This window comes from Python bivittatus, unplaced genomic scaffold, assembly GCF_059951505.1.
Source record: "Python bivittatus isolate LINGU-HERP-01145 unplaced genomic scaffold, Pbiv_v1 ctg000080_np1212, whole genome shotgun sequence".
NCBI lineage: Eukaryota > Metazoa > Chordata > Lepidosauria > Squamata > Pythonidae > Python > Python bivittatus.
The window spans coordinates 48,458,099-48,746,456 of NW_028277035.1; the positions used below are offsets into that span (position 1 = coordinate 48,458,099).

The 288,358-nt window shown below is 38.8% G+C and overlaps 4 protein-coding genes and 1 long non-coding RNA gene across 13 annotated transcripts; 2 read left to right on the plus strand and 3 right to left on the minus strand.

The window, feature by feature from the left end:
* Nucleotides 1-12,858: 12,858 nt before the first annotated feature.
* Nucleotides 12,859-28,636, minus strand: CUNH3orf18 (chromosome unknown C3orf18 homolog). Its single transcript, XM_007421815.3, has 5 exons — nucleotides 28,524-28,636; nucleotides 21,787-22,193; nucleotides 19,576-19,601; nucleotides 19,165-19,294; nucleotides 12,859-16,703 (listed from the first exon to the last, which is right to left on the minus strand). Exons 2-5 carry the CDS (start codon nucleotides 22,018-22,020, stop codon nucleotides 16,632-16,634), a joined length of 462 nt encoding a protein of 153 aa, XP_007421877.1. The 5' UTR covers nucleotides 22,021-22,193; nucleotides 28,524-28,636; the 3' UTR covers nucleotides 12,859-16,631.
* Nucleotides 28,637-30,261: 1,625 nt separating this feature from the next.
* HEMK1 (HemK methyltransferase 1, mitochondrial release factors N(5)-glutamine) lies at nucleotides 30,262-123,891 on the plus strand. Of its 6 annotated transcripts, XM_088134021.1 has the most exons (12): nucleotides 30,352-30,399; nucleotides 31,965-32,410; nucleotides 35,146-35,237; nucleotides 45,349-45,442; nucleotides 53,028-53,189; nucleotides 54,639-54,703; nucleotides 62,117-62,166; nucleotides 64,959-65,064; nucleotides 66,407-66,502; nucleotides 80,001-80,114; nucleotides 80,708-80,808; nucleotides 113,500-123,891. In XM_088134021.1, exons 2-11 carry the CDS (start codon nucleotides 32,150-32,152, stop codon nucleotides 80,760-80,762), a joined length of 1,095 nt encoding a protein of 364 aa, XP_087990147.1. In that variant the 5' UTR covers nucleotides 30,352-30,399; nucleotides 31,965-32,149; the 3' UTR covers nucleotides 80,763-80,808; nucleotides 113,500-123,891. The 6 variants fall into 6 exon arrangements, with proteins under 6 accessions (XP_087990150.1, XP_087990147.1, XP_087990146.1 ...); XM_088134024.1 differs by lacking the exon at nucleotides 113,500-123,891 and having other exon boundaries at nucleotides 30,262-30,399; nucleotides 31,965-32,083; nucleotides 80,708-81,843; XM_088134020.1 differs by lacking the exon at nucleotides 113,500-123,891 and having other exon boundaries at nucleotides 80,708-81,843.
* On the minus strand, nucleotides 42,396-46,273 carry LOC148216692 (uncharacterized). The gene is made up of 3 exons (XR_015794842.1): nucleotides 45,597-46,273; nucleotides 45,337-45,425; nucleotides 42,396-43,535 (listed from the first exon to the last, which is right to left on the minus strand). It is a non-coding gene; the product is annotated as an uncharacterized LOC148216692 (long non-coding RNA).
* A 32,296-nt stretch (nucleotides 123,892-156,187) lies between the features above and the next one.
* On the minus strand, nucleotides 156,188-165,152 carry CISH (cytokine inducible SH2 containing protein). The gene is made up of 3 exons (XM_007430740.3): nucleotides 164,399-165,152; nucleotides 159,035-159,261; nucleotides 156,188-158,543 (listed from the first exon to the last, which is right to left on the minus strand). Exons 1-3 carry the CDS (start codon nucleotides 164,443-164,445, stop codon nucleotides 158,041-158,043), a joined length of 777 nt encoding a protein of 258 aa, XP_007430802.1. The 5' UTR covers nucleotides 164,446-165,152; the 3' UTR covers nucleotides 156,188-158,040.
* Nucleotides 165,153-189,367: 24,215 nt separating this feature from the next.
* MAPKAPK3 (MAPK activated protein kinase 3) lies at nucleotides 189,368-277,940 on the plus strand. Of its 4 annotated transcripts, none has more exons than XM_007430738.4 (11): nucleotides 189,368-189,606; nucleotides 192,213-192,566; nucleotides 258,916-259,055; nucleotides 261,883-261,947; nucleotides 262,499-262,578; nucleotides 262,921-263,047; nucleotides 263,793-263,868; nucleotides 264,136-264,260; nucleotides 265,701-265,786; nucleotides 267,544-267,624; nucleotides 268,519-277,940. In XM_007430738.4, exons 2-11 carry the CDS (start codon nucleotides 192,342-192,344, stop codon nucleotides 268,675-268,677), a joined length of 1,164 nt encoding a protein of 387 aa, XP_007430800.1. In that variant the 5' UTR covers nucleotides 189,368-189,606; nucleotides 192,213-192,341; the 3' UTR covers nucleotides 268,678-277,940. The 4 variants fall into 4 exon arrangements, with proteins under 4 accessions (XP_007430800.1, XP_007430799.1, XP_007430801.1 ...); XM_007430737.4 differs by lacking the exon at nucleotides 189,368-189,606 and adding an exon at nucleotides 189,936-190,176; XM_007430739.4 differs by lacking the exon at nucleotides 189,368-189,606 and adding an exon at nucleotides 189,936-190,176 and having other exon boundaries at nucleotides 192,276-192,566.
* Nucleotides 277,941-288,358: the final 10,418 nt, after the last annotated feature.

Sequence of the window (288,358 nt, forward strand, 5' to 3'; positions counted from 1 at the left end):
ACACCACCATCAAGACAGATTAATTAGGAATCTCTCTGAACATTAAGGTATGTTGAAGAGTCATTTCTGAAGATACTGCTGCTTTCAGAGGACCACTAATCAGACAACTTTTCCCTACACTGTTCCCAACCTATGGAATGTTGTTGTTTTTGGCTACTACTGTCTCTATCTTTGATATTATTTATTTATTTATTTTTAATACTGAAAAGTGAGATATAAATGTCCACTAAGACCTCCTGGCAGAGGAGAAGGACAATCAGTTCATTGTGCCTTTCAAAGCCAGACTAGTCCAGTTTTCTTTCATATTCATTCATTTCTTAGCCTCAAGCTGCCAGTACATTTTTGGTGATCTCCCAATTTTTCTTTTAGCCCTGATGTGTTGATTTTTGTCACTAGATGCAAGTTTTTCCTGTATCATCTTTTCAAAAATTCTTTTTCCTTCCCTGAATCATTAGGGACTGCCTATCAAGAAGATGATAATTAAAGTTTAGTGTATTGATTGCAAAGAGTACATATTGCCTAAGGGACATGCTGTTCTTGTTTTTATTTTTGTTGTTCTATATTACAGGGGCACACCTCCACTAAAAAAAAGCCCAGGGGAAGGCCACGAAAATGGGTGAGTGTACAAAATCAAAATTATGGCATGCTTTCTTTTTCTTCTTAAGCAGCATCTGATCTTTCAATATAAGGATACACAATTTTTTTCCAGCACTGAGGGCTGTACTCTGTCTCTGAGTAGTGGAATGGAAGTTGCACTCTAGAAAGTCAAGAGTGTGGCCCAAATAAAAACAAAGTTGAAATAGAATTGTATCTTCAAGTAAAATTAAATATAATTAATATGATTATTCTTCAGTTAAGTATTAAATATTTTTTTTCTTCTCTCACAATAAAAATTACATTTTTGTAACAACTTTTGGCAATCCCTGGGGTTTGCACCCAAGGCTTGGAGAGCTAGGTTATGTTCTGGGGTTTCAGATTCTAAAGAAGCCTTAAACATGATTGTACTATTCTCTCTCACTATATTTCTGCAGTAAAGTTTGAAGAACAAATTCTACCTGGGGAGCAGCCAAGCTGTAAAATGAATAAACCAATCACACTGTTATTGTGGCTTTTCAGAACAATTCTGATATATTTGTATTATTAATTTATGCACTAGATTTATATTGTGTCTTTCCTCTAGGACAGATTTTTCCCAGCTCCCTCCAGGTATGCAAAGTTCATTTCCCAGCAGTCTTAGCAATCATCATGCTGGCTGAAGAATTCTGGGAGGTGCAGTCCTCACATGTGGAGTGTCTCCAGGGTGGGAAAGTCTACTCTAGGCACTCAAGGCAGAATACATACCATTCTCTCCTTCAATGTTGCCCTGCAACAGTAATCTTTTGAGGTAAATTGGTCTGACAGACTTGCTCATCATATATAGGATTTCCAGATTTTCAAGTCATCACTCATATGAACAAAGAATGAAGCATATTTCATTATCAACCAGAAAAATGTTCTGACTTCTAAAGACAAGGTACTTTCTTGCTGTTGCACAAAACATCACCTGTGAAACATTATGCTTTCATCTAGAGAAAGCATAGATAACCAGGGATGGTGACTTTGGCTTTACTGCTCCAAATTTTGCATCCCAGAACACTCCAACTTTATATCACAGATTTTCAGTGATCCAATCCTTATTTATTTATTTGTTCTTTCTTTCTGATGATTTTAATGAATAATAAATCCTAAAGCAGATTATTAAGCTTCTGAAAGAAACCTAACTATCCCCCAAATTGGCCCCCCAAAAATCAGTCCTGCTCCCCTAGAGCTATCTTATGTCACTGCCATGCCTACTATGGAGGTGGGATTGTGATTGTCCAACCCATAACCACACAAACATTGGCCACCCCATCTCAGCTTTTGGAGCTGAGGGTTATATGGGGGTCTTCAGTGTGCCAGCAGCATAGGTGAGCAAGGCAACAGCGGGTTTGGTTACAGCCAAACTTGGAAAGGTCTACAGTAAACACGGGGGGAAAGCACATTTTGATAAATTCTCTCCAATTTTTGTTTTCAAAAACTCACATCAACTTATTAAAAATCAAAGGCAGCAGAGGAAGAGGCTACAAAGTGGAGAATTTGCAGTCCACCTACTTTTAAAAACTGCTTAAATATCATTTCCCCCACAAAGCTGGATATAATCACATTGCAATTCTTAGCAAGAAGTAAGCTCCACTAAACACAATGCAACTTATTCCCATGTAAGCATGTAAAGAATTGTATGGCAAGTAAGTCTTTTATCAATTAGTATTAGTCCTTCATCTCTAATAACTTTTAATCTTTTCTCTTTGGGGCTTTGTGAAAGTCAATCTATACTTGCATATGAAGACAAATGACGGTTCCAGAGTGAAGGTTCTGTTATCTTTTTATAGTCATGTCTTTTTATATTTCTTAGGCTTTCAAGGGAACTGTTTATAGATTGGTTGATTGCAATAGCTTGCAGAGGGAGGTCATTTATCAAGGCAAAAACACAATGTCAAATACTAAACATTTCTCTACTTAAAATGTTTCTTTCTAAAGTATTCCTATTCTGGATTCTTAGAATAGTCTTGGTAACTTATTGGTTAACCTCCTCCTCCTTCAAAAAGCAACACTGCGTAATGAAAACAGGGGGCTGCATGCTTGTCTGCTAAGGATCCCAAGTGCTGTGTTCAAAATTGTTGCAGTGGCCAACTGTATGACACCTGCTGACATGGGCTGGCCTGTGGTTAAACTGCCAACAGTACAGAAGGGAGCAGAAGTCTCAGTCATGACTCACACAACAAAGCTGTGCTCCGTACATCTGGTGCAGAGCAGGAGAGCATGTGGGATCTGAAGCAGAAGGAGTGGCCTGCAATAGCTAGAGTTCAGCTTTTTTTCCAGTGACCCAGCATCAATTAAGTGGTGGCCCAACTGAAGTCTTTACGGAAACGAGAAAAGGGCAAGACGTAGAGAGAGCTAGGTTTGCAGATGTGTCTGTTCCATGCTCAGAGCACTCCCTTTAGTTCTAAATGCCAAATACAAGTTGCAGCTGTCAAAGGGGCATCAATAATCAGTGTCACCTTCAAAGTTGCTTTGTGCGGCTCTCCTGCAATGTCCCCAATTAGCTTTGTTGGCGGACCGCCATACAGGACAAAAGAGACACCTGAATGCATTAATACACAAAAGCCTTTCAAGTGTCCTCCCACACCGTTGCCATTAGATAAAAGAATGTGTTGGTCTTCAAAGAGTGCATGATGGTTCAGGGGAGAGAGGCAAGAAGGGAAGCTGAAGATAGGGTTCTTACACTCCTACCTACAGTGTAAAGGTAAGTCTTATGAAAATCAGTAAGGTTTATTTTCATATGATTGCTCAAGAAGAGATTTTGGAGGCTCTGGCACCCAGAAGGACCTGTGCCATAAAGCAAGAAGAGTCCTAGAAGTTGCCTGAGGTTCCCTTTCCGGCAAGCATTGTCCAGCTCTTCAAGGATAGGAATCAAGATTGCTAATCTGTCATGCCACAGTGGCCCTGTAAACTGCTGACCCCTGCATAAGAAGGCAAAGGGGATTGCCTGGGTGAGTGACCAAAGACAGAGCAAGCATTTTTTAAATAAATGCCAATTCCTAAGAGGGTTAGTTTTTTAAAAAAATTTCTATGTAAATTTTATAGCTTCTGCACAAGTGATAGACAACCAGGGTGCCCTTCATATGATACTGACCCAAACTCTCATAATCTTGCTCCAATCCATGCTGGCTGAAGTTGAGGAAAGTTGAAATCGAAGATATTTGGAGGCCATCAGGTTGTCTATGTCTGCCATTCACCAGACAATCAGAGCTTGTTTCTAGCCATCTTGAAACTCCTCATTATTAGCCTATGGAGGGAAGAATACACTTGTTTGCTGAGCTCTAGAATCAGATCTGTACAAAGGCGGAAGCAAAATCTTTGCTTTTCCAACACTGTTGCTTGTATGTACATCACAAGAAATATCTGTTTCTTATTACATTATGACAATGTTGCAAAGGTTTAGGGAGTACTAAGTACATTCAGCAAGTGAACAAAAGGGCAGAAAAATGCATAAACATATTTTCAAGTACACCATATTTTCCCCAAGTGAGAATAAAGGAAAGAAACGTGTGAAACTTTGGCTGTGTATATATGTAAGGCAAGAAAGAGAAATATCATTTCTGTAGGTTATCTAGTTCAGCATCATTTAAGTAACATTTTGTAAAACCTGTCTAATGGTATCTCATTGCAGGAGGACTTTAATGTTGTTTTATCCTAGCAAATATGTATAATTCCCTTACAGCTTTTTGTCCCAGAGGAAGAATACCACAAAACTGAAGTCCAAGGGGAAAGCAACCCTGCCACAGAAGGTGCGTAATACTTCATTTATTTATTCAATCTTTTGTCCGTTTATTACAGATGCTTTTGTGTTGCTTCAATCATTAAGATTCTAAGTAGCTCACAGCAGCAACATAATACATGAAACCATGATCACACAAATCATAATATTTAATAGTCACAATAATTATAAAACCATTGTGCCATATATCATCAGAACTTAAAAACCAATCACCAGGTTTCTCTACCTACTCACACTTCAGTTCTCAGCCCTTGAAAGTAGTAGTGAAAGTAGTGATCAGCAGTGTTGTGTAGTGGTTAAGGTGGTGGACAAGGACTGTCTGGGGGTTCCAGAGTCAAATCCCACCCATGTATGCGCTTTGCTATATCCTTTCTTTCTCAGCCTACATCACGGGATGTGCAGAAAACCAATGAGCAGAAACTTTCATATACACCAGGGGTCCCCAAACTCTTCAGCTCATCAACCCCTTCATGAAGTTTCAGATTGTTCATCAACCCCCAAACATTGCTTATATGAAAATAATTTAATAAATATTACTTTAATAGTACTACGAAAATAATAATAATAATACACCCCTTGGATAGTCCCATCAACCCTTGGAGGTCAATAGTGACCACTTTGGGGGACCCTGATATACACCAACTTGAGTTCCCAGAGAAAAGATCTAAATGTGATAAATAAAATTAAACATAAAAATGGAGACGTTGCAGGAGGAAGAACCAGGTCTTGTTTTGTATGGATTTGATTCAAATGGATTACAGAGCAGCTGATGAAGTTATTCTTTATCTTCACCCTGTTTGTTACCTTAGTCATGTTATAGATGGAATATGCTGATGACTGTCTAGCAGCCAAACATGGCCTTGTTTTTTAAAGAAGTCAGTGCAGATGCTACTTGATAAATTTGGAGGCGTTTAACCTCTACTTCCTCTCTGACTCCTGTTGTCATTACTTCTAAGGAGTATGGTGACATCAGCACAGCCACAGGCTTCATTGTTGTGCCTCACATCCTGCCCAGATCGCTGCCAAATCAATATCTAATGTACAACCTTCATACCACTTAAAACAATAGTGACAGCATTGTGCTTTCTTCTTCGGCTTAGAAGACCTCCTTTCATGCTTATGTGTTCATGTGCATGTATAGATCAACTTCTATCTGGTGCCATGCAGTAAAAGAAATAACTGTGAAAGGATAAAGCAGGAGATGAGTCTTAAAATATGTCTGTGTGATGTGTTATCCTTTAACCCCATTTGAAATTTCAGAAAAGGATATTGTAGGAAGGAAAATAGAGAGGAAGAATTGATATACTGGCATCTACAAAATATGGGCCCAAGCCCAAGGAGGCATATGGGAGCAGCTCAAATGTTTTTTGGACCAGGAATTTAAGGACAAGAGTGGTGCCATCTGCAAGGAGTGCTTCACCTCCTCCCCCAAGAAGTATTTGGAGAAAACATTTTAACAAAAGGGACTTGTTAATTTTGGAAACAAACCATAATCCTGGATTCGTGTTTGGGAATTTCACTCCTTGTTTCAGTTATCTGAATAAGACTAGTTACATGGAGCTCAGCTTGGTGCTCTGACTTTCACATGATGTTCTGGACATCCCTGTAGTTCTCTAGAAGTTTATCGAATTTTCTTACTATGATCAGAAAGAGAGGACCAACTTTCCTGCCCCCATAGTTATAATGCTTTGGCCCCATGACAGCTGACTGGGCAACTCTAGAGTAGGTATCAGAATCCTCTTTCATGCACAGGCATTCTTAGCAGCAGCCAGTGAAGGTAGAAAGTTTGCTCCAATTCACTCTTCGTCTCATATTCTCTTTAGGGACATCTGCAAAAGGCTGTCACATGAAGAAGAGAGCCACAGAATTCAGGAGATCATTGACTGAACAACAGTCTCCTTGTTGATGTGTCACTAGAGCAAAATGTATTAAATTCCTGTTCTGCCACTGGGCAAAGTAAAGCCATGTGCTCCCCCCCCCACTCCCCGTCTTTCCTTTTTACCTTTACCAATGACCCCCTCTTGCAAAGCTCAGGCATTCACATTTTAACAGAGGTCTTGGCCAAAGAATGGGCTTTAGATTTAATTAGCATTTGCATGAAATTCAACCAATGCTATGTGCCTTAAAAATCTTCATTGATTTGAACTTTATGCTGTTGGAAATATTCATTATCCTAGGAAACCAATATCCTGATTTTAAGAAATGGGAAACATCTAACTAAACATGCTCACTCAGAAGTCCCACTTAGGGCAATACTTCTTATTTTTAATAAGTATGCTGAGATTTGCAGCCTTGAGTTACATATATGCTGAGTTCACTTGACAAACGGGACAGGTGCAGCACAACACACTTAATCTAGTTATTAGATTAATGTATGTTCTGAGTATATTTAATTTATGGCTGAGCAAGTCATATAAAGATGTTGGATTTACACAATATGCCAAACCACTCCCACCCAACCTCCCCACTAAGGTTAATATTAGATCTCCTTAGCATGTTGTATGCACATAATAGCTAGGTCCCTAACTGCCCTAAGTAAGCATGTTATGTTGCAACCAGGGAATCATAAACTAACTTATCATATTTTGGCCTAGTAGGTTGTGCAAATCCAGCTTGTGTGCTTAGTTTCTATTCCAGAATGTTGCATAAACTTGAAAAATTGGTTTGTTGATTCATTTTGCTTGTTTTGTATGGACATATCCTTAGGGTGGACAATGGTGCAGTAGTAGTTGGGGGACTAAAGGAATTATCTGTCTGTGTATTGTCGAAGGCTTTCACGGCCGGCATACTATGGCTGATGTGGGTCTTCCGGGTTGTGTGGCCGTGTTCTGAAAGTTTCTGAAACTTCCAGAACACGGCCACACAGCCCGGAAGACCCACACCAGCCATCGAATTGTCTGTCAATCACATGAAGTTATAACTATGTAATAGCAATTGTGCACAATTGCAATGTATTCCTGTTCCAGTGGTGATGCATCCATTGTCGGGAAATGTTTTTTTGAAACCTTTTGCTGCCTTATGTACAAAGGAGCGGTCCATTCATGCTTTGGGAGGATTCTTGGCTCTCTTGACCTTCCAATTCCTGGGGAATTCTGGGAGTTGAAGTCCACACATCTTAAAGTTGCCAAGTTTGAAAAACACAGCTCTAGACTCATAAACATATAAAAACAGTCTTTTCATTGTGTCCTGATGGCTAAGTGGATCATTAAACACACAAAAACAGCTCTGATTATCTTGGGTGCTTTTTAAATTGGATTCAGAAGAGATAGGAAATAGAAAGGCTGATTATTTAGTAGAATCCATATACTAACAAGGCCTGAGGCTGCAATGAGAAATGTTATTGCTATGGTAAATATAAAGACACACGCATGTGCGTGAAAGAGAAAGAGACAGTGAGAGTGGGTGCATAAATGCATCATTCCTGCTATGGCCTCTGGTCAAAGTAGCTTTGCAGATTGCCACATTATTTTAAGAGGAACTCTGAGAAGGTCCACAATAGGTAGCAGCACATAACTAATCTTGGGTGATTTCAGAAAGCTAAACAGAGTAAACCTCATTAGTACTTAGATAAGAGACCACCAGGAGACCCCAAGCTATAGATTAGATTAGACTGGAAAGGAATTTTTTTTAAAAATCCTCCTGGAAGTAGGCAATACAAATCATTCTGTATTGCTGCCAACAAAACTACACAGACATGTTTATGTAATCGTTAGGAGCTGAGTTCAACTCAAGTGAGATTTGGGTCTCAGAACATGAAAGACACTGTACCTCATTCACGTCTTGCAGAAAGGTGAATCTTGCAGTTGAAGACAGTTACCTGGGGTCACACCTAGTCCAGCCATTTTGAGCCTCATTTACGGGTGGGTTGAGACTGTGGCAGGAAGTGTTCCTGCAGTTTACAGGCTGTCAGAGAATTCTAGTCCCAGGAGCAACTTCTGATAGCAATCAGGCTTTGAGTGTGCAAGCCTGGCTTATGTATACACAACTAGATCACTGCCAAACGTTGCTTGCATTCTGCCCAGAGAAACTGAAAGACCTCTTGTCTGGGCAGAGCAGGGGACCTCTCTGTGCATGGCATGATAGTTGTATTTATGGAAAGGTGTGTGTGTGTCATGCCAATTCACTGTTTATTTTAGGGGATCATGGTAACAGTTTGAAAAAACCTAACTTAAAATATTGCATGACCCCAGCCTGCTACAGGCTTAGTTTCTGAATCATGGAGTTGTTAAAGGGCACAAAATAATTATGCAAATTGGCCTGCTGTACCCATTGGCCAATCATTTTTCACTTTCTGATACACTATCAGGGCTGCAAAACAATGAACCAACACTAGAGGGCAGCATGTTAGAGTTTGCTGTAACTCTTTGCTTCCATCTAGTGGTCACTGTGATGTTTGCAGCCCAGATATGGTAGTCCTCCCCTCTGAATCTTCTTTGCTCTTTTAGGTTTGGATCTCTGTGCGATCTGGACTAGGAATTCCCTTCTAGCATTTCCAAGTGATCTTTACAGCAGGGGTAGGCAACCTTTTCATGACCAAATGCTGCCCTTAACATTTCTGGGCAGCCAGTGGCCTCAGTTGACAGGGTCACAATTAATGGTGTAAATGGGTGAAGCTGGGGTTCAACATTTTTCTTTCTTTTTGGGGAATTTGAGGGTGCATGTGGTTTGATTTGGTTTAACTAAATTAAGCTTATTTTAGGGCTTAGATTACTATTTTGGCCTGCTTGGCACCTTAAAATGGCAGGTAATTTGGCCACTAATTTTTTACCTTTGTGCCAAAGATGCTGGCAAGAAGAGATTACTAAAGGGATCAGGAGCTGCACGCACCCCCTAAAGGCATCCACCCAGTTTCCAAGTAATTAACCAAACCTCTTAGCTAAAGTAGCTGACACCATCCGCATTGGACCATGGTATTTTCTTGCTAAACATACACTTTCAGATGTAAAATGGTGTCTTGTTTTATTCCAGATGACAAACCATTGGGATCAATTATTTGGGAAATGCTGCTTCAATTCATCCATGATCCTTTTTACACATATTGAAGTACTTACTTGCATTTTTATGTTTTGATGACATTTTACTGGTGCAACAGTTGGCCGCTCAGTCGTTAAGCATGAGATGCAGCAAGCTGTAAGCATGAGGGAAGGAAGCTGGAGCTGTTGTCTGCCTTTGGGGAAAGCAGCTGCAGCCAGGCTGAAAAGCCTCCCACCCCCACTTCCCCAAGGATAGGTCGTCCTTCTCCCAAAGGGCAGTAAAGGTTTACAGCCCCAGAAACTTGAGAGGAGATGGGCTCATTCATGCAGTCACTCATTCATTCATTCATTCATTCATTCATTCAACCTTCCCACTCCCTCACTCAGTTTACTCACAAGCATCCACACCAGCGTTCCAGGTGTCTGGTGAGTTACATTCTGGCATGTTTAGGAATGTGCCAACATCCATAGACAGCTTCACACACACACACACACACCCCAGATCCTTAGCCTACAAAAGTGTGGGTGTGTAGGAGAGAACAAGAACAACACCACAAGCAGATGAAGAAGTGGGAAATGACGTCTAGAATGTACGGCTATTACAGGCAAGCAAGAGAGCTATCAGTCAACTGCCAGAACCACAAGCTACTTTACAGACTTTGAGACTTTTGTTTGTTACAAGGACTGAGTATAAAATAAATATTTACATGCCAACATCAACTTGCAAGGCTTAGAAGGGTGGCGTTAACCCAGAGCCACAGCCTATTGTTGGGGAACGGGGGTGCCACAATAAAGCTTTGTGTACAGTTATCTGTTACGCTGTGGTGTGTCCAGTCCTTGGAAAACAAAGAACCTTCTCAGCAAGATTGAATCTTCAAGTATTATAAGGCAGCTTCTCCTCTAGCTGCTTTTCCTGAATCTTTGGAAAGATTAGAGTGCCAGTGCTGCTTCAAATATTGTATTAATATTTGCAATCTCTGTAGAAATCTCTCAGCCTGGTTGAAGTTGAAGCTCTTCAGGAGCTGCTGCTCCCTAGGAGTCACTGGCTTCTATACTGCCTCTAAACTTGAGTTCCAGCTTGCAGCCCAATGAAGACCACAGCCAGGGATACAGGGAACTTAAGGTATAATGGCCAAATCATGAATCAATGGTTCTGCCAGATGTGTGCTATCCAAAGGAATGGTGCTGGAGAGCTTTAGATCATCCAATACCTGTATTTTTTTCTCATTGTGGGCACTGAGTTCCAATAGCAAAATAACAAGAGCATCATAGGTTCAAGATCTTGCCAGGATTAACCTTCTTCCAGAGATGTGAAATTACAGCCTATCTGACACTGAGATACTTATTTTCCAAATATTAGTAGTCCTCAACTTACGACCATTCATTTAAAGACCGTTTGAAGTTATGACAGCCCTGAAAAAAGTGATTTATGATTGGTCCTCACACTTACAACCGTTGCAGCATTCCCATGGTCACATGATCAAAATTCAGGTGCTTGGCAACTGGCATGTATTTACAATGGTTGCAGCTTCCCAGAGTCATATGATCGCCATTTGCGACCTTCCCAGGGGGCTTCTGACAAGCAAAGTCAATGGGGGAAGCCAGATTCACTTAATGACCATGTGATTCACTTAATGACCATGGCAAAAAGGTAATAAAATTGGGCATGACTCACTTAATAACTGCATCACTTAACAACAGAAGTTCTGATTCCAATTGAGGTCATAAGTCGAGGATTACCTGTATTTGTCTTCTCTCCTTTAAAGGTATTGATTTAGTGGCCATTTTGTGGCAAAGATTGTCATAAAAATTATGTATGTGAAGCATTGTAGTTTAGGTATTAGGTATTGGACTTGGAGGATCAATATTCAACAATTCCTGGGAGAACAAAAAATAGGAATAATGCAATATGCACCAATCTGAGCTCTTACAAGGGAGACCTCTGAGTCTACTGCTAAGAAATTGCATTGGATGACCCTCCACCTCAATTTTTTGTATTATAAAAAGAAGAAAAATTATCTTGATCCAATTTCTATTTCCCTTCTTTGCTATCTCTCAGTATCTTATCCAGCTCCAAAATAGAACTTGTCTCTGTAACTGGTTTATGAATTGGACAAAACAAAAGAAAACCAAAATTATGGATTTGCTTCTTTAAACATCTGCACCTGAATGATTTACATGCACCATTTTATGCATCTTGCAGCTGAAGTTAAACAGACTGATGCTTTTATTTTAAACATTGGAATGCTTTATCAGCATTCACATCCCAAGTTTTTCAGCTCAGCCTGAACTGAAGCCCTAACATCTAAAGAATCCTGGACATTCTTCTGAACACTTTGAAATACAGGTGGCAGAAAGCAGTTAAGATAAGTGGCTTCATATATTCAAAAGATAACTGACTACAGTAATGCAAGAGACACCAAGACCTGTTTCATCTGAGGTTTGAAGGCTGTTTTCAATAACTCATCCTTGTATATTAAAGAAAGATTATGCCTTGGGATGTATTCTTTGATTTTATTCTTAATAAAACTGTATCTCCAATAGCACCTTTTGGTTCCCAGCTCTCTTCAACTTTGTACTTTCCTACGAGTGGTGATAAACAAGTGATGATGCAGACTATTTGCATATAGCAGCTAAGCTTTGACTGGTTTAACTATTAAAAGCATCAACTCGTAGCTTACCCCAATCTATGTGTGGCTTAAACAATCATAGCCCCAAAAGTTTGAAGGGACCTGATGTCCAACCCATATGTAAGGCACTAGATGAGGAAGGCTTCTACAATGTGAACAAGGACTTAATGAGAAGATGGCTCTCTGAAACTGACAGGGAAGTTTGCAACTCAGCTCTTGCCATTTAAAACTGTAAAGTGCAATTGCATCACCCAAGATCAGACAGGATCTTTTCACCTGGCAAGTTGAGTCCCATGTTCCTTGTATATCCTTAGCAACCTTCTCCAGTGCATTGCCCCCAGGAATTATTGGATGTCAATGATTCCACATTGGAATTCCACTGGCATGGCTAATATTTTTGTACCATATGAGCTGCAGCCCAAAACATTTAGAGGGCCCCATGCTGGGGAACAAGTGGGATCCTCAAATTGTTCTCGATTCTCTCTCTCAGGAAGCAATGGAATCAGGAAAAGATCCCAACTCATTTTGCTTGTTGTTGCCTACTGGGATCAGAATGTCTTCCTCACTTTTAGGGTGAAAATAGAGCATTGGTAGGCAATGAATGGACTTCCAGATCTGTTGGACAGCAATCCCTGTTGACCATGCTGGTTAGGATTGATGGATTAGAACTTTTGGAGAGGTACCTGTTGCCCATCTGATGGTAAAGGCATAGGGAAAAAATCAAGGATGTGCCTTTCTGATGGCTTCTCATATGCTGCTGCAGCTGTTATGGTTTTAGATGTTATGAAAAAATAATTATGCCCCACACAAAACAGTGTTACCTTTTTCCTGAGTGGAAGTTTGCAGGGTCAGCAAAAGTGAAGGGGATCCAATAAAGTTCTTGATTTCACATAAATATTTTAATAACATCTCAAATACAAGAACGTATTGTAACAGTTAACCAAGTACCATGTTAGAAAGGGATATTGCATTAGAACACTGTGGTAGAACACTGACAAATCTCTGCATTCCTCTCTTAGTCATTAGTGATACAACATAATCAGAGAGGCTGCAACCCAGAATGAAGTTTGCTGAGCAAAGGGAACAGCCCTTTGTCTACTCACATCCATTCATACTTACTTACTGAATCTTACAGAAATGATCTGTGGACCAAAGTGCATGTTTGTACCAAATACTCAGTAAATTAATCATTCAGCCTCTATGATTTAAGGTGTCTCAGAACTGAAGGATTTCCATTAATGGCACTTCATTGAACATCTTGTTGCATTTGCGAAACGTATTTTCCAGTTTTGTTTTTTGCATGTTTTTGCATTGCTAATGACAATGTTTGAAAGAGAGACAATGCTGCCACTAAGAAACAGAAATCAGAGGAAAATATATCTGGTATTATTCAGCAGTGGCAGCATTGCAAAGCATAGTGCAGCTTTTGGCAACCTGGAGCACATCAACTATGTTGGGGCTGAAACTCCCACAATTCCCAGGGAGTTGTACTTCCACCATACCTGTCTTGGAGCGCAAACTAAAAGGTCTCAGAAACAGCTGGATTTAGTGCAGGTGTGTGTGGTGGGCCAGCAACTGCACTGTGGTCAATGGAGCAAAATTTTACAGCTGCCCAAAATAAGGACTGCTGTTTTGATGTTCTGTTGGAGAAGCTGCTGGTAAGAGGAGCCACAATCTCCCCAGACGTTTAGACTCAAATTCCCATCAGCCCAAGCCAATGGCCAGGGACAAGGGGAACCAGGATCCACCAATGTCTAGAAAGCCACAATTTCTCCAGGCTTCGCCTGCAGAATTGCACTAAGCCTGGGCTCTGCCTTACTTAGTTACAGGAGAAGCTGAATTAATGTCAACTGAGAATTGTAGATTCATCTGGGTCCCTTGGGGTCATTTGAATTTGTTTTTTTTTTTTTTAAAGAATGATCAGTAGTGGGACAGAGAAAATTGTTACTCAGATCTGTGTGATTGCTCTTAAAGAACTCCTCTTGGCTGAGGAAGGTTTCCTCACAACCTCCTCCTTCTCTGTGATCACGTATCTTTCAAAGGGAGGAGGCATATGGGGGGAGGAGGCGCTAACTTGGCTAGGAGAATCTGTTTCGTGGAGTTAATCACTGTACAGCCACACAGCTATTCATATGCATAATAAACTTCTACACAATTGCTCTGTGGGTGCAGAGAAAACCACTTCTGTCAAAATGCATGCACTGAAAAAAAAATTAGGTGACAAGCCACCGATAGCATTGATATAGAGATATCTGCACCACATATATCATGCTATTAACTCATTGGTGTGACAGCCAAAAGTCGTGCATATATCACACAGACCTAGTCTTATGTGATTTACAGTTCCCACAGAATTCAGGGAGGAACTGGATTGAGAAGCATTTAAAAAATGTTCCCTTTTGAAAAGGGATAGCAAAAGGAATGGTGGCAGATAGTTTTCTTACTTGTCTTGGGAACACCAAAAAGAACAGCCAGTAATACATGCAGAGACACACAGACACATTATATCACAGCATGAAATCCCATTTGTACTTATCTGCACTTTCTTCTGCCTTGATTAGCAGCAGACATACATAAGCATTCTGCCAGTGGGTTGTGGTTGGGTTCCAAAATCTGCTGTAAAGTGTGTGAGTGCCCACAAACACTCTTCATACTGTTTCTCATTTACTTCTTGCAGCTGGAACCCATTATTCTCTCCTATTATCCCTATTGATCCTTCGCCACGCACTTTCCTTTAGCAACTGTCAAAGCAAATTGCTTCATGTCACGCATGTACCCCTGCCCATGCTTTGAAGGATGGGGCCCTCCAAAGCATCCGTTGTTCAATTCTTTGCGAGGAGGAGAGGGGAATGGCTCCCCCCCTCTTTTCACTGAAACTACAACAGATAAACATGCATGGATATTTAACATTAGTTTTCACAGCAGTAATGGTTCACAGGAGCTAAAGTTGTTCAGACTTGTTAGGTCTGAAATTTTGCATTTTTCTTTGCACATTGAAGGCATAATTGGGCTGTAACTGTTCATCCAGCCTTCCAATTTTTCATCAGGAACTATTTTCTCTACATTGATTTCTTGTATGCCCTAGCTTTCTTTTTTTCTTTCTTTTTATTGATTTGTTGTAGCCCTTTGTTGTAATGGCTCTTTTGTTTGCCTTCCTGGACAAGGAAATAGAAAGACGGGATAGAAATCCAATATAAACATAAATATAAGAGGCAGGTTCAGAAATAGACAGAGTCACCGTCATGCCACAAAGCAAAACTAACACAGGAGCTGGCTGCTGTTGCAGATTCCTGAGTATGTACACCATCACTGGGGTGAGGCAAATGCAAATAAAACTTTTTCCAAACTGTTTCTGCTAATCCATACAAAATATAACGCTTTCCATAGCAAGAGCTTTTGCTTAGCACATGCTTCTTGGTATCTGCGCAATATTGTTTGCAAGGCCTTTCTTCATTGTGCCCAGTTCCCCTCTCCCCCCACCTCCCATTCCCAAACTGGGACAAAACAAAATCCAAATTCTGTACCCCAATCCCCTGTATATTCATTTTTAGTGATGAGAAGAATATAAATTATCTTAATTAATAAATAAGTAACTCAGCACACCACCCAACTGCGAAAGGGATAAGCAGAATAAATGATGCAATCTTAAATGTAGGGATGATATTCCAGTTTATCTAATAAACAAATGAGCAAAGTAAGCAGATGCATTTTCCCCTAAGCTGGAAAAGAAGTGTGTCATTTCTTCCACTTAGAACTGCTCTGCTTGCCAAGGTTGAGAACCTTGCCATGGTTTTGAAATGAGTTATTAACCCACTCCATATGGAGATGAGGGGATTTCTGATTATTTAATATATGTAAGAACATGCAGATACAACACTATTTTTCCAAATATGACTGTGTTTCAGCCAAAGCTCATTATCCTTGCCTGAAGAACACTGGGGTGAATCATCTCAGGATCTTCAAGTTATGTATTGCTGCTCTTACTTCTAAGATTCTTCCCCTCTAGTATCAATTAGTGTAAGAAGAGGTGGTCCTTATACCCTGCCAGATTTACCTGCCTCCACAAGACACAGAGATTGCTATTAGCAGCACCATCATCCAAGGTTTTCCCTTTTCTCAGACCAGTTAGTAGGATACCTTACACTGTAGAAATCTAGCGGAAAGGCAATGGCTAAACCTTGTGATCATACCGAAGGGCAGCTTTTACTGCACCAGAGGAACACGAGATGGGATGACACAGACAACTTCATATGCTCCAGGTTCCTAGAAGTTAAACCAATAGGATCATATTTTGGGTCTACTGCATAGAGTGGACTAGGTGAGTCTGCAGACTTGAAGTCTAGATACCTGTGTCAGTATCTCAGTGAAGGAAGGCCTTAGAAATTTATGCTTTGTTCCCAAAGCCTGTTACTATATTCATTCCAACCAATGTATCTATAAATAACCTCTCATCTTCTATCATACATAACTCGGTACCTGCAGCATTGCCAATCAAACTCTGAGTGTAGCAGCTGGGGGCAGTTTGACAACTGAAGCACTGGCAGTCTTCGCTTTCCTGAAAACCATTGGTTCCTGGCCTCTTTTCCCCAGCTAGAATTGATGATCACTACCACAGTAAGCTGCTAACTGGTTGGTGTCATCTTCCTGTATCTCATATAGAGGAAGCATTCTTCATGCGCTGATGGCATTTGCAACATCTGTGAACACAAGACGACTGGGTCTCTGGAGAACACCTTGATTTGCCTACAACAAAAGCAAAAAGATGGGGGTGGGGAGAGAAACAGATTTGCAAGGAATGCATGAATATTTTACCTTCATATGACTCTCCCAAGATTGCAAAGTATTGCACAAAATACATGCCACCACTGGATTGATAGAAATAAAACTTGGGAACGAAAATCCTGTTCACAGAAGCATATCCCATATTTTTAAAGATGCATTTTAGCATTGTGTACGTAGAGGTAGTTCTCAGGTTACAACCACTCATTCAGCGACCGTTCAAAGTTACAATGGTGCTGAATTAGGGGGATTTATGACAGGTCTGCTCTGTAGCGACTGGCCACAGCACCACCTACCCACCTGCCTGCAGCAACCCTCCACCTACCTTAGCACCTGCCCACCACACCTACGTACCTGCCCATGCTTTGTAGTGCCTGCCCGCGGCACCCGCTTGCCCCCGGTGGCACCTGTGCACCTGCCCACACTCCGTAACGCCTGCCCGTGGCACCCACTCAGCCACCCACACTCTGTAGCTCCTGCCCGTGGCACCCACCTGCCTGCCCATAGCTCTCACCACCAGCTTGCATGCCTGGCATTCCCACCTCTTCCCACATCATAGTCACATGAGGTCCTCACTTAATGACCCTCACAATCCTGGTGTTACGACAACAACTGGGAGTGTCAGGAATGCCATCGCTAAGTGTGACATTGCACGTTAAAACCGCATTGCTTAGTGATGGAAATTCAAGTCCCAATTCCCATCGTAACCCAAGGACTACCTGTAGTAATAAAAATCAATTTGCAACTCATCTTTCACTCCCTTAGCAAGATGGAATCATTCAAACAAATATTAAGAAGGAAAAAAAAGGAAAACTCAAAATCAGATGCAGAGTTTGGAACTGCTAGGATGAGTTTGTACACAGTACTTGTCTAAGTCAATGTGAGACCTAGTACTGCATTTATACAACAAGCTCATCTTGGTTAGTTTTAGGGGTATTGTTTGGACAGTTTATTGATTATTATACTTGATGTATTTGATGTAGTTATCTAATCTAAAAGTGTTTTCTGTGAATAAAGCTCTAATGTCAAGGCTTTGGACTTGGATCCTCAGAACAGAAGATAAGGAAGAGAGGGAGATAAAGAAGCACGCATAGAAATTTCCACAGGAAGACCTATCTTGACTATGACTCTCCATAGAGGGGTCCCAGGATCTGGTAATACTGACATCTGTATTATATATTATAATAAACTGGTATCTATTTCCTAATGAGGTAGCAGCCCTATCCTCTTATCCCCATTCTTCTTCTAGGATGGGAGGGCTTCTCACTGTTCCTCAGCCATGCCAAAACCAATATCCAGAGGAACAGAACTCAAACCCTTTAAATCACAACAGCATTCCACAGGAAATAAGAGGGAACAGAAATTTTTGATTCCAAGGCTATTCAAGCTGACCTTTTGTTCCAAAAGTGTAGTCCTCCAATATTTGCTCTGCAGTGGGGCTGAGGAACTTGTGGCCCTCCAGATGTTGCAGACCTTTAACTCTTAGCTTCTCACAACTTTGGTCATACCAGTCAGATCTTCTGGAAGTTGGAGTTCAGCAACATCTGGAGGTTCATCATCCATGTTCTAATGGGAATTAACTAAGCTTCTGACTTTCTGCTGCTGCTGTTCCATTTCTGTCAGAACTAAGCAGTAAAGCCTCTAATATTCTGGCCCTGAACAGCTCTACTATACCCAAATCTTCCCAGGGTATCTACCCTTCAAAGTATAGCTGCTGTGTGTAAAAGGTAGGACATTTCCACATTTCTTCTGCCCTCAGCTTATGAAGCCATTACAACTCACAAGAACAGATCTACTGAATGAAAGAAGATCCTTCCAGCACAAACATTTCAAGGACTATAAGTGTTAGATCAATTCTCCTCCAGATTCTCTTATTCTACTTCACATTTTTATTTGAAAAAAAAAATCTAATTCTAAAAATGGCAGTATGACAACAGCTATGGCTTCAAGTCTAGGAGACAGAATCTCACCAACATTTAGCCTACAAGCATCCCCTCAAGCTAGCCTTCCAGATGTATAGGACTTCAACTCTCACAATTCCAGCCTGCTCAGTGCCCTTGCTAGCAGGGATTTATGGGAGCTGAAGTTCAGCATATCTGGTACGGCAGTAATGCACAAATTTTCCAGGCTGAGGACCATGCTTGTTCTTTGAGTAGCTTGTCAGAGGCTGAATTTCAAAAGTGAATGAAGGAAGGGTCAGAAGAAAAAAAACATAAAATCTAATTTGATTTATGTTTGATCAATTACAATCAAATATGTAGCTACTCTCCAGTCATGTGTTTACTCACTGTCTCTTCCTGTCACATTCCAAATTACAACTTCGTAGTAACTTTTGGCAGTCTCTGAGGCCACACACAAGCCTCAGGATTTGAGGGTAGGAGAAGCTGCCTTAGAAGTTTAACTGATTTGGCAGAAAGAGCGTTACCTTGCTCTGGGCAGCCTGCACAGAAGCAGCGTCTCTGCCATGCTCCAGCAGCTCTTGTTCCAGCTCGTCTTGTTCTTCAGCAGGATCAAAGTTGTACATGGGCATGAGCTGGTGTCGTAGCTTTTCCAGTCTACCCGGGAAACAGAGCAAGAGAGTGAGTTCCACTATAGGAAGCATCAAACCAAGAAAAAATTAAAACTTTCCCGGATTTACTCAGCAACTATTTGGGAACCAAATCTCCTGGGCAGGGACCATATATCACATGCATATCAATGCACTGTTACATTTAACATCGGAAAGGGCATCAGTCTCTGCTGCTTCAAATGTGAAGATTTTGGGGGGATATTTCTGGAAAACAGAAACCAGCAAGCGATAAAAAAACTGCTTAACTCATATGTACAGAACACTTACCGTTTTCTCTTCCGAATATACAAAACCTAGGGGAAAAAACAATAGAAAAACATGGTTGCTGTAAGTATATTTTCAGCAGGACCCACTGCACTTGAAAAAGGGAGAAGTTGTGTAGTTGTTAAGGGGTTAAACTAGCATTAGGGTTCTCACATGACCTCAGCCATGAGAGCTCACTGGGTGACTTTGGGCCAATCAATGTCTCTCAGCACAATCTGCTTCATGGCGTTGTGGTGGGGAAAAATAAGAGGAGGAAATGCTACGTATGTTGCTTTGAGCTCTTGAACAAAAAGACAGAATATAAAATAAATACATAAATAAATTTACACAAACGTATGAAAACAGCAATAGGATCTGGGAATACGTATGAATTAATTTATTAGATTTACTGTATATCACCCCTTCTGTACAGGAGCTCAAGATGATACTCCCTCCTCCTCTTGTCCCCACAACAGCAACCTCTTCAGGAAGGTAGGCTGGGCTGAGAAAGAAGGCTGGTGAAAGTCTTCTAGTGGACTTTTGCAGTGGACAGTGGACTAGAACCTGGGTCTTACCAACACTTAATACATCATACTGGCTCACTTTAATGCATTTAATTTAGGTAATAATGTATAGTGGACTTGCATATGGGGGAAAATGATGCTGTCACCCAGTTCTCATCCTTAACAACAGTGAAGGAATGATTTGAGATCTTAGCATAAGTATTCTACTAAATAGGCAAAATATTGGCCAAAGTATTGTTCATGCTTCTCTGATATGCACACACAGGCATAGCATCTTCTTTCATTCCAGATATTTATATAATTTAGAAATGTATACATATATTTTATTTATAAGAAATGGATATTTATACAACTCAGAAACTATTTATATATTTCTATTTATTATTTATAAGAAACTGTTGGATATTTACGGCATGTGTGATATTATTTGCTTTCAATTAGCTGGCATGATCTTATTTTATGAATTCATATGTGTGTAAACGTGTGCGTGCTTTACAATGAGTGAAATTTCACACAAGCCAAATGTGGAATTGCAATATTGATAAGGCCCTACTGAAACCAATGTGAAAATACGGTTACAATTAACAACTGATTTCAGTTAGAATTAGGTGCGGCTAATTTACAGATAATCGTGAATAAGAGTATTGGGAATCAAGTCCCCTGCACTGAACTGTGTATGACTGCAATCTTAAATTGCAATGTACACTTAAATGGGGATCAATCCTAATTAACATGCATGGGATAGTATTGTAACTTTGTAGCCAGATACATATTTACAGGTAGTCCTTGATTAACTACTGCCCTGTTCAGCAACTGTTCAAACTTACAATGGCATTGAAAAAGTAGTTTTACAACCAGTCCTCGAATTTACAACAGTTGCAGCATCCCCAGTCACATGATCGTGATTCAGGCGCCTCACAACTGGCACACATTTATGATGGTTGCAGCGTCCTGCGGTCACGTGATCACCATTTGCGAACTTCACAGCTGGCTTCCCACAAGCACAGTCGATGGGGAAGCTGGTAGGAAGTCATAAGTTGCGGTCATGTGATGTCAGGTGGTGATTCGCTTACAACGCAGTGGAACTGAAGTTGTAAGTCTGGGACAGTGATGTTTCGATGCTTAGTGATGGAATGGCCGGTCCCAACTGTGGTTGTTAAGTGAGGACCACCTGTATTAATTCATTCATTTAACATAATTTTACTGCCTTTCAAAATAGGCTTTTGAACAGTTACAAGATAAAATGATAACTATCTAAAACAACTGATGGAAACAGCTGTACTGAATGTTTCCTATAACTGTGATACTTTACTAAATAATCACTGGCATCAACAGACTAAGTTTTTAAAACAAATCGAACCAGAGGGAGGCAATCCAGCATATCCTCTCTTAAAATGGAGCCACCACAAGAAAGCCTCTGCCTCTTTTCAGAGATTTTATTGACAGGGATATGAGCAGCGACTACCTAGTCAATCCTGAGTAGGAAGATACAGGTGTAGGCAAGCCTTCAAATAACCTGTAGAAGTCTGTTTACAGCTATATCTGTTTACCTAAACCATGTATTAGTTTAGCAATTATTGCAAAGGAATTGCAATTCTTTGTTAAGGCAAGGGCTAGAGTCCTCCCACACAATTTTAGAAGCCTTAAGCACAAGAGGTAAATTGGCATAAAATTTGGCAGTTACATTCCCAAACATAGTCCCAGGTCTTACCACTGCTACTGCCAACCCAATAACAGTAATGATGCCAAAGGATAACAGCATGGTCCCCATGGCCGGGCCATTGCTGGCCACATCTGGAATTTTGGTGCTGTTAAAGCTGCTGGGTTCAGATGTCATTGCAGCAGTTTCTGATCGAGTCCCGTCAACAGTTGTCCCATGGTCTGGCTCAGTCCTGGTAGTGCCACTGTGGTACAGATTGCTTACAGTGGGTGTTCTGTAATTCATCTTGAACCAGAGTGTTTTCTTTCTTTTTCGTTTGTTTGAATGATGGCTTCAACCACAATGTTCTTCTTTTTCAGCTATGAACTCATCATATCTCTTCTTCTGTCAGTATGGGAAAGCTTTTTCTCTTATTACCTTTAATGGCTCTTCTGAAATGAAGTCTTGTTGACTAATGCCTAGGCATAGAGAGAAAAAAGGGGATAATTTGTCTCCCAAATTATCTTGCACTGAAGAGTAAACATTTCTGTATCCACACCACAGATGCAAACTTCAGGAGGAGGCTCTTTGCCTAAAGTCAAGCAATTCTATTCATAGCCAAGATGAAAATTGCATTGGGGACTTCCTAGCTCATAAGCACAATGCAACACTAACAGTGTAATTCCATTCCTCTGTTCAGAAGTCCTGCTGGATCCTCTTTTGCTGGACCAACTGATGCTCTCCTCTTTCCAAATAAACTTTGTCTGAGGTTCTAATTATAATGCCAGGGTTTGCACTAATGTTATGGAGTCATGATCCTATGCTCAACCAGTAAATAATAGCTATAAAAGCAAATGATGACAAGAGTGATAAAGACATTTCACAAGTTATTTTATTATTAATTTATATCTCACTCTTCCTCCAAGATGCTCCGGGGAACATAGCATTCTTTCTCCTGAATTTTAATTTGACCACCTAGTGAAGCAGGGCATGCAAAAAGAAAGCAACTACTCTAAGGTCTGTTGAGATTGTTGGTAAGCAGGGATTTCTTGTGTCAAGTGATCAAAGGTCTAAGAATCAGAGAAGAGACAGTAAGGAAATCAAGAGATCTATTATTGATAGATGTCTTTTCTCCTGCAGCTAAGATGAACCAATTTTTCAATTCAATTTTCTCCTGTAACCAAGATGGACAGTAACGGTCTGGGAGAATGTCCTTGAGAGACAGGAGGAGGAGGAGCTGCAAACTAGGCAACAGTCAGATAAGAGGCAGCTGAGCCTGCAGAAGGAATGGAGGCATGGCAAACGTCTCAGAAGGCCGCTCCCTAGTTTCTTGGGCTGTAAAGGCGAGGGGGGAGAAATGTACTTTCAGACTTGCAAGATTCGGCTACTGTAACCTTACAATAAAGGTAGTATCAGTATTCATGGTTGGTGCTTCTTGTCTGGACTACCTCTAAGGGCTGACATATACAGTGTATTCCTTTGGGTGGGAGTTAAAGGAGCTCTGAAGACTTTTAATATTTCCATTATGTCCTATCAGTGCATTTACAGTTACCCAAACCAAGCCAATCACTCACAGAGGAAGATAACTAACCTGCTAGTATGATGTGCATTTTACCAGGTTGCTAGAATTTGCAGGTGAAATACTGCAAAAGTATCATCTGAGTAGGCTTAGGGTGTGATTAGGTTCAGGGAAAGGGAAATAAAGGACATGTAACTGGATTTATTACATTATTTGATTGCCCTGTTATAGATTTTGTTTCTTATTTGTTGGGTTTTTAATAGGATTTAATTTTATTTTTGTCTATTAATACTACCAATAGAGGCAAGGCTAACAGCCCAGAGAGCCCCAAATGATCAGCTAGATACCATCAGCTGCAGCCTTTCTTCCTTGGCGAATTTAAAAACCATTTTATTGTCAGAGTGATTGGCTAGGCATATATATGATTAAAAATGCTTGCTGTATTTTAATGTAAATACAGTTTTTTAAAACAAGAAAATGATGCATTTTCTATTCACGCAAAGGAGGCCTGTTTAAAGATCAAGACAGCAAAAGCAAATTTAACAATAGAATATGCTCGGTGTATTTCTTATCTGCACAGGTATAAAGCTACTTTCTTTGATATGATCTAAAGAGATCACCTGGGAAGCAGTTATAAAGCACAGGATGATGGGAAGGATGCAATAAGGAGAAAAAAAATGTTAGTCATGCACTTTGTAACTTAAATAATACATGGCTATCTTAAAGGGCTTACAAGAGCTTTACACAGTTTGACTGATTATGTGTCAGCAAGTCATTCTCTGGGATGATCTGTCCCCAACCAATTGTGTACCCATTACCACTGTAATCTATCCACCTTGCTGTTGGCATCCTCTTGTTCTCTTACCTTCCACTATTTCCAGCATTATAGACTTCTCAAGAGAGCTAGGTCTTCACATAATGTGTCTAAAATAGGATAATTTGAGTTTGGTCATTTGAGCCTCAAGCAAGAAATCTAGGTTGATTTGTCTGATGATCCATTTGTTTGTTTTCCTGGTTGTCCACGGTATTCTCAGGAGTCTTCTCCAACACCAAAATTCAAAAGCATCAATACTATCCTTCTTCTTCAAAGTCCAACTTCCATAGACTCACAGGGAAAACCACTGCCTGCACAATTCTGATCTTTGGGGTAATAAACACATCATAGTATCTATTTTTGCCAAGGCCTTCAATGCTACCCTTCCAAGTGCTAGTCTGTGATGATTTCTTGACTGCTTGATTGATTCACTGTTAATTCTAAGGCTGACTGCTGTATTGGTTGTCATTAGTTTGATCTTCTTTATATTTAATCACAGAGCCTAGAGCCAACCTGTTTCACATCTTTTATCTGGGCCATGGTTTCCTATTCTGTGTACAGATTTCTCATGAGGACGATGAGATGTTCTGGAATTCCCATTTTCCAAAGGACACTCTACAGTTTGACATAATTGACACAATCAAAGGCCCTTCTATGAAGCACATACTGCCTTTTTTGGGGGGATTTTTTGTGCATCAGCAATAATGTTTCTTGTTCCTCAGCCTTTTCCAAAACCAGCTTGACAATCTAGCATCTCCCTTTCCATGTAGAGCTCTAATCTGCATATTCTATTAAGAGTCCTGCCTTTGCTGACCTCTTCCAAACTGCTGGCCATGATATCACTCTCCAGATTTGCTGGCATCGTTTGTTTAGAACTTTATGGAATCTCATTCTGTTTCTTGCCATATTTCTGTAAATAATCCATCAATTCCTATAGCCTTCCAACTTGGTAATGGCAGGAGTGCTGATCTAATTTCATCTTCTAGTAGAGATTCTTGTAAATAGAGAATAACTTCTAAGGCAGAGATTTTCAAACTTTTTTAGGCCATGAAACATGTAAAAAAATTTTGACCGGCAACACCTGATATAAAATTAGCTGTGATGAGTGAACTGAGTGTATCTTGCTTGCATGTTCTGTTAATTTCAGATTGAATCTTACCATAAAACTCATCAACCTCTTCTTCTGCATCAATGTTGGAACATAAATTTGGATTATAGTCATGTTAAATGTTCTCCATGAAGTCTAATTTATATTATTTTGTCAGTGACTGCATTGTACCCAAGTACTGTCTTTGCTATAACCTTGCTGACTATGAAAACAATGCCATTCCTTCGTTATTTTTTGTGTCTTGAGTAGTAAACAGTAATGATCTTCTGACTGAAAGTGTCCACTTATACTCCACTTCAAGTTGCTGATGCCTAAGATGTCAATACCTACTTGATTCATTTCCCCTTTCACTATCCTGAGCTTTCCTATGTTCATACTTCTACATTCCATGTTCCCACAGTAATTGTCTTTGCAGCTTCAGATGTTCTTTTACTGCACAAAAACATCAGCAGCTAGGCATCCTGAAGGCTTAATTAAGCCATGTTATAATCACTGTTGGTACTTCAAAAGACCTGCAGCTCTTCCTCAGTAGTAAATTGAGTGCCATCCAACCTCAGGGGCGCACCATCTGGCATTATATCATCACTTTAACTTGTCCATCCACATGGTTTTCCTGGTAAAATACAGAAATTGTTTACCATTGCCTTCTCCCATGCAGTATAAAATGATGCCTTTGCTCTTGCCTCTAAAATGATCATCTGCCTCCAGCATCTTCCCCTATTGCTGCTGCCCAAAACTGAGCCTACTTGTTTTAGCTGAGTAGCTGGGACGACCTTCACTCCTTTAGTGATTCTGTTGGGAGTATATACTCTTGCTGTATATTCCCGGCATTCTTCACTCATCTTTCTCAGAAAAAGGCTCTCCACCACCAACACAATGAGGCAGCATAGCAGGACTTGAGGGGGACACACAAATCAGTTAGAAGTAAATCCACTGAATACAATGGATATTACTTTTAAGTAAGGAAATGTTGAATACACTTTCATTGAGTAGTATAAGTTAGCATTGTAAGTCCAAGGTCTAAAATTTACTAACTATACAACTGGGTAATCATGAAGTTTAAACAATTAGTAATTCCACAAAGGTAAGCAAATATATTGGAGAAGCTTCGCCACTCCACTTGATTTTCACGCTGGTTGCAAAGGAAATAAAATCTCTTCTTCCACAAGTAGAATAAAAACAAGATAGGCTTGAAGAAGAATAAATGGTCCCTCCTGTACCAGAACTGTTTTCTAAAATAAAGTCAAAGCCACCTCTTCGTGGCTAAGTGGACATGTTCATATAATTTTCTTGCCAAGAAAAGAGAAGTGGTTTATCACTGCCTTTTTCAAGAATTTTAATTTCCCAGTCTAATCTAGTCCTAGGATTTCCCTGTGGTCTTCCACTTAAATACTAGTACTCCTTGGGCTTTTAAAATCAGCCACGGTTGGTTAGCTGCTGCCATCTGCCATGTTCCACCTATTTGGCAGAGGAAGGTCGATAAAGACTAGTGGTTTGCATTTCCAAATTAATTTCCAAATTAGCTGTAGTGGAAGAGACTTGTCTTTCTCTGTAGCCAGCCTGGAACTGTAAACAAGGGAGAGATGGGGCGTCCAAGAACATCAATGAATTGAGACAATATAAAGGGAAAAGGGCATGGAGCCAATGTACTCTGAATTACAAAGGTTTTTCCTTTACCTACATTTCCTGCTATAGGAACAATATAAATAATGTTTATTTATAAAATAAAGTACAAAGCTTCCAGATAAAGTTGGACCAATGACTTTGCTATCCATTGTGTGAAGAATCACTTCCTTTTGTTCTAATTAATTTCAAGGAAAGAACATAGATTTGGATATTTTGAGAAAATGAATTGTATTTCTCCTCTGTTAGTTCTGCTATTTACAATTTTATTTTTATCTCCCTCAACCGTATAGTTTTTTTAATTTATTCCAAAAGTCCTAAATTATTACACCTTTTTTCTGATGGAACCCTGGCACTTTTTTTCTTCAACACTTTAATTATATTATGCTCTTTTTGAAACCAAAAATGTGATGTTGTACCAAAACTAAACATATATAATATTAAGCTTCAATGTGATTCAAGCTTAGTCAGAAGTACCTTCTTTTTAATTAAGTGTGGATGATATTGCAGCCTTAGTTACATTTTATCTTTATTTCTTCGTATTTATTATCTAAACATTTTCATTGCCATGCAGTCACTGTAACTATCAACCATGTTGACATATTCACAGAACTTGCAACCATGGTCACAACATCCCTATCACCAAAGTCATAGCCACTTCAAACCCAATCAGCCACTGTACGGATCTGGTTAGAGTTCCTCAGCCATCACTTCTCACTTATTAACACTGCATTTCATGTGCCTTTCTTTTGCCTGAAGATCCACAAAACTAACTCAACTTAGGCAGCTGAACCCTGAGAAGGTGGAAAACTAAAACAAAAGGCAACTTGGACAATTCTCTTAGCTACTTTTTGCCCAGCATGCAATCCCTGGGTGGCTCAAACATGCCAAAAACTGACCATGGCCAAGCTTTCTTCTTTCTTTCTTCTGGTAGCCAGATTAATTTTGTTGCAGGGGGCAGTAGGGAAGAGCAGTTAAAAGGAACAGCCCAGTCTCAGCCCTAAAGTGTTGCTGAAGTGAGGATCCTTTGGCTGCTTAGTCAGGCCTGCTCAGACTTTCCCACCCAGGGAAAAGGGATTTTCCTTACTGGAATGCCTGGGGAGGATGGGGGGAAACAGTCTGCTCCGAACCAGACCCAGCGCCTCCCTTCTTTCCCAGGGCTCTGATTTGACTGGAGAGGACAGCTGGAAACAAGGGGCCCCAGGCCAGAGTTCAGGGGGTTGTCAGGTCAAGGTGACAGGCTGGCCTGCTTCCCGTGGCCTGCTGGGTTCCCATCCCCGCCTTCAGCGCCTTGCCCGGTGTGCCCTGCCTCGTTAGGAGCTCAGCCCGGGACCTCAGCACCTACTGCGAGGATGCCTAGGCGAGGAGGATCCAGCCCCCTCCTTGTCCCAGAGCTCCGCCTCGGACCGAGAAAATATCCCCAGGCCAAGATCGCTGCAACCCGGGGAAGAAAGCAGCCCTTCTTCCCGCAGCCCCCAGACTAGTCTAGTCCACAAAAGGCTTCGGAAAGAGATCCTGCCTGAGACTCGCTTCCCGCCTATAGCCTGGGGAGTGACACCGAGAACTAGGTCAAGTGAGGCGGAGGGGTCGTGTGGGTGCGTGTCCCGGGGAGTGGAAGACTCTGCCCCTGCCCTCTGCAGAAAGCCGGCGTTCAATGGCCGTCCGCAGGGACGGCAGTAATCGGATTGTTTCGCTGGAGGCTGGGCTGCCTCGGGTCTCTACCGCTTTGCTGCAATTCGGATTACCTGCACCGGAGAGAAAGGAATTGCTGCCGGGGGTGCTAGCACGGCCTTACGTGCCATTGTGCTTTCCAAGATGCTACAAGCAGCCTCACCCCGTTTCTGCCGCTGCCCCTCTTAATCTCCGGCTTTGATCTCTCCTTTCCCCGGGATTGGCTAACAGAGGACAGCGCTTTGGTTAAGGATTGGGCCGGCTGGCGTGTCACTCAGAAAGAGGAGGATGGCTGCTGCAAGCCCCGAAGTCCGCGAGCGCAAAGCGACATTTTTGTGGTCCAGGCTCGCGCTCAGTCGGAGGAGCGTCGCGCGCTCGGCTGGGTGAAAGAGGCACCTTAGGACGTGCACGGCCTTAGGGATTGGGGTTCACTCCCCAGCATTCCCTTCTTGTTCCTCCTTTGGTGGAATTAATCCACCGTCCTGTAGGAAAAGACGATGACTTTACTACCTTTTGGAAATCGTGCACTCTACGTATGTTCAAAGGCACTAAGGTGCGGAACATATATTTACTTAATAAAATAGCTCATGTGGTGGGCGTGGGAAATGCATTTCTGCTCCCCCCCCTCAATTCTGCAAGTGAAAATTGCTTCACAAGAAATTACTACTTCAATAAAGTTCCCAGTTGGGACTACAATTAAAGTCATAAGAAAATGACTCCCCCCCCCCCCAATATTAGTGCATTTCTGTTGTTAAGCATTAGGAGCCAGTATATGATAGCTATTGCAAAACATGGGATGACTTGATTGTGCTAACTATGGTTGCCTTAACCATAACTTATTAAAATAAACCACAATTAGCTGGGCTCAGATAACACACTGAACCAAAATGCATTCCTTTATGCTTTACACTAAACATCTTGCAACCAGCTTATTTAAAGCCTGCCACCTTCTCTTTTTATGAACTTGCTGAGATCTTGAGCAACCTTGTTTGGTACTGTCCTTCTTTAAACTGGAGGTTACCAAGGTTTTGGTTTTGGAGATGACAGGAAGGAAATGCTTATAGTCCTCTTGGTGATGTCTTGTAAACAAAATATTAATAACTTACATTTAACAATCTACTCTGCTTTTAATTGAATATTTTAGAAGGCTTTTAGTTCCTGGTATTTAAATGTTTTGTTTTATATTTGTGTTTGTTTTCTGTAATGCTGTAAGTCTGCTTGATATAACTGTATAGCTGCAGAGATGTGAGCCCAGAATTTCAAGCAACACCATTTAGAATATTCCAGTTCTTTAAATTCAGCTTGGTTCATATGTCCAAATCATTGCTACCTGTTAGAACCATAAACCATTGACCATAAAAAACGGTAATCCTAGTCCACACATAAGACTAACCAGGATTTAAAACCATGATATCTGATCAAGCCATGGATTGAATCCATGCATATTGTCAAATCATGGTTTGCTTATTTACACTGCTAAATAAACCAGTGAGAGGCTGGGATCACATTTAGCTATAGCTTGCTTAACAATGATTTACTGAAAAAAATGTTGATTTTAGTTTGCTGTGAACCCAGCCAAACAAACTACATAATAGCTTAGGACTGGGATAGATATATGAAAAGGTGACAGCCACTTTTGTACTGTTGCCAAGAAAATTACCGATGAAGTCAACAAGATTCAAGCTCGATTCAAAAGTGACCTCAGTTTTTCCTAATACTTCTTCAGCAGAACTGCCTCCGGTTTCCACGCGGCGTCTCCCTTGTCTCGTTCAATGCGCTGAAAAGGATAATGGCACTTTAGAAGGTGGAGCTTTGACTCACTAGGAACTTTAGTTCGACGGCGTTGTTGGCAGTCGAGCTGAAGCGCTTGCCGCTCTCCCCGGAAGAGTGTCCCCTGTCGAGCATCTGATTTCCACCACCCGAGGAAGACATGCTATTGTCCCTTTACAGGTAAAAGCCGAAAGTTGCTGTCGTGCCCATCCTCGTATCTGAAAGAAAACGTGTATGGCATTTTTTCCCCTTTCGTTCAGTACGAAGTCATTTTTTAATTCCGCGTTAGGAAGGCCCTTGTGTTTGACTTCATTGTACGCTTTGGTCAGTTGTATTGCGTACGTTGCAAATGCTGTGCGAAGACTGGAAAGTTTCCAAAATGTGGATTGAATCTCAGAAAATATTCAAAAAGTTTCCTCTAAACGACTAAAGAGGTGGATTCAGATTAAGTTTATTTAATTTTAGGTCTCATTGTAATAAATAACTTATTTAAAACGTTTTTTAAGTTCCGTGGAAATTAATGAAAACAAAACATAACTAATTTATTGTGGGATAAATCGGTTGCCCTTTAGAATGAGGAAAATACAAGGGAGGAGCTTCCTTTTTCACCTGGTCAAGTCCTGTTCAGCTAGGAGACTCTCTTTTGTTAAGGTATAATGTGATTTATTGGATGTTGTGTGAACATAGCTGTTATGACTCAGAAATACTGGTTTACACTTAGTGTATGGCATAAGCCCTTCTGATTGTTGTTTATACAGCCATCCATGATTAAAGAAATACAGCTTTGTGTGATGAGGGTGAAGATTCTTCACGTGCTCAGTTCAGTGACTTCTTATATGCAGTATGAAGTCATTGTATTTGCAGCTTTATGGCAGAGGCCACAGAGGGCAGCAAAGTTAACCAAAGCTTTATCTCTCATTGGGATTTAGAAGGGACACACAGCTAAGTTTCAGAAGCATTTGCTAGACCTAATCATGCTATAGCTTGAATTTATTTCACCATAATTTATTCTCATAGGATTACAGTATTATGACGTTAAAATGGGAGGGTAAGAAAATCATGTACATCCAATTAAATTCTTTCAAAGAAATATAGGATTAAGTGTAATACAATTCTTGCTCTCTCTGTCTGCTTCTCCCTTCCCACATTCTTATGCTTCCCCCCCCCCATATCAGCTCTTGTACCCCTTCAATTAGCAATCTGGGAGGAAGAAGTTCAGACAATTCACAAAATCTCTGCCTTAATAAATTCACTAATAAATGAGGGCTGGTGTTTTGCTTATTTAGTTTTCAAGGTTCTGTGATCTAATCCCTTTTTCCTGGCATTAAACCTGATTAATGAAACTGTGAATCTTGCCTTTTTGGTCATGTATTCCAGTTTAGGAACTTGCCATTAGTTTTAGAAGATATCAGACACAACAAATGTACATTTTGCATAAGTGTATTGAGAAGCAACAATTGACAGTAACTTCCAATAATGTTATTGCCTATGTGTGAGAACTGTAGTATGTGTATGTGTACAAAATTATTTGAAGAGTGAAGGCGGCTTTAACCTGGTGTACTCTGTGAAGGCAACTTTGTCACCTGAGTGGGGCACACTTTTTAGAAAAACATGGATAAAGATAGAGTTGTAGAAAGGGAAATTCCACATTAACATAACATATGATACTGTAATGGTTCATTTTTCTGTGCAAAGTAAACCTGCAAATTTGAGAAGTTTAATTTCTTTATCTCTCCATCTTTCAGTGTTCTGCCAGGGCAAAATGGCATTTGAATCTGACACTGATGTTCTTCTCTACAAAAATGATGAGATTGGAATATTGTGCAGCGGTGATGTATACTGTTATACCAGACTACTGACAGAGGTCCTGCAATAGTCCTGCAAAGGAGAATCAGTGCTTATATCTAAAAATTGGTATTTTTCTGAAGCAATGAAAGGTTTCAGTAGTGTTTTTTACAGGAAGATTTTATATCTATTTTCTCACCATGGATATTTTGGAATGAATCAAACTGAAGATGCTCTTCTAAATCCCTGCCACAGACTTCTGAGAAATTATTCTTACTGTAAAGCCAGTTTGGTCTCAGCTGTTGATGTGGTCAAGTACTGGCAAGGCGTGTTTGAGGCAAATGATATACCAGAAGCACAAGCATCCTCTCAATATATTGTTTCTCATGTCCTGGGAGCAAAAACAGTTAAGTGCTATGGGTGAAATTAGAGCTACAGTACTCGATCTGTAAAACTACAGATCAACATTAGATGCCAGTGAAATATATATTTCTGTATCTATGCTACACTGTAGTGATTGCCAGTTTTTTTAAGCACAAAACTGGGTGTCCTAATAAAATATGGAGTGTCTGTACCAAGCATCAAAACGGATACTTCAAGATCAATCTTATCTGTCCTTTGGCACATAACAAATATTCCTAAGAGATAAGTAGCACTTTTTGCAGCCATGTTGTTCTGTGAAAGATGTTCACTGTTTTGCAATGGCGTTGGCTTTTTATGTAACCTTTTTTTTAATTAAGTACATCAGATGCATACATGTCCTCATTTGCCATAGATTGTAATGGCTAAACTACTGCTTCCACTTCACAACTAGAAATTAGCTTTAACCACAAGTTGGAGGACATGCTCATACATGAACACCCGTCCCAATATTCCCTTTTGGAGTAAGTTATATTATGCAGAGTGCAGAAAAGGAATACCAGGTGGTTCGATAATGAAATTACAGAAAAGGCATGAGGTAAGAAAAGGAAACAGCTGAAGCTAATCTACACCAATATCATTAACTCCCTACCTTTCTGTCCTTCCACATCATCATCGTTTCCATCATGTCCATATACCATGTTACACATTCCTTCCTCACATTTGTACTTTTCCCAGTGAACTGATAAAGAATAAAAATCTCTTCTGCACATAGCCTGCCAAGCAAACAGCCACAGTGCACTTCCCAAATTTTACTCACTGTCACCAATTCAAGGCTTTCAAGCAGAATTCCACCAAATATCTTTCCAGAAGCATATATTAAAGTAGTCCCTTTGTATTTTGGGCATTCATTCTTGTTATCTTTCCTTTTCTACAGTAAAACAATATCATTCTTCCAATCATGCAGTCTTCATATACATTTATTAAGCAAGCCACACATACAGCACAAAAGCAATCCATACCCATATTTTAACAGTTATACATTCCACACATACAGCGTTATCATTTTCAACATTATTAAAGCATTTATGACTTACTTTTCTTCTACTTTAGACATTAACATTTTTTCTCGGATACTAACCTTTATAGCATTGTCACCAGCTATAAGGCTTTCATAAACAGAGATTTTCACATTAAGTTTTTTTAGTAATTAGAAAAAGTGTAAACTAGGTGATCTGCCTTAATCATACCTGTGCCACATGTAGCTTACCATATTACAAAGTGCAATTTCTTCTTATAAGGTGCTCAGATTTAAAATTGCCTTTACATTTTAAGAAACCAGAAAAATAAATATGATTAGTAATCTTCATTTCCACAGAATCCGGTGAATGTTAGTAAAAATATCCTAACAGCAGTATAATAAAAGAACCAATTACTAAGGATGATACTGACCCTCCTATAAGTGAATGTGTTCAAGCAGAGGCTGAACAGCCATCTTTTAGAGATGCTTTTAAACTGGATCCCTGCATTGAGCAGGAAGTTGGATTTGATGGCTTAAATAATGCTTTCCAGTTCTGTGATTTTATTATTCCCCACTCAATACATTTGCCAGAATTGTTATTTTGTATTAATTATATTGCTTTGCTTCAGAGTATGGGATACTGAACAATGGACTTAAGTTGCAGGAAAGCTTCTGGGTTAGATTTAGGGGAAAAAACTGCTGGAATTTGTGAAATATGACCAAACATTAATTTTAATATTTAATTTGGAAAAGGATTGATGAAAGACAGAAATTAAGGGTGCAGAATTAGGAAAAACAGAAAAGTAGTTACAGTACTCACCTCTTTCCCTTACTATATATGGTTACATCCTATCATTTCTGTGTGTTTATAATTAATTCAGTGAAAGTTAGCTTTCATAAGCTATTCTGGTTAAAGGAAATGATAGAGCAATTTGTTAATGAAGCCATTTACCCAGAGAGACACTGAATTTCCCTTCATTGGATGCTGGACAGACATCAGTCAAATATGCTTTAATTTAGATTCCTGTATTGAGCAGTGGACTGGACTTGACTATTAGCAGGCTAGTAGATGGGAAATCCATCCTCTGTCGGCCTCCACATTGCCAGCTTTGAACTTCTTTTTTGCCAGAGATTACTTAAAAAGGGAATTAGACTTGTATACCACCTTATCTACCATATAAGGTATTACGAGCCTCTTGTATTCAGAAGCAGTATGACACTGAAAGCTAGTTACAGTGCTGGGATTGTTGCTATCCTTTGTTGATGTTAGTTCAGCCTTCGCCACCATGCCCTCAAAATGAAGGATGTCAGCCTTTCAAAGCCGATCAGGTCAGGAAACAGTCAACACTTAAACTACTGGAACTCAGTTGTTATAGGGTACCATAAAATATTTTTGAAAGCCTAACAGAGATTCTATCTCCTTATACTAAAGAGAAGCAAGGTAGGGCAATCTTGAGTCTTTTCCTGCCTCTCTGGGCTAAGCTGATGTTTATGTAATGGTTGCTGAATTCTTCTTCAAGGACATCTCCGTAATTCTTCTGTAGAGGGCGCATCAGCATCTGTGATAAGTCCAGTGTGTCAGGATGACATCCAGTTGTAGAAGATTGAGATGCTTATTGAGAATCAACATGCTGGATTGGATGGATTTAGGCTTCATCCACATTTTTTTTTTTTTAATGCCATTATCTATGGTGGGTAGGTGACTGTTTTACAACAGAATTTGTAGATTTAGTTTAAATTAAAATAACTTTATTATTCAGTTCCAGAGTCTGAATGCCAACAGCATGTCTACTCCCCTTTCGGCAAAGCAGCAAAGACAGATCCAGCAGCTCTGTGCAAAACGACTACGACGGTAGGCACTCTGGCCTTTCCTTTTTATCTGGGAGTTCTTTGTGAACCTGGGAGTAAGTAGAAACTAAAGCAGCCAAATTGCATTAGAATGCCAATGCAACATCAGCTAATTGAAAGTCTTCACTGAGGCCTGTGTCCTGAAATAATGGGAGAACGGAGATACAGGACATCTAGATAATTCCTTTTAAAGAGACAGTGTCAAGTAGCCCAGAAAGGTGGTACCCCCATACTTGATTTAGGAATAAACAATAAAAAATAGTCCAATAATGCAGGTATGAACTATCCCTGCCCCCTTTATGACAAAATTATAGGTTTCCGTTTACCATTTAATTACATCGTTAATAAATCTGTTTGAAATCCATGAAGCCTAACTAAGAACTACATCAGCAGAGAGATGTTAGAGCTAGCAAAGCTAGTATATTTACCAGCTTAAATTACTACTTAAATAAAGGAGTTATTTTGAATGACGTGGGAATCAGGTAAGATACTTCACCCACTCAAAACCAAAATATTTACTGGAAGGTAACTGACTCCTTTACTTCTTTTGGTTTCTTATGAGTTTAAATGAGTGGTATTTCTAGTTGAAAATATCACACAGTTGCATTTTCTACATATCTGAGTTACAGTTAATTTTAGCCATTATTCACTGAAATGGAATACTTTTAAGAAAAGTTGAAAGTTGTTTAGTTCCAAAGTTTGAATTTACTTGCTTGCTTTCTGTCTAATCCTAAATTAACAATAATTTAAATATTCATTTTCTTTTTGGAACAAATAAGTTGCCCATGGTATGAAGTGAGGGTTAACTCGTTCTGCGTTTTGGGGTGTTCCTGATCTATCTCGGACACTGGAATCAGAAGTAGCCTCTGTGACATGACTCAGTTTTCTCAACTTAGACTCATTTATCAGCTACAAATTATTTGAACAGAAATATTCCCCTGGCAATCTCCCCACTTTGATTTATGTTTTATATGTGACTAACCTCCATAGGTCCAAAGCAGAACTGCTGGGTTATTAACTGGGAATAGCCTGTATGTTAGTGACATTTCAAGGGTTTGCTACAGTTTCCAGTTTGTTTCTAGGCAAGGTTCTAATTATTGGCTCTCTCATTTTAAAATCCTACTTAAATTGTGACCAAAGCATCTGTATGTCCTGCCTGAATTCTTAGGTGATTAAGAAAAGATACTCTTCACATACTCCTATTGAATAAAGTCAGGCAGGTGAGTATAAAGTAGAGCTTCCTAGGTCAGGTGCATTACGTACAGCATGCCCTTGTAAGGAACCTAGCATGGCACCAGCATGTCTTTTGAATTAGGTGGAAACATTTCTCCTATGCATTTTAGAAGTGTAGCTGTGTAATTTTAACTTTTAGCAACTTGTTGAAATAACGACATACATACATACCCTTTACCAAATTATTGTTGTATTTCATAATATTTTCTTGACCTTTTATTATTTTATCTGTACCCTATCCTGAGACTTTTTGTTACTAGGCAGATTAAAATATGGTTTTAAACATACAGCTCTGTCCCATTTTAATATTCCGTGTTCTTTTCACATTACAAAAGCTGTCAGAGTGCTGAACTTTCCCCTCAGCCAGAGTACAATAATATCTACTTGGGAAAAGTTCAGAAAAAATGAAGTAGCCTTTCCTAGCATAGTACTCTTATTTGAGCTGTAGGTGATAGGAGTTATAGACCAGGACATCTTGAGGGCACAAGATGTTGGGAGACACTGAAATATAGCAATACCTTTTGAAAATTCAGAATCCATGGGAGCCTTGAACAAGATTTTCAGTGGGAGGAAGTAGCATTTCTGGGATCTCAAAACAGCTTCTTGCCACCCCACATTTGCCTTAGTGCCTTATCTGTATTTCCCTTATTGTCTGGGTACTACAATTTTGGGGTTGACTTAATACCATTTTTACTGTACATCAGAAACATTTGTACTTTGACTTAGCTATTCCTAGAGGTGAGAATTGCAGAGTCCAAGCAACACCCCCTTGAAGCAATGGGTATATTCTCTGTAAGCTTGCATTATATGTTTACTCCAAAGTACATTCATTTGAATTCAATGGCCCCATCTCCCAAGTAAGTATGGATATGATTGCTATCATACAGTGTAAAAACAATCCATGCTAGCTATTGCTGTTTGCTATGTACTGAGCCAGTGTAGTCTTTCTGTGTAATTAATCTTGCCGTTTTCTTGCATAAAAGATTACTGGGTACTATAGAAAACACCTAGAGAAAGACATCTCTTTACCTGATGTGCTGAAAGGAATGAAATATTCTTTGCTCGCTTTATGCAAGTCTGTGAATGGTGTTTGTAGATACATAGTTGTTTGTAGTGGTGTTTGCCTGTAATTGTGTAGTTATTTGTCAATTATACACATAATCCAGACAAGCCAAGATCCTGATCTAGATAAGAATGCCATCGTAGTATTATGTTTAGGCAATTCTAAAGCTTAGGAGATATAGAGAGAATCTTCTGTAAGCACCTAGATAATGCAGTTCCTTTTAAGGATTTGTTTCTACTACTACATTGTTTAGCTACGCATTTATTTATATTTATATACAGATTGCTATCCATTAGCTGTTTTTTTTTAATATTAATATTTTAGACTACTTTTTAGCTGGAAGCTGTTCAATTTGCAGCAATTTAAAAGGACAAGTAAAAATAATCTAAAATAATGAATATAATTTGGTTAATAATTTAAAAACTAGGTAAAGGAATAGTAAAGTCTATCTTCAGAATGGTACATGCAGTCCACCTTCCTTTACTTAAGCTCTCATACCTGATAGCTAAACTGAGCTGGTTCTGATCAATACTTGGATGGGGGATTATCTGGGAAGTCTAGGGCTGAGAAATAAAAAAGAATCCTAGAAAGCCACTTCTGTATCATGCCAAGAAAACTGCATGGATGTGTTTAGGCAACATATCAGGAGTCACGTTTGACTAAAAGCAACTCATTTTTTTAAATACAGGCAGGCTAAAGTGTAAAATGTGGAGTACAACATAAAATGAATGAATTTACAATTCATTTCAGTACAAGATGATCTGTAGTTAATGGCTATATCCAACTTGTCACATTGTTGAAGATACAGATTTAGCATTACAAGGAACGGAGTACAGTATATATTTATCACTATTGGGGCACTATTATTGCTCATATGAAGAAAGCATCTGGCATGACCTGTACCACCTTAAGCCCCCAGGTCTTGTTTAAGAATATAGCTACCCTGCTGGTGGTGGTCACTCCTTGAAACTATACCTTCTCTGGAATGGTCCAAAATATTCTCTATTTCAGATTTCTCTACACATGTCTCTTAGAAACATATACTTGTATACATTTTAGGAATTCTGTACATCCTGCTGTACTACAAACTGGAAAAGCCCCTTTTGCCCATTCAAATTCTCAAAGTTCAACTGTTTTTTTTCCCATTTGCTATTCTAAATAGCCTATTCCCTTGTTATGTGAAGTAGCTTAAGACAAATTTATTCAGATCCCGTTAATTATTTATCCTTTTTAGCTATTTTACACCTCTGCTTTACTCCAGCCCTCCCAGGGAAGGTCTCATTCAAATCTAAAATTGCTAGATATTCCCCCAGAGATTTCCTGTCAACCTTTTATTTCGGGAGGAGGGGAGGAAATTTGTCAAAAATAGAATCCTAGCTGACTATATTTGTATTAAGTGAGGCGTCAGTCTCACAATTGCACTTCATATGTAGACCTTATGTTCTACCTCATTCTTCCTTAGGTTTCCCATGATTTGCTAATCTTGTTTCTTTGCTAATATCTTTCCTTTCAGCACTTTCCTCATCATTTTGGTTGCTTAGATCTTGCTGACTCTTTGGATGTTTAGAATTTTGCCTCATGTTGGAGATGTCTTAACCTTGAATAATTTTGCTGTGGTTTTCTCATTTTTCTCATATAATCTTGAAGGTTATATTCACTTTCAAAATGTAGGAGAGGCTTAACTATGTCTATTCTACAAATGATAGCTCTTTAAAGCTAACTTCTAATTCTTCTTGGAAAAAAATGCTTAATTTTAGTAACTGTTGTCATATCTGTTAACTTCTAGATTAGCACTGGCTGTTATAGCTTTTATCTATAGTTATATATCTATTCCACTTGTTAAAATTAAGTCACCAGGTAGAAGTTCAGCTTTGATTTTGATTTTTTAAAATCTCTGGTAACATTTCTTCACAGTTTTTATAAAACTTCTTTGGTATGATAGATTTCTGCAGAAATATTGTCTAAGACAAAAGTTATAATTGCACGAGCTGTTTTATGCTTATAAAAGAAGCACTGGATTTCCATGATATCCAAAAATCCATGATCCAAAAATCATGATAGATTATGTGTCATCATGATCGATTATGTGTCATCATGATCAATTATGTGTCATCAAGTCTTTTCGACACCTAGCGACCACATAGATAGATTTTCTCCATGACAAGCTATCCTTAACCTGTTCTTTCAAGTCTCCCAACAGTGCACTCATTGCCACTGTAACTGAGCCCATCCACCTTGCTGCTAGCTGTCCTCTTCTTCTCTTTCCTTCCACCTTTCCCAGCATTAGAGCCTTTTCCAGAGAGTTGGGTCTTCAGATAATGTGACCAAACCAAAAACCATGACTTACTAGTAAAAGACTTAAATAACAGTTTTAAAAAATCTTATCTTCAAATTTCTGTCATCCCATTTAGCTAGAATTAGAATGAATGTTAATTTTTGTTGAATCAGTTATAAACTCAAAGGTCTGATTGTGATTGGATATATTCCCTTTCGGAAATTAGATGAATAACTTCTTTACTCTTCCTTTTTTCTCAGTTCTGTGCTTTTAATCTCTGTCTTTCATCAATCTTACTCTAAATTAAGTATTAAAATTCCTATTTAATCTATTATCATGAATTCCATCAATTTTCTTATCTGTGCTCATATTTTATTTATTTCTTTTTTCCTGGAGTTTCTTACATTTTAATGGAGAACACCTTCCTTCTGTATGGATTTGAAATAAGAATTACGTTCTCATGAAAAGGCTGATTTAAAACTCTGCAGGGAGCCTTAAAGTACCATTGCTCCTTCAGCGGAACTAATCGTTCCTGTACCTTTGGATAATACATTCTTAATTCTGTTATGTCATCTGACTAAAAAAAATAAAATTTGTGAAACAAATTTTACAATTCCTAAAGAGTCAGCCATATCAGGAGAGGAGCAATAGCAAGACATTGATCTACTCTGTTGCAGGGTGTTTTTTTTTTTTTTTTGCTGTTGGGGCATGGGAGGAAGCTCAGAAGTCTCAACATAGCCCATTTTGGTCCTTTCTGATGTTCAGTTTTTGCTAAATGGAAAAGAATTGCCCCAAAGATGGATGAAATGCCAGAAGGGCTTTGAGGTCACCTTCTCCTTACTGAAGTCAAATTCCTCTGAGGGAAAAATCTGAAACATTCCATGACCCCTCAACTGTTTCTGAGGAACCATAAAATTGTGTTGCTAACATGTTCATTTTAATCACTTTGTTTTTAATATTGCTATTATACTTCTACATGCTTATGTTAGAATTATTACATTTTAATACTGAATATTGCCTAGATTATTTTAAAGACACCATAAAATATTTAGAGTAATTTTTATGGTTCTACTTTTACTGTCAGAAGATGTAAGCATTTAAACTTTGTCATTCTTTTTCAGTCATTTTCTAGAATAAGGACAAATAAAAAGATGCAGGAGAATGAATTTAGATACACATCAGATCTATTAAGCAATGCAGAAGCTTTGGTCGTTTAAATTAATCACAATGTCATTCAACATTGAAATCTAGGTGAGAATGTTTTAATTGTTGGGGAAAGTGCAATAACAAAGATGCCATCTATCTGTCATCTATATTTCTTGGAACTGAATGTGCCTGGGAGTTAAACTATATAACTATGTTGGATCTTAAATCCCTTTGTGGGATTCTAAATTAAACCTGCTAAATCCTAACTCTGACTCTGTTTAAAAGAAGAAAAACACAAAGAGAGGAAGAGATGAAGGGGAAAATACATCCCTGTTATGCAGAGTACAGCTATAAACACAGTTCATGCCAAAAATACACACCAGCGTTAGAGAGATTTAAAGAATGCAATGTCCTTATCTTGTTCTCCAAAGAAATCCAGCCAGAAAGTATAAAATATCTGGTTGTTTATTGAGAAAAATAAAACACTACATAAAATACAAGTTTCATGCAAAAACATAGAAAAACTAACTTCTTCTCATATATGTGGCATCCAAGACTTATCCACTACACAGGTTTAACAAAGTCTTTAGCCAAAAACTCTCAGAGAAGAGGTACACTACTTAGTTATTAGTTACTACTACATAACCCATAAAACTGATTACATGATGGCTAAAATTCTACTGAGCAGCTGGGCATGTAATCCTCCTGTTTTATTGCCACCCCTTGAGTAACTAACATACAGACACCAATAGGTGGCAGTAAATAGCAGTATGTTGTTGTTGTTCAGTCGTTAAATCATGTCCAACTCTTCGTGACCCCATGAACCATATTGCGCCAGGCCTTCCTGTCCTTCACTGCCTCCCTGAGTTTGCTCAGTTTCATGCTCATTGCTTCAGTGATGCTATCTAACCATCTCATCCTCTGCCGTCCTCTTCTCCTTTTGCCTTCAATCTTTCCCAGCATCAGGGTCTTTTCCAAGGAGTCCTCTCTTCGCATTAGGCAACCAAAGTATCTGAGCTTGAGCTTCATTATCAATCCTTCCAATGAGCAGTATACATGCAAACTAATAATAACAATTTGCAGCTGAGCCTAACTTGTTAGCTATAACAATATGTTTGACGATAGCGAGATGCACTTCTTCCCATGAGAAACTCCTAACAATCCCCTAGAGTAAGAGTTCCGCTTATTTGGTGTGGGGAAATTTCAGAAAATTGAGGCAAGTTTGCCTACCAGCTACCCATCAGTTGTGGTCTTTGATCATACTTCAGCATGTACATGTGAGCACTGTATACATTTTCTGGCTATCAAGTCACACAGACACAAATAAGCAATATAAATTACTTTTATTAAGGCTGTCATAACAAACAGTAAAACATATGCTAGAATCTTATTCTCTGTGCAGTGTACTATATTCTTTCACCTTTTACAGATAATGAAATAAGGAAGAGACATGCCCAAACACAGATGGACATGTTGGGAACTGTCCCTCCTGACAAAGCACATAGACAGTTCTAGAATGAAAAAGTTGAACTCTGCCTTAGCATAAAGAGAATGCTTATACAGTGGTACCTCGGGATACGAACTTAATCCGTTCCGTGACTCTGGGCGTATCCCGAGTTGGTCGTAACCCGACGCAAACTTCCCCATAGGGTTCAATGTAAATCCAGTTAATCCGTTCCACCCTCTGAATTTGGTCACACCCCAAAGCAAATTTTCCCATAAGGTTCAATGTAATTACCGTTAATCCGTTCTGGCGTCCACGGACCACGCGGCGGGCGGGAAAACGGCCAGGCGCGGCGGGAAAACTGCCGGGCGCGGCACGGCGGGAAATCAGCCACCGACCACGTGTCAGGGGCGGGAAAATGTCCACGGACCACATGTCAGGGGCGGGAAAATGGCCACAGACCACATGTCAGGGCGGAAAAATGTCCGTACCCTGAGGCGGAGTTCGCACATTGAGGTAAATTTTTGCATCCAGAGCTAGTCGTAACCCGAAAAGTTCGTTAGTACAAGCGTTCGTATCCCGAGGTACCACTGTATATCATAGGATAAAGCATTTGATAGTTCCCCCTTTTGATGTCCCATGTTAATATTTTACCAGTGATTGTTTGTTCAGACTACTTATTACCCATTAATCTCATAACATGTAATGTCATACCCATATTGTAGCCTTTCTTGTGACTACTCTAAAAACTATTATTATTAAGTATAAAGAAAGTTCAAACTTGACATGCAAAAAGAAAAAAAATCCCCTTTAGGTACTTGAAGATCCTTGACTGAGGGATAGAATATAGTTCTTCTTTGGAAGCTTCTAACTGGGCAGAAAGACAACAGGATTGTCAGCCCTTCAAGGCAGATCAGGATATGGACTCCACAAGGACTAAAATTATGCTTTGTTGATATAGGCTATAATAACAGAATCTTGCAAGTCTGTCTGTGTTTTCCTTTCCTCCCTCAGAGTGGGAGGGGGGTAGTTTGAGTCTGTAAAATTCTCCCACCTCTCTGGACTTAATGCATGTTTCTTCTGCATCTCAGGTTTTTCTAATGGCCTCTGGATTCTTCTCCAAGGCCATCTCTCTGGCTGTCTACAAAAAAAGGGAAACATTAACCTGAAGCTAGACGTTTAGTTTGCAGAAGCATATATTTCCAAAGCAAGTGGCTAACAAGCCCAGGTACAAGTAGTCCTCATTTATCAACTGCAATTGGGTCCAGCAACTCCATTGCTAAGTGATGCGGTCATAATGTGAAACATCACGTGACCATGCCGACTTAAACATCAGTTCCAGCTGCAATCAATAAGCAAATCACTGTGGGTCATTAAGTGTAATGTCATGTGACTGCAACTTGCGACTTCCTGCTGGCTTCCCATTGACTTTGATTGTCGGAAGCCAGTTGTGAAGATCACAAATGGCGATCATATGACTGCAGGACGCTGTGACAGCCTAATTGCAAGCTGGTCACTGAGTACCCAAATTGCAATCACATGATTGTGGGGATGCTGTGACAGCCATAACTTCAAGGATCGGTTGTAAGTCTCCTTTTTCAGCCCTGTCATAACTTTGAATGGTCACTGAACAAGTGGTCGGTAAGCGAGGACTATCTATAATTACAATTATGACTGGCTATAATTTTGTTCCTTAAGAGATTGAGATGCTAAGGATACAACAGTTCATGTATACTAAATCAAAGGCATGATCAAGTGGCATAAGGTGACTAGCGCCATCAATAGGCAGGTGTAATCTACAATATGAAGTTATGTTAGAAAAAAGAAAAGCCCTTATACACACAAACCCTTCGAAAAAGAAAAAAATATAAACAAAAGCTGTTAAAGGCCATGAAACTAAAAGCCACAGTTACACTAGGGGAGAAGCAGAGGAAGGAAAGAGCAAATATACAGTCAACAAAGCAACGGATAAATTTAATCTTCATCCTTTCTGCAGTTAGGCTCTGAGCCAAAATGAGACCATTAAATATTCCATAATTTCATAAATTATCCTGAAAGGGCCATTAACTCTAACAGCATGACAAGAAACTGGTTAAGAAAATTACAGGAACAAAGCATCTGCCTATTCCATAGCACATTATTGTCCTAATGTTTGTCCTGCTTGGTTGCAAGACCTGCTTGTTTTGCACCACACTTCATGGGGTGCAAAATTTCACACTTCACTTATTGTGAAGCAATCAGCACATAATGCAACAAGTTTTACTTTTCAGACAGCTTGTTGCAGACTCTGAGGCTAATTAGGGCCGAGAGGGAATGGCTTAGCTGAGATCACCCAATGCAGAAGCCTAAGAGAGGACTAGAATCAGGATTTGTATGTATATGTCAGTACTGTATGTATATATATAAATACGGCTCTGTGCATGTGAGATTCAGCAGAGAATAGAGCATTTTAAAGGAAGCACAACAATGGGAAAAGTTTTGTCATATGGCAGTTTGCACAGGCTAGTAACTGAGGCACTATCTACAATAAAAAATGTAGTATCTGATGAGTAGCGTAGACTTACTTTGAGATAAGTTATTGTATTATGCTTATGAAGTTTAATGAAACTCTTTTGTGAAGAGTTGTCTTAGGAGATCTTGGGAAGCTTGAATGCTAAACTATTCTCTAATGGTGGAACAATGAGTAAAACCATGTTGTAAGAGGTTGTTACTGATAGTAATATTTTTGCTTCAGAAGTAAAAGAACTTTTTAACACATCAAAGAACATTTAGATATTATTTATGATAAAATGCTCTCTATGGTAGCACTGAATGTTCTTCCCTCCCACTTCACCCACAAAGGAGAGGACTGCCAGTGCAGTTTATGTTTTGGCAAATGATGGTCAGCTAAATATGATAATAACTTCTCATACAAGTTTGGCCAGAAGTATCACACCACTCACCTTCTGTTCCAGGATGCCAGTACAGTATGTTCTTGGTGAATGGGACTTCCGAGATCTGACACTGAAGATGAAGCCTCCAGTTTTCATTCCTCGACCAGAGACAGAGGCAAGTTGTTAGAAAGGGAAGGTTGCAGCTGTTTTCTACATGCATATAAGTGCCTGCAACCTTCTATTCTGAAGGAAGCACAATGGTGGTCAGCTGTTAAGAAGCTTCAGGGAACATAAATGGGAACAGGAGGTTCTTGACTTTGCCTTCTCACCTTAATAATCAGGGTGCCAAATCCTTCGTTGCTAAATGGAGCTTAAAAGTACAGTAATAGCCCAACACAAAACTGGCAATCAGTTGATATTACTTTCCAGGCCAGGTTCCCGTTGTCACAGAGCTCCAGCCTGCCCACCCAGTTTTTAAACAAGTAATTATCCTGTGTGATGCAAGCAGGGATAGGGAACACAAAAGAATATTCTTACTATTTTGATATCTGCCAAGGCCATCCTGATTTGTTAAGTACGCTGTCATGTTCAATCTTTGAGTTTGTCAACACAGCAGATACTAAGCTGGGCTAGTTTCCAAGCAAAACACAGCAATGGGCTTCTTTTTTCATGCCCTAATTTAGCTGACCTTCTGTCCTGCTCCCCCTCTTTGCTCAAACTCCTGAATGGACCTGAACTGAATGTGTGGAGTTTGTCAGTTTTTGTTATCAGTTAGTTACACTGTAATTGTTTTTGAATGATCTGCTTGCCAGTAAAATGTACATTTAGTGTAATGGGTAACAGAGATTGGCAGTCTGAAGAGTTTAATGTTAGAACCAGATCTTTCTCCATTTATCTTCCGGGAATGCTGCAGTTACTTTAACACCTGAAATTCTCTAAATAAGTGCTATTTATTTTAACATTACTCCTTTTAAAAATGCTTTCATATTACTGGCTCAATTTATTGTTTATCTAGATATGCACAGTTACAGAGGAAATCAGTTATCATCATCATCATCATGATCAAAAAGAGTAGAGAGAAAGTGAGTGCCCATGCAGTACCTAGCAAGGTATGACTGTGTGCCTTCCAAGAATCACCAGCACAGTATTTATATATAATCTTATTGCACAAGCTGAGTAGCTGACCAGTCTTTTAATCTCTCAAAGTTCATAGGCTGTGCAAGGTCACTTTGCTCATTTCAAAACAGCGGGATTTTTCTTGTGGGGATTTTTCCAGGAATTTCATTTAAATGGTAGATGATGAAAGAAACAGCAACTACAAAATGCTTCTCTATTTTTTGTTTACCAGAAAGAATATACAGCATTTTTCTGCTCTCCAGTTGGCTGACCATAAATTTTTGAGAATATTTATAAAACTTGATGAAATTTATAGTACATTTTCCAATTTACTTGATGAAATTTGCAGTAAGTCTTCCAAATGAAATTGGTTAATAATGTGCTGTTTAGTGCATGGAGGAGTTTCCTTATTTCCTTAGCTAATGCCTACCACAGTGCAGATTGAGGAGAAAAGGAGGGTTTTTCTTCAAATAAGGAAAGAATAACAACCTAATAGAGTTTCCCTTGGGCTTTCTAAAGAGATAAGGAAATACAGGTAGTTTTTACTTAATGACCATTCATTTAACAAAAGTTCAAAGTTAGGACAGCCTTGGAAAAAGTGCTTTATGACCTGTACTTGCACTTACAACTGTCGCAAACCAAAGCACCCCCACTTCAGTCACATGCTCATGATTTGCAAGCTTTTTTACAATAGTAGTTAAGCAACTCTTGTGGTCATTAAGTGAATTCCAGCAAAAAACATCCATTGGGGAAGTTGGATTCACTTAATGACCATGTGATTCACTTAATAACCATGGTGATTCACTTAATGGCCATCATAAAAATCAGGTCCAGTCATGTGGTGACTTGCTTAATGACTGCCCCGCTTAATCAATTTTCCAGTCCCTATTGGGGTCATTAAGCGAGGACTACCTGTAAACATGCTATTGTAGTCCAGTCCTGTGCATTTATCATGATTAGCCATTTTCCGTGGATTCATATCTTCATTAAAGTTTTCCAAGATGACTGCCCTTCTTTGCTAAACTTGGAGTGTCCTGCTAACTTATTTAACTTATTTACAATATTGAATTTCTGATTATAGATAAGAACAATCACTTTTTAGGAGCCTTATTCCTTTGCTCGCTAGAGAGCCAGTGTTGGCTACCACTGCTTCCTTGATGCCTCCTGAACTCAAATGGGTATTTTCCTGAGCCCATGTGGCTACTGTGAGAGCCCAGCAACAGCTACAGCAAGGGCACCCACAACAGATCCAAAAAATCTTTGCCTGCTTTGGATCCAAATAGTGAATAGTGTTGGTGTAAATTAGTTTCAGCTATGTTTCCTTTTCTTTTGAGGATGTAATGCCCTTAATTCTTTTACCTTACTGTTTTCTACTATTTATAACATTGCTTTTCCTGAAAGGGTATGTACAATTGGGATTTTTGTATGCTCTTTTTCCTGTTAGTGCTTATTTCTGTAACAAATAGGTTTGGCCACCAGGAGGCAGATTGGTTTTAAATTCAGAGAACAGCTATTTCATTGTGTTGACTTCCAGGAATTACTGCTCTGTTGTTAACAGGCTTTCTGGTGTCTGTCTCTTTCTTCCCTATTGATGTTTCCCTTTTTAGAGAAACTGAAGTAAGTTTGGTCAAAGTTCATATTTATTTTTCAGCCTCCTTTTTCTTCTAGGAAAGACTTGTTCCTGTTCTTTGTTCCACTGGTTCAGAGAAATGCAGGAATATGCTTCAGAAACCTTTCTGAACCATTCTGGGTATTTTTGTACTTTTACAACAGGACTACAGGTTTTCCAAAGCAAATGACCAAAATATGTGATTTGCTGAATATGAGGGGTGAATTTTGGATAAATTCTTTTGTACTTGTACAGGTTTCTTTTGACTTGAATTAGGCTTTGGCTGATGCAAAGCAGGTTTCCCTGAAATAGCTGAAGAACAAAAGTTCTTCAGATCTTTAGAGTTTCAGAAGATACAAACCAGAGCCAGTCTTGGATTCTTTCTTAAATATGGTTACAATTTCAGCCTAAATTCTGCATAAAAGAAACAGAACAGGTAGAAAAATAGAGAGAAGAAGATGACTGGACATGTCTGGAATAAAAACCTGGGGCCTTCTCCATGCAAAATGTATATTCTTCTCCAAGCAGTGATCCCTATGATCTAAGGACCTTAGATGTGGTTCTGTAAAAGGGCAAAAAAAAAAGAAAGTGTTAATCTACCTTTCAGGTAGATTTGGACATTAGGAAAGCAACAAGTTAGATACAGCTTTTGAAAAATATTAATGCAAACAATGACCTGTAAAAATGTAAGGCCCTGTACTGGGCCAACATCTACTAGAGTCCATCTCTCTTTCCCCATATTAGTGTGACTGTATTGGTTTAAGCACTACCTTAAATAAGCATTTTATAATGCATTCTCAAGAACTCATTTGTGTCAGTTGCTTTATTTTATTACCTTTTGCAGTGTCTGAAATATTTCCACAGTGGCCACACCACTGCATTTGTGAAAGGGAGTAACTGGGAGAGGTGGGAAAGTTTTCCCTTCTAGGTTTCTGCGCCCTCTGTTGCACTACAACCTACTTTGTGTTGATGGAGGGCGGAGCTGGCGTCGCGGCGATACGGCGGGCGATCCTGGGCTCCCAGGATCGCAGCTGATATCTCCTCCCCCGGACGGTCCCGATGGACCTAAGCCGTCCCGTAGAGATGGCGAACGCAAAGGGCGCGTCCCGCGGATCTCAGGGACGCCGCAAGTCCCAGATCGATCCCAGGAGAAGCTCTTGAAGCCGGCGGAGGAGAGGCAGCCAAAAATGGCTGCGAAAGCCGGGACAGCTCCAAAGGAAGATGGAAGAGAGGGGTGTCAACTGGGTGAGATGGACTTTTACTATTTAACTATTCTTAGAGAACACCTTAAGTAACTTAAAGAGATTTTTAAAAGTGAAGAAAAGTGGATTAAGCGGCGAGATTGAACCCTATTAAAAAAAAGAAGGGGGAGAAAATTTTTCTTTTCAACTTTCCCTTTTTAGTGGAATTGATAAGATGTTTTTCTTTTAAAAAAAAAAATATTTTTAACTGGATTGGCTTTCTCTTTTTAATATTCAATAACTCTTTATTTTAAGCCTTTTTTTTTACTAAGATTTCTTTATTGTTATAAGAAATTTATATTTTTTTGACTTTGAAATGGGGAAAGTGGAGTTAAGAGAAAGTAAATGAAAGAAAGTTGCACTGCCATCTAGAGGCTCGACTTAGTGCTTTCTTTTTTTATTGTGACGCACGCTCAAGGACTCTGTGCTTTCTAAAAAGATAGTGGGATGTGCATGTTTATACAGGTGCCATCCGTAACTATAAACAAGAAAGTGGAGTTGAAAGCGATTATGAAAATATTAAGATGGAAAGTTTGAGCTAGTCACAAGAGTCTTGATTAGTGGCAGTAGCTCTTTTTTCTGCTAGAAGCTCTGCTTTGCTCTCTATTCCCCCCCCAGATGGATTTTTTTTTTTAAAGAGGCTTAGCCTTTTCCTTCTTTTCCTTTTCTTTTTATTTTTCCTTTTTTTTCTTTTTTTCTCCTTTTGCTTCTTTTTTTCTCTTATTTTTGGCAAGAACAAAGATAAAGAATCCTTTGATTCAATGAAGGTTTATCAAGATAATAGACTATACGAGAAACACAATGCAGAAAAAGATCTTTAAACTATTGAGGATGACTATAAAAAATTGGAAGAAGAGCTGCAGAAATTCTCAAAAAAAAAAGAAAAAAAAAGAAAAAAAGATATTAAAGCTAAAATGGACTTAATTAAATATAAACCGGGATCATTGGAAAAGGAAGAAATAGTACAAGAAATCAGAAACATCAAACAGAATTATTGTGAGGCCTATAAACTGAGAATTAAAAGGGTTAATCAACTGATAAATGAAGAGAGACAGATTTGTTCTTGGCACTGAGGGTGAGAAAAAGATTATACAAGATCATAATGGAAAATTGTACTAAGAGAATGCACAAAAAGAAGAAGTAAAACAATATTGAAAGAAACTACTGGAGATGTTTAAAGAAAAAATCAGGGGAATACAACAATGATGGAACTGACAGAAGCTTTCAAAAGCAGAATGTTCAAAAGGACATTTATTATTGCTTTCTCTTATCCAATAATATAGAAAAAGGGATGAACAGTTAGATATCTTGGGATATTGAATGAAAAGGGTGAACTCAAAATTATGCAAGCGCTGGAATAAAGTATAAATCTGAGATATATAGTTAAAAATTGTATAACATGTAGTGAAGAATTTGGTTAGAACTGTAACTTGGTTAGAACTGTAATTGATACTGTAACTGATATTGGTTAGAACTGTAACTTAAGAATTGGAAAAATTAAAAAGTACTTATGCAGGAGGAAGTTATTGAAAATTATGGAATGTGCAGAGATGAGTTAAACTGAGATTTGAAACTAGAGTAAGAAGATAAGTAATTTTATATGACACGGGATTTGCTTTTATTAATGATTAGATGAGAAAATATAGTAATGTAATAGATTAGGAAATTTTATAATAGAAATTTGATATTAATTATTATATATATACACATATAATAGATAGATGGAAATGTATTACTAATCCTATTGAAAGTTAAAATTTTTTGTAATATATGATTTTATAGATTAGCTATGAATGATTAATAATTGTTAATTGATAAGTATACAAGTATATTTTGAATAGATGATATGAGAATTTAAGATTATGAAAGGGGCACCAACGAGTTTAACTGGTTGACACACGGTATAAAATGGAAGATACTTTTTTATGCCTTTTTATGTTTTTGTTTGTTTATGTTTGTTTTGTGTTTGTTGTAAAAATAAAAAAAAAACATTAAAAAAAAAAAACCTACTTTGTGTTGCGCGTTTGCTGGAGGAGGAGGAGGAGGAGGAGGAGGAGGAGGAGGAAGGGTTTGTGAATGCCAGGTATATGAGTGCACAGTTGCTTGTCAGATCATTTGGCATCAAATGCAAAATGAAAAAAGAAACTTCTGTTGTCATAACTATTCATGCCACTTCATTGTTTACAAACTACAGATGGTTGCAGGAAATAAAGAAAAGTCTTTCAATTTTATGTTTTCATATCTACAGGCGTTCATGTTCTGTGTGGATTTTGTTTGTTCACAAAGGTTGGATTCAGATTCTAAATATATACAGAAACATTGAGGAACAGTTTCTTTACTCATCCTAAGCATTTAGTTTGGTTTCATAATGTTCTTTCTGGGGGTGGGGAGATTCTTATGAAGTAAATGTGACTTTCATTAACAAATAAAGGCAGCAGTTCTATAAGTGCTTAATGGAGAAGTGTGGGGCTTGCTTCTGAGTAAACCTAAAGCTGTTGAAATGCAGTTTCGATTATGGTGATCTGACACTTTTCTGCTAGTGCCCCTAACTTTTAACACAGTTTATTTCTTAAAATTCTAATCTCTCCACCACTTCTCAGCAACTTTCAATTGCTGTCTTCTTTCTATCTTGTGCAGCCAATTGATATTATAATGCAAAAGGGCTATCTGTCTTTCTCAGCTCTGGAATCTATCTGAAATTTTGAGTATCATGATTGTGATGTAGTGGTTAAGGTGTTGGACTGACACCAAAGGAACCTGAGTTCAAGTCCAACCTCAGGCACAGTGATTTTGGGGTGGTCATTCTCCCTAAAGGCCTGATCTACCTCGCTGGGTGTTATTGAGAAAAATGAAGGAGGCAACTCTATGTCTGCTACCTTGAGCTTCTGAAAAAAAGGCAGGGTATACATCTAATAAATAAATGTATGATTTAATAATATGACTTTCTAGGTGAATGTGGCCCTGGGAAAAAAAAATGGTGATAATGAAGTGTAAAAGGTTTTGCCTAAGAAACAAAATATATAAGGACTGAACATAAAATCAATTTTAACCTAGTAATAACCTAGTAATTTCTATTGTAACATCCATTTTATTGATGGCAGATGGTTGAGGTTCAGAGATGAAATTATCAAGAAATTTAGTACAAGGCAGAGGTTGAATCTGGGTCCCAGTTTCCTAAGCTCTTTGTGCTCAAATAAACCATCACAGACAAAAGATACACATATCCCAAAAACACAAATATACTCAGATAAAATGCCATTTCAAAGCAAAATAAAAATAGGCACCACATATACAACATGGGCAAAATATCCTTCTTGCTCCTTGCTCTTGCATCTTTTCATTCTCCCAGGATAACTCCCTTCTTCCCTAGCTTTCCATGTTGATTCTTTAGTTCTGGATGTTATTGTCTTAACACATTTGGCAAATCCCAGCTTGGAAAAAGCTGACTTTCCTCACAGAGGGGTGAGGACAACACATCTTTATTCTGGACTGTTGCCTAACCTTTTGGAGCTCATAGTGTTTTGAGAGGATATTCTGCATGTTCCCCCAAAATGGCTGTCATGGGAGAGTTTGCTCATTCACAAAATAGCTTCTGTGGCAGTCATAATCTTTCACAAATCTCAAATCTCCTTAAGCAGAAGACAGATCATCAGCAGCAGCTATTATGGACTGTTGGCTGTTGGTTTTGGTTTTGGTTATGGACTGTTGATTTTATGTAATTGTGAGTTACCCAGAGTCTATGACTGGGGCAGCATATAAATTTTAGTACATAAATAAATGGTTGTATCTTCTAGGAATTAGTTTCGCTCATTCTGGATGAAGAATGCAGGAAGAGACTGACTTCTGCATGCAGCAAGGACCTTCAGGATTTCCCAGAGACCCGTGGTCCTGTGATCCTGGAAGTTGGCTGTGGCTCAGGAGCAATTGGTTTAAGTCTTTTGAAAAAGCTTCCTCATGTAAGTTACATTTCATTAGATGATTAAATAATGCTAACCTCCTCCTTTTCAATTGGGGAAAAAATGAACAAGGAGAAAAAGAAGAGCCACTTAGATTTTGTGATCTAAAGCCTGATAGGCAAGTTCAAGTTCCCATTTTCATTTTCAAGTCCTCTTCTTTTACCTTGATTTTCTGCTTTCAATGCTCATCTCTTTTGGCCCAGTAGGAAGTTAATTAATCTTGGTTAAATAAAACCAGGCAAAACCTATTGGCATGTGAGAGTATGAACATAGCAGTTGTCTGCAATTTTTAAAAGAAATAGTGTCTTTTTCCAGGATCATTGGCTGCACTCTGCATTGCCCCATGATCCTGGAAAAAAACACAGCTGCTTTACAGAGTTTCAGACAAGTGTGGTCTGCACAAACTCCAGATTGCTTCCTTAGAATTGAATCTGAAACAGTAAACAGCCCTATTTGGCACTAGAATAATGTTGTTTCTGCCTAGAAGGCTTAGTTGGAAGGTTACAGTACCTACTGGACAGAAGGGAATAGATGAATGAATGCATGAAAGCAAAAGAAAGAAGGAAGGAAGGAAGGAAGGAAGGAAGGAAGGAAGGAAGGAAGGAAGGAAGGAAGGAAGGAAGGAAAGAGCAAGCAAGCATTTGCTTTTTTTTTTTGCAACCATATCACACACACAAAATAAACCACTTTTTCATTCAATATATAGTTAAACTATTGAATTTGCTTCCAGTTAGCAATGATTGTCAGTTTGAGAGGCATTAAAAAGGTATTACATTTATTAAAATCAGGGTACTAAATAACTAGTAGTTAAGCTGGTTCTGTGTTACTCCAGAATCAGGAGCAACATGGCCTAAATACCAGTTGATGTAGACTAGGCTTCTTGGCCTATATGGCACTTGTGGGGTTGATTGCTCATTGTATGAACAGAATCCTGGGTCAGCTTTATCTTTGGTCTGATCCAGCACAGCTCTTCTTGTCTTCTTAGAATAAGATTCTTGGTCATACCAGAAAGTGTAGCACACACCTTTCATAATGTGGATTGTGTCATGTAGCCACTAATCCTCAGCGTGGTTTGCTTGTTTATTGGGTTAGCATGGTACATGAACATAGTTTGGGTGATTTAGAAACCATGGATTATGGCCCAGCATGTTGCATGTTCCCAGCCAATCAAAGTTTATTCTGTTACGTATGGTTTACCATTGTGTGAGTGCAGCTTTATGTATCAGAAAATACATGGAAAGCCACAACAAGGTAAAAATTCTCCCCCACAATTGCTAGCCTGTGTTTTAAAAATGTATCCTTCCCTAATATAGTTTAACAAAAGCTATTTTCCAAAACATTACATTTAGCATTGCTCACTTCAGATTACTTTTCCCCAAGGATAGTCAACTGTGTCTAAGAAATGTTTTCATGTTTGCTTTTATTATGCTTTTTCTCTTTTGTTCCTAGAGTCAGCTCATTGCCATCGATAAATTGGAAGCTGCTGTTAATCTCACCAAGGAAAATGCTGAACGGTAAAATCTTATATCCTGTCTATTACAGTGAACTCATTCTTCAAACTGGATCCTTTATTAGCCGAAACAGCATTTATGTAGGGATGAGAAGATGCTGCCAGGAGGTTTGAGTAAACTCAGGGTTTGCAGAAATAACTGGGGTTTCAGACAAACACCCCATGCTGTTGTGCTTTGTTTCTTACAGTGTGTGTGTTAATCAAGTATCCAGTAACTGTCCCTTGGTACCCTTGAGACAATCCAAAGAACAAGCACAAGTTTTGCCATTTTTATAAATTTCATTTTATTATTACAATAATTAGACATCTTTTCAAGCACTTGATACATTTGGTATTCCAGACCTGGCAGTAGTCATCTTTCTTAATGGAAGAAGTCCTTCCTTGAAAGAGTTAATCAAACTGTAATGAACATTGTGAAATCAAACATTTTGATTCCATTTAAAGTTTCAGGGGCATAAACCTACACTTAAAAAAAAGGGGGGGGGGATTTTGAAGGCAAGAGGCCAGAAATTTTCTAAGTCTTTTGGAGACATTTCAAAGAAACAAGGAGAAAAATGCTAGAAAACAGGGAAAAATACATAAGGGGAAATATTGCATTTGCTGTATGTTAGCTATTTCTCAACAATCTGTTAAAATTTACTGAACTTATGGTGCTGAGCAGATGGATTGCCTTCCAAATTTCAGTCAGTATTGATGAAGAGGCTTGATTTTATAAGCACTTCAGTGACCAAGACATCTAAAATGAGCAGTCATAAAATCAGGCCATAATTATTGTCTGAGGGAGGATTATGCTAAGTTTAATTTATCAAGACTTTTAAACAAGCCTTGACTGTATAGGCCATCGTCCCCCTAAGTCATCTTGGGCAAATTAAATTACAGGTAGTCCTCACCTACCAACTGCTCAGTCAGTGACGGTTCAAAGTTACAATGGTGCTGAAAAAGAAGATTTATGACCAGTCCTTGAACTTGCAGCCATTGCAGCAGTCACATATTGCAATTCAGGTGCTTGGCAACCGGCACACATTTACAACAGTCACAGCATCCTGTAGTCACATCACCATTTGCAACCTTCACAGCCAGCTTCGGACAAGCAAAGTCAACAGGGAAGCCAGCAGGAAGTCACAAATTGTGGTCACGTGACATCACACTTAACGACCACAGCTGGAACTGACATTGTAAGTAAGTTGGGCACGGTCAAATGATGTTTCAGTTTATGACCACTTAGTGACGGAGTTGCTGGCCCCAGTTGTGGTCGGTAAATGAGGATTACCTGTACCGTTTACAGATGACACATCAGTTAATAAATAAATTAATAAGAATTTAATTTATTTAATAATTATGGCAGAATGAGGGAAATGAACAATATTCATCTGACTTATTGTAATTTCATTGGCATTACTTTTTAAAATAAGTAATTTTCTCTTAGGATCATAGAATATAAGTGTTCAAAGGGACGTTGGAGTTCTGATATCTTCCACAGTCTTCTGTTTTCCAGGCTAACTAAGCCTATTGAACACTTCCAGCCATTCTTCATACATTTGTTCTTCCAGGCTGTTTTTTATAATCCTGGAAATACTCCAGTTTGTCAATATTTTTCCTGAAATGCAGTATGCAGTATTCTAGGTGCAGTATGACCAAAACAGAATAAAGAGGAATGATAATTCCTCCCCTATACTTCTGTTAATGCATTCATACTTATTTGAAGCAATGCCACTATAATTGAAAGACTCTTTTGTAATACCAGTACCTAACTATGGGAATAACACAATTACAGGATCACACCTCTCTGTGGGAGAACATCAGTTCTGATTTACAGATACAAATAACTCTCCTGTTGTAGGCAGGCAAAATCATTTAAGACTGCAGCAGAAAGAAACGTCTATACCCAGTTTATTCATTTGTATTAATTTAGCACAGGACCATTACACTGATGATTAGAACTTGCAGTGGAACACGTATGTCTCCTATAACCTGAATTTAATCACCAGTCTCCTTAGCACAGCTCTATCTGCTCTCATTTAGTGCTCAGCTGAACTGGAGGCATGCTAAAGCAGCACAGTAGATTATATGTTTATATGCATTTTGGCTACGGCTGGGAAAATATCTTCCTGGAACCCTGATCTCAACAATACTGGGCAGGATAATCTAATAATCTGATTTGACATAAGGCAGATACCTATATTTCTTATCTTTTTTTCCCCAGCTAAAAACTTCATGAAATGTTCAAAATTGGTCTTATGTGAGCAGGAGTTGGTGGAAGAAAATATCCCCAGGGCCCTGAGGATAGAAGTGACTCTCTCATATCCGTATCCAGTGGCTCTTTTGCTGTTTTGGAATTGAAAGTGGATGAAAATAATTGAAACCCACTGACAATAATGTAGCACAAACGGATAAGGCCTCTGTACCCAATACTGCCCTACAGAGTGGTACAAACTCAGAGTAAGAATGAAGGTCTCTTGCTAGGCTGTGCTGACTTGCAAAAAGCGTGGCAAAATGGTTCTTCTCCCTTGCCATAAAAAAGCAACAGGCCAAGAAAACAGGAATAAGAACGAGCACAAACAGGGATTTTTTTCCACCTATATTTTTTGCCCCCTCCGCTGTGAACTCAGTTTTCTCAGCTATGTAAAAATGCAACATAGTTCTAATTCCAGAAGCACCTCCGTTTCAAACGGCGTCCCTTCCACCAGCCAATAACCTGAGGCCCTTTCCAGTAGAAATTGAGCTAGTGATCTTTTCCATGCTATGTATAGGCAGCGTTACTGAGCTATAGCCCCTTCTCTTGTACCATCCTTAACTCTATAACATTGGTAGTTAGGAACTAATGCACTGGCATTTGTTAAAGGGTAATGCTTTGAGGGTTAACAGATGTAAGTTCTGTAGTGTTTAGGAGTGCTTTCCTCATCTTATCTGCTCGTATCTGTAGAAGAGAGAGTATGACTTTTTCATTCATGGAAAACCTCAATTTTGAGGAAAGCTACTGCTTGCTGCTGTGATTATTATTAAAAGGGGCATTCTCATACCAGCAGAAATTATTCTTCCACTTACAGACTGAGTAACTGATCAGTAAATGAAGCGCCACACACACAGTCCTTTAATAAAAAGATGACAAATCTATTTACAGGAAGAGGTAATCAGTTTGCACTAAGTTTAATGTTTATATATTAAACGATTCAGATACTGAAAGGACTTGAAAGAATGTGCCAACCCTTGCTCTCAGTCTAGGTGCTCTTCGCCCTGAAGTGTTGACTGGAAGGGAGCATGGCAATGACATATTTCTTAAGTTGTATACTTAGCAGTTTTAGTCTCAGCATAATTAGTCTGAATTTCACTGCTGAATGAATAACGCACTATGTTTATTTTCACTGTTTTAAAGTTATTTGATATTATGTTTGTGCCCTGACTAGAAAATGTTGATTACTAAGTCATTAATAATGACAATGAGTAAAAACTGAGCTATGTGAATTGACCAGGTAGTTTTAGCAGAGGAGATGCCATGTATTTCTTACTTATGTTTCATGTCTATGGATTACTGGTGCTCACGGTAAAAACTATCTAAATTTTGGGTGTTAAAGTTGAGCAAACTGTCTCCAAAGCTGCTAACATAGCAGAATCTGATAAAGAGCTGTTGGTGAGAAATCAACAATATTCACCTTTTTAATTTCTAGCTATAACCTTGCCAGAGCTCATTTCCCTACAGCTATTTCCATGAGACTGGCATGTTAAGCCATGTTATCTTCCAATCTAAGACAATAATGGATTTGTCCTCCTAAGCTGCATGTGAAAATGTCAGTGTCTCCCTGTGGGCAAAGCAAATAAAAGTCATTCTCTGCTAACAGAATGCTGCACCTGTATGTCTCAAAGGCTTGTGGTTACAGAATAATTTTTTTGTTTTGGGTCCTTTGTTCCTAACCATGATCTGCCTTAGGCTTAAGAATCTTCGATAGTCAGAACTGGGCATGGCCGTGGAATTCAACACCTCTTTCTCTTAGTTCTTGAATGCTGCCTTTGACTGTTGCTGTTGGTTGCATCTCTGTTTTTTAAATTATTAAAGAGTATGAAGTCCAGAATGGTGCACCATGGTACACCACTCAACACTTTCCTCCAACTTGACATGCAGCCATTGGGTGCATTCATTGGGCACAATTGTTCGATCATTTCTATATCCATCTAATGGTAGCACAATGCAACCCACATTTTGTTGTCTTCTTTGCTGAAAATCTGACAGGAAACTTTTTTGCTGAATGCTGATAGCGAGCTACATTATGTCTGTCACATTCCCTTATTATCTAGACTGGCCACTATCAAAAAAGAAGATCAGGTTGTTTAGGCATGATTTATTCTTAATAAACCCATGCTAGTTCTTGCTAAGCAATGCATTTTTTTTCTAAATGCTTTCAAAACAATTACATTATAATCTGTTCCAGAATTTTGCATGATATCAGCATCAATCTGTAGTTACCCAGGCTTTCTTTTTTTCATATTTCTGAAGAAAGGAACAGTATTTGCCCTACTCATAGTGTCAAAGGATTAGACACTATGGCCATTCTTCATGTTTTTTCATAGTTCAGAGAAGGGGCTTTGAGATGATATCTGCAAGTTCTTTCAAGATTCTCAGGTGTAATTTATATGGTCCTGGAGATTTCAACTCATTTGTGGTAGTCACATGCTCCTTAACTTTTTTTTTTTTTGGCTTACCTTGGGTTGCCATTCCCTCCTTTCGTCATTCATTCTGCTTATGCATATTTGAACATAATTCCCCTTTGGGGAGAAGACCAAAGCAAAGCAGGCATTGAGGAGTGCTGTCCTCTTCCCGTCACCTGTTATTTTCCAGTTGTGAGCCCACCTCTTCCTTTTTCTTCCATTTACATAGCCAAAGAAGGTCTTTTTGTTGTTTTTCATTTCCTTTGCAAGCCTAAGTTCCTTTTGCAGGATAAACTTTCTTTCTGCAGACATTAGCTACTTGCTAGTAAATGTCTTTGGTAATTTAGTAATTACATCCAAATTGAAATGCCGTAATGTGTCTGTATCTACAAAGATCAGAATTGTGCAAGCAATGGTATTCCGTGTGACACTCTATGGAAGTGAAAGTTGGACTTGTTGAAGAAGCAAGATAGGAAGAGTATTAACACTTGAACTTTGATGTTGGAGAAGACTTCTGAGAATACTGTGGACAGCCAGGAAAACAAACAAATAGATCATTGAACAAATCAATCCAGAGTTCTCAATCAAGGCCAAAATGACCAAGCTCAAATTATCCTACTTTGGACACATTGTGCAAAGACCTAGCTCTCAGGAGAAGGCTCTAATGCTGAGAAAGGTGGAAAGAAGAAGAGTATGACCAGAAACAGGGTGGATGGACTGAGTCACAGTGGCAATGAGGGCACTGTTGGAAGACCTGAAATATCAGGTTAGAAACAAATCATCATGGAGAAAATCTACCTAAGATTTTCTAAAAGTCAACACCAATTTGATGGCATATAAACAAACATCAGGCTCCAGTTTAAAGACCTTTGGATCAAGTTTGCAAGGTGCCTTCCAAACACGTTCTTCCAAGTTATCTTGAAGTGCAACCCTTCAAAAGATAGAAGACCCTCATTTTAGAAAAATGTCCCTTTATAAGAGAATTGAAACAATTCCCAATGGCACCATCTGTATACCCATCTGTTTATTTCCAATATTTTCCCCTCTTTTCCTGCACCACATTCCTCAACCAAAAAAAGTGAAGAAAACATCATCTGTGCCCCAGCTCCTTCAGTTCATTATAATCCCTTGCAGTGTTTTCAGGGTGTGTCTGGCTATGTCATATGTTCCCACATGGATTTGAAAAAAGGAATATTTGTGGGCTTAAAAAGCCTTGGGAGCATTTCTGTCACATTCTGAAGGTGTGTCCCAGAAAGGCAGCATATTTCTTTTGATAGACTTCTGATGAACAGGTTGCTGCTTCAGTCCTTCTCAGAAGGGAACTTGTGATTATGATGACCACCTATCATTGCTTCCAGTTAAGAGAACAGATAGGAATCTTCTCTTTGCAGAGCCTGTAGAGTTGTTTTCCTCAGTCTGCAGCTGCTGTTCTTTACAAACAGTAAGGCCCTGGAATTTATTTTGATGCTCCTGAATATAAGAGCTCTTCTTGTCAGGCTTGGGCCTTTGTGACATGCTCCTCTGTCTTTCTGTCCATGACCTCAGGTTGGCTTCGGACTTTTGGAAGGTTTCTTGATGCCCCTCTGCCAGTATTCCCTGTGTCCTATTCAAGAACTCACCGGCTTCATAGATAAGCTGGAAAATGGATAGTTTTGCCACCAGACCTTTTACCTTCTCTTCCAGTAGGGCAATTAACTGTACTTCTAGCATGTAAAGATCTTGCTGACTTCATGGAAGAAAACAAACATAACATGTGCCCCACAGGTCACAAAAGCAGTTCCCTCCATGTTTTTTTGAAGAAAAGTAAAACCAACAATAAAAAATGTTTCATTCGCCAAAGTGATTGCTCTCCTGTTCGCTCCCTTAGTGAGCTGAATAAGGTCACAACGGTGCTGTGAGACTGATGGAAGGATCTGAGCAAAGGCTGCACAGATTTTTCTTCAGCAATCCATATCAAACACATTCTGCAAGTCTGGCATAGCCCTGCACCAGCATCAATAGTGCCAGCCTATAGTTTACATTCATTACTGGGGCTATGTAGTGCATCAGCTTGGAAGGCAAAAAGATGGTTTGAGGCACACTGAGGTGCTCACATAACTCCTGTCTGCAACTCCATAAAGCAGATGTGTCATTTCTCAGGATTACATGGTTGCCCTTTCCAGGTGTAGGGCAATCTCAGGAAAAGATGAGTTTGGTGGTTTAGAGTTATAGAAAGTACTCTGTTTGTGTTACTGCACAGTGCAGCTATGCAAATTTACAGGCAGATGAACTGCGGAGTGCATGGTTTTGAAGTTACAGTAGAATGTTTGAATTGATTGGAGGTGATTAAATCTAATTCCCCACATGTACGTAAGCAAAACTTGTGCACAACACAAAGACACCTCTCTAGACTTCGATTTCTATTCTTTCTTAATTGCTGTCTGCTACCGTGATGCAGAAAAGAAAGAAATAAGTGTCTGATATTAACAGGACTATCAGATGTAATGCATGTAACAAAAAGCACTTGAGCAAAAGTGACTCATAGTTCAAAACAGGGATTGCAGTAATGAGTGCAACATTTGTTGCATAATAAAAGCATGTAATTGGTAGGTTGAAACAACCTCAGATTGTTGTGTTTTGATTCAGTGCTATGGAGATCAGTATGAGTTATTATGCAATCAAAATGTTACTATTAATTTACTATGATTGAGACCACTGTTAAAATTAATCATAAGATGATAAGTGAGATATGCGTGTAAATCTTTCAAATGTCTTGTGTCAAATCTTCTCTCCATAGCTTACATCTACAGGAAAGAATCCATATCTTTCACCATGATATATCTTCATGTAAGTTCCCTTCATATTTGTAATTGTCCATTGTAAATGGTATGAGGGAAGAAGAACATATTGTTGCAAGAAGGTACAAGAAAGCTGGAAACATCTTCAGTCTACTCAATCACACAGTGACTACAGATGAAGTGACCCAATCATAGCTTCTGAATCTCCAACATTTTTCATTCCCCAGAATATGCTTATAATTTGGTACATGTTTTAAATGATAACTTCTACTATAATGTCATGCTACACATTATTCTGTGTGTTGTACAGTGAAGAGAAAGGTAGAGTGTGGGAAGTTCTTTTTTATCTACAACTTTCTAAGTGTACAATGTGCTCAGAAGTTGCACTTAGTTCAGCACAGAAGCATTAGGCTAGTAAATGAGATTAACCACTGGGAATGTACCTTGTCACTGATGTATAAGTAGCTTCCTTGGGTGCAGATCCATTTCTGAACATAATCCCAAGTGTGAATTCTTACTGGTAGAAGTGTGCAGTCCTTTAGTTTCAATTCCAAAAAGCTGCTTGGGACTGCAAAGGCATGCAAATGATTGGCATTTGTCCACAACTCTTTAAAACAGCTTTAATTCAGAGATTCAGTTTAATAACAATTAGACTGAATCAAATCTTCAAACTGAATCTTTGAATCAAATAGCTAAATGGGATAGATATATTCAATTTTGTGCCTTCAAAGCAATTCCTCAGTGTAACAGACTTTTGGACACATGCACACACTTTTTATTGAGTCAACCATTCAAAATAAATCAGTGACTCAACTGTTTGAATTGGCTGTTGATTTGCACACCCCTAGCCCTTAAATTTAAACCCTTCCACAGTTTTGGAATGACATACTTGAGGAACAACTTCTTCCCCATCAACCTGCATGTGCATTTAGAAATTCTTTAAATCAGTGTTTCTCAACCTCGGCAACTTTAAGATGTCTAGACTTCAATCCCTGTCTATGAGGAGTTGCTTTTTCTGCAGTATACGGCAGTAATTGGCTGTGCCAGCTGGTCCTGGATGCCCTGTTGATGTAGGGTGGGCTACCGGAATGTCAACTCTGCTGGCATTTTAACCCCCTGATTCCCATGGAGGGTTTGCAGTCAAGGGTTTGTTGGAAGCTTTGACTGCAATGTCATTTGGCTGTTGCAATATAAAGATCAGAGTTTCTGCAGATAAAAGGCAGACCTCATGGAAAGGTTGAGTAATGTAGTTGTGGGGGGTGCAGGATACTTGTTCCAGGAAGTTATCTCTGCTACCTCCCTGCTCCAGGCGGCAACTTGGGGTGAAGCTTTGAAGGGTTGTGGAGGAGGCCTGTCTTGTTACTGGCTTCTGTGTTGTGATATTCTTGGGGGGTGGAGGGGATCCTGAATCTCTTACTCACATTTCTGGTTGTCTCTCTGGTGGGGAGGTAGGAATCAATCTTCATCTGTTTCTCTGTTTTATTTGATTTGTGGGCCCCAGTATTATTACTGGGGCTGGTCTGGGTTCTTTTCTTGCCTCTGGATGGCATTTTTGGGCCATAGGACTAAGCCAGAAAGGGTGAGATGAGAGCTTATTTCAGGAGCTGCTAGTGTGTCGCAATCTTGGCTCCTCCCCTCAACTACTTTATAGAAATCATAGAATCAGATCTGGAGAGAATGATGTAGGCCATCAAGTCCAATCCCTGCTAATTAAAGTCTAACCTCTGTTTGAATGCATCCAGTTTCACTTGAAGACCCTCCTGAGAAGGCTGTCTGGTTTAAGGAGTTGTACCAAGCTTTGATGCAGCTATGACTACTTCATAATTTCAAGGACTGAATCCAGAGGGGTGGATTATCAAATTATATGTACAGTCTATATGGAGATTCTTCCATAGATTATCATCATTATTGTTATTATTTCTAAAATTAACATACCTGCCATATATTCTCTTTTCAATCCAACCAACTACAGCAGTTCCATTATATTTTGCAATTTGCTTTTGGATAGGTGTTTCTTTTCAATATGATTTATTATATGATAGATGAAAAGAAGCCATGTCACAGTTTTTTCTTACTGGACTCTAGTTCCTGAAATAGACTCTCATCAGGATTATGCTTGGAATTGGACTGCTCAAAATGTAAAAGAACATTAAAAGCTCTTCTTTTTCATGGGCATCTGTGAAGTTTTTAAAATAAAGAAATAAATGCTTACTTGTTACTTTGAATGTATAGAGGTTAATATTGTTATATATATAATGGCCCTTATCAGTTTAGAGGCTGTTTATTTTATATTATGATATAATTGATTATAGTATGTTACTGTATTCTGCATCTCTACTTTGTTTAGTTATAAGCACATAATAAATTAAAACTACTACTATTCCTACAACTACAGTTCAGATTACTAATCCATAGAGCTGAACACATTTCCTTTACCTTTTCCCCCATCATATACGTATATTTATTAAACCACAGTGTTCTGACATTCTGATATTTAATAAACCAAAGATCCCTGGTTTGTGAAGCAGCATTAAGTCAGAGTTTTTTAGCTGAGATGCAGCTGATTTGTGTAGCACAAGCAAGGATCTTTTTCCTGAAGTTGACATGTACATGTGACTCGGAAAAGGGAGAAGTAAAGGTGGAACTCTCAGCTCCAGTGCTTGTTTCCAGCCAACCTGGAGGAAATTTCCAAATTTTAGCTGAAAATTATGCTATCAAATATGGAAAACTATGTTAAGTGAGGAGTAAACACAGATAGCATGGTCAATAATCTTTCAGCTTTGCTTTTTTTTTTTCTTTGTGGTTATTCTGCCTAAAGTTTTGATGCTTTCTTCATTGTAGGTCCTTGGGAATGCCTACTGCCCTGGGGTTTGGTAGATACTATCATCAGTAATCCACCTTACATTTTTCATGAAGATATGACTTGCTTGGCAGCAGAAATTCTCTGGTAGACCCATCTTCCTTTTATTTTTCTCTTTGTGTTTTGTTTTCCTTTGCTGCAGTTTTAAAGCCAAAGACTGTGATGTTGGAAGTCCTGATATTAATACGATCTCTTACCATTTCTTAAAGAAATAATAGCAACTGCAAACCCTCCCCAATCTGAATTCAAATATATTTTCCCTCCCTCTGACAGTATTATTTTCCATATGGGAAGAAGTATAGATTCCATACAGACATTGTAGGAGGAAAGTTGTATTAGTCTATTGTAGCCAAAAATCAGAAGGAATCTGAAGCACCTTTTCAGGCTAACCCATTTTATTCTTTTCAGGCTGAGAAAGTCCCAACAAAAGCTTATGCCTTTTAATAAAATAGGTTAATTTGAAAAGGTGCTACCAGACTCCTTCTCATTTTAGGTTCCATATAGATATTTGGATTTTTTAAACCATGGCAAAGGTTTAAATTTTTAAATGGAAAATTGCATAGAAAGGTTTTCTTTTTCTAAAAACAACAACCTTCCTTTGGTATCACAATCCTAATCCAGAGAGCTCATGTCTGCTATTAGCTGTTGAAAAATGAGGTGAGATTTCCTTTACCAGTGACCTTTGTTACATCTAAATTGGCTCTTTCCAAAATCTATTAACATGGAAACTTAGGACAGAAAAAATTGCCTTTCAGTCTTTAAGAAACTAGGAATATTTCAGTTAACTGTAACTACCATTAAGTTGAAACAAAGCGTCTAGGATTTTAGATTCATTTTGGCTAAAGGATCTGCTGTTATTGCCACTGTAAAAAGTTCATTGAAGGACTTTATGTTCTCTGAAGTATTATACAAAGAATAATAGGTTTCAGCTTCTCTCTCCTCAGTCAGTCCCCGCAGGCCTGTTCTTAACTAATGCTACACTGAGTGTACAGTACTCAGTTTGGAGAGAAGAGTGATTTGAAGATAGGTATTTAAAATAAATATTAAATTAAATGCCTATTTCTATTATGCCTAGTTTGCCCATTGGACCTTTATATGAAAGAGTGGGGATAAATTAGACACATTAGTTAAAAGCAAAAGGTGGTATCGCTGCAATTGATCTATGGACTGCTTCACTGATCTTCTGTTGACAGTGGTCTCAGTAACATAGTAAATGCTTATCATCTCTATCATTTCCAGAATGCTCCACTGGAAGCCCCTAAGTTTTCCAGTAAAAATTCAATACCAGGAATTTCCATTCTCCTTATTCCTATTGACCAAATCTAATGACATGTTAGCCTTTGCATATCTTTTGAAGTATTATATATATATTGCTGTTTCTGTAAAGCCAGGATATGATTTGGTTTTTAGACCTGTCTTTGGTTTCTAGCTTTGAGGACCTTGGTGCCCTGGATGGAGGAAATGATGGGATGAGCGTCATCAAAGAGATTCTGAACGTGGCCTCTTACATTCTCAAGGATTGTGGGTGAGTTCTGATATTGGCAGTTCTTTTGAAGTAGATTCTGTTGTAGGGGGCTAAGGAGCTGGGGATGCCTTTTCTGTCTTCTGCTTTACAGCCAAAATCATTTGACAGAAGAGATACATAAGAGTATGCATGTGAGAGAGCAACTTCTGCTTTTTCCTGCCATTTTTTTCCCAATTTCAGAGAGAGAAGAAATAGAGAAAGTGCACATAACTGGTGGAATAAATCTTATTCTTGCTAGCATACTCAAATCCCAGAATACCCAGCAAGGGGATTATGGACACCAACACGTTTACTGACATTTCATTTAGCATCTTGGGTTTTCTGCCCCACCTAAATTTTAATTTTTTCCTTAGATTGTTTGTATTTTATATATGTATATAAAAATAAAATCCCCTCTCACCCCTATGGGTGGTATGTATCTTCCTCAGTCTCAGGTCCTCTACCAGAGGCTGAGGGTTTTATGCAGTATCTTAGCTGTTCTTAGCACTGCACTCTTCTGGACAGAGAGCTCTGATGTTGTTCCTGGGATCTGTTGGAACCACCCTCCCAGCTCAGGAGTCACAGCCCCGAGTGCTCCTTCCACCACTGGGACCACTTTGGCCTTTACTTTCCACATCCTCTCTATTTCCTCCTTCAGGCCCTGGTACTTCTTCAGCTTCTCATGCTCCTTCTTCCTGAAGTTGCTGTCACTTGGCACTGCTACATCTATCACCACCGTTGTCTTCTGGTTCTTGCCTACTACTATGATGTCTGGTTGATTGGCCAGTACCTGCCTGTCTGTCTGGATCTGGAGGTCCCATGAGATCTTAGCCCTGTTATTTTCCACAACCTTCTGTGGAATCTCCCATCTGGACTTGGGAGGGTCTAGCCCATACACTGTGCAGAAGTTCCTTTATACAATGCCAGCTACTTGGTTGTGCTGTTCAGTGTATGCTGTTCCTGCCTGCATCTTATACCCTGCCACTATGTGTTGGATTGTCTCTGAGGCTTCTTTGCACAGTCTGCACCTTGAGTCCTGTCTAGTATGGTAGACCCCTGCTTGTATGGATCTGGTGCTTAGTGCCTGTTCTTGTGCTGCTATGATCAGTGCCTCAGTGCTGTCTTTTAGTCCAGCCCTTTCCAGCCACTGATGGGATTTCCTAATGTCAGCCACCTCAGCTATCTGTGGTACATCCCATGCAGGGGCTGGTCCTGCCATGGCAATTCCTCTGAACTTCTTCCCATGTCTGTTGCTGCCTCAGGCATTCTCTCAGCAGCATATCTTTGGGTGCCATCTTAGTGATGTACTCCTGGATGCTCTGGGTTTCATCCTGGACAGTAGTTTTGACACTCACCAGACCCCGCCCGCCCCCTTTGCAGCTGGTGTGCAGTCTCTGGGTATTGGACTTGAGGTGGAAACCTCTGTACATTGTGAGGAGCTCCTGGGTCTTACATATATTATATATTTTACACACACACACACACACTAGGGGAAAAAAAATATATATATATATATATATTTTTTTAAAGAATAAGAACAACACAAATTTTGAAAGCAAGAAGAAAAGAAAGAAAAGTAATAAGTGGAAAAAATAGTGTAAAGAAAAAAATAGAAAAAAAGAAAAGAAAACATTATAGAGAAGCGACTTCCAGTCTTCTTAACAGCAGTTACAAGTACATTTATATTTTACTGTCTGTCTCTAAGGTTACAACATAATTTCCTCCTTTCCATAGTCTACCCTTTCTAATCATCAAACCCATAAATCACAAGTTCATTTTTTGTTTCAGCAAAAAGTCCGTAAGGGGGTTCCAGTGATAGATGGTTTGTATTTTGACTTGCTTTTTCATATATAAGTATTCTGTGACTGTTCTTGATCACCATAACAATCATTTTGTGAATGGGTGAGATATGGCATCCACTTATGAGTGTGCCTATGACATACTTCTGTGGAGCGTTGGAACTTGAAGTTTTTCCACCATGTTTCCAAAATTCAAAATCTGCCAACGAGTCGAAAAAATTTGACTTGTCTTGGTTTTCTCTTCCTGCATAGCATTCTGCAAATCAGAAAGAAGAGAGATAGGGAATGAAACTTTTTTTTTAATCTGGGTAGGGACTCTGTCCCCTCCCCCGTTATCTTTTGAGTAGGAAAGGAGAGGAGGAAAACATGTTTACTGGCAGGTCATATAGGTTGTTATTCCTCTGCCTTCCATTCTTACAAACATGCATTTCCATATATCTTGGAAGAACTAACTATTAAATTATATCCATTGTCTTTGTTGTCAGAAATATTACTCTGTGCAAGTTACATAAAGTAAAAATCATTGCCAACACAAACAATTTGCAAACTACAGTGGTTACTGGTTGATTTATGGGTGTAATTCAAAGTGCTAGTTATCACCTACAAAGCTCTGTATGGCATACAGCTTAGTTATTTGAGGGACCATCTCTCTCCCATTGTCTCTGTTTCTGCCCATCCTATAAGATTAGATGGAGTCAGCATGCCCTGGGTCCTGTTAATTAAACAAATATCATCTGATGGGACCCAGGAAGCAGACTCCTTCCCCAGGCTTTGGCTAGGACAGGATGTGGACTCTCTTTGTGAGGGGTTCTTATGTCTGTTCCAGGATGACCATCTTCCTTTTCTGTTGTCTGTTGTTCTGTTTCTTTGGTTTTCAATTTGTGCACTGTCTAGGGTCATTGAGAATTCAGGCAGTTTTAAAAATGTGAGTTATAAGAATAAAATAAATAACATTTCTTCTCATATAGCCCTTAAATGTCAATATTACTGATGGAACTGCTGTTTTCAAGAATGCTTGTGGATCTTTGAGATTTCAGAATTATACAATTGAAGAAAATTATAGTGGAAAAGAATTATGAAGGAAACATTAAAAGAGGATAAACCAGATGGATGGAAGTGTTCTGTGTTCTTGGACAGTGTTCATAAGCAATTATAGCAATTTGCAAGAGTTCCTTTGGGGAAGATAAAGGCAGCTCCTCCCAGTATCATCCTGTGCTTTGACTTAAGAAGGTGTGTCTTTCTGTCATTATGGACACACCTGTTTACCAGAAAACCTTGCTCTGCTACTAGTGATCTGTATGAAAATAAGTTGGAAGATGAGAAATCCTCCTTGGTGGTTTCATTTACCAGATTGTTGACAAGTAAAACTCAGTGCAAACCATCAAACAAAGTGCTTGTTATATTTCACCCCAATGTCTTTATTATAGTATTGTAGTATATACTATATAAAGAAGAACAGAAGGGAATTAACAAAATAACAAATCACAACACTGACACATGGAAAACCCTTGTAAACTTGGAATAAAACTGAAATTTTCAAGTAGATTCCATTGAAAAGAAAGGACAGCGTTTCCTCTAAAGCATAGGAGAGTAAAAGCTGGCAACAAGAACTTTCTCTTTCTCTCAGGAGACCAGTTTAAAGGAAGGCCAGTTTCATTGAGAGAACTTTCATTTGTAACCTGAGTCCATAACTCCCAAGGTCTTAACTTTTTCAAAAAATGAGTTATTTCTCACAATTCCCCTCTCTAGATGGAGAAGACAGCGACACAGAGGGAAAAAGATTTCTTTCTGTCTCAGATGTGATCCACTTCCATATGTGAATTTAACTGAGCCTGATTGATTCAAAGGGAATGTTTGGGGTGAGAAACAGTAGAATTTTACCTGGTTTTAGCTGTTTCATTGTCAGTTTATTTTGTGGCCTACAAAACTGCTGTGGTTAAGCTAAGAACCTTAGGCATGAGTTTGGATACAAAGTGATTAAGTCATCATCAGTGTGCATTTTGAGATTGCTTTGCCAGTGCTAGAAAATAGCCTACTTTGGAAAAGTTGTTTGTACTTTAATTTCTGGACAAAATCGGCTCTCATAGGGCCAAAGTACATAGTAGCTTAAACCCATAGGTTTCTGAGTTGATTTGGTAGATGTTGTAGTGTAAAAATGTGTAATAGTAGCTCTAAGCAATGTTTCCTCTAAGCCATAGAAACAGAGGTGCAGGTCATGATGCCTTCTGAGCAACAGTTTCATTGGCCTTAGCAACCCCAGGTTGGGAGGCATTGATTTTCAAAAAAACTACATAATATACTTTACATTTCTAAACTTTCAACATTATTTTAAAAAATGGAAAACTACATATTTTGATTCAAATGAAAATATAATTGTACTATACAATGTGTACATAAAATATATATTTATATATACCCCCCCTCTCTCTCTATATATATATACACACATACACACACATTTATATATATTAAAACAATGTTAAAAAGTAACTTAAATAGGCAATGATTGCTGAGTACAAGTGAGTTAAAGTTTGTTGTACTGGAAATATGAAAATTGGCATTCTGAGAATATTCACTAACATTGTGACCTGTATCACGAATGATGCGAAGTTCACATTTCTTTTTCAATTACTAAATGTGTGTGCTACATTTCAGGTATCCAGTGCAGATGCTAAGTGAGGTTTCAGTTTAACAACAATATTAAGATGAGGTCTGATAACAAATTGAAGGTTGTCTTTTTCATTATACAGGTAGTCCCCAGTTTAAGAATGAGTTCCATTCCCGAGGTCCATCCTTAAGTCAAATTTGTATGTAAGCCAGAACAGTATTATTGATAATACTGTGTAAGTAGTACTGTGTAATGAACTCGAACCATTGTGTATTTAACTCAAATTATTGTGTATTTAACTTGAATTTTGCTACAGTAGGCTCCGTTCTTAACTATGGGTCGTCCTTAAACCAGGCATTCTTAACCCAGAGACTACCTGTATTCATTTTTGCTACTGATAAGTCTTTCTTGTCAGCAGAAATTTGTTTTATGAGTCTGAGCCCACCATTTCAGAACATTTGAATACCTACAGACCAGATTCTGAATTTCTTCATTGTCAAAAATGTCATCTTGTTGTTGTTGTAATGTTAATATTTCAACTGCAACCCACTTTACCATCTGGGAATCTATCTTCCAGATGGTTCAATACTGTGGCATGACATCATTATTTACTTTGGTTCCCATACTGGAAAAAAAAATCACTTCAGGGCTAAAGTGAGCAAAGTGTTCCAAATATTGTGCTCTCAGCTTCCCTATCTTGGTTTTAGCAAGCTCAAAAGCCTCAAGTGGCACAGCATATTTCTGCCAAATCAGCCAAAACATCATTTATAATTGCAGTAGAAACACAGCATTGTGGATTCTGCAATATTGTCAAATAGTGCTTGGCTGCAAGATCATTTCCATCCTCCACTTCCTCTGAGAAATACTGAACTAGTGCTTTGTAATTTTTAATTAATTCTTTCACTGCAAAATGACTTAACATCCATCTAACTTCGTTGAATTGTCTGTATGGAACTACATCATAATCTGCAATTCGAGCTGTTTCCTATTAGTTTTGATTCCATTCCTAAGTGATTTATTCTACTGCCTTTTTGATTTCTTCACAATTTGCACATTCCCTCCAGATGGACTTTTTGATTGAGATGTCTGTCAAGTAGTCAATCTTCTATGAATTCCACATCTTTCCACCAGCAAAATCACAACTAACTTTGGTTTCTGCACGATAGGCATACTACACCTCCAATCTCAGTATAAGAAAATATTTATTTAGCTGAACCTGATGCAGGCTTCCAGAATTTTCCTTAGTTTCAACTAATTCATTTATGCCATGAAGCCCTGACAACTTAAAACTTCCTGCAGCTTTTTAATTGTCTTAATATCATTGTAGTAGTCTTGCACCAATCTTTGTACTATATGCTTTGACATCTTTGTGGGGTCAAATTTACACTATTGATCTATTGAAGCATTGGCTTCAGCCTAAGTCCTGAGCAAGAAGCCTCTCTCTCTCCCTCTTCCTGCTACAGCTGAATCCCTCCTTTGCCTGGAGCTCCACAGAAGGTCTGCATGCTTCCACCTACCTCCCAAATGCTGGGCAAAAAGCTTCTCCTTCCTCCATCTCTGTCTCTCTCTCTGTCTCTCTCCAGCTGTCTTTCCTTCCTTTGCTAGGGCATCACCTCAGTGAAAAGGAGACAGATTCTTGTGCAATGGTTGCTGTGTGGCCACACATGTGCACAGCTTGGAGGGACCATTGGTTCTAAGGCTTGATATCTGAATTAGAGCCAGATATTCTGAAAAGTAAAGTTAAATGACACCTTGCAAAATATTGCTAACAACAAAGTTGTGGAAATTGATGAAATACCAGAAGAACTTACATATCTTACAGATGATGTGGTTAATGTTTGTAAGTGGTTTGTAGGCAGGTGTAGAAGACTTATTACAAGGGATTAAAAAGGGTGAATTATATTCCAATACCAGAAAAGTCAGTTCTAAAGGATAAAGGATACTTCAGCTACCAACCGCTTTCATTTATCTCCTGTGCTAGTATAATAATGATCATAATTTTGCAATCCATACTTCAACAATACATGGAACAAGAATTCTGCCAGTTCTTGTACAAACCAGTTTCAGAAGAGGCAGGTGCACCTGAGAATACATTGCTAACATCTAATGGATAATGAAAAAAATCAAGAGGATTCCCCCCCCCCAAAAAATACTTCAAGCGTGGGGATGGCTAGCCCCATAGAGGCTTGCTGTCTTCAGCCCAAGATCCTTCATCTTCTTGGACTCTCTTCCTCTTTTTTAGTAATGTTCTTTAAATTTTTATGTTTTATATATTTATATGTATTTATGGTTTTAATGTTTGGTGTGAACTGCCCAGAGTCCCCCATTGGGGGGAGATGGGCAAGGGAGAAATTTAATAAATGAATGAATGAATGAATGAATAAAGTCTTTATTTTTCTTTTATTGATTATACAAGGTTTTGGACTGTGTAGACTACAATAAATTTTGGATAGCCCTTAGAAATATGAGTGTATCATTTTAATAAAAGTAAGATCCTTTTAGTGGGGATTTGTGTTCCTTACTTAAAATAAATCTGCATTTTTCAGTGGGCTTATGGGAAAGTTAATGGAGCTGTCATATGAAAATTGGTGCTTAATGGGAAATTGGCATGGAGTAGTCTGCCCACAACAAGATAGGACATCAGCAAAAGGGATTAAAATGATGCAAGACAAACTACCAAAAAATATTCTTCGAAATGATGGATAATCTTGAATTTATTAATATATGGAGACAAAAAATTGTGATTTTAAAAAATATACTTATTTTTCAGAAAGACATAGATCTTGTTTCAGAATAGACATGTTTTGGATTTCCAAAAGTTTGTCCACTTGTGTTAACATAGTTGAAATATTGTCAAAGACTTTCTCTGATCATAATCCAGTGACTTTAATATACAAAAAGAAAGCTAGAACTTATAGATTGAGGCCAAATGAAATATTACTGCACCATGAATTAATAGTGGAAGAATGTAACAAGAATCTTAAAGGTTTTTTTTAGAATAACCTCAATAAGGGTACTGATATTAAAATAGTATGGGATGCCAGTAAAGCATTCATGCAAGGACAATTTATTCAGAACAGTAAATTGAACAAAAAAAGACAAGAAACTATGCAAAAGAGTCTAAATGATATAAAGATAAAAGAGGAGAAGCACAGCATATTCTAGCAGCACTGAAGCTATATTCAGCTAAGGCTCATGTACAACTACTCTTTGGTGCTCAGCTAGGACCTTACCCTTCCTTTACTCCTCTGGAAAGGGTTCAGTCCAAATTCCTAAGGGCTATATTCCAGGAAGCCCCCTGCATTTCAAATGTAGTATTAAGGAGGAAGGCAGGGTTGTCTAAAGTCAAAACAGGTGCGTGGATTTGTATTATAGCACATTGGCTGAAATTACTGTCCTTTCCCTCAGGTTTGAGTTATTTCCTTATGGAGGACAATTATAAATAAGTATGGTTCAGGACTATTTCACAAAAACTGCAACATCTTGGCTTCTCCAGGGAGGTGTTCCTAATGATGGGCTATGAGCATGCACTTAGTGCATTTAAACAACATATCAAAGATCTGGAACTCCAACAGGACCAGTCTGCTCTACCTAAGAACATTTTCCTGAGCAGTCAAGCCCATTTTTATAAACCGGCGAGATACTTACATTATATAACTCTCTCCAAATTCCGAAGGGCATTAACTCTAGCACGTTGCAATGCTCTTCCCACAGCAGTTTTGGAGGGCCAGTTCAAAAAAGTTCCATATGAGCTGAGATTGTGCCCCTGTAGACAAGGGGCTATTGAAACTACAACTCATGTCCTGCTATACTGTACCTTCTATAAGGACTCACAGACCCATTTTATAACTCCCTGTTTGATAAAATACCCAGGAAATTCTGATCTTTTTTATGTACAGTTGTTGCTATCTCATCAGTATGATTCAGTTTCTTTGAACGTAGCTAAATTTTGTTATACTGTCTGTAAAGTCAAGCAGACTTTGATTGCCCACTGATGATCCCACCATTAATATTATCATGTTTTGTTTTGTTTCATTTTAATCCATGTTTATTTGTATTTGTACAAATTTGTGTTTTATTTGTAATTCTGGTCTGTGACCATAATAAAATATTGATTGATTGAAAAAGGATGAACTAATGAGATCTCCAGGAGAAGAAATATCTCACAGTAGATTAAACTTCTACAGTGTCAACTTTCTATGTTAATGGTGAGAGAGATGGAAATAAAATTAAATTTTGTTAAACAGAGGAACTTGTCAGTAAATAAACCAGGGAAATTGCTGGCTTATAGACTGAGTAAGAAGAGGAAAAAGAAAATGATATTAAAATTACAAAATGAGAAAACTATGGTGAACGATAATGTAAGTATTCAAAGAAAATGTCATCAGTACTATACAATGCCATACAAGAGAGAAGAAATTTCATCAGCAAAGGCAGATGAATATTTCAAGAAACAAAATTTACCAAAGTTAACACATGCCCAAAGACAAAGGATGAATGGACCAGTAACAATAAGGGAAATGTGTGATGGTATAAAGAAGATGAATAAAGGTAGAATCCCTGGTCCAGATGGATCATCAGCTTCTTATTATAAAAATTTTGAAGAGCTTTTATTACCTTTGCAAAAAATGATGAACTCCATTTTAGATAATGGAAAAATACCAGATAGTTGGACAGGGGCAAATATAGCACTGATACCTAAAGAAGGACAGGATTTAATTTTGCCAAAAAATTATAGGCCAATATCATTATCGAATAATGATTATAAGATATTCACTACAATTTTAGCTGAAAGGCTGAAAAAAATGTTTTTACAGGATTTTATCCATGAAGACCAATGTGGTTTTCTACCTAAGAGAAAAGAGACAATATTAGAAATGTTCTTAAAGTATTAGAGTACATGGAACAACCATGAAAAACAAGCTGCCTGACTATTTCTTGATGCAGAGAAAACTTTTGCAATTTAAATTGGACTTTTCTGTTTAAAATTTTGGAAGATGTGGATTTCAGAGAGAACTTTATTACATGGGTGAAATCGATATATACTTCCCAAAAAGCACAGATATTTGTGAATGGGAAATTGACCAAGCCCTGTGAAATACAGAAAGGAATGAGGCAGGGATGCCCACTTTCTCTGTTGTCATGCATTCTGGCTCTTGAAGGTTTTAATAGAGCCATAAGACAAGATGAGAGAATTGCTGGAGTGAAAGTTAAAAAAGAAGTTTACAAATTAAGGGCATTTGCCAATGATTTGGTTCTAATTTTGGAGAATCCTTTTGGAGGGATAAATATATTAATGGAAAAACTAAGAGAATTTGGTGCATTGGCTGGATTTAAAATTAATAAGGAAAAAACAAAGAATATGAAGATGGAAGACAAAAAGAATTGTCTGTGAAAACTGGTTTTCAGACTGAGAAAAAAGTGAAATATTTGGGTATCATTTTAATAACATGAATTGTATATTATTTCAAAATAATTATGTTAAAGTATGGAATGAAATTAAGGATTTATTAAAATAGGGGAAATTACCATTGTCATTGTTAGGAAGAATTTCTGTGGTAAAAATGAACATGTTACCTAGAATGTTATTCATATTTCAGACAATACCTGTTTTGAGAACTGATGCACCATTTAAACGATGGCAAAAAGACATATCCAGATTTATATGGCAAGGGGAAAACCAAAGGTTAAATATAAGATCCTCCAAGATGCAAAGAAAAGAGGAGGACTGGGATTACCTGATTTTAAATTGTATTTTGCTGCCTGCTGCTTGGTTTGGATGAAGGAATGGCTGTTGTTAAGAAATAAGAGAATTTTAGATTTAGAAGATCATGGTCTGAGGTTTGGGGGGCATGATTACTTATGGTATGATAAAGTCAAAGTAAATGTAGATTTTAAAAATCATTATATTAGGAATGTCATACTTCAAATATGGAATAGATACAAGCCCAGGCTAAGTCCAAAAATACCTTTGTTAGCCTCAGCTCAATAAGTGTTTTATAGAAAAGAAACAGCAGGCAAAGACAAATGGTTAGCATATAAAGACTTACTAGCACTGGGAAATGGGGCGCTTAAGAGATTTAATATAGATGTAAAAGAGATGTAAACAAGAGATATAATATAGATGTAAAAGTACCAGGAACAGAATGTGATAAAATAGAATTTGAAAGCGAATTATGTACAAATGATGAACATGTGATTGCTAAAATGTATACGCTTTTGCTGAGATTTGAAATGGAGGAAGAGCAAGTTAAAGAATGTATGGTAAAATGGGCCAAGAATTTTGGTTATAATATTCAAATGGATCAATGGCAGAGAATGTAGTTAAAAGTTCTGAAATTCACATTGTCTTACCATTTAAAAGAAAACTTTTTTTTAAATGATATACTGTTGGTATATGGCAACAGAGAAATTGTCTAGGATGTATAAAGATACTTCTAATTACTGTGACAAATGTGAAAAACATAAAAAGACATTTTATCATGCATGGTGGACTTGTGAAAAAGCAAAAAGATACTAGATGGTGATGCAGAGAGTTTTAAAAATTAACATTCACATAAAACCAGAAGTTTTCTTATTAGGACTTTGGACACTCAACTAGAAAAGGCTCATGGATGATTGGTTTATATATGGTAACTGCAGCGAGGTTATTATATGCACAAAGATGGAAGACTACAGAAATACCAATAATGGAGGAAAGGATTATGAAGATGGCTGAGTTGCAGAAATGGCTAAATTGATTTGTTCAATCAAGAAGAGAACTACAATTGCTTTTATAAAAGACTGGAAATCCTTTGTAGACTTTTTGCTGAAAATGGATAAAAATGAACTGCTGATTTTGGGGTTTATTGATTAAAAAGGTTTGTTTATGAGAAGAATGGAACCATGATATGCAATATGGGAGGGTGGAGATGGTAACTATTGTTTGTACCAGACAGTACAAACTCTTAACTGCTGCAACAAAGATCAGAAGTCGCTTCTTTAGATATCTTTTTCTTGATTTTTTGTTATTCACTTTTTCTTTTACCCTTTTACAATCTTTTTCTATTTCTTCTTCTACGCTTCTGCAGTTTTTAAAATCTTTCTAAAATCTTTTAATAAAAATTATTAAAAAAAATATGAGTGTACCAGACTACTTCATTTCCCTACTGAAGAACTGCATACTGACCGTGAACCAACATAACAGAACTATGACACATCCCCTTATCACCACACATCTGCACTTTACATGAAGCTGTGATTGAAGATCACTTGGAAACTATATTTGGTGCAATATTCATCAGCCTGGCTATTGATGAGTTAAAACCACCAGATGCATAGAACACCAGTGCTGCAGACTCTACACTGACTTCCAATAGGTTTTGAAGTGTATAAAGTTGAAAGTATGTAATGTACCTCTCCTCTCTTCTCTTACTGCATTGGATGGCTGCCATCCAGCAGTATTATGTAGCGTAGTGAATTCCCTATTGGAGAAGAAACAATTATCTCCTGTCCAGCTGTTAAGACCAGTTTGTGCAGCATTTTGCTGATAAAGTCGCTTCGGTTGACTGAAGTCTTGACTCCAGATGGACAGTCTTTGATAGTGATTGGAGGCATCACCTTGCCCTGTGATCTGGGACTCCTTTTGGTCTGTGGCTTCCAAGGGATTGGATAGTATGTTATCTTGGTTGTCTTCAGCCACCTGCTGGTTGAATCCTTATCCCTCCAAGGTTGTAGAGAAAGTGTTTGTGGGGGGGGGGCATTAGGTCTGGGAAATTGTCAGTGCCTCATTGGGGGAGGGGGAATTTCCAACAGTGTTCAAAGAGGCTGTGGTGCAGCCCTTCCTAAAGAGGGCATCCTTGGACCCAGCGGTGTTAGAGAACTACCAACTGGTCTCCAACCTTCCATTTTTAAGGAAAGTTGTTGAAATGGTGATGGATCAACTTCACAGCACTCAGTGGGAAGGTTTGACTAAACCTTTTTCAGTCAGGGTTCAGGACTGGTTTTGGGACTGAGATGGCTTTGGTCATTCTCCTGAATGACCTGTGTCATGACCTGGCTTGGGGAAGTCTAGTAGCACTGACATTGTGAAACAGCCTCCCCACGGAGGTCAAACTGGCTTTCTTTGGACTTTTCAGAGAGCTTTCCCCTGAAAGTTCCCATCTTCATTTTTTAATTACCTTATTTGTAGCTATATATTTTATGGTTTTATTTTTCTATCGCTTTTGTAGCTGTTTTGTTTATTTATTTAAAACATTTGTATAGCCACCCATCTTAAAGCCAGACTCTGGGTGGCTTACAACCCAAAAATAAACCAATATATGCAACAATAAAAACAAAAGAAACAGTAAAACCAAAAACTGAAAAACTTACAGTGATATGACTGCATAGTTGTGTTCACAAAAGGAAGTTCTCTGAGGAAATAGCTTATAGTAAAAATGCTTGAATTGTTTTGAGAGTATGGAGGAGCTGGCACAAAATAATGGGGAAGTCACTTGGGTAAAGGTACCCCTGAAAGTATTAGACCTCACCAAACTTTAAGTCAGTACTACTCATATAAATATTCATCAATTTATGTAATAAAGGAATAGAGTTTATTTTTCTTAGACAAAAGAAAGAGATTAATAACAATGGATTTCACAGGCTGCATTAGTTGGACCTTTCTCTACAAGAATGTGGGATCTTCTACATGATGATCTGGGAGACTTATTTCTCATAACCTAGTATCTATTCTGGGAGATATGCTTCCATCAGCATTTACCCAGTTCTTCATTTAACTCAGTGTTGTCCAAACTTGGCCACTTTAAGATGAGTGGACTTCAACTACCAGAATTACCCAGCCAGCATGGCTGGCTGGGTAATTCTGGGAGTTGACATCCACTCATCTTAAAGTGGCCAAGTTTGGACAACACTGATTTAACTCATGCTTATAATGAAACCAAAAAGCTGTCAAAAGCAAGCAGCAAATATGGTTGAATTGGAAGTTTAGTGTCTTTGAATCACTGCAGAAACCTCCTCAGTACATGTTTATATTTGCAAAGATCCACTGAACCCAATTCATAGCATGCTAATTTATATATTTTTGATTTAAGCAAGTTTTAATCAAGATGGCTCTTTTTTCTTCTTCTTTCAGGAGCGTGTATTTGGAAGTTGACCCCAGGCACCCTGAAATGGTAACAAATTGGCTGTCTAGTCATCCTGATTTGTTCCTCTTTGTGTCTGCTACCCACAAGGACTTCTGTGGAAAGTAAGATGTGGATGATTCCTAGATTTTCATTTTTCTTATTTATTTATGCTGCAAGTTTCTTATCGAACTCTTGTACCAAGTTCTCTAGGCAGCCCACAACAATACGCTATGAAGCCAAAATTACAAAAGTCAAGTACATAAATATTGTTCATCAAAGTAGTTCAACAGAAGCATAGAAAAACTGAAAAGAGATGCCGCCTTCTGCATAGAATATAGTGAAACAATGTTGAACGTATTTCAGCTTACTGGTATATTGTGCAGAAGTTCAGCCAAATACCTTATTCCTTTCATAGCACACCTGAGGTGGTAAAATGACCTTGTGAAAGGTAAAAATAGCTTGGAAATGAATTCATGTCATGAAGAAATTAATTAACATCTTTATATCCAGACACAAACAGGCCCTTACTTACCTAAGGAATTGAAACTGAACTCTTCATTATTAAGGGATTATAAAACTTTCAACATCTGATAAATTCCAAGAAAGCTTATACTGTAAAATGTGCTAGTCTTTATCATGCCACAAAACTCTCATTTTAACTTCTGTAATCTTTTTAGTAAGACTTAATGTTGTGATTTGTATTCTTTCTATCCAGGCCAAGATTTTTACATATCCAAAAACGTAGGGAAGAAAATCACCAAAGAGCATGAATAGTTCTGTCTCCCAACCCTGGAATGTTTACAGCACTTTCTAAGGGTATGTTCTCAGACAGCTAGATGTCTCTTGATAGCACCTGCCAACTTGCATTTTGCTGAGGATGATTTTATTTCAAATTTCCAAGTTATTGTGATTATTCCAGTTATTACATAAGAGACATACCATTTATATCAGATCTGTAATAGTTATTTTTCTTTATCTTATAATCACTTTACACTCTTCAAGTCAGTGGGGAAGGTTGCAAGCAGAGGGGATGGAGGGGAGCTAAAATCCTTCTGCGGTCTTCAGGAACGGAGCTCAAATCCTGAAGATTTGAGCTCCATTCCTCCAGCCTCACAAAGGATTTCCCCTCCATGCATGGAAAGGAGGGTAAACCCTCTGCTTGGTGGTCTGAAATCCTTCAGGAGGCAGCTCTTTCATTCCACCTGCTTAACAACCCAGGAGATTGCTTAATGACCGCAACCAGGAGTGCCCAGATTGTGGTCGTTCAGCAAAGCAGTCATATGGGCATCTTGCTTAATGACCACTTCACTCAACAATCAAGATTCTGGTCCCAATTGTGGTTCTTAAGCAAGGACTACCTGTACTCAGCTGTATTCAGCTGTTTGCATTTTTTAAAATTTGCCCAATAAGATCATTGCTTACCTGCGAGATGGATCCAAATATAACTTTCCACTGGTATAGGCTGCCTGTATCCCTGTACTGCATACTTCTATTTTCTCCCTTCTGGTAGCATTAATTTCCCCATCCTTGTGCCAAAGATGGCATGATATGTAAAATGATACAGCAAATGCTGACCATATCTTAAGGGCACAAATGGAATTATCATTTCTTCCATGAGGTGGGTTTCTTTGCCAAAGTGTATTGTTAAAGGACAATCTGTCTTTCTCGTTACAATGTGTACCATAACATCTAATACACTTTTGGCAAAAGAATACAGATGCCTTTCAGAAGATATATTAACATGGCAGCCTTTAAGTTGTGTGACACTCCCAGACCTGTGGAGTCCTTGGGGTTCTCTGAGCTTGGTTCTTTTCTTGCAAACATTTCATTACCCAGCTAGGTAATATCTTCAGTGCCAAAATGGGATGGGGTTTGCTCTCTATTTATATACTGTGGCATGCTTTGCCAGTGCTGGTGGGGGTGGGAGTTTTGTTTTGCTCCTCTGGTAGTTCCTTGATTAGCATATGTTTACTGCTTGATTGTGTGCCTGGTGGTAACCTTTGCTTATCTCGGTGATGATTGCTGGTGAGGCGATCTCCTGGTCTTTTGTCTCTTTTGAATAGTATGTAGATGCTGTTTATCTCTATGTGTCTGTTAATTGCTGCCTTGTCTGAATACCAGGCTTCCAAGAATTCTCTAGCATTTTTGGATTTAACTTGGTCTAAAATGCTGACAGTTTCCCAGTTAAAACTATGGTTAAGTCTGCCCATGTGTTCTGAGATTAAGGAGTTTTCATCATGTCTTCTGACTGCTAGTTGGTGCTCATCGATACGTTCTGCCAGATAAGCAAAGGTTACCACCAGGCACACAATCAAGCAGTAAACATATGCTAATCAAGGAACTACCAGAGGAGCAAAACAAAACCCCCACCCCCACCAGCACTGGCAAAGCATGCCACAGTATATAAACAGAGAGCAAACCCCACTCCATTCTAGCATTGAAGATGTTACCTCGCTGGGTAATGAAACATTTTCAAGAAAAGAACCAAGCTCAGAGAACCCCAAGGACTTCACAGTTCAACCTTGAGCTACACATATTGACCTCTATTGCTATCCCCAGACCTGTCAGTTTTCCCTAGAGGGGAAGCTGTAACGGGGAAAGCCTTTAATAATTTAACTAGAAGCTCTCCAAAATTTAGTGATTGATCATAAATTTGCAGGCAAGTTATAATAATGTTTTGTCCTTTTACATGATTGTATTATACTGTTAGTAGAAGTTGGCACAGATTTCAGTTCTTTGAAAACTTTACAAGGAGAGGATGGTAAGTGGTGTTTCTGTGCAATAAAATGTGCAAAGGTTGAGTTTTGTTTTTCCCCTGAAGCTGTTAGTAGATGGGTTTCTGTAGGATCAGTATACTACAGCTGTTCAACAATGTCAGTTTTCTTAGAAATAACATGGGCTTTGTGCCAGGTGGTGGCGCAGTGCTTCCAATGGTAGGTACATGGTTGTGATTATCAAGAGGAACTTAAGTAGAGTTGGAAAATTGCTGTGGTTTCTGACTTGGAAAGGCACTTTGCTTTGGGAAAGAAAGCTGCCTCTTAACCCTGGGTCAAATGAAATTCCAGTTTCTTAGAGACCATGCAAGGATTGTACTTGCTTCTCCCCAAAGCTAGGATTGGAGGACCTCAACAAAATGCTGCCCTGTGACCTAGCAGCAAAGAGCACAAAGTGAGAGACAGGATATCCTCAGTTCATTTCTTCTAAACCACAGAATTGAGGGGGCAGTAGGCAAGTTGCTTTTTTAGACTAAATCCAAGACTTTGCAGAGTTATTATATGGTTACTGACTTAACATCTCTGAGGTTCTAACTACTCTTGAAATGGTCTTATATAAAATAGTTTTGTATTTTCTGCTAAGTCTGCTGCCTGAAATGCTTGATCCAAATCCAGAGGACTTGCATATGTGATATTGCAATCCCACTTAGTTACAGATCCACCACCACTAATTGACTGGATTTTTAAAAATTAGCTGAAGGATAGATAATATCAGACTAATTGATTTTGGCTGTTTCATGCAAGGAAGCACAGACTGACTTCACCATTTTGTTGGACCATTTTTTCCCACAGTCTAGAAGTGATCTTAATTCAAGACTATACTGAAATTCTTTGTACCACCACATGTAGTTCAAACAGCTACTGATTAATCATGTGAGTCATTGCAAATGTTTTAACACACCTGAAGGCAAAATATTGGTTGCTTAGGTTGGATCCTTCCAGTGATGTTTTCACAGAAGATAATACTAAAGAAGGGAGAATGGAAACAGGTCTCTTGTCACAACTGTTTTGAATAGTGACTGAGTTTATCTGAGCTGTAAAATGACTGAATTTATCTAAGTAGTATTGTCGTTTACTTGGCATATTGTAAGAATAAGGTCAGTGAAGAAACTTTGCTTTGTTTAGGGAAGTAATACACAATCTGAAAACAAGAATTGTTGGCTTACTGATTACAACTGTGACTTAACAAATGAGAAAACATGGTTGGTTTGTGGTTTATTACTTTTGTGTGTTCCACCCAAGCCTCTAATAAATCTTATTATAATCTTCATGGTGGTTTTTAAGGTATGGAAATATTCATTTTGTATTGGTTTGTTCATGTACATGCAGTTTACAGGTATGTATTATGTATGTATAAATAAATAAATGTAGCTACAAAGGGAAAACAGATCTAAATTGGCCAACCCACGCTTACTTTGCTTTTGGCTTATTCAGGAATCATAGTTTATTATTCTATTTATTTATCAAATTTATATAGCCGCCCAGCTCACAAAAAGTGAGTTAAACAACCATGGGTTATAGTGATGTGTACATGTGAACACAACTGAAAAATGAAGTCACTTTAGCTCATAATGAGAATATTATTACTTCTTTTTTAGAGAATGGTTTAGTATTATGATTATCACTTTAGAGAATATAAAACCCAGGTGCATCAGTTTTCTATTTCTGTCATATCATAATGTATCTTTCAGAGTCAGACAACAAGCAAAATTTGTATGTAGTGTACAAATTAATCAAGAGGAGAAAAGCTACTTATACCAGGCTTTGATCTGTGCTTTAGAATCAGCTGATTTTTATTTGTTTCATTTATTCCCAAATGAATTTTCTGTTTGCTTCCACTAAGCTGAAACTTCATGCCCCTCAGTTTTAAATTCCAGGCAGTCTTTACATTCCAACAATGAGATCCTTGCCCTTCCCTGAAAAGAGGATCTCAAAAGAAGAGATGTGTTCCATAGAGCAGTTATGAAGACTTGGTGGGAAAGAGGGATTCTAGCTTGGATTCGACAGAAATATAGTCAAGGAATATGTACTGACCTTGAAGGAATTCACATCTCCAAGATCTTGGTCTTGCTGAATCTCTGTCCAATCTATTTAAGAAAACCTCATGAATTGATGACATACCAGATAACTAGAGGGTGGCAAATGCTATCCTTCAAAAGCAGGGTAAGGAGGATCTAGGGAACTACAGAACAGATCAGAAAGTGGTTTATAAACACCTTGAAAATAATGCAGTAATAGCTAGAATCTGTCACGGATTTGTCAAGAACAAGTCTTGTTAGCCTAATCTTGCTACATTTTTCATCAGATAATTTCCTTAGTAGGAGGTGGGACTAGTGTAGGTATAATATATTGCAATTCAGCAAAATGTTATACAATGTAGCCCATGACATTTTGATTAACAAAATAGTTGATTACCTGGATGGCATATAAATTGTGTGAACCCACAAGTGGTTTAACATTATATTTAAAGAGTGTTCAAATATAGTTTCCCCTTAAACTGGAGTGAGGTATCTATGAGATGACATAGATTTTGGTCCTGAGCCCCGTACTCTTCAACACTTTCTGCAAGGTTTCAGATGAAGAGATAGAAGGACTGCTTATCAGATGTGCAGATGATGCAAAACTGGATGGAATAGCTAATATTCTAAAAAAACAAATAAGATTAAAAATTATAATTGGCTGAATATAACAGAATTATATTTAACAAGGGTGAATGTAATGAAGGGAAAAATAAAATGCCCATCTATAGGAAGAGTTGGCCTGGTAACAGCACGTGTGGAAAGTTGCTTGGAGTAGTAGTTGATTACAAGCTGAATATGGATCAGCAGTGTGATGGCCTGCTAAAAGAGCCAAATGCAATTTTAAACTGCACCACTGAGGTATAGCTTCCAAAGAACAGAAAGAAGTAGTTCTATTATATTCTGCATTGGTCAGACCTCACTCCAGGTACTGTGCCCAATTCCAGGTATCACATTTTAAGAAAGATTCAAACTGCAACAGATCTGTTCTCTGTTATCCCAGAATGCAGGATACAAATCATGGATTTAAGCTATCTGTGCAACAGCTCATTATTGTTTAACATGCCAGTTTATCATCTTTTCTACTGGAACTGGCTTGGAAAAATGGATGTATGATGTTTTGCTGAAAAGCAATAGTTGTGAAACCACCCTGCATATATGGTATCTTAGCCTTGATTATTTCCATTTTTATATTTAAAATTAAACAAGGCTTTTACATTTGGTTGTTTCTTTTTCTTTAATAAAGTTTGATTTTGTTTATCCCTTGTGAGACTGATCTGTCTTCCAAGGTGTTGGTGAGAAAGAAAGATCCCAATAACTTAGCTCAACACTTTATAGCTAGGTGTGGTACTACTGCAATTAGTTTATTTCACCTTTACCTAGTAATTGCCAGGAAAACAATACAGCTTGTGGGAGCCCTGTCTTTCTCACATGCCAGTGATACAGGGAAAATAGCAGGGGAGATGCCTCCCCGGAAGAGGTGGTGCCAACTATAATCACTAAGCCACTAAACTACAGCAAGAGGCAGAGCAAGACTCTGAGTGTAGACTCAGAAGGGCGAGGTTTGAGACCTCCTACCTTTCGCCCCATGGGTTTATCCATGCTACTATAGACTACTGTGCTGCTAGAGTTTCTGTCTCATCCTTCAGTTAGAGATCATAGGTGATTCTGTTCCTTTCTCATACTTACAGACATGAGTCAAAAGTTCCAGGGGCCATCATGCCTTATGGTAGACATGATGCAATGCTTCACTAGCTAATTAGCACTGATGTCTTCTTTTCCTTAGTGAATTAATATCCTTTCATATCGAAGTGAATTAAGCAAAGACCAGCCCAGTATCACACAGCAAGCAACAATATTAATACAGGTCTATCAGTTATGCTGTACTGATCTCCACGTTTTATAGATCAGTAGAAATCTACAAACCTAGAAAAAGAAAAAATTGGAAATAGTCTCCTTGGGTTTAGATAATTACTAGTATATAGTAATTATCTACATTAGATAAGTATATAGCTAATATATAGATTTGGTAATATATGATCCTGTTCTGTTGCCCAGACATCAAGATAGTAGTGAAGGACAACCAAAGAATGGTTAAAACAGAAGAAAATTAGTGTTTTGTAATGACCATGTTAAAGTCCTGACCTTAATCCTATAGAAATGTTGTGGAAGGACCGGAAATGGGCAGTTCATGCAAGGAAGTCCACCAACATCCCTGAGTTGAAGCTGTTCTGTAAGGAGGAATGGGCTGAAATTCCTCCAAGCCGGACTTGTGCAGGAGTGATCAACAGTTATCAGAAACATTTAGTTGCAGTTATTGCGGCCCAGGGGAAGGGGAGACACACCTCCTACTGAAAGCAAAGGTTCACATACTCTTGCCACACACAAATATGTAGCTTTGGATCATTTTCCTCAATAAATCAATGAACAAGTATAATGTTTTTGACTCATTTGTTTAATTGGGTTTTCTTTATCCAGCTTTAAGACTTCTGTGGAGAACAGATCACATTTTAGGTCATATTTATGCAGAAATATTGAAAATTCAAAAGGGTTCACAAACTTTTAAGCACCAGTGTATGCTCCCTCTTTACTCAAGTGAAAATGGTGATTATGTCACAGAACTTCTCCAATATATGGAAGGATAGTGAGGCTGAGCAACAGGAATACAGCAGATAGAATGGAGCCAATAACGCTTCTCCATCTCCCTCTGTGAGAGCAAGAATGATTGTATTCATGCAAATGCTGGAGATACTAGGTGACTTCAACAGATGCTGATGTCCAGGATAATGCACTGTGCTTATGCTCATATATGCAGACATCCCATATGCAGGAGATATTACATCTTCCAGTTGTAGATACACAAAGCTTTGGGGAGGCAGAATAGTTGTAAGCAATGCAGAGCCTGCATTCAAACTTTCCCGATGTCTCCTCTCCTGCCTTAAGGTTACTCTTTATTGCAGTACTGAAAATGAATATCTTGTAGCTCAATCACAAATATTCAGTCTTGGAGGATGCTCAGTGTAAAGACAAATTTATTTCCTAATGTTGCATGTCTAATCAAGCAAGTTAAGATTGTGTTCAAGCAGCAGTGGAATAAATGTTTTGAGCTGTAACATCCATCAACCTAACCAGCAGTTGTGCTGATTGAGGGTGATGGGAAGTGGAATTCAAAAACATATGCCAAGTGTTGTATGATTATAGTAGTCTAGAAACCAAATAATCTGGAAAGCTGTAGGTGTCCCACCATTGCATTAAAGGATTAATACTTATTTAAAAGAGTTTTGTACCAAAGCTGAATGTCTTCTAAGAGCAGCTAACCATCAGTTTCAGTAAAAATAATAACATAGAGCAATCTAAAAGAAAATGGGAATAAAAAGAAACATTCTAACTATACCATTTGAGAGTAGTAATTTACCACCAAGAGCTCCCCATCTTGAATTCTTCCCATGCTGATAGTTCATGCTGATATCAGCAAGGTCTCTATGGCTTGTCTTTAGGCCCAGGCAGCCTCATCTGTGTTCGAGCATCTATTAAGTCCTATTATGCTGAAGGATTAAAAAACAGTACTGAATTCAGAAATGAATAGACAGATAGCATAGCTGGTATTATCCTGCAGTGAGATGCTCTTCATGCCTAGATAGTGAACATGAAAGAGACCTTCATCTCAGATACTCTCCACAAGCATCTGTGTAGCTGATTCACTCCACCCAAAAGCTTTCAACTGCAGCAATCTAATCAGAATATCATTTAAGCATGACTGTGAGATCCAACATTTGCAGAAAGGATTGCTGCTGGTGGATCAGAATAGGTTGATAAAAGACATTCTTCACAATTGCTGCTTTCATAGTGCTGAAATAAAAACTTGGAGTGTTCTCTAAACATCACTTTCTTCATGTCAAGCCAAAATTACCAGGGCATAAAGTGTAGGCACCATATATTTGCTCCAATAATCACACCAACATTGTAGGGCCAAACCATTTCTGTTTAAAGTGAGAATAATATAGTGTTATTAATAAATAACCATATGTAATTTCCTTTCATAACTACACTTAAATGAGATAACAGGTTTCAATTTACCATCTTAATATTTTCAGTGGTGTCTGCCAACTCTAAACCATGTTTTTTTGTGACAACTAGTTGAATACTTAACCTTTGCATCCTTCAGTTTTAACAGCACTGTGTATCTTCAGTAACACTGGCAAGAAATTCTGGGAATTGCAATCTTTGTATGTCTAAATAGTACCTGGTTGGGAAAGACTGTATTAACCCATTTGTTTAACTGATCTGTTGCATCAGTCTTTATGATGAGGAAGGCTTTATGATGTTTGAAATATGAAACATGGGTGTGTGAAATAAGTAGGAGTTTACAGATCTGTAACTACAAGTGACGACCTACATACTGATAATATGCCCAAATAAAACTACTATTACTATTACTCTCTAATTATCTCAGGGTAGGAAAAAGCTGCCATATAAAGTGTGTTCATATAAATCCTTCCATTTATATAATTAATACCTGGCAAGATTTGTAGATAGAAAATGGATATTCATCAGGGAGGCCAATTTCTGGCGGAGTGAGACTACCTCCCCTCTCCCCCAGACATAATACAGACTAGTGCTCTGCTCCTGAGACCTAGTGCAAGAACTAGCTAGGTTTCAGAGAGTTGATGCCTCTCCTCTTCCTTTTATCGATTAGCATTGCTACACCAGCAAAATTTGTTTTTGGTTCTATTACTCTAATATCTTCTGTGAAAGAGACCCTTTCTATCCCCATCCCTGCCTACCCTCATTCCATTTCCATTGAAAAAGGCCCATTGCTCTCTTCCAACAATCTCACCCAGTGCTCATATATGATATTTGCATTTTCCATTTTTTGAGTAAGTGTGACCCACTGCTGTAGCATTGTTGGACTGTATAGCGCTGATCTTACAGCTTCAGCCAAGGGAGATGTCCACTTCAATCATTTCTGATCCTTTATTGTGACTCTCTTGTGCTGCGTTCTTTCCACATATCCAAATTAGGTCCAAGCCAAGTGGTAAGTGATCACTCTCTGGCCTACCTATAATATCAAAACACTGTACTAATGGCATCAATGAGGGCGATATGAATATACAGCTCCCCCTCTGTGGCTGACTGATGTATAAGAACCCCCAGATTGATCCCAGTGTGATCCATGTAAACTGACAGTTTGTAATTCATACATTAATTTAAGTAGTTCTAGTCTGCGCTTATTATGGATCTTATCATGTGACATATGACCCAGAGGGAAAATGGCCTCCATTTCAAAAAAGCCTTTATCCTTTAAGTTCAATATTTCCAAACCTGGGCCAATTCTAGCATTAAAATCCCCACAAATAATTAAATCTACACTTGTGGGATAATGCAACATATTAACTAATGACTATTCCAGATTATCCCAATTTACCTGTTGTTTGGGTGGCACATAAATGTTAACACATATGAACGTTGTTCCTTTAAATTTCAGCCTCGGTATTTGAATTTCATCTATATCATAATTTCTAGGATTAATTTCATCTATTCTCACATTGAGATGTACTCTGATTAGGCTCATTAAACCCCCTTTCAGCACACCCCATCTTTTGGTCCCTTTTGGCCCATTTATAAAAATACATATAGCCAGGTAATGCTATCACATTATTTCCCATCGACCAAGTTTCTTGGAGAAAAATCATATCATAATCTTGTAGAAAATGAAAAAAAAAATCCCCATCTATGCATTTACCTGCCCACCCAGCAGTGCTCCAATATACACATTTAATTGTAGATGTCTTTATGTTAGTTTTTTGTCAACTCTGCTTATTAACCTCATTTTGGATTTGGATCTGGTGAGTAATGTCTTTATTTTTCCTACAAAGTTGTTGTTGTGTTGGAATCTGACATATCTGTTGGCCTCTGGTCCTTTCTTCCTTTGAAGTACTTGAATCATCCTCTGGCCATTTCACTTGTTCAATTAAGTTTAAAATTCCTTGAGTATCTTTGTTAACATAATTATTTTTTTAACTCCAGGGATATTTGGTGTAGCATGTTGCATCCTGGGCTTCCTTGAAGTGTCCCAAGTTCAATTCTAATTCTGGTTGCTTTGTTCTGTGCACTTCTGCAGTAGTCTTGTAAACTGCACTATTTATCTTCCCATCTGGCAATGGATTTTGTGATGCTCTGTGAATTTGTTCCAGATTATGTCCATTTGTGTAACTCACTTCATGATTATTAACAGTGGTTACTGTATGTTGCTTTGCCAGAGCTGTCTTTTGATAACACACGTGTTGCTGAGATGTGTGAACCTAATCCATCCATCAATTGTTGAGGGAGTAAATGTTTCCTTTAAATGAAGACTGAAGAATGCTTTCTAAGTAGATGAAATTAGATATTATAACATATATCTGTAAAAACACAAAGTAATACTTGGCATAGAGTACATCCATGCCTGTTCTTAGCATCTGCTAAGTAGTTACCGCATCTCAGGCATTAACAAGTATTAATCTTCATTTGTCCCCACATGAATCTAGGTAATACAAACTTGAACAGAGTAAGTTCAAATTCATATTAAGATCATTACTGGCATGTTGTAAACTGTCAGTTTATTAAAGAATGATCCTCCCAGCGTGAAGAAACCAGCCCACATCATTTTTGTTTGCATGATCTAAGCTTGCCTTCTTTTTTTTCCAGGCAGTATGTTTTTTTCTAAACAGAAATTCATATAGAAACAAACTGAGCTATATTCTCAAGCTGTGCTTGCAAAAGATACTAAGGCAAAAACTGTGATAATAAGTACATGCATGTCACCATTTTACATCCCCAACCCATCACGCATTGCATGTTTCTCAACTGGAAAAATCACTGAGTCATTTGAACCAAAAACATTTGGAATCAGTTCAAAGTGTAATCTACGACTTTCATAAGTTCAGGTTGTAAACCTGGGTATAAACAATTAAGAATTGCTGCATACACAAACGTAGAAGGATTACTCTCCATATTTGAACTTTTAATTACTGGGTCAATTCTCATTTAATTAGAATTGGAGAAAATTACTTCTTTCTAAAATGATAAAATATAAAAGAAAATTAAGAAAAAACTAAGTATGTTATTGTAATTAAAATGAACTAAAAGTAACAAACCCAAAAACTAGTTAAAAGAATAATTAAGAGATCCTTAACTATAATCTTTCTTCCCAAAATTGCACATGTATTGATTTGAAACAGAAACAAAGCTATAACAAAACAAGACCAAATCATGTCAGTTACAGAACCTTCAAATATCTTATATCACTAACATAAGAAATATAACGCCCATCCCTCTTAAAACATGTTTAAGAATCCAATAGATCCAAAATAATATTTTCTGATAAATTAATTTCATTTTTAGTTCACAGGAATTATATTTCACATTTTTAAAAACTAGGACCCATTGATTTTCCAAAATTGGATATTCCATTTCTTCATTCCACATATTTGTTTATTTTTTTCTTTATTCATCAAATTTATATGGCCGCCCATCTCACACAAGGTGACTCTGGGTGGTGTACAATAAAACATATCAAAAATATAACTGATTCTAACTTTAATATCAAATATCTTATAAAACTGAATTGTTGGCTTCTGTTTATCTCTTAAAGAAGCTAAAATTGCAGGTACCCCAGAGGCTGGTAAAGCATCTGGGCCATACTGCTTATTTAATATATGTTTCAGTTGTACATATTGCCAAGTGTATATTGAAAGCAAGTCAAACCAAAAAAAAAAATCTCAAAATTTTTAAAACAATCACTAAAAATCAGTGATAACTAGCCACTGGGTACAGATACTAAATTGTAATCCAGTGAATAAACAATAAAAGAAACTGATGCCTTTTTAAAACCCACTTCATAAATTCAATCTGGACCATATTAAAGGCCATCTCAACATCCAGTGAAATTAGAGCAGCTGATTCCAATTTTTCTGCAACTATATCCATAATATAATATAAATCACCAGGCAAATATTTTCAGGTGCTTCTCTATTTTTTATAAACCTATATTTAGATGAGTGTTACTTTCTATAGATGGTATTACTTTCTGTAGCTTCCTAGCTAGTATTGTTAATATTTTAGCATCCACACCAAGCAAAGATACTGGTCTATAGCTTGCATATCTTGTAGGATCTTTCTTGGACTTTAATATTACAGTAATATAAGCCTCACAGAACAATGAAGAAAATATAGAGAAATTAAATGATTATAGACCTCCAGCAGTAGAGGTGCCAGTAGACCTAGATAACAAGATCTACAATTTCAACAAGAAATCCATCTGGTCCCAGGGCTTTCCCCAAATTCATAGATTAGCATGCCAATGTTGGTGCCATAAATCTCTTCCTTCTCAATCTATCCCAGGAAATTAATAATTTGCTGTTGGATTACAAAGTCTCTAATTTATATAACTGACTATAGAAATAATAGAACTGTTTAATAGATTTTGTTTCAGTAAATAACTGTCCATCAGTAGTCTGAATTCCAGATATAAAGTGTCATTGTTTCTGTAGTTTCAGACAATAGGCCAATAACTTCCCAACTTTCTCCTAATTCCCAATATTCCAGGTAAATACATTTCAAAGAGTATTCAAATTGTTTTGAATGTAAAAACCCCAGTTTAAACTTTGCTGCTGTAAATGATTGTCTTTGGGGTATGTGGCATATAACAAAAGTGAGGAATTTTTGTTATATGCCACAAAAAGTGAGTGCCGCAGAGCTGTTCTGGGCCCTGTGCTATTCAATATTTGTATTAATTACATGAATGAAAGGATTGAGGAGATGGGTATCAAATTTCCAGATAACACAAAACTAGAAGGAACAGTTTAGAAGAGAAATAGAAGATTCAAAGTATTTAAACGTGCTTGAGCAGTTGGTCAAAATGAACAGGATGAAATTTAACAAGGAGAAATGTAATGTCCTGTTTTTAGGAAGGAAAAATGAAATCCACAATATAAGATGGGGGTGGCCTGGCTTCATGGTAGTTGATTTCATGTGAAAGAGATGTGGGTGTACTTGTGGAAAATGGGGTAAAAGCCAGTTGTGTGATGAAGTTCCTAAAAAGGAAAATGCTATTTTGGAGTGCATTGATAGAAGCATAGACTCCATGGGAAGAAATTATCCCGCTTTACCTTGGCCAAGCCCTACTTGAAATACTGTGTCCATTTCTTGGCACTGCAGTCTAAAAAGGGCATTGACAAACTGGAGGAAATTCAGGGAGGGCAGTCAAGATGGTGCAGGGTGTGGAGGCCAAGTTGTAAGAGGAACAGTTCTGTTTCTGCAGAAGAGAAGATTGAGGGAATATAGGGTAGCAGTCTTCAGATTTCTAAACAATTGCCATATAGATTAGGGACTGGAGTTGTTTTTGTCTTGCCCTAGAGAGCAGAACCAGAACCAAACTATAGAAAACTAGTTCCAGATTAGATATTAGGACTACTTTATGATGATAAGAACTGTCCACCGGTGGAATTGCCTCTCTCATACAGTGATTCTCTTTCATTGGAGATCTTCAAACAAAGGCTGGCTTGTCATCTTTCTGAAATGCATTAGCAGATCCTGCACAAGCAGGAGGTTGGACTCAATCTCTGAGGTTGTTTCCAACTCCATGATTCTGTGTATTTAATAACTGGCTTTATGATATGCTTGAAAGTTCCTGTGACCTACAGACAATTTTCCAGGAAGCCTGAGAAATTATAAGAATTCCACTGTCTGCTGTAGTTCTTCCTGACAATTAATAAAACCACTTGCACTTTCCATGAAATCTATTGGGGGAGCTATGGAACCAACTCTCTGAATGCCCATAATGATGCAAAACTCTCAATACACATAATGATGTAAATCTGCCAAGTGCAGTTTGTTTCAGTCTATATACAGATATTAATTCCTCCAGCATAAACTATAATCTTGGAATATCTCAGAATCATTAAGGTTTGGTAGGTCTCTCGTATGTCATATAACCACAAATCCTTTTGGCCACAACTGAACTGTGTGTGGCTTGAAGAAAGTATGCTTAGGTGACTATAGTTTGAGGTGTATTACTAGCAACTTTCCACCTTCTTTTTTCATGTTTTCTTCCCAAAACTCATTCTGTGTTTGATTCCAACAAAGCAATCAATACCCTTCTTTATGCTAAATGCTTATTTGGTTGCTTCACATAGAGCACAGTACAGTAAATATAGGGATTAGCTAATAGTACTGTTGTCATCAGCTTTTGTAGAAATGAAAATCTAAATATTCTTGAATCCATCTGTCTCTCTGGACTCCTAGAAATCAGGGTGTTCTTAGGGTCCTGACCAATCTCCTGTCTTAACTTGCTCAAATCTTAAAAGTTGCATTTATAGTTACCCTCACACACACACACAAACACATACACAAACACACATATTTCATCATCTAGGATGCTTTGGGGTGCATCTATCCCCTTGTTCTTACACTATCCAGTGCTTTCGGAACATTCCCTTCTGTCCTTATTGATGAATGTATCTTTCTAACTCCTTTAAAGAGTTTCACTTGCTTTCACTTCCTATCTTCCACTAGTTTCAGAAACAGCAATCTAGAAACTTTTAAATGCCCTGCATTTTTGCATGTTAACCTAAATAGATGACAGCTAGTACAGTGTAGCAGTTAAATGCTGGATGAGAAGCAGGGGACCCAGGTTCTAATCCTCCCTTAGGCAGCTGGGTGACTTTGTGAATGGGGAAGCTGACAAACATCTATCTACCAATCTGCAGTAGACTAGTCTGGCAGTTTATGATCCATAACCTTCAGTGAAGAGACCTTCCTCTTACAGAGGATTGATCTGGGCTGATCATCAACAACATTATCATCATCTAAACAGTCTTAAAAAGAAGAATTTCATACAGAAAAGGGGGGGAAACAGAGACTTTCCTTTGTCAGATTCCATTATCTGATCTAGCGTGATTTCGAAATATTGTGTGCTGAGGGCCATAGTCTGCTAGGAGCCACATCTGGATGGGCCAAAACAAGGGCTCTGCAGGAGCATCATTTTTATCACTCTGTGCCCACATGTGATGCTAAATCATAGTTAATTTAACCATGATTTATTCAATTAGCCCAATTTTCTGGGATCACATAAGCCATAAACTAATCCCACAGGTTGTGTCCATATAACATATTAGGCTAAAATGTAGTTGGCTAGTTTGTTGTTCATTGATTATCATAGGAGGGTCAGACTTTTGTTGCCAGACATTTGAGTTGATTATTTGCAGAGCACTTTGAAATTAGGCTGAGGGCCATGAGTCTTAAGATGAGTCCATAATGAGAAGCATATTCAAAAAAACCAGAGAGCAAACTCAGAACATTATGTGAGGAGCTGCTAAACTGGTACATGCTAAATCCTGGAATAACAGAAAACAGCCCACTTTTAAGAAATAGCTATTGAGGGATCTAAGCATTCTGGTTAAAATAACAAACTATTTCCAGCTTGAAGGAGCAGGAGGGGAAAGAATAATAATATTGGAAAAAATTGGAAATGGTTTAGATTTTAAAAAATCATACATAAGGTGGCCTGCAGAGAAACCCCAATGTTTATTTGGGCATTAAGTCTGATAACAAACATCATGATCCTGAATTTCCTGATTTTTTTGCCTCTTATAATTTTGTGGCAAAATTGTAAAATACAATGAATAATTTAAAAATTAAGAGGAAACTGTTGATTTACTAAGAAGAAAAACTAAATAGTAAGCCTTCAGAAATAGTTTCTTTTAAAAAAAAAAATTAGCCTCAGTCAATAAAATGAATCTTACAGGAGGACCTAGTTATAATTATTATAGAACTGATACGGTGGACATCGACTCTCACTCAAGATGGTGATAGAGTGACAACTCTTTAATGACCTCCTAATTTTCTATTCTTTTTAGTTTTTATCTAGTTTTAACCAAGTAGTTTTAGTGTTTTTCCTGGTTTGCATTCAATTCCTTATCTCCCTTTTATTTTTATTTTTAATTTTTTTAGTAATTAGAATATCTAAATTATTTTTAATTATTTCGTAATTAGAAATAAGATTTGCTGGTATCCTAGAGTGCTGTACACAATTTCAAATGCTAATCGAGGATGCAAAATTATAAAGCAGAAACAAAAAAGAACCTGAAAAGAAAGATTGAAGTGAAACACAAACCTGAATTCAGCAGAGAGGAAATCCCAAACCAGACAAGACTATGGTGACTTCTGGGCAACCAAAGATAAAAGACTTGTTCCAGCTTAAGGATGCGGCATGTAAGTCTCCCTCCCCCTTGCAACCTCCTTAGACTGGGAAGTGGATGATTGCCCTTCCTCTAAAGATGAGGCTGTAATAGGAGATAGAGGGAAGAATGCTGCCTATACTAGGAGTAATTCAGATGGAGACATCAGAGAAGTATCTTGAGTGTGGATAAATGTTAGAATCAGGAATGTACACAATTTGTTCTTTGTCTAAAATCAAAGCACACAATTACTGGTGCAAAATCAATGCTGTGAAAACTGACAAACTCCCAAAACTGTGTATTGTCGAAGGCTTTCACGGCCGGCATATGATGGCTGGTGTGGGTCTTCCGGGCTGTGTGGCCATGTTCTTGAAGTTTTGTTATCTGACCCAATCCCCCCTTCCCACCCCCCCTCAGATCTCTATAAATACCCACAAAAGGGTCACATCACCCTGGGCACAGAGAGAACTGCTCCTGTCTGTGCTCCTGCACTCTGAAGATGCCGGTCACAGGTGCTGGCGAAACGTTAGGAAACAAAACTTCAAGAACACGGCCACACAGCCCAGAAGACCCACACCAGCCATCCCAAAACTGTGTCTGTTAGAACAGACAAAATCTCAGTTACAGACCTCTTGGGTTGAACAACTGAGAAATTATATCAGGATTTCCCTGTTTCTTGTCCAACTGTCTCTGGAAAACAAGTTAAAAAGACTGCTGCACAAATAATTTTGGATAATGAGGCTCAGAGAGACATAGCCATCCTCAGTAAGGCTAGCATGTTGAAAGGGATGAGCTGCTATAAATGTGCCTTCCAAATTGCCAAGTATTTAAGTACAGAAGTGACCAAACATTTTAGGGGGGTATTTAGTTGAGCAAGATCTGAGCAGCTGGACCCAATGGTTAAATATGGAAAGTTTAACCAAGTCCCTTATAATGAATGCACTTGTATTTGCGGAGCCCCAGAGATAGAAGACATAACACATATATTATTTGAATGTTAACTGTATAAGAAAGAGAGAGATCAGTATCTTGGACTGCATATTAGACGAACAGCCTATTGGGATCTTTATATTAAAACAATGTATTTCCTGTGTGGTCAGAATCCAAAAATTACATATAACACAGCCCTTTATTTGAACAAAACAGTACAGTTGAGAACTATGTATGTGAATCTGATTGGGGTAAATTGTAGGGGTGACATAGAAATATGATTTGCATTTGTTTTTACTTATTTCTTTTACTCTGTTTTTAACATATGGCCTTATTACTGTTCTGTATTATATATTTTGTATTCTGATATGGCCTAATGACTAATCAATAAAAATTTACTATTGTAGAACCGATGCAATTCAAAGACTTAGCAATATTTAATATTTGGAGAATATTTATTTGAGGAAAACAATATTCTGCTACATGACTATAAAAACTAGTAACTTTAGTATTAGTATTTCAGACATCAGAAGAATTTGGTGTCATCTTAAAAACTAAGAAATGTAATCATATTCTTCCAAATTGCTAGTTTGGCCTATCCACCTATCCACCATTACCTATGATGAATTTAACCTAACTTCCTTCCTTAAAAGAATTTTCTTTACCACTTTTTGTTTCAAAAAAGGGATACCTCAGTGTTCTGAAATCATGAGGTTGATAAATATATAGGAAATGTTTGTTGGTTTGCTTATTTAATCTATTTATATGGTTGCCCATCTCGTGAATGTAACTCTAGGCAGCGAACAACCGTAGAAAAACTGCTGTTAGTAAAGGATAAAGAACCCACAAAGGTTGCCAAAGATAAAGCCCCACAAGACGACTGACAAATACTCTGGTCTTCCATGCTTTATGAAAGGCCAGCAAGGTTGGGACCAATTTGATCTTGGGGGCTACAGTGTCCCAGAGGGCAGGCGCTGTGACAGAAAAGCAATTCTGGCAATTCTGAACTGTTTTTTAAATTTATTATTAACATTTACCAACAGAGAAGCACAGAAACATTTTAAAGAGAGGGAGATGATATAACAACCTTCTGTAGACTACAAAAGAGGAAAGTTTGCATGTAGAGCTATCATTTCACAAAATTCTGAAAAGTCTTTCTCAATTTCTGTCCCATTGATGCCAGAATCATTTTCAAAGCACTCCTAGTATTTATTTTCAACACATGATTACAGATTACAGAAACTGACAGATTAGGCAAGTTTTTAATGTTAGGCAATAGCCATGTCTTGGTAAGACTAATAAAAATAAATGTACTTACACTGTGTCCATGCTTCTGATCTGTGCAATACTTTATAAACGTCACAAAAAGTCCTCCATATTGCCAACGCTTTTGCAGCAATAAAATTCCATACACTTTCATATCAGTTGGTTAGTTAGATGTCACTGACTGGAGCTCAACTCCTGGTGACTTCATAGACAAATGCACACCACCTCAACCAGTCTCTCTAATAACTTGTTAACTCTTCCAAGGACAGTCTAATTTCTTTGATTCTGTCAGTCCACCTTTTTCATTTTCTTTCTCTTTGATTTCTCTCAACTTGCCAAGCATAGTTAATTTTTCTAGACCATCATCTCCTCACATTACATGTCCAAAATATGTGAATTTCTTCTTGCTGATTGTAACCTCAAGGGAACAATCCATCTTTGTTTGTATGCACATATTGTGCCTTTCATTCAGAACTCTACCAAGTATACCATATGCACATTTAAATTCTGGCCTTAAAACAAGATTTGCAATCTTAGAATTAATTAGATTAGAAATGTGCAATTAGAAATGTGGAGAAGTGTGTCTGGTCTGCTAACATTCCACAATTAGCCTGCTTTTTTCAGCTTAATTTTCAAAGATCTTCAAATTCAAGATGAAGCACTCACTCGCTTTATCTCTCATTCAGATTCTTAAACAAAAATGACATAGAAACCTTTGAATTTTCTGGTTAAACAGATCAGTTTTACTTTCCATAGGAGAATTATGAGGATTATGAGGATCTATTCTGAAAATGGGAACTGGAATAATATATTGATAATAAAGCAGCTTCAGCATGAGGTAATAGATATCAACATATCCATCATTTGACTTCTCGTTAGTGAAATATGTTTACTTTTATTTACATAGAGATTTCATAAGCATTATTATATTTGAAAGAGCATTTTCAAAGACTTTTAAACCAAACTCTTACATTTAGACTGGAATCCCATATATGCTTACTCAGTTCTGGACAGATGTGTATAAGATTGCATTATATAGGATTCCTTAGAGACGCAGAGAACCAACTGTATTTGAGATTATATAAGATGCTGTGGCTCACTCTTGACTTCCAGTCTTCATGTTACAAAGTTTTAAAAAAGATTTTAAAATGTCAAGGCAATAATTAATACTGATCATTTATAACCAGTTGGAAGCACTGTTCTACTCAGAAGCATATGCCCCTGCTTTCAGTAGGACCTATTTCCTAATAAAGACATCAGGACTTCTATTCAGGCCATTCAATCTGTATTTAATATTCCTAGCAGGTCATTTGCACTTGATCTTGTAGTGCCTGTTTCATTTTACTTAAACCGTTTTTTTAATGTTTTATATTATTAGAATCTCTGAGTTTACAATACAGATGAAAGGTAACATCACCATACATTTCCAAAGTGGGAAACCACGTAAGATTTCATTGTTGATTTTACAAGAATTACGATAACAGGCTTCACATTGTAATCTTTGTTAATTTGAGCAATTGCTCTTCACTACCACCTATGATATTTGTGTGTTTATTTGATCAAATTAAGCAAAGCTTGTTTTTGCCTAGGGAGTTGCCAAGCTTGCAGACAGAGAGTGGGGAGGGGAAATGTAGCCTTGGCAAAGATTTATTTTTCTGGATTTTCCAGGAACATGCCTGTGTGCAGTCTCTAGCCACTCCTTCAGATGCTGCTGGGAAAAGCAGAAGAGTTTAGTTCTCTGTTCCTGGAAGTGAGTGAGGCTTATATTAAGAAACAGACATTCTCAGTAGCTAGGAGCTGCTGAATGGAAAAGATGAGTGCTGTGCTTCAGCCCTCTCTCCTCTACTGTCCTTTCCCCAGCTTGTCTGACCTAGACCTAAAAAGCATGGAAATTATTTGTTAAGTGCTATGTGGTTGATAGAGCAAGAGTCTTCTTGACATTTTATCATGAATCATAAAAGCAGTGATTTTTCAAAGAACAACTCCCATAAAGCACCCTCCGAAAACACGTTCATACAGCAAATAGAATCTCATTGAGCACCTGGTTTTTTTACATGTCCTTCATATTTTTCAGTGAAGAGTTCTGGGCTCTTTTGGCCTACTTCAAATGATGGGCATGCATAATGTTTAGAAAGCACCCAACATGGCATTCTTAGATTGTTATGAATTGGGACCTACAGATGGTAACTAGCATATCAGGGAGAAGGCTAAGCTAGACAGTCCTTTTCCTTCCAGTTTTCTATGCACAAGGAAGTGTTTTTGTAGAAAAAGCATTCAGACCCATGAGCTTCCACCTAGAGTTTGAAGTAACACAGCCTAAAAACATATATCCCCTTCAGCTGCTATTTGTTAAAGAAATGCCTTTAGTGAATAGCTGCGCTTTGTCTGACCAGCCTCAACAAAATTAATTGGTTGCCTCCTCCTGCAGCATAATGGCTTGTCTTTGTCCTTTGAGCCAGTACAAAACCTTTTGTTCTTCAACTGCAGTTTCTGTCCCACCTAGAGACTTGCATATGCTACTCTGTGGCCGGGATTCTCTTAGTTGTTAACTGCAACCCTGCTGGTTGAATTGATTGGTACTTTCTTTGGACTTTTCTTTTATCATCTCTTTTGGTTGCTGGAACCATTCCTACTATTTTTGGGAGGGCTGAGATGCATAGTTCATGGAGGATGGCACAACAAGGCATGTCATCCACATAGGGTTATTTATTTTAGACTTTGAAGAAACTTTTGGAGTGTTTTCGGGTGCTTCTTATTTCAAAATGGTGGGAAACTGTGCCACTGATTTTCAGCAGTAATGTTCAGAGAGGGCTCCAAGTCTTGTTTTAAAAAAGGATTGAGGGACTGCTTGTGGCCCTGTACTTTACATTGCCCACAACTCCTTCATATCCTTTAGTGGTCCCTGGAATTTTGGTTCTTAGTGTATATTTTGCTATTACATGTTTCTCTTGCCTTGCTTTCCACTTTTTCCCTCTACCATGAAGACCTCTTTTCTTCAATACGTGCTTTATGAAGTTAGTTATAGTTATAGAGAGGGTTAGCTTAGGATTGTTTGGGCGTATTTATTTGATTCGATTTGGACATTACCAGACTCTGACTGACTCCGAGGGGGTTCATAAATAATAACATTAAAAAAAAACCATATAGGATCTAGATGAAATATACAGACAGAAAACAAGTAGACAGAAAACAAACATAAGAAACACACCAAAGGGGCCCCAACCATCTCACTGAGGTCTTGAAGAATGCTGGCAGGGTGGGAGCAACATGGATTTCAAGAGAGATTTCATTCCAAAGGGCAGGTGCTGTGACATAGAAGGTGCACTTCCTGGGTCCCAAGAGATGGCATTGTCCAAAGAGGGACCCGGAGTGCGCCAACTCTGCTGACACATATCAGGCAAGCAAAAACCATGGGAGATAGGTGGTCACTGAAGTAATCTGGCCCTATGTTATATAGGGCTTTATATGCAATAACCAGCACCTTGAATTGCACCCATAGGCCGACTGGCAGCCAGTGTAGTTCACAAAGAAGAGGTGTCAAATGGGCATTCTGAGGCATGCCCATCACCACCTATGCTACTGCATTTTGGACCAGTTGAAGCTTCCAAGTGGTTTTCAAGGGCAGCCCCATTGTAGTAGTTGGGCCTTAACTTTACCTGATCAGCTATCTTGTTGAAACAAGAATTAAAATGCTGCTGACAGAAAGCTGAAGTTCTAGAAAGGCTCCACAAAAACAGGGGTTCTCTAGGAATAGTCTCTCACTGCTCATTTTACTTTTCATCCCTTGTGACTAGTTAGGGTGGGGTAGAGGTAGGTGAAACGGGAAATGACAGCCACAGTAATGACGGGGAATCTGTCACAGTTGGCTTCTCTTTATATAATTGGAACATTCTCATGCACAAATGGGAGATGGGGTTGAATAATTCTTACTGAGTAGTGGTAGACTGCGCCAATTACATCACGCACACAGCGTCCACTGCAGCGTAATGCTCCAGCATAGTTCTGGTGTAGGAAAAACAACATGGGAATCATCCATGAATCCAAGTGTGGGCTATGGACCATGTCCTCTGATTAGAAGAATAGTTGGGGAGAGTATAAAGAATAAAGAGCTCCCCCTGACTGGTGTGGTCTGTGATGCATTCAGACATCTGAATTATCCTCTGGGCTATACCATAATGTAGATGCATGTGACCTAATACAATTCAGTGCTCAATGTGAATACTAGTATTGACCTGGCAAGAATGCAAAGTTATTTTAAATTTGATACTTTCCAGTGTGTCTCGTACCTCCCACACATTTGGAAGCAGCCCAGGCTTATGCACAGAGCTGCCTGTATCAGGCAAACCAAGCATTTTGGCAGCACATTTTCTATTTGCAGAAGCATATAGAACTGCCTTTCCCTTCAGGGTATTGCCATTGTTGTTGACATCTTTGCCGTGAAACTGCATGAGGTTTAATGCATGAGGTCTATTAGTACCATAAATACCTTGGGGGGGGGTGCTCATTCATTCATTCATTCATTCATTCATTCATTCATTCATTCATTGAATTTATATGGCTGCCCGGCTTGAACATTTCAACTACAGGGAGCATACAATAAATTAAAAGCAAAACAAAATGAACAATTTCAGTTAAAATCCAAGTCGCTGATAAGAGTCCAGGAAATCACATTCTCTAAATGAGAAGCTCCAATCATCGCAGCACCAAAGTCTGGGGAGGGGGGGGAGACAAGTTTTATTCCCTTTATTTTTTATTATTACCATTTAATTACTTTATTGTTTTATGGCCAACAGGGTGAGGGCCAGCTAGGGCCTGTGATATCCGATATTTGCTCTTGATAGACACACCCAGCTGACTCTTTTAAGTTCTCAAATAATTCAGTCCTTTACTAAGACAACGTATTTCTATACTTCAACCAGCAGGGCAAATGAAGAGCTATCCGGGTCATGACTGCTGGTACCAAATCCAGCTATGTCATACCTTTGCTTACCTCAGTTTGCTTGGCTTGAATAAATATATTTGATTAGATCTAACTAATGGTAACTTATCCTATTTTGTTACACACAGACTGACCAGTATCCTGGGTGATTGCTTTACAATGTCTAGGTTGGTGACTACTGTATAGCATCCCATAACATTCCATCTTGTCAATCACATTTACATTAAACCACCATAGGATGGTGTCAATCACATTTACATTAAACCACCATTATTTTTATTTTCCTCAAAATTAAAGCATAATCCCATTAACCAGGGCTATCTTTAAAGGATCTATTGACTTTGCTCTTTTGTTTTTTTCTCCTCTATTTCTTTACATATCTCCAAGGTAACCTAACTTGGTAGCATATTTCATCTTTTTAGTCAATACAAATGGATCTCTTTAGCCTTTCTAAACTATACACAGGACAGAAGGGGAGATTAAACACGAGGCCTCCGCCGAATCATTGCTGGGCTTTTCATACATTTGATACTTCTGTGGTTTCTAGTTCAGTTGTCAGTACAGGCAGGCAGCCCAGCACCAAAACCTTCAACTGAGTGAGCTCACTCAGCTCAAATGTATTCTTCCAGGAACTCTGCTCACATACAGTACTTAGTAGGAGCACTCCTACCATGGGAAGATCACCACATTTAGTATGTACAGTGAGCTGCTTGGTGAATTACACAATTTTTTATCACCTCCTGCAGAGCTCTTAGAGAACTAGGCCAACACCACAAGTATTGAATCACACTCCCCCTCAAAAAGCAGTGTGGAGTTATCTGACTCACTTCCTCCTAGTGTTGTTTCATTATGGGTTAGCAGAACAGAAAAGGCCGGTTGGACTCTCTAAGCTTGCAAGTTAGTTCTAGTTGGCTCCCAAATCATGTCATGCATCTCTCTTAATTGAAAATGATAAATCAGCCCACTCTTCTTTGTGGCAAGCCAGCTGCTGCTGTGATAAATGACATGTTAAAATGAGCAAGAAAAGCAGATCATTGGATTGTTTAAGTGAATTGCTTTGCTGCATGAGTGCACTAAAGCCCCCTATAGCTTTGCCATCATAGAATTTGATGTGACTTTGGAGATCCTTTGCATGTAAAACAGAAAGTATTAAGGAAATCAAATTGGATTATTTTAAAAGGTGAACAAATTCATAGAGGGTAAACTTGAACCAGTACAACACACATATGCTGCGATTCTTACTTACCCCAGGAATGAACTATAAGTCATGACTCTAAACCAGTGTTTCTCAACCTTGGCAACTTTAAGACGTGGGGACTTCAACTCCCAGAATTCAAGGCTGGCTAGGGAATTCTGGGAGTTGAAGTCCACACATCTTAAAGTTGCCAAGGTTGAGAAACACTGCTCTACACTAATGCAGTTACTTCAGCCTGCTCTCATAACAGTCAAAGTACCAAAAAGAGAGAGAGAGAGAGAGACCAGACCTTTCGTTCACAACACTGGTTTGATTCGGATTGCTTCAGAGCTAAGAGAACTTTGATGCGCTTATTTAATAAATATAGGAAGTCCCCTTGATGCATCCCGCTCATAGCCGATTCCAACAGAAAAGACAGTACAAGCAATTACTTCATAAAAAGGAAAAGGAAGCAGCTTGAGCTTCTTGGCAGCAGCTGATAGCAGCAGTACAGGCATGGAAGTCCTCTCAATCCTGGCATCTTATAGCTACCTACCTGGCAAATCACTGGTGTTGCCAAACTTTTATAGTTCCTGCTGGTGCATGGGAGACCCACTAGCACTCTATATGCACAAGAGGAAACTAATACCAAACTAATTGGATGCCAGTTAGCTTCCTCACTGGCCACCAGTAACATGCACAGAAATTAAAGACTTGATCAATCAACTTAAACCAAGAAAAGCACCAGGGAATGATTACATGGCAGCTGAAATCATAACAATCTGGAACAGATATCAGTCTTAGTGTCCTTCTCTGCCATGGATCATCCTGCAGTAGTCCCAAGGAACTGGAGAACAGCATTAATAACCCCCCATTTATTAAAAAAAGGGAAAAGGGACCTACCAACCAATTACTGTCCTATCAGTTTATTGAGTATCATTAGTTAGCTTAAACTAAACATCTTAATACTAAATTATTTAGACTGACTAGAATCTGAGCAAATTTTGGCAGAGGAACAGTCTGGCTTTAGAGCTGAGCACTCTCCTCTTGACCATGCTTTTGTTTTACAGCATTTGGTAGAAACATATATGGCCAAAGCAGATCTGCCCTTATACACCACCTTCTTTGACTTTAGGCCTGTTTTTGATTCAATACCCAGAGTTAAATTGGGGGACAGCTCATTAACTCTACAGTAGACAGATGTTTATTATTGCTGCTATGTCAGCTACATGAAAACTCCTGCCTAAAAGTTCAGTTTACCCTACAAGGCCATCTTATTAAAGCAGTTCCTTCTGTGGGGGGAATCAGAGCTGCATATTAGCTCCATCATCAATTCACTTCCATATAATCTCCCCAGTCACCCATCAGAACAATTTATTTCCTTCAAAGCTAGCTCATAGGCATATTCCAAAGCTCTTGTATGTTGATGATGCAGATCTTCTATCCTAGACTCCAATTGGCTTAAAACAGACTTTAGGATCTCTTGCTATCTGTAAGGATAGAGAACTATTCCAACCTAGAAACTCTGCAATCTAAATCTTTGTTTTGTATCTTTCAAGTACCACACAGCGTCCCCTGTGAGGTGGGAACAATTAAAATTGAGAGTAAAATCTGGCAACTTTTCTTTGTATATTGGCTAAAGTTAAATTTTCTACCCACAGGATTGACCCCTCTGACACTAATAGATTATCACAATGCTAGGTGGAACAAATACCTTACAGAAAAATTGATTGCATTCTTATGGTGTCTCTTGGGAAGCCCTTTTTCCCCTGGGCTATGAACAAGCCAAGAAAATTCTGAGACAGATGGAGAGACAACAAGATCAGCCCTGCCTGCCCAGAAACATTTTCCAGAGCAGCCAATCTCCCCTAATTAGCTCTGTGAGATATTTAAATTTCATAACTGAGGAGAGCCTTTACCCTGGCTCAGTTTAATACTTGACCCTCACCTTTTCTGGAAGGAAGATACAAGAAAGTGCCATACACTCTTTGATTATGTCCATGTGATACAGGTGAGGTACGGTCTACTGCCCATGTGTTATTAGTTTTATAGAGACATTAGAGTCTGTTTTATTTCCCATTACTTGATAAAAAATATCCAAACTATACCAATTTATTTTACATACAATTCCTCTGATCTGATCAGACAGAGCCTCTCTCTCTGGATGTTGCCAAATTTCTTTATGCTGCTAGTAAAATCAGAAGAGAGATTATTGCTCCACCAGCTTTATAAATATGGAAATTTTAGATTTAAGTCTTTCTTCTCAGTTTATTTATGTTAGATCTAACCACCAGTTTGTAGCCAAAAATATAGATTTAGTGGGAATTACAGTTATAGTATCAGTACTAACAACAATAGTTATTTTAGTCTTAAGAGCTGTAGCACTACAGCATTTTATCTTACTCTTATTTCACTGAACTCATATTCAAGCCCAGTATTTCTGATTATGGTTATTTTATTCTAATCAAATTGTTGGGTTGTTTAAAATTATGCTGATCAATGACTGAAATAAAGATTTTGATTTGATAAAGCTACAAATTATTATGGCTCCTACAAGCAAGGGATATACAGAACAGCCTATTTCTAAGCCATGAGAGTTTTGCATTGTTCCTTCCCAAGTATGTCCCATCCCATATCTATTTCTATTCAAATGATTAAGGTTGCACTCAAACTTGCATTTAAATTACATACATTATTGTGCCGTAGGATGTTTTACTAACTACTTTAAATATTTTTATTTAAAAATAAATAAGCAAAAGCCATTAAAGTTGTCTAGAAAGCTCAATTACATATGTAGCTGCTTTCTAAATAGCATCACAAATGCTCCCAAGAATGGCACAATGTTTTATTTGTTTGTTGACTTTGATCAACAATTTGATTTGAGCCCACCACAATAACTCAACTCTTGGTGGGCTTCAATAATTTGCAATAAAATGCCTATGATATAATCAACCACAAGTAAATAGTGAAAAATTAAAAACACAAAATAACATCAAGATATGACAAAAACAAGTGTGGCAAGAAATAAATGCAAGCGTTTTCCTAAGCAGGATCCTTAGGAGAGATGGCATGTCATCAAAGCCTATTTGATGACACCCCTACAGAAGTGAAAGGACTCAGGGCTGCCAATCCATAAACAGGAGACCTGTCTATTCTTTTTGAGGGCTGGGGCTGGGAACACTGCCCTGACCAAGAGAGGTGGAACAGAGGAAAGAATCTGAGATTAATAGGAGCTGGATTATAGCATCCCTGAGTGTGTGTGTTGGGGATGGGCAGGGGAGGGATTAGGATTGCTTCTGCCACTTTGCTTGCAAAAATAACAGCAGTCTTTCTGGGTTCACGTGACCAAGGTAAATTTTGGTTTCCCTGCCTCTCTGTTACTGGAACCCTGGCAAGAGAGCCAAGCCATCACAAGTCTGTTTCTGACCAATTGGTTGCTTGTTTATTTCACTTGCTGGACACTTACTCTTAGGTAGGTAGGTATATATATATTTTACATGTACAATTTCAGGGGGTGTCAGTGTGTATTTTGAATGCAAGGACATTTTCAGATTATTAAAATTTTGTGGAACAATATCATGCATCTTATTTCTTTGAATAAATCCCATGCTTTTTTTTTTATTGCTTTGGCCTCACCTACTGATTGCTTTTAAGCATAAGCAATAAATCCCATGCTTAAAAGTAATCAGTAGGTGAGGCCAAAATCTAGCACCTTTTCTAAGACTAAGACTTACGAAGAGACCCTAGATTGTGCTCTAAAGCACTGTTTCCTTGGCATGCTGGCTGGGAATTCTGGGAGTTGAAGTCCACGCGCCTTAAAGTTGCCAAGGTTGAGGAACACTGCTCTAAAGCATTACACTACACCCTTTAACATGGTTGTATAAAACAATCCATCAGTGGTTCTGATTAGTCCAGCAAAATGTAGCCAAAGAAATACTCTTCACTTCAAGCTTGAAGCCATTAACTGGCACAATATTCTTCTATCATGGATGCAGAGGATTTCAGTGAACAAAATACTTCCTGTCAACTAACTAAACTGGGTGATTAGCACCAGTGGAATGGGATAGAGGAAGTGAATGCATTTTCTTGAAGCAGGCAGTATAAATATCCTAGGTGTATTTATCTGGAGTGAGTTTATATGTTGTTGTTAATATAATCAAGCTTGATATTGCGCTAGCCTCCTCCTCGCTTGTTTTCTAAAACATTTCTGAATGTACTCTTTCAATTTTAATTCCTTACTGTGATGGAGAAATACTTGTTTGGAGATAGTTTGATAGTCTAGCAGTTATCTTTCAATTAAAATTTGATAAAATGCAAAGAAGTTGAAGCATATTCTAGGAAACGTGCCCAAGGAGTTTTGTCACGGTGCCACAATCTTGCACTCCCCCAAACCCTCCCACTAGCATGCTTAAGCAATAAACAGATAAGGGCCTAGCTAGGTAGCAATCTTGACAAATACATTGCCATCCGATATGCAGTCATCTCCTTTTCTGCCATTCTATTAATTAATACCCAGAGCTGGCAAGACCACATGAAAAAGGACCGCATTCTTTGAAACTAAATTAGCAAGTGGCACTGTATGCTTGGCATCCAAGCTTCAACATTGCCAACATAAGATTTCTCTGTGGTGAAGCATTCTTTAAAGATGAAAACTGAATTTCCTTTAGGATGTTTCTATAGATGATATGGCTCTGTGCATCTACTGTCAGAAACCACAGGGGGAGGGAGGTGAAATACTGTCTCATACCTTTCTTTTGGTGGGTAGCTTTGATGTGTGCATGCCTACGTGTGCATTTGGACTCACACATTACGGTCAATGATAATGTGGTTTGCTGGTGTTTTGCTTAGGATGCTGTGTGAATCCAGCCAGTTGTAATATATTTAATCAGTTATAGCTTAGCGGAGCATGAACCCATTCCATGTATGATATGTGTATGTGATTTTCTTTAGTTTAGGTATTCCAATCTCTTTTGCTGTAGCTCTTACAGATAAGGCTCTAGGCTGCTGTAATAGTCCTTTTAATAAAATACCATGGCGTGGCCTACAGGGAATACTGAATAAATTTAAGAAGGACCTCAGATGTGGACCACAGAAATAAAGGTTATCTCCTGAATATAGCCTTCCTAGTGATCACACCCAGAAGAATCACCCACTTTGAGAAATTTCTATTCAGGTAACAATAACAGTATCTCCAATTCGTATTTATACTCTTCACCCACCACCCTGAGCTGCACTGAAATATATGGTTATTAGTCAAAGAATTTGGCACAGCGTTTCACTTCTTTTCTCTTATTGTGTCTGGGATTTTTACAGTTTCACAATTTTCACTACTACAGGAAGACAGTTTTGGTATGGGAGCTTTTAAATAATTAAAAAAAACACCACACAGACACATTAGCCACATTTTTCCCACCCCAGAAGTCAAGTTGCATTGGCTGTTTGCATTAAGATCTCTAGTTCCAGTGAATAAGCAGGATATAAGAATATAAAAATAAAGCTGATGTAGTCCAGTATTTTGATCTCACAGTAACCAGATAGCTCTGCAAAGCCACTGGTCAGACATGAGCATCCTAGTATTGTAACTATTGACAGGTGATTGTGTATGATTTTGTCTAATTCTAATTTCAAGTTGTTGCGGGAATTCCACTGATTAACTGTATGCTCTGACAAACTGTTTCCTTTTATCTGTACTAAATCTCTCAGCACTACTTAAATTAGTTTCATTCAAATACTACGATTATAAGAAAAGAGGAAAAACATCATGTTTTGCATCATTATCATCTCCTCTAGGACCTCCTCTTTTTTCTAAGCTCAAATACCATATTGCTTTTTACTTTAAGGGAGAAATTGATCCAGCTGCTTGATTGCTCTTTTTTTCCCCTGACCAGAATTGGACTTCATATTCCAAACCTGGCACACAACAGTTTCATCCATTTCAGTTCCTTTCCAACTACTCTCTAACACAGTTTTACTTCTTTCACAACAGCCACGCACTAGGTAAACATTATAATCCAGCTGGCCACCCAAACCCCAAGATCTTTACAGCTGGGGTTCATTCCATTAATCAATTATGAAGTTAGGTGTTTTGCCTTAGTGTGAATCACCATAAACTGAGCTGAATTTGCCATTTCAGTATCCATTCCCCAAGTCTGGCAAAAAAAACCCAGCAACTGTAGAACTTTCCCCTGCCCTTTTTATATTAACCACTCTAACTAAATTAACAAACTTGGTATCCTCACTGCTCACCCCAATTCCAGATCATTTATGATCAAGTTAAAAATCACTAGCCTTAATTTAGAACTTTGAGAGATCTTCCCTGTTAAATATCAGTTTAGCCATTAAAGGTCCTGTTGTCTTAAGCAGTCATGGACTTTTGGTGAGAGATTTTGAAAGGCCAACTAAATTATGACTATTGGATCGCCTCTGCCCATAGTCTTGCTGACATTCAGGAAAATTTCCTTAACAAGGTTTGTTCTTGCTGAAGACTTATTCTTCTTTATATGCTGGATAAATTTATATTCAATACTGCTGTTCACCAATTTATCTAGAATACATACAGATACAAATATACTGTAAATCTCTTTTTAAAGAATGGCCTCCAGGTTTCTAGTACAGAGGAGGATCTTAGGAAATATTACCTGCTTTTGATAGGTCAGCCGTTTTACTTGAGAATTCTCAGACGGTGACCATTTCAAGTCAGTAATTTGTTTTCAGTTTGTCAGTATGTTCTCCCCACTATCTCAGACAAAGGAATCTGCCATAGATATCTGCAGCATGTTTGGTGGTTTCTATATTTTAACAATGGCTGTTTTATATTTTTAATAATGATTGTTTTTATATATTTATTGTTTTACTTAGTTGTTGTACACCACCCAGAGTCACTTCCTGTGAGATAGGGGGCTATATGAATTTGATAAATAAATGAATAAATAAACTCTCTTGTCATTTAATAGTTCAACTAGTTTCCTAATCAGCCTTCTGCTTCTAATGTAGTTATATGATTCTGTATGTTGTCTGAATGTTATTACAGAGAGGGTCCTCTAAATACTATTTGTGCAAGTTTATGTTCTTTTTCATTCTGCACATTCAAGCAACAGATCTTTGGAAATACGCTGCCTTTTCTCTAATAGCTTTAGTGACACCATTTGCTACCTATGCTTGCAGCCCCTTAAGTTGTCAGTATCTTTCCCAACCTATGATATACATTCTAGCTGAACTTCTACTATCTTATGACGATATCTTATATTTTTGTGTGTGTCAACTCATGGTTTTAGAAATTTCCTCTTTTGAACTGAATGTAACCTGCAGAAGTTCCTTGAAAATATTTCACTTATGGTTAACTGAAATTTGATAGCACTGTGGTTTCTGCAAACTTTCAGAAGATTGAATTGGGCACATTGCTATGGGTCCCTGTTTCCTTTTGAGCCCAGTAAAATGATTGAGCCAAACTAATTTGAACAGTCTATTTTCTCCCACAATGATTGGTTTCTGCCTCTTCCCATTCCTACTATTTAAGCATCCCATTCCTATGAATTTCCCATCAGGCAAAATACATTCAAGGGTATGTCTTTATAAGTATCCTTTCTGAATCCATTGTTGGTTAGTACACAAGCTGTAACAAACATGAAGGAGGTCAGAAGGAAGCAGGGTGCCAACCAGGCAGGAGCAGATAGCAGTGACCAAGTCAAGACTAAAGATCCAGATCTATATGCAGTGGTCCAAGATTCCAGAGGCCAATTATGCAAAGGTAGGGAGATCATATTCTTTCACTGGAAAGATGATGTAGCCACCATCACTGCAACCCAAGTACAGGGAAAGGCTGCAGGTCTTTGTCATGGAAAATTCATCCATTTTTTTGAATGGGATAAAACAACCAGTTTAGGGATTTTGCAGAGAACATACAGGCATTTTAATCAGTGCTGGATTAGGGCCAAACCTTTCTAGATTCAAGTCTACCCTCAGCCATAGAAGTTTGCTGGTGACTTTGGGCCAAGTACTATCACTCAGAACAATCTACTTTTCCAGGCTGTTGCCACAGAGAAAAAAATAGAGAAAGAAGTGGTATCTGTGCAGTCTTGAAGGACTGCAGTTTGGAGGAAAGACACGTGTAAAAAAGGGCAAGGCTTCAATCATGCAGTTATGGATACCAGCTTGACTCTTTTTTTAACCACTACCTTCTACCCTGCAGATCCCCTTGCTTTTATTTCTATGAGGAGGCCAAGCAGATGTAGACAGAAGAACAGAACAAGAACCTGAGTGTGGAGAGAGACCAGAAGAGGCTACCAGATCTCATTTGATTGCTTCCAAAGACAAAAAACAAAAATTGTCCTCAGACTCCTATCAGATTTAAATTAGATTCATATCAGCTTATTTTGGCAAGAAAACATATTTCTTTAAAATAATGGCTCTTTCAAAAAGGGGGAAAAGAAATGCTTATGGGCTATTTTAAGTGGAAGACATACTAATGGCCAAATTGCACCCCTCTGCTTCATTTACGCCTGTATAGTTTCAAGTATACATTTGCTTTTGCAAACCAATTATTTGCAATCTTATGGGGAGATAGGAAAAATAACTCCAGAGAGGACTGGGTGTGAAAAAACATTCACCATTTAAAGCCCTTCTCTTGGCACTTCTACACAGAAGAGGTTCAAATGTTGAAACTGTTTTCCTTTAAAAAAAAAAAAAAAAGTGTCTGACAAACCTTTATTATGTGTGTTTGCATCAATCACTGATTTGCCTCTCAGCTTCACACCAGAGTTAGGTGTCAAGGGTTGGGTGGGTCAAAAATTAGGGTGGACTAACACTGCAGAGATTTAGAGATTCTGAGGAAAGCATTTTATGGATGCTCTCTTCGGAATTAACTGTGCCAGAAACGTCTCTCAGACCCTGCCTCGCTTGTACCCCCTCAGGATTTTAAAAAGCTCTTACCTTGCATATTTGTTCCCACCACACAAGAAGTCAGATGCTAAGAATCATCAAGCAACTGTTTCTTTGCAGAGAATCCGATGCCACTTAGAATTGTGCACTTTTCTTCTTTATTGGACAGCTGTCCCGGGAGTGGCTTGGCTCTCACCTTGCCTAATTTCTTGGAAGCTTTGAAGCACAAGCAAAAGGGAGGGGGATGAACACACTGTTCTGCAGCAAGCTGGGGATAGAAACTTTGGCTAAGAGGAGGAACTTCTTGGAGCTCATATTCTTGTACAGCCTTAGCAAACAGCTGCTGTCGGGACACTCATCCCAAAACATTGAGGGGGGGGAGAATGTCCCCATAAACTTTCTAAATCAGCACTAGTTTAGTGCTTCCAAACACCATATCAAAAGCAACATGGCAATCTTATTCCAATATTGTCTGGCAGTTATTCCAGCATTTAATTTTAATTCTGATTTCAACTGTATCAATGTTGTTTTAGTTTAGACTTTGTGATGCTTTTATCACTAGAAGCTGCCTTGATGGAGAAAAGCAGAGTAGAAATTCAACAGACAAACAGCATAATAAATACAACTCAGCATAGAGGGAAAGAAAGTGAAACATGATAAACCTGTTCATAAGAAATGCTGAACTAGATCAAGTGTGGGGGTGGAGTGGAGGGGCAATACACCATGCAAACACAAAAACCCAGTTATCCATGCGTTAGGACTCGGCTTTAACGCAAATCAGGCTCTGGTTAGTATTAGGTTAAACAGACCTCCTGCTGGTCAATTTCCAGAGACATGGAAAGATGATTAACATAGTGTTAACCCTTCTTCCAATTGCCAGAAACAAAGGCAACACTTAGAGCAGCCTTGTGAAAATGGGGCCCCTTGAGGCAGTCCTTCTCTGATTTCTTTTCTTTACTTCCCCTGAAGTAAGATCCAGGTGAAAAGGGCTAAGTTTCCACCAGTCTATTAGGGGTGGCTCTAACCATGCTTAGGCCAGTGTGGATTTTTATTTTTTAAGATGGGAAGGATGAAGAACAGCAGAACAGCCAGTCACTTTCCACATAGAAGGCTGGGATCCTAATGAAGGTGGCTGCTCTCTTTACATTTTTATAATATGCCTTTTTGGAGTAACAGCGTGCCATTCATCCTCCTTTTAAAAGGCAATTTTTCTCCTTGGAACCATGATAATAAAATTGGATTATGATCTGCATATGTCATTGGGAAGATCTTCACTTCCCTGATGGAATATGTGAGAGCCTTGGAGACCCAATACGTCATTTCTTGAGTACATTTGATGTCTTGCTGAGAACGGGTTGTCTCTTCTGGATTTTTTGGTGTCCAAGCATCTATCAAACCCGATGTATCCTTATACTGAAAAACATTTCTCGGAAGCTTTCCTCTTTTTTTCCCTTGAAATGATTTGTCTGCATTCAGATCTAGCGCTCCATTCATGTCTCCAGCTATTATTTCCCCCTCCATGATTTCTATTAACAGTTGGAAAAATCTTTCCTAAAATTGTTCCTTGTCCTTATTTGGGACATAGATGAATGCCAGTGTTAAAGTTTTACCTTCTTTTCTTAATTTCAGAATTACAATTCTTCCTTCTTTCTCTTTTAATTGTTCCAATACCTCCCAAGAAGGTGATCTGAGATAAATTACTATTCCATTTTTCTTTATCTTTCCTGCTGCTGAATATTTCTGTCCTAATTTTTTTGTTTTGTTTTGTTTTATCAAGTTAACTTGGTCTTGTTTTATAAGTGTTTCTTGCATATTATTTATGTTTTTATTATGTACCATGTTGTGATTTGTGTGGACTTCCAGCAGCTTACAACAACAAAAACATCTTAAAACCAAGACCACAATATAATAATAATAATACTTTACAGTAATACAAATGGTACACATTCATCATTCTCCAAATGCTCTCTGGGAAAGCTTTCAGAAGCCATTAGACTGGTCCTCTCAAGAGAGAATCTGTTTCATAATAGATGGACTGCAACAGAAAAAACGTCTGTGAGTCCAGCCCCTTTAACCTCTGAGTAATGGGAGACTCTTAACAGTTTTTACTCAGTATTGCACACCAGAGAACTGGAGAAGCCAGTCCTGAAACTAGTTCTGAAGCCTAGGAGTCAATCCATATTGGGCTTTATAATTCAGCAACACTTTGAATTACACTTGAAAACTTATTAGCAATCAGGAGCTACATGGCTACAGCTGTTCTCGTTTGCCAGCAAGCAGACCTCTGCTTCAGGATGGTCTTCAAAGGCAGTCCCATGTAAAGTGCCATGCGGTAGTCCAGTTGTGTTCTAATAAAAGCATGGATCACTATTGCCAGGGTCTCTTGCTCCTGGTAGAGCTACAACTGGCACACCAGCTGAAATTGAGGAAAGGCCGTCCTGGGCACAGCCTCCACCTGCCAATCAAGCAGTAGCTATGAATCCAAGAGGACCACTAAGTGTCCAAGGACCTGCTCCTGCACAGTACTGCCCCATCTATAATTATAGCCAGAGGCCTTCTAAATAAAAAGCAACTTGAATCCTTGAGAGGATTCAGACTCAGACTGCTTTATCTCATTCAAGCTCTAAAAGCCTCTAGACACTGGATCAAAGTTTCCATGGCAACTCCAGCCTGGTCTTCAGAAGTTCTGAAGGACACTATGGTCAATAGTAGTGAACACTGCTGAGAAGACTAAGACCAGAGGGGTCACATTCCTTCCCTCCATGAGCAGGACCATTCTATCCCATGCTCAGATCTGAATTCAGGGTCTAGATAATCCACTTCCTCTATGGCATTCCATAATCAAGTCTCTACCACTTTCTCAATGATCTTCCCCCATTTACAGGGTGGTGGTTTTATTGGTTTTTTATGTTTTTATTGTTGTTTTTGTGAGCTGCCAGGGTTAGGGTACATAAGATAGGTGGCTATATAAGTCAAATAAATAAGTTTTTTATTTCTCTCCCCAGGATTCCTGTCCATTCAAGTGCCAACCCAGAGGATTGGTATTTTGTACTGAGCACTCAAGACAGATTGGGGGTTCTGGTGATGTATTGCCTACCCAATGCCCAACAGTCTCTCTACCTTATCTGATAAAGGTGGTCTTGAATATGGGATTGAGGACTCCTAGAATGTTAGTTATTTTGAATATTTATGTTGGGATTGCTCAGTGTTTTACTGCTGCCATGATAACCATGGGTCTATCTTAATTTATTGGCAAGTCACACTCTGGATTTTTTGCCCTTGAATGTCCTTTCCCATGAGGGAGTGCCCCTTGGAAACCCTCTTGGCTGAGGGCAATGAAATAAATTCGGTGACAGCTAGAATGCAGATGGAGGAAAACTCATATTGAATTTACTCAAAGGCTACTATGAGCGCATTGTCAAGCTTACTTTCTGACAGCAAGAGAAGCAATTTTTTTCTCTTCCACCATAGCATCTTCTCAGTAGTGCCCAGCACAGCTTTTCCAAGAGGTTCAGTGATTTGAGGGATCTGGCCTAGATAAGGATTATATACAACCCTTGATAGCTCACTGTGATATATTGGTTAGACAATTTAAGGACAGAATTGATTAAATTCATAACCACTGAGTCTCTACAGTTTCAGCAAGTGTCCAGGGTTTGAGCTGGTCAGATTTTTGGGATAGGTTTCAGTTTTTAAGGCTTGATGAGGCAGACAAGGTTCTTGGATGAGCCAACAAGATGTTTGCTTGACCCTAGCCCCTCAGGGCTTATTATAACTAGTAGGAAGAGAGTGTTCAGCTGGATCCAGGAGGTTATAAATTCCTCATTCTTAAGGAGGCTGAAGAGAGATCATGCATGGAAAAAAAACTCATTGGATCCAGATGATCTAAATTATAGGCTGGTGACTAATATTCTTTTTCTGGACAAAATGTTCTAGTGTGTGGATGAAATGTGGATGATTTTCTTAATCCATTTCACTGGAGTTTAGACTTAGTTTTGGCTGCTTTGATCACCCGGCTGATATTTTCTGGGAGAATGATAGGAGAAGTACAACCCTGTTGATTCCCCTGGATCTCTCAGCGGAATTTAACACCATTGATCATGGTATCTTTCTGCAGGGATTTCAGATTAGCTGCGGGTGGAAGAACCTTAACATGTTTCAACTCGTATCTGGAGGGCTATCTTCAAAAGATAGCGCTGAAGGATATCAGCTTGACCCTATGGCATTTATGCTGTAGGGTTCTACAAGGTTCCATTTTATCCCCCATACTGCTCAACATCTACATGAAGCTGCCGAGTGAGGTCATTCAGAGATTTAGAATCAAATGTCATCAGTATGCGGATGACATGCAGCTCTATCTTTCCTTTTCATCCAGGTGAGGCAGTAGAATTGCTGAAAAAGCCTGGCTGTGGTAATGGACTGAATAAGAGCCAAACAAATTAAAATTCAGTCCAGATTAGACTAGCTGCTATTGGTGGATGGTTTATCCCATTGGAGTTCAACCTGTTCTAAGTAGGGTTGCAGTACCACTAAAGGATCAGGTCTGTAGCTTGGGGATGATTCTGGATCTGTCTTTGACATGAGAGCATAAGTGGCCTCTGCGGCCTTAAGCATCTTTCACTAGATCAGGCTGGTGAAAGCCATGGGCCTTCTGAGATGGAACCAGCATCACTACAGCAATCCAAGCTCTTGTAACTTCCTATTTAGATTACTGCAATATGTAGGTCTGACCCTGAAGATAATTTGGGAACTGCCTTTGTTGTCTTTTCTGAGTCAGGCAAAGGCACTTTTTTCTCCCAGTCTTTTAATGTTGTATTAATGCTGCTGTGAGTTTCATTGCTGCTTTACTTTGTTACTGTTGAAAAGTTTGTCATGTTGATTTTATTCTGTATGGCTCATCATAACCAAAGTTTTGTGACATTATTATAACCATCTTGCACTAAGTTGCTGGAAAAAGACATAATTTGCCACAGTGAAGCATGAAATAGCTATGAGAAATACATTATCACTTCTCGATTGATCATTTAGTGTTGAGGTCAAGTGAATGCATTAAGCAAAAGGACTTGAGTTATGAGCCAACGTTTTAAAATATTCTTTAAAGTAATCATTTTAGGAAATTGGCATGCTGGCATGGGTGTCAGGAGGTGAGATGAGCCTGTAAGGTATTGTTAATTATTGTCGACAGTTATCCTCGGCTGCCACTTTTTTTGTTTTATTTTTACTGTAGATCCTTATTTATTATTCTAATTTTGTATTATTAGATGGATGTTGTCAACTGTGTTCACTGCAGTCACTTATGCAAGATGGGAGGCCATATAAATTGAAATAAATGAATAATTGAAAGAGGGGACTAAGGGCATAGACTATACCAGTCTTGGATTATAAACTCATGTTGTGTAGCATTTGCAAGGGGAAAGAGAAATTAGTATATAACAAGCCTGCAGTGTTGTTATGGTTTTTGCTGGAATGTTTGGCTGATTTATGGGAAATCTAGATTGGTTGTGGAGAAACAGAAGTCACTATTCTTTTTTTAAGAGCTAGAGAGCGGGGCTGGGATGTGAGTCAAGCCCAGCATGTGTATAGTTAATGGAGCCTGGTTAGAATGTGATGATTCTTAATTTGCAAGGGGGTGTATGTTTGTATTTCTTAATATATGATTTGATTGCTGTTAGCCAGTCAGGGTTATATTGTATAAGTTGGGCAGCTGTATCAATCTTTTAAATAAAGAAAGAAATTGTAAAGAATATGTTAGCCATACGTGAAACAGTGAGACCTCAGTGTCAAGGCAAAGAGACATCACAAAGCGTCTTAGTGAGAATGTACAGGTGACCTCAAGATAGTAGCTAGCAGATACAGAAAGCTCTAGCTCTTTGCTACTGTCTAATGGTCATTTGGATTTTGGCAGTCCAGATCCAGTCTCCCTAAGATTTCCCAAGTCTACTTATTTCAGTCAGCTTAGTGCTGAGTGTTGCTGTTTTATGTACCAGAAATAATAATCTTGTTCTCTGTTGCTGCCAGTATTTTTCTAAAAAGCATAATCTATCAGACACAAAATATGCAGTTCCTGGAAAAAAGAAAAAATACTGCAAAAACTAATGGAAATATTGCAATCCAAACTCAGTTAGGATCTTACAATCTACTTAAATATATTTATTTCTCCTTCTGCTGCAGATTATATTCTCAAAGTACACTCAGGAACACTATTTCTAATGGATTAAACACATCTGCATATGTTAAATAGCTCATCAGTGCAAGTATGCATGACTTCATATCATATGTATCCACTGCTTCGTTTTTTATGGCTGTCTACAATTAATTTTGTCACTTCTCATCTTTCAATATAGCTCCCTCTTCCTCTTCCTTTTCTTATCCCCCAGCAACTATGGAACATATAATACTGCTTTCTCAGACCAATATTCTGCATCTGATGAAGTGATCTGATGAAAAAAATATGTTTACAGCATGGAAACCCCTTTCCTGACAGGTCATGAGAACTTGTGAGAGCTGAGACATGATCCGGTGTATACTCTTTAACTGCTGTATTGTGTGGCTGCATCTTTTTTTTTTTTTTTTTTTTTTGCTGTTAGTTATTGTGCTGTTGTTTACTTTCACTCCAAATGGGAATCTGATGGCATTAATGATTTATGTTGTGAAAGGCTAAATATAAAATTCTTCCAATCAGATTTCCAGAATCTTTTGCCACTTTGAATTGGCTTCTAAACAACATGTCTAAATGTCTAAGCCACAACAACAAAAAAGGAAAATGCATGAAGTTCACACTACTTACCACTGTGCACCTTTCCCCCCGCTTTGAAAGCCCTCCAGTAGAAAATTTCCTGCAGACACCTACGCATGCAAGAAAAAACTGTGAACTCCAGTGAGCCAGTTGCTTTGGTTATATCCAGAAGAGTTTTGCATAGCAATAATAATAATAACTGGCAGATGAATCAACAAGATAGTGACCTAATAGGAATCATCACCATCATCCCTATGCTGAACAATTTTGGTTCAGTCTCCCACCTACCATTTTTTTAGGGAAGGTTGTTGAGAAGCTGGTATGGCTACAACTTCAGAGGGTTCTGGAGAAACTCATCATCTAGACCCCTTTCAGTCAGGTTTCAGTGGATGACCTTCAGCGGAGCTAGGAAGGGGCAGTGTAACCATTCTGCTGCTGCTTCATCTCTCAACAGCTTTCAATACCTTCTACTACAATATCCTTCTGGCCTGCCTGCAGGGGCTGGGAGTGGGAGGCATTGGGTTTCAGAGGTTCTCCTCCATTATGCAGTCAGATCCAGTCAGCGTTGATAGGGGGGAAGAGATTGAGTCCAACACCAGGGTTGATGTCTTTCTCCTGTGTAACATCTACATGAGGCCATTGGGCAAGGGCATTTGTCAGTTTGAGATCAAGTATCATAAATATGCAGATGATACCCAGTTATATACATCTCGACCCCAGACTGACTAGGCGATGATGTCAAGGTCTAGTCCAAGTATCTAGAGGTTCTGTGAGGGGACTGGATAGGGAAAACAAGTCGAAGCTCAACCCTAGCATGACTGAGTGGCTATGGGATTTTGGGTCTCTGCAGCTGGGAATGTATCACCTTTAGGCCTGAATGGGATTGCATGTTCCCCTTTGGGACTGGTGTGCAATTTGGGAGTTTTCTTGGACTCGCAACTCCTGCTTGAGGAGCAGATAGCAGCTGTGGCTAAGAAGGCCTTTGCACAAATCCATACTGTGCACCAATTGCACTCTTACTTGGACCAGGAGGCCCTTCAGACTCACACTTTGGTCTTTTCACAGATGAGTACTGTAACTGCAATGTGCAATATGCCTGCCCTTGAAAACTACTTGGAAGCTGCCGCTGGTACAGAATGCTGCAGCAGCACAGATAGTAACAGGTTTTATCTCATCAGGCCCATGTAACACCTTTGGTCTATGAGCTGCATTCGTTGCCATTAGGCTTTTGAGTATAATTAAAGGTGCCAGTGTCAGCCGTTTGGGATAGAGCAGACCAGGAAACAGACTAGAGTTATACTTTATTGAGACAGGCTATAATAACAGAATCCTGCAATCTGATTGTACCCCATACCCCAATGAATCAGGGAGGAGCCTGCCTGAGTCTCTTCCAAATGCTATCTTGTTTCCCAGGACTTAAGGAATGTTTCAGCCCTCTTTGCTTATATAACAGTTCTTGCCTATTTCCCTCAAGGTCAGCTCCCTGATTCTCTACAGCTGGCTATGGCATAGGGCCTGGATATCTAAAGCTCTATCTTTCAGGGCTTCTGTTCAGCCTGTATGACTGGGCACAGTAAGCATACTCCAAGTCCCATCCATTAAACAGTGCCATCTGATGGGACCTAGGAAGCCCTCTGGAAGACCATCCCCCCAAGATGTATTTGGCCTCCTCCCTAGCTGCGTTTAAAAAAACTCTGAAAGCCTAGCTCCTTCCTCAAACCTTGGGTTACAGAGGGTGGTGGATTCTGTGTGTTCGATCATTTTTTCATACTTGTTTTTCTTCCATGGTTTGGGGTTTAAAATCTGTACTTTATTACTGTTTTTACGGTATGCCTCTCAGAGTCATTGTAGAGTTGGGCAGCCGTCAGCCCCAATAGATAGACCAGACCAGGAAATCAACTCCACAGAAAGGCTAAAACTACTTTAATTGCAGTGAGCTATAATAACAAAATCTTGCAAGTCTGATTGTTCTGAATCTCCTCCTCCTTCTTATACTCCAGTGAATTAGGGAGGCATCTGCCTGAGTCACTTCCAAATGTTATTGCATTTTTCTGTACTTTAAAAAATGTTTCGGCCCTTTTGTCTAGGTAACAGTTCCTGCATATTTCCATCATGGTCATTTTCCTTACCTTCTACACCAGCCTTATACATTTGTAAATAGATAAATAACATGGCTGTTTATTTTTTCAGATCTTTTCACGGTTCCAGTATAGCTATAAACAGCTAGCATCTAGGTTATTTTACTCAAATATTCATGCTTTACGCTATAGTCATATATTCTAAAAATCAAATACAGAGAAATGGTAATTTTACCAAATGACAGGAAACAACCAATACACTTTTTTAAAAAAAACTGCAAGTACAGAAGAAAATTCAAATTAAAGTAAAAGAAGCACTTCTTGGGTTTTGAAATTGTTATGACTGAATTCAATTATCTGCATAATCTACCATCTCCGGAGGATGCACAAAAGTCACTATTTTCCCCCAATTTTCTGTATCAAATGTATTTGGTGTATGTTCTCTTTTTTTCCAAAAATGTCCATTATGCAACGTGTTCTGGGGCATTTTGACCTTAAAATTTGCCCAAATGTTCCCACAGGCTTTCAGCTGAATTTGACAATATGGTGAAATACTGTTCCAAGATTTAGCTTTTCTAAGAGACCCTTTTGCTAACATTATTACAGGATTTTTAGAAACCCATCATAACTCAGGCTATTTATGGCCTATACAATTAACATCACCAATAAACTGTTCAAAGGCATGCTGGGGCAAAAGGAAAAAAAATCTGAATTGAAAAATTGGTTGCTTTGCTGAAAAATAAGAATAAGCTCAGCCTTCAGAAAAATCTTTCTGGTTATTTGATGAGTCAGTAAGTGCTACTTCTGTGCTGACAAAGTACAGTCGTGTGAAAAAGAAAGTACACCCTCTTTGAGTTCTGTGGTTTTACGTATCAGGACATAATAAAAATCATCTGGTCCTTAGCCGTTCTCAAAAGTAGGTAAACACAACTTCAGATGAACAACAACACATGACATATTATACCATGTCATCATTTATTTTACAAAAAGAAAGCCAAAATGGAGAAGCCGTGTGTGAAAAACTAAGTACACCCTTACTGCTTCCATAGGTATGAAGAGGCTAAGTAGCAGTCAGATGCTGCTAATCAAATGCTCTTGATCAATTGATCATCAGCAAGTGTGACTACCTTTATAAAAGCCGAAGTTTTAGGAGTTTGCTGGTCTTGAGGATTGAGGTGTGTGTTAACACAGTACCAAAGAGTAAAGATATCACCAATGATCTTAGAGAAGCAATTGTTGCTGCCCATCAATCTGGGAAGGGTTATAAGGCCATTTCCAAACAATTTAAAGTCCATCATTCTACAGTGAGGAAGATTATTCACAAGTGGAAAACATTCAAGACAGTTGCCAATCTTCCCAGGAGTGGACGTCCCAGCAAATTTACCCCAAGGTCAGACCGTGCAATGCTCAGAGAAATTGCAAAAAATCCAAGAGTTACATCTCAGACTCTACAGGCTTCAGCATGTTAAATGTTACAGTTCATGACAGTACAATTAGAAAAAGACTGAACAAGTATGGTTTATTTGGAAGGGTTGCCAGGAGAAAGCCTCTTCTCTCTAAAAAGAACATGGCAGCACGGCTTAGGTTTGCAAAGTTGCATCTGAACAAATCACAAGACTTCTGGAACACTGTCCTTTAGACAGACGAGACCAAAGTGGAGCTGTTTGGCCATAATGCACAGCGCCACGTTTGGCGAAAACCAAACACAGCATATTAGCACAAACATCTCATACCAACTGTCAAGCACAGTGGTGGAGGGGTGATGATTTGGGCTTGTTTTGCAGCCACAGGACCTGGGCACCTTGCAGTCATTGAGTCAACCATGAACTCCTCTGTATACCAAAGTATTCTAGAGTCCAATGTGAGACCATCTGTCCGACAGCCAAAGCTTGCCTGACATTGGGTCATGCAACAGGACAATGATCCCAAGCACACAGCAAATCTACAACAGAACAGCTGAAAAAGAAAAGAATCAAGGGGTTGCAATGGCCCAGTCAAAGTGCAGACCTCAACCCGATTGAAATGCTGTAGTGGGACCTCAAGAGAGCTGTGCATAAACAAATGCCCGCAAACCTCAATGAACTGAAGCAATGTTGTAAAGAAGAGTGGGCCAAAATTCCTCCACAACAATGTGAGAGCCTGAAAAAGTCATACAGAAAACAATTACTTCAAGTTATTGCTGCTAAAGGTGGTTCTACAAACTATTGAATCATAAGGTGCACTTAGTTTTTCACACATGGCTTCTCCATTTTGGCTTTCTTTTTGTAAAATAAATGGTGACATGGTGTAATATGTCATGTGTTGTTCATCTGAGGTTGTGTTTACCTACTTTTGAGAACTGCTAAGGACCAGATGATTTTTATTATGTCCTGATACGTAAAGCCATAGAACTCAAAGAGGGTGTACTTTGTCACACAACTGTAAATATGCATAATCAAGAGTTTTAAAAGGGATCTGAACACCTGAACATAAATCTAAAATCCATATTAAGACAATTTCTTCTTCAGGGTCAACTCAAGGTGATAAACAATGCAAAAGTTCAAATTCCAAATGCTTCATCAGATAAGATGCTAAGTAGAGAAAAAGAAGGAGTGGGGTGAAATAGGAGGGGAAGGGGCAAAAGTAATATTTAAGACATGGGATTTACATCTAGTTTGAGTCTTAAGAGAGAATGCAAATTATCATGATTTCTCTTCAGATCATAAAAATCTTTTTCCTTTTATTAATACAGTGGTACCTCGGGTTATGAATGCTTCTGTTAACGAACTTTTCGGGTTACGATCAGCTCCGGCCGCAAAATTTACCTCAGTTTGCGAACTCCACCTCGGGGTACGAACAGGATACGCAGCCATTTTTCTACCCCTGACATGTGGCCTGTGGCCATTTTTCCGCCCCTGACACGTGGTCCGCGGCCATTTTTCCGCCCGACACGTGGTCCGCGGCCATTTTCTGCCCCTGACACGTGGTCGTAGGGAGGGGGACTCTCCCTCCAAGCAATAGCCACCTCCCTGTCCTCCATGCCAGAACGGATTAATGGTAATTACATTGAACCTTATGGGGAAATTTCCTTTGGGTTGCGACCAATTCGGGGTGCGACCAGAGTCACGGAACAAATTAAGTTTGTAAACCGAGGTTCCACTGTACAGATTTCTCTTATGGCCAACATTTATTTTATACCTTTACTTCTATATAAGAAAACATAAAAAGGGAAGCTAGAAGAATAGCCATCAAATAAATTTTAGGCTTCCAGGGCAATAGCATCAGTACAAGCACACAAGCTGAACTGTAGTGCTTTTATGCAACATCTGTTCAATACAGGTGAGCTTTTTACAAGAGAACCATGAAATATTCAAATTACGTCTCATCTGATTTTCACCCACATTGCCTCCTAATTAATAATTACATCTGAGTAGAGCAGCCTACAATATTGCTTCCTGCTGAAGGTACCTTTGCCATGCAGCAATTTCCATTTAGCTAGTACTACAAAACATGGAGAACAAGGTGGAGAATTCCTGCAAATGGGTTACAGTATAGTCCTAGAACCTTCATTCTCTTAGTAATGGTTTATGTTTGGGCTAATTATTAATGATTATACACATATAGGACACTTCTATGCTATCAATCCTTCAAAAGCTGTTTGAAGATGATCCACAAGCATCTTGCCCTCTTGCAATGCTAAGAACAAGGAGCACCATCAGTGTCCCATCCTGAACTCTTGCAGTTCCTGCAACAAATACCTCTCCCCTCTTCACTCCATACATAATAAATTGTTTATACACATACACCATCCATTTTTACCTTGTGTGCATTTGTCTGCAAAATATTTGTATCTGAGAAATCACTTAGCAAAAAACAATATTTAAGCATAATTTTATTCATAGACATGGAAAAGTATAATGACAGATATTTTAAGATGGAAAAAGCTAAAACTTTTTCCATCTTGGCCAGGAAGAACTGCAGTGGTAAAAAATGAATAGTTGACCAAAGTTTAACTTGCTGTTTCAAATTATTCCAGTAAGAATACCTTGAAGACTAGGTATTAAGTAAGTGGCAGAGGCAAATAATTGTGCAAAATAAAGGTGTACTAATCCTCCCTTGAGACATCCAACAGTTGGAGTATTTTGCTGATAATTGTGAGCAGATTGCACCATAAAGATGTTGAATTCATCTCTGCATTTAAGTAATTTAAGTAGAATAGCTGTGAATGGGTATTTCTACTTGAAACAAAACCCATCCATCACATTCTCAATAAGGAAAGTGAATTAGGATACAAATCCCTTTTCCACACTGGATGTGGCAGTGTGATGCCCAACTACTAATTGCTTATTAATCCTAATCTGTGCTCTGCAGATATGTTGGAAACTCAAAGTGTCCACTGGAGTTGGGTGGCCAATAAATCTAAATAAATAAATAATTTCACTCACTGGAAACTGGACTAGAGCTGTTGTCAGTTGCTCAAGTGTAGTACAGACTCCATGTCCATAATTTAAATTCCAAACCCTCACATGCACTTTTGTAACTGATTAAAGCATGTGAACTATAGGACACTCTCAGGTTGCTAACACCCTGCAGCTGTTCTAACTGGCAAGCAAAGAAAGTGTGTAAAATAGTAATGGTGAGAGAAAGACATGGACAGGACTTGAATGTACCGCTTGTTGACTAAGGCACTTGCTTGCAATTACAATAATACCAACTCATGGATATTTTCGGATAAACAAAATGGAGGAAGAGCAGTTGAATGGTTTTTAATTTTTTTGGCTTCTCCAAGTGAAATGATTCCCCAAACCTTCCTTCATTCTCTACTTACCCTAGAAGTGCTTAGGCCCCCAAGTTCCTAATATCTAGGCTGAGTTCACCTAACATGCTGATCCATGGTTTATGTAAGTATTGCTGAGTTCTTAAAAAAAAAAAACAACTAAAGCCAAGTGGGTCAGAAAGTCTGCCAAGCATCAAGGGGGATGTACCCAGGTACAATGTTGCCCCAGCCTGTGTCTATGTTGCATTACTGACAAAAGTTAAGTAAGCAACTATGTTGGTGTCATGCCTGAAAAAGACTTTCAGGCTGTGATTTAAAGCCAATTAAAATAATACATTTCACTGGAATCTATTTTACTTTTCCAGGAAAACAAGTTTAGAAGTGGAACTGAGGAAAGGGTCTCAACACATAAGGGACAGCTACTATGATCCTTTTCTTCACCAAGTGCTTGCTGCCAGTAGTAATAGTTTTGCCTTACAGCGCATTGTATTTTATTCACCCAGAATGTTACAGTTCAAGTAATTTTAATTGAGAAACTGTCCATGTCATAACATTCCTTGTTTTAATCAGGGTGGAATTTCTGTTAATTTTTACACTACCATTTTAGGGATGTAGAAGCATCTGAAAACCAGAGATTCACTGGAAAGAGGTAAAAAATACAATGATACTCTTCTTCACAACAATTGAAGTCATACAATACTGTTAAATTCAGGGTCTGAAATTACTTAGTTACACCACCGTATACCAGATTGGCACTGCAGGTTCTCCTCGTTGCCTTTCTGAAAACTCAGCTCCAGTAACTACAATTCTGAAAAGGCTTCACTAGCAGAGTATCAGCCAAAATCCACAGCGCGACTGAGAACCAGCCTAACTGTATTAGCTCATGCTTCCATGGCGTCTAGAGCTTAGTAGGAAAGGCAAAGGAATTAACTTTACTTGGATCTGAATTAAATACAAACGGAAGGAACGCATCTACAGGCTAGGCTGAATTATTTTTTTAAGTCCCTCCTCCTCCTCCTCTAATTGGGAAGCCCCGCCCGTGAACTCTCGTTTGCTCAGGACGGGGATTTTTTTTCCGCCTCACCCGGCCCGCCCCGAGGCAATTACAGGCTCTGCTTTTCTAGGAAAAGGGCTGTGGAGTCAGCAGCTGTCGATTCCAGTTCTTGGAAGCGCGGCTGCTTGGGCTTGGAGGGGCACTTCTGGGAATCCTCTGGACCCTTCTGTGGAATGCGACACGCAAACGCGTCTCGCCCTGACCTCAGAGCGCCTGAAAACGAGAGCGCCGGTAGCGCTAGGAGGGTCGCGCTGGGGGAGCGGGAAGGAAGTCGCTCGGTTTTCAGACTCGGCGCAGAGATGATTTATTTCCCTACTCCATTCCGCTGGGAAAGTGTGGGAAACCGGGAGGAGGAGGGAAGAATTAACCGCCAGGGGATATCAGTGGCTGACACCGTTCAGCTGTCCAACTCAAGAAGAGGTGAACTCGGGTGGCGGGCCGTGTTCAGCCAAGAGAGGCATTAAGCTTAGGAAAGCCTGCACGGCAATACGTTCCCCTCAGAGGTGAATGAAAGAGTCGTGGCAGTAATGAGATTTATGTTGTATGTGCATTCCCCCCCCGCCACACCACTATTTGAAGTAGGCTAAATAATAAAAGGTGCGGGGGGGGGGGACACCAAAACGGAAGGATTTTTAAATGGCAGAAAGAGAAAGCAGTCATTCGCATGTGTACCTTACCCAATTCTACAGCGGTTCTTAAGCTGAGGTATAATATTGTTGCTTGGTTTAAGACCTGAACCCAGTTCAAACCCTCCATATATAAAAGCACCCTGGGCGGTTGGGAGTCACGTCTCCATCCAAAACTTCCTTACAGGGCTGTTGTCTGAAGAAAGTGGAGGAGGAAGTAGTATGGGGGCTGCTCTCCTAGAGGAGAAACAGGATATGGTGCTCTCTCAGCTTGATTGTTTGCTTGCAAACATTTTGTTACCCAGCTAGGTAACATCAGTGCATCATAGGTGTTACCTAGTTGGGTAATGAAACATTTGCAAGCAGACAAGCTCAGAGAGCACCAAGGACCCCACAGTTCAACCCTGAGCTACACATATTCTCTCCTATTGAAAACAGGATATGAACAGGTGGATTTTTATTTGGGTGGCATACTGTACATATGCTCTGTAGGAGAGAATTACTGTTTCAAGGCAATGTCCTAGGATTACAGAGTTATACCTCCAGCTGGTCTCCCCCCAAATTTATCTGCATGTACTGTATGTATATTTTATTGTGAAAGCTGCCTTCAGAAAGTTTGTGGCACCCTTAAGGGTATATTTTGATAGCAACAACTGGATGAAAAAAGAAACGAGCTTCTACAGCATTGGTAGGAAACATAAAGAGATCAGGTGCCTGTAACAATCCCAGGATGGAAACATGGCTGAAATATGCAGCTGCCTGGGCTCTGCTAAGAAAGGGCAGAGAGACCTTAGAAGAATGCCTCATACAGGTAGTCCTTGTTTAGTGACTGCCTTGTACAGCAATCATTTGCAGTTACAACGGTGATAAAAAAGTAACTTTGTGGCCAATCCTCACATATATGACCTTCTCAGGTCTGTAAAGCAAAGGAAAGCTGAAGTTAGATCATAAGCACAGTTGCAGTTTCACTTAGCAACCACTTCTCTCAACAACCGAGTTGCCGGTCTCAGTTGTGGTCCCTAAATGAGGACTACCTGTACTAAATCTGCCTGTTAATCTATCACGCTCGGTATTATCTATGCTAGCCTCCTCCAATTGGTTGGGGAAGTATAGTTGGAATTAAAACTCACAGAGTTCCTAACTGGCATGGTTGATAAGAATTCTGGAAATCTCAACAAATTTGTAAGGCACTAGGTTGAAAAAAACTGATTTACATGAAGTGGCAACAGACAGATTTTTCCCAGACTACAGATGCTAAAGGTTGAAATTGGGAACTTTTGCATAAAAGCATAATTTCTACTACAGCACAATCATCCTTTATATATGTCATGTCATTGGTAAACACATGGAAAGAGTCTGCTTGCAATGTTACCCACAATGTATTTGTAATCTAGATTAGACTCTCAGTGGAAGTACCTGAAGTGCTATTACAGAGATTACTCTAGCCTGATACATCCCAGAATTCAGGACACAAAATAATGGTTTCAAGTTAACAGGAAATCAGATTCCAGCGCAATGATAAGAAGAACTTCCTCAGAGTAAGAGCAGTTAATTACTAGGGGAGCTGGTAGGACCCTTTCAGTGGATGTGTTAATTGGAAATATGCTTTTGGAGTGCTTCGGGGAGGAGGAATGTTGGGTTCAGGGGCCAAATGCTCCCTTCCAGTTCTGTGATTCTATATAATTTATGTTTTGACTTTATAATTATATGGTAGATTATGACTGCAGGATAGTTATAGGTATCTAACAGATTGGCGCGATATGGTTCATGGGGTCACAAAGTCGGACACGACTTAACGACTGAACAGCAACAACAATTACATGGTATGTAACACAAATCCCCGTTCCCACACAATCCCATTCCATTAAAAGAGTAAGGATTGTTATTTAAGTTGTAACCCTAGCAAGACAAAGCTATCAAAAGGTCCCATCACAATTTTGTTTGTGCCTCTTAGACCCTGATGGAACAAATGCAGATTCTTGCTGAAGTGGTATCACCAGGTGGTTCAAATGCAAACTGGCAAACTTGAATACCAGTGACAGGGACAGCCTTTTTTCATGCACTCCATAGCTTCTCATGTGTGTTTGTATCAGCTCTGCAGATGATAGGAAGAAGCATTCGGAAGAAAAATAAATGTAACACATCAGCTATTGCAGGATCTGCATTCACATTAAATACACAAAATCTATTTAAGCATTGGCTGGTGTGGGTCTTCTGGGCTGTGTGGCCGTGTTCTGGAAGTTTTGTTTCCTAACATTTCGCCAGCACCTGTGACCAGCATCTTCAGAGTACAGGAGCAGTTCTCTCTGTGCCTGGGGTGATGTGACCCTTTTGTGGGTATTTATAGAGATCTGAAGGGGGGGTGGGGGGTTTTGGGTTAACGAGTGGCTGCTTGTTTTGGTGTCAGCATCTGTGTGTATCTTCCTGGGGATTAGGTAGGGTTTTTTCTTCTATTGAATTGTTAACGAGGGGCTGCTGGGGGTGATTAGCAAGTTCATTGTGTGAACTGTTCACATGTCCTGGTGGTTGAGCTGAGTTCGTTGACCTTTTGCAGGCTGTATTTTTCAGGATTGGTAGCCAGGTTTTGTTGATTTTTAGACTCTCCTCTTTTTTATTGAAGCTGTGCTGGTGTTTGTGAATCTCAATGGCTTCCCGGTATAGCCTGGTATAGTGGCTGTTGGTGTTGTCCAGTATCTCTGTGTTTTCAAATAGGATTTTGTGTCCAGTGTGCTTGAGAGCATGTTCAGCTACTGCAGATTTTTCTGGTTGCTGTAGTCTGCAGTGACTTTCATGTTCTTTTATCCTGGTATGGATGCTGCGTTTTGTGGTCCCGATCCACAGAGAGAACTGCTCCTGTCTATGCTCCTGCACTCTGAAGATGCCAGTCACAGGTGCTGGCGAAACGTTAGGAAACAAAACTTCCAGAACACAGCCACACAGCCCAGAAGACCCACACCAGCCATTGTATGCCAGCCATGAAAGCCTTCGACAATACATATTTAAGCATTATCTACAAAAGTGACGTGAGAGCCCTTTCATATATTTACTGAGTAAACATAATTTTGTTGCATTACCATTTTTTCCTACTTTTTAGCTATATTTCTTAGGTATGTAACTAAAAAAGCTAATGACCAAGAAGTCCCTAAATATTTCACAATACAAATTATGAGGCTGTGGCCCTCAGTAACTGTTCAACTGTTCTCTGTCAATTCAGGAAACTGTAGACAATCTTTAAAAGTATTTAAGGCAGTGTGTTCACTGAGGCATTTCTAACTGTCATTTCCTCTTTAGTAGTAGAGACTTCTACCTGACTTAAAGAGGAAGGAACATGTTTCTCAGAATACAAGGACATTTAATGAAACTGAGATACATAATAAGTTATATCTCTTAGAACAACCTGAAATCAGCAATAGCATAAAAAGGAGAAATACTTAACCTGTTAAGGATTTTTATTAATTAACATTAGTATTATTAAAATTTATTATGGCTGCCCACTCCAAAAGACTCTGGGCTGCCATAATAAATATAGCTAAATAATAAATACTAGTATGCAGCAGAATCTTGCATTTTAAAACCTTGTTTTCTGAAACTTTTCATCTATCAATAGAAACATTTTTTCAAACCATTTCATAGTTATTTCCTGTATTTTATAATTAAATGTATATACTTTACTGAACATATTTATAAATCCCTTTGTAGAGCAAACAGTACAGCTAACAATAAAAGTTCCTAAGATGGACATAATACTTTTAATACCAACTAAACAGTTCATATCCTCAAGAGACTGCATAATTATTATAATAGGAAAAATAAGTAGGACCACTTATATTCAAAAAATATAAATATTTCATTTCCTCTTGAAAGTCTATAAAGAAGTGGCTGAATATATTGCACCAAAAAAAGAATTATATAATCCATAGTTGCAAAAGAAAATTCTTTGCAAAGCTTTAACGGTACTATCTTGCTAAGTGGCAGCATTTACCTGGCCGTGGCTGATCCCCCCAAAATGAAGTTAGGTTGGGCCTGGTTTATATTTGAATGAGAGACAGCCAGGAATATCAGGGCTATAGTCTAGACTGGGAAATCAAAGAAAGCACTTGGAAGAAGACAATGGCAAATATTTCTATACTACTACAAGAAAACTAGACAGATGTCACCATGAGTCACAGGGAGTCAATTTCAACTTGAAGGAGACATTACCTTTTAAACTTACTAATGGTACTAATGAAAACATTTGTTAAAGGATGTTGTAGTTATACTCTGGAAAATACCACATTCTATGTTGATGAGATACACCATAGCATCATGAGAAGAATGAAAAGAGAACTTGGAGACCAATTGCATTCCTCAAAAATTATTGTCCAATCTTTGCTTAAACCCTTCCAATACAGACACAACCCACCCACTCAGTAAACAATTCTACTGTCAAACAGTTCTTGTCATTAGAAAATGTATCCTAATTTTAGCCAAAGTATACTTCCCATAATTTCCACCCATTAATATTAGTCCTGCCATCCTTGGTGGAAATCAATGCAAAATTTAATATACCATCAGTTTGGTTAGCTCTTATGCTATGCTTACTCTATTTTATATACCTAAATTAGGTCCCACACTAACAGATATAACGTAGTGGTTACAGATATGAGTTACTACATTTAAGAATGCCAATTTTGCTTTAACCAAGAACTGATTAGGTGATCTTCGGCAGGATGGAGAACAATGTAAACATTCTAATGATATAGGAATGCCATGTATGAAATGAAAGTTAATGTAACATGTATAGTAAATTTTCATTATAAATAAGTACAGTGGTACCTCGGTTCACGAACTTAATTCGTTCCACGACTCTGGTTGCAAACTGAATTGGTCGTGAACTGAATCAAATTTTCCCATAAAGTTCAATGTAAATACGGTTAATCCGTTCTGACCCCTACAAATGTGGTCGCCAACCGATTTTGGTCGCCAACCGAATCAAATTTTCCCATAAGGTTCAATGTAAATACGGTTAATCCGTTCTGAACCATATGTATTTTTTTTTAAACCACAAAAATATGAAACAAAGTACAGTACAGTACAAGATGAAGAAAGAGAACGCTGACCTTGCTTGAGGCGACTTCTGGCGTGGAGGACAGGAAGGCGGGTGGGGAGGCGGTTATTGCTTGGAGGGAGAGTCCCCCTCCCTACAGGAAGCCACGACCACATGTCACAGCAGAGAAAATGGCCACGGGTCATGTTCGTCACCCGATGCGGAGTTCGCGAACGGAAGCAAAATTTTGCAAACGGTGCTGTTCATGAACCAAATTGTTCGTGAACTGAGGTATTACTGTATACTGTATAATATTTTTCTTTGACAAATTGCTCGACTTTTTATATATTTGCATTTTACACTTATATTGCATTTTATATTTGCATACTGCATATTTTATTTAAAAAAGGATTTCATGGTAAGCCCCTGTTAACTAAACCCAAAGTGCTAAATATATTTCATTGCTTTAGTCTTGGAAAATTTATAGATACCACTGTAGGAAATACAGTGAAATTAACTGTATTTGAAGTTGTTGTTGTATATAATGCGTTAGAAGCTCTTGAAAAGAGGATAGATTGCAGTTACAATGGTAACCAGATTGTTTCACTATTGTTTTATAGACAGCTTTCTTATAGGTTTGGAAATGGTTTGGTTATTGAGCAGGTTTGATATGATGGAATTCAATGTACCCTTCTGCAGCCTGGCTTGTCCAGACTGTAATTCCCAGAATTCCTAGCTACAGAAGTTAAAGAATTGGAATTGAAATTATGGTAGTATCAAGATCACTCACTCAAAAGTTGATCCACAGTTGTCTTATTTTCTGCTTGTAACACTGAAGGGGAGAGAACAATTAAGTCTATAATGGCAAAATAGATTGCTTCAGAAGTAAATACTGTAAAGGAATATATACAACAACAACCTTTCAGAATAGGAAGCAAAGAAAGTATTCACTGTAAACAAAATGAATGTATTATAGCTCAGCTATCAGAAATCTGGCAAACAGTATCAAGGCCTATGCTATATTTTGCACAACCTTTACATCTATTCCCTGGTGTCTTCATAGACATCATGTCAGATTTATCTTTATTGGAGCAAAACAAGTATTTTTTAAGAAATAAACTGAGAATATCCCAACATTGCCGTTCTGAAAGGAAGAAATGCAATATCTAATGAATATGCAAATATTGATTAAAAGATAATTTAAGATGACAAAGAGGTCTTGTCTAGACACACCCAGTTTCTTAGAAAAAGTTTAAATGTTGTTTTCTGTTTCTGTCATGACCTTGATGTGAAATTTCTGGCTGCCCAATCATGGAAGATTAGGCTGGATTATGAGTAATGGAAATTCCTCACTTTCCTGATGAGGCAGTGTCCTCATTTGCAGGTCATTTAATGCTATTAGGTTTTAATTTAATTTGGGGTTCAAGGGTGTGGCTATTCAGGTGCAAATGTTCTTTGTTAATTAAATGGGTAAGTATATGGGATCATGCTCTTTCCAGGAATTAATTCTACTTTATTTTGCTATTTTTTTTTCTCTGGCAGTTTTAGGGATTTTATGATGCAATAGGAAATGTTTGTGTTCTGGCAGAAACAAGGTATTTGTACTTTACGTTTTCAATAACTAATATTGGCTTTCATAGTGGTGCCTAAATCAGGTCCAGAAGCCAGATTGCTCAAGAAGGAATCCAGAAAAATTATGTAGGATATTCTGCAGGGATATTAGACAATGTGTGCGTGCATCCCCTTTCTTCCACAACAGAGCTTTTTCTTGAACTACATTGAATGAAATTGTTGGCCTCTTAGCAAAAACATGCAATATGTCCCTCAAATCAGGCTGAGTACCAGAGACTGGAAGGTAGCTAATACAACACATTTAAAAAAATAAATTGTAGGGTGACGAAATTAGCATCTATTCAGGCAAATTGTTTGATAGTAATAAAGAAAAAATAAGCACATGAGAAATAAACTTCACTGAAGGAAAATCAGCATGGATTTTGCAAAGGTAAATCCTGCTTTACCAATCTGCTAGAGGTTTTTTTTTAGAGTGGTAACAAGCATGCGGATGGAGGTGATTCTGCCAGATTAAGATGATCTTTGACCTGATTCAGTAGGGCTGGTCTAATGTAATTATGAACTGTATATTTAGCATATGCAGTTGTACTTTCTTTGAAAGCAGCAACACATCTACACACATACAATCAGTTCGTTACATTTAAAAATCTATATTATGTAGCTAGAAATCCTCAGGGCTAAACATTTAGCAACACTAATCCAGAAGTTTATTTCGTTTCCACAATAAAGGCATTAGAAACTCCAAGAAAACAAGGCAGATTGAAGAAACAATATAAAAACATATTTTAGCAGTTCCTGTAAAGATTTCATAATTTGTTCTAAACTTTGGCAACCTAATGTCAGGAAAAGGATATATTAATTGTTCTATTAATTGTTTCCTTTATTGTGGAGAAACCTCTGGCTAGGAGCAGCAAAGTATGAGAAGTACTTTTATAAGTGGAAGAGAAATGGCAATGTTTGGTCAAGTTCAATGGTTCTAGATACTTGTGTGCAAACTTCAGTGTACTGGAGACAGGATGTTCCAGGAAAAAATAACATTCCTGTTATAGTCAGATAATTTTCTGAGAACCATTTCTTGTTCTGGAAAATTCATTTCTGGAAAACTGATGGTTATTAGATTTTACTATAGGCAGAGGAGATACCTAGAATGCTGATGGAGGAATCTGACTGGTCAGTGGTAAGAGCTAGTGTTTGAACCTACGCAGTGACAACTTGGGTGACAAAAAGGAAATATTTTGCCATTTTGATTGCATCTGCTGAATAATGCCCAGCGACCCTTTTTAAGGTAACCAATTTCTTCTAGGGACAGAGGATTTCCAAGAAACCTGAAGGGCCACTCTGAAGAATTCTCACAGCATTTGGCAGATAAAATGACTCAGTTCCAAGCCAAGTTGGACTCTATCTGCTCAATGCCAGTTGAGATGAATGGGGCTTTATCTTGTGAAGTTCTCTCAGATACATTTGGGTCTGTGAGTCCTAAGGAAGCAGATAGAGCTTTCTATAGTTTCAACTCTACCGCTTCTCGGATGGTTTCCTAACTTCTCTTGGCAAGTTAAGGCCTCCTATGAGGTGACAGGAGGTTGGATCCAAGCAGTAGTCCATATTTTTGGGATGAGAGTGTTTCAGTTTCCTCTGAAAAAAGGTTATGGAATGCCCTCTGCTCAAGAGGTTGTGCCTTGATCTGCTATTTTGGACAACTTTAGACCAGTTTCTAACCTCCCCTTTATGGGGAAGGTGGTAAAGAAAGTGGTACTGCTGAAATTTCAGAGGACCCTAGAAGTGAATTATCTGGGCCCATGGCAGTGGAGTTTCAGGCCAGGGTTTAGCACAGAAACGGCAGCAGTCACATTTTTTCATGACTTTTAGAGAGACCACAGCAAGGTGAGTGAAAACTTGTGGTCCTCCTTGATCTCTCAGTGGCTGTGATACCATCAGCCATGAACCAAAGGATTGGAGTGGGGGCAGCATTCTTTGGCAGTTCTCTTCTATCTTAAGAAGTCAGATCCAGTCTGAGGTTGAGGGGGAAGAAAGATCTACTGAGAAACCTCTACTCTGTGTAATGTGCCCCTACTCTCTACTCTCCCACTTCTCCAATGACTGCACAAAACCCCTGGGAGAAGTCAACTGTCAGCATGAGATCAGGTGTCATCAGTATGCTGATGATATCCAGTTATATACGAGGGGGGACCCAAAAAAAAAGGAAGTTATTTATAAAAAATTGTGTATTTATTTTTACATGTTCAAATTTCGGTCACCTTCAAAGTACTCTCCATTTGATGCAATACACCTATCGAGATGTTTTTTCCACTGCTCAAAACAGGTTTTGAACAGATTTTGATGCCTTTTAGTGTTTCTATCGTTTTTTGTTTCACCTCCTCCACATTGGCAAAATGTTTCCCCTCTGAGGACTTTTTTCATCTGGGGAAAGAAGAAGAAGTTGCACAGGGCAAGATCAGGTGATTAGGGAGGGTGGGACACAAGGGTCATGCCGTTTTTGGTCAAAAACTGCTGAACATTCAGTGTGGTGTGTGCAGGTGTGTTGTCATGGTGGAAGAAGCAGTCACCTGTTTGCCACAATTCAGGACGTTTCTTCCACAAATCGTGACACAACCTTCTCAAAACTTCCAGATAAAAACTTTGGTTGACCATTTCACCTGGAGGAACAAATTCCAAGTGCACAATCCCTCTCACATCAAAGAAACAAATGATCATTGTTTTCACATTTGACTTCATTTGTGCTTTTTTGGGTCATGGGGATGTGGCAGTTTTCCATTGGCTGGATTGCTGTTTCGTTTCGGAGTCATAGGTGTAGCACCAAGATTCGTCTCTGGTTATGACTTTCAAAAAAAAATCAGGGTCAGCCTCCAACTGCTCCTTCAAAGCATGGCACGCAGTCAATCGATTCTCTTTTTGTTCAGGCGTGAGCAAGTGAGGCACGAATCACCCATCACAAAATAGGCAAACATGTTGAAAGAGTCTCTAAAAAAAGCTCACTGAAACCAAACACAGCCCTTCACAACACCCCAGCTGGTACACTGATGCAGATGGGTTCCTAGAACACTCACCTAGCAGGGGAAGCCTGTACTACAAGGGGCCCGCCCTCCAGAAGATAATTCCGGTGTTTTTTGGGGGGGGGGTCCCCCCTCGTATTTTGGCCTCACACCAAAGACATGATGCAGTAGAAGTGCTGATCTAGTGCTTGGGTCTGTCAGTTTTGGAATGAAGATGAGGAGGGACATGTTCAGACCCTCTCCAAGACAGAGTGGCTTTGAGTCACTGGACAATTGGCTTTAATGGAAATGGAGTGTACAAACTTTCTTTTGATCTCTCCAGAAATGTTCCTCAGTCAAGATGTTAGAAAAAAGTAGGGCATAGGGAAGAAGCCAATTCCTAAAGTAAGTCTAGTCTACAGACAATATCTTTAATTTAAAGTCAGCTTCAGAATGGAAATTATAGACTGACTGCATTATTTCTGGAAGGTACTGGGGTCAGTTTACATCAATTTACTCAGGAACAAAGGAAATGGTTGACCTTCTCAACTCTGAAAACACAAAACCAGAGCATATGTGATATGTACTCTTTGTTTTTATAACAAAGAGTCGTGATTGCAAATTACCTCCAAAAGATGTCATATGTTGCCCCTCTCCCATTTTGGGTGCCATTCTGAATGTTCAGACTAATTTTAGCTCTTCTCTTCCTCTTCAGGACACTTTGAAGGCATCCCTAATATCTCTCATTGCTCCATAGACATCTCTCCCCCTGAATTTTTCCATTGTCTCCACCTCCTTAAGCTTACGTGAAAGAGTTTTAAAAAATCTTTAGGAGAGTATCGACAGGTGAGTGGAAAACAGAGCACCCCCATCTCACTGCTCTGCTCTCTTTTTCCTTTGGAAGAATTCTCCTGAGACTCTGATATTTTGGGGAAGGGAAAATAGGAGGACAGGGCAGTTGTAAAATAAAAAGCAGTAATTTAAACAAATTAAAAAGGAAGCCAGGGATCAGCACGTTGCTAATGGCAGGCCTAAACAGATGGAACATATGTTGTGGAGACAGTAGATGGAACCCTTTCTGAAATAACTCTTAATTTCCAATATGATTTGCTTACACTGTAAGCAAAGAATATGCATTAGGCACAATTCAGTCCAACTATTACTATCTTGCTATCTGATAGATCATGGCTCCCATCATCACCACCCAGCTGTCACGTGGAATACATGACTGATGGAATCTATAGGATAGATCTTTGCTGACTTTGGTCTTTTGTTGTTGTTGCAAAAGCGGGAGTGGGGAAAACGATTCTCAGTAATACATGACTCCTTTCATGTAGCTTCCAGGAAATTTGCTCTTAAATCCTCAAAGAAGAAGAAAGAATTGCCACATAAAAGTTTATTAGCTTCCATCTGATTGGATAGGCTGCAGAGCTGTGCTTCAGCTTTCAGCTTGTTAGAATTCCTGGAAAGGTATAAATGATTAAAGGATAATTGTGGAGGATACAAGAGTATGCAGGAAGTAAGAAACTCAGTTTTTCCTTTTGGCAGCTGAGTACATGCTAGGCAATCATTGTAACTGACTTTTCTCATCTCTAGAACTCCTGCACTCCAATGGAGACAAATTATCATAAACTTTTTCTTTTTCTTTTAGTGTATATTCATATCAAACACTGATTTCTATAGCAAAAGGGATTCATCTGATGGACACAATTACTGGCACAGATATAACATTGAGGGGAAATTATACTGCTTTCTGTTATCTCATATTGTTTGTCCATCAATAACTCTCACTATGCTGAAGATACTATGAATAGTCCCTGGGTTAAAATGCCTGGGTTACAGATGACCCATAGTTAAGAATAGAGCCTATTGTAGCAAAATTCAAGTTAGATACACAATGGTTCTAGTTAATTACACAACACTAGTTATACAGTATTATACAATATACTGTTCTGGCTTACATACAAATTCGACTTAAGGATAGACCTTGGAAACAGAACTCATTCTTAAACTGGGAACTGTACTCTGATAGCTGAAAATGAAAATCTGTCTGGTAATGATTAACTTTAAAAAAGCAAGACAGAGTATAGATACTTTTTGACTTTGGTGTTGGAGAAGGTTCTGAAAATAGCATGGATAGCCAAGAAAACAAAGAAATGGATCATTGAATAAATGAAGCCAGAGTTCTCACTTGAAGCAGAAATGACCAGGCTCAAATTATACGTCAGGCATATTTATGTGAAGAGGATGACCAGCAGCAAGGTGGATAGACTCAATTACAGGTAGTCCTCAGGTTATGACCACTCGTTCAGCAACCATTCAAAGTTACAACAGTGTTGAACAAGGGAGACTTACAACCAGTCCTTGAAGTTGTGGCTGTCGCAGTGTCACAATTCACTGCGACAGGTCACATGATCACGATTCGGGCACCTGGCAACCAGCTCACAATTATGACAGTTGCAGCATCCCATGGTCACATGACTGCCATTTGTGACCTTCCCTGTCAGCTTCGCACAAGCAAAGTCAATGGGAAAGCCTGCAGGAGGTCACAAGTTGCTCCTGCTCCCACTGCTTTTTCTTGGGTTCTTTTCTGCTTTTAATTCACTACAGCACAGTTTTGTACTGTGATAGGCAATCGGGAAAAAATGGTGAGAAGGTGCTGGACAATGCATTGTACAATATTACAAGTAGACTTATTGGATATTATGAGTCCATGAACAGCATGTAATATAAAGAAACTCAAAAAAATGAAAGGATTACTACAAAGCAAACAAAAAACTCTGGAATACGGTAAGGCTTACAGTAAAGTTTTAAAATTTAATAAAATAATATTCCACTTGCAGGAATGATCTTTTCTGACTACCTTAAAATAAAACTTCAGGAACTGGTATGAAGAAACTAATATGGCAGAAGCAATGAACCTTTTGTGAATGGAGACAGAACTCTTATAAAGCGTTATTATCCTCATTATCATGATTGTAGATTGTCACTAGACCTCCAAGGGGCACAAGAGGTATGGCAGTGATACACATCTTGAAACTTCCTGAACTCACAGTATATAGTTGTAGTGTGGAAATTCCACCACAGTGGAACCAAACTTTTCCCTTATTATCACTATTTCATAAATTTGCTAGTTATTAGAGAAAAAAGCCCTTGAGCTCCAGGCAGACGTTCTGGAGCTCTCTTTCCATTCACTTTTTACACCTAGGTCTTTTAAAAAGGCTATTCGTTTCTTTCTTGTAAAAAAAATTAGTAGATATCATCTAGACTCAGAGAGTTGAAAGGGCCATCAAATTCTACTCCCTAATAGTATAGGAATAGAACTCAAAGTATCCATGATAGATGACTATCCAGTCTTTGCTTGAATGCATCCAGCAAGGGGAAGTCCATAAACTGTCCTGGTTAAATTGACTCCGCTGTCAAACCGCCCCGTCTCTGAGAACTTCATAACATTCAGTTGGAATTTTCTTTCCTGTAACTTAAGACTATTATTCCATGTCTTGGTGCTCTGAGAATATGTCTTGGCTTTCTGTTGAGTGACACCCCTTCTGGTAAATTGAAGGGGTATCATTCCCAACTTCCCCAACACACACAACATACACACAAAATGTCATTTCTCTTGTTATTTTTACCTTTTGCTTATATACAGGTGAAACTCGAAAAATTAGAATATCGTGCAAATGTTCATTTATGTCAGTACAGCAACTCAAAAAGTGAAACCAATATATGAGATAGACGCATTACATGCAAAGCGAGATATGTCAAGCCTTACTTTGGTATAATTGTGATGATTATGGCGTACAGCTTATGAAAACCCCAAATTCACAATCTCAGAAAATTAGAATAGTGTGAAAAGGTTCAATATTCTAGGCTCAAAGTGTCCCACTCTAATCAGCTAATGAATCCATAACACCTGCAAAGGGTTCCTGAGCCTTTAAATGGTCTCTCAGGCTGGTTCAGTAGGAATCATGGGAAAGACTGCTGACCTGACAGTTGTGCAGAAAACCAACATTGACACCCTCCCTAAGGAGGGAAAGCCCCAAAAGGTAATTGCAAAAGAAGTCGGATGTTCCCAAAGTGCTGTATCAAAGCACATCAATAGAAGGTTATGTGGAAGGGGAAAGTGTGGTAGAAAAAGGTGCACAAGCAGCAGGGATGACCGCAGCCTGGAGAGGATTGTCAGGAAAAGGCCATTCAAAAGTGTTGGGGACTTTCACAAGGAGTGGACTGAGGCTGAGTTAGTGCATCAAGAGCCACCACACACAGACGGATCCTGGACATGGGCTTCAAATGTCGTATTCCTCTTGTCAAGCCACTCCTGAACAACAAACAACGTCAGAAGCGTCTTACCTGGGCTACAGAAAAAAAGAACTGGTCTGTTGCCCAGTGGTCCAAAGTCCTCTTTTCTGATGAGAGCAACTTTTGCATTTCATTTGGGAACCAAGGACCCAGAGTCTGGAGGAAGAATGGAGAGGCACACAATGCACGATGCTTGAAGTCCAGTGTGAAGTTTCCACAGTCTCTGTTGATTTGGGGAGCCATGTCATCTGCTGGTGTTGGTCCACTGTGCTTCATTAAGTCCAGGGTCAACGCAGCCATCTACCAGGAGATTTTGGAGCACTTCATGCTTCCTTCCGCAGACAAGCTTTATGGGGATGCTGACTTCATTTTCCAGCAGGACTTGGCACCTGCCCACACTGCCAAAAGTACCAAAACCTGGTTCAATGACCATGGGATTACTGTGCTTGATTGGCCAGCAAATTCGCCTGACCTGAACCCCATAGAGAATCTATGGGGCATTGCCAAGAGAAAGATGAGGGACATGAGACCGAACAATGCAGCAGAGCTGAAGGCCGCTATTGAAGCATCCTGGTCTTCCATAACACCTCAGCAGTGCCACAGGCTGATAGCATCCATGCCACGCCGCATTGCGGCAGTCATTGCTGCAAAAGGGGCCCAAACCAAGTACTGCGTACATATGCATGCTTATACTTTGCAGAGGTCCGATATTGTTCTATTTCCAATCCTTGTGTTATTGATGTCATGTAATATTCTAATTTTCTGAGATTGTGAATTTGGGGTTTTCATAAGCTGTACGCCATAATCATCACAATTATACCAAAGTAAGGCTTGACATATCTCGCTTTGCATGTAATGCATCTATCTCATATATTGGTTTCACCTTTTGAGTTGCCGTACTGACATAAATGAACATTTGCACGATATTCTAATTTTTCGAGTTTCACCTGTATAAAAAGCCAGTCTCAGTTGGGGGATACTTATGAAAAGCATTTCAAAAATCTGTGAGGAAGAGAACTGTTGTGGAAATCTCTATTCTCCACATTTTGCATCACTCTAAGCACTTGCAAAGATCAAAAGCCTTTAAAAGATAATCAGCTTCTCCCATGAAACTAAGTCTGTTATTAAGTTGCCGCGCCCTTTCATAATATAACAAAGGCAAATTCTATATTCCACCCTATCTTTATTTAACTGACATCTGACTAATGCAGTGTTCTTGGAAATTGAGTTATACAACAACAGCATAACGTCTCCTTCCTGTTCCCTTTACATAACACCCACTGATTTGTTTAATCTTTCTCTTGAACACACACATACAGAGAGAGTGTGTGTTCTCAGAGTCATTAAACACTAGCCAGTTCCATTTTTTAAATCACTGAAATAGATTCCAGGAGTTCTTCCAACAGTCTGTAAAGATGGTTAAGAATGGCTTCATCTACTGCTTCTCCCCCACCCCATTCCCCACCCCAATGTATTTTTTCAGTTAATAAGCAGACTTCATTCTTTTCTCTTTTTTTTCATATAATCAAAGATGCTGTAATGTGTTTTAATGTTTATTCTTTGGCCTCATATTCTGAGCTGTATATTCAGTACACCTTTGTTGATGCCTGCAAACCAGACATTTCTACAATTCTTATGGGTGCTGCAAGTTATGAGTGAGCAAGCACATTATGACACTGTGGAGTCCTTGGTGTTCTCTGAGCTTGGTTGTTTTCTTGCAAATGTTTCGTTATGCTTCAGAGCACTGAAGATGTTACCTAGCCGGGTAACAAAACATTTGCAAGAAAACAACCAAACTCGGAAACACCAAGGACTCCACAGTTCAACCCTGAGCTACACATATTCTCTTCTGTTGGCACATTATGACACACTGTTATCTGGAAGCATGACAGGAGCTGGTGGAAGGTGAAGGTGTAGCCATAAAATGTGTAACTGAAAGACCATGAGTACTATTTGCATAAAATTAACATATGCTAATATATATGCAAATTTAGAAGAACATTGCATGATTTAAAAATAAATAAAGGACATCTTACCATAGAAACAGCCTGGACACCAACAGAACAACTTGGATACTTGTGGACAAATCAGATGGAACAGCAAAGACTGAATAGTGGTTCCATGCCTGCCATGGCGGTAAAAGAAAATTCCAACCAATCTCAAAGGCAGCACTAAAATGTAAATCTTAAAAATAGTCACTTGTTGAGGTGAGTGGCTATAGAAATCAGATAAATAAATAATACTCAGTCTAACCTTTTTATTTGTACCTTTTGAAGGATACTTGCTTCTTATAATATACAGAAGCAAATTCAAGGAGATGCAATATGCATTTAAACTGGAAGTCACTATCACAAGTTGTGATGGCTGCCAACTTGGACAATTTTAAAAGGAGTTAGGCCAATATGACAATTCAGTATTGCTGGTTAGCACATGCAGGAGATGGTCTGGCTCACATGTCTGCTAGCTGACTTCCTATCAGCACTACTGTACATCTTGTTAGCCGCTATGGAAACAGGATGCTCGATTTTGGTCTGGTCCAGCAGAATTCTTCCTGTATAGTTCTTATGCAGCAGATCATGGCCCCTTCATAAGTGTATCCATACATTGCATAAAATTTTAGCATGTACGCTTTGCATATTGGTGTTCATTGAAAAGATAATGCTGTACGTGAAATAGTATATAGTACTAGATTTCTCAAATATCAGTGTGAAATAATTGTGGTGGGGAGATTACTATATTGCAAAATGTGACATAATCAGAGGCTAATACTGACTTCAGATGCAGTCAAATTTTGTTTGCAAAAGCATCCAGGTTTAGTAGCATATGGAGAATATAGTTCTGTCACACTTATGGTTTGTAACAGAATGTAACAGAACTATGGTTACAGTGTGTAACGGAATTATGATTCTGTTACAATTACTGGGAAAGTTGTCATTTTCAGACTACTGTATCCCCAAAGTGATCAGGATTAATTGAAAATAAGTTTGCATCCTCGGGGGTCAGCAAAATAGATAAGATAGAGCAATGGCTACAAGATTAGAGCCATGAGTTCAGATATTCTGCTCCTCATGGAGGATCCTCACAGTTCAACTTTTCTTATTCTCATAGCTTCCATGACCATCCTTTATAGTAGGAGGGGAGGTCTGGAGTAGGTAGTATGTTGTACTGTACCATCCACTGTGGTTGAGGAAGCCATTAGTGACACATCACTTTTCAGTCTTTCCCATATTCTGAGAGTACTAGGCTTGTCCAGAATTAAGACACCCCACAGGGTAATCACAACATCTAGTGATCACCCATTCCAAAGATTCCAATTTCTGTTAGCAAACAATGGCTTATACTGTAATTAAACTAGCATGCCCCAACATGAGACATTGACCTATGAACCCCATCTTGCTCAGTATGCTCAATCACCTTTCTGGTAATTGTAATCCAATACAACCTGGAGGGATGCTAGACTGGGGAAGATTGATATAGGTTACAGTAACTGTTATACTGTCATGAATGCAATACTTTCAATGAATGGCATAGCTTATATAGTATATAATATTATAATGATGAAAAATTAAATTGCAGTTATGTACTTGATCCAGAAGATCTTGAAAATTATCCTGCTAAAAAAGATGCTAGCAAATTCTTCAGTAACCACCATATACAACTTTAACATTCAAAGTAACCACACAATGCATTCCAAACAGGGATAGGCACCTTGGTGTCCCCCAGATGTTTTGGACTATAACTCCCACAATCCCTTGCCATTGGTTATTCTGGATGGAGCTTATGGGAATCAAAGCTCTACATTTTGGTGAGACACCAACTTGCCCATGCACTATTCCAGAGTGCTGGATTGAGGCCAGTCTGCTCAAAGTTTTGGACTTCAATCTGCAGAGGGCATTTGCAAGTGGCCCACTCTTTTGACAGTTCTGCAACAGCTGAACACAGCATAGTGTCAGAACAATGATTTCATATCCACCCATTGCTCCCACTTGTTAATCATAGACAAAAAAACAAAACATGAAGGAAAGCCCATCCAATAGTAGAAAATTATGCCTATGGGCACCAAGGTGCTTGTAGATACCGTCTTTGGTATCGGCCATGCTCACTGCACCACTTGACTCTTTTTTTAAAAAAAGATCATGCTAGTTAAAAATGAATCAGAAGCTGGTATGCTGTAGAGCAAAGCATCAGCCTTCAAGAGCATCTTTATTCCTAAGAATATCTCTGAGCCATCCTGTCAGGCCTAGCCCAAGCATGACAATGAGGCAGTCCAGTCCAGTTCAGTTCCTTTATTTGCTTGCACCTGATAGACAGAATCTCGCCAGACTCAACCTGTGCTAAAGCAATTAGTGGCTATATCCCGGGAGACTCTGGGGAGGGGCCAGTCTCAGCTTCTGCACCTTCTCACGGTCCTGCTGCGGGCTGAGGAAGCACTTGCTCAGGAATGCTTCCCCTCCCGCCTGATAACCTTGATCCTCCATTCCAGTATCCTCCTCGCACATGCCTTCCACTACACATCCAGGGGACTTATCAACAATCCTAGAAAGAAAAAAAAATGGTGGATGCTGAAGCCCAGTGCTTTGTTTCAAAGTGTGTCTACCTGCCCAGCAAAAGAGGTAAATTGGGAGTGGGAGGGAGCATTCTGAGGAAGGGAAAAAGAAAGTAGCAGGGAGCATCTTCAGCAGTTTGCCTTCTAGGCAATGGGTATTTGTGCATGGCAGTCATTTTGTGCATGTGCAAGCCTGTCAGCCCCACTAGGTAGACTAGGCTAAGGAATCAACTCCACGGGAAGGCTTAAAACTACTTTTATTGAGATTGGCTATGATAATAGAATCTTACAAGTCTGGTTGTGTTGTGCTCACCCTCCTTCTTATAGTTCAGTGAATTAGGGAGGTGTCTATCTGATCCACTTCTGAATATTACCTGTCTGTTGCGGAATTAAAATATGTTTCATCCCCTGTCACCCTCTCATCAGATCTTGCATATCTCTGTCAAGGACCTCTTCCTTACTGTCAACAAAGCCCCATCCTGGCAGCCATTTTGAGAGATTGAACTGGAAACGCCCATAACATGCTCTCAAAACTCTTTGGTCCAACAGTTGCCTCCTCCTACCCTAATTCAGTTTACAAATGAAGTTGATAATAGATGAACTCACAGGCATTCCATAGCCATATATTGCTGTGGACTGGGTCGTGGACTGGAAGCAGCATCTCAAGAAGCAGAATTAATTAGTTAATTAATTAATATTGACTCTTGCATTTCAGTTTGAAACTGCAGTTTTCTCAAGCAGTAAATACTTCAAGCAATTGAAGCTGACAATCCATAGCTGAAACCATAATCCATGTGTTTTAACATCTGCCAAAATAATGGTAGGTTAGAAGCTCATTTTAAAATTAAAACCATTTTCATTCTTGTGTGATCCTGAAATGGGAGATATTATGTGTTTCAGATTCACAAACTGATGGGAAAGCATTTTATATATCCTTTCTTTCTACTACAAACAGCTTGTGTTAATTACATTGTAATTTACCCCAACACTTGAGGGTAATTTCAGCATAAATCTCTGGAAATAATTGTGCTTTTTATTTCTTCAGTACCATTAAGTGGAAAAAAGTTGGGATCTCTGTAGCAGATAAAGACTACTTTGTGAAAACAATTGCCTGTATCCTAACATTGTGATAAATGAGTGGACAAAATATAAATACTTCCTGGTAAAACAGCATTACCCCCTATGCTGATGGAATGATAACACTTTCTATTCCAAGAATATTTGCTCTATGGAATTTGGTTGAATTTGGGAAAATACAAAATGATTAGAAAATTTTGTTAAATTGAGATTTATCTGAACGGCTATGGCAGATTTCTTCTTTCCCCTTACTTTTAACTCCATTGTCTATAGTCCAGAATTCTTCAAATGTTGCACTCTTCACCCTGTATTTGGAATCATAGATCTGATTCCTGTTCCAGCTTACTTTATATTGGTCTAATTCAACCTGATGATAACGATGAGTATTCTGTTTGTTAGATTTATATCCTGTCTTTCCTCCAGGAACTCAAGGCAGCATATATAGTACTCCCTTTTCCCATTCCCCCATGACCACCAAAACAAACCTGAATGGTAGATTGGGGTAAACATGATTGGCCCAAGGTCACTGCATGAGCTTCCCTGGCTAAGTGTGGACTTGAACTTGGGTCTCTCAAATCTTAGTCCAACATCTTAACCATTTCACTGCATTGGCTCTCAAATTATGGGATTCAAAGTCCAATGCATGTAAAAGCCACCAAGACATGTCTGCTTTACATTATATTATCTGCTCATTCCATCTGACTTAGAGAAACCTTGCTGTTTAATTTCAGTGCCTTTCAAGGTGACGGTCCAACATTCTAAAATTCTATCTCTGAATGGCAGCAAGTTCTCCAGTGGCTTCAGGAGCACATGGTTTTTCATAACAAAAGGAGTTTTTATACAATGTTTTTGGATAGAATAAATCCTGAGATTGAGACAGTTTGATGTAGTGGTTAAGACATCAGGCTAGAAACCAAGAGACTGTGAGTTCTAGTCCCACCTTAGGCACAAAGCCAGCTGGGTGACCTTGGGCCAGTCACTCTTCTCAGCCCTAGGAAGAAGCAGGCAAGGGCAAACTGCTTCTGAAAAACCTTTCCAAGAAAACTGCAAGGACTTGTCAAGGCAATTACCAGGAGTTTAAACAAACAAACAAAAAAACCTGACTCGAAGCAACTGAAATAAAAATCCTGAGATTAAAGCTTAAGTCTTACTAACAATTTACTAACAATTATTGTGTGTGTGTGTATATCTTCATTAAAAATTTAAATGAAATTTCATTTTCATTCATCTTCATTAAAATTTTAAAGAAGAAAGATAAAAACTAACAAGCACTAATGTTTAGAGCAAAGATAAGAAAAAGACAAGGCCAAAAGTGCAGAAAAAAGAGAAAAAAGAAAATATAAAAAAATGACTTCTGATTTTCTTTTACAGCAGTTATAAGTATAAATGTAAATTAATCTCTTATTCTATGGTTGCATCATGACTTACATTTTTTCTATAATCTTATTTTTTTTCTAATCATCAAAACCATATATCATAATTTCATTTTTTTCTGTTTCATGCAAAATGTCAATAAGGGGTTTCCAATCAGCATAAAAACTTAGACAATGTCTTTTCTCTAATCAAAACTGTCAATTTGGCCATCTCAGCTAGTTCATCATCTTCACCATCCATTCGTCCATTGTGGGTAATATCAAATCTTTCACCTTTGTGCATATAATAATCTCACTGCAGTTATCATATATAAAAACAAAGTTCCATGTTTTTCTTTCCAACTGTTCTAATAATTATTGTGATAGTGGACAAATCACAGTTAACATCCCAGGTGCCTTTCATATCTAGGTTGCTCCTGTTCTTTCTGTTCTTTCTCTTCTTACTGACTGTATTGGTTGATTTTAGATGCTGAAGATAGAAAATATTTTTAATATATTCTGCATTGCCTAGTAATGTTATGTATTCTATAATTAAAAAATAATACATTATTGGATGGTTTTGATTCAGACTTAACAAAAAGAACCCATCATTCACCAACAGGAGCACACCACAGTGTGTCCATCATTGCTTGATTGACTAGTCTGTACTGGCCTTCAAGTGGTAGGTGGATCTGGAGTTTCTGATCAGGTGCAGAAATGTAATGAGGGTTTTGTCAACACAACAGACTATCAGCTAACTCCATTCAAACTTGTGAATGTCATTCATTACCAAGTGTAGCTGTCTCCCTTATACATGCAATCACACAAACTCTGAACTGTTCAGAGCTGTACATTGTACATGCTCCCAATGGATTTGTACAATATAATAGAAATACTGTTTGATGTAGAAAGTGGTGATCCAATCCAATTTGTTTATTTCATTGCACCATATGAATTTAGAGTTCAGCAAAGGACAACATGCTGTTATAATTAAAGGTCTGCCTTCATATCCATGCACATCTCTTTGTAACTCAGTTATACAAATGAATTCACTTTGGACTGAAACTCTTCTGACTTCCCTCCCACAAAAAAAGATTGCCTTTGCAAATATTCTCAGATATAAGAATGGAAAATGATCTTTTAATACTGACTTATGAATAGAGCCGCCCAACCTGCCCACTTGCTGAGAAATTTTTGTCATGCTAGCACGTGAAAAAAAACAGAATATCTAGAAAAATAGGGGATATATGCAGGAATGGATGGCTATTTTATGCTCTAGAGCAGTGTTTTTCAACCTTTGCAACTTTAAGATGTGTGGACTTCAACTCCCAGAATTCCCCTGCCAGCATATTGAAGCCCACACATCTTGTTGCCAACCCTGCTCTAGGGCCTGGGGGTTCGGAGACAGATGGCCCATTGAGAGGTTTCTGTCTGTTCTCTTCTTGGTTCACCCTTGGTGACCATTGTTAGTTTTTTTATTCCATGAATATTTTTTTATTGTTTTAATGTGCTTTAATGTGTTGTTAGCTGCCCAGAGTTACATTCGCAAGATGGATGACCATATAAATTGATTGATTAATTGATTGATTAAATAAATATTTTAGCACATCCAGAAACGTGTTTTATATGTGGTTCTTTTTTGTGTTATAAAGGTCTGCCTTCATATCCATTTGTTTTCCATTTAAAATGGGTCCTGCCAACTTTGAAGGGAATCCAAAGATCTGTCTAGCCGACACAGAAAGATGGCAGGAAATTGATTGTACCAGTTGTCCATCTAGTTCCTTATTGCCTGCATTTGACAGGCAGTAACTTTCTATCCCAACCTGCTGGTGTCAGATATTGACCTTAAGGGCAAGCGTGAATTCTCCAAGCCCCCCTTGATCACTATGGTTTTGGTAAATCAGAAGCAGCATTCATTTAATCCAGCCAAAAGTGACCTGCCAGGATATCTAGAGCCTATGGCAGAATGGTTAAGCTGTTGGGCTAGATCTGGATAGATCCAGGTTCCAGCCTACCCTCAGTCACAGAAGCTCACTGGGTGACTTTCAGCCAATCACTTTATCTCAGTCCAGCCTGCCTCACGGGGCTGTGGGTGGGATAAAATAGAAATCCTCACATAAGACACCTGGATCTACTAGACAAAGAGCAGTTTATAAATCTAGAATTAAAATAAATTATCTACAAAGAAGCTTACAAACAGAAGTGACTGATGTCATCATCTGTGAGCTCTCTCAACAAACATCTCATGACTAATATATGCTACTTCTCATTCCACACTAATTGTGTTAGCAACAAATATGCCAGGCATTCTGGTATAACTCATGAAAGGAAGTGAAGAAAGGCTAGTCTGAGCACTGCCATTCTGGGGGAGAGGGACTTCCTTGCCTTGGCTTTCCCACTGCCTTCTGGTGCTTCATCCCAAAGCTTCCTCTGAGAATTAGGGGCTCTTCAGAAATATTGGGCTGAGGGTCTGCAAGTAAATGAGCAGAAATTGTGACTCTCCCTTGATTCTAAGGCCGTGCATGCTTCAAAAATGATTCAGGAGGAGTGCTTCAGCTTCTTCATTAGCCTGAAAAAAGCTGCTGCTGCTTTAAAGAATCCACTCATTAAAGTGAATTGTGACTCTTAGAGCAGCAGCAGGACCTTTTTGTCAGGCTCACCGGGAAGCTGAGAAGAGCAGGCTTTCACGAACAGCAAAGAGGTGCTGCAGTCCTGAACTGTTCTTGAAATGTGCAAAGCCCTACTAGATACGACTCCTAGATTTCGGTGGGCTGGCCACATACCTGTACTTATTCACAAAATGGGTCAAACTAAACTCTTTAAAGAAACTATTATTATTTGGTCTCAACAAATGGTAATGAAATGCACCTACTTGGCTACTGCACCTGCCCTGAGGTTTGTATGGCCCCAACCCTGTTCTGCTTTCAAAACAAACGCTGTTAAAAACCTGGTTTTTTTGATAGGCCCAAGGACAGACTGGAGCGATCTGATAGTAGTTGATGAAGAATATGTTTGTATTATCTGTTCAATGTGAGCCATATATCCTTCTGTGGATTTCGTTATCTTTAGTTGTTACTTTTACTTGAAGTTTTAATCCTATTGTGTAAGCTACCTAGAATCACTTTGTGATCTGAGGTAGCATACAGATTGACAAATAAATAAATATAAAAAATAGGGGGGCACAACAAAACTACAGATCTTTCCCAATACCTCTCCACAAAGAATTAAAATGGAAGACAATGAAAATATTTTAGTGTAAGCTCCTCAGCTCAGTTCTATATCCCATCACATCTCACAAACATGACACCTAGTATTTATACAGTATGTTAGTCATAGCCTCCTTTGTGGCCATCTGAAAAATGAACTACCACGACTACTATAAATCATAATTCTTCTCCTCCTCAGCAGCAGCAACTACCTATCTTCTAAAGCAAACCCTCCTTGTGAGAATGGGGTTCTTATATCACTTACAATAACCAGTCCGGGGGGCTTCTCCCTGGATTCTGCTGGAGTGGAATAGAGTTTGCGCCAAGAGTTTAAGCAGTCTATACCTACAAGTTGTTCTTTCTGCTGTCCTCTCTTAAGTGCTGCTTACTCTCTCCTAAAGGTGGCTTCAGCTTCATGCCAACAGTTCTCCACACACCTCTGGGTGAGAGTTTTATAGTGTTTACCCTCTGTCATTAACCGCTTATGGGTGCTTATACAAGAAGTCTCTTAAATGCTTCCAAATAAGATATCCCATCTCTGAAAGGACTTTTAAGAGCCTGCCTTGTCGTTTATAGCGGTAGTTAGATATTACCTTCTTTCTTTTCTTGACTCCCCCCAACACTTTTCGTGTCACGAATGCTCTGTCCATCTCTTCAACATGAGGAAGAGAGGGGAAAGTGGAACACAAGCACTGGTTAGACTCTGCATCTCCAATTTCTGTACTGTCTTTAAATTATTAGGAACACTGCTAGAATTTCTTCCCAAACATACTGAAGCGTTTACAGTATAAACAAAGAAGCCGGTGTCCAAAACAGCTAAGTATTCAAAGCAGCTGAACCTTGTACGTATTTAAAATGGCTGGGCACGGAATGGTTGATTTGATGCAGCTTTGACCACTCGCTCCTCTGAAGTGCCTCCTGAACTGAACCTGCTTCCTTCACTTCTAACAATCAAGCAGCCACTTTCTTTTGCTTTTTCAGTCTTCTTCTGCAGAACTTCCCTATGACAGAGGGTGGAGTGGAGATTTTCCCTGCAGTCCTGGCTGAATGGGCCTTCTAGGCTGATGGCTCCAGCCTTCCCAAATTCCTCCTGCATCAGCTGGCCAAAGCTTCTAGTCAGCACATCCTGGGTGATGACACCCACTTTTCCCCTCCATCCCCAATTTAGCAGGAGTTTTGGACAGTGGGCGCTAGAAGGGGTGAAGGTTGTTTTGGGCTGTGCTGTACCTTGCTACCTTCCTTCTGATTAGATGGGGCTGCTTAGCTTCTGTTATACATGTATCTGGCAGGAGATGGATGCTTGTGGGGTTTTTTCCCCCCATTGTTGTCCCATGTAGCTCATAGACTCCTGGTCTCTCCTCATTGGTGTCCATATGTGAAGTTGCTGCAGCTATCATAGGATGGAGTAATCTTCTCAGACTAGGTCGGTAGCCTGCAACTTTGTCTAGGGTTTATAATTTGAATACTTCCTTACTTATGCTTTGGGGCACAGCAGCTGGATCTCTGTTTGAGGGTTGTTTGTTGACATTTGGGAGCACGTGTGAGTCTATTTTATTTCCCACTTTCTTGCTTGCAGGAAGTGTGTCTGCAAGGATCCTGCCTGGAGGAGATGGCTTAGTTCCCTTGCAGACGATAGGTACTGGGGAGCCTTGTGCATTGGTTGGAAGGACTCCACTATTGCTTTTCAAAATGTTTATGGGGACTTTTTCAACCATTTTTCTCCCCAGGTCTTCTTCTTAGCCAGACTAAGGTGACTGAGTTTAAGTATCCCCATGGCATAGCTGATAGGGTGAATTTAGCGTAACTTTGTTCTTAACTTAGTTTAAGTCAACTGTAACCCTATTACGTTAGTTAACTGGGTCAGTTAACCAACCTTTTTGGCATTCCTGCAGCATGCTTAGCCCCTCCACCCCCCCCACCAGAAATGACCCAGTTATGGAAATAGGGCCATTGTATTGTTGTCATAAATATTACTTTTACCAAGTTAGCCTCATTTAGTTGTTTTTGGATTTCAATTTCCATCAACCCAGCCACCCTGCTTGATAGCATGGGATTGAGGGAATTCTAGTCCAGACCATGTGGAAGGTACCAGGTTGCCATCCTTCTGCTAACATTACACCACGTTTTTCATATCAGGTTCATCTACTTCATGCACAGCAACATCAGGCAGTCAATCTGTGCAGGAGAGTTAACTGATCTAATTCTCCCCTCTGAGGATCACTGAAGCAGCTCCCAATTTTTTTCTCAGGTAACAGGAAAAAGTACTCCAAGCACTGTGATTGTAAGATTGAGGTGAGGGACAATCCTATAAGTCATATCTGAAAGCAGCTTTAGAGCCTTCAGAGCAGAGTAAAAATGTTTCAACCAATATACGGTATGTGTGAAGATGCACAACACCCATAGTAAAGACTAAGAATCATTGTTGAACTATCCAATGTCGAACTAACCTGTATGACTTTAGGACTGCAATTTCTTTTAAAACATTCTTCAATTGTGGTTTTTACCACCTTTCAGCCAAATTGAACAATATCATGAGATAATGCAGCAATAAGGTGGCAATTTTATAGCTATGTTTAAAACTCAATATTTAAAACAGTGGCAATATTAAAACTGCAAGATTAGTAGATGTATTTGATGAACTCACTTCTATACTTCAAGTAATGGCTAAAATTGTGCATACAGTTGGAAAAGAATGCTTCAAACATTTTAGTATTTAAAAATATCATTTACTGTATTTTTTGTTTGTCTAATAGATATTTTCCCATTCATTTGCCCTTGTTCCAGAAATGGAGAGCACTGTGATCAACAAACCAGACATCACACACACACACATATTCTGTCAGTTATCGAAGTATCTAAAATAAAACCAGAAGTACAACAAATCCTGGAAAAAAAAACATGAGAAGAAATGGACACTGACTAAATATACCAAGCCACATTGGATTGCTGATGGAGCTGACTGCTCCTTTTGTTTCAAGTTGTATCTAGGGCAGCTTCAGATGTATTGGGACTATACCAGCCAGAATTCTCCACTATCAGGGCCAATTAGAATTCAGGTTGTTGTAGTCCCCATCTGAAGGGTGCCAGGTTAGAAAAGACTGCCCTAGGGTTTTATCCCTTCCTGGAGCTCACACATGTAGCAGAGGTATTCACTGTTGAACTACAAAACCATGAAAATATGTATAACTGTCCTGAGGATTTTGACAAATAATGAAGGACAATCTTTTGACAACACAAATTCTCCATCCTCAGCTACTGTTGACATAAGACAGAGGAAGAAGTGGAAGGCAGAATTAATGCCAAGAATTCTTTCTTAACCTTATACAACCAACACTGTAGTGTCTTAGCTTCCTACCTAACAAATATAAGGCGCATTAGAGCAACTGGAAAAGATGGAAGCTGGAGTGACACTTAATTCCTGCTATCTTCTCTGCCCCATCGACAAGCATCAGAATCAGAGTGGGCAAGTACTCACAAGGAAAAATGGTGGTAAAGAATGTATCGGTATTGTGTTCTCCCTGAAGCTCCTTTGTGCTAATACAGCAATAATGTGAGTTAACATTCAGCTAATGGGTTGGCACCAATGTGGTAATAGGAGAAAAATGGCCTGTTTCCTGAGTTTTTCCTCCCAAACAAATATAAACAAACACTGTAGAAATAAACTTTATACTAAGCTCAGGATGTGACCATTTCTCCAAGGACAGTGCTAAGCTTCACAGGACAGCTATGTAGGCGTCTTCACTGTTTAATTTTAACAAATCATTTGGATATAATTGGCTGATTCAAAATGGGAATATCCTCTTCAAAGAGGGAGGGAGAGAAAAGGGGGCTTACTAAGCCAAGCTCAATAAACTTGGAAAGAATAAGCAAGTTATCTTTGTGCCAACGTGATGGGAACTAAAGTCTGGATGTTGATTGTAACTGGAGTCAAACTTGTATACACTTCCAACATATTTGTCTTATATTTGAATATGAATACATCATGACAGGTTATAGAGTAGCCAATGGCCAGAAGACTTCATTCAAGTCCATACTGAACTACTGTGAGACTGTCTTACATAGCTACGGTTTGAGCCCATCTTTAAATAATTTGCTTGTAAAAGGAAAAGAAGGACACTCAATCTATATGTACTCAGAAGTAGCAAAAAAGAGTAACTACCATGGGAATAAATAATACAGTTTTGAGGCTTGAACATTCCTGGTGCAATGGTGACTCCACAATTCAAGTAGTCTGCGCATACCAAGAGTAGTTCTGCAAAGCTAGTCAGAGAAAGAAGAGAGACGCCTTGAGCTTTCGGCCTTGGATTTGTGTACCTTGTGCATGCTGCCTCCTCCATGGTATAAGAATGAAATTAGATAGCTGAGAAAAATAAGGGAGGGGATGATGAGAAAAACAGTCTCTTCTGCTGGCAATTTATTTACTGTGCCCACTTAAGAACATAACCCCATCAGTGGATCAAAGCCATTCTGTTGCCAGAATTGGATTTTTTCAATGTTAGTTCTGTTGCTTGTCCCAGGCAGACTGACAGTGTCCTTAAAGTTGAAAAGGGTACTGCTTCAAATAGTCCTTCATTCTCTTTGGTAGAGGCAACTGGTCTGTCTTTCCAGTGCATCGACTGATCTGTAGCCGGCAGAGGTGCTGCAGGCTGGGGGCAATGTCCTTGCGGCCAAGCGGCCGGATGAGCTTCAGATGTACTGCTGATGCTATCATCTCCTTTTGTGGGGGAGGTAAAGGCACGGGAGGTGGGTAAGGAGCATCACTCTTACTCTCCACAGTACAAGAAAGAACATAATGCTGGATAAGACTAACCACATCTGGAAAGGCCAAAACCCGAGGTTTGGAGAGGCAATTGGAATCTAACTGGAACTTGCTATCAGCATATTCAATGCGCACGTTGGTAGGGCCTCGGTTGGTCTTGACTGACAGTGTGAACAGGTAGCTGGGGTGAGCACTGTCCCGCACCAGAAAAGTCCCCTCTGGCATCTTCTGGAGCTGCTGCTTGGCTTCACTGGCTGTAATAGAACCCCAATACCAGCCTGGAAGAGAGTCCCAGAGAAGACATGGGTAAGAAGGGCAAACTGTCCACTTAAAAAACAGGAAAAGAAACATTTATTGATTCACTTTCTGTTTCACTGGGGTGTATGCATGTGTGTGTGTGTCTATTTAGTGAGTGCACGTGGCATTTATAGTGCCCTCCCTCTCCAAGTAGTACTTGTTACCCACTATCATAATGGGAAGTATCACAGATATGTGAAAAGGCATTTATGAAATCAGCTTTGGGATTATATATTCAGGGAGCTGTGGAAGTGGGGCTTGCTTGCAGACAAAGAGCTATGGGATTGCAGTCATAGACAATTGCCACTAGCCACACGGGGGAGTCATTTTGCCTTTTGGAATTCTGCTCTTTAAAGTCCAGGCTGCCCTAAAGGAGATATATATTCTCTCATCAGCAGCAAGGAAGTGAGCCCCTTAACAATATACTATAGGTTCTTTTTCCAAGGATCAAAAGTACTGATTGGATCCTTACCAGATTCTCGCAGGAACGAAAATGTTCTGGCAATGCACAGCAGATCCTCCTCTGGGTCTCGTGTCTGCGGTGGGTTGCTTTCAAGCCTGGGCATTACCGAGGGAGGGGCGGCTTGTTCTTGGAAGGATGTGACTGTCAAAGGCTGCATGACCTGCTCTGACACATTCACTGCAAGGCCTTCAACCGATAGCCTCCTGAGCTTTTCCTCTGCTAGCAAAGGATAGGATCTGAAAAGAAAGGCATTTTGGATTATTTGAACACAGCATCGCTACTTTTGAGAACACATACATTGGATTGTGCAGTTCAGCGTACATTATAGTTCACTTCCACAAACAAGGCAATCATATTCATGGCAGTCACCCATTTAATTCAAAGCAAGGAAGATAACTGGAGTCAGGATTCTTTGCTCTTTTAATCCTTAAGTAAGGTCTTCACTTATCAGTCCTTTTTTTAAAAAAGTGAGACAGTGTTTTAGTGTTTTTCAACAGGTAAAATTTGGATAAAATTTAAAAATTAATCTTGATGCTTTGCAAGTACTACAAACAGATAAAGAAAAACCACAGTGCAGATTCTTGAAGAACACTCCACCCTTCCAGTGATTTTTTTTTGTATTTTGTTTCCTACATTTTAAAGCTACTAATCTTTAAAATAACACCTTATCTAAATCAGTAAATGCATTATTCACAATAACAAATGTAGGAGAAACTGTGAACCAGCCATGAAGTCAAAAAATATCTCTATGGCAAATTCTCACTGTATATTTAACATTATTCTGGTCTCCCTCTGTGCAGGCTTATGCATATTTCCTCCAAAGGATGTTCCACTTGGGTCGATGGAACTTTCCACTGCATCTTTAATGATGTCACTAGCTTCTTTGCAATTTTAAGATAATCCCCCAAATTTAAATTGGTAAGGAAATATTGTGACAGATATACTGATGTTTGGAAGGATTCCCTCCAAAAACTGGTATTAAAGGAAATGTAACTATTTAACAGAATGTAAAGGTATGGCAGATAGAAATTGAAGGTAGAACTTGTCTCTTGGGGTGATCCAATTTATAGGCCATTTATATAGGACTCCTTTGTGCCCTGATAGCCCTGTGGTGGCTCTAACTACATGAACAGCCTGTCTCCTGTACCCCTCCAATCCAGGTGACCGCTATCAATCCTCAATAATGACACTAAACTCTACAGTATAGAGTTGCCAGGAAGCAAATGTTAGACAGTATCATTTCTCTCTCTTTGCTGCTGAACACCTGACAATCTGGTTTCAGGGAGACACAATACAACATGGTGACTTTTAAGCAGCCACTTAAGCATTACATGTTGTTTGAAACTGCCTAGTGTTTTAAACAAGCATTTCTTATGCTATGCCAACCTGTGACTTTGTCTAAGTCATAACAGGATATTTTTGGAGACTAGGAGTTTCAAAGATTTTCGTACAGTTATATTTTTTTGCCACACTGACATTGGTGCTTTGTCTCCTACCTGTTAAATACATTAACAGCTGTTTCCAACTGCTCACAGGACTGTGGACTCATCAGGAAATATTGCATTACTAGGAATCTGATCATTCACCACCAGTTTACTTATCATTCAACCTTGCAAACTTAACAGGCCCCACAGGCAACAAAGGAGAAAGCATTACACCTTTCTGCTTTAATTGCATAGCTTCTCCTTTGAATGGTTAAAATAGTACCCCAGTATTGACTGCATGCAGCATGAGCGTGTTGCCAATGAAAACAGGGGCTAAGGTTAAATCCCTATTCCATGCCTATCTTCTTCTCCCTCCCTCTATTTAGCCTTTTCTTTCCTCTGAAATTATTCCAACTTAATACCCAAGTTTAACTATGAGTCAAGGAAAAGCAGGCATAAAATAAAACCATCCATGAAAAACTGGAAACTCTCTTATTAAAACATTAAATGTTACCACTTTCCAAGCTCTAAGCATTTTACACCTCCCTAAAATGGAAATGTATGAGAACTCAAAAATAACTTCTAGAAAACACTCGCTAGTGTCTAGCAAGGAAGGAGATGCAATGACAAATATGATTAAAAATCAACCCCTAGATATTAAAAGTCTGGAGTAATTAAAATGCTACACTGAAGTTCCACAGACTTGATATAGATTCTTTCCATGCAAAGAACAGTATCTGTACTCAGCATCCCAATTGGGTTAAATGAAATAGTTTCTCCCTGCTGCTGCTGACTGTAGGAAATATCTACATTGCCCTGAGCAACTAGGTTTTTATATACATATATATGTCTTGCGTACTAGATTAGCTCTCTAAAGTGGGTGTGATACACAACTGAGAAAACAAGACATAACACTGTTTTTTTTTGTTTCTTGCATACTTGCAAATGACTGAACAATATATATGGTAAGAAAGAAAGTTCAGGTTCCTGACTCTTTCTTCAGGAAAACTATCACTGATCCTCAAATAACCCTGCAAAGGATAGCCCATGAAGATCACTGCTGCTATCCTTAGGATATTTGGGAATCTGGGGTCTCTGACATTATTTTGGTGCTTGGAACTATGTCGTTTTTTTGAGAAGACGTGTTTTTACCTGAGACTTTACACCTTGCCCTTTTGTCCTCATCTGTTAATCCTCTACAACTCTTGGGTCTATTTTAGATTTCTTGACTTCCTTTTTTACTTATTATAGGGAAGAAACCAGTCTCCATTTACTGCTGACACTCTGTAAACCTATATCAACACTTAAAGCTATAAAAGTTACAAAGATGCATATTTCAGTGAAAGCTTCCTTCATTTCCCTAACATCTAATATTTTAGGAACAGAGGAAAGGAACCAGAAGGCTCCTGAATCTGCTCTTATCAGTGGCTTTTCAGTCCCATTTGCCCCCCGTCCACAAGGCATCCTCACGTGCACCATATAAAGTCGCTGTTCTTTCTATCACTACTGCCACTTTGCAGATGAATGTTTGTACTCACGAACATGTGGACAATGAAGTAATTTTACTCTCTCACTCTCACAATTAATGAGGCAAGCAGTGTGGTTGGCACTGGCAATCTCAGGGCTTCCTTGCCAAGAGGAGAAGAGGGCACATGCCATTGTAAACCATTTTATTTTCTTGAGTGAATAAATACTTGGCAGAAGATTTTTTGAGCAAGAGGCCTTCTGGATAACTAGTGAGAGCAAAGAGCCCCTTGTTTGCTCATGTAACTGTCACATAAGGGGGCTAAAACCAAACTAGTTACAAGTTTATTTTAATTATTGTTTTGGGGGGAAGGGCTTAAAGGAGATGTTTCTTGTTTGTTTCGTTTTCAGGGTTTTGATCTGTATGCTGCAAGGCAATGGTACTTTTAAGTTCTTCTCTGCATGAAATCACTGTGGGAGGACCCCTTAGGGCAGTCCTGTCCAAACTTGGCCATTTTAAGATGAGTGGACTTCAACTTCCCCAGCCAGGGGAATTCTGGGAGTTGAAGTCCACTCATCTTAAAGTGGCCAAGTTTGGACAACACTGCCTTAGGGGTTCAACAGCTCCACAGTTTATTGGGGGAGAGGGTTGGTTCCCTGATGAGAGCAAGGAAGAGAAGGGGAAATAGCAGGTTTGGTCTTCATTAAATGGAGGGACAAATCAAGATGTGACAGGGAAAATGTATAGGTGAGAATGAGCAGAAACATCCACCGGGAATATGAAAGAGACCGCTGAGTTGTAGGTTAGGAAACATCCATAGAGTAAGTGCAGCAGTATGATACAATGGCTCCCAATGCCATACAGAGCTTCAGGGCAAACTGCTGAATAACAAACGGAACTGTCAACTTGAAGATTGACAGAACCAGAAAAGCGTGTGCATCACGGTGAAAAAGGGAGTCTGCTGCAGTTGGCAAAGTTGGCCTTAAGACCTTCAAGTTCGAATCCCTGTGCAGCCAGGAAGCTCACTGGAGGCTACTAGGCCATTTTCATTTCCACTGAAATGAAAAGAGGGTGCAATGTGTCCAAAGTGATAAGTCAGCTCAGGAAGCAAGTGAATGGTGAAGCAAGAGAGGGACATGCAGAAATCAGATATCTCCTTCTACTAACTTATCTATTATCACAGTCAAAATGCAGCTTTACAGTACACGCTTAAGTAAGCCTGACTTAATTCAGCAGAGTTTCCTGGGTAGTGTGTATAAGTCTATACCAGTGTTTCTCAGACTTGAAGTCCACACATCTTAAAGTTCTCAAGATTGAGAAACACTGGTCTATACAGTAGCTTTAATCCAGCATTCATTCAGAAGCAGATATAATATAAAAAGTTGTAACATGGACTCCAAACATAAAAATGAAAAGAATGTCATTGTAGTAGGTCTAACATGATAATAAAACAAAAGCCCAAAGGAGGAGGCAGAAAACTCCAATTCTTGCAACAGTTTAGAGATTTTAAATAATATCTTATTTAGAACAGTTTTAAATGGCCAACAGCGCCTATAGGACATGCTTAGTAATTTCTCAGGCCTGCTCATATAAGGTTCAGCAAAACAATATAATTATTATAATTGTTATAATAATTATTATTTATAAATGACCTGGAGCAAATGTTAGGCTGGGTAAAACGTAGATAACACAGGATTCATTATTAGAAAGTTGTGTAATAATAAGAGCAGAACCTGAAAAAGATTAAACTGAAGGGGGAAAAAAAGACCCAATTAGTCCAATGTATATTACCCTAAGGGTAGCATGTCTGTACTCACTCATTTACAAGTCAATTCCAATGGAATTCAATGGTTCTGACTTCTGAATAGTCACACACACAGACAAACATGCCACGCCATTGCCTGGCATCAAATGTATATAGGTAGATGGTTGACCTCTCTCACCCATATGCACATTCGTTTAGCTATTATCCACTGTCATAATCTGTGTAGGTGTATTCTATCAGATTCGACAACTTAATTGGCTGGCATTTCAAATCAGATGCCTCTACTATTCAAAGCAAAGTGCTCTGACCCAATTCAGATCTGGAATTCTCCTTTTCTTGAGGGTTGCCCCACCTTCTTTTCAGCTCAGTTGGATTTAAAGACGTTTCACTTTAGCAGAGGTACAGCACGGAATGTGGTGGAGTCTCTAGCTAGCCATTTCTGTGCTTTGCTTTAGATGAAAATGCACACAAAAACATGAAGACTCTCAACAGGTAAAAAAATGACCGTCAGGGCCACTGATTTTGAATGGAAGCCCATCATTTTACAGAAACGGGCCTGAGAATCCATCTGCTACCCTTTTCTTGGCCCACTGAGGCTATGCTCCTAAAATCCTCGGGAGCTGGAGGAAACCGTCACTGAAAGCAGAACTGACTTCGGAGCAAGCTCGCAGAGGATTGCGCGCTGTTTTAAAACAGGAGCTGCCTGTAACGAAACTTACCCCGGAACGCAGAGGATCATGTCACTCCAGGACCAAGGAAAGAGCATCAAGTCTTCAGACGACCGGGGGAAAGCCCTGCCTTCTCTCTGCTCCCGAACAGAAGGCTGCCACAATCGAAGTGTCCCTTCTGAAAAGCGCCTCGGGGATCGCCCGCAGAAAATAAACTCCAGGTAGCTCCAGAGAAGTCTTTCCCGCAGCAAGTTACGAGCAGAAAAATGTGCGGGATCGCGGCTCTTTTCCAATGAACTCCGGCTGAGTTTAAAATACGGCAATAACACTTTAAAATTATTCAAACAAACCCCCTTCTCGGTGGCGGTGAAAGTCGCCGCGAATAAAAACGGGAATAAAAAATAATAAATATCTCTCTGAATAAATAACCTCTCCCCGTGTGAAAGTTCGGAAGAAGAGCGGAGCGGAGCGGAGGCAGCCGCCGTTCGCCCCGACGCCGGCTCTTGAAGAAATGCGGGGAGCGGAAAGGGGGAACCACTACTCAGTAATCTTTTGTTTGCGCCCTTTTAATCTATTCCAGGAAGTGGTGGATTCCTGGAATTGTATTGTATTCACATCACTGTTCCGACAGTCACAAAAAAAAGAAAGAAAAGTATAAATAGAAGGGGCCGCCAGAGGTACCTTCCTTTCAGGCTTGTGGTCTCCGAAAGTCAGAAATGAGCCTCCCCGAACGCGTCCTCCGCAAATCCCTGGGGTGGAAAGAGAAGCGCGTGGAGAGATCTGCGCCGAACGGCCCGAAAACTTGGGTGTTTTCGTTTTAATTCAGCGCTGGCTCCGCTCGCTCTCCCCGTTCAAGGAAATACCTTTGATAGATTTCCAAGAACTTTCCAGGAAAGCGGGGCTGGCTTCCCTCCGTCTGCCAATCAGCGCGAAGGAGGACAGGGCCGGACGCCCGGAGCCCCGCCAATCGGAGGCGGGTGACGCGCACGCCGCAGTTCCCAGGCCCAGCAGAGGCGGCGAGGAGCCCGCCGGCCGGTGCTGGGCCCAGGAGAGGGCGGGGGAGCCGAGATCGGCGCGAAGGCTGGAGGCGCCGCTGGCCGTGTGGCCAGAGCGGGGGGCGCCGCCCGTCCAGGCGGCCCCCTGCGCCCGCCGCCCGCCAGCGACGTCTGATCGGCGAGCAACGGCGGAGGCGAGCAGCACCTGCCCTGGCGGGCGGGAGAACAAAGGCTGCTTTCCGTCGGCTGCCTCCGTGCCACAAGGCAGGGTTCCTCCCTCCACGCTCCACCTCTACAAACTTTTCTGAACAGCACACGAGTTTCTGGCGTCCATTTTTCTCATTGCAACAAACGAACGGTAAACCTTCTGGAGGAAAGAAGGCATTGCAGCGAAAAGATGCGGGCGGAGACCCCTGCCCTCCCCTGCCCTCCGTTCCTTTCCGAATGCGTGAAGCGCCCCTCTCCCTTTGGGGACACGTAGAGTTCATCTTCATTTAGCCGGTTCTCTGTACACTGTGACACGCCAGGAAGGAGTGAACGCGCTGGAGTAATTCTGTAGCTCTTGCAAATGAAAATGAAAATGAATGGAACGTATTAGGGACTTCTGAGAAAAACGGTTAGCAGTGGCAGCCCTTCCCTCGCAACGGCAGGATTGTCAGAGGATTCTCCCCATTCCCTAGCTGGGTGTCAGGCAGCACCTTCTTCCTTCCTGAGCACACTAAAAGCCAGAAGGCTTTTCCCGCAGCTCCACTTCAAGGTTCGAGGCCATAATTCTTAACCCATTTTTTGGAGAAATGGAAAGGGGTTGTCCTTTCTGACTTAATTCAGGAAAGAAGCCACCATGGCAGCGGTTCTTAAACTGGGGGTAGTTTGGGCAAACCCCGGGGGTGATGGTGCAACGGGATTGTTGCTGCCAAGACGCTTGTGTAAAACAAGAGTGTGGGGTTTTTTTTAGTGGGGGAAGAAGAACGATAGTATTCGAAACCCAGAAAAGGGGTAATTGAGTCAAACTGTTTCAGAACAGCTGCAGTATGGGGTGGGGCTTTAAAAGCAGCTCTGTGTTAGATGCTGTCCCATAAAGCAAACTGCTGCCTGCAGTGGACTGTGACATACTTGGTTGCTTTTTGTGGGATTGCGGGTTCCAGTCTCCCTGGCTGTGGAGGAGCTAGGCCTCTAGGTGTAATATTCAGTTAAACCACTACAAGACTTCAGGAGTGTTCCAGGCTAGAGTTTTGTGCAGATTCCTTCCTTCATTTCAAACATAATTTCCATCAGATACTTCATCAAAACATGTTTCCTTCTGATATAGTAGAAGAAATAAGTTGCTATAACACATTAGACAGTTTTGTTGGTTGTAATTATTACTAGTGATACAACATTTGTATTTATGTATTGGTTTAAAAAATTAAAACAGTTACAGTAAACCCTTGATTTAACCAACCTTGACTTAGCCAATAAAGTGGACAATTTTTCCATTCAGACTTCAGTCCCATTTCAGAGTCAAGTTCTGGTTAAATAGAATGCTTGTCCATCAAACAGAAGTTTAATTGCAAATGACTTCATTGAAATCATATTTTTTCAAATGATATAAACTGATGCAAATTCAGATTTAGCAGACATTTTGACTTAATGGGCATCCCTTCCCTTTAAACAGTCCATTAATTTGAGATTTATTCTAATATGTATGAGCAACATAATTAACGGTTCTTATATTATATATTAGGCTCCTGTTTTCCTTTTAATGCAGTCCCTTAAAACTTTATTAACAGGTCAGTTTAATAAAGGTATACATCTGGGACTCCAAGACAGCAGCCAGTTCCAAATGCATCTGTCATACAGTAGGATCACACAACAGACTACAAGCAGAAAACCTTGGGAGATGATGGTAATGGTAATAGTTTCAGTGTCCAGCATAGGTTGGAGTCCAAATATTTCTGTGTTTGTGGGGGAACTGTCTTATTTTATGGGACCAGAGTTCAGTTGCATCAAGCATGGATTCCACATGGATTTAAATTCCATAAAAAGCAACTAAAAAAACCGAAGAAAAATTCATGAATAATCTTGTCCAAGTAGGTATGATAAATATGATTAATAGGGTAGGCTTAGCCAGACAGTGTCCTATGCAGTGAGACAAGCTGCCCTAATGGAGCCTGTTCTGCCCTGAAATGCCTGTATGTATGCATGTTACTCAGACCCTAATATATATTATTAATATATTATATATATTATAGAGATGCACAGCCTATATTGCCACATGGAAAACAATGGCTGTGACCAATCCACATCATAGCCACTTAAATCCTAAAATCCTCTGGTGCTTGTCTAAGTCTGGGTGCAGCCTCTCCGTAGGAGATCCCAGGGCACCCTGTTTGTACCAACTGTCCAGGGTCCTTCCATTACTGAAATGTGATCAACAACTGTTTATATCAGCTAAGGTACTATATCTTTTTACCTTCTCATTACATTTCTTTACATTGATTTTGGACTGTAAAAAAAACATGAGTTAATGCTATCTGACTAGTAAAATACCAGATATTCTCACAAGACTAGAATAGAGATTACTTATTTAGTTGGGCCAGATCGATCCTTGGAAATTAGGTATCCAAATACAAGAGTTTATTACTGAAGTCAGACCAGTAGCTTGCGATATGTACAGTATGCAGGACATAAGTGAGAGAGCTTTACTATTTTCTGGAGCTCTCTTTTGAGGCTCCTTTCCCCCAGTCTCATTTAGGCGGTAGCTAATTAGCTGGGTTTTTTAAATATTCACACCAGCTCTCAGTGAAAGGATGATCAGTTACATTGGAAAGGGTTTGTGTGAATTTAATTATAAGCTCTGCAATTGCAATTTAATTACAAGCTCAGTGCAGTTTCCAATCACAGTTTTCATTTCAAAGTGGACATTTTTGAGATTTAGATTATTACACATTAGCGTTATGATCACTGCAGTTAATTATGAACAGGAAAAAAGGAACATTATCTTTGTATACTTTCTAGGCGTGTCACAAGTGCCAGCTAGAAGTAAAAATCCAAACTATGGCATCTGTAAGTACAAATGGAGTATTTATAAACTGAGTCATCAATACTGTTTGAGATTACAGCTGAAACCTTAATAGAGCCAAAGAAAAATCCACCTCTTTGGGGAAAAGAATTGATGCTGTTATTATTTTCAGAGTAGATTCCTAATTGATTCTGAAACACCCCACCTTCTGTTGGCTAGTTAAAGAATGTAAGCATTTGTGTTCATCAGGCAGAATGAAATGGCTATGTGAGATCTTGTAATTGATTTTAGTTTAATTCCATATTTGTTTAAATACCTGATGCCTGGAAAAATATGATTTAGGAATTACCTGCAGTATTATTATGCTATATGTACAGTACAGTAAGGATGTCCCAGGGTGCCAGGTATAGTCTCATAGCCTGATTATTTACTTATTACCTTTTTCAGTTTGCAGTCTTCTTTTTCAGAATGGAAAAGATCTGGCCTAATTTGGGATTGTTTCTTTATTTCCTTATTTGTTCCTTTTTGTGATACATTGCCTGATTAATTCAAAACCTAGGAAAGAATAAAGCTTGCACATTCTTTTAAGAATGTGTTACACTTCTGGTCAATAGTTCAAACAAGTGTCATTAGAAAGAAATGTTATCACCCACCTTCTGAGAAGTTCAGAATAACATTGCCAGGAGAGCTAAAGATAATTCTTAAACAGTCCGTTCAGGATTTCAAAACACAGTGTCACCACCTACTGGTTAAAGCATAAAAGAAAGAGGATTGCAACTTGTGATATTGTAAGTGGAGCTTTTTAGTGTAGTATGTGTGTGTGTGTGTGTGTGTATCTATCTATCTTTCTATCTATCTATCTATATATTTATTTATTTATCAATCATCAATTGATCTTTTGTTCCTTATGAATTTTGGCAGTTAATTTTTTGTTAAGTTGATACAATGAATTTTTGAATATGTGATTTCAAGTTACAGTTGCTAATTTACAAGTAAACAGCTTAAGCATTGTTGGTAAGCAAATAATCTCCTTTCCCTTTTTTAGAAATGTTTTTAAATTGATGTTTATGTATTTATATATATTTATGGTTTTAATGTTCTGTGTGAGTTGCCCAGAGTTCCCCCATTGGGGGGAGATGGGCGGGGGAGAAATTTAATAAATAAATAAAATTGGTCTGTAGTTGTCTCTGTCTTCTTATTAAAAATGTTCTATTGGTTGTTACCCATTCTTCAATGTTTCCAATCTGTAATATTTTTATATAAATTTTATTGCTTTTTGATTAATAACAAAAAAAAACCAAGACACAAAAATAATAATACACTATCAAGAAGAAAAAACATTAAAAAGTGCTATTACAAAAAAGTGACAAAATATAGCAAAAGAAATAAAAATTTAGCATAGTATACCATTCTAACAGTAAATAGTTACAAATCTATATATATTTATCTAATGCAAGTAATGTTCAGGTGCATACATATTTCCAATATATATGCATTTTGTATAAATGAGTCCCATATTTCATTATACTTGTCCATGCAAAGTCTATAGGCAATCCGCTCATAAGTGGCAAGTACAATCAGGTCTTCAATCCATGAATAAATGAGGCCATACACTTATCTTTCCAAGGCTGCAGTGTCAGTCTTTTGGCCATAGTAAGGGCACAGAGAATCCATTTACTTTTTTTTTTTTTTTTTGTCCACACTCAGTCGTTACCGACTCTACGGTGACTGCATTGGACGAGTCCTTGCAGTTTTCAAGGCAATTGTTTTTCGGAAGTGGTTTGCCAGAGCCTCCTTCCTAGAGCAGAGCCCAGCTGGCAGGCACAGGAGGCGGGGTTTCCGTTGCTTCGCGCCCTTTTCGGGCGCACACGGTTTTTCGCGCTTACCGGCAACTGCTCCCAATTCCTTTTTGCAAGGCGCCGCCAGCATTTTTCCTCCCACCGGAGTGAGAGTCCCCATTTATCTACTCACGTGAGTTTTTGACCTGTTGGGTTGACAGGAACTGGGGAGGAAACAGGAGCTCACCCTGTTTAACACGAAGGCTGGACTCGAACCGCTGAAGCGTCGACCATTTCTGGCCGGCAACTTTCAGCGTCATTAAGCCGCTGCGCCACCGCGTCCCCCTCCATTTACATTGCCCACGTCAAATTCCATGTACTACATACAGTATATAGTTTAAAAGAATATTATCCTCTGAAAATTTTAGCTTTTGTTGCACAATCATATTTATATAGTCTACTACTTTCTCCTAAAATTTAGTAAGTATGGGACATTGTAAAAACATATGCTTTAAAGAGGCATTGTCCTTATTACATTGCCAACAAAATGCTGCTTTTGACAATCCTTTTCTATACAAATGTCGTGGAGCCCAGTAAATTCTAAATATTATTTTTTGTTGTCTAAGTCGTAGTTTAAGGTCCATTGACACTCTTGCTATAGAAGTTAAGACACTCTCCCACTGTGTAGGGAATATAGAAACCTCTAATTCTTTATTCCACTCATCCCTTAACATCTGCATATCAAATTGATTTATTGATAACAAATATCTATAGAAGCTAACAGTAGTTTTTTTAGTTCTAAAGGATTTAACAAGTTGTTCTAGTATCAGGTGTCTTGGAAGTCGAAAATGCTGCTGGTCCAAACAATGTTGTTATTGAACGTTGTACTGTAGCTGTAGATATTGCCATTGTGATACATCTGATAGATTATATTTATCTCTTAACACAGCATATATTAAAATTCATTTTCATCATTTATCAGTTGGTCCAGAGTCAATACCCCTGCTTCCATCCAACTTTTCCATATCACCATCTTTTCCCCAATTTTTAATGTTGGGCTTCCCCATAGAGTCAATTTAGCATGGGGAAAGGATTAAAAATTTTTTATTGCATTCCATAGCAGTCTGTAATATTTCATTCAACCAGGTAGCCAGTCTTTCATGGAAAGACATCAGGTTTTAAGCAAAATCCATGTACTTCATCATTTCCTGGTGTGCTGTACTTCTTAACATCTTTTGTTTGCTTTTCAATCATTTTTGATGTTATGACCACATCATCTATTTTTACTGAGCCAATGCTCTTCTCAATCTCCATTATACATACTGATCTTTATTATTGGTTATCCTAGATAACACTCCAATGTTTTAATGTTTTATCTTTATCAGGGCTAGGTCTGTGTTTGTAGTATGTTCCAGCAATGTTTTATAAAACAAATGCTTTAAAAAAGCTGCTGATTTTGTCAATTTGATTTATTCTACTTTCCTATCCTTCAATTTTTTTTTTTTTTAAATAACCATGACTCAAGTTTTTTAAAATTCTTCTGAATCTTTTTAAATTGTTTTAGGTTATATCATTTGGGTAAACTTTTTCAATGTTCCTTCCTACAGATTCTTCAGATTGATAATATCCACTTGTACATTATTGATCTTTCTTTCCAATCCAATTTTCCATTTTGATGACTTTTTGTTGCTTTTGTTTTACAGCACTGTATCCCAACTCTTCAACCCTGATTGCTCATTGGAAGGATCGATAATGAAGCTCAAGCTCAGATATTTTGGTCACCTAATGCGAAGAGAGATCTCTTTGGAGAAGACCCTGATGCTGGGAAAGATTGAAGGCAAAAGGAGAAGAGGACGGCAGAGGATGAGATGGTTAGATAGCATCACTGAAGCAATGAGCATGAAACTGAGCAAACTCAGGGAGGCAGTGAAGGACAGGAAGGCCTGGCGCAATATGGTTCATGGGGTCACGAAGAGTCGGACACGACTTAACGACTAAACAACAACAACAATCCCAACTCTAAAGTCATCTTTGCTATTGTGTATAAATTGATTCATTTCAGCCAACGTATTTGTTTCAATATTTTTTACCACTAAATTTGTGTCTTTCAGAATTTTTGATAGTTTTTTTTTTCCTACTCAACTTTTTCAGTGGTGGAAGCTTTTCTCTATAGTTTAAGTTTTTCATATGTTCTATCATTTCTCCTTTCAGTTCCATCTTTCTAGCAAAGAGCTGATGTTCAACATTCCTTTCCTCAGTATTTTCATGTGTTTCATCATCATTAACTGTCTCAGAAGTTAATGAATTTAATGTTGGGCTTCAAAAATGTCATTTGTTAAATTATCTTTAGTTTCATTTGTGTTGTTGTTTTCAATGTTATTCAATATTACCAGCTAGATTTTCTAATTCTTGCAATTTGGTATCTGTAAAAGCTTTCGTTCTAAGGATAAATCTTCAATTATTGAGTCTTGGTATTTGTATTTCAAAATGTTTAACATTCTCTTTTGAAATTTCCTACTATTAGGGTTTAATTCATAATTACTTGATTTTCTTGAATTGACTTTTTCTTTGGTTCTGCTGGGTCTTCTAGTAGCTTTACAGCTGGCTGCCTTGGTTGCCTCGCAGGACCAGCTCAGCCCATTAGCCCATATATTAGCTGAGGCCTAGAGCCATAGCACCAGGTCTTGTTGTCTGATGACTGATGTGGTATGGAGTTTTGTGTACATGTGTTCACCATTGAGAATGGGATTGAATAGCCACTCCATCAAGACCTGTCTGGTGTGGTTGAATCTGCCGGTAACTAGTCTACCACCAGTATAGCTCCTGCTTTCCTTGAGGCACACAGGCCCCATCACCATGGCAAGGTCCATGAGGGGGCTGTTGTTCAATAGTATTCAGCAGAATGGAGTGAATTTTGTAGCCAAGGTAAAGCTTGGCAAGGAAATGAAAAGCATGAAGTTTTCAAGTTATCATGATCATTATTATCAATCTATTACTTGTCTGGGATAGAATATATGAAAAATGCAGATTTTGGGAATTATATTTGCCAAATTTCAGGGGTGCTCTTAAGAAATGATGGGGCATTTTTGTGAATACAGAAGGAGATGACTGTTGGGTTGAAGAAGGATAAGTAATCAGTTTGAAATATATATGTTATATGGTACAGTGTTAATAATAGATATTATCCCCAGTCTACAAAACAGACTGCAAAAATAGATGAACTAGCTTTGTGAATAAATAAAATAATCACCACTCAACAATGCAAAATGCAAGATTAGTGACAATGAGGCACAACTATCTTAAGAAAATTATGATTTCCCCATTTTCCATGATTCTATGATTGGAGTGATCAATGTTGGCTTGATCATAAGGATACTCTAATTTGAGGGTAGACCTGTCCATCATCAAAATCCAAAACTTTTTGCAAACAAAGGCATTTTTGTTACAGTACAATCTTTTGTAGCTCCCTGAAGCTCTAGAGAAACTTTAAGAAGAGAGCTTCACTGAAGCCCAGAATAGCCTGGTTCAGACTTGTATGTTCAAAGCAGGAATTTCAGTCTGAATTATCCTGCTCTGGTTTGGGACCCAAGATTTGGATAACCATAAAGCACATTGCTAGCATTAGGAAAGTTGAAGGAAAATACAGTATATTCTAAATACTTATGAATGATATACTTGGCACAAATTGGTAAGTAAATTTCATTAATATTTACACTGCTTAAATATGCAGTAAAAATACTTGACGTATAAATCTGCATATGGACAGGACGGCTTCCCTCTTCTTTTTCCCCAATATACTTTTATTCATAATTTGGATTTTATTTATCATTATTTATTTATTTATCATAATTTGCATATTTATTGATCTTGCATTTGCATTTGCAAGATCAATAAATATATGCTAAGCATAGATTGTTAACAGGGTTTGAAATTATTCTGTCCATCTAGCAACATGGTGTTACATTATTTGCTCCCCCCTTTAAATTATACTCCCAGTTTAGCTCAGGTTTGGGCTTACTTAATATTATGGCCAAGCCAAGTGGTCAAAAACATTCCATTCCCTTTTTCATTATAAGGTATAGTCCTATGCACTACAAGAGGAGTCTGGCAGCCACATCTAGTAGAGGAAAGGTCTCCAGTTTGAAGAAAAGTGGGGTGCAACAGTTCCTTCCATAAGATTCTGCATTCTGCAATTCTAGTGGCAACAGAGAATAAAAATGACATTTAAAAGGCTCCAAAGATTACCTTTCCAAAGTAATCATTGATTGGTGGGTAATTGGTAAAACAATGGCAGATGTTGCAAAAAGGATCTCTCCATATGCTACCTGAGCCATGAACTCATCCTAGGCATATACTGAATTCTGACCTCTCCCCATCTACTTCTCTTATCTCTGGAGAAGATACAAGCTCTCCCTTCAATGAACTGGATTGTTGGGATGAAGGAAAAATCTCTTCCCTGGCCAGTACCTTTTAAAGCACAACGTTATCAATCTTCTCCCAACTCAACCTTGTTATTAGCAAATTAAATTTGCTTAGATTTGTGTTGGATTATTTTCCCCTCACATTTCTGGATACTATACAAGGGGGGAAAGAAGGGGAGAAGTGAATTACTTTCAAGCCTTTACACAAACAGTGAAGGGTTTTAATATGATGAAAACAATAGCTAACTGAAGGCAGTTATCTGTAGAGCTACGCACACATAGCAACCATATGCTCTTACGTATGTCCAGTGGCTTCAGTGATGGGGGCAAATGCCCATGAAACAGGCAGGATGCAGCTTGCGGAGAGGCTGGGAGCCAAGCACACACCAGGAGAGAAGCAGTGGCAGAGAGGTGAGGAAGAGGCATGAAGAGAGTCTGGGTGGAGGCTGGTTGAATGGTGCCGGAGCCAAGCACATACCAGGAGAGCACTTGGTTGGAGAAGCAGCAGCAGGATGGCAAGGAAGAAGCACAAGGAGAAACCAGGCCCAGCAGAAACAGGAGCAGAGTCTGGAAAGGAGGAACATGCATGTGTACAACAAGTTTACCAGTAGCCAAAGAGGAGTCATAAAGCTGGGTCAAACAGAAAAAAGCCCCAAAATCTCAGCAGTGCCAAGGAAAAAGCCACAAACTTGGTCAGGAACACCCTGAGGAGTCAAGAAAGCAAAGAAACACAGGACACAAAGCAGAGGCTGAAATTGGATTAAATCCCCTCCCCACTGACCATGCATAGCTGGAGTTTCTCTCATGCAGCTGGTGCCAATGAGCAGGTAGCTGACTGGCTTGTGAAGTCAGTGGCTTGCTGCTGCTTCACAAAGTGCTGGCTCTGTTAGGATACAGGGCCTCAGGCCATGGCTGGGGGTGTCCCCTCCACCTCTTGGCACCCCCATTGGCTGGGGAGGCTTCAGTGCTGGCCAAGGAGGAGCCTGGAGAGGCTTCGGTGTTAAGGGAGGAGTGGCCTGTGTTACCAAGTGCTCATGCTTGGCTTATAGTTTTGGTCTGCTCATGCAGCCTGTTGGGGCACGCTGGGGCATACAGATTCTGCAGTCTCTCCTTGCTTTCTACCTGGTGATCCAGATAGGCATGATCTACATCACACAGAACGCACAGCCGAGGTCAACAATGAGGAAAGAATTAGAAACACTTGCAAATCATTTTCAGCTAGCACTAAAGCAATCAAGGTTCTACTGAATACATAGAGACCTGCTGAATGTAAAGTCACAATAAAGCGTTACTGATTTAAAGTATGCAATTTCTCGCACACTCGTTCTCTCTCACACCTCCACTCACCCAACTCACCCTCAACTAAGCTAGCCAAGTACTAGCTAGAGGAATGGAAGATGCCACATCTGGACTCAGAACAAATCAAAGTGCTCCAAGACCCTTCTTATCTCTAAAAATCCTTGTTTCATTGATTTAATTCAGCAGCTGTCAGTGTGATTAAGATTTCCTTGTGCTCTGCACCCAGTTTCTCTTTGTTTGTCGTCTCATGGTATTTCTTTTGCATGTTCTTTGGCTCTTAATTACTTAGTCCATTTTTATCTATTTTCTGAAGGTATCCTTTTAATAAGCTTTCTGGCTTTGTCCTCATTTGGTTCATTTTTAAGTTATGGCCACAGTTGTCAGTCCCAGCCCAGACTCACAACTGCCAGCTATGAATCAGCTGGCTCTGCAGCGTCTGGCAGGCCTGATCAGCCCACGCCTTGGAGCCTGGTCTTTGGGCCATGACGTCCATGATAACGAAACAAACAGGATGTTCTTGTCTTGAATACTGTGTCAGATTTGCACCTGATGCAAGCTGTCTGAGAATGAATTGGTCTGTTAGCATTGAAAATGAAGTTGTTAGTTTCTTGAATGCTGAAAAAGCACTCTTCACAATGCTGAGTATATCACCGAGACTTTAAAAAATTTTAGATTTATAATTCTTATCTTGGGAACTTAGACTCATTCATGTCTGCACACAACAGATGATTCTGACATGATTTTTTAAAATATATCTTGAATATATCTTGAATGTACAGTGGTACCTTGAGTTACGAACGCCTCTGCTTACGAATTTTTCGTGTTACGACCAGCTCCAGCCCCAAAAATTTACCTTGTGTTGCGAGCCACCTCGAGTTACGAACCGGATCCGCGGCCATTTTCCCTCCCGTGACACGTGATCCGCAGCCATTTTCCGCCCCTGACATGTGGTCTGCGGCCATTTTTCCGCCCCTGACATGTGGTCCGCGGCCATTTTTCCGCCCCTGACACGTGGTCCGGGGCCATTTTCCGCCCCTGACTCTCCCTCCAAGCAATAGCCGCCTCCCTGTCCTCCATGCCAGAATGGATTAACGGTAATTACATTGAACCTTATGGGAAAATTTGCCTCGTGTTGCGACCAATTCAAGTTGCAACCAGAGTCACGGAATGGATTAAATTCGTAACTCGAGGTACCACTGTATTTAGAAAGGTTAATTTTTGCTCAGATGTGGATATATTGTCAGGTTTGGTCAAGCACTATGAGTCCTTCCATATTTTGTCTTACAATAACCCAAGTACCATTCTAATAAGATTGGAAGATTTTTACATAAAGAAACATCTCAACAATGGAATGACATTATTGCAATTGTTAAAAGAGTTTGTATGTATAAATCAACACTTGCAGATTGTCTTAGTATGACTGAGAATTATTTTATAGCAGAATGTGTATTTGTCTTTAAGGAGGAGAACTGCTAGACAGAGATGGTGGAGGCTTTTTTCCCCTTTTATTATGTACAGGTATATTTACAAGAATTATTTTAAAAAACAACACAGTGTCCAAACTTGCCAGTTCATAATTTTCTCTACTGCTCTCCCGGAGCTATTTGCTAGCAACCACCCACTCTGTAGCATAACTATCAAGACCCCCCTTTCTCCTCCTCCCTCCCCCTCAACATTTCACGAAGAGATTGAAATAAGAAAGGAACTGTATGCTGGGCTTTGACCATAATAAAGATTTGATGGTGATGATGATGATGCCTTTCATCATGCTTTTTGGGATCTCATCGGCCAGGCTTCTGCATAGACGTTGTGTGATGCACCTCCCTCTGGGTCTTCTGCCCAGACCTGCCCAATCTGCAACTTCCCCAAAGGGTCCAGGTGTCCATCTGCAGACAATCATGTCGCTCTGTCCCCTTCTGCCTTGGGTTTGGGATGAAGCATATCCCTCTCTCTGGGTCTTGTCTACTGTTCCCCCAGGGAAGCTGCCCACCAACTTCACCTTCCCTCTGGGGCCAGGAACTGGTAACTGTGCACTCCAATGGCCCAGCACACACAGAGCAATGTCTCTCTCCAGCCACCAACTTCCTGCACAGACTCTCCAAAGGTGCTTTCTGCCTTGATGCCTCAAAGCAGCACAGGCTCAAACGTGGCAATCTCTCTCTCATTTACAGCTCAAATCATCAGCATGTCCCCCAGCCACTGAGGGTGTGGGATCCCCCTTCAAGGCTTTAGACCTCAACACCTATATCCTAGGTTTGACCAATCAAAATGCTACCTCCATCTGCCCCAAAATAGTTCTGGTTAGTAGCTGGGGCAGCTTATTTGCCCTCATGACAACACAGTTGCACTTCAAGGCCATATCTCAGCCTGTTCTCCACCCCCCCTTTTTTTGGAGGGGGGCTCTTTTTCTCTGCTGATTCACACCAGCTCAGCAGCAGCCAGCCTGGCCACAAAACCCTTATGCCACACAGATATACAGTGGGGCAAAAAAGTATTTAGTCAGCCACCAATTGTGCAAGTTCTCCCACTTAAAAAGATGAGAGAGGCCTGTAATTTTCATCATAGGTATACCTCAACTATGAGAGACAAAATGGGGGGAAAAATCCAGAAAATCACATTGTCTGATTTTTAAAGAATTTATTTGCAAATCATGGTGGAAAATAAGTATTTGGTCAATGTCAAAAGTTCATCTCAATACTTTGTTATATATCCTTTGTTGGCAATGACAGAAGTCAAATGTTTTCTGTAAGTCTTCACAAGGTTTTCACACACTGTTGCTGGTATTTTGGCCCATTCCTCCATGCAGATCTCCTCTAGAGCAGTGATGTTTTGGGGCTGTCGCTGGGCAACACGGACTTTCAACTCCCTCCAAAGGTTTTCCATGGGGTTGAGATCTGGAGACTGGCTAGGCCACTCCAGGACCTTGAATGCTTCTTACGAAGCCACTCCTTCATTGCCCGGGCGGTGTGTTTGGGATCATTGTCATGCTGAAAGACCCAGCCACGTTTCATCTTCAGTGCCCTCGCTGATGGAAGGTGGTGTTCACTCAAAATCTCACGATACATGGCCCCATTCATTCTTTCCTTTACACGGATCAGTCGTCCTGGTCCCTTTGCAGAAAAACAGCCCCAAAGCATGATGTTTCCACCCCCATGCTTCACAGTAGGTATGGTTTCTTTGGATGCAACTCAGCATTCTCTCTCCTCCAAACACGACAAGTTGAGCTTAGACCAAAACATTCTACTTTGGTTTCATCTGACCATATGACATTCTCCCAATCCTCTTCTGGATCATCCAAATGCTCTCTAGCAAACTTCAGACAGGCCCGGAGATGCACTGGCTTAAGCAGGGGGACACGTCTGGCACTGCAGGATTTGAGTCCCTGGCGGCATAGTGTGTTACTGATGGTAGCCTTTGTTACTTTGGTCCCAGCTCTCTGCAGGTCATTCACTAGGTCCCCCCGTGTGGTTCTGGGATTTTTGCTCACTGTTCTTGTGATCATTTTGACCCCACAGAGTGAGATCTTGCGTGGAGCCCCAGATTGAGGGAGATTATCAGTGGTCTTGTATGTCTTCCATTTTCTAATTATTGCTCCCACAGTTGATTTCTTCACACCAAGCTGCTTGCCTATTGCAGATTCAGTCTTCCCAGCCTGGTGCAGGTCTACAATTTTGTTTCTGGTGTCCTTCGACAGCTCTTTGGTCTTGGCCATAGTGGAGTTTGGAGTGTGACTGTTTGAGGTTGTGGACAGGTGTCTTTTATACTGATAACAAGGTCAAACAGGTGCCATTACCACAGGTAATGAGTGGAGGACAGAGGAGCCTCTTAAAGACATAGTTACAGGTCTGTGAGAGTCAGACATCTTGCTTGTTTGTAGGTGACCAAATACTTATTTTCTACCATGATTTGCAAATAAATTCTTTAAAAATCAGACAATGTGATTTTCTGGATTTCCCCCCCCCATTTTGTCTCTCATAGTTGAGGTATACCTATGATGAAAATTACAGGCCTCTCTCATCTTTTTAAGTGGGAGAACTTGCACAATTGGTGGCTGACTAAATACTTTTTTGCCCCACTGTAAGTGGCCTAGAAACATTAAAAAAAAGCAGAAGGCCAATAGATACAAGTTTGATAAATAAAACAATAAAAAGCCCTTCAGGCCACCACTATCATAAAAAATTAAATCTGGGTTCAGTGCTAGGTACCATAATTAGGTAGCCCTGTTCTTTCATTAATATCAACTCCCATCTTTGAACTCTGTCCTATAGATGGGATGAAGTTCTGCTTCTTTGTAGAAGCAACATCACTTGCCAGGAACAAATCAAAGCATCCTGCTGTTAAATGTGATTCAAGCCTTGTCTAGCAAGTGACTGCTAGACCTCTCCAACAAGCATCTTGCTTTTCACATGCCTGTGTTAAGGAATAATGAAACTGTTTTACTCCATATTTGATCTTCCAGTTGGGCAAGCAAAGATCTGCACGTTTTGCAATAACTCATCTGCCTAGAAGTTCTCCCTGTGCAATCTACAGAATAAAAAATTAACTTTCTCAGTGACAGTGATTTGGTATGGCACCAACCCAGAGCATTTCAATAGGCTGTACACTACACAAACTTGGAAGACTGGTGTAGATTTTCACAGCTAGAGAAGTCTTGGATTCAAGATTACATTCAAAAGTAGCCATTCTCTGGCAGCTATCTCCCTATAGGTAGATAAAATCTGTAGGATTATGGAAAGCTTGAAGATTTCAGAAAATCAAAGGTAGTATAAATTTTCATTTGCAATATCACCATTATGGACAGAAGTAGAAAAGTTACATTTTGGATATAAATACACAGAATTGCCTTCATGCCTACTTCATGCAAGGTTTGTTTTTTAAAACATACTGATGTTTGATGTTAATTACTTTGATTACTTTCAATGTGCTGTTCCAACACTACTTAAATGTTCTTACAAGCTTGAAGTACATTCTTGCTTCCTTTATTAGAGAATTAGGCATTTTATTTAACAGACTATTAATATTTATTAACCAAAGGTTAATGAAAGTGTTCACGAAACACACTGCTATCTGAAAAGATTAAAAGAGCTACTGCAGTGTTGGAATGCTATTTCTCCACTGGCAGCTTAGACTAAAAATACGTTGTGAATTTAAAAACCAATTGTTAAGATGAACTTGTTTGTCCAAGAAGACTTGGGTCAATTTTTAGTCATAAACAGAGTTTTGCAGAGTATGTATGTAGTGATGCATTAATATATAGACTCAGCAGAGCCAGCGTATTCTCTTGGGGAAGCTTACCAAGGGGACAGCAATTGTCCAAATGCTAAAGAGATTTATTTATTCATTCCATTTATATGGCCACTCATCTCAAACAAGTGACTCCGGGTAGCTAACAGCAATTTAAAAAAAACAGCATAAAACAACAAAAAATACAAAGTAAATATACAATCAGCAGCTGAGATTTTTAAAAAAATCCCACCAATACAATACAAGTATTTCAACAAAACTAATTCACAGGCTCCAACAGACACAGTGACCCCCAAGTCCAGGAATACATCCATGTCTTCAGGGCCTGCAAAAGGCCAACAGGGTTGAGGGCAATCTCATCTCTGAAGGAATGATGTTCCACGGGCAGGTACAATGACAGAAAAACATCTCTTCCTGGGCCCTGGCAGGTGCCACTGTTTAATGGACTGCCCCATCGAAACCCCCACAGCCTTCAGTCACTGAGACAGATCCTTCACAACATGTCCAGGGTTAAACAGTCCAGGGTAGAGATATAAAGCTGGGTATCATTGGCATACTGATGATACCTTACCCCATGCCATTGGATGATCTCACCCAGCAGCTTCATATAGACATTGAACAGGAGTGGAAAGAGTACTGAGCCCTGCAGCGCTCTGCAAAGCAAGGGCCACTGGCAAGAACTTTCTCCTGCTATCAACACTGACTGGGATCATTGCTGGAGGAAAGAAGAGAACCAGCGCAACACAATGCCGCCAACTCACAACCCCTGAAACCAGTTCAGAAGGATACCATAATCGATAGCATCAAGAGCTGCTGAGAGATCAAGGAGAGTGAGGATGGGTACAACATCCTGCTCCTATTAGAGATTATCTACAAGTACAATTGATGCTGTTTTGGTCCAATGCTCAGGTCTGAAAGCTAACTGAATGGGGTCTAGATAATCTGGCTCATCCAGAATTCTTTGAATTTGCTGCGTGACCACCTTCTCATCAGCCTTCCCTAAAAAGATGCTGCTTTCAATCCAAGACCCAGCCTATAACAATACATGGCCATGGAGTGTCTGTGAGTTCATCTATTATCAACAACATGTATAGATTGAACTAGGGTAGGGGGAGGCAACTCTTGGGCCAAAGAGTATATCTGGAACTTTGAGAGCATGCTATGGGCATTTCTAGTTCAGTCACTCAAAGTAACTGTTACAATGGGGCTTTGTAGACTGTTAGGAAGATGACCTTGATGGAGATACACAAGATCTGGTGACAGGGGTAAAACATATTTTAAATTCACAACAGACAGATAACATTCAGAAGTAATTCAGACAGATACCTCCCTAATTCACTGCAGTATAAGGAGGAGGAGGAGGTACAGTACAATCACACTTCCAAGATTCTGATATTGTAGCCAGTCTCAATAAAAGTAGTTTTAGTCTTCCTGTGGAATTGATTTCATGGTCTGGTCTACCTAGTAGGCCTGTCACTTATTCCTTCATTTTCCTGTTGCTGAATTCAAGATTCCCAGTCTCCACATTAATTCCTTTTACATTCCCACAACATAGAGTGAAGACTGACAAGGACTAAAGTATTTTCATGAAACAGTAAACACAGATTTCCTTCTACTCTTCCTTGGTCCATGCTGATCTAGCTGGGGGGATGGGTGGGGGGGAAGCCTGGCAATTTTCCAGAAAGAGGATTACATTCTGGAAAACAGGCACAATACTTCCAAACAATGTAGTCTGGAGATGAAACAGAATGTTCCATTCCCAGAACAAGAAGTTTTGTACATCCCTCATTTCAGCAATGAAATGCTTTGTGTATATTTCTCACTAAGCAAAATTCTACCATTCCTAATGGAGAATTTAACTCTTCTAAAATGGCTGAAGAATATATTCCTTAAAAAAAAACCCCTAATAATCATGATTCTTTTCTCATGCATCAAGGCCACCCTTTCCATCCATTATGCATAGATTGGATTTTCTGGCTTAATTGTTTCCCAGGACTTACTGATAAAGTACAGTAATAAGCCGCTTATATGAATATGAGGGAACAGATTTATGGTTTGGAAGTAATACATTCAGGGTCTTTAGCTAATTAAACTTTAATATTTAATTTCCATATTCATAAAAATGAAAGGAAATGTTTGAATTTTGGGCACTACCGAACTTCAAAAAAGGAAATATAAATAAATATAATTCAAATGAGGGAAGGGATCCTATGCCATTCACAACTCCTATGGGCTTATTATCATATCCTCCATCAGTCTCTCACAAGAACTGCACTACAGGTACAAAGGAAATTTAAAAGCATGTTTCTTTGAATCATAATAAATTATTTCTAAAAAAATTGATTTGGATTTGAGACTGTAAGTATCAGTAAGGACTGTTCCTAGGAGGTGCAGACTATATAGCCAAAAGGCCAAGGAAGGTCTATTGTCAAGTGATAGTGGTTAATTGCTAACTCAGAGGAATTTCTGACCTACCATTTTTGTTCCTACAGAAACAAGCTTGGCCAAGAAATCATAACAATTTAACTGGCTCAGAAAATTTTATTTTTATTGGGAAAAAACATATTAGCCTGTCACCAAAGTTAGGCTGGATGACTTGCTGCAGATCACAGATAAGTCATGATGAAGACTGCAAACAGTGATCCCAGAGCAATGCTGACTTTCAATTTTAATTTCAATCAGCTTTTTTCTCATCTACCCATTCCTGCCCATCTATTTTTCCTATCTCAACTGACCCCACAAATCTGGAGATCTCCAAAACTTGATTTTTTTTTTAAGATGGCCTAATAAAGACATTGCCTTAACAAGGATTTGGAATTTTCTTTATTCTGTTTTGTTAATGAAGTTATATCCTGCTTTTCTGTATGTAATAACTGTAAGGTTTACCCTGTTCGACTCAGAGAAACTCTCATGACACGTGTGTTCAGCAAAGAAGTTTACTCAAGTGTTAACATACGTAATTACAGACAAAGCCAGGACTGGCTTGGCACATCTTACAGCACAATTTATAGTCCCCCGTTCCCGCGCTTAGCTCCGTTGCTAGGTTACAGATTACCCGCAGTTATCCCCCCCCTTCACCAAAATGGCAGATTCAGTCCAGCTCTTTGTTTCTTGATTCCTTTACCCTGCTGGCATGGTCATTGTCTTCACTGGGTCCTTCTGTTGCGCGCAAAGCTGGGGGTTCTCAATCACGCGCTGATTGCTTTGCCCCGAGCCACTGCTCACTCCTTTGTCTGCAGCGCTCAAGGCAAATTGGTGTTGACACAAAGTATCCGCTTGCGGTTTAGTAAAGCGGTCCCAGCTGGCCTATTAATCAGTTTGCGGTTTCTCACTTCCCCTTTTCCTTTCCTGGCGCTCGGGTGGTGAAACTAAGCGCGGCTGGGCAAGTCCCTAGCTGTGCCGCGCCGGCGGAATCTGACAGTAACACCCAAGGCAGCTTACAACAATAAAAAGGAGTTTAAAAGATAGCAATAAAATCAATGCAATTGAAATAAAAAATAAAATTATAATGCAATCATTGAAATGATCAACAATTAAACTCTTTGGAAAATAAATGCATTTTTGCCATCTTGCTAAATACTGGGAAGCTGGGGACCAAACACGCCTCCTTGCCATTTCCTGAGAAGCGCATCAGATTCCCTTATCCCCAACAGTGAAGCTTCTGGCAAGGGAGCATTTTCAGAAGGGCCTCTCCTGGTGGTCTAAGTAACTGAGCAGTTCACAGCAGGAGAAGCGGGCTCTCCTCAGACAATCAGACCCTCAGCCATCTGAGCCTTTAACTGTCAGCACCAGCTCGGCCACTGTAGCCTGTGCAGCTCCTTTGGGGTGGGCAAAAGTGTTATTCCTCTACTTTGTGCCAACCATCAGGCTAGCTGCCAGATTTTGCACTTAAGGACAACACAGCTTTCTATTATATAGATAATAACATAAGATTTATATAATAGTATATAATATTCACACTTTGTTTTGTTTTTCAATCTTCCTAGAGTAGGAAAAGGGAATCAGATAATGTAGCAACTTTGCCTCCCACAATCCTGTTCAGCCAGATATTCTGGGCTGTCCCCAATGTCATTGTTTCACTAACACAGCCTTCTCTTGCTTACAGAATCAAGAGCAAATCCAAAACTAATTCCATTTTATGCACTGCTAGCGACTGCCTGGTGCTTTCACAGTGACTTGTTCTAACTGATCTGTTAGTCTATATCAGGCCTTTTCAGGCCATAGAACCTGTTAGATAATCATCATTGTCGTCATCATAATCCTGGAATCCCTAATCAAGAGGTAAAGCTCTAGCACCAGAAAATTGGGTGTGTTTGAATGAACTTTCTGTTTTGCCCTTAAGTCTTTCACAGAGCCCCATCAAGTTCTCTTGGAGCTCTAGAGTTCCATAGAACATAGTTTGAAAAATCCTTCTCTGTATTATTTCTGGTATTGTTTTATGATGATATATTTATTGGACTTAGCTGTGCATAAAAATCCTTCTCTATTTATCCTCATTTGTCAATAATTTCCAGAGTTCTGGCCTAACCTTTTATCCAAAGGGATATGACTTGATGGGAGTAGGCAAAGCTGGAGAAGAAGGAACCTGTCTTTTCTTCCATTCTGCCAACCCAGATAAGCAAAGGTTACCACCAGGCACACAATCAAGCAGTAAACATATGCTAATCAAGGAACTACCAGGGGAGCAAAACAAAACCCCCACCCCCACCAGCACTGGCAAAGCATGCCACAGTATATAAACAGAGAGCAAACCCCACTCCATTCTAGCACTGAAGATGTGACCTAGCCGGGTAATGAAACGTTTGCAAGAAAAGAACCAAGCTCAGAAAACCCCACGGACTCCACAGTTCAACCCTGGGCTACACAGATTCGCCTCTGTTGCTATTCTTGTTTCTGATAGCATGTTTCAGTTTGTTGCAGATTAACCCTAGCAGTTCATTGCTTACTTTAATTACTCATTCAGAGGTGTGAACGCCCTTTCAAATGAATCAATGCTTACCATAGTCTTTTAGACCTTTTTTTTTAAAGGAAAAAAAGGAAGAAAGTCCAGCATGTGCATCATTTCAGTTTTCCCAGTCACCTGAGACAGAAGTTATTTGGGAGCTGAGGGTGACTAGAAACACGATGAAATGGTGCGTCACTGGACTTTAAAAAAATACAAGGAAAAGTAGGAAATAAATAGTAGAAATAAATAGTAATGGTTCAAATAGCTGCTTGTCATGCCTGCAAGTATGTGCATTTTAGGACTTTATATGTACAAAATTAAAGTCCTAAAATGCACATACTTGCAATTTAACTTTGTATATTACATATATGCTGTACATACAGATAAAAGTATATATGTCCAGTAAGATACAGAGCAGTGTTTCTCAACCATGGTGACTTTAAGATGTGTAGACTTCAACTCCCAGAATTCCCCAGCCAGCCAGCTGGGTGGGGAATTCTGGGAGTTGAAGTCCACACATCTTAAAGTTGCCAAGGTTGAGAAACATTGATGTGGAGAGAATAGGGAATGGCCTCGAAGAAAAGGAGGAAGAGTCACTACCAAGGCAAGGATCAGACAAGTGGGGCTTGAACCCATTCCAAGAAGTTAATTTGAGTAAACGTCTCAGACAGGACCCTCCCTAGTTCACACAAAGATGAAGTGAGTGGGAAGAGCACAGACTTGCAAGATTCTGTTACTATAGTTGTTACAACAAAAGTACTTCTGACCTATATTGCTTTGGTTTCTTAGTCTGGTCTACTGACACTCCCCCACAGGAAGGAAAGCAATTCCTTTCCAGGAACAAAAAGTTGGGAGAACACAGTGGGAGGATGTGATAGTCTGGGATTTTTTTTTGTTTTTGGACTGAATATCTTGCAAGCTACTGCAAAAGTGTCTCAATCCAGACAAGATATTCTTCAATCAGTTTAGAGTTCAGCTGGCATGAACACAGGAAAGGAGTAGCTTCAATGGTAAGTGTAGATATGCCCTAAGTCTGACTTTAAGTATCTTAAGATGTAGAATGATACACAGCAAAACTAATCTTCGTGTACATTGCCATGTGTGAACCTGAGAGACGACTGTATTAGTTTGTCACATATCAGTGGGAATGGAAGCTAAAGTTATAATTTTCGATCGAGATACAGAAGTTTGGTGTAGTGCTTAAGGCACCAGGCTAGAAACCGGGAGACTGTGAGTCCTAGTTCCACTTTAGGCCCAAACCCAGGTGGGTGACCATGGGCCAGCCTTCTCTCTCAGCCCTAGGAAGGAGGCAAGGGCAAATCACTTCCGAAATCTTGCCAAGAAAACTGCAGGGACTTATCCAGGCAGATGCGAAGGCACAAAAACAAACAAACAAAAATCAAATTACTTATTTATAGCATGAGCTTAAGAAAAAAACCTTGAAAACTCCTCTTACTTCTTCCTACCTCTAGGTGTCATGGGAGGGGTAATAAATAAAATGAATAATTCTATTACTATGGTAGTTTATATATACTTTTTACTTTAGGTATGTGGTATGTGACCAATTAACTTGGCATTCCTTTTCATATGGTCAGAGTAGCATTGCATGACACATTTTAATGATTAATCTCACAGCATCTGTTGCTTTGAATAAAAAGCATGTCCTTTTCTTACATTAAAGATAATTTTGCAAATAATTCATCAGAATTGCTTTGGCATTTAAAAAAAAAAGGAACTTCTGTTTGCAGGATACTATTTAGAAGAGGCAATGCAAATGTTTGCATTTTACACAAAACATACTTACATTATTGATTTAGGTAATTATAACATTTTCTGTTTACAAATTATTTGAGAAGACTCCTTTACTATGGTATGTCTCAGTCAGATAATTCCACTAGATAGTTCTTGCTTTGCTGTACTGATAAAAAAAGCTGTCCTTTCTTTTCATACAAAGCTTACTCATAACAGGAATCACTGCAGTATCAGGATTTGACCATTTTCCCTTCACCATTATATTATATTCAATAGTGCAAGGAAATAACATTTATTAGTATTTGTAAATTCTGTTCTATCTCATGTAACTACGGATGTGAAGATTCTGGTTTGACTCCCAAGGCATTTAATTGAATGCTCAATGGGTTTTATACTGTTCTCATTAGCATAGTGTCTTAATGTCTTCCATTAGTGCTTTAAGCAACATTAACATATTATACCCTCTTCCCTCCCCAATGGAGTGAAATTAGAACTACTGGTTAAGTGCCCTAATTCTATACCCACAAACAAATGAATATGAATTTACATGTAGCAGGCTGGGTTTGTTCATAAAAAATTAGAGTAGATTTTAGTTCTATGCCACTTTTAGTATCTTTCTCTCACATATGGACTTTGTTCAACATTGATGGCTGTGGTGGAAACTATAACTTAAGTTTTCATTAACCACTGAAACTCTAAATAAAAGTTGGCATTTTATTTTGTGTACAGGTATCTAAGAATCGGACACGACTGAATGGATTAAAAAAATCATGTATCTTAAGAAACAATGGTAGTCAATGATTTGTTCACAAATGAAAAACAACTCTCAGTTCTAATAAGCTTTTTGTGAATTTGGAAAGAATTTGGTGCAAGGGCAAGGGCAAGAGGAAAGCTACATAAGCAGGAAGAATTAAACTGGGAGTGCAGTGAAGGAGTTTTGATGGATTATGTAAGAGTGGCCTTTAAGACTCATTAACAGTTCAGTCACTGTTTAAAACAGCACAGTGCAATTATATCAAACTTAGCCAGCTTTTATATTTATCCACGTAGCACGTCCAAAGTCCAGCAGTTACTATTGTAGAAATGTATATTTTGTAAACAACATTCAGAGCCAATAGATATTTACTGCAGAAAAGGCTGTCCAGGTAAGCTGAGGCTTATAATGACTCTGCTAGGGAATCTGTAATCAGCACTATGGCTTAACTTTTTGGAACAAGCAAAGAGCATCTGAGCACTGCTAGAGCGCACATCCCTCAACAATGGACATATCTGCTGATAGAGTTACAAAAGAGAACCAAGCGAACACGAACCTCTGCGCCTGGCTTTAAAAATTAACTGCTGAGCAAGGCACCCCTCTTTTCTTGACCCTTTACAACCAGAGGACAGGCAGACAGGGGGCGAGCGCAGCCACCACAGGCTGAACGCCTCCCTTCCCTTTCCATGTCCCCGTGGAGATGTTGCTCCCGTCACGTCTCGCCGGTCCAGCCTTTCTTCCACCAGTAGGTGTTGCCCTGATACCAGGCTCAAGATTGTCCTTGACAAACAATCGCATTCGGATTTGCGGAAATCCGAATCTACAGAACCATCGTGGTCAGATTCGTTTCCCGTAATAGCTTACATCCGCTCTTTACCGTCGAACGGCCTCACCGGTCTATAAACCCTCTTCTTCGTTGCTTTCGCCAGTCTCTGGGGCTGCGGCGAAGGGCTCGGCGGTTCAGAGCGCGTTCCCCGCCGCTCCCTTTGTTCTCAGCGCCAGCTTCGCTCTCCGGGAAGGAGACTAATAAGCATGAAAGGAACGCCATGGCGTTTCAGAGAGACCACGAGGTATTTCGGGCGGGGGGTCATTGCAAAAGATAGTCGGCCAGATTTCACCCCGCCCGCGACGTTCTGCTAACGATCACCAAATCGGCGAGCTTTCGCCTTTTATTATAGTTAACTATTAGGGCCTGCTGCTCCCCTCCGCTTCAGGGTCCCCCCCCCCGCCTTTCTCCTCCAATGTCTTTTGGCTTCAGGCGATAACACGAGTTTGTGAATCGCCAGCTGGACGGGACAGGCAGAGGGATCCCGCTGAGCTCCCGGTGCAGGGACCGCGCGACTCCCCGGCCGGCCAGCCAGGTGCCCCGGAGCACGTGCTCTCCTGCCTACGTGCCCCGCCCTCCATGTTGGCAGTCCTCTATGGCGGGACCGGGTTGGGCCGGCCGGGGCGGAGAGTCACATGAGCGGCTGCCTGAGCCTGTCCTGCTCGGTCGGAAAAGAGCTTCGGCTGGGCCTGGCGGGGGCGAGGCTTCCTATGGCCGTGAGTCCCCCTCCTCCACCCTTCCCTTCCTGGCTAGCCACAGGTTTGAGGGAGCAGCGGCAAAGCGACCACCTGTGAGGAGCATGCGCGCAGCGAAGGTAACCTCCCTCCAGTCCCTCACTGAAGCTTCCGCAGCTCCGTCGCGGGGTTTCTCCCCCCGCCTTGCTGCCCTGAGGAGTCTCTTTCCTTCAGTGCACGAACGGATAGGTGGTTCTGAGTTGAAAGAGGGTTATGCTAGCCTCTAGCCACCCTTGAAGCGGGGCAGCCCCTCTTCTGGAATAATTCACCTCTTTGGGCAGTTCAGAGTTAGAGGGTCTTTAACCCAGCGTTGCCCAGAAGGGAAGACTCAGCCAAGCGCCCGTCATAGGATCCGAGGTGAGGCAGTTGGCCTTGAGGAAGACCCTCCTTTCTGGGACAGACGTAGCTGTAAATTTCCACCTGCCCGTTTGCTTGCCAGAAAGGATGGTGTCCCAATTGCTGTCAAAGAGCCGACAGATTGACTTGTTGGATGTGTTTCTTCCCATAATTTGAGGATATTCTGCCTCAGATGAGGAAGCAACTGATGTGTTTTTTAAAGTATTTTTCTTTCAAATCTACACTGTATCCATTGTTCTGCCAATCCAGGTAGTTCACTCTTGCATTTTGGTTTTTAAAATTTCATGAAAGAGTACTCAAATTGTAGCTAGTTTTTTCCTCAAAAACTTGTTCTGACCATGAAATCACAATTTGGGTTCATGACAAATATGAATAGGCGGACTAGTTATTCATGGTTAAAAGGGAGGCTCAAAACATCTGCATGTGCTTACAAAATATGTATCAGGATACAGCCCTGAAATGTAATAGTGCAGGTGACACTACTTGTCAAATTAAAGGGAAAGTTATGGGTCAAAGTAGGACTGTGGGGGTGTTTTCATGAATTACGGTATGGGCAAGTGTTGCCTTTGCTATGGTTCTATAATGCTTGTAGTGCACATGAGGCTTTTTCAAACACATTTGAAGTCACTTTGAGTTGCACCTAGCACCAATGTGGAGAATTGAGGAGGAACTTCTTAAAGAAAATTTATTTCCTAGGATTGTAATTTAGAACTACACTGACTGGAATGGTGCCTCACTGTATTTATTACCCGTGTTAATTTTGTTTTGATGAAAAATTTCCAGTTTAGGTGCTACCCATATGGATTCCAAGTGATCAGTATTATACATACCTTGTCTTTATGTGCTAGTTACTCAGAGCAGCTGAAAAAAAACCCCTGTCAGTGTGTAGCTATTGTACACAATGTTAAATCCAGTGATTTATTTCATTCATTTAGTTCTTGCAAACACTGGAAGCAATTTCATGTGTGAGGGCTTTGTTCATGAGGATGATTTACCAGTCCTTAGTGCAGGCCTACATAATTATTCCTTATTAGGTGGCTGAATTTTGCTTAAATGAATATTCTTACAAATGTTAAAGTTGTATTTTTATTTTAAATATAAGATAAAATATGGTTTTAAGTGTTATCAGGGCTGTTTTTTTAATTTTTAATCTAGAACTGCCGCTTTTTTCTGTCTATCAAGCAAGTGCACAATATCAGAAATTCTTTGTTGCAGCATTTCTTACTACGGCTGTACAATAAGTGCTTTGGCCTGAAGGCAAGAAGATGCTTCAGAGCCCATGGAGGCATGAATGTAGTCCCTATTTGCACTTCATTAAACCAAATGTGTCCTTTCCTGGAATCATACAACATCTGCAGAGGATAGTCACTGAATCCTGAGAAAAGGTACAGCTGCTTTAAAGAGTGCAGATAAGTGTTATGTTCATGCCACCTCCATGCTCCAAAGCACCTTTTTGCCTTCAAACCCAAAGCTCTGCACATCCCTATTTCTTACATGGAACATTGTATTTGTCAATACTTAATATGTTAAATTATTTAATGTTGTATGACTTTAGAGTTACAGGAATCTTTTTCTATGAAAATATGATAGTGATCAATAAATCTGTATGCTGCACTCATGGTATATCCCAAGATTAGTGGGTGAATTATGTTCCTTACCATGCTAAAAATTCTGTCCCATAGGATAAAACCAGGGAAAGAAGGGTTATGGTAAATTGTCCATTATTCTGTGTCTTACAGTTAATATTTCTTTTTTAAAGGAGGGTGTTCTGTGAAATCCTAGGAAATGGATCTAGTCTGTCTGAAATGTTTGCTTCATACAGCTTAATGGAAGAGTCTTTCTGAAGGTCGTGGCAGCTGTTTTTTGAAACATTGAACTTCTATCTGCTATGGAACAAAGTGAGAATCAACAAGGATCCTTACCAGAGATTCAAGATGACAGCAAAAGCAACACGAGACCTTTGCCTAGCCTGGCAGCTGCTGTCAAAGGGGAAATAAAGAAACATGCAGTTACAGATGACTATAAAATCTCTAAACGGGTCTTGGGCCTTGGTATTAATGGCAAAGTATTGGAATGTTTTCACAAAGTGACAGGACGGAAATGTGCTTTAAAGGTATGTAGCAGATGAAGAAGACTTCATCCTGATTTAGCTGTTATTTTTTCTTATTTGATTTCTAGGCTAAAAGCAACTGTTGAGGCCTAGATAATACTTCCAGAAGTATTCATATTAGAAATTCTAAATAGCATGTCAAGTAGCCTTTTCCAGCCTTGTGCTCTCCAGATGGGTTAGAACTGGAATTGCCATAATTCACAGCCAGCAGAGTCAAAGACTATATTAGCTGGGGATTCTGAAAGTTGAGGTCCTAGAGAGCCAAGTTGGAGAAGACTGAAATCTTATTAATGACTCAGTTATTCCAAACCTGTAAGGTTTTTCCAAGTGTCCCTGAGTTAGTGTTTTCAATTGCTAATTGTAAAAATGTTTGCTTCTTGGTGTGGGCAGAAATGTGCCTCCTTCAGTTCCCCCTCCTGCTCCCCCTAATGAGTCAAATAGTGCCTTGAATATTTATGCTACCCTGTAGTGAATCAGAAATGATTGCCTGAGTTTAGCAAGGAAAATGATCTGAACTGGAAACTCAAAGGAACTATTTCTAAGATTACTAAATGTGGATTGGCAGCAAAACCAACAAGGGTTCAGATCCCAGGATTCTTCCCATCAGCACCTTTTTTTAAAAATTAGAACTAAGCCCAACAATATTTTTGTTTGTACACTAAAACAAATGCTGTTGCTTGAGGAATATAATTCTTTTAGCTAGTTAATTCTGTGATAATTAAAATGCCAGTAATTTCCAGTGGAGAGATGAGTTCTGAGAACCAATATTGTATTAACCCATCTCGAGGAATAGAAATTAATGATTGAAGCCACTTTTAGGGAATCGAAATCAAAAAGGTTTGTGATGGTATTTTTTTTGTGTGGGGGGGTGTATCTATAACATTTGTTTTCAGTATTTGTTTGGACTGAGGAATTTGTATTTATTAAATAGTTTTCAGTATTTGGTTAGAATAATTGCATTTATATTGAGAGACTAAATATCCTGTTGCATGGTGTTCTTATGAATGGAAAGCTGATACTGATGTCAAAATAGGACCATGATTAACAAACCAAGCCAGATCCTTCATGACAGTTAAGAATAATGAGAGTAAAATCAGAGCATGGCATACATTACACTTTCATCAAACTTAATTGTGAATAAAACATGTGCCTCAGCTGCCAAGTATATACAAACAAAAGTTACAATTGTAGTGGAATATAAACCAGCATGAATTGAGTGGGAAGTGCAGATTTACATGTTCTCTTATAAGTGTACTTATTTAATGCTGAGTTTCCTTAAGGCTTTGGATAAAATTGGATAAAGCAATTTAGGTTATGAAGAGATGTAACTTACTATATGTTGCCCTTTTATGACCAATTGTGGATTATATCCAGTAGACAAGCATGTATCATGAATCCTTTCTCTTATTAAGGAGTCTTGCTCAGTAGTCCCCAGTATTTGAGTTTATTTGCCTAATGACAGGGCTGTGAGGCAGGTTCTGTTGATCGACTCCCTACCATACTCCTCAACTGTTTCCCTGAGTAAATTACTAGAGATTGTCTTGATACTGGTTTACCCTAATCTTATTGTGGACAGGATTTTAAAATTTACACTGCATGTTGTCTTGGAAGGTTTAGGAGCCAGATTTCATGTTTCCTGTCAACTATGAGTCTGAATACCTGACTCTGTGTTTGCAGTAAGGTGTACACATTACTTGTAGTTGCCAGTTAGCATACAGTGATCTTTAGGGAGGTTTAAAAGTACAGGTACTCCTCACTTAACAGTGAGAATGGGACTGGAATTTCTGTCACTAAGTGATGTGGTCATAAAGCATGATGTCACATGACCACGCCGCTTAGCAATGGCAGTTCCAGCTGTCCCTGTTTACTGTTGTTAAGCAAGGACCACAAGTGATCATGACTTTTGACTTTTTCCTGGCTTCCCCATTAACTTTGCTTGTGGGAAGCCAGCAGGGAAGGTTGCAGATCATGGTCATGTGACCACAGGACCCTGTTACTGACAGAACTCTAGGCTAGTTGCTGAGCCCCTGGATTGCAATCGTGACCATGGGAACAATGCAATGGCCAGAACTTCAAGGACCGGTCATAACTACCACTGGTTCAGCACCATTGCAAGTTCGAACAGTCTCTGAATGAGTGGACATTAAATGAGGACCACCTGTACTTAACATTATCATGAACTGATCACCATCAAATAGGATTTAGGTTCACTGGGAATGAAATGTCTGTAAGGGTAGGGAATTATTACATTTATTCACTAATCCTGAGAATTCCTCAGTGCTCTGAGGAATTTTGCAAATGTTAGAACTGGCAATCTTATCTCAACCCTCAAATCTGATTGATCTGTGGAAAATGGAAATGGTGATGCAGATATATCAGTTGGGATGCTGAGCTGAGTTTCCTTAATTTTCAAATAAGCTTAGGGCAGTGACGCACCTTAATAAATTGCTGAAGTAACAATAGAGGAACTTGCCTTTGTAGAGTGAATGCAACGAATAACAGTCAGAGCCATTTTAGGATCTGTACTATACAATGAGGGCACTGAAGAAAATTCTCTAATTTTATTGTTTTTGTTTGGTAAAGGGAGTTTTGCACACTGATGGCCAGGATAGAGAGGAAAACTTTCTGAAATCTGCTGTTTTATGTTTGCCAGACACTTTATCAGAAAAGTCTCTAGTATCTGCTCTGATTTAGATTTTATGTTGCAGTAGAAACAAACAACAGATAACTGAAGTACCACTTTGCATAATTTTGATGGATGAATTTAATTTGTATTATTTGTACTTAGAAATAAGGTGGAAGTATGGAAAGAGGCCAGCTACATGTTCATTTGGTTCATGTCCACCATTACTTAGAAAAGCTGCTTATTATTTATAAGTTGTTACTAAAATATTCAGAAACTGAACAAGTCAAATACTGTATGCATTAAATGGGTTAAACAGGACTATTGATATGCAACAATGGGAATTCCAGGGGAAGATAAATACTGTATTAAATTTATGGTGAATATTATACTCAGGTGTTTTTTCATTGGTATAATTATCAGTTATTGGTATAATTACACCAGTGTTGATTGCCAAACTAGATAATTAAATTTTAAAAGATGCTGGAATTGCATTAAGGCTGGCTTATTTAACAAATCTGATACTGAATTTAATTTAACTCTGGATGGAGTAGCACTCCTTCAAGCAGAATTGGTACGTAGTCTGGGGGCCTTCTGGACTCACGACTCTTGCTTGAGGAGCAAGTGGCAGCTGTGACTAGGGACGGCATTTCCACAAATCCTTTGTACCACTTGCGTCTGTTCCTGGATCAAATGGCTCTGTTCATGGTCACTCATACTTTAGTCCCTTTCCCTTTAGATTACTGCAACATGCTCTGTATGGGGCTGACCTTGAAGAGCATTTGGAAGCTTCAGCTGGTTCAGAATGCAGCAGCAGCACATGCACTGAGGTTCACCCATGTGATGCCACCGCTGTGTGAGCTGCGCTGGCTCCCATTAGGCTTCTGGGTCTAATTCAAAGGTGCTTGTCATCATGTTTGAAGCACTACGTGGCACAGGGCTAGGTTACTTTCAGGACCACCTGTCTTCATTTGTTTTTGCCCATTCCACTAGATCCAGCAGGGTGAGAATGCTTTGGGCCTGACTTTGCAGGACCCAGGAGACCATGTCTTCTCTGTTGCAGCTCCTACTGTGTGAAATAGTCTCCTCCTGGATATTGGGATGACCCCAGCCCTGTTGGGCTTCTGGAAGGCCATAAAAATCTGGCTTTTCCCTCAGACATTAGGGCTAGTTGATATAAGTAAGTTTGGGGACTGAGAGTGATGCATAAGATGCCTTAGTTTTTGTATTTATTATGTTTGTTTTTTAATCGTACCTTTGTTGTTCTATATTGGTTTGTATTGTTAGCCACCCAGGATTGTTTGCTTAAGATGGCTATATAAATTTTCTAAATAAATAAATAGTTCATTCTGATTGATGATTCTAATCATATTGGCTACAATTGCTAATCACTGAATATTGATTTGATTTTAATGTCTTTAAAGTGTTAAATTGATATGAGTACCTTTAAATGCAGTACTAAAATAATATTACTTTGAAAATTCTCATTCAGTTCTATATAGCTTGTAAATCTCTTTTCTATTTCTTTTGTCTGTTTTCTTGTTTCTTGTTTTCTTGGTACTGTAGCGCTTTCAAATATCCATAATTTTTTTTTTCATTTTTCTCTTTTTTTTCAGAAAGCTCCAAGAGTGACAGTGATACTGCACCTTGGGTTTTCTTGAATAAAGCTGATTATTTCGATCTGTTTGAATCTTAGCTAATCAGTAAAACTATCTTGGTATATGACCCACACCAAGAACTGGACAGGGGTTGTATGTCCTTGTTTTTTTATTGCTGGATTTCTTGGTAGCATTCGATACAATTGAGAATGGTATCTTATCATATTATTTAACCAATAAAGGACTAGAAGTAACTCTTTTCTGACATTTCTAGTCTTATGTGGCTGAACATACTCAGATGACAGTGGTGGCATGTTACAGCTTGTTCTCTTGGTTTCTTTGAAATACTTCAAAATTTCTTTTGTTCTAACAACTACATAAGGCTGCATGAAGGAAAAGACATTCAGAATGTTACAATTCAGTTGCATCAGTATGTTGGCTATACACAGCTTTTTTCCAGCTAACGCTGCATAAACTGTGGAAATGTTTTACAAAGCCTGAATGCAGTGAGAGACTGTCTTTGGATAAAATAATGGAATGTCAGTCCAGTCAAGATAGGATTCCTATTGATCAGTAAACAACTTAAGAGAGGGAGTTCAGCCTGTTTCTGGATATGGTAGTGCTTCCTCTGATAAGTTCAGGCAGACAGTTTGAAAACATTTTTGTAACTAGTACTGCTTCTGGAAGGGTACCTGGCAGCAGGGTCAGTAGTACTACTGTTCAGCAATCTTATGCCTCATCTGTATGTTTTGCAGTGGAAGGAGAATTTGTCCAGCATGGCTCGCTTTACTGTATAGATTTTGTTAGATTTATACCCCACCTTTCCTCCAGGAGCTCACAGTAGCTTACATAGGATCTCACTTTGTTTTGTCCCAGAAGTACCAACCTTGTGAGTGATGGACTGGACTGAGATAGAGAGTAACTGGTCCAGAGTCACTGAACAGACTTCCATGGCTAAAGAGGACGTGACCACTGTTTCCCCAGTCCTTGTCTAATACCTTATCCACTATAGGTAGTCCTCATTTAGCAACTGCCTCAGATCAGTGGCCATTTGCAGTTATGACAGTGATGAAAAAGTAACTTTGCGACTAATTCTCGCATTTACAGTCTTAGCAGGTCTGTAAACCAAAGGAAAGCTGAAGTAAGATCATAAATAGAGACCCAGTTTCACTTAGCAACTGCTTCACTTAACAACCAAGTTGCCAGTCCCAATTGTGGTTGCTAAAGGAGGACTACCTGCATACCACATTGGTTAACTTCTTTCTTTAGTTTACTTTTCTATATTGTGCGTGGGATGTTCAGAAATTATGGCCAGTGCAAAAGGCAGTGGCTAGACTTACGTCAGGAATGCACTTTGGGTCACATTACTCTAATCTTAAAACAATTTATTACTGCTTTGTTTCCATGTAGGATATTGGGAATAATGTATAAACGCCTTACCAGTTTTGGTGTGGTACCTTTATCCATATGAAACTATCCATATGGAAACTACCTGTATCCATATGAACGTCATATCATCAGAGGCCCTCTTACGTGAGTAGGCCCACCGCCTATTCAGGATAAGGCTTTTTGATAGCAGCACTTTGATTCTCAAGAGATGTGAGATGATGTAACTATCTGACTTAGTAGTAACTATTTTTTATATCACTGGTCTTTTAATACTGAACTATTTTTCACAAATTTTAGTGCTGTTTTAATTGATTTTTTTAATCCATAGTTTGGCTGCCTGACAGTGATTTATAAATGTAATAATATGTATTAACACTATACTAACATACTAATATGAAACTAATTCCTGTCCACTATTAGTTATCACCAGTTAATAACAAGAGTAGGAGAAGATAGGAAAATCCTAATTAGTTAGTTCCTAGTATAATTGCAACTGCATCCTCTGGTCCTACAGAAATAAAGAAATTGAGTAGGCTGAGTCACTAAATATTTCGGCCAAATTTGGTTATCTTGTTTGCAATGTTGTTGCTGAGAGAAGAGTAACCTTATGCAACATCCATGCAGACAATTGCAGCTTTATAGGCTGTACTTCATCTTGAAACATTGTAGAACAGAGTCAACAACAGCACCAGGCAGTTGGGGGGGCGGGGTACCATGAACAATTGCATTCTACAGTATATCTGCAATACAGAAAAGCTGTTGGTTCTAATCCACTTATGTTAAATTGTTCATAAATTTTATTGAAATAAATTGGATACATTAATCACACTACAGTATCTTAAGCCATCTTTATTTCAGTAGACTTAGGCTGGGGCCATTGCAGTACAAACCATTGTTGTGGAGCTATGTTCTAATCATCCATTTCCGATTAAAACATAGATTATTTTTATTCATAGAAAAATTGTTGGTACATAAAACTTTAAGAATTTCCGAAATGGATAGTGTAAAAGGAAGACAGTGGGTTTCTAAGTTGTTTTGCTTTTAAAATAATGATGCTAATATTATAAACATTACATGGCAGTGAAAATTCCATTTCTAGGTTACAAATAAAGTTAAAATGATGAAGCATCAGAGGCAGGACCACAATTATATCAAATTTAAGTGGACTTTATATTTTATCTTAACTGTAACAGATCTACCACTGGTAACACTTAGGATATACAATAAATATTAATGTCTTTATTATTTGTGTCTGTATTTACTTTTTAGCACATCCTTTCTCTATGCATCATAGATTTATGTTACTCAGTTACATGATAATGTTTGCTAATTACTATTCAACAAAAAAGAAAAAAAAGTGATAAATTATGATAGTGAATGCCAGTATTCTTACACCAGAAAATTTCTTTTATCAGTTAATATCATTTAATTGCATTAGTCAACAATAGATACAATTATCACACTTCTCAGTTACATTTTCTGCTAGAGAACTGTTGCTGTCCTGAGGCCTTGAAGATTAAGCTTCCAATGTCCAGAATTCCCAGTTATTTTGGCCCCAGCTCTCTGGAAGCTATATGTTGTCCATCCTTGATGCCCTACATTCTTTTCTTTAAAAGCAAACTCAGGAAAATTTCATCTGATGGTCTTTCTGTGTCATCAAAAGGTGAACATAAACAATAATGATAGCAATTTGTTGAGGAAATACTCAAGAAATCGAGAAGAGTAAAATTGTTGTAGTGAATGGGGGACATTCCATTCCTAAAGGTTCAAACACTGAAAGAGTTAAGCAAAAACGGACTAGTTATTTAATCCAGGAGGTGTGTAGAGACAGTTGATGCTTAAGAAAATCAAATGCTAAGGAGCCAATCAGGAATAACAATTCCCCTTTCAGTTTTGGGTTTTTGTTTTTAAAGATAAAAGGGTAATCTTCATTTCGTCCTTAGTTTTATCTTTGGCGTGAAGAGTAGAAGCTTTTCTTCCCTATAGGCTGGCTGAAAACTAGGTAAGAAAAGAAGCACCAAAAATTCTCCAAGAGAGACCAGATTATTATACTACCCATTAGGATCAGTATAATAATCAGCTAGACCCAAGATAGATTTTACTGTATATTATGGCCAATGATCTGGGTTGTTGTGGCTTTGGTTCTTTTTCCCTCTCTGTCTATGTACTGTGAGAGATACTGGGCTAAAGAAGCTTCTGGCTGAGAACAGTCTCTCCAGAACCAATTGCTCATCTCTTCTCCTTTTCTCCCTTTCTCTTTTGGTGCCTTCCAATTTCCTTCTAGTTCTTTGACCTCGATATATATAATAAAGACTTGAATTCTGAATGAATCAGTGGTATTCATTCTGAAGGAAAGAACTAGCCTGTAGTGCATAGCTTCACCTCTAGGTTTAAAGAAGGAGAACCACACTTGCCTCCTCCTGAATAAACTAGGGGAGGGTGTAGTATTGTTGTGCATGGAGTGTTTAGATACATCTGTCTAGTACCCAGTGGGATAAATCTGTAATATCCTATACATTCTGTGCTTTCCATTAGAGTTGCTTTAATTTATTTTTGGGCACTATGAATATAGGATTTAGAGGGAAAATTTGATTATACAGGCGGTCCTCGTTTAATGACCACTCATTCAGTGACCGTTTGAATTTACGATGGCGCTGAATGAGTGGTACTTACAACCAGTCCTTAAAGTTCCAGCCATCACAGCACCCCTGTGGTCACGTGACTGCGATCCAGATGCTTGGCAACTAGCCTGGATTTCCGACCATTGCAGTGTCCTGTGGTCACGTGATCGTGATTTGCAACCTTCCCTGCTGGTTTTCCACAAGCAAAATTAGTGGGGAAGCTGGCAGGAAATTGGAAGTTGCAATCATGTGAGGTCCTTGCTTAATGATCTGCATGTTTCTTTCTTAATGACAGTAACTGGGGACTGCTAGAACTGCTGTCACTAAGTGGCGTGGCCATGTGATGTCACGCTTTACCACCGCATCACTTAGCAACAGAAATTCTGGTTCCAATTACCATTGTTAAGTGAGGACTACCTGTAAAAGGTTTGTGACTATATACATAACCAGACATTCTGTGCTGGGATTCTGTTAGGTGCTCCTGTCGCCTCAGGTGATGCCTTTTTTGAGAACCCTGAGGCATAATAGACTTCCAGCCTCATCAAGTTTTCCTCACCCAAGCTTTTGTGTTCTTGGCAGATGGCTTCTTTTTACCAAAAATCTTTTGTTTACTGTGGAAACAAAATTAGAGTAGTCTGGAACTGGACAGATTACTCAGTGGAAACTTATAGTTAAGTATGTGATTCTAAAAGTCTTCAAAAAGTGTTCAGGAAGACTTACCCACATATGTTATTCATTCACAATGCATAGCAATTGGAAATCTCCTGTCATGTATAGTACAGTGGAACCTCGGTTTACAAACTTAATTCGTTCCGTGACTCTGGTTGCAACCCGAATTGGTCGCAACCCGAAGCAAATTTCCCCATAAGGTTCAATGTAATTACCGTTAATCCGTTCTGGCGTGGAGGACAGGGAGGCGGCTATTGCTTGGAGGGAGAATCCCCCTCCCTATGACCACGTGTCAGGGGTGGAAAAATGGCCGCGGACCACGTGTCAGGGGCGGAAAAATGGCCGCGGACCACGTGTCAGGGGCGGAAAATGGCCGCGGACCACGTGTCAGGGGCGGGAAAATGGCCGCGGACCACGTGTCAGGGGCGGAAAATGGCCACGGACCACGTGTCAGGGGTGGAAAAATGGCCGCGGACCGTGTCACGGGAGGGAAAATGGCCGCATATCCTGTTCGTACCCCGAGGCAGAGTTTGCAAACCGAAGCAAAATTTTGCGGCCGGAGCTGGTCGTAATCCGAAAAGTTCGTTAACAGAAGCGTTCATAACCCGAGGTTCCACTGTAGTTCTTATTAATGGAACTACTCAACATTTTTGCTAATCATTTTTGTCTGGAATGTGAATATGGTGCCTCTAAAGGCAGTGTAGGAGCTTCAGTAGTTGCTTTAGTTATTTTCTTAAAACGTTTAACTTGCTATGCCAAGCAGAGTAAATGAAACTATTTATCGATGCTCTTCTTGCAAGTGGTGTCAGCTTTATTTCCATTCACTTGAAATGCCACACATATTGCTGCCATAGTTTAGAAAAGTAAAACTGGGTACTTGTTTTTAAGCCAGATTATTTGAGTGGCAATACTTCCAGTGGAAAGAATGCTGAGATTTAAAAGGACAGAAGAGTAAATATGGTTAGCTGACATGACAATATGCCAGGGTGCATTCTTGGTGTTTTTTTTTTAATTCATTCTTTTTAATATCTTTCATTTTGTCTGTGAGAATATAATTAGAGTCATGTGATACTTTTTCATGCATAGAAATTCTCCATCTCCCCCCTCTTCCATCTTTATTGCTGGGGAAGTATAGTGGGACAGCTGATACTGTAGGACAGCTGATATTGAATAAACTGAATTTCATTTACTGAGAGAGGAAGGCAGTGCATTGAAGTAAGATTTTTGGTATTCAGTTTGTTCCTTTTTAGCCAACCCAAATAATGTGTTATATCTAGTGGTTGCTTTGCCTTAGTACAAAACATTTTTGCTCACTTAAGTCGAAGCACTCAATTTTCCTCCTCCTTACTACAACTGTTTGTAGTACCCCATTCTGTTCTAAAGGGCCCCACAACTATCAGCAGTTTTGAGAGGATTGGGAGATTGATGGTAGGGGATTAGGGAACATTGGGTGCCCTGATTTCTTTTCCAGTAAAGCAGAATCATCATGGATTTTCTATTAATATCAAATAATTTAATTTTTAAATATTCTTTGAGTAAAAAATGTGATACACACAAAATAATTAAACTTGATTATTAATCTATAATCAGATTCTTTTCTTCTAACTTTTTAAATAAATGCACAGTAATGCTTTTGCAAAAATGTGAGTTTTATTTACAAATTGTATGTTCTTTAGAAAAAAATATTTGTTTTTCTATGGATTTTCTTCTGATATATTTGATGATTAAATATACATGAAGAAAGCTAATGGTCATATTTTTCTAACTATAATTTCAGCCCCAAAGTATTTTTTTAGTACTGATGCTGGTAGTTTCTTGAATGCCTGAAGTCTGCTTTAATTTTGTGAGATCAAAACTTGCTCCCTTTCAGAAAATTAATTCATTGTGAGATAATTTACTTGTTGTAAAATAAAATACTTTGTTCTGACTAGTTTTATTCTGATTAGCGTGTCCTCTCCTGCTGATGAGTTAACACTGAAATTAAGAGTGAACTTTCAGTTGCTTTACAGTGCATAGTAAATTTCCCACAATTTTAATATACAAAGAATATAGTGAAATCTAGTTTAAATAGTGAAAATATTAACAGTATTTTAGAAACTCTGACTGGAAATGTGTGCTATCTGTTGAAAGTTACATCATATGGTATAGTTCATATGTTACTGTTCAATAATATAATTGTTCCCATATAGAGAAATAATCATATGCAAAGCAGATTTTCAGTGCCTCTGTTACAATGATAGGTAAATAGTATACATAGTATATTTCAAAGTGCATTTAAAGATGACTGTTTTTATATTTTCTGTACCATCTTACAATTTTGCAGTTGATGCAGTAAATTCCAATCTTTTTCAAGGCTTTCAAGGGTGCTAAATATTTTACTGATGATATAAGACTTGCAATGTAAGATAATGTCTAGATAGATTTTAAAATTTTGTCTTGTGGACACTATCCTGCATATCTAAAATCACAAATCCAACTTCAATTTTTTCCTTTTAATAATGCACCACAGCTGGAAATATATATGGTGGTAAAGTAAAATTCTATTTTGCTAAATTCTGATAGCGACCTGGAAACCATTTGGTGAAATGAAATTGTTTTGCATTGGGGTATTTGAGTGCTTGTAAACTGACTTGTTCAAGAGGTCATTTAACTGGCCATTTGAATGGCTTCTTCGGTTGTCTTTTTAAAATGGTAGTGCTTGTTATTAAAGAAGAATTGCATAAGTAAGTGAATGCTAACTCATCAAAGTTTGCTAAGTGGAAATGCAGGAATTAGAAGAGGTGGGGAGGAAAGTACAACATAATCATAATGTATCTTTGTAATACAAGCTGGGCTAGTGCTGCTCCCTTTCTGAGTTATTTCCAACTGCCAACAGTCTGAAACAAGTCTGTCTAGATTTATGACATAACAAAAATCTCATAAAGATTGCAATTTTTTTTTACGGCTTGGAGGCAGTTTTAGAAAGCATTGAATTACATTTTGTTTGTTGACTCTGTATATAGTTGTGATGGTGCATATTTCTCTATACCTCTGTTAGACCCTAGTTTAACAAAGTATTCCTGTGTGTGAAAGCAAGCCATGTGATCTCCAAGGTTTTGGGAGGTGCTTTTTGTTTTTTTATATTAACTGCAAATTCAGATGGGTTGCTAATGTGATTAGACAAGTAGATCTGGAACTGAGATGAATTTGACTCTTTCCCTATGCCGTTTTATCCATGGGAGGAAATATATAGGCACCTGCACTTTAGCTTTATTTTTCAAACTGCAAATCATACGTGGAAAATACGAAATACTCTAAGGTTATTCTTGTACTTAGAAGTATAAAATATTGCAGATTGATCATGTATAGAAACCTTCCTTTCAAAGGTAACATGAGATTTTGTTTGTATTCCGAAAGGAGATTTCTCCAGATGTTTCAATACTTAATTCAAGAGTATTTCTGAGAATAGTGTTTTTGCCATATGAGCTTGTCCCAAGCTTATTTAAATGCTATGAAAAAGAAACTGAAGAACACTTTCGCATCTGTGAGGCATAACATATAAAAGATTTTCAGTTCACATACTGGCTTGTTTGAATATGTGCAGTGATATTAGCAACCTACTGTTTGGATGATAAAATGTTGCAAATCAGACTTATTTACATATGTATGTTTATACATAATACACTTGTGTGGTTTTTCATACATATTAATATTGTAATGTTTTGCTCAGCCCTTAATACTAATGCTTCCTGATTCTAGACACACCACAGTGTTTGGTAGATCCAGAATTGTGAAAGGGGCATAGATTATCCAGTGAAGATCCAGTAAAGATTGAGCTTCTTTATTGAGTTGGAAAATTGCAAGAACTTTTTCCCTTCTACCAGTTTTCTTTCCTCTAAACCAGTGTTTCTCAAGCATGGCAAGTTGAAGATGTGTTGACTTCAACTCCCAGAATTCTGGGAGTTGAAGTCCACACATCTTCAAGTTGTCAAGATTGAGAAACACTGCTCTAAACTGTAGGCATCTGGGATTTGGCTGTCCTCTGTTTGAGCATACAAGTTATCCAGATGGTAGTTTAGTTTTCTTCCTAAATGAGAAAGCTTTGTATCATCCTAAACCATAAGATTAAGCTGTAGCTCTCTCGCATTTCAATGGATTGTATTTTCAAAGTGTTGTAGTTCAGCATGCAAATTAGCTTGGCACGGTGTATGATTTTTCTCTGTGGCAGTATGTGCAGGCAAATTATTTTTATGGAGTAATACTGAGAAGTGGCAAACATATTTTTGATAAAATGGCACAAAATGCTTACAAAACTATGTGAAAATAATGTATTTAAAAGATCAGTAAGTAACAGTGAACAAACCAGTTGAATGGCCAGATTTCCTCTAAAGGATTTGCATTTTAGTTTGCAATATGCAAAGTTATGAATACAATCTGATTCAAAACATTGATTGGTATCAATGTGATTATTAGATCTGGAAAATCACAGTCCTATTCTGTGTACAGTCACAGTGGGTTTTTTTTCCTTGCAATAAATATTTGTACAGAACTAATAGATTTGGTTTAAGTGGATAGGAAATCTTAGTACCCTGAACAACATTTGCTTCCCACAACTCATTTTCGGCATGCTATTGGCTTTCAGTGAGCTTCCATTTCTGCATATTTAAGAAGAAACCATGCTATATAATTTACATAATCAGATACCCTGAAATGTATCGGAAGCAAAGAATAGTATCTAATTAAAAACAGCCTCTATTGTTCATCTCTGACTAACTGTTATCACATATCTATAGGTCTAAAATACAGGCTAAAAGCTTCTGTAGGAGACAAGATTAGAATACCACAGAGCTGAAATAAATTCATAGACATCCACTTAAAACATGGCTGATAAATCCACTTCCCTCCCTAGAAATATGATTCATTCTGGCATTTAAATCTAAAATAAATAAATAAAGCAAAATTTAATTAGGATTTCACATTAGAGTCATATTGAGTGTGAGTTTGTGTGTGTGTGTGTGAATTTTCAAAGCTATATTCCTTGTATCATACTATCAGGCAATGCCATCACCTGCATACAAAAGTACATACACATTCAGTTCCCAACCAAATGATTGCAAACAGTTCTTATACATTTATACATAAATACATTAAACAACCAAGGAGACCTCACACATCCTTATGTGTGCTCCCTCCTGCTCAATGCTCAATTCTATATATACAGTACTTTATCATATGCTTCTCTTTGCCCTGTATTTAGAAAAATGGTAAGAACACATTTCTGTTAAGCTTTTAATTGTTAATTAATAACTGATTTAATACTGGCTTTGATTTTTATTATATACTTTTTGATATTGCTATAAGCTACCTTCAGTATTCAAATAAAGATAAAGGTGGAGTATAAATTCAATAATAAATTCAGTAAATTCATTAATACATTCAGCAACCAGCCTTCAACTCTAAATTCTCACAGACATTTCATAATGCAGCCTATTCTCTTTCTCATATCCTTTCTCTAAAGCAACATATGCACAATAAACTTTATTTCCTTAGTTCTTTCCTGACATGAAGCCTCACTGCACTTCCCAAATTTTGCTCATTGCCACCTGTCATACCTTTTCAATCAGAAAATAGTGTTTTTCATTCATTGTTGCTACCTCTCCTTGTCTATAGGAAAATAGTAATGTCATTCTTCCAGTCATTAGACACAAATGCAGTCTTCAGACATGCAGTAAACAAGTTGTACAGACATTCCATCAACAAACTGTGTTTCAACATTTCTCCACTTATACCATATAAACGGACAGCTTTATCATTTTTCAGCATTCTCACCACATTTATGACTTTCTTTTCAACAGTATTTTCTTGGACACTAACCTTTATAGCATTCATTTTCATTCTAATCTTTAACAAATGACTGTGATCCCCATACAGATCTCTAAAACATTCCTTTCAGCAAACCTTCCCTTCAGTTTAATCACTTTTATTTTTAATTCCATTCACCCTGCTAGAAGCTCATGACTTGGCTCTTTCCATCCATTTCCAGTTTTAAAAAATCCATAAAAATCACTGTCTTTTCTCTACCTCTTTTAATTTTAATTGTTCCTTGCTGTCTTTGGCTACATTCTTTGTAACTCTTTTCATATTTATATAATTTTATTTTTTTTATCCTTTTGTAACAATCATCTCTTATATTTTTACTTGTACTACTTTATATTTCAGTTTTGTGTGCAGGAGAATCACTGATTCCCTAATATCAATCAGGAATCATGTCAGAATTAATAAGCTAAAGTTCCCCAGCTCCATAGCTTCAGATGGCAATTGTAGCAGCTGGATGTTGGTGAGCCTAGGGTAAGGTTTTGCTTGGAGTTAGACAGGTTATTGAGAACACATATGCCTATGATGGTGAGCCTATGACACACGTGTCAAAGGTGACCCACCACACTGTCTTGGGTGACACGCCAGCATTCACCCAACAACTATTCTCCCTGTTTGAGTTACCAAAGAAACTGAGTTTGTTTTACTTGTATTTCATTTTTGTAATTATTTGACGTTTCTTTAAATAATACATAGCACCACGCATGATTGGACTGTATTTTTTTAAAATAAATGAATATGTAAAGAATTGTTTCTCTTTTGGTGGGGGGGGTGACAAACCAGCAGAGTCAAGTTAGGCATTTTTAGAATTTTTGACAGGCCGAGTTGAAAAGGTTCACTATCACTGACGTATGCTATGGTAGAAGAAGAGAGACTGTAGGGAATTGTGGTGAGGAATTGAGTAAATGTGGAAGATGTTGAGTATTGATAGAGGAATGGAATGTGTGAAAGGAAAGAAATTAGATGGGAACGAGGTGGCTGACGAGAGAGACTTGAAACTGATTGGAACAAAAATGAAATAATGATGATATCAACCCAGCACTTCAGGTGGCTGGAACCAATGGAGACAGTGAGACAGGATAAATGTGGAGATTGTGGGCTCCTGATTTGCTGTGGTTGTTACTAGAAAATTAGCAGACTGCATGGCAGCCACTTGAGAGAATTGTGCTAGTTGGCTTGTGAATGACAGTCATGACCTGATTTGGTTAAGGGTACCCTTTCCTATTGGACCTCCCAGGACATTTAATATCACGATCATGGGATCCTTCTGAACAGCCTGCACGTTTGGGGAGTTGGGGGTAGTGTGTTACAGTGGTTCCACTTTTCCTGACTGGGCATTCCAGTCAGTAATAGTGGGGAAAAGAAGTCAGCTCAGTGGGCACTTATTTGTGGAGGGCCCAAGGAAAGTTCATCCATTGGTTCAGTGTGAGATATCATTAATATATTCTTTTCATCTCAGTACCATTCAGAGTCAGAGTAAAACCTATTACAGTTGTTATGAAGGGTGAAGAAGGCTGGGTCTTGTGTTTTTCTGTTGCAGCCCATATACTTGGGAGCAGCTTTCCCTTTGAGGCCAGGCTATCATTGTGGTAGCCTTCCAGAAATTGATAAAAATTTAGCTTTCTGGAGGATGTTGGGAAGCAATGAATGGATGCCACATGCTTTTACATAATAGATTTGGCTTGTGGCATTATTGTGTCTTAATTGTTTTTTATTGTTGAAACAGCTGAGAGTTCTTGTGCATTACAGCAGCATATAAAACAAATACATACATATGCCTCTTTCACTTCATTATTCTATCAAGCATCTTTTTTCATACTTTTCATTAGCATAATTCCACCTCTGTGGCACTGTGTTCCATAATTTTGTTTATTCTGTTCCTATCTGCTTTACACCCTGTTTCCTTACATCTATTTTCCATTTATTCTGTCGGGAGATTCTAGTAGTTTCTCATTAGGATTTGTACTTTCTCTTCCTATAGTTGCCCTGCTTACATTCTTGTTTCTTTTAATTCTTTCCTTTTCTTCCATGGACCTCTTGTTCCCAAGATACACTCTTGACACATCCAAGAAATCATCTCTTCCATATTCAGAATGTCCGATAAGCTTTGTATCTTTCTCTAATTTTCTCAATCACCATAAAAAATCAATTATGCTTTTCCTTTTCCATTTGAACACATGAAAAGACTATTGCTTAGGCCATGTATTTGAAACAAAGTTTTTTCTAAGGAGATATTTTCTAGACAGACTCTGTTCTTTTTCATTCTTGGTTCTCCAAATGATCTGATCACTTTTTCCATATCCTCTCATTTCATTCCCGTTCATCCATTTATGTCACCTAACAGATTTTTATTTTTATTTTGCCATAGATCACATGCATTCACATTGTTGCAGTTTTTTTCTCAAACTCATCTCTGTGTCTTTCATTATCACCATGCACTGGAGCATAACACGCAATTGTCGATAACTTATGAACTCCTACTTTTATATGCACCTGCAACACTAATTCTTACCTGTATACATTTTAGCACTTCATAATTATACCTACACCTTCATTTCCCTCCATGTATTTATCAACTTCATGCCACAGGATTGGATAATCTTAATTCACATCTTCTATATCTTTCCCCTTTCTCTTAGTTTCACAGACACACACTGTGCATATTTTTCTTTCTTTCAGGTTCATTCATAAATTCATGCTCTTTATCATTTAACATCTCTTACATTCCAGATTGCAGCTTGCTTGCCTGCCTGCCTGCCTGCCTGCCTGCCTGCCTTCTGTCCTTATTTATTGGGGCTTATATGCCAAAAACAAGAGCAAAAAGTCTTCCATATGCTAACATCATTACCATAGGGGCCTGTGGATATTAATTTCATCTGCCCATCATGGCTTTGGTCAAATGAGACTTGCACCCAATGTTTTTTAATAATATAAAGAAGTAGAGTGGACTACTAACTTTGGTCATACCTGTGCCACAGGGAGCATTCCCTGCTAACGGTGAAGACAGTACTGATCAGTCTGGGCACACTGTCTAGTACACCATAAATGCAGCCGAAGCCCAGTTTGATCCAAAAAGAAATTGGTTCCTTTTTTAGACAGAACACAAGAATGTATTGCACAGACAGTTGGTGACTTGAAGCACAGAGCTGTTGAGAGTCAGGCGGCATACAAGTTTAATAAGTTGTTGTTGTTATTTGCTTGATATATATATATATAGCTTTGTTGTTTGCTGCCCAGAGTCACCTGTGATGAGATGGGTGGCTATATAAATTGGTTTAATAAAATAAAATAAAATAAATATGCAAGAATGTTGTGGACAAAATATATCCTGATTTCAGCAAAGCATTGATGAAGTACCCCATGATCTGATTAGCAAGCTACTTAAGTTTAGATGGATAGCATGATAGAAGTTGATACTTAACTGCCTGTAAGGTGTTCATCAGTGGCTCCTCATCAAACTGGAGAGAGAGATCTCTCTTATGTAAACATAATTTTTATTAAAACTTTTAAAACAAAAGATAAAAACTAATACAAACTAATATAAAGTAAAGAAGCAAAAGGAAAAAGAAAGAAAGCAAAGAGAAAGCAAAAAGTGCAAGAAAGGCAAAAAAAGCTAAAGAAAAATAGAAAAGAAAGAAAAAAGATACAAAGAAGGGCTTCCGATATTCTTCACAGCAGTTATAAGTACAATTATATTTTAATGTCTCTCTTTCAAGTTACATCGTGATACTCTTCTTTCTATAATCTATCCTGTCTAATCATCAAAGCCATAAATCACAAGTTCATTTTTGTTCATTTTTACACAAAAAGTCCATAAGAGGTTTCCAGTCACCAATAAATGTAGATAATGTTTTTCTAATCAAAGAAGTTAGTTTATCCATCTCAGCAAGATCTGTTAATTTCACCAACCATTCCTCCATAGTGGGTAGTGTTGAATCTATTAATCTTTAAAATCCTCTGTATCCATGTATGTATTTGAATCCAAACTTTTTTAGCTTTCTTACATGTCCACCAAGCATGATAAAATGTCCCTTCATGTTGTTCACATTTGCAACATACTATACATTTGAAGTGCTTTTATACATTCTAGATAATTTCTCTGGCGTCATGTACCAATGATACATCATTTTATAAAAATTCTCTTTTAGAACATAACACAATGTAAATTTCAACCATTTTAACCTCATATTCTCCCATTGATCCATCTGTATATTATAACCAAAATTCTTAGCCCACTTTATCATACATTCTTTATCCTGTTCTTCCTGTGTTTCAAATTTCAACAAAAGTTTATACGTTTTAACAATTACATGTTCATCATCAGCGCATAATTGTACTTCTTGCCTTTCCTGTTTTAGTCTTTTTAATAGCTTCACACAGTTCCCTTATTGTTATAGGTCCATTCAAAATTTGTCTCTGATTCTCTGTAATCTTTGGTAAATTCTGTTTATATAAGTTTTCATCCAAGGAAATTTCTTGACCTTTGTATAAGGTAGTATATTAATGAAACACTTTTTGCATATTTGCATTATCTGTTATTACAGTATTCCCTTCTTGTAACTTTAATATCACTTTCTTTTCTTTTCCTTTTTGCAACTTATATGCCAACCATTTCCTCGGTTTATTTGCAAATTCAAAATTTCTTTGCTTTGCGTAGTTCATATTTATGTTAACAGTGAGAGAGAGGGAAATAGATATTTGCCTCTGTAAAAGCTTAATTTGGTGAGTAATAGTTGTCATCCCTGGGGATTTTTAAAATTCTTCTTCCTTTTTTTTTTATCTCATCCAAGATCATTTGTATTTTTTCTTGCCTTTTCTTTTTAAATTTACTATTATGTTGCATAAAATATCCTCTTACAAAAGCTTTACTTGCATCCCCAACCGTCCTTACTTCTGTGCCTTTATTAAGATTATTCTCAAAAAATTCCTTTAACTTCTTTTTACAATCCTCCATTATCATTTCCTTTTGTAACAACATCTCATTCAATCTCCACCTAAAAGATCAATTTTTCCTTTTAAAAGGTAAAGTCACTGGATTGTGATCTTTGGTAATGACTCCACTTTATAAATATTAATAGCCAAAGCCACAGAAATCCAAATCATATCTATTCTTAAAAAAGATCTATGTCTTTCAGAAAAATAAGTATATTCTTTTGATTCAGAGGACTCATAGCAGAGGCTATAATGCAGCACACATACAGCCGAAAGTATGGATCTGGTATGTAGATGACACTTCCATCATAATAAAAATGGAACAACTAAAGAAGACCCATGAAACAATCAACATCTTCAAAGGAATAAAATTCACAAGGGAAGAAGAAAGCAACAACACACTACCCTTCCTGGATATCCTCATCAGCAGAGAAAAGGAGGGCAAATTAGAAATGCCAGTCTATTGAAAAACAACCCTCACTAACCAAGTGCTCCATTACCAAAGTAACAACTCAACCTCCACCAAGAGGAGCTATATAAGAACATTATTTAGATGAGCACAAACACACTGCAGCAACCTAGAACACCAGAAAAAGGAAACAGACCACCTATACAACATCTTTCAACAAAATGGATACCCATGCAACTATATTAAAAAGTGCCTGAGCACTCAACCCACTACAGCCCAACCATTACAAGCTATGAAAAGGATAACACTGCTGTACAACAGAAACATCTCAGAAATAACCAACGAACTATTACAACCACCTGGCATTACTGTAGCACACAAACCACTAAAGCCCTCCAAAACATCTTAAGTAAACCAAAAGACCCAGTAGCCAAGCAGAAGAAAAAAGGAGTCATCTACAAAATACAGTGTAAGGACTGTAACAGTCACTATGTAGGAAAGACAGGTAGAAGACTAGCAGAGCACATCCATGAACACCAACTAGCAGTCAGAAGACACAATGAAAACTCCTTAATCTTACAAAACATGGACAGACTCAATCATAGTTTCAACTGGGAAACTGTGAGGATCCTAGACCAGGCTAAATCCAAAATCACTAGGGAATTCCTGGAAGCTTGGCATTCAGACAAATCAGCCATCAATAGATACAGAGATAAACCACATTTGCACACCATTCAAAAGAGATAATGAAAAAAGCTAAAAAGGAAACAAAAAGACCAGAACATATGCTTTCCAGCAGCCAACACCCAGATAAGCAGGGATTAACACCAGACAAACAATCAAGCAAAAAACAATACCCTAATCAAGGAACTAGCAAGGAGAAAACCACATCCCCACCAACACTGGCAATTTACATTAAGCATTTATAATCCACAGTTAGGCCAGTATTTTAGAAAAGTCAATACTTGTAGCACCCAATGTGGAACCTTCTTCAGTGTCTTTTTTATATCTGTTATGGCATTTGTTTGGTCAGATCTGTCATTGTCACTTCCATTTGTATTTCCTCCAATTCTTTAATTTTTTTTTCAAAAAAATCTCTTGCTTTCTGCACAGAGTTCAATTTGAATCTCTGTTGTTTAAAAGTAAAATCACCCCCTCCAACTTGTCCCATCTTAATGGAATTTTCTTCTGTTTAAATTTGTTCGTCAGAAAAAAAAAATTCTCTTACATAGTATTCTAACTGGAGTTTCTTTAAGTACAATTATGTCTGTATTATCAGTCCTCAGTCTAGTATTAAAATGCTGCAGAACTTGATCTCTAGTCTTCTTCCTGGCAAAGTGGACAAGGACATCCCTTGGAACATTTCTTAATTTTGCAATTAAGAAATTAATTGTGTATTAATCTTATAAACCTTATCAATCTCTGTCTCAGTGTCATCTTCCTCCCAATCCAGGAAATTAGTCAGAAAGTTAACTATATTTTCTTTTATATCCTTTCCATGTTGTTCTGGAATTGCTCTAAATCTTTAAACACAATTCTTTTTCTCTCAGTTCCAATAATACCAAGTTGTCCAATCTTTTTCCATCTCTCTATTTATAACTTCTGTCTTACTTTCCAAAACTTCCACTTTGTCAGTAATTTGTGTTAAGTCTCCAGCCAATTCCTCTACAGATTCTTCAATCTTCTTAACTTGTTCTTTCACATCTTTTTTTATTCCTGCAAATCCTTCTTCCATTACTTTTTAAAAGCATCCAAACTATTGAAAACCATTGCAGTCATTTTTTAGCAAAATCCTCAAACATTTTCTGCAATAAATTGGTGAAATACCCTTATCTGTAAGTTGTTCTAGTGAATCTCTGTGTCCTTCTTCTAATTTAGCAGCTTTTCTTGTGGTTGTCATGATGAGAAAGTGAAAGTATGTCAGTTACTATAGTGAAAATAAAAGGCAGGCTTCTCTCTCTCTCTCTCTCTCTCTCTCTCTCTCTCTCTCTCTCTCTCTTTTTTTTTTGCTTTTCTCTGTCTTTAGCACTTTAGTCCCAATTAGCTTTCCGTAGTTACAGTCTCACACTTTATCTCATATTATCTTTGTTTTGTAAAATCCACCAATCATCTACTGTCCTTAATAATAAACAATCGGCATTTCCACAAAGGTCCAGTCTGTTAGTTTAATTAATTTTGCTATTTTCAAAGGTGCTTTCATCAGAAAGAAATTATTTCTTTTGTTTCCTAAAAGTATTTTCCCCTTTATCCATTTAAAATTTTCTTGAATCACAGTCTTAAGCTTTTTGCTTTTAAATTAAAATCTTTTAAGATAGCATTTTTTCCCTCCTCTTAGTTTCAAAAAGAAGGCAACTCACCCATTCGGAATATCTCACTTAGGTTGTTAATCAATAAAATCTAAAGGTGTTTAAGAAAGTGAGGCTTTTGCTGGTCCTTAAAGGCTGCACAGCAATTAAGGGCATGTTGTAAACCCCTCAGCTCCCAAGCCACTCCACTTGCAATCAACAACAAGAAAATCAGTTCCTGTCATCTCCTTGCAAGGAGCAGCTCTTCCAGAGTGCAAGTGGGTGATCCCTGGATCTCTCCTTTTCTCCAGAGAGATTTTTATGAGCCAAGAAACTAGTTAGTGGCTGGTGATTCCACCGCAGTTCTGTTCCTGCTTGTGGAGCTGCTCACTGGGATATCTAACCCGCCATTAGTTCTTACCTGAAAGCCCTGGAGAGATATATTGAGTGGGGTGCCACAAGGTTCAATCCTGGGCCCTCTATTTTTAAAAATTAATGTCTTGAGTGGAAAAGAGGGAATGTTTATCAAATTTGCAAATAATACAAAATTGAGTGCGGTAGAAGATAAAAAATACCATTCAAAATTACTTTTAAGATTCTGCATTTTGTACAGCAGCTCAAGGTGGTGTACATAGCACTTCCCCTATTTTTCCCCACAACAACAACCCTATGAAATAGATTGGACTGAGAAGAGTGACTTCCAATGAACTTCTTCCAAGTCTTCCAATGAACTTCTGTGGCTAATGGGGGAATTGGACCTGCGCCTCCGGATTCCTAATGCATCCTTGATGGCTTGAAGAAATAAGCTGACAGGATGAAATGTATCATTCTTGACAAAGACCAAGTTACTCATTTAGGGATCAAAAATCAAATTGTACAAATATAGATTTGGGACACCTGGCTTAGTAAGAGTACTTGTGAAAAAATCTTGGAACAGTAGTTGATTTTAAATTGAATACAGATCAAAATGAGGTATAGCTTCCAAAAAAGCAAGTGCCATTTTAGGCCACATGAAAAGGTGTATAGTTTTCAAATCACAGGAAGTCATTGTCTGCTTTCTTCTGCTTCTATCAAATCCCACTTGAAAGTCTGGAACAGATTTGGAGAAGGGTGTTGAGGATGATCAGGGGCTAGAAATGAAATCTTATGAATAGTGATTGAAGGACCTGGGATTTTTTGGTCTTGCGAAGACTGAGTGGGAATATGATAGGACTCTTCAAACACCTGAAAAGATGTCACAAGAAGGCAGAAAAGTCTGGCCTCTGTTATATGTGAAGCTTCCCAGAGTCATCGGAGTTGAGTGCCCTAGAAATTTGAAATATAAATGAATAAATTCCAGAAAACCTTCACAGAATGGGCACTTTGACAGTGGAGCCAATGACCCAGAGCACATAATGGCTAAATGAACAGTCCTTTGTTGGAGATGCTTTAACTGGGTTCCCGCACTGAGCAGGGGGCTGGATTTCATGGCCTAAATGGCCCAGTCCAACTCAGATTCTTAGATTCACTTCTATATGCTTCCAAAATTTTGATCCTAATTTTCTTTCAAGACCCATTTTTCACAGGGCTTTCAAGATTCCAGTTTCCCACAGTCAGTTTGTGTGGCTTTCCAAAAGGAGTCTCGTTGCCACAGCAACTGAGCTGTTAATACCAAAGATGTCATGGCTTGAAGGGAGGGGGAAGGGGGGATGGGCTTCTCTGGCTCAGCTGGATCCCTGCAGCAGAAGCTTCCACTGCCTCCATGGACTGTGGCAAGTAAAAGCATTTTCCCATTTGCTTTAAATCAGTTTATAATCTTGCTTGAAGAAGAATGCTGGAGGAAGTACGTCCTTTTGACTCAGATGGAGTTAATGTGTAAAACTCAGCATGCTAAGAGGTCTGGAGCTTGTCTTAGGCAGGTCAGATTCAAAGAGCATTAGATATAGTCCTCTGCAGCTGTCTTCCCTGATAATATGTGAGTATGATTATTAAGGCAGGAACCTGCTTCAGATGTTACCTGCCCATGAATTTAGAATGTGGTTATGTTTCAGCCTTTTCTGGAATACAGAACAGCCTTCCCAGGCATAGTAAGAGATTATGCAAATTGATCTAACACATCTAACACACAGCTCAGGAAAGACTGATACAGGGAGAACATGGAGAAAATACTACTGGCCTGCTTTGCAAGACTAACATGTAGCCACCTCCATGGCACACACAGGTCCTCCTCAGGATCCAAATTCTAAGTTTTGGCGGCAACTATTTATACCCTTCCCCTTTATTTTTAATTACTCTGCAGAAAACTTAAGTTTGCTCTTAGTACTGTTTCCTTATGTAAAATAAATAAGTAAAATTTTCCTTCCCAGCAGATCTGAAAAGCATACTCTATCAGCTATGGAATCTTGCTTTATAACTCAACTTGTGTGTAGCTTCTGCTGCAGAAGTTCTTAGTTTAGGAATATAAAAATTGCACTGTGCTAAATTAGACTATTTATCCATGTACCCCGGTACAGTACATGCTATTCTGTTTTGCAGCTAATCTCTAGTGTTTTAGGCAGAAGCCTTTTCTCTCTTCGGTTACTTCATGGGCAAACAATCGGCAGCTCAAGAGCTGAAGCAGACTTCAGCAGCAAAAGCAACAGCCTGTGGATAAAGATGCAAAAACCCAGGAGAAAAAAAAAAGCAAGAAAAATATTTTGGGGGAAATTTTCTCCCATTAGGGAGAGGTATCTGACAAATAACCAGGTCCTGTGCCATGTAGGGCTTTATAGGTGATAACAAGCACCTTGAATTTTACTTATCTCATTGCATTTGGAAGCCTATTGGGATCCAGTGCAACTTCAAAGTATAGGTAGTCCTTGCTTAATGACTGTTCATTTAGCAATTGTTCGAAGTTATGATGGTGTTAAAAAGTAACTTATGACTGGTATCCAAAGTTACGACCATTGCAGAACCTCCACAATCACGTGATCATGATCTGGGTGCTTGGCAACCAGCTCACATGACAGTTGCAGTGTCCCAGGGTCACGTCCCAGGGTCACGTCCCAGGGTCCCAGTGTCCCAGGGTCACATTTGTGATCTTGCCAGTTGGCTTCTGGCTAGCAAAATCAATGGGGAACCAAGTGATTCACTTAACAACTGCTGACTCCCTTAAAGACCACATGATTTGCTTAACAGTCAAGAGATTCAGTTAACAACCACAGTGATTTGCTTAACAACCACTGCAAAAAAAAATAGGTCCAGTCACATGATGATTCGTTTAGCAACTGCATAGCTTAGCAACCTAAATTCTGGTCCCAATTGTCAGGTTCAGCCCAAGAACAACAGCAAGACAGTCCAGAACAGTTTAGCTCCTTTGTTAGCTTACACCTAATAGAATCTCATCAGACTAAATCTATACCACAACAACAGTAACTATAACCATGAGGCCCTAGGGAGGGGCCAGTCTCATTCTCTTGGCTTTCCCACACTCCAGCTGGGGACTGAGGAGGTGCTTCCCCTGAAATGTCTCTCCCCCCTCCTAGCAACCTTGAAGCTCCATTCCAGAACCCTCCCCGCTAATGCCTTCCATCACACAATTGTTAAGCGAGGACTGTCTGTAATGGTGTTACATGGACATATGAAGTATACCTATGCCACTGCATTCTGGACCAGTTGTAGCTTCTGGATGGCCTTCAGGGGCAGCTCCATGTACAGCACTTTGCAGTAGTCCAATTGGGAGGTGACTAAGGCATGAGCGACAGTGAACAGGGCCTTCTGATCCCAGAACAGGTGCAGTTGACTCATAAGGCAAAGAGGTGCAAAAACCCTCCTGGCCATAGTTGCCACCTGTTCTTCTAGCAGGAGCTGTGACTCCAGGAGGACACCCAAATTGCAGGCTAGGTCTGAGCAGGGAAGTGCAACCATATCCAGAACCAACGATGGAAAATCTCCAGTCCTGGGATCCAGGGCCCCGAAACTGATAGCCATTCAGTTTTGGTAGGGTTGAGCTGAAGTATGTTCTTTCTCATCCAAGACCCCTGCAGCCTTCAGGCACTGTGACAGACCTTGATTTGTGCTGCTTGTCCTGGGGTCAGGTTCCCTTTCCGTGAACTTAATGAAGAGTCAGGATAAGAATTTCCAGGAAAAAACTGGTTTGTGAAACAGAAAAGACTCTACTTACAAACTCCTGAGAAATTTCAGGTTTCCTGTGCATTTTTGGGAATGCTCAAGGTTAAGTATGTACTGAGAGCAAATCATGGAAAAAAGGATATTAGATTCAAACAGGAGAAAAGAGCATGCAATTCAGGCAGCACCAGGAATCGCATAGCTCATGCCTGTGTGGACAATAATGGTTTGCTTTTCCTAAGTACATCATTGATTTTTTTTTTATACAAAAGTATTTTTTTTCCTAAATACTCTGCAGATTGTTTTTTAAATATGAGAATCTACAATATAGTGATGGAGTGGTGAGTGTACATGTCTTTATGTTTTAATATGCATAAAGGGATAAAGAAAAATAATTATTGGGGCACTGAAGATAAATTTGAATGTGAAATACTAGTAACAGAAAACCCTGCTCAAATGCATCCAAGTTTCTAGCAGGTAAAATATTTTTTTTAAAAAATGCATGTCCTAGTCTATAAGGTACCACAAGGTGGGTTTTGGTTTTTTTTGGGGGGGGGGTAGCAGATTAACATGAGATTAACATGACAGGCCTTCTGTATGACTATATAATAGGACTGCATCTTGATATAATTAAAATAATGATATAAATTTTGGGAGTGGAGCCAAAATGAGGGGGTAAATCAGCAAATATTATTAGATAACTTGAGGTAATATTTGAAATTATCCAAATAAAAAATATATTCTTGTTTTTTGCTTGTTGTATTTGCTTGTTGTATTTGCTTGTTTCTTGTATTAGGACTTATTAAAAGAAAGTAAGTTTCTATTTAAAATTATTCTCAAATTTATATTATATTGAATCTAATGGACTTTCTCTCATATAGTTAGCATCATACCATCATAGAATTACAGTTGGAAGGGACAAAAGGATCAACTAGTTCAATCCTCTGTACTGTTCAGGGAAACAGATTGAATCATTTTTGAGAGGTGGCTATCCAGCTTTTTAAAAAAACCTCTGTAATTGGACATCCCATAATCTTTTTAGGTAAACTGTTCCAATGTTGTACAGATCTTACCTTAGGGAACTATTCCTTATATTTAAATGAAATCTTGGTAGCTGCAACCCATATTTACTATATCTGGTCCTAGTTTCTGTGGCAGTGGAAAATTGTTTTTGACTATCTTTGCTGTGGCACCCTTTAATATATTTGAATACTGATATTACGCTTTCCCTCAGTCTACTTTCTCCAGACTGAACTTCCCCACTTCCTTCAGTCTGTACTCATAGGACTTATCCTTAAGTTCTTGCATCATCTTCATTTTTCTCCTATGAATATGTTCTGACTGTCAATATTTTTTGGGAAATGTGATTCCCAGAATCATACACAGTACTCTAAATATAGTCTCACCAGTACAGAATAAAGGGGAATAAGAACTTTACACATACTTAATACAATGCTTCTTCTAATGCAGCCCAAAACTATGTTATCCCTTCCAGCAGCTGTCTCACACCCCTGGTTCCTGTTCAGCTTGTTGTCAGTGATGACACTCAAGCCCGTCTCCAGTGTAGTGCTTCCAAGCCATGAATCACCCATCTTGTCTGTGTGGCCTAATTTTTTTCTTTCCTAAACATAATACTTTAGGTTCTATCTTGTTCCTCCCAGCCTAGTCTTCCAACCTGTCCAATCTTGTTCTGTCAACCCGTGTGCTGGCCAGATCTCCCAATTTTGTGTCATCCACAAATTTGATAAGCAACCTATCTATCCTCTTATCCAAGTCATTAATAAAAATGTTGAACAATTGCAAAGTGCAATCCTTACTTTGCTTATACTGCAAAAATTTAAATGTATTCCTAAGGACAAACTTGAAAGAAATGATGCTTAGGTTTGTTGAACTATCTGTTCAGTGTAAAGTTAAGCATCAAACAAAAGCTTTATTGTAACATCTAAGTGTAGAGAGGGAGAAGTACATAGGTTTGTTTATCGTTGTAGGAACTGTGGAAGAATAAAAAGGTTAGATGGAAGCTATGTAGCATACCAGATCACTTTCTCCTGTGCAGAAATGACACTACTGAAATGGGGAGGCTATTTGAAAAAGCAGTGGGGGAAAAAAAAAGCAAGATTTGGAGAACCAAAGGATTCCTAAATTAGTATTATTGTTGCAAGAAAAAATAAAGGAAAATAGCACAGAAGAGGCAGAAAAAGGAGAGAAAATGATACTGTCCATGCATTCCTTCTCCTTTACATCAACGCATGAAACCCTCTAGATGTGTTGGATTCTAATTCAAACATCTTCAGCCAGCATGGGTCACTTGGACATCAGCAAGTTGGGTAGATTTAAATAAAATGCTATTATGATGCCTATTGACAATGTCAAAATACTGTTCTGGATTTAAAAAATTAAGAAGAAAATATAATGAGGCAATTGTTAAAATGCATTTAATAGATAAAAATGGATCAGAATGCAAAAGTGCTGGATGGCAAAGTGTATGTTAAAATAAACACAAAGATTAAGAGCATAAAGCTGGTGATTCTCTCATACAATATAAGTTAACCATTACAAAATATACAGCTTGAAACCACTTTTATTATTCATTACAGTTCTGATGAAATAGAAGTAAATAATAAAATGAAAAATGAAGTTTGAAGCTGCAGTCCTAAACACACTAATCAGTAAACAGACTCCATTGAATACAATAACATTGTTTCAATAAATATGCATATTGTAAATTTGCATAAAATAACATGAATTGCATAATACTAAGTTTCATTTGGTTCAAGAGCTCAGGAATCATACTACTGCAAGTAAAGAGAAAGGAATTTATTGAGAAAAAATTAATTTATTAAATATATGACACAAAATACGTCATTGGAGTAAAGTTTAAAACAATATTATATAGAGGTTGGTGTAAAAACATGTTGATAAAAGTTTTTTTTAAATGCAATAAATATGCTTTAGAAAGTGAAGTGCAATTTTTAAAAATATACTATTTCATTACACGTGCTGTGATTTTTCCCCCCCATGGCATTCTTTCCAGGGCTCCACTGTCATTCACATAAGCAATCTCAGTAAGCCAAAGGATGTCACAGTAGATAAAATGATCCATTCCTAACTTTCTGCAGAATGTAAGACAAACTGCTATTTAGATGAATTTCATAAAGGCATTTAAATACCTTTAAACTTTATGTCAAATAGTAAAATTAATGTGTAACAATTCTGTAGCATTCATTCCTATTTGGTTAAGATGATAAACAATAAATTCTAGCAAGAATTATTTTAAAAGAACTACAGTATCCAGTGTGGAAACAAATTCTGCTAGCTGGAAATTCTAGTACTAGAAGTGATGTTCTGTTTTGAATAGTAACACAAATATTGACACTAATTTGGCAATTAATCTTTATTTGCTCCTTCAATGTCAGAGTTTATACTTTCTGTCATAAAAGGCTTGGGGGTAAGTTATCTGTGGAAGCATCTCTTCCCATATTTTCATATTTAGATCATATGACTTTCATCAAAAACTCTTCTCCAGTTTTTCCCACACAATGAGGTAAGGAGAGTGCAAAGAAAAGAAAATGCTCTTTTCACTAATGGCATCCTGTTTGTGGAACATCCTCTCCAGAAAAGCTTGTTTGGTGCCTACATTATGGTTCTTTTGGTGGCAGGCAAAGACTTTTATATTTTCATAAGCATTTAGTGAGATCTTATCTACTAATCTACCATGACTGTTATTATTGTAGATCTTATATTTTATGTAAAATAAAGATATTTAGATATTTTTATTCTATCTTCTATTTATTTTTATTATGTATGAATGCTGCCCAAAGGGTTATTGATGAGCAATTAAAATATCATAAATAAGAACTCACAAGACATAAAAAATGTCTAAACTATTTGTCCTGGATATATGTGTGTGTGTGTGTGTGTGTATTTATGTATATACAGGCTAAGCTTATATTTATATCTGTAAGAAGAAACCTTTGGGATTTTTTAAATTCATAGAACAGTCTGCTTTCATGTAGTTTGAAATGATTAATGTGGAAATCTAAAAAACCCAAAGGAAAACATAAAACTGTTTGGACCCTTTGCAAGTCATAAGGATTTGCATAAATATCCTAACAAAAGAAGCTTGAAAAAAATTAGAACTCATACAGGTAGATAGAATCACACAGTATAAGGTATTCAGAGGTCATTTAGTTCAACCCCCTCATCAGTGTAGGATGTACTAAAGCTTTTGGAGAGATGTTTACCCAGCCTCTGAGGACCCCCAGTGAAGGAGAACTTACCATTTTATGAGACAACCTATTTCACTGGTTGATAACTTTTACTCTCAAGAAATTCCTTCTAATATCCAACTTGAATCTATTTTTTTCCAGTTTCAACCCAACGCTTCTGGTCCTGCCTTCTGGTGTGACAGAGATCGAACCTGTTCCCTCCTTTATATGGCAAACCTTTAGATATCTGAAGACTACTATCATATCTCCCCTCAGTCTTCTCTTCTGTAGTCCATACACATCCAAGTTCCTTAACTGTTCTTCATAGGAAATGGTTTTCCAGTCCTTCACAGTATTCAGCTCTCCTCTGAATTGGCTCCACTTTATTTATGTCCTTTTTGGACAGTATTCCCAGTTGGGCATGGCCAAGGCAGAGTAGAGTGGGATGGTTGCTTCACATGATCTGGACTCTGTGTTTCTGTTGGTATGCCCTAAAATAGCATTTGCCTTTTAGCATTTATATCACACAGTTGGTTTGTGTTCTTCTAGCACAATCCGACCTTTTCATATATGCTCCTCCCAAGCTGGCTTTTCCCTTTCCTATGCTTGTACCTTTCATTTTTCCTCCCCAGATACATGACTTCACTTTTCTCCCTGTTAAAATTAATCCTGTTCATTTTGGCCCATTGTTCAAGCCTGTTTAGACTTTTAAATCTTCTCAAGTGTTAACCATTCCTCTTTGTTTTGATAGTCATCTCTTGAATCCTTTTATCCAAGTCATTAATAAAAACAGCACAGGACCCAGGACAGAGCCCTGCAGCCCTCCACTCAGTACTACTGTCCCATCTAATATGGAGCCATTCAGTACTCTCTGGGTATGGTTATTCAGCCAGTTATGAATCCTTTTAGTTCTGTCATCTAACCCATATTTTATTATTCTGTTCATGAGGACATATTGAGAAACACTGAATGTGCTTTTATATCCACAGCATTCCCACAATCTATTAAGCTAGTAACTCTGTCAAAAAAGGAGATAAGGCTAGTATTGTGTGACTTGTGTCTAACCCATGCTGGCTTTTGAAAATTGTTGCAATTCTAAGTGTTCACAGATAATGTTTTCTAATCATTGTTTGAGGATATTGCCCAGTATAGGTGTCAAGCTGACAGATCTATAATTTCCCGGGTCCTCCCCCCCCATTATTAAAATAGGGACAACTCCCCTCCAGTCTTCTGGAGTCTCGCCAGTTCTTCAGGAGTTCTCCAAGATTATAATCAATGATTCCACTGTCACCTTCACTAGTTCCCTCAGTACCCAGGGATGTAATTCATCTGACCCTGGAAACTTGAATTCATTAAAATTTTACTTTCTTCTTGTCTATCCTGAGCTGCACCTTCCTCTTTCCACCATTACTGGGGAACCCTAATCTTGGTCATTCATGTCTTAGTTACTTTTTGTTTGGATTAGTACAGCACACACTACATGGGGCTGCTCTTGAAAACCACTTGGAAGCTACAGCTGGCCCAGAATGTAGCGGCACAAACTGTTATGGGAGCACCTTGATGGACTAGTTTATAAACTGCACTAGTTACTGGTGGAGTTGCGGGTGCTATTAAAGGTGCCTACAAAGGCCTTCATGGCACACGGCCTAGTTATTTGTGGGACTACCTGTTTCCAGTTAATCTCTGTCTGACCATTAAGATCCAATAGGATGGGCTGCTTCAGCCCTGTCACTTAAGCAGTGTTGTCTGACAGGGCCCAGAAAGCATGCCTTGTGGAACAGCATTCCCTCCAAGATCCAGATGGCCCCAACCCAGCTTGTTATTCGAAGGACGTTAAAGACTATCTCCCCACGGCCCATCTCCCTGATACTGGGTTAGGAGGTTGATATCCATCTTGCTTGTTTTTAATTGTTCTGTTTGATTTGAAGTTGCCCAAGATAGCATATTTTATTACGTTTTATAATTTCAATATTCTTTTTTCTCTCTGTTCATTGTTTCTTTTTTTTTTACAAAAGCAACCTGAGTTGTAGATGGCTATATAATTTATTAAATAAACAAACAAGTCAAAGCCTATCATAAAACCAAGAAACATAGAAGAAAACCAAGAAAAGCTGTACAATAAAATACTACTAGTGCCTTATATATTTGCTTGTAATGATCAAAATGCCTTACAAATTTGAATGTATTGAGCCAGTCTTATGAAGAAAGTAACTATTGCTTTTTTTTTTTCAAAGTTATAAATCTCTCAGAGACATTACCTGGTAGTAATAGGATTTATATTCACATTTCCTGGAAATATCATAAAAACATTACATGGTTTTATATCTGTACCATATAATTTAACAATAATAGGCATTGTGTCCCTTTTATACAGATCTTCTTATATAACAGCCAGTAAATTTCACTTCCAGTATGTAATCTGATGGTACAGTGTACCTCTAGTTACGAACGCCCCTCCTTACGAATTTTTTGAGATACGACCAGCTCCGGCCCCAAAAATTTACCTCTACTTGCGAACTCCGCCTCGAGTTACGAACCGGATCCGCGGCCATTTTCCCTGCTGCCACACGGTCGCGGCTTCCCGTGGGCGAGATTGCGGTAGCAAGGAGACGTTCGGTGAGGCTTGTGGTGTGTTTTGTGGCGTTTGGAAGGTTTTTGGTGTGCTTGTTAGCATGGCTCCAAAGAAAATGCAGAGCAGGCTGGCAACTGACTTTAGACAGGTTTTTCCCCAGAACTGAGCCTGCAGCTAAGAGGCAAAGAAGAGAGGAAACCCCTGAAGGAGATCTCCCCGATATCCCTTTGGAGGGGGACTCTCCCTCCAAACAATAACTGCCTCCCCACCCTATTCTCCCTCTTCATACTGTGCTGTACTGTACTTTTTTTCATGTTTTTGAGGTTTAAAAATAAAATGCATATGTTTCAGAACTGTTTAGCCGTATTTACATTGAACCTTATGGGGGAAATTTACCTCGGGGTGCGACGAAATTCGGAGGGCGGATTAGCCGTATTTACATTGAACCTTATGGGGAAATTTGCCTCGTGGTGCGACCAAATTCGGAGGGCGGAATGGATTAACCGGATTTACATTGAACCTTATGGGAAACTTTACCTCGACTTGAGACCAACTCGAGTTGCAACCAGAGTCACGGAACGGATTAAGTTCGTAACTAGAGGTACCACTGTAATCTTATAGTTTTTTAGGCGGTCATTGATGTGAATATATGTGCTGTCCCAGGTATGATGTATCTTGTTTTTTTGTTGATGTTTTTATTGTTTTTAATTTGTTCATTGCTCAGAGTCATGTTGAATGGGTGGCCATAAAAATCAAGTAAATTGAATAGTACTAATTACTCTCATTAACTAAGAATCTTGATATTTCATCACTTGGTTTCATTGTTCTGAGCTTTTATTTTGCATATAATTCCTGTTACATTTTTCTAACACAACAATTCTGGTTTTGAAATTGTGACCTACATGAATGGTTTGAACATTTTAATGTGAGATTGCAAATGCATAAACCATCCTCAAATGTATACATAATCAAATAATATTCATACAGAATATTATTCTGTATGAATACATAATTCCCTGAAAATGCTACATAATTCCCTGAAAATGCTGTTGCTTCTGAAGTTTGATTTATTTCTGTGTCATTACACATTTTAGATAGGCATCTTACATTCCATCAGAGCCCTCCAATTATTGGATACACAAAGGTAAAGCACAATGGAACATAACTTGGCTTTTTGTCCTTCCAAAATTTATTGTACCAGGTAAGCTTGTTGAAAAGAGTAAATGGGTTGGGTTTCACTGGAGGCTTGCTAAATTTGGAAAATGACACAGTGTCATCCCACAGGGTTTCCAAAATCAGTCTGAGAAAAGGCAGACAGCTAGGAAGGGATTGATGAGAAGGTCAGTTCATTTAGAAACTGCTGCAGTTATGATGGTTCAGTATGGAGTGGAAATTTCCTTCAGTGTCTAACTACTATATTATCTTTTCTCCTGTTGCTAAGGTATTCAATATTATACTACTAAGTGTGAAACATGGGATGAACAAGGAAATTACTTGGAGTAGCTGGAAAGACAACTGTGTTTTATGAATTTGGCAGATGCACTTGAAGCTACATAGTTATTATTAAAATACTTTTCTTTGTTAAAAGTCTGTGGAGAATAACTTGTCATAAAGGAGAAGAACAGTTATAATTTATTATTAACTGATTTTAGAAAGATTGCTAAATGAATACATATTCTAGAGTACTTCCCAGCCCCTTTGTATCTTTAACCCTATGCATCTTTCTCTAGCCTATGAAAGTAATACATGGGAAACTTTAAGATATCAGAATTGGGCATTAAAATTAGTGTATAGAAGATGGGGTAATGCATTTCTTCTCCATTGAATGAAGAATAGGGATAAATCATACTCATCCATTCACTTGCCCAAAGGACTTACTGCTACTTCTCAAGGCATATATGAGTAAGTAGAAAGAAAAAAGCAATTGAGTAAAAAATAGGCAGTATGTCATATTGCTATGTCAGATCTACAAGAATAAGCCAATCCTCTTAAACGCTTCCATTTTGCAGGGGGGGGGGGCGGCTCAAAACAATTACGTAGGATTGGTATATTAATTCCATACAACAGCCAGAATTTCAAAATAAATAATAAAAATAATAATTTAAAATCCTAATATGCTAGGAATAAAATATTTGTGGCTAAATATAGATTGTTTGCTTTGTTTTTACTGGCAGGAATGACTGAACTATCTAGAAAGCTTAATATGTCTAAATTAAGGCTTCTGGCTTCTTGTTCCCAAACTAGCCAGGAGTCAAAAACCCAATCAAAATTTGCTTTGTGATTCTGGTTTGTAAAGAATTCAGCAAGTAATGAATTCTGCTTTGGACAACATTTAGTACTTTTTGTTACTGTGCTGCTAGCTTGGTAAACCAGAATTCTAGTTTATATAATACTACAACATAATATAATAAAATGTAATAAAATGTAACACTACCATCAGTAAATTTGTTTTCTTATTTTTAAACTATTTCTACTGCTTAGATTTCTATGGTATAAATTTGAAAAAAAATTGTGTTTTATTTACATAAATCTTGATCTGCAACTATATACTGTGGTAGAAGCAAGCATGTTTTTTATTGTTGTTGTTACATATTTGTATGATACATACAAATGAAGACTCAGAGAACAGATTGATCATTTCTGCTAAAATGGTGATTGAGCAGAAAACCAAGGTAGAAAAACTTGGTTTCTGAGAAAATCATTACTTGGTCAGTAGAATTGTTCCTCAGCAGGGTGACCTGTTTCCTAGATTCTTCTTTTTGTTAGCGCTGTGCACATTCTTCAAATGAGATGTTCCAGAATGTGTGGGAGGATAAAAGATATAACAAAAATACCTGGTTTTGAATTGTTTAAGTAGTTGTGGCTTTTTCCAAACTCATGCACCTGCTTTAGAAGCTACTTCTGAAGCAGCTACAGAAGCCTGGAAATCTACACACTGTTTAATGATTCTAAAAGAGGGACTTCATATATGTACTTATTTATACTTAAGCACCTCTTTTGAAGAAATTGCTTAGCCCTATTTTATATGCAGACATAAATCTTCAACTCTTTTTTTGGCTCCTTTTACCCTTTGTCCAACTCAGTGACATCCGTAGCCTCATACTGCTTTCATCAAAGTGCTGAAAGTAGGGTTACAATGTCATGTTACCAGCTCCACAACTTTGAAGCAAGTTTATAATATTTCAGACTTGTGTAAAAGAGGTGGGGCTTGTGTTATGACACCACACTTAGCTTTATACTGCACCATTTCTCTTTAAAAAAAATGCAAGATGCCAAGATACTTGGTCTTCCTCATCCTGGGTATCCCCCAGATGTATGAAATGCAGTTTCCAGAGATAGTCCATAAGGTACTTTGGAGCCAAGCCATATAGGGCTTTATAGATCAAAATGGAACTTAAAAATGGACTTGGAAGCCTACTAGCAACAAAGCAGCAACTCAAGAGTCAGTGTTACACTTAAATCACAGTTCTCATCTACCAGCATCCTGGCCATCACATTCTTTATCAATTGAGACATTTCAAAATGACACATATATAGTGTGTATTAGAGTAATCACATGGTGATAAGGGTATGAGATACCATCAGCAAGCTTCCCAGTCCACATAGGGCTGCAATTGTTACTCCAGCCACAACTGAGTGAAGGTCTCCTGGACACAGCTTCTACCTGCTATTCCAGTAGGAACTACAGGTGCAAGAAGATCCCACAGAATACAGACCTTGAAACAGAACCAACACTGGACCATCTCAGAGCCAATGTGTTTTTGACAAACCCAAGTCCATCTTGCTGGGGTTTAGTTAGTTTAGTTTAGTTTAGTTTAGTTTAGTTTAGTTTAGTTTAGTTTAGCTCACAGCCTCTAGATAGGGGGAGAGAACTGAGTCTTTAAGCATCTCATACTGGGGAAATTACCAGCTTAACTGCTTTTCACCATCACCGTGACTTGGAACTAAGGTAGAAGTGGAAGGACCACAAAATGGTGCCTCCACCTCCAAATTCTTATAGGTTGTCTAGTTAAATACCATGGTTGGTGGTATCAGAACCTGCTGAAAAGTGTAAAAGGACCAAGAGAGGCATACTCCTATTCTCCAAGTTTCAGTGTAGGACATTCATCAGTGTGACCAATACTTTTTCCATTCCATTCTTTCAAGGCTGGCAGTAAGGGCAGAAGAGTAAGAATGCTTCACTGCTCTTAGCACAGATAAGGTTGTATCTGTGATCAGTCAAATTTGCTCTTTTGCTATTATCACTCCAGATATCTCTTTGCTTGTTTCATTACCTGGTGTTCCTCAGTAAATCAAATTGCAGGCCCTAAGGTGCACTTTGTCCTCTTCTCTATTCCAGCAGATGACCAGGTACATAGTAAAGCTGCCTGCTACATCACTGGGAAAATTCCCAACTGTCATCAGGAAACCATCCAGATCCATCAGACTCTTGGGCAGACCATCCTGAACAGTGCACTGCTCTTGCAGAGGTTAGGGTGTAATGTGATTGCCAGTATAAGTCAGGTTTGAAATAACCTGGAAGAAGCCCATGGTTTCCACCATGTCATGTGGTCAGTAAAGAGTCTTCTGTATAGTAAACTATCTGGAAGCTTGTAATTTCTTAGGTAATCAGATCACTTTTTAGAAATTACTGTTAGTCTCCATCTCTTTGACACAGAAGCAGATCTCAGGGCCATGTTACATATTTTGTTAGATCAGAAATTAGTTATTTAAAAATGTTCAGATGAATGTTGAACACAATCTGAGCAGAGTTTGTTATTAATTCATTAGTATGTTCTGGAGCTTTATCTTCTCCGGAAAATATCAATTCACGTTTGGATATCAGCCTTATATTTACTGCAATGAGAAAGACAAGAGCAATTCTGCAAACTCCTGAAATTCTTTAGTCCTTTATTTATTGATATTATTTTTATACCAATTTTTATTTTTCAAAACGTCAGTGTTTCCAGTAATTATAATACAATAAATTTAGGCTGTGCTAATCATTTGATGAATGCCTTCTGGATCTGACTCTTGAAACTACAAAGCAGCCACAGCTTCTCATTAATCCTGTATTGTTACCAAACTGATATTACACAGACCTTTTAATATTTTTTTCCCTTTTTATGTTTAGTTCATTTCCATCACTACAGCATATGTATATAATCACTAGGACATTTTTTTTATTACTGCAGTGGTTTGTTTTGAGAAAAGGAAACTTTCACCATAACTGACTTATCAAAAATAATTAGATAATGCATTGTTTCATCATTGCCATGTGCTCAGAAAAAAAAATGTGCATGTGTTTTGCAAGAATGTGTTACAGTTTCTTTTTTTTTCTGTGGTGAATAATCATACTCCCATATATCAGTATTGGCAACAGTGATACATAATATGAAAATGATGCATGTAGAAAGAGTTGCATTGTTCTTTTTATATATTTTGGTTTTCTTAATACTAAATCTGACAACTTGTTAATTACGTAGTTATTGATTAGATTTATATGTTGCTTTTTCTCCAGGAGTTCAAGAAAGCATATGTAACACTCTCTCCTTCAATTTGCCCCTACCAGAAGTGTATGAAATGGCTAAGAGGTAGTAATTGGTCCCCAATCACTAGTGAGTCGTCATAGCTTCTGGCGGGTTTCCTAGTCCAACTCCTTCATCTGTATCACTGGCTCTGATGTTGCACAGAACTACATAAAATCTATCTATATTTTTTTTCAGCAGGACTACATGTTAAGAGCTGAGCTGAGGATAGACTGTATTTGTTGAAAGTCTTTTGTGTCAACCAAAGGCCAGATATTGGGGCCATATAGATAATTTATATGTTCCATATGATTGCCAAAATCATTTAATTTCAAGTAGAGTAATAGCAGATGTGGTTGAAATATTGGATTTTTGTGTGCAGTTTTTAATAAAATTTGGTATTATATTTTATTGTCTTGTATGTAAGTAAGATATTTCTTTCTGTATTTCTCTGTTCTCAGTTAATCTTACTGAAACATTAGTTGAATCTGATAGAGAACTGCAGCTGCATGACTTAGACAAACACTCTTTGTGTAAGTTAAGATGGAGTCATGTTTACCAGTTCCATAGCACATCATGTTCGGGATAATGACCCCAGATGGCTTCATGTGGATTTTTATGGTGGAAGGTTTGTACATTCAGAAAGTTACTGAGTATTTGTTTAAGCGGTTGCTATTCCCTTGACAGTGCTGATAAAAATGCTAAATAATGTTTCCACCTTAACTCACCTTTACAGAAGTTTTATTGCAAATCCCTTATTTTAAAAAGTAAGATTTATGTATTCATTCATTTATTATTTATATTACTCAGGCTTATAAACCACTTCAGTCACAACTGACTTTAAGCAGCACATTCAGTCATGTGAAAAAGTAAGTACGCCCCGTGTAAAGTTTTTTTTCTTTTTTAACATATGTGGACAAATTAATATTTTATGTTTATTCAAACAATATATAAAGATAAAGGTGATGTAATTGAACAAAAAAAAACTATGAAAAATTGACTTTACAATCATTTGTTCAACAAAAAATTAACAGATATGCCCTTTCCTTCTGTGGAAAAAGTAAATACACCCTTGTCTTTAATACTCAGTATTGTTCCCTTTGGCAGAAACAATTTCAAGTTGTTTCTTACAACTGTCTACTAGTCTCTAACTTGGCATTGGGAGAATTTTTTTTCCTGCTTCTCCATGCAGGATTTTTCAGCTGTGTGATGTTTGAGGGGCTTCTTGCATGGACAACCCGTTTCAAATCACCCCACAGCATCTCAGTAGGGATTTAGATCCAGGCTTTGACTAGGCCATTCCAGAACCCTCCTTTTTTTTTTAGCCATTCCTTGGTAGATTTACTGGAATGGTTAGGGCCATTGTCATGTTGCAAGGTCCACTTTTGGTTGAACTTCAGTCTTCTGATAGATGGTCTCACATTATCCTCAAGGACCCTCTGGTACAATGAATTCATAGCGGATTCTATGATGGTGAGCTGCCCAGGCCCTGATGCAGCAAAGCATCCCCAAACCATAACATTTCCACCACCATGCTTTACAGTTGGTTTCAGGTTCTTCTGGTGAAATGCTATCTGGTTTTTGCCAAACATGTTTTCTGGTACTGAGACCAAATAACTCAACCTTTGCCTCTTCTCTCCAGAACACATTGTTCCAGAAATCCTGGTTTTTGCCTAGGTGTTGATGAGCAAACTTTAGTCTTGCTCTGATGTTCTTTCTGGACAGTAAAGGTTTCCTCCTGGGATACCTCCCATGTAGATCTAATTTGTACAGCTTCTTTCTAATGGTAGACTCATGCACTTCGATAGTGGCAAGAGCTACCTGTAGATCATGTGACAAAATTCTGGGGTTCTTAGAGACTTCTTTCAACATCTTGCATTCTGCTTTTGAGCTGAATTTGCTGGGATGGCTTGGCCTGGGCAAGTTGGCAGTCGTTTGAAATCTTCTCCACCTGTAGATGATCTTCCATACAGTGGAATGATTGATGCCCAATTGTTTGGCAATCTTTTAAAATCCTTTCCCAAACTCATAGGCATCTATAAATCTTCTTTCCAAAAGCCTCAGAGATCTCTTTTGATCTAGGCATAGTGATAACACACACTTCAACAACAAAGAGCAAATCAAACTAAATGTCTGAGGTTTAAATAAGACAGGTTCCTCCCAGATCCTCTGGAATGATGTTCGTCATTCACACTTGATCTGTTGCACATTATTCTGATTCTAGGTATTTGAGGTATCGATAAATGTAGGGTTGTGCTTACTTTTTCTACATGAGAAATTTGCATTTATGTTTATTTAAGTTACACAATGGACTACAACATGTAAATGGTGCATGATATTTGTTGAAATGAAGATGAAATATCTGTATGTTGAAATACATTGAAAATGTCAAAAATTTCAGTGGGCTGTACTTTTTCACATGACTATACTCCATCCATAATGAGGGCTGAAACATACAGGAGCAATACTCAGTTATCATTAATTTTACTGCACTGGGAAAAGGCTCTCCAGTATAGATAATCACAACCTCCAGAGGTCCATATGCACTTTAGTCCTCCAAGGGTTCCTGGAAGAACCAAGACTTAATAGCATTCCTCAGTTCCAAAAGGGCTAAAGATGTAGATTGCCTGTTGCTCTCTCAGCTCAGTTGTTTGCTTGCAGACGTTTCATTACCCAACTAGGTATCATCATCAGTGCACTGTGAAGTTTGTTATTGCTTTAATTATTGTTAGCTGCCCAGAGCTGTGGAAGTGAGATGGGCATCCGTATAAATCATATAAATCAATACATAAATACAGGTAGTCCTCGATTTACAACCACAGTTGGAACCAGGATTTCCATTGCTAAGCAATGTGGTCATAAAGCAAGACATCATGTGACTGCATTACTTAACGACGGCAGTCCCAGCAGTCTCAGTTGCTGTCATTAACTGAGAATCTTAGGTCGTTAAGCAAGTATCTACCCCAAGCCATCCTGGGCTTGGTCCCTCCCAGCCCTGAGTGTAGTAAGACTGCCTCCAACTCCCCCCAACCACCTGTCTCCCCCCCCATCTCTGCACCCTGCCTTGCAGAGCAGCAAGCAGCCCCAGAACCACATGGCTCTGAGGCTGCTTGCCATGCCCTGCGAAGCTGCAGCTGCCCTAGTCCAGTTCCAGGCACCCTTGCCACCGTGCACTCTTGAGACCCCTGCCACTGTGCACTCTGCCGCCCCAGCTGACCTTCGCTGTCTTCTTGCTCCCGCTGCTGATGAGGTATGCCCAGCCTGGCTGCTGGGCCGGGCTGGGGCTGGGCTTGGTGCTGCGGAAAAAAAAGCAGAAACCAGCCACTGAGCCACAGCACACCAAAAAGCCCCTTTGTGCCACGTGCCTGGGCAGGGCTGGGCTTCCTGCTTCATGAACAGAAAAAGCAGAAAGCAGCCCCCGAGCTGCAGCATGCCAAAAAGCCCCTCTGCACTGTGCTCCTGGGCAGAGTGGGGATGGGCTTTGCATAGCTCTGGGGCAGCTTTCTGCATTTTTCCCCACAGTGCGAAGCCCAGCCTTACCCTGCCCAGGAGCACAGTGCAAGGGGGGCTTTTTGACACACTGCAGCTCAGAGGCTGCTTTCTGCTTTTTTTCTTTTTTTTTTTCCAGAGTGCAAAGCCCAGCCCCAGCCCAGCCCAGCAGCCAGGCCGGGCATGCCTTCTCAGTAGCAGGAGCAAGAAGATGGTGAAGGTCAGCTGGGGCGGTAGAGCACAGGGTGGCAGGGGCCAAAAGAGCATAGATCGGGGGGAGATAGGCAGGTGGCTGGGGTTGAAGCGCCCCTGTAGTCATAAGTGCGGGCAGGTTGCCAAGCCCCTGAATTTTGATTACATGACTGCAGGTGTGCTGCAACGGCTGTAACTTCAGGCACGTGTTGTAAGTCCCTTCATTTAGCACCACCATAATTTCGAACTGTTGCTGAATAAATGGTCATAAGTCGAGAACCAGCTGTACTAAAGAGGAGCTGGATTTTAGTGTGCTATGGAAAAGAGTGAACATTCTACCTGCATCAACTGTACTCCTGTAATCCAGAAGGCATGGTGAAGTAAGCAGATTGTTTTGGCAATAATGCTTGGAAAATTAGATTCATCTGAAAGAAGAAAAAAAGCCTTTCATCCTCCACTTAAAGTTTAGAATGGAATGGGAGATAAAGTGGATATTTTAGCAAGGTTGCAGAAATTGTAGACTTCAATTCTTACAGGGAAGATGCTCAGAAAAAAATAGAACATAGCTGCATCATAACAATTAAATGCCTAGTGTTCTAGTTTATGAAGAATACCAGGCAGAGCTTCCTGGAGGATGGGAAGTTGAGATATTCAACACTTATCTTTTCTTTCTGCTAAATAGCTCTTTATGTTAAGTCAATTTCTATCATATTTGACAATATGCAGGTAAGAAGTTTAAACAATGAAGAACATTGGGATATTCTCGGCTCTGGAGTATTTTTTTCTTCTGAGCTTTCAGGGTAATCTAACTGCATTATCCCAAAACAGTGTAATTTCCTCCCTCCCCTTTGAATAAAGAATTTGAGGATGATCTGAAGAATAATGCTTTGTGCTGAAGTTTTGAGTTCATAATGGTGAATAGACCCTTTCCCAAGCCCTGTCTTCTTCATCTTAAAAGCTATCACCATTCCAATAAAACCATGATTTTGAAACTAGAATATAGGTGAGAAAGGCAGGCAGAATGAAATGAAAATCAAATATAGACAGTTAACAAAGTGCCTGAGAATTATTGACCTGATACTTTGAGGATAACAAGTCTTCATCAAGGAGACTGCTGTAAATAAATAAATCCCAAGGTTGGATGGCTAAGAATGAGGGACTGACCCAAAGTCATCCAGTAAGCTATGAGGTTGTGTAACAATTTGAACCTGAATCTTGTGGCCTGTCCAATGCTTTAACTACACTATCCTGGCTTTTGACAAGGTTAGAATCTATTATTTCATTAGGCCTGACTATTGATATTTTTCATTACACTTCAAGAAAGGTTAAAAAAAACAAAACCAAAAGTTTCTAAGAATATTACACAATGGCTTTCTTTCACAACCAAAAAATAATAGTTGTAGACTACCAATTTACTAATTTTACCAACTACAAATTTACCAATAGTTATAGACTACCAATTTAGGCAGGTTTGGGGAAATCTCATGAAAGCTTGAGTCCACTTCAGGACTGCTATTCCTTAGGTATTTCTGCTGCATGCAGTGCTGTGCTTTTTCAAAATTCAAATTGGAACAAGACAAAGCAAACTGACATAAAATAGAAAGTCACTGGGCACAATAAGTAAATGCATGCATGCATGGACATCAGAAGCATATCTGATAACAGCTATTCAAATCATAAGTGATCTAAAAGGTCTAGGAAAATATTAAGACTTTCGCTTAGTGAGGTAGATAGGTTTGCTACCTGTCCTATTTCATTGGGAAAAAAAATTCCAGAGCCAGGTAACTACCACAGAGAAAGTCTTCTTTCCAGTCACCATCTGTTCCTCCCCATGCAAAGGAAAGGAAAATGGAAAAAAGTTTCCAAGGCAGATTTTAACGTATCAATACAGTTGGCTGCTAGGAAGTGGTTCTTAAGATAGTGAAGTAATTTAGAATTTTAAAGATAAATACCAATACTCTGAACTGGGTTTAGACACTCACCAGAGGATTGTTGTTGTATTTAAAACTGCTATGTTCCATTTTCCTAATCCTAGTCAACAGTCTGTGATGTTTTTAACTATTTGTAGTTTCTGAAGCCTTTGAGTTAGATTTTTTTCCTATTATGAAACAGTCTTGACATTTGAAAATACCAGGTGCAGACTGTTCCCAGTTCAGGGTCAGATTCAGAGTTCCAAGCCACAAGCTAGATCTATCATGGTCTCTAAGGGCTAGGTCAGAGGCATTATTCTAGCCTGTAGAGCTGCCCCGATACAAACATTCACTCAAAAGATAGTTGTAATCAGGGCATCCTTCCTTAAGTGTAGACCAGTTACACTTAACTTCTTATACACTAGTTTTTCTGAACATACCCACTTACTTGGTTTCGTACCCTCAAATGTTTATGTTACTGGCATCTCATCTTCTGTGTCTTTGCTCATGTTGGCTCTTCTGCAGGCAATCCCTAATATCCCTTCCTCTGGTGAGATTGAGCTATCAATTTTCTGAAATTCTGGCTCATACTTAGAGAACAGTTTCTTCAGGAAACTTAAGACACCTGGAGCTGTTAATATGTTGTTCTTCAGCACTGCTCTAATTCAATCTGCATTTCAGATGTTAGGTTGCACTCTTGTACTAACCATTCTAGAAAGTTTGCAGTGACTTTCCTTTTTTTGTTCATTATAATTTTTGCTTACATTAGTTTACCTCCCTGGTACTGATGGTTGTTTATTTTTTCCCTTATATCTCTCTAGACTGCAATCTGAGTATCAGAGTGAATCATACCTGCTGAATATTGTAATTTTTTTCCCCAAATTTTATGTAGGTGAACCATTATTTTGTGCTCCTTATCTTTTAGTGTTAATTTTCATTAACATTATACTTGTTGATGTCAAGTTATCTTTTTATATAAAGTATATTTCTAATAATAATTAAGCTGGGAAAGTATACATATTTATGTAAATAGTGGTAACATTGTAAAAAAAACTAGCAGTCATTTAAATAGAATATGAGAAAGTATTTGTAAGAAACCATCAGTTTCAAGTCCATCAAATTAGCATTTGTTTAGGCATTAAAACATAATGAGAGTTATTATATTGTGTTAAGCCTTAATGTGAGTGTGGGGGTTGTTTGTTTTGTTTAAAGCAGTGATAGTGAACCTGTGACACGTGTGTCAAAGGTGACATGCCACGACGTTTTGAGTGATACGCCAGTGTTCACCAACACCTGACAACAACTATTCTCCCTGTTTAAGTTACCAAAGAAACTGAATTGGTTTTACTCATATTTCATTTTTGTAATTATTTGACGTTTCTTTATATAATATATAGCACCACACGATTGGACTGCATTTTTTTTTAAATAAATGAATATGTAAAGAATCGTTTCTCTTTTGTTCGGGAGGGGGTGACACACCAGCAGTCAAGTTAGGCATTTTCCGAATTTTTGACAGACCGAGCCCAAAAGGTTCGCCATTGCTGGCTTAAAGTGAATATGATATTAACTCACTCTACAATCTAAGTTGCCATCAGGTTTAATTTTAAGAGCTTCCTATTTTTCTTTCCTAGGTTCTAGAGAAGTTAGAAAAAATATTTCTTCTAAAGGATTCTTTAGAATTTCTAATATTTTTAAGTGGTTTTGATATTCCTAAATCTCCAGCAGCAGCTATAGCTGAAGTTACTTTCATCTTTGATTTGCAGCACTCTCTGTAATTGAAGAAAAAGGAATTCCTTACTGTTTTAAGTGGTAATTGTCCTGATCAGGGATCCAGCAGTGGTGACTCATACAATAAGCAGTGTGGCAATCTTAATTTTCTTTGTTCTTTATACTGGTAATGTTTTTCATTACTGCAGTAATATCTGTTGATTGATTGAGTGATTGATTATGTGCTATGAAATCCGTGTTAACTCTTAGTAACCACACAGACCATTTCCACAATCTCTTTGTCCAATCTGGCTATTCAGGTCTTCCAAAGGCACACCCTTTGTAGCTGTAATTGAATCCATTCACTTTGCTGATTGTCATCTTCTTTGCTTTTTTCTCACCTTTCCCAACAGACTTCTCCAGAGAATTAGGTTTACATTATGTATCCAAAGTAGGATAACTTGAGCTTGGTCTTCTGTGCCTCAAGTGAGAACTATGGGTTGATGTATTCTGTGAATGATTTGTTTGTTTTCTTCCTATCTGTGTCATTCTTAAGAGTCTTCTCCAACATCAAAATCCAAAAGCATCAGTACTGATTCTGTCCTGCTTCTTCAAAGCCTAACTTTCACTTCCATAGACTATCACATTGCCTATACAGTTCTGGTCTCTGTACTTGTGTGGTGACTAGGATGCTACATAATATTATTAGATTTGTTACAGCTGCCTCACGTCAAAAGAAAATAAATAATACTGTTGATAGTCAGAAATGATCCACCACTTCAATATCTTCACTGTCAATTCTAAGGCTGGTTGTGGTACTTGTCATTAGTTTGGTCTTTCTATTTAATATTAGTCCCATTTTTTCACTGTGCTCCATGACTTTCAGGCTTCCAGATGATTTGCATTTTCAGTTATCAGAGAAAATGATATATTTGGAAGGTGCTGTTTCATTAAGCAATAAAAATACAAATTTGGTTGATGTGCCGGTCAAAAATAGTACTGAGGGCAGACTTTGTTAGCTATTGTTGCAATTGTAGTTGTGTTATATTGGGAAAACAGAATGAATGAATGTAGTATTCATAAATAGTGAAAAATAAGTAGACAAATTTATATCTTCGTTGAATGTTTACTAAATATAGGAAAATGGAATGGAGAAAATTCAGGACATGTAAATGGTGAGAGAAAGGTGTGTGGTCTGTTGTGAGGAATGAATGTTTGTCAAAAGCAAAAACGGCTGTGCATAAGAGCATGCTTCGGGTCCCTTTGTTATGTGGAAGTGGATGTGGAAGTAAGAGCTGGTATGCAGTGCAAATGGGGTACTTAAGTGTATGATAAAATGAGAAGAGTCTAGAATGAATGGATGCTGGATAAATGCGAACAGTATAAAATAAGTATTTTGAAGTGGTTTGGACATACATAGAAAATGAATGAGAATCCAGCTGCAAAGCAGATTGATGAAGAAAAGTGAATGGGCTGATAAGAAAGATCCAGAAGAAAAGAAAAATGAGAAATGTAGAGAACAAAAGGTGGTGTATGAGGTGGTGTCTGGACCTGGTGGATGGTTTGCAAGAATAAAAATGCATGGAGACGGATGGTATGGGTATAAACTCAGTTCAGCTATATTTCATTTTCTTTTCTCAATTTAGCACCTTAGGTTTTTTTGGCTTACTATTTTTTACTCCCTTTCTGTGCTTTACATAACACTGCATACCCCAAAAGAGGTAAGTGTGTGTATATATATATATAGAGAGAGAGACAATTCCCCATAAAGCTAAGATTGTGTGGACAGTGGTCCTTTAATAAAATGCTCAGGCTGTTTGTATCACCAATCAGCTAGAAGCTGATCTGGAGAGAAAATGTAATTTTAAAAAGGAGGAAATCTACCTTGCCAGGAATCTTCTGTGAATTCAGCCTTGCTCTGTAAGTGTATTTATACCAAATTGAAGATTAGACTTGGAAGTGAAATTTGGTGGAACATTCCAGAGAGTTAGAAAAATAAATATGACCTGTATTTCTCTCAAGCCCACTCAGCAGCATTTGTAACAGCAACTAAGGATACACCAACATACGGGCTTTTTCTGTTTTTCTATCCGTATCTTGTTTCATACCAATAAAACAGTCTTTTAAATTCTGTGCATTCTTGCTCTTACATCTAGAGTACATTTTGAAATTTCTTTTACTGAGGGAGAAAATAGACTTTAAGATGGACACTAAATAAGGGTCCCCCCCCCTCTTAGGAATACAGTAATGGAACCCTTCTGCCCATAAGACAGTAGCGTTTTGTCTATTTCCTACCTCATGATAGATCCTGTGGTGGTAATGTGATGTCATATCAGCATCTCCCTCTCTAAGATTCTGTCCCACTGTCTCCCCACATTTAGATTTACACATTTGTTGCCCTAGTTGGTTTGAAAACTGCTAAATGGTTCTGATACCTATTATGGATGTGTATTTAAATAAGGATACATACTATATATTGGAATAAGATTTGTATACAAGTCTGTATCTGCATTCATCTTCTTGTACAATTTGTTGCACATTAATCCTTGTATGCATACTGCAGGTTTAAGGCCAATATCTATAAAATGTACTTGTGTACAGTATAAGAAGTCAACCCATATGGTCTCTTTCAATCTCTATTTCCTCCCAAAGCTCTCCTTAAAATTATGTCCTTCAGTTTGTTTTCCCTAAAGTGCTATCTAAATATTCCATCCTATCTGAGTGTGCTGCTTCATGTTCTTACCCTTCTTACATCCTCATTCTTCAGACTTCTCTTTTTAACTTTAGAGCAACTGTGTATATTCAGCATTTTCATAGAGTTCAAATTAAGCAGTTTACAACAGCCCTGGGAATTATGGCAAACTGAGTTATTTTTAGGACTGATTTCATTACCAACTTAAAGAGAACTTCCTTCATCATGAGATTCTCGCCCCTGTACTGTAATCTCCTTGTAGACTGTACATCAGAAAGGAAGCAAAAAACCTGTTGGAGAACTTGTGTGCAAACTAATTGCAACTGGTATCTTTTAATTGCTGCTTCAGAACTCATTTAATGAACATACTAAGTGCCTTCAGGGTAGCAACGTCAGAGCCTCAAATTAGGTTGCCTGTTTTTAATATTGGGTTGTGATATTTCACCAGAGTCATTTTGAAGAGCACTGAGTTTATGTATGTGAAGTACTGGACTATGCAAAATAATAATGTTGAGTATTTTAGCAATCATTCTCAATGCCTTTGATCCATGTAAAGAAATGTTTTTTCCCACTCCCTTGCCCAATTCATCCTTTTCCCTTGCATGGTAGTACATTTCTGGCAGTGTGAATATTTCGTAAAAGCATTCCTTTTTAAATAAGGCTGTCTCGAAAGATGTTAGAACAAATCCTGCTCATGAACCTAGACCAGGTGGTTAATATATTTTTGATGCAGGTGAACAACGCAGCCTCCCAAAATCAGATGGCGCAGAAATAATCCAAACTAAAATGACATAATATGAACTAGACCACAATATATTTTTCACATCTGAATACTTAAGGAGGAATGGGGTTTGGTCATGCATGGGAGTTACTACATTTTTAAGTCATTTACTATTCTAAAAGCTCAAGAATTTTTATTATTTCAAGGATACCTAACTACTCTAACTAAATTTGTGGTCACTAGTAAGGCTTGTATCCAGCCAACAGAGTAAAAAGGTTTTTACAAAATGACAAAGTGCTTCACTTGTTGCTACAATGTTTCTCTGAGCTTTTTTCACTCCTCATTAGCCCACTGTTTATATTTTGCATAAAAAATTGAACTTTGCTCTTTGATAGCGTGCCTGCTCTTTGGAATCTCTTAAGAACTCTCATAATGAATTTGTCTTTTTCTTCAATTTGTGTTGTCACCCCTTTCAGGTTTCTGAAATAGCTTCTTCTCATAAGACTTTTGGATGAGACCAATTGCCTGTTTAGTCCAGCATCCTCTTACCAGAATGGCCAGCCAGTTGCCAGTGGAAAGACCACGAGTAAGCCATGAAGGCAGTAGACATCATCTGCTATTGTTCCCCAGTAACTGGCATTCAAAGTTTTCCTGGAGGAGCAGATAGTCATCATAACTAGTATGCATTAAGAAATTTATCCATAAAATATGTCTACATTTGTTTAAAACAGTCCAGTTGATGGGTGTCATCACAGCTGTTAATAGCAAACTGCATTTAACTGTGCATTTTGTGAAGTAGTAGTTGTTTGTCCACTTCTTGTCTAAGCAGGCTCGTAATACTTTCTGTCCTAACACGTGGAAGAATTATGCTGAATCTTATCTACTAGGGTTTCATTACTCTCCGAGATTTGGTGCTGAGCTTCCTTATGTTGTTTTTTGCAGTATGAGAGACATACTGTCCCTCATATACTTAAATCCTTGGCATGTGCAAAATGGCCAGGGAATGGCATTTTCTTATTTGACTTTTGGGGGGGGGGGAATAGAAGGTTTAACACTATGTCAATCTAAGAGACTTCCCTTGAGGTCACTGAGAATTTTGGCAGAGAAGGGGAAGATATGCTGTTCAGTCTACTCTCCATCGAAGTCCTTAAGCTCTTTTCTCTGGCAAGATGATTTGTGGAGGGGCTGTTTTAATTATTTCATATCCCAATAATAATTAAGACTGTAATGCTAACAGCTAATAGGAGGAATTACTTGCTAATTTTTATATTGCCCTGGCTGCCTTTATTATGTTGTACGTTACTTACCCCTGGGCTCTTCATTTTATAGAAGTAGGATACTGGATTGCAGTTTAATTTTATTTTCACATACATCAAAATTTGTGTAAATTAGTAAATTGATATATTTAGACTTTTAATAATTAATATGGTCTTTGAGAATCCAATTGCTAGCTTAAGGTGGCAAAACAGTTTCTTTGGCCTTTCTGTCCCTAATTATAGGAAGGCTTTTCCTAAGACCTGGTTTAATGTCTTCCCACCAGTTTTACTTGAAGGCAGATTTTGTTTGTTTGTTTGTGTTTCTATGCTTGATACACATGTGACTGTAGGGTACTAGAGAAATTGAGGCTGAACTGTTTTACTACTGCTATTATACAGACTCATGTCAAGAACTCCTTGTTTCTTTTCTAGCTAATGTTCCTGGAAGGCTAGAAGAATTTGATTTAGGTTATCTTTTATCTGTTTGCTGCTTAGAAATAAAAGCACTGGTAGCAGAGTTTCTGATAGGATCTGTCACATATGTCAGAATACAGACTTAATCAAATAATGGTTAGGTCACAGAAATTGATAATTTCTTAATAATGAATATTGATAATATTCATATTATTATTAGTTAATAATGAATATTGATGAATATTGATAATGAAGCTCAAGCTGAGATACTTTGGTCACCTAATGCGAAGAGAGGACTCCTTGGAAAAGACCCTGATGCTGGGAAAGATTGAAGGCAAAAGGAGAAGAGGACGGCAGAGGATGAGATGGTTAGATAGCATCACTGAAGCAATGAGCATGAAACTGAGCAAACTCAGGGAGGCAGTGAAGGACAGGAAGGCCTGGCGCAATATGGTTCATGGGGTCACAAAGAGTCGGATGAGACTTAACAACTGAACAACAACAACAACACAGAAATTAGGTTACTCATTTTAGACATGTCAGCATCAATAAAGATGCATACTACATGTTTTGCTTTTTTGCTTTTTTTTGTTTCTAATCAATGATTTTATTAAAGTTTTTGCTGCAAAGATTAATCTTATTCAAACATATAGGTGAACTGAAGTGCCCATGGAATGCAGGAGATAGGAAGACTTTTTTGTTACTGTGTTGAAAAGGAAAACAGTTTTAGGATGTAATTAAAAAGTGCACATCTTGATATTATTATGCCTATTAGGAAACATTATAAATTTAGTTTTAATCTCTCTCTTCCTACAAATTCAAGTCAGTACTTATTAAAGGTGCTGTTGTTATCGTAGGAGGCAAAGCTTCCTTCTTTAATAGTACCGAATACAAAAGAATGTCTCCACTAGAAGACTAATGCATCAGTTTCTTTTCTGTTAATATGAAGAAAAAGATTTTGAGGTCCAGGTAACCCTTCATTAAATATGAATTGGGAACTTGGGAACAAAAGCTTTGTAGCTTTTATTCAAGTCTACTTAAAAATTTTCTTCTTTAATCATCCTGGTTTGAGTAAGGAGTTGCATAGTGTGTACTCTTTCTTTTGCTTTATTGCAGTAGCTGATTTCATGGCTGACATTCTCGCTTCCTCTTGAAATCTTGCACATTCACCAAGAACAGTTTTTATCTCCTTTTTAAATGGCCCATACTCACATGCACGCACACATGCACAATGCTGCTTCAGCAGTGCTGATCAACAAAAATGTTTAGGCTTCGTTATTAAGCATAAGAGCCCTCCTAAACTCATGCAAGTAAACATGTTTAGAATTGGGAAGTTAATCATGAATTCATTTGGAATGTTTAATTGATTACTCATCTATGTGGGAATGAATTAATCAGCATCAGGAGATATTTTAGAAGGGAAAAAACATGCTTAAAATATCCAGCAAGAGTGGACCTTGGGCCTTCTCTCTTGTTTTCCCTAAATCATCTTGATTTCTCCCTTCCTAGTGCTTTTTCTATATCTACAGGAAGAAAATACAAGACAAATGAGGTCTTATCCCCAGCAGCTTATGTTTTCTTATTCTCCTCTTCTCACATTTGAAAAGTGTCCCAAGAATAGAATGATTGAAATATTATATATCTGATATCTGAGCTTCCCAACAGATTATCTTATTTTCAAGGTCAAAAAAATTATGTTGAAAATAAGCAGTAATGTTAAATAGGATCCTCTGTTGGGAACTGCAGCACTTAGAGAATAAATCGATGGCCTCTTCCTCTATTTCTAAAGTTGTATTACTGAATCCATCAGTTTTCGCTGCATACTCATTGTAAGGACTGTATAAATCAGAGCCTCTTGTAGGAAGCAAAGTTTCATGCAACTTTATTAAAGAAAACATATCAAACCACAATGTTTGCAATAGATGGTTCTTGTTCATCTTATATTTTTATGTTTCTGTGGTATACAGTTGGTTTTTGACAGCATGTATTTGTTGGCTATGTTGATTTTTGCAGCTTTACAGAGGTCATTTGGAACTTAACAAAATAGAAAAGCTAGTATGTGTTCCAAACAGGTTCTGTTAGTCTTAACTTGTGAGTCTTTATGATCAAAATTGCACATCAGAGCTTGTACATTAGAGGACATGCTTTGAGAGCTATGTGCTGATGCTTACAAAGTCAGGTCTCTTGAGCCAGTTATAGTTCAGATATATGTACCTGATGATGGTGAACATATATCATCATTCACAGTGATGATAGAATGAATGTAATGCAGAGGTTAAGGAGTTAGACTTGGATTGAAGAGACCTAAGTTCAAGTGCCCGTTGATCATAAACTTCACTAAGTGATTTAAAGTCACTCACTCACTAGGTTTCTATGGGGTTAAATGTAAGCCACTTTGAGCTCAGAAAAAGCAGAAAAATAAAAATAATAAATATAACAAAAATAGCTAACTTCAAGTCATGCAAACTGTGTATTGTGGTTTGTAGTAAGGTAAAGGTAAAGTCTCCCTGATGCTGAGCTCAGCTTCTGGTGATTTCATGAACATGTCCATATAGTTTCCTTGGCAATAGTACAGAAATTCTCTGCCATTGTCTTCTTCTGGTAGGTGTGTATATGTATCACACACATACTTTCAATTCCCAGACTAGCCTACAGCTCTGATGTTTCAATGTGGACTCCCAAGAATGAACCAGGTCCAACCCTGTTTGGCTTTTTGAGAGCCTAGTTGGGTATGGTTTCTAATAGGGATAGACAGACCTGCCTATTTACTTTCCATTACTGTTTAGATTGCATTTATCCCTAAATGTACACAGTTTTAAAGCAAGCATATTTCTCTAAATATGTGTGCTTTTGAATCATAAAACTATCATAAAATTCTTAGACATTCAAAATAAAATCAAAGGGTAATTTCATTCTAATTTGCATATTATTTCAGGAAGTATGAATTATTTATTCAAATGCAAATTATGTGATCTTTTCCGAACAGTAGGAACAGTTCAGCAGTTGAACCTATTACCCAAAGTGGTCAAGAAGAGATTAGACAGATATCTTTCAGGGATGCTTTCATTTGGATTCCTGCAGTTAAGGTTTTTTTCCCCCCACATTCAGTTGGACCATACCTTTCAGTAACTGAAATCCATTATTCCCTCTCTTGCACTCCAAAACGGTAGAGAGCAGGTAATGACTCCCTTCTGTGAGACACATTTTTAGGTATTTGAAGAGCACTGTCAGTTCCCAGAATTCTCCAGTCAGATGGCTGAGCCGCCCTTAGTTGTTTTTTCTCAAAGCTAAACATCCTCAGCTCCTTCAGTCTCTCATCATAGGACATGATTCCTATATTATCCTCACTGCTCTTCTGAATTCTCCCTAAAGTGCTTTGCTTAGAACTAACACAAAACATAAGATAGGATCTGACCAAACCAGAAGGAAGTAGAGCAATTACTTCCAGTGAATTGGAAACTATATGTCTGTTGCTGTAGCTAAATTGTCATTTGCTTTTTTTAATAGTTACATCACGTTACTCACTTAGTTTCCAATCCAAGATCTGTTTAGTAAATATTAATACCCTCACCCTTACCTGCAATTTTGATTTGTCTTTTTAAAAAGGCAATAACCTTGCATTTGTTTTCATTAGATTTCATTCAGTTACTTTCAAACCATTTCTCTAACCCAATTTTTCCCAACCAACTACAAGGTAATGGTCATGCTGTTTGGAGAATTCTGGGGACTGAATTCCATGCATCTTGAAGTTACAAGTTGGGAAACAGTGTTCTAGTCTATCAGAATTCTTTTGAATGTTAGTTCCATCTTTTAAGTTATAGGTATCTCAGCCTACTGATAGTACTCTTAGGGTATGATTTTAGAGCTACTGTATGTATCCACTTAAGTATTATATAGCCAGCTGTTAACTGTGGTGCTAATCAGATCATTAGAAGGTATTTTATCAAATGCTTGTTGAAGTCAGGATGCATTGTATTTCCAATATTCTGACAATCCAGTAAATCATTTACCCAATAAAAAAATGAGGTTAATGCTAAGACTTGTTTTTCGTAAATCCACACTGATTATGTGAAAGACTGGGAGTCAATCTTTTGATTATGGCAATATATAAAAATAACACATACTGCATTGTTTTCCATATAAAATAAAACCATCTCTTTATGATCTGTTTATGAATCTTCTCAGGTGTCTATGTGACACTGTATTTTCCTGCTGTTCCTCCACATCCCCTTTTTCATTTTTTGAAGATAGAGACTTTGCTCTGCTCCTGTCCTCTGGCACTTCACCAGTTCTCCGGGATTTCTGAAAGAATATGTAAGGTTTGGCCAGACCATCTGGTCTTAAAGAGTTAAACTGGTTTAGAGTAAACATGCATTTCCTGGATATATACATATCAATCTCAAGTTCCAATTGTGTCCTTTCATTCTACTCTTCACAGCTTCCTAATATATAGACTTTCTTATTAGAAAAGATTGAATTAAAATATGAGTTGAATAGCTTTGACTTTTTTTAATTATCCCACAGTATCAAATAAATGACTCAGGAAATGATTTTGTGAGGAAAGACCTGCTTGTGAAGTTTTTCTCTTTGTATACACAATATTGTGTGATTGTCTGACCTTTTCAGGAAATGTTATTGACTTGAAAATTGTAGGAGGAGTCTTCCACTACTGTGAGCATGCACTAGGCTTTTTAAAGTAAAAGAGAAATATGCACCATTCAGTAACCTTGTGACTTAGGAAGATCAGCATAGCCTTACTTATCTCTGCACTGTGAATTTTTAAAGCAACATTTCTATTCCCTCATTTCTATAACCCACCCCATCTCCCCCCAAAACACCAAAAAACATAGCTAACAGTGTCTGATGAGGAAACAGATCTTGGAGTAATAGTAAATAATTCAATGAAGATGTCAACATGGTGTGCGTCCACTGTAAGAAAGGCCAAAAGCATGTTAGGGATAATAAGAAATGGTATTGTAAATAGAGATGCCAATATCATAATGCCCTTATATAAATCAGTGGTACAACCACTTCTGGAATGTTATGTGCAGTTCTAGTGGCCACACTTAAGAAAGGTTATAGTGGATCTAGAGAAAGTTCAGAAGAGGGCAACTAAGATGATCAAGGGGCTACAGCAGCTTCCCTGGGGAAAGGTGATGTTTGGGGCTTTTTACTCTACAAAAGCTACAAATAAGAGGGAACATGAATTCCAAACAAAAATTCCAGTGCCTTTTTCACAGGGGCAGAATATAATAAAATAATAATATTTCCTAACAATTTGAAGCCACAGATTCTCCATACTTACTACTTATTGATCTGAAAATTATACCTCTAGCTCTCCAGATTCTACTCAGCTGCTCAGTTACCCTGAATTTGCCAGTTGAATTAGCCTGTATTATGAAAAAGTAACTTGATTTAGTTGGAGTTGTTTGCTTCCTTGCATTTATCCATCCATTTAATAAATAAAAGAGGCAGTGTGGTTAGGCATTGTGCTGGGAGTGGGGAGACTCATATCCACGTCCATCCAAAGCTACAGAGGTTAATTGTGAGTGACTTTGTCCAGTCATTCACTGTCAGCTTAACTCACAGGGATACTGTTGTGGAATATACACACACACACAAACACACTTATATATACTTATACATACATACATACATGCACATATATATGTGTGTGTGTGTGTATGTATGTATATATAAGTGTGTGTGTGTAAATATACCAACTTGACCTCCTCCTAAATGATGTAACTCCAACCAATCAATAAAAGTAATCATTTGCAGTGTCATCACTGATGTCTTTCAGATTATGTCTGATGTCTTTCAGAGAACTTCCTTGATACATATAAATGGATTAAATGTCTGGATTTTAACTACCAGTTGTATAAATATAAATGAGTTGGATATATAAGCAAGTTTAAATGGGAGCTGGAGTACTGCTATAATTACCTTTAGTTTCTGAAATGTTCTTTGGCTTTTAAGTTTTATATAATTTCTACAATGTGTTATTAGTAATTAATTTGTTCTCAGCAATGTGATTTTGTTGAAATCAAGGGCTTCCTAGAAAATCTGAACATCTCTCTGGCTTTGTAGCTCCTTGTCTTTAGGTAGCTATCACCATCCTATCATACCAAACAATTCTTTGCCACATGTAAGCAGCACCTCGGCCAGGAGATGAAACAGAGGCAGTGGTTCAGGAATTAGTACAACATGAGAAAAATCCAGGATAATGCACTGTGACAGAGAGGATGAAACCATTGTTAATAATGGTCAGCAACCCCCTAAGCACCATTTTTAAAAGTAGGAAAAATATATAGAAGGATTTTTGTGTGTGGGCTGTTCAGTCCCGTGATAAGCAGACTTTTAAACCCCAAAGAAGAAATTATTGTGAGGTTGCACTGAGATTTGCACTGAGTGAGCAAAGAGAGGGAGAAAATAGGAGTTTGCTGATGCAGTTTAATTGAGGAAAGAGAAGAGGCTGATTTAGAATAGAAAAATCAGTTTTCCTATCTTGGAAACCTGGCCTCCCTATTGCTCAGTGCTCACAGTGACGTCCAGCCTGGGGATGCTGTTAAAGGAGGTGACAAACTTTTCTTTTCTCCTAATGGAAAACTCTTAAACCTGCATAATTGTCAGTGAAGACTGTCAGCTCCCAGTGGAACTACATTCCAATCCTCATCTAGGTTTATGCATCCAATTTTATTTATTTATTTGATTTATATGGCCACCCATCTCAACAAGTGACCCTGGGTGATTTCTATTGTCATAGAAATCCAGGCCTTTCAGAAACCAATGTGGAAAAACCAAAATGGAGTACTGTTTATCTTTTCCAGTGATTTTGCTTCTTTCCATGGCTGTAGCTTTTGTATTAGGATATCAAGATAGAATTGGCAAGTGAAGAGTATCTGATTCCTGCTTGGCCATTAAGGTATAAGGCATAGTATCTTTCTTTTCTGGACATTTGAATGATGCTACTAAACTAGAGGTGGGGAGAATTGTTAAAAGAAATCAGTGGAGGAAAAAGGTCAAGAACGCTTCCTCCCACCCTCCACCCCTATTTCAGCTTTAAGATTCACCACAAATTGTCTAAGTCCTACAGCTTTCTAAGGAACAGAGGAAAAGGACTTTCTTGAATAAGTTATTTTTTCAATAATTAATGAAAAGAAGATTTAATATAATGCTTTAGATTATTAATTTTTTTTATATTTATGGTTAAAGAACTTGTCCTCTGCAAATTCCCAATAAAATTGGCCTATATTTGCACATTCCAAAATACCATGTGGAGTGGAAAATTATTAGCCTTAGAATATTGCAGTTCTCTGGATGTTGCAGTTCTCAGCACTAATAATATTTTAAATATATATTTCAGAGTAAAAATGCTTTATGCTGTTGCCTCTCATATTCTACCTATTCAACACAGTATATCTTTTCATTTTATTTCAAGATCAATTTATTTAGACTAACTTGGAGAATGTTAGCACTCCCACCCAATCTTGCATATCCCAGACCATCAGTGGCATCATAAAAATTCTTGATTGAATTCTGTTGAACTACTTAATATTCTGCCTAGCAGTAATAGAAATACGTTTATGTCTATAAGAAGGTTGCCTAAATATTATAGTAGGTACATCTAGTTATAAAAGGATGATTATCTAGCTATTATACATGCCAAGTGTAAGAATTTGAGATATCCTAGTTCAAAATTATGTTCACAGTGGCTTTGAAATGCAAGCTTTAAAATGCCAGAATTCTACAGCACATATGTGATCTGTCAGCTCCTTGGAAATGCAACTGAGTGGATTGATACTCGTAAAAGTGCTTGGTAAAGCACTTTTAAAAATCTATATGGAATCAGGTCTGTGCTTTCTTATAGAAAAGGTTATAAGAAACACCTCCCTTCTTTGGGCCAATAAAAGCAAAAATACTATACACTTGTCCAAGCAATAACATGGTACCTGTTAGCATTAGAACAAAAACTAACAAGAAAAAAACTTAAGCACCTTAAATAAATCTTTGAGCTGTGCCAGAACATTTTTATGTTCATCTTCCTCAGAAAAAAGTCTGCTCTTTTGAAAGATAAACAGAATCCCAGTTGCTTCATATTTATTAGGAATAGATTAGTTTTCCTTGTTTGGTTTTACCAAAGATGAGATTTTTTTTTTTTTAACTCTAAAACTACGCTACTTCTTATGGGAGTAAGGCTGCAAGCTTATATGTAGTTACTGTAGAATAAACCTGACTGAACACTTTAGAAGCTTCTTCCAAATAAACATGCATAGGAAAATACATGTGATTATTGTAAAAAAGAAAAGAAAAAGATCGTGAAACAATTGCTACTATTTATAGTATTTCTGGTGTGTGGGGTGGTGGTGGTTACATTGCAATAACCTTTATATAATTCTTGAACATGTTAAGTGTGGTGTTACATCTCTGGGCATACGAAACAAGCAGGCCTATCATCTTTTTCCTACAATATATCCACCTACTATTTGATAGGTTCCATGCTTACTAAGTGACAAAGAGTTTGCCGATTCTATTTTTGCTTCAGTCTTTTGTTATAGGGTAAACATATCTACAACTACAGACACAGCTACACTAAAATCCTGGAATGTTTTACAGGTACTTCTGTCATTTTCTGTTAGGACTTTTCCCCCTAATTAAAAGTCATTCTCTTTAAAACACTGAGAATTAGGAACAGGCCTTTCTCATAAAACAAAAAAGAAAATTAATAGCTGCAGACTTATGTATTAACTTGTAGAAAGACTAGAACCATCTTCCTGTTTAAAATGAAAGCTGCAAATCTGAAGATTATGCAAAGTCTGGGTGGGCAAGGGAGAATAATAGTCTCCCAAGCTTTCGTGCAGATTCTATAGATAGCTTTTTTCCTCTTCTTCCCATTTAGGGCACAGTAAGACAGATTATTTTATTTATTGCCATTATGTCCCACCACAATCAGAAATCTCTCTTGTGGTTTTCTCTGTGTCTCTCATTACATCCCCCTCCCCCTGCCAACATCTACAAATTATATCTTGTGATGATCGATGTAAATAATTTTTCTCATGGCAAGTTTATGGATGCTTAAAAATAAAGTTGTTGTAGCTTATATTAGGGACTAAAGTATCAGAATGAAGGCAGTGACCCTCAGAAAATATGAGGTTGAATTACTATTCAGGAAGCGTATTCATACAGTCAGTGTGTATTTTACAACCCTTGTTTACTTAAAGATTTTATTTTTATTTTATTATCAAATTTGTCACCGCCCATCTCATTGAAACGACTCTGGGCAGTTTACAGCAGAGATAAAATTCATTAAAATACAATATAAAACAATCATCATAATAAATAGCTTTCAAGAAAAATGGAAAGTTCCCAAATAATTCAAGGGAGCGTTGTTAGGGCACTAACCACCTCCAAGGACGGTTGGAGCCCATATCACCCCATGCACAGTGGCAGAGCTAGGTCTTTGATCCTTTTTGGAAAGCCGGGAGGGTAGGGGCCTGCAGCACCTCTGGGGGGAGAATATTCCAAAGGGTAGGGGCAACGGCAGAGAAGGCTCTCCTGGCCCTGCCAGCCGACACTGTCTCGCTGATTCCCCCTCTGCCTGACTGGGTGGGACAGGTTGATGTAATGGGGATGAGACAGTCCCTCAGGTAACCTGGACCCATGCCATGTAGGCTTTAAAAGTGATAACCAACACCTTGAATTGGACCCAGGAGCAGACTGGCACCCAATGCAGCTCCGCAGCAGAGGTGTTACATGTGCCATCTTAGGGGCACCTAATATCCATGCAGCTGCATTATGAACCAGCTGTAGCTTCCAGATACTCTTCAAGGGTAGCCAAGAGATGACCAGGGCATGAGTGACCGGAGAGCCTCCTGATCCAAGAAGGGGTGTAACTGGCATACCACACGAAGATGGACAAAGGTCCTACTGGCCATTACTGCCACCTGCTCCTCGAGCAGGAGTTGTGAGTCCAGGAGGACCCCCAGATTACACACCGGGTCTGTCTGGGGCAGTGCCACCTCATCCAAAACCAAAGGTGGTAAATTCTCAGATACAGAGGGGCCTCCAATCCACAGCCACTTTGTCTTACCAGGGTTCAGCTGAAGCCTGTTGTTCCCCATCCAGACCCCCACAGTCTCCAGGCACTGCAGAAGGGTGGTCACAGCATCACTCACCTCACCCACGATGGAGATGTATAACTTGGTATCATCTACATATTGATGATAGCTCATCCCATGATGGCGGATGATCTCACCCAGTGGTTTCATGTAGATGTTAAAAAGGAGCAGAGAGTCTGAGAGACTGTCTCATCCCCATTACATCAACCTGTCCCATGCCCTACAGCACCCCCACAATGGAGGGGTCGTGGGCTGGATCTCTTGCTCCCAATCAACACTGATTGGGATCGACCTTGGCGGAAGGAAGAGAACCAGCACAAAACTTTGCCACCCACTCCCAACTCCTTAAGTCAACCCAAAAGGATACCATGATCAATGGTATTGAAAGCCCCTGAGAGTCAAGAAGAGCAAGGATGGATGCACTACCCCCATCCCGCTCCCACCAGAGATCATCCATGAGTCCGACCAATGCTGTTTCTGTCCCAAATCCAGGCCTGAAACCTGACTGGAAGGGGTCCAGATTATCCGTTTCCTCCAGGATCCTCTGGAGCTGCAACGCCACCACCTTCTCAACCACCTTCCCTAAAAAGGGGAGATGGGAAACTGGACAAAAATTGTCCAGTATGGTGGGATCCAGTGATGGCTTCTTGAGGAGGGGATGCACTAGTGCCTCCTTAAAGGCAGCTGGAAACACTCCTTCCCTCAAGGATGAATTAACCATCACCTGGACCCATCCACATATAATCTCCTGAGAAGCCTTAACCAGCCAGGAGGGACATGGATCTAGTTGGCAAGCAGTGGCACTGACCGTTCAGAGGACCCTGTCCACTTCCTTGGGTTCAACAGGATCAAACTGTTCTCAGATAATAGGGTAAGTCCGTACCCTGGGCATCTCTATAGACCATGCTGCATGCTTGGTATCCAACTGTCACCAGATGCAAGCAATTCTATCCACCAGATGCCCAAAATGCACGGCCCTATAAATGGCCCCTGAGCCCCCCTTTCCCTAAAGGGATTGGGTGATCTTAAACAAGGCCACTGGGTGGCATTCTGTGGATGCAATAAGAGTGGAGAAATGTTGCTGTTTCACTGCTCTTACAGTGGGGCAAAAAAGTATTTAGTCAGCCACCAATTGTGCAAGTTCTCCCACTTAAAAAGATGAGAGAGGCCTGTAATTTTCATCATAGGTATACCTCAACTATGAGAGACAAAATGGGGAAAAAAATCCAGAAAATCACATTGTCTGATTTTTAAAGAATTGATTTGCAAATCATGGTGGAAAATAAGTCTTTGGTCACCTACAAACAAGCAAGATGTCTGGCTCTCACAGACCTGTAACTACTTCTTTAAGAGGTTCCTCTGTCCTCCACTTGTTACCTGTAGTAATGGCACCTGTTTGACCTTGTTATCTGTATAAAAGACACCTGTCCACAACCTCAAACAGTCACACTCCAAACTCCACTATGGCCAAGACCAAAGAGCTGTTGAAGGACACCAGAAACAAAATTGTAGACCTGCACCAGGCTGGGAAGACTGAATCTGCAATAGGCAAGCAGCTTGGTGTGAAGAAATCAACTGTGGGAGCAATAATTAGAAAATGGAAGACATACAAGACCACTGATAATCTCCCTTGATCTGGGGCTTCATGCAAGATCTCACCCTGTGGGGTCAAAATGATCACAAGAACGGTGAGCAAAAATCCCAGAACCACACGGGAGGACCTAGTGAATGACCTGCAGAGAGCTGGGACCAAAGTAACAAAGGCTACCATCAGTAACACACTACGCCGCCAGGGACTCAAATCCTGCAGTGCCAGACGTGTCCCCCTGCTTAAGCCAGTACATGTCCGGGCCCGTCTGAAGTTTGCTAGAGAGCATTTGGATGATCCAGAAGAGGATTGGGAGAATGTCATATGGTCAGATGAAACCAAAGTAGAATGTTTTGGTCTAAACTCAACTCGTCGTGTTTGGAGGAAAGAGAATGCTGAGTTGCATCCAAAGAACACCATACCTACTGTGAAGCATGGGGGTGGAAACATCATGCTTTGGGGCTGTTTTTCTGCAAAGGGACCAGGACGACTGATCCGTGTAAAGGAAAGAATGAATGGGGCCATGTATCGTGAGATTTTGAGTGAACACCTCCTTCCATCAGCAAGGGCATTGAAGATGAAACGTGGCTGGGTCTTTCAGCATGACAGAGATCCCAAACACACCACCCGGGCAACGAAGGAGTGGCTTCGTAAGAAGCATGTCAAGGTCCTGGAGTGGCCTAGCCAGTCTCCAGATCTCAACCCCATAGAAAACCTTTGGAGGGAGTTGAAAGTCCGTGTTGCCCAGCAACAGCCCCAAAACATCACTGCTCTAGAGGAGATCTCCATGGAGGAATGGGCCAAAATACCAGCAACAGTGTGTGAAAACCTTGTGAAGACTTACAGAAAACGTTTGACCTCTGTCATTGCCAACAAAGGATATGTAACAAAGTATTGAGATGAACTTTTGATATTGACCAAATACTTATTTTCCACCATGATTTGCAAATAAATTCTTTAAAAATCAGACAATGTGATTTTCTGGATTTTTTTCCCCATTTTGTCTCTCATAGTTGAGGTATACCTATGATGAAAATTACAGGCCTCTCTCAACTTTTTAAGTGGGAGAACTTGCACAATTGGTGGCTGACTAAATACTTTTTTGCCCCACTGTACCACCACAAGGTAGGTTTCAGTCATGGCTCTAGCTTGTGTTTGGTCGTGTTCAGTCCTCGTTTTCCTCCAGTGGTGCTCTGGACATCTCTTAATCCTTTTCAAGACCCTCAACTCCTCCCTGAACCACAGGGACTGTCGGTCTCAATGGGTTAGGAGAATTCGCACAGGCACGATCCTGTCCAAGGCCTCGGCCACTTTCCTATTCCAGGCAGTGGCCGAGGCCTCCACAGCTCCCTTTGGAATACAGTTGGGTCCATCAGTCACCATGGGTGGACCAGTTGAATAGGTCCGGCCTCCCTATGGAGGGAGAGTAATGTAGGAGAATCTCAGGGCCACCTGAGGGCATGATCTGACCATGACAAGGGGGACAGATGTAATTCCTCCTTCAGATCACGTTGCCGCTGCTCTGACAAGAAAACCAAGTCTGGTGTGAGGCCACTGTCCCAAGTCGGGTCACAAATTTATTTTATTTATTTATTAATAAACTTGTATGCCGCCCATCTCCCCCAACGGGTGACTCTGGGAGGCTCACAATAACAAAAAAGGAAAAAACACCAATCCCTCCAACAATGGCTAAAATCCATAAATAATTAAAATAGAAACATACATTAAAAATGTCCTAAAACCCCACTATAAATTTTAGCCCTAAAACCTTCAAGATGCTGGGGGAGGGAGCCAAACCCATCATCCCACCAGCCATCTCCACAGATGCAAGCCCCCATCCGGCCCCCAGGCCTTCTGGCAGAGCCAGGATTTAATCCCTTTCCTGAAGGCCACGAGGGAGGGGGCACACCGGACCTTGGGAGGCAAGATGTTCCATAGGGCAGGAGCCACAGCAGAAAAGGCCCTCTGCCTAGACCCCACCAATCGAAATTCCTTGACCGGTGGGGTCTGCAACCTGCCCCTTCTGCTGGACCGAGTGGGGCGGGCTGAAATAACCGGGGCGAGGCGGTTCCTCAGATAATCTGGGACAGGCCCATGGCTGCCATGGTGGCCATGAACTCCTGAGCCACCTCTGAGGCACACTCTAGGGATGGCAGGTTGAAGTCTCCCAGGACCATAAGTCTGGGGAACTCCACCACCAACCCCATAGCAGCCTCCAGCAGCTCAGGCAGGGAGGTTGCTATGCAGCAGGGAGGCTGGCACAGCAACACAATCCCAACTGTTCTCGTAAGCCCAACTTCAGGAACAGGGTCTCACAACCAGCCACTTGTGGAACATCACCCCTGAAGGCCAGCAGAGATTCCCAGATGACAACCGCTACCCCTCCTCCCCTCCCCTGGGGTCTCAGCTGGTACCAAACTGTGAACCTGGCTGGGCACATTTCCAAAAGGGGCACCCCCCCTTCAGGGCCCAGCCAGGTCTTGGAGATACACGCCAGGTCGGCCTGCTCCTCATTGATCAGATCACATATTAGGGGGCTGACCTTGTTGTTAACTGACCTGGCGTTAAGCAGCAGCCGAAACCCAAGGCCTTGGTGGGTCTGCTGTCCAGGGCCTGGGTCTGAGTCCAGAGGGCCAGAACACACCCCTGGTAACAAATACCAGGGGTGTCTTCCCTGAGAGCGGCCCTGACTCCCATTGTAACATCCCCTCCCCCCTCACCACCTGAATGGTATAACCCGCCCTAAACCCCCCAGGGTCCCCAGTTCCTCCCAATCCCAGACCTCCAGCCTTCCAGTAAGACACTGGAATGCACTTAGCAACTGCCAGGTATTATGCTGACTAAGATAGAGAGGAAGAGAAGCAAACCTTTTTTTAACATTGTCAGAGACGCAAAACTCCATTCAAGCTATAAGTTGCTTCAAACATAAGTAAATCCTAATATTCTCTCTGGCCCCACTCTTCATTGCTATTACTTGTAAACCTTCTATTTTGGAGCTAGAATGTATGCATAATTGATGGTTATTTTTGTGTAAGGGGAAGAGAAAGAAAATAAACCCCATATTTCTGCCACTCTTAATATTACAAGCATGGCCTATAATCTTTTTTTGCCATGACATGCTATGACATATATATACTGACCATTAACTCAACCCTTTCAGTATGTACTTCAAATTGGGAGGGGATAAGTGGTCTCAAAATAATATTTAGCTTTAATTTGGAAGAGCAATAGGCTAAGACCAACAGTTTAAGATTATTTCATTCCAGCATACTAAGGGAATTGTTTTAAAAACTCCTTGTTTCCAAGAATAGAGCAGCTGCCTAATCTGGTGCCTATAATTTGGGCGGGGGGGAATTAGGAGTAGTGGAAGTCCTCTTTTGCAGTTCTCCAACTGAATGAGCTCTTAGGTTTGACAGTGTTCATTTCCATTAGAGTTTTAAGGACAGCAAATTTAGACAGCAAGCAAAAAAGTCAGCTTAATTGTTACTCCTATTTCCTGTCCCTTTACAGCTCCTGTATGACAGCCCAAAAGCACGACAAGAGGTAGATCATCATTGGCGAGCTTCAGGCTGTCCCCACATTGTCCATATCTTGGATGTTTATGAGAATATACACCATGGGAAGAGATGCCTTCTAATCATCATGGAATGGTAAGCAACATTCTTGTTTTATGTTTGGAATCTTGAAGACAGTGATTAGATCTCAGTCATACAGTCTCTTTTGTATAGTAAACAGTGGTGAATTATCCATAATTCCCAAGAAAGAGTGTACAAAGCCATTTTGGAGTTTTAAAAAATCTTACAGTTTGTTTCTGAAAATCTTGGAAGAAGGATCTGGGTTCAGAATTGTGTATATATACCTATATATGATTTTTTTTTTTTTTTTTTTTTGCCTTTTACCATTGTCTCTGTGAGTGACAACTGAGCCATAGGAAAGGGATCATCTAGACCATTCCGAACCACTTACTGCATTAAATCCCTCCCTCCCACACACAATGTGATAATGGTCTCATTGATCAAAACCAGTCTGTGGTTGGAGTGGCAGTAGAAACATCTATACAAAGAGCTCCCTTTTATTTTTCCACAGCTCTGCATGGCTGTGAGCTCAACCATGCTTATATAGTAGGAGGTGGAAAGGCATCAAACTGCTTTGCAGACTGGACTGAGAGCCTATCTAGTTCATCATCCCACTTTCCTCAGTAGCCAGTTTTATGTTTTGAGCAAAGCTTCCTACAAGAGATAAGGATAATAGCATCTTATGGGAAGCTCCTCTATCTGATCTGTTTAGAGTATAATTGATGTATTTATTGCCCTTAAACTAATACATTTCTGGGATAGCTAATTAGGGTTGTCTCCATAGTGAGAGAGAATGGGGTTTATTGAAGCACCTTATACTATGTTGCCCTGTGGAATAATGCAAGTTGCTATAAGGCTGCTTGAGAAAAGGGTTATTTTCCTTACCTTGGGTGAAGACACAAAAGATGTAAGAAAAGGTGTTGGAAACTTCTGTACAGAAGTGTAAAAACCACAAGCATTATAAATGTTTTATTCAAGTTGATGCTATATGCATTAGAACATATGCTCTTAGGAACAGATTCTGTATTCTTATTCTTGCATCATGAATGTTTTCTGTAGTATATTAGAAACTATAACTTTGTTGAGAGTTTCTCTTAAACTAACATTCCTCTGTTTGAAACATATATGACATTGATTTGAATGTAAAATATACTGCAGTTGATACTTCTTGCATGCTGTAGGGAGAGACCTTGCCAAGTAATTTTGAAAAGTCTTGTACAGACATGATGAGAGATGATGAGCAAACGAATGTAGCTGATATAATTATCTGGCTGTCCTGGCAGACTGTCCGGAAGTTGGAAGGGATGCAGAAGATGGGAGTATATTCAAGGGAAATGTGTAGCTATCCTCATTCATCCTAACTGTGAAAAGGACTGGTGTGGAGGAAAAGATCAGTGTCAAGTCAGAATCAGTGGGAGACGGGGGCAAATCAAATTCTGTTCATCCTTGTTCTAAGAGTTCTATATCTGTATCTGCTCAGATTATGCTTTTCCTCCTTAGCTCTTAAGAGTTTCCTTTGCAGAACCTATATAGGGCCAATTTTATGTTTCTCTTCAAATACTCTCTTACCTTCCAGTTGCTGTTGCTGTTGCTGTTGCTGTTTTGTTTTGTGTTTTGTTTTTTTTCCAGAATTCTGATGGCATCAAAACTACAGGAATTACTTTTAGCCATCCTGCAGTACTGTCTGTTGTGCTCATTTCCAGTAGGGTCAAGTAATAATAGTAGTGATTCAGCTTTCTCTGAAAAGCTTCCATGTATATTAAACACCAAGCTTTCAAACTCATTGTGTGATCATTTGTTTTCCTTGTTTTCAAATATATCAGGGAGGCGTAGGGATGAGCAGCAATTTACAGTCATCCAGTCACAAGCAGGTGATTTATTGCAGCAATGGCCTTGCTGCTAAACATTTAAAATCCTATTAAAGTTAGTAGGATTTAAGTAGTCTGCATGGAAGACAAATAACATATTTAAAAATATTTATGAAATATACAGGCAGTCAACTATGGGACTCCAGACATTGAACTTTAATTGCCAGCACTTCTAGGAATCGTAACCCACGAAGATACATTCTGGGAATTATGGTTAGCAAGTACTGGAGGGGCATAAGTTGTTACTTGTAAAATGTAACTACTGGGTAAATAAACATAGTATTACAGTAGTCTGAACTAAGGTCTTCCAATTGTTTCTAAAGTTGAAAAGCCATGAAAAGGATTTTCTTCTGCCACCTTCTTGGCCACACTCCTCCATCTCCTCCTGTTGTAAAGAGACTTCCTTTGTGCATTCCTGTACATTGGATGGGAAAGCATATAAAGGACAATGCAGTAGGTCAGGGGATCTGTACTACCACCCTCTCCTGCAGTATTTTTAAAGAATGGGCAGGTATGTTAGGGTATAGTTTGATGAACAGAATTTGAGAAGAATTACCTTTGTTTTATGCTTCAAGGGAAGAAAGTTGTAGAGCAGCCTTTGTGAGTACTTCCCCCAAATGCTTTTGCCATCTGAACGTAGTTCCTGGATGGTATCATGAGAATACTCTTGGTAATTTGACATGCCTATAAAAGGCTATAGTGGAAGACATTCCAGCTATCCAGGGACCTTAATTCTTTGTAAGCAGGAAAACTGGATCAATCAGAAACAGGTTGTCCAACAGCTGCAAAAGCAACCAAGCAAAGCAAATTATTTAGAACTGTTTGAAACATTTAAGCAATCTATGACAAAACGATTAAGATCTTTATGTATGCTATAAGGCTAGAACAACAGCTTTTGGCTGCTATGTAAGATTAGTTCAAGAAACACATAGCAGATATGAAATAGAAAAATAGTATTACCCATAAAAACTGAACTACTGAAATTAGACCCCCTTCTGTGTTTGCATTTTGAATCATCTGCATTTTGTTCACAGCATGGAGGGAGGGGAACTCTTCACCCGAATCCAGGAGCGAGGAGACCAAGCTTTCACAGAAAAAGGTATAACATTAAAGATTTTTATGAACAAATTTTTGGAAGTTTGTATTTTGAGAAAGCTCTTTGTTGTTACTATTTTAAAGAAATTCTAATCCAATTAAAATTGGTAACTTTTTCAAAATTTTTGGTAGACCTGATTATTTTTATTTCTAAACACTGAAATGTCATAGAAACATGAATTTCAGAGGGCGGGGGAGTTGTTGTTTTTAATAAAAAGCCATCCAAATTTGAATAATGAGGCTGTCACATTATGGGTTGAAACTTCACCAAACACTAAAGTGTTTATTTCAAAATAAACATATACAAGAGGTGTTTGTTTAGTCATACCAAAAAAAAAAAAGTTCAGCATATTGCAGGTATGCAACATACCATATTTTTGTGTCAATTGTATTGTTGCCTTTTAAGCAAAGGACTGAGGAGCAGAAAGGGTGATGGCATAGTCATTTTATTTTTTCCCCTGACATAAACAAGCTAATTGCTAGTTAGAAACACTGTATAACTCTGAGAGACAGTGAGAATGTTAATGTGACCTTTCTGTAAAATTACATTTCTAGAGGCCTCCGAAATAATGAGAGATATTGGAACAGCCATCCAACATCTTCATGGGATGAACATAGCTCATAGAGATGTCAAGGTGAGAACTGAATATGTTCTGAATATGTCAAAAATCAACACATGCAAACAGTTGGGAAATTTTGATTTGCATAGGTCTATTTCTACTCTGAGAGGAGCAACTTGAATCACATTTTTAACGGGACAAAGACTCATACTTCTGGTCAGTAAACCAAGTATCTTTTAAAAGCCAGTGCATTTAAATAGGGTGCAAAGAAGGCCTAATGTCAGTTTAAAATTGGCACCACAAGGTTACAATGTACTGATAATTAGAATTATAAACATTAACAATTTGGAAGGATTTAGTACCAGAAAATTATCTTGTTAACTTTTATTTTATTTTCCTTTTTTGTTACAATCCTAGCCAGAAAACCTGCTTTATACATCCAAAGACAAAGACTCAGTGCTTAAGCTCACAGATTTTGGGTTTGCTAAAGAGACAACTGTACAGAATGCATTGCAGACTCCTTGTTATACTCCTTATTATGTAGGTAAGTTTGGCTTTTTCCTGCCTTCTGATTTATTTATTTGGAAAGCAGGAAATTATTACAGTTTTATAAATACACTTATCCTGCACTGTCATAAGTAAAAAGTCAGGCTCCAGCCAATTGAGTTCCAGGACCATGGATATATGTGACTATACCAAAGTATATGTGTAGTCCAAAGCAGTCAGAGATCACATCCCAAGGCACCAATCCAGGATAAGAGGAAGAAGCCACCAGCGCATAGTCAAAACAGGCCAGGAGTTAATTTCCACTGTAACTATTGGAATTCAGCAAGCAATGCCCTTGTGCAAGAGATACCAGTGTGAAAATTCAGATGTTTTATGGGACTCGTAGGCCAAAAATGGCCTTTGTAGCAGCTGACAAATTATGCTAGAAGGATGGTACTAGCTCAGATCATGCAAGCAAAGCAAAATAGCTCACTGTTCCAGATTTACTATGGACAATCAGAGAAGTGCTGGTGGCACTGGAAATAAAATGCTAGACCCTAAACTTGGGGGTGTCTGTTTCTAACGCTCCCCTTACACGCACACACATACATGTACAGTAGTTTACATAAGTAAACTATGTAAAGTATTTGTTACTGCTAATTAGTACTGTACTTAAATAATTTTAAATAGATTTAAGTAGCTAAATTCAAGTGGCAACCACTTATTTTAATAAAGAAATATTATTGCTGTATAACTAATATTTGAAAAACTAACATTCACAATTCTTTTGTTTTCTTCTTTAGCCCCAGAGGTACTTGGTCCTGAGAAGTATGACAAATCCTGTGATATGTGGTCTCTTGGCGTCATCATGTATATTCTGTAAGTGCAAAGTAGAGGTAACAAAACAGAACTCTGATATGTCATATGTTAGCTCCTTGATATCCCAATCATTTCCATTCCTAATACCACTAGTACCTCAATGATAATTCCATTTTTGCAACACCTAAGAAAAATTAGTCACTGGATTATTACTCATTCTGTCAGAAGATTCAGCAGCCATCTGTGGCTCTGCATGGGACCAGGGAGGGATTATATAGTGATTTTCTAGTTAGCAGAAGTTTTTCTGTATGTGCCACTCTTTTGCAGTTTGTGTGGGTTCCCGCCATTCTATTCAAACACTGGCCAAGCCATCTCCCCAGGAATGAAGAGAAGAATTCGGATGGGGCAGTATGGATTTCCAAATCCTGAATGGTCAGAAGTATCTGACGAAGGTAAATGAATGTTGTGTGTGTCTCCCATAAAACTGCATCACTGGTGAGTTTTAAAAATTGCAACTTTTAGTTGGGTAACATAAGTGCTTTTTATGTTTTTATGAATGTACATAACTACATATGTAGTTATGTTTAGTTGGGTAACATAAGTGCTTTTTTCAGATTTTATGAATGTACATAACTAACTCATAAACATTATAAAAATAAGATTCATAAACCAAGAAGATTAAACAAATTGAATTAACTGCCATTTCTTCAAATCTCACTTTAATATTAGAGAGGGGTTAGAAATGTGCTGGGCCAGTACAGAAATAAGTAAAAATGTATTCCAACTAACAAATGCTCTGTTGTATCACCAGTATGCCTCTTAACATCTTGTTTACTTTGTAATTAGCTTCAGTATGTTTGTCTAGTTCAGGAACAGGCAACCTGTGGCATTCCAGAAATTGCTACCCTACAAATACCAGCAACTACCACTATTTCCCATGCTTTCTAGGGATGCTAAGAGTTAAGAGCTCAGCAACATCTGGAATGCCACAGCTTGCTTACCTCTAGGTTAGTACTAGAATATCAGTAACAATTGCTGCTTCCAGATGTCATATTCCATATAACAAATGATATTATACAGACAGGAAGCAATATGTGTACAAAATTTGTAAGTGGCTCAAAAATGCATCATCCTAAAATATTTTTTCCACCTTGGGGCCAACTTTGCCTCATCTGGGCTAGAAAATCTAGTCATCTTTTGGGGGCAAAATTTCTGAACTGCCCTAGGATTGGCTACAGTGTATGACATGTCCCTCCGGACCAATGGAAAATGGTTTATTCAGGAGCAAGGAATCTCTGGCCTTTCAGATATTGGTCATGCTGCCTGAGACTGATGAAAGTTGAAGTCCAGTAACATCTGGAGGGCCAGAGATAAAGAATTCACCAGATGAGTGATGAGAATGCTAGCTTGGAGGAGGTTGATCTAATGATTTTAGTTTCTAGAATTCTCTAGCTCCACATCATGTTTTTTTTTTTTCCTCTTTCAAATGTCTCATCCCCGTAGAATTAAAATACTGTAGTGGTTAGGGTATTGGTCTAGAATGCTGGAGAACTGGGTTCAAATCCATAATAAGCCACAAAGGTTTACTAGGTAATTTGGTACCAATAATTTGCCTCATATGGTTGCTAACCTTAGAGAGGAAATCACTATGTACACAGTCTTGTGCTCCTGGGTGAAAGACCGGATATAAACTGGAAAAGATAAATAGTTCTTCTTAAGTATAAGAATATGAATATGATATAGTCATTCTATAGACCATTGTAGGTGCCAGACATTCTTCTAATTTGATAGAAGAAAAAAAGTGACTGGGGTGCATGGATATTCTACAATACTTTTCTTGTATAATTTTGCAAGATTTAATTACTTAAGTTGTTTATATATTATTTTTCTAGCTAAGCATCTCATTCGTCTATTGCTGAAAACTGATCCAACAGAGAGAATGACCATTTCTCAATTTATGAATCACCCCTGGATTAATGTGAGTCCTGCACAATGATTTTGGTCTGTCTGTGTCTTTATGTGGTTACTAGGCTGCCTGCTATGAAGATTTGGCATATTACTAATTGATCTAAGGCTCTATCTGTATAAAAGAATATAATCTTTCCATCACAGTATGAGGGAACACTTGGAGGGTAGAGAAAAAAACTCTGTGAGTGGCAGTCTAGGACATTACACCCCCAACCCAACTGCTCTCAGCTAGATTTAGTGTTCATCGCAGTGCACACATTCTCTTTCTCTCACTTATAAAAAGCTACATTACCTCATCAACGTAGGACTTATTATTAGACCTCCAAGGCACCATCGTGCTATACAGCATTGATATGAATAGAGAACCTCCTGCTTTGGGGGCGTTCTCAGTTTTTGGCAGAGAACTGGGAAAACTCAAGATAGAGAAGGGGGAGGTTTCAGCGCAGCTCTCTGAGAAAATCACACCAGAGCTGTTTCTAATGGAGATGCTAACTAAAAGGCCCTGGGAGTCCTGAATTAGACTCCCCTCTGGAGTGGAAGAAAGGAAGCTGCTGCTAAATCTATGAGTTTCTCATCTGCATGCTGCCAGGCAGAAGACACCAACATTTTCTGTACTGGATTGTCACATCTGTCAATGAACTTCAAATAGCTGCTATAAAATTTTATTTATATTCTTGCAAAGGAAAAACAATCTAAAGAAATTAAATGTCTCTTGATCTCTTTCTCTTAAAAGGGACAAAGTCCAAGACAGCACTTTGAACCTTTAGTGGGACCAGGTGCTACATCGAGCAAATGATTAAATAGAGAGTTAATTGTCATTTCTCTCTGCCCAATGGGAGCTAGGCTGAAAAAGGATCTCAGTCCCAGTAAGAAAGCCTCAGACTTAAGCAGAGAAATGAGTTCAGCATCTGTGTGAGAAGAAAGTAAGTCCTGCTTACTTTCCAGTCACCAGAGTTGAAATGGCGATGATTAAGAATGTATCAGGTTTTAAATTCCAGATTTCTAATATAAAGAGTTCTGGAGAGACTTGGAATTCTCACCTCTATTACAGAAACTTGGTTCTAGCACCTGCCCTTAGCCTGAGCCAGAAATCTAGATTGAACCACATTTGAAAACACTGACAAAGGTCATAGTGCAGAGCTGGTTAATTTGGACATTGGAATGTCAGTTGATAAAGAAAAAGTGCAGGTTTAGCCCTTAATTCAAGGGTTGTGTCAACCTCATTGTAGGCTTTAAGCACAGTTTACAAGCTAAAATGTAAGTGTAGGTTTAACAATAGTTTTCTGTTTTTAAAGTTAACTTCCTGCCATTTGGTTCTAGTTCTCATTCAGCTTTGTGGCCTATAAATAAAAATATTTAAAAAGGAGAATGCGGCCTTGATGTTAAGAGCTGCAGAATTTCATACTGAGGTGGATAGAAGGCAAAACTAAATTACTTTATGCAGAATGTGGTTTTGAGCGTTGTGCTTTTTCCTGCTGCTCCAGACTTGTCCTCCTTTGGCTGGGGGAGGGGGGAGGAGTTCAAATGTGAGTTTCTACTCTTGTTTTTAGAAAGTTAATTGCTATAGTCTTATGGAAGTTATGCAATTTTATGATTATGGAAAACACAACTGTCTCCCAAAATCCAGCCGCCTACACTCTCTTTCTCACGTGGCTTAGAAGACAAGTTTGTACGTTTTTAAACAAGACTTCTTTTTTAAAAACAGTTAATGGTTAATGTGTCAGCAGTCTGTCATAAGAAATCATCTTTATTGATTGCTTCTCTTAGCAATCCATGGTGGTGCCACCAACCCCTCTTCACACTGCCCGAGTCCTGCAAGAAGATAAAGATCACTGGGATGAAGTGAAGGTAATCTCTCTGTGTGGAGATGTTCCTTTGTTTGTGGATAGTTTGAATATAATTTCCTTTCTGATTATTTATAACCCTAAGTAGTAGGAGCCTATCTTCAGCTCATTATTATTTGCACAATGGTTGCTAAAACATATGCAGATAATTGATTGAGATAATTACTGTAGTTAGGCACAGAGAAACAAGCAGGCTTTTAGTGGCAGGGTATGCAATTTTTAAAAAAATAAAATTTAGTAGCAAAAGCCTGCAGTGGCCAAGGCCAGGATTTTCACATTAATCTTTCTTTAGTGTGCCTTTTTGGGATAGTTAGGTTTGGGCTTTTTTTAAATAAATGTGCTACAGCTGTCCAAATATTTATACTCTTTTTAAAAATTGTCTGTTCTTTGGAAAATAATGGAAAATTGCACCTTTGATATTTGACCAGGGGCTCTGGGGGCTGCTGCAAAGGCACTCAGGTCACATACAGCTTGTGAGTTGTCCATCCTGGTTCAGGCACATCCAACAAGGATGGGCAGCCTGTGGGCTTTCGCGTGTTTTGGACTTAGAATACCCACAACACTTTGCCGCTAGTGTTTCCTCTGCCAGATTGCCTTTGACATAGGAAAACATTAAATTCCAGATACGCATGGTCAGCATTGAAAATGTGCTACTTCACTGAATGTTCCTTACAGGATTAATTTCATCTTGGTCCCTCAGGTTGTTTTGACACTAATTCTGCATATGAATTGTTTTATTCATGACAGCCTACTACAGAATACATCTGGTTAGGATATATGTTTTGACTTTTGTGGGGAACTCTACAGTTCTTACTCTTGGCTGAGACCCTTCTCTTAGACATAGGAGGAGGTGGACTTTCGCCCTTTAAATTTCACCATTGCTTCTTGTGCATTTTAGGAGGAAATGACTAGTGCTTTGGCAACCATGAGAGTGGACTATGATCAGGTAAAAATTAAAGATTTGAAAATATCCAACAACCGACTCCTCAACAAACGGCGTAAAAAACAAAAACAAGGAGGCACCTCATCTGCATCAGCTGGATGTAACAACCAATAAAGACAAGAGAGAAATAATTAGTTGAACCAAAATCATCTCACAAAGGATGTATAACTGAAACACGAATGTGTGTGATGAGCAAGAGGATGCACTATGGCGTCCAAGATAAGATGTACTAGAACTTTTTATCTGGGCACACTGGGTCTTTTTCTAAGAAGAATTTTGTTAATCATTCTATTACATTTTAGTATACGTTACTTAAAGAGTTGCAACAAACCTTAGAATGCCAGTGAAGTTTGTATAAGTAAATGTTTCTTGTGGTAATGCGGGTTCAGTGCTTACAAAAGCACAGTCACAACAAGCAATTCTAAATCCCTTCTTTTCATATAAAAAATTAGAGCATCCATCTGCTTAACTCTCCAGATGAATTCATAAGGACATAAATGTGCTTAATTTAGACTGGATTATGCTGAATCCATTCAAGAGAAATAGATTAAACCATGCATAAAGCGAAGGAGTAAAAAGATCAGGTTATTACAAGAAGCAATCAGAAAGTTATGAAAAAGTAAGTTTTTCATATATTTTTGTTTGATCTTCATCATTCATTTCTGTTGTATTTAATGTTCTTATCAGGTTAATGCTCTTGTTTTATACACTGTCCATCTGTATAAAGAAGCACTCCTTTTGAGTCTTTGGGAAATATTTACAATTTAAGGCTTAAGGGATTATTAAAAGCTCACAAATTCCTTACATTCAGATCATATAGGTAAATATATAAGAACACTGTAGTTAGTCATATGTGGTGATAGCACACATTTCTTTCAAACACAGGAAAGTTGCACTAGCTTCCTGGTAGGATCCATCTAGCAAAACAGGTATGAGTGCAATCATTACATTTTAGGATTTAGGTGTTCCATTTCCTTGTTTACATATAAGCCATTATTTATTTTTATCACAGATTTTTTTCAACCAACTGTTTACTTTTTGAATTAACTATCAAAGATTAGCCTATAGCAGTAATCAACCAAAATATCACTGTTTACGCCAGCATCCACAACTTTGCACAAAGATTTTAGGTGAAATCTCACACAATACAGAAGGAAACTATTCCCAGGTGAAACCATAATTCTTACTAAAAGAACTATGATAGGCAGATGGCGTAGCTAGAGGACATATCTTTTACATTCTTTTCCAGCAGTAGAGAGCTACAAGTGGTATGGGGTTGACATGGTGACCCCATGGTGACCCTCACCAGAGAGGGCAGGGGCAGAATCATTACCATCTCTCCCCTTTTTTCATTTTTTCTTGTGTTGCTTTTTTTAAAAAAGGCATATTAAAGCAATTGGGCCTACTTCACCTATTTTATTTATATCCATTTTATTTGGTTATTTGTTAATGAATTTCCATGAGAATCTTGGGAAACTACTACTAGAAAACAAATGGTTGGAGCTGCAGTTTCCCTGGGATAGGATATCAGTTTGGCTATTCTGTGAACTAGGTGATATAGCACTCACATATACTGTCCATATGTAAAAAGTTGAAAACATAGGCACATGCCATGAGTGCTTCTAAATTCAAAGAGGAAATTTGCAAATCTGACATATATTTGAATATGTACGTTATTACAGTTGTTTGTATGTATCATACACATTATTTCTTAACATGTTGTAGATTAGGGTGGATGTGATAAAAAAAATTAAGTCACTCAAGTAATTCTTTTGGATATCATTTTAGAGAGTTTAGATATTTCGGTATGATGACAAATGCACAAAGAACAGCAACTGTGCCAAACACTAAAGGTCTGAAACTGAGGTGGATTTTCACACAATATCTCATAATAACCTTGTTTTGTGAAACCTGCATTAGATGCCAACTATCTTTATTCAAACCATTTCATTGTCCAAACATTTTCTTTGAAAAGGGATATTCCTATGACAATTCTCCACAAATGCAAGTGCCTCTGGCTTTCTAGGGAGAAGGCTACAGCAGATCCATCCCTCTCTCTGCGCTTGCATTTGTACTACAGTTTTTGAGATACTAACAAATAGCAGGTGTTTGTTTATGTTACTTCTCATTTCTAACGCTCACTACAGGAAAGAGAAATCCTTGGATGGCCTCCATATTTGTCAGAGGGCTCAAGGGGAAGATGAAGTTTTCTCCCAATTGTACTGTAATGTGGAGAGATGATAAATATTTACAGATGAATTGTTTTATTCCCTATATTCTCCAAGCTAAGTCTGCTGCGCAAGCCAGGAGATCTGAGACAAAGGAAGAGAATTTGTGGCTGTTAAACCAAAAAATATTGGGGACCTCTGTGTTATATCCTTATTCCAGAATTGCAGGGGTTAATATAAATCTGCAATGAAGTAAATTTCTATTAATTACATAGTGCCTCTCTTTGACTTGCAAACAGATATTAAATTGATGTTAAAAGCACTTCAGACTGTTTGTGAAATATTAACATTTTGCAGATATCAATAAATGGTGCTTTACCATTTTTTTTCTTAAATGGATCTTACTCTTCATTCTAATGAATCTTCCTTTGTGATATTTTACTTTCAGCTCTAGGATGGTGAGCTTCTTCTCTCTTCTACCCTTCAAAGAATGTGAAGTTAACTTAATTTGAAGCCATCATTTCTGTCCATATAAGACCTTTATTTTTATATTCAATTTGACTAAAACGTAGAGCAATTATAAGTTAGCAGTAGGCACTAGGTGGCAGCACCTAGCCAACCTTGGCTGCTCTTGAAAAAAATAAACATGGTTGGATCTGGTTAGTACTTGGATTACCAGGGTTAGAGGGTAGATTTGGAAACTGAAAAAAGCCTCTCAGAAGAAGGTAGTGGCAAACTATTTCTGAAATGTTGGCAAAAAACATCATGGACGTCTCTGTGTAGCCACCAGGCGTCAAGCTTGACTTGAGGATACTTTAGCATATGAGACTGAATCAAAGCAAAAGGCTTAAAAAAAAAGTTCTTATGTCAGATTCCACATTTTACCCAACATTTATGAAGGTGCCATAATTCAATGTCAGATGACATGTTTCACATAACAGGCTCTAGATTTAATTTCCAGTATTTCTAAGAAGGTTACTGCCAGATTTCAGTATGAAATTTTGAGCTCTTTGAGAAGAGCTGTTACCCTTTAATGTAATCACTGCTGAGCTAGATAGACATATGATCCTGTCTATGGTGCAGTGCTCTGGATCCAGTCTCCAAAAAAAATGCTTTGGAGCATGCACATAGCACTGTGCACAGCACCTTAAAACAGCAACTGCTTTTCTTGAGATTGGAGGGCAGATGCATGATCCTGGGAAAAGATGTGGTTTTAAGATGTTGCAGACAGGCGCTATATTTACATTAGGTGGCTTTCCAAAGCTGTTTCCCATAAAATTGTTATTTACTGGACCAGTCTTGGTTCCAAATAGAAATATTGACCCCCTTTGGATTTCTGGCTAACTTATTGCTAACTTATGGCTAATTAAAGAAAACTAGATAATTTTAGACCCTCTCTCTTGCTTGCTGTCTCTTTAATTTGAATATTAGATTGAACCATGATGTGCGCAAATTTAATCCTAAGTGAAGTTACATTTCATGTTAGTGACCTGACATTTTGAGTAGCAGAAGCAGCAAGGGACCAGTAAAAAGGAAAGTCTCATGAATCTCACAATCACAAAAGAGAAATATGTGAACGAAGAGTTGAAAGACCCCATCCTCAGCCACCAAACTTTTGCAAGGCCTCGAGGAAGTTGCTTTCTCTAATTCCTTATCAATAATATGGGGGAAATTCTCTATGAACACAGTAAATATTAAAAGGCAAAGAGTAGGAAAACCAGGTAACCATCCAAAAATAAAGACACTACATTGGTTTAGAATGACAAACGATGTGATAACATAGGTATTTCTACTACCAAGTATTGAAGGCACAAAACACAGAATTAATGGTAAAACTAAAGATTTCTTAGGAATACACAAGCAACTTAACTCATCATGTAACCATTCTTTTCTGAGAAAGGCTATAAACTCAGAGGAAATCAAAATCTCTGAGCAGCCACCTACATGTTTATGAAACTGGGCAAGTTTTCTTTCATCTTGTTTCGGGAAAGATGGGCCATGGGGTTATTTGTTCTCTGACTTTAAGCTTTTCTGAAAGGGGTCATATCCCTTCTGCCTTTCTCCAAGCGTACATAATGCTGTTACTATTACCTAGTACCCCTTCCTTCTGAAACACATTTTCTTTTACTATATATGAAGCCCCTTCTATGTTCTGGATATATGTTGAGTACCTCTTTGCTTAGAATATGAGTCAGTTAGTCAAGATAGCATTGAGTTGAATTCAACTTCTGGTGACTGGATGGACAAATGCTTGCCATTTTTACTATGAAATCATAGCTTTCTGAAAACATTCCAGTTATTTAATCCCAGCCCTCCACCTTCTCCATTGTCTTCCCCTTCTTTTTTAACCTTGTAATCATTTCTTTCTAGTCCATCATGCATTCACATCAAATGCCAAAAGTATATGTTTCTCCTTGTTAAATCATTGCTCCATTGGAACAGTCAACTTTTATTTGGGCCATGACTGAGTGGCTGATCAATAGTTCAGTGGATACTTTATTTGTGCCTGGTGCCTTCCTATTTGGTAGGTGATACATTGTTTGTTCTTTACTTTCTACTGCAATCACTCTTTGAATATATAATTTTTCTACAAATATTTGCCATTCTATAATCCTGTTTGTAAAGGGTTTCAATAGTCTAACCATCTTCTAACCATCTTATTTGCCTCTGTCAGATTGATTCTGTGGTTACTAGTATTCCTACCTTACCTGTAAATTTTCTGTGATTTCTGTGATCTTCTTGAAAAGATCTCTCATTTTTCTTTTTTATTGTTCTTATATTTCTTGATTATATATATATTTCCCTGTTCTTTTTGCTTGACGTCTTATGTACTTGCTGCCCAAGCCTTTCATCTTTTCCTGATTATGATATTCTGAAAGCTACTTATATACATATAAACCCATCACAATATTCCTTTCAGAGTAAGCAACGTTATGCAAAATGCAGAAAGAGTGAAAAGTATTGAAGGAAAGGAAAGGAAAGGAAATCTAAGTCTAGTTTATATCACACCCTTTGCTATACCTCTTCATACCATTCTATCCTTGGAAATCATTCTTGCTTTCGCCATAACCATATATTGATTCATGCACTGCTTTTTATCCTTTAATCTCATCTCTCTCTTTTTGAGAATCTCATAAAGTCCATTGAATGCTAGAATTAAAAATGACACAGGAACAGAAGTTTCTTTAACAAGGTCTTCATTAGTCACTTCAGAATTAACACTGAATTAATTTCCTTTTCTCTTATTTTTTGCACTTCCATCTCCCTTTTATGACTTTTTAAAAACACATTCTTTTATTATTTCTGTCTTTTTTATGATTTTTTTTTACCTGCGAGGCAAGAAATAAACTTGTCTGGCTACATTTGGCCACAGTTGGAGCTAATAGGAGACAATAGTTTTCATAACAGAGAAGAGAGGATGGGGAAAAGGAAGAAGAAGCAGTATATAAACATCCTTTGATCAAACTGATTAAACAGCCAAAAAATTAAGAATATTTACAATACAAGAAGGCATCAATTGTAAATAGTAAAACTCCTATAACTTATCTCAAATTGATATGAAGCCTTGGAATGGGATTTGTAAGGAGAAATTGAGAGCTAACCCATTTCTAGAGTTTACCCCTCTGGCTCCCAGGAGGGGTCTGTTGCTTTAACATCTTTCCTATGCGAGGCTGCTCCAGTTTGTCCTGCAGCTGCACTTTGTTTAAAAGACCATGAGAATGTGGATTTTAAATGTGGAAGGACAACTGACTCTATATCCAGACAATGTCTACTGACTGCACAATGATTTCTATTGTAGTTGTAGAGGGAGACAACTAAGAAGAGGGAGAGGCTGTCCCCACCTTTAAACAAGCAGAAGAGCCCTGAAGGAGAGCCCATCAACCAGGAAGCTGGGGACAGGGAGAGTAGATTCCTACAGACTAATTATATTGCCCTCAAGTTACATTTAATAGCATATTATGTGTCATAGGCATCTGGGGGGATCAAAAAAGTCCATTGCCTTCTCTTTGAATCAGCTGTTTTACTATGAACTGTATTTTGTTGATCTTTTGGAAGTTAAATGGCTGCCAAGCGGAAGGGGCCATAAACAGAGTATGCAGCCCTTCATTCCTGCCATACTGTTTATGATGAAACCCTTCATGCATACAGTTTTCCCAGTCCAAGTGTTTCATGAAGGAAGAATAGGTACTTTGATGGATTTATTTCCCTAGGATGGTGCTGCTTCTTTAAAGCAAGATATGCTGGTGACAATCCCCCACCAGGGGCTTCAGCTTCTAAAGTCCTTGAGAGGAAACTGCTTAAAGAAACACTGGAGCACAAAGGCATATAAGATGCCTTTGGAAGAATATGAAGCAAGGTTAATTGAGTCATTTGGACTCTCGCCAAGAGGTGAGCCAGGTAGACATAATTAAAAGTCTGATAAGGTTAGGCAGGCATTGCTAGCCTTTTGTACCACAGCAGAGCTATTAATCAAACTGGTATCTCCAGTTTCCAATGTGCAACATTTTGAATAAGAACTTGACTTGAGAAGAATATCTTTGACACAACTAGAGGCAACTGAAAATCCTGAGCAAGAAAAAACACAACAAGTGCTGATCAGTCACTTCTATAAGAGATTATCTTACCGGTATTACCAATATCACCAACCCCCATATTGAGATCTTAAAGAATCAGAGAGTTCAGAGCTTTAACAATGAGTCCATTGGCAGAGATCTGACTCTCCCAGTAAATGTTTCAGTCACAGCCCAGATTCAGGCATCTGAAGTTTTGACAATGGAAATTTGCAAAATTATCACAACAAATCAGGAGTCTTTAGGACAACAAAAGAGTTCTGGTCTAACAAGCATCTTGGAGAGAGACAGCCCTGGAAAAAGAACCCAACAACTCATTGGAGGGATGCAGTGATCTCTCTCACACACTTCTGGTTCCAGGCACACAACCCAGCACTCTCCACCAATGACAGGACCCAATGCAAAACAAAGTGGAAGAATCTATTCATTCCTTGAAGTAGCTCATGTGAGGGATGGCATTAAGCAGGTAAAATGACCTTCAGTTAAAGATCATATTACTTCTTTATCATGGAACACTGCAGAGTGGTGGTCAAAATCGAAAGACTTTTTAAAATACTGACATTATTAGAAGTTATTTTTAAAATATATTTTAAAATATATTTCTATCTGCATGCATCTCTAGAGGAACCTTTTTACCAAGGGTCAGCAAAGAACCAAGATGCAACTTGGTGGGATTCTATCTGAGACAATTGACTACAGCTCTCTGCCTTTTGAATGGCACACTAGTTGGAGACTGCCCCGTGGAATATATCTTTTGGGGAGTAGGGAGAAGGTTAACAGTTGATTATGGGTCTCCTCCTAAAATCTTTTACCTTATCTTCCAAAGTTGGAGGCAGAACCACATCTAGAGAGAGAATATCATCCCCTGGTATTAAGCACACTGTTGTATAATGAGTTAGTGAAAACAGAGGCAAAGTGTACCCAGGATTTGGAGGTTATTAATACTGTGCTGCAATCTAGGTGAAACAAAGGTTAATGCTGTAACTGAATGATGAAAGTCTCAAGACCTTTTAGAAATTTGCTCAGGACTAACTGCAAACAACTTGCAGGAGTGCCCAATAAAACTGTACAATCAGCTGATCAGCAAATTTAAGTCAATCTTTCCCACAGAGAAGAGGAAGTTTTCCCTTTGAATAGTAAAAATCAACAGTGATTTGACTGAGAATGTCAGCAGCTTAAGTGGTAAATTTAGGGCAGCTTATGTTGTTTATAAATTTTACTCCTCTAAAGCCCATTATCAGATCCTGTTTGGCCTTAAATCACAATGTAAATCAATCCTCAAGGAAAAGAAACAAGGCTTTGCATATTGACCCCAATTATAATAGTGATGATGCATACTTTGATTTCAGCACTCTAGATAACTCGCCTCCAGTTACTTTGGCAGACGTGATCAAACTGATAAGAGTATTTTAAGATTGGAAAGGCCTTGTGTAATGAGTTTATGTTTTCTGAAGTAATGAAATTGAATTACAACTGGCAGATGCCCTTGCTGGCATCTATTTACATTTATTGATCAAAAAGGCAAATAACTAAGAATCGGCTGTTAGCAATAATAGCCCCTTTTTACAAGAAAGATAATAAGGAAGATCCAGCCAAGTACAGACTTATCAATCTGTTAAGTTACAAGTAAACAATATGCAAACCATCTAAATAAAATTTCAGGCCCGGATGAAATGAGAAGAAATTTTAGGAGATAAACCAGCTTTAGAAAATGACAATCAACTATAGATAGTATTTTGGTACTGTACTAGATTATTCTGAAGTATGTGCACAGTTTAAAATCACCTTTATATGTGGCATTTCTGGACTTCAAATTTGCCTTTATTTTATAGCTGGAAAGATTCTGTGAGATAACATCATAAATACCACTGCGGATAAGCATCATCTTTATTTGTTCTAGAATTTGTATGCCAATTGCTGCCGAAGGTGCAACAACCAAGGGCTACTTTCTGATCTGATACACCTACAGAGAGATGTGCTGCAGTGATGTATTCTAGCCCCTGCCCTATTTAATTTGTTCATTAATTCTATGATCAAACCAATGAACTGCTCTGATTGCCACACCCCCATATTGGCAGGCCTCAAGATCCCACATAAGTTACTGGTGTAGGCTTTCACGGATGGTATCTGTTGGGCAATGGTGAGCTTCAGGGTTCACTGACCATGGTCTAGAAAGCAGATTTCCTGACGTTTCATTGGCAACTGTGGCTGGCATCTTCAGAGGCAAGGTGGTCTGCTACACATAGCTTACTCCATACAAGTATTTGCCCATATGGAACTGGTGATATTGAAACAGTCCAACATGTGTTATATTACGGTAGCATCTATAAAGGCATTTATAACACCAATATCTTACCCCAGCTTCATCAGTGCACTGGAAGAACAGACAACTTTTATATGATTTTACTTCCTTTAGACTTTAAACTCTCTGCAACTCAGCCTGTAGCAAAATATTGTGCAGCAGCAGTGAAAATGTACCAATTGTTGCAAGGTCTCCAATAGTTATTGCTCAATTTACTTCTGACTATTTTGATGTTATTCGATGTTTTGATTTGTTTTATTGTCTTTAGTAGTATTTTCTGTTTCAGGCCTTTGGCTGTAATAAAAAGTAGAAAAGTCTATCCAACTATAAGTGTCTTGATCATCTTTTTCCTCTCAGCCCATTAATTCTTTCTTCACATATTTGTTTTGCAATTCAATCCTTTTTCATTCACTCTACATGGCCAGATCACCTCAAGAAACATTTCTTATGTTGGTTACTCACCTCTGTACTCAGTCTACATTCATTACTCACCCATTCATTCTTCACCCTCAGAATATATGTAGCTCAGGGTTGAACTGTGGAGTCCTTGGGGTTCTCTGAGCTTGGTTGCTTTCTTGCAAACGTTTCATCACCCAGCTAGGTATCATCTTCAGGTATCACTGAGTAATAAAATATTTGCAAGAAAACAACCAAGCTCAGAGAACCCCAAGGACTCCACAATTCTTCACCCTATCTTTTCATGGTTAACCACGCAAGCTTCTTAAAGAACACATTTCCCTGCATTCAACTACTAGGTTTCTCTTGATTTACCTAACTCTCCGTTCTGCCTAACAAAGGAGGCAGTTGTATGCTCTCATACAGAGCCATTTTTGCTTCTTTTGACAAACATTCATGTCTCACAATAGATCACATTCCATCCACTACCTTCTACCAGCATTTACATGTCTTAAAATTTCTCCATCCATTTCCCCACTTTTACTAAACGTTCTATCCAGATTGCCATTTATCTGGTTGTTTTAATTTTCCCTGTTTATGCATAACTTGTAAATTCTGTTTTCTTTGAAATGTTGGGGCTTCTCTCCATTTTGGTTTTCTTATCTTATTCTTTATCTCATCCCATAGCTTATCAGGTTCTTTTTTTTCTGAGTGGACTGAATCTGTTTCTTCCTTGATCCTATAGTCTGACTGTACATTTTCCAGCTCAAATCTACCCACTCTGTTTATTTTTTAATTAAATTTTCTAATTAGTGATTGACACTAATAATCCATAGAGTGTTCCACAATCTGGACCTGGACTTGGAAGTAGTTTGTCTGACTGGATTGCTCTTCTCCATCTTCTCTTTTCCTGTTTTGCAGTCTTTTTGATCCTGATGTTGTCCATCTGTTGATGTCAACGAGTAGAGTCTATATTTATGTTGCTTAAAGCAAGTGTTGCAATAAATAGAACATTTTCTTAGCAAAGCATTATTAACTTATCTCCTGCACAACTGTATTTATCCAATCCAAATCTTCCTGTAATTTCAGGTTCTTCCAGTTCTCCCAATTTTGGATTACAATTGACTATCTTAGATTCTTGATATTGCATAATGCCACCTCTTTCCATTTACCAATGAGGAATTCTGTCTTCTTCCACTGCATCTGTAGTAGGTTCATATACCTGCATAACATTGATGTCTACTGAATATTCATTAATTCTAATACACACGATCTTGTTGTTTATTGGGTTGTAGCCAAGGATATACTTTTTGAGTATTATTGCCATTTAATGCTTTGATATGGATTCTTGCCCTGAATAATATCTCTTGCTCTACATTAAAATGAACCATTCTAGACTACCACCTTATTTCTAAGACTTCCAGTTTGCTACTATTCAATTTCAAGTTTTCCTTAATTCACGCAGTGTTTCAACTGTATGTGTTCTTGTAAGGTGAAATACAATGCTTTTTCAATATTAGCAACATCACTTCTTAGCAGCCGAATACATCATCACTTCTATATCATCATCATCATCATCATCATCATCATCATCATCATCTTATGAAAGTTCAGCATTCCTCCTCAGCAAATACATAAGTGTCTTCCGAGTTGTGAGGTCATTAACTGGCATCCAACTTATCTAACTATTGGGGCTACATCCATATAATTTTCTTGGCAACAAAACAGAAGCGATTTATTATTGCCTTCTCCTGGGTTTGAATTTGGAGTTTTTTGTCCTGGGGGGGCTTCCTCCATGCCTCCGGAGCTTCACCTGCCATTATTGTGGATTCCTCTTAGCTTCACTTCTCCTTTTGATCTGACTAGCAACATTGACTCTGCTAGGACCTCATGCTCCCACTGGCATCAATTAGGGTAATTGGGACTACTGAGCTCTTCCATTGTGCTAAAGTGGTAATCTCTAGAACATATGGGATGTTGCATAATAGTATAGAATATAATATTTTATATTACATCAATTAATTTTCAACAACTATCTTTGCAATGTGTGATGGAATGGAATTATGAAGGCCAAGCTCAGGCAGATAAACATTTTCTTAGCTCACCAGAACCGCATGGGAGGAACAAGAGGATGAGACTGGCACCTCCCTGAGGAATTCACACTGTTGTGGCTGGAGGACTTTGGGAACTGAGGTTTTAGTCTGGGAAGATTCTTGCTAGAGGTTGTAGCTAATAAACATAGCTGGATTGAATTGGCATTGTCTCTTGGAGTTCCTTGGGCTAGGCCTGACACAATGGGATATTATAAATCTCCCCTTCTTTTGGTGTAAGTGTGGTATTCATGTGAGGATCATCCATGGATACTGGTGGAGCTTTCCACCACTGTGTCTACTTCAACTGTATGGGGTGAAAACAAGTGAGCTGGTGATTTGGGAGGGCAATATAGGATTGTATGTCCCTTCATTTTCCCTATGGCATGTTTGATACTCCAGTCCAGGAGCAAAAACAGCCAATTTGCTTATTACACTGTTGTCAGGTTTATCCTTTTATAGTGCATATTCCAAATGCCCTTAATGTGGGGTGCTACCATTGTTATATAATGCAAATACCCTTAATGTTACCTTGCAGCTAAATTCTTGACACCTTTATAACCAGGCATGTCTGCCCTTGCAATTAGTGGGGAAAAATAGAGTGGCCAATGAGCCAATATTGAAATATATAATATACCAGGGAGGGAGGAGGAGAGGTCAATAGAAGTTAGAATTGCTTGTATTCTTCTCTTGCTATTCTCTGTTCTAATTACTGAACTTCCCCAACCTGATACCCCCAAAACATCTGGAAGGTACCACATTGGGCAAGGCTATCTTGAAGGGAGTTTATACTTCCTGTGCTTCTCTGTCCTATCTCTTTCATGTTGGCCCACTAGCAAAGTCACATTTCCCCAATTTTCTTTTGGTAGCTCACTTCTACAAAAACTACACTATGTATAAAGCGTATGTACAGTATACACTTTTCCTTCACATGCTATTATTCATGTCTAATATTAATTATAAACCATTGTCTTGCTTCTTCATCTCCTAATTGAGGAAACCCAGCAGGCAATCCTGGGATTGGATTTCTCTTAATTCCTTATTGCCCCAGGGTTGGCTGTCTAATTAAAAAGCAGCTCTTAACTTGCCCAGGGACGGAAATAACAAGATAATCACACTGCTTGTTCTCTGTGAGTTTAAAATCCTGTCCCCATTTCAGAACAAATTATTTTTCTCTTTTAATCCAGTATTACAATGAACTTGGATTGGATGCATAAACACAGTATGGCTTGTTACCTTCAGGTTTGATAGAAAGACTTTTGGAATATGCTGATTAGTTTCAGATATTTACTTCCTATTTACCACTGAGTTAAGTTTTTAAGATGCCTTTTGTACATCTGGAAGAAATATGCCATCTTTAACCTCAGATTTTTTAAATAGCTTCTGCAGAACAAAACCCTTCTACATGCTGTGACAGAGAGTCCCCACCTCCACCCCGCTTTTGAGGCTTTGGGTCTGTATAAATTAAAAATAAGACCTGACATTTCCATGTGAGCAGGTGGTAAAGTTGCCTTCTAGGAAATGCTGGTGTTGAGCTAGCTCATCACCTTTGATCTTTTAGACACAGTACAGATTTCCAGAAAGCGAATTGCCCAATTAGTGATCTTAAACAGCAGATTTATCTGATAGGATGACTGGATGGATAATCCTTTACTTTCTACTTCACAGAAGTAGTACCATGTTTGAGGGATCTCTGGGCAGCATGCCTTGAGGGGCTCCCAGGAATCAGTCTGCTTCTTCTGTGTCCCCACTACTGCTTTTGCTATCTCCTTCTGATTCCTTATCCTTCTTTCCCCTATTGCTGCTGTATCACCTCTGTTAGCATCCATTCAACCCCCCTTTGGCTATTGCCACCTCTCTTCCTTTCTCTACTCACCCACCAGCAATTAGGAAATGCAGCACCAGCCAACTGGTTACATACTGTCCTAAAAGTACAGTGGATTTAATATGGTAGCTTTCAGCTAACTGCAGCCTTCAATTAGCCAGTACAGGGCTTTGTTTTGGGGGTCGTTTAAGGGCCATCCTAGATCTTAGGTCCCTAACCTGACCACATAATTCATCCCTAGTAGTGTCACAGCTCATTTGTTTTTTTAGTAATTGACCACACACATGAAATGCCAATTTCAAAGTAAACTTCTTATTGGCTAGTTATAGTTCTTGTAAGAGATTAAGCCATGGCTCCCATATCATCTTGGCTAAATCTTCTTAGGAGAAATCCATCTCCAAAATTTTGAGAAAACAAAGACATTCCAATAGGAGAGTAGGGTCAGAAATTCCCCTATCCTTGTAAGAGTTCTACCTTTATTCTGTCTTACGTGCTTTCATGAAAGTCCTCTTTTGCTAGCACCCAGTTAGCTTACCCTGTAAACCATGGTGCAGCTTGGACTACAAGGAGAACATTATTCTGGATGACCATCCCAAAAGCAGCAGGAGATGGGGGTAGCAAAATGATGGGCCCCCAGGTTGGCCCCAGCAGTATCCTTTTACTGTTTTAAAACATTTTACAATGGAAGAATTGAATATGGGCATACCTACAAGTGTCATTGACTCTCTTCTCTAAATTGGAACAGTCAGGGGGGGAACAAACCACATTTGGATTAAAAGCTCATCAAAAGTATTGTTAACTGATGTGAAGGCTCAAGGTCAGAGGACAAAAAAAGTGGCTAGACAGCTGGCAGTTTAATCAAGGAGGCATAGTTTGAAATCACTGCAATGCTTGCTGAGTGATGCTGCCATCTCATAGCTCAAGCTTCTTTACACAAATGCTATGAGGTTAAAAGAAAGAAAAGGCATATCAACTCCAGTACAGAAAGACAAGAGAATGTTGCAAAAATAGTGGCAACACAGTCTGAATATTATTAGTTGGGAAGGTAAGACAACTGGCTTTGGACAGCAGACATACCATTTGGCTAGGGATGGGCAATATGTGGCCTTCCGAGCTGCTCCATTCCAATCCTCATCAACCCCTGGAAGCATGCTAAAAGGGTTCTAGGAACTACAGTCCAACATTTGAAGGTTCATGTGTTGCAGCACTCAATCACAGGGGAAAGCACAGAATGTGTATCTGTGTTGATTGCAACTCTGTCCAGCCCTAAATGACCTTGATTGCTTATGTAATAGCCTAGCCTGATGTGCTTCAGGTATGTTAGGACTGTAACTGCTAGAATGCTTACCCAGTAAGAATTGACCTCAGGCTAGAGAAGGCTGGATTAAATGATAGAGAGGATGGTGAAACATTTGATTTCCATAGGAATTTTAATCAGTAATTGTGCAAAGTGACCTGGAGGAATATTAGCTTTTCAGCAAGCATGACAAAACTGATCAAGCTTGGTTGAAAGAGGAAAAACAATCTGAACATTCAGGTGGCTGCCTTATACGTGCATCGGTGCTAGTCCATCTGGCCCCAAAGTGCTGTAAAACCAGCAGCTTGCTAGGGTTTTCCCGCTTACAGTGACAGAACGTCTGCCTGGCACAAAGGCTGCATTGGAGCAGGTGTCCTCTTGCACTTGTCACACAGGGACTCTGCTGCTGATGTCTAAGAAGTCCATTCTCCTGGATTGCATGACTTGAACTACCATTGTGAAGCAATGCTGAGAGCATTTTGAACCTCAAGCCCTGCAAATAACTGACCTCAGGCAGGTTGGAAAAAGAAAACATAATGCAATAACTGCTGATGCCTTTCTCTCCCCAGGCAGGCTGCCAAGCCCAGCTGAACTCTACTTAAGATTGTTTAGTAAAGTATTTGGAGTAGCTGAGGAATCCCCCTGTTGCTATTCTATTAGAGAGCTTGTCTGCAGACTGATGATCATGGGAGGCTAAGGAAGCAAAGGAATAAATCAATCAAAGCTTTTTTGTTCCCTGAGTAGCCATGAAATGGTTTTTCCTTAATTCTGGCTGTGCTAAGATTAATGAGAAACATTCTCTTTCTGTTACATTAATTACCAACATAAATTGTCTATATGAAAAGCATCCCTTTATATCTTAATAAGGGATGTTAATGTACCCAATTGTTGCCCTATCTAGCCAGGCACTTTAGTACTGAGTCCACTGAGTTTCTCCTTAACATCTTTCCTGATGCTGCCAAGATGACTGATCTTAGAGGGGGTGTTGCTTTTTATCACTTAGCGACCAAAGGGCAGGCAATCTGAAAGCCAGGCACATCACTGAAACATGAAAAGGGTGGGTAGACCTGAAAAAGAAGCTTCTTCAAAAGCTAAAATTAGACTAGAATGTATCCATGGAAAAACAGAGCTGGGAAAAATCTGACTTTCTCAAACTAAGAATGTAATAATAACCCTAAGGGGTGTTTGTGAACAGATACATTCTGCAAAACCATAACTGTGCTCATAAAAAATAAATATAAATTCCAGGAAGTGACATGCTGCTAATCTCATAACAGTTATGCATTTTTCTTTTTAAAAAATCCTATGGATGCTTTTTACTGAGGAGAACTGTCAGAATATGCCTCAAAAATTGTTTTTGGGTGAAATTTGATTATAACTGGTTTTAACTGAAGGAGAAGACAATATATGGATTTTTAAAGGATGTATCAGGTTCATGGCACTTTCAGATATAAACATTTAGTTATTGTAGTTAAAGGTGATGGCACCTTCATTGAACTGTTTACTATTACTCCAAGATCTCTTTCCTCACCAGTCATTTCTAGCTCTGATCCCATTAGTTTGTGTAAGTTGTTAGAATTTTTTGCACCAATGTGTATCACTTTACATTTGCTCACATTGTATAACGTCTGCAATTTTGACACCCCTAATGTGCAGAGATCCCTTTGGAGCTATTTGCGGTCCCTTATTGTTTTTAGCATTCTGAATGGTTTAGTGTCATCAGCAATTTGGCTATTCCGCTAGTCATGCCTGATTCCAGATAGTTTATAAATATGTTAAAAGGCCCTGGTCCTAGGACAGAACTCTGGGGAACCCCACTAATTACATCCCTCCATTCTGAGAAATGTCCGCTTACTCCTACTCTTTGTTTTCTATTCTTTAGCCAGTTGCTTTTCCACAAGAGGACCTGCCCTTTCATTCCATGGCTGTTAAACTTACTGAGAGGTCTCTGATGAGACTTTATCACTTTATGTTTTTAATCATTTATTAGAATATATTAGCCATATGATATTTTATATTGGTTGGTTATGCCAGATTTGTTGGCTACCTAGATGTATTTTACTGCTTAAATTGGATTTTTAAATTATCTGTACCATCTATTTTTTATATTCTTTTAAATATAAGCCAGAGAGCCAGTATGGTGTAATGGTTAAGGCACCTGGCTAAAAACCAGGAGACTGAGAGTTCTAGTCCTGCCTTGGGCATGAAGCCAGTTGAGTGACCTTGGGTCAGTCATTCTCTCCCAGCCCTGGGAAGAAGTCAATGGCAAACTGCTTCCGAAATCTTGCCAAGAAAACTGCAGAGACTAGTCCAGACAATTACCAGGACTCAACCCTGATTCGAAGGATGTATGTATGTATGTATGTATGTATGTAAGTAAGTAAGTAAATAAATTCTCCCCTCGCCCCCTACGGGTGGTACGTGTCTTCCTCAATCTCGGGTCCTCTACCAGAGGCCTGGGAGTTTGAGGGTTCTGTGCATATCTTAGCTGTTCCTAGCACTGCACTCTTCTGGACAGAGAGCTCTGATGTTGTTCCTGGGATCTGTTGGAGCCACTCTCCCAGCTTAGGAGTCACACATATATACACATACACACAAACACACGCACATACTTGTATTAATATTATTTCTTTTTGAAAATTATAATACCTAGCCTGTAAAAACAAAACAGATTTAAAAGGGGACAGAGATATTAGGTGAAAGATTTACGTACACCCAAACCATTACAGCTACTAGCCAGAGTGGTTCCTACGTCCTTGTTATATAGTAGGCTAGTTCTACTCCAGATATATCATTACCTGGCTCTGCACACAGTGCCACAAAGGGGTTCCTTGATTCATTTGTCAGAGTTGCTTACTCTTAATCCTGAAGCCTTCATCTCAAGAGACACAAGTAGCTGAGAGAATGCAGGCACCGGTGTCAAACACCTTCCTGAAATGTGGTATCTGGAGACCTTGTTCTTCACACATTATAGAACCAATACATATTTGGCTGACAGTACTTTCAGAAAGATTTAGGGTGCTATGGCATTTTGCCACTGGGGTGCCTTTCATTTATTTGGGCTTTGCTTCCCATTGTATTGGATTCAGAGAGTCATCTGCCTTTCTGCTAAACAAATGTCAAATAATGATTGACTGTTAAAAAAAGAACATTTTTTTTCAGTGCCATGATTGACACTTCGCTCTCTTCCACCACTTGCACAGCTCTCTTTTCACTCAGCAACAGTCTCCCTCCCTTGTGATGACATAGCAGTTCAATTTGCATAAAATACTTAAAATTGGAAAAGCATTGCTGCCAAATCTGTTATTCCAGAATTTGGTCTGTTAAGACAGCCTCTTGTACAAATGTGCTAAAGCAGATTGTTAGTGTGGTTCTGGTCTGGACCATGCTATAACAGACTGGCACCATGGCATGGGATGGCATTAGGCTGATTTTTCTATAGCAAACTTGCAATTTAGCATATGTTAAATGTTATATAACAACTCGTAAGAATATTTTCAGCACATGTAAATTGGCACTTTATTAACATATTTGTATTTAAAATTTCCACATACAAAGTCAAAATGCTATCCTGATTTCCATCATGCAAGCTGTTATTATACATTTCAAAAATTTGGTATTATCTGTTCATTTGACCTATAATCTCTGCAATGTCTACATTCTGCGCCCTATTAAATGTGCAAAATCCAATTTGATGAATTTTTCAAAAGTGTGAACCAATTCCAAGAAAGCAGCCATCATATACAATCCACAGTGTAGATGTTCACAAATCCTAGTACAATAAGGAAAAACAAACAATGACCTAGCAGGATATGTGAATTGGATTGACATGTCAAATGAACATCAAAATATCAAAAAGTGTTATTCCACTAAAATAAGAATACAAAAAATGTGGCCTGTTTTGTCAGCATCCCCTTTATGGACTCCCCAAATTCCCTCGCCCCCCCACCTTGTTTTGCAATTTTGGAAAAGCGTTCTTACGGAGCAAAAACTCTAAGGTACCATTTTGTTCCTTAAAAATGAGGGGTTTAAGAAACCAAATGAGTACCTTAGAGCTTTTGCACCCACCCAGAAATGGATCCCAGCCCCACTAGTTTTGAGGTGTGGCCTCAATATGCCATGCAGTCCTTGAACCAAAGGCAAATTGCTAGCGGAAAAGGCTGCTGGGAAATCCATTGCACAACGGCTTTCATAATCATTGCAACTTTATTACACTAAATATTCTTGCACTTGGGCTAATGCTCTGCAGCTGCTAGTTGACCATTTTACTCTTTTCATGGGCAGGGTTACTTTGAATCCTAGTTATCTAGGAACAGTTTGATCCTGTTGCTCCTGAGGAAGTTGCGACAGGCCCATGGCTGCCCTTGTTATCTTCCAGATAGACTACTGCAATGTGCTCCACATGGGGCTACCCTTGAAGACTATCCGGAAGCTACAGCTGGTCCAGAATGCGGCCACGCGGGCTATTTTTGGAGCCCCAAGAAGGGCCCATGTAACACCATTGCTCCGCGAGCTACATTGGGTACCAGTTTGCTTTTGGGTCCAATTCAAGGTGTTGATTACCTTTAAAGCCCTACATGGCATGGGAGCAGGTTACCTACGAGACCACCTCTCCCCTATGACTTCAACCCATCCCACCCGATCACACAGAGAGGGCATGCTTCGGACCCCCTCGGTGAAAGAACTCCGACTAGCAGGGTCCAGAAGGTGGGCCTTCTCTGTGGTAGCCTCCGCTCTTTGGAACATTCTGCCCCTGGAGGTGCGACTGGCCCCCTCACTCCTGGCCTTCCGAAGGGCCTTGAAGACCTGGCTCTGCCACTTGGCCTGGAATGGGGAGGGAATACTTGAAGCAGGGGGATGGCTAGCCCCATAGTGGCCGGCTGTCCTCAGTCCGATTTTCCATCTTCTTGGATTTTCCTTTTTTAGTACTGTTTTTAAATTTTAGATGTATTATGTATTTTATATATATTTATGGTTTTAATGTTTTTTGTAAGTCGCCCAGAGTCCCCTATTGGGGGGAGATGGGCGGGGGAGAAATTTGATTAAATAAATAAATAAATAAATAAAAAATACATATTCTGCACATATATTCATGTGCTGTCCACTGAATGTACCACAATTTCTGAAATGAAGACAAATTTATTTT

Excerpts from the sequence above, each read along its gene's own strand:
- CUNH3orf18 (XM_007421815.3), bottom strand. The coding sequence starts at position 22,020 with ATGAATTACAGAACACCCACTGTAAGCAATCTGTACCACAGTGGCACT. Across the intron at positions 19,602-21,786 it reads TTGGGTTGGCAGTAGCAGTG|GTTTTGTATATTCGGAAGAG; the intron begins GTAAGACCTGGG and ends TTTTTCCCCTAG. Across the intron at positions 19,295-19,575 it reads TATATTCGGAAGAGAAAACG|ACTGGAAAAGCTACGACACC; the intron begins GTAAGTGTTCTG and ends TTTCCCGGGTAG.
- HEMK1 (XM_088134021.1), top strand. The coding sequence starts at position 32,150 with ATGAAAGGTTTCAGTAGTGTTTTTTACAGGAAGATTTTATATCTATTT. Across the intron at positions 65,065-66,406 it reads TTGGCAGCAGAAATTCTCTG|CTTTGAGGACCTTGGTGCCC; the intron begins GTAGACCCATCT and ends TTTGGTTTCTAG. Across the intron at positions 80,115-80,707 it reads CACAAGGACTTCTGTGGAAA|GCCAAGATTTTTACATATCC; the intron begins GTAAGATGTGGA and ends CTTTCTATCCAG.
- CISH (XM_007430740.3), bottom strand. The coding sequence starts at position 164,445 with ATGCTCTTTCCTTGGTCCTGGAGTGACATGATCCTCTGCGTTCCGGG. Across the intron at positions 159,262-164,398 it reads ATGATCCTCTGCGTTCCGGG|ATCCTATCCTTTGCTAGCAG; the intron begins GTAAGTTTCGTT and ends CTTTCTTTTCAG. Across the intron at positions 158,544-159,034 it reads TTCGTTCCTGCGAGAATCTG|GCTGGTATTGGGGTTCTATT; the intron begins GTAAGGATCCAA and ends ACTCTCTTCCAG.
- MAPKAPK3 (XM_007430738.4), top strand. The coding sequence starts at position 192,342 with ATGGAACAAAGTGAGAATCAACAAGGATCCTTACCAGAGATTCAAGAT. Across the intron at positions 263,869-264,135 it reads GGCGTCATCATGTATATTCT|TTTGTGTGGGTTCCCGCCAT; the intron begins GTAAGTGCAAAG and ends ACTCTTTTGCAG. Across the intron at positions 267,625-268,518 it reads ATCACTGGGATGAAGTGAAG|GAGGAAATGACTAGTGCTTT; the intron begins GTAATCTCTCTG and ends TGTGCATTTTAG.